Raw genomic sequence first — 218,617 nt, forward strand, 5'->3', positions numbered from 1 at the left:
TATTGTTTTATGTAGTATTATTCAGTAAACGTTAATGTGGTTTTTTATCGACATCATCGTTCATATATACATTTTTTCATGTTTTTTATGATAACTTTCACGATTTTATAATGTTCAATAATGAAACTCCGGGTTTAGATGTCTAGATATGTGTTGAATTCACCAACATAACAAATTTGATCAAGGAACCGCAGTTCTTCGTTTTCAAAGCTAAGTACTCTTTCAATATGTTTGTTTTTATGTATCGAATAGCATTTGTTGTTATTATTATATTGTTGTTTTTATTTTTATTTTTGTTATTATAATTGTTACTATTTTATTGTTATTATCATTATTCTTATTTTTATCATCATCATTTTTATAATTATTATCATTGTTTTTCAGCAAAGTAAACTCAACAAACACAGATGCACACACTTTAACACACTCACTCACTCACTCACTCAGTCACTAACTCACTCATTCATTCACCCACTCACTGACTAACTCACTCACTCACTCACTCACTCACTCACTCACACTTTCACTCACTCACTCGCACTTTCACACTCACTCACTGTGATTTCGGTCTCTCTTGTCCTCATTAAAAAACCGAAAAACGAAAAGACTGTGCGACCTCTCGCCGCTTTTTCGTCAAGAGAATTCTTTGTTCTCTCTGGTACTTGTATAGCAAGAGTGCCATTACATTTTTTTTCAATGATTTTCATTGTTGCCCGAGTTGAACACCAAATATGTTGACTAACGACGATAGTTTTTTTTTACATTGCACCTAATGTCGCAAGCAGTGCTGTGTATAGTTCGTCTTATGCATTGCTCGCAATGTTAGGTATAATAAACGGTACGAGAAAAAAAATTAGTGTCGTTAGTCGAAAAATTCGGTTTCCTAATCCAACGAAAATACAAATACAAAATATTTAAGTAATTCAACAAACTGGTTGAAATGGTTTCTACAGTCGCGGGGTGTATGATCCAAGAAAATTTGTTAAGTAATGTTTGAATGGTTGAGAGATTTTTGGTTTAATTTTCTCTATCCATGTTGATTGTGAATTGTTACTGAATTTCCGCTTGAAAAATCTCTCGAATGCGGTCTTGTCTTAACTTGATTTTGATTGATTCATGATCATCTTCTGATCGCGCATGGCCCTACGTTGTGTTTATTATTCGCTCTTGGCATCACGATGGGCCAATTAAGGCCCAGGGAGAAGTTTTCTTTCCTACGACGAAAGCAACACACATGTTCACCACATACTTAGACATACGTAACACTGGCGATTTTTTTGGTACTCTTTGCCCCCATCACCCGGTTTGAACTGCTCGACGAAAATGAACGGAATGAATTTTCTTCATAGCGGATCTACTCGAGCCCTCAACAAAATCCCTTACGAAACTGTCAAAAAGTTATTTACAAAATCAATGCTGCATTTTTCGAATGGGAACAAGACAAATGCAGGGCTGCGCAGGTACACAACCTCCATAAACTACTCAAACAGAGGTTTTTTTTACAGAGGTTGGTACTTTCGAGTAGTTCATTTTTCACCAACTTTTTTGGAAGATTTCTTCCTGAGTGTTACGTATGTCTTATGTATGTGTATTCACTATACTGTACAATTTATTCTGTACCGTACAATATTTACAACGGGGCAGCGTGACGGCGCTGCCACCGTACGATTATCGACTAACCACAATGAACATTAATGCCTAACACTGGCGGTGCTGTGTAGAGCGCTTTTATAGGCTGCCTCTTGGACGGCAGCATTGTCGAGCCAGAACAAAGCTTATAATAATCGCGCGCAAACCAGCGTCGCTTGGGCCTCAGCTGGTCACTCACGGATGACAGTAATGCCCAGCTGAAGCGGGAGTTTTGGCGCGAACACCTTCTTATCTGGTCTGGTCTTATCTGGTTCTTATTGTAGTCCCCGTGGCTCTGTGGTTAGCGATGTCGGTCGGCTAGCTCTCCCACACGGTTGTGATATCGGGAAGGAAGTTTTCTCGACTCAGCACTGGGGCACGGTGTATCGTTGTACTTATCCTGCAAAATGTGCCAAAAAAAACAATATCGATAACGAATTCTCTCAACTAATCTAGTTGATCGAGACCGCTATTAGCCCCCAGGCTAAGCGTGCGATATTGTTTTCTTATCTGGTCATGGAAGCAAAAAAGAATAGATTTTTGTTGAATGTTCAAAACTATTGGAGTGAACATTTCGAAAAAAAAAACTTTAAAATCAATGTAGGAGAGAACGATTGCGAAAGCGTGGGCTAGGATTTGCAACAGAGTTTTGTTCGAAGTTGCATATCTGTTCTGTGCCGAGAGGTATGTTGTTCTATTTTTCCCTTCATTCCCAACATTTGTGTTGCCAATTTTTCAGAAATCGCAAATCTGACGTAAGCAGAGAGGTTCGCATATTACGAACACGCATTATAGCGACAGCCATTATGGTGCGTAAAAAGCTGGATAAGGAAGCGTGCACATTCATTATCAAAAACAGAAACCACCAGTAATGCCGCTTGTATTGACTAAAGCAAGCGTGCATACCCATTAGCAAAGACAAAAACCGTTTTACGAAACTTAGCTAGTAGGCAAAAAGCTTACATGGTGGCGCGTGAGTGGAACCAAAGATAACTAGAACAAGATACCTAACTTCCATATTTTTCATACATTTCGAATACGACCGATTTCCGACGGTTAGTGCTGCCATCTGATGACTTAAATTCTCATAAAATTGTCACTATGAGCAAAACCGATTCACCGTGCATAGTCCGTTATCGATCGCTGAGCTGTTCAAGATTGTATATGAAAAAGGTGTAGCAGTTTGGTCAGCTCGACGCTTAAGATAACATGCAGATTAATGATATTGTCATTTTTTGCACTTAATGCTATTGCCATATTTTTTGCTCTTCAAAGTACGAAAGAAAAGTGTAAATTTGACTGTCAGAGTGGGAGTTTATATTGAGAGGTTATATTTATTTTCAGGTCCCATTCTACCAACACTTAAAGTTTGATATGTCGCAAGCCAGGTTTCAGCACCATTGTGCTATGGTCAGGTTCACCGGGGCACCCGATTTTTGCTTTATTAACCTCGGCAAGAGTGGTAAACTTGGCTGTAGAGCGTGCTCATAGCGGTTATCAGGAATTGCTGATGGTACGCTCAATTTTAAATGATGCACCGATTATTCTTGATTCTTCCGAAAAGTTATATGTTTGAGAACTAAACATTCGTACACTTTATTAACATTTTTTGGATGACGTCCACATGGATACTGAAAAAAATGTTTCACCTTTCAGCAGTCATGTTTTGGCCTTGTCATCAGTTGATTTTGACGTTAAGTATACATCATATTAACAGTGTTCGACTTTAGAACATTAGTTCGACTTTTGCTCACGCACAGCGACAATCATGTCCGATGAATTCTGCAAGACTCAGGTATCTTGTTCTAGTCATCTTTGATGTAACGTTTTGAATATGGACGAAGATTTTTCAGGTTTTTTGTTCGAAGAGGCACGTCTGTTTGTTTGTGCTTAAATCGTCGCATCTCGTTCTTGTTACTTTTTACCACATTTTGTCATTTTTGACTGATTACAGTCATTACAGTCATTACAGTCATTCTCTCGATTCTTAGTTGAGAATATCAAGTATATTGAAAACGAATTAAAAACATTCAATGGGTGTTTAACTGAATAATTGTCTAGCTGCTTAAATCGCTTAAAACGTAGTTTTGCAATAAAACATCGATTTGTTTTTGTTTTCCTCAAAGCTTGGCATATTTGCGCGTCAACAGGTCTGTTTTTGTTTTTGTAAATATGAACGAATGAGATGCATTTCTTTTCGTTTTTTTCTCAGTTTTTTTTTCTCCTTGTTTATAGCTAAGACCTGTCGGCTCATAAAGCTTAGTTTTTATTTATAACATTTTTTACGTAAGAGATTAATGCTCTTTTCGCTGTTGTCAGTTGTCAGTGTCAAAATTGGAAGAATTGTCATTGTGTTTGCGTCGAAGTATGACATACCGATGCAAATTGCATTCAGCACAAAATGCTCACTCTCTCTCTCTCGTTCGCCTCTTTCAAAGGTATGTACTCTCCGCAAATACTTTAACAGTGTTTTTATTTGTACAACGGGCTGCTGAGCGTTTTTTTCAGTCCGCTCTCAGTCATTCGTCAGTCAGGTTGCAAAAATAGCTTTGCGGATCGGTTTCGCGCACGGTCGAATACCAATTAAAGAAGAGTAGTGAAGAAATCCATATCCAATTTTAGTAAAGTTAGCTGCAAAAATTGCTTCTTTGTGGGGTGAATTCAAGCGAACAGTGGCCACTAGAAGTGATCTTGCCGGTTGATGTTGGTTTGGATAAAAGAAAAGCTGGATTTTCAACTGTGAAGTGCTCCAAAAATTTACAGCCGTGGTGGAGAAAAAGTCGTAAGACGCTGGCGGAAGTGCGTAGTAGTAGGAAGTAGAGGCTGAGAAGAAGCGAGTGGCAATCAAAATAGTGGATGTTTTTCACTGTGACCTCGGTCTGTGTTGTCGGAAGTGGTAACAAGTTTTTGATTTTCTGCTGTGCGAGTGTTCATATTTTTTCCAATAAAGGAAGTAGACGAAGATTTCTGGAAGCAACAGTAGTAGAAGCAGCAATTAGAATAAGCCAACTCGATCATCAGCAAGTAGTCAAGTGTAAGTGTTGAGCGCTTTGAGCTAGCCGAAAAAAGTCATAAATAATGTCTAAATATACGGTCCTCTGGGATGTTTTCTTTTTGGCATGGCTGAACGAAAACAGACGTAAAAAGTCACAAAATGACGCCGATACACAAAAAAAGCACAAAAAGATGGACTGTTGCTGTGGGTTTTGTTTATCGTGGTATGTGGGAGAGAGTTCCCCCTCAAACATGCGGAAAAAGTAGTACCTACATGCTGAGCTCTTAATGCTGGTGATTTTACACTGCCATGATTGCCATGAGATGCACTACTAATGCGCCTAGCAGTCGGTGCGTTTTATTTTTTCAAGGTTAATCGCTGGTGCAGCGCGACAGAACAGCGCGCTAAAAGCTTCGCCGAAGGTGACGGCGGTGTGCCTATTCGGCATACACCTGTGATCCAGTGATGCTTCCGATCAATAATAAACAGTGTGTGTGGCAGACAGCAAATTGGATAGATTGTATAATACTTTCAACAGTCGTGTCTTCTGCTGTAGTGTCAGCATTTAGTAAAAATGATAGAATGACAAAATTTAGGGATTGATTACTGTAATGTAATTATAACAAAGAACTTTGAGTATTTTTTCAATTTTTCACTTTACCATGCACTATTGTTAATACTGCAAATGTCGTTGCTGAAAATCATAGTCTTATTCATAGTCCTCGTGATACAAAAAATGTATGGGTTTATCATAAAGCATAAGACAAATCGGTTCCTAATGATTTTTCAAAAATGGAAAAATGATTAAATTTAAATTTTTTTTACTACGGGGCTATGTCAGAGTTTAAAAAAAGGTAGATAGGGAGATTAGAAATTTATTCTCATGAAAAATAAGATATCAGGTTGTTGAACGAGTTTTTATCGAAAAAAATGTTCTACCTATGTATGTCTAATGGAAAAAAAGTTGCGAACATCTAAAATTTATGTATCAAGATAATCTCAAACATATCTTTCGCAGAAGATAGTGAGGTTACAGCTGTTTCACCTTTTGATTTATAATTGTTTTTGTGTTAATCTAAATTTTTATTGAGATATGTTGCGAGAATGTGCAGGTGTTTGTAGTTAATCTTAGCGACTGCCGGTAGTATTTCATTATCTTCAGTGCCTCGGTGAAACACTGTGAATCATCTAAAAAAGTACTAATGCAATTCACAACACAAGATTACTCGTAGTTCGTAGTTCATGAGAATACAGCAGAAAGCGCTCTGATAATACCCTAAGTTGATATTTACAAAGAGGAGTCCAACCCTTTTTCGTGTTAAAAATATCTGTTTCAAGCAAATCCAACTGTAACTGAGTGATGGGCTAAATTATTGGAACTATCGACTTCGGTTACATCATCTAGATTTGGAAACAATATGGAGTTGTTCAGAAAAGATTGTCCAAAAACTGCTTTCATGTTGGGACGCATAGTATTGGGCTTTGGACATTTTTTTCCAAAAACCGGAAGGATTTCACATTAAATCACACTCACACAAATGTTTCTGTCTGAGCTCAAGCTTTAGGGAGTATTGAAGTAACCAGTTGCCTGCACGACAGGTCCTTATGTCTATCGAGTGTAAACTTTATTCATGTCTACAGAGCCGACTGATACATGGATAATCGGGTATCGATTGGTACCACCAGTGTTTCAGTTCAATTCGACTTTTTGATATTTCGTGACTCGCCATGAGCGACCTCAAAATAATCTTTCATCTATCTTTCTGTTCTGTATTCCTCGTTTGTTTATGAATGTTGAGAAACATCATTTTGCAGCCGACGCTGATTGCTGAGAAGATCTTTCCTGTAGGCTCTACCTTGTATACATCATCACCCTTACCTACCGCACTCTGACGAATGTCGTCATCTTCTCCATTTGTTACATATCCACGATAAAAAAATACTAAACCGAGCATTTTCATAGGAAAACAAATATGTCAGGGACATGTATCTAATAATAAAGAGAGACCCGCTCGACCTTCCGCTCACTGCACTTGTCTATACTGGCACGGACTGCTATTTGGCGTCCTTCCTGTTTCTGTCCCATTACCAGCAGGCGAAGGTTACGCTATTGCTAGTCCTGCATTACGTGCACAGTCAGATTACGTGCATTACATAAACGGCAAAACAAAACAAAAAACAAAATGCTTTATTGCAATATTTGCGTTCTATTGATTACTCTTGCATTTTTGCACCATAAAAAACGACTGCACTGTCTCACCGTTATTCGTCATGATTTCGGTGCATATTGCACTATTTCGCCTTTATCGTCCACTGGGTTGGCCGCCTTGATGGTAATTCATTATTTTTCCGAACTTTAAATTATGCCTTATCCCTGTTAAATTTATGACCTTTCGCGTACCTGCTATCTGATGTGGCTGATTGGATTTTGAAATTTTCATATTTGAATTCTCGGTAATTGCACCGAGTGCCGCCCGCCCATTTGCACTGCCGCTTCTACGGCAGCAGAACGCAATATCAGAAGCTATAAAAATTCTTCCGTGTGTGTGTTCAGCGCTTGCTCGCCGTGGACGTCATCATCGTCATGGACCGGCGGCTGTCTGGTTACTGTTTGCCGAAGTTGAACCTCCGGATCTGCTTGCTGCTGTTTGTGAGTAGTAAATCAAGCGGCTATAAAACGTCTATCTCAAATGGCAAGTGGGTAAAAAATGGACATATGAAATGTGGATTCAAATACCGAATCACGGTAGCAATGGAACATCCGCCCGCTCATTCCACTTAACCTATAAATAGTTAGAGTATGTAAGTTCCGAATCTTTGTTGGTAGTTTTGCACAGATTGCGAACCAAAACATGTATTGTATTTAATGCTTTTTGTAACGCTCAGGAGCTTGTGTATAAATATGAAATTTTGAAATTGATTTTTATCAAAATTATGGCCAAATATTTCTGAATGATTGTTTTGCAGCAATACAATAAAGGTATAGATTTTGACTGACATACGTCAAGGTTTGAGTCAGCATTTAACGCCTACTTGATAATCATCTTCAAGGTTTTTGATGAAAAAGAGGTAAAAGGCACAGATACAGACATGAGCAAGACATTTGATCTGTTTTTAATGCTATAATTTCAATAATGGCATACTGTTGACACCCTTTCGTTCTTGTTTCAACTGTGAATGTTGTTCCGATTTTGATTCATGTTTAAGCATTTTTCACGTTCGACCCTACCATACCCTCCATGATCAAAACAAATTTTTTGTTTTATTTTTCTTCGCGTTATTACTCTCATTTCAAGTATCACCCTTGAATTAAAATTTGGAGCGCGTTGCATGGTACTTTCCCACTATGCCAAATGAAACAAACATTGCTTATCTGCATTTTTTTTTGCAATCATAACTTATATAGATTTGAAGTAGGGTAACAAGAACATTCAATCATTTTCAATCAACTCCGCTTCATTCACATCTCTCTCACATAAACGCACTCGTATTCGATACAACTTACTAAAAGGGGGTTACCTAAATAGCATACCAAACACCCATCGACAGAAGACCGACTGACTGATATGCGGGGAATCGTTTGGCCTTTCACGAGTCACGAATGAGTGCCCCTGGAGCGTTTGAACTTGACCGTGCGCCGTAATTGTACAGGTGCGCTTCGCAAAGCCATCTTCAAGTCTTATCTGATGATACTGTAGTGCTGGGTGATTCGTTCTTTGCTCGACTCTGCGTTTAATGACACGCCAGGGTCACTTTTGGGTGGACCTACACCTGGCGGACGGACGCATGATGGTACGGTCGTCAGAGGCGGGGAGAGGTTTGTCTGTTTTTTTTTTATCTTCTGCGTACTGAATTCCACGCTGAATATAACCGCGAAAACAGATCACTGTCAGCTGATGCCTTTGAGGGTGCTGTAGACCGAAGCACATACATCAACATGACGACCATGACGATGATGGAACACCTCCGGCAGTAGCGGTGTGTGTTCAGCAGTATTCCGGTTGATCGGTTCTGGTTATTTTTTTTTTGTGCGGTGCTGCGTTTTTTTGTAAATTTGAGCGGAATTCGCATCAGTCGTTGTCGTCGAGTAATTCGGATACTATGATTGCAGTCGCAAAATTCAAATCTGCCTACATCATTTGAATTATATCAAACAAAAGAATTGTTCTACAATTCTCTTGTGCTGAAAATATATTCTTCTCATAATTGTTCAAGCGATGACTGTTGAGCTATTTTTATATTTTAAATTTGCGTGATATTGCGCTTACGTGTTCTGTAGTTACCTAATATGGCATCTCGTGGGTACTGTGTAGGGTACCATATCCCAAGTATAATCGAATGCGGTCGGAACTCCAATCGGTGCGCAGCAGAGAACGTGGTTGATCAATTTCCTTTCCGGTGCGGTATGAGAGATGCCGCCAGTAAACGCTAAGCTCGGTAGTTTCGAGCAACGAATTAATCATCGTCGTCAACGAAGCGCATATGGATTATTTACGACTGAACTTCGCAACATCAACAGCAACACAGTTGCACGGGACGCGGTATTTGTTCGGTTATATTTTGAAACGAATACAATCTCAATACTTTTTTACGATTTGCATCAGTTCAGAGCGTTACCTGCTGGTTGAATATAGGTGATGATAATTCGCAGAATTAAACGGCATGTACGTGTTGCTCTGCTTTGAAGAATTTTGTAAATATTATGATATTCGAAACAGTGTCGTATACTTGAACTGATTTCCATTATCAGTTTATAAATAATTAATTTTTGTTCGATTCATAATGAAAATCAACTTTTAATTTAATTTGAAAGAACCCGTTCTGAGGTACCAGCAGATTATCATTATGTTTTACGATGAGATAGATTTTGTATTTTTGCACCGACCTCTCTTTTGTACAAAGGAATGCCTTTACTTTTGAAACGACCTGCTGAAGAACACATTCCCCTCCACAAATTGGGTTTACTAGTGTGAATCTCAGTTGGAAACGTACAACGTAAATGGTATTATTCGTAGTCGCTATCCGTGTCTACATTTTATGGCTAACATCGATGTCAGAGACTACTTCGAAAAACACCATGAAGCCGTTAAGAGTAATATGAAGCTTAATCAGTTTTATTGAAAACCCTTGTTAAATTATAATTTGCCGCAAGTCGTTCTCATCAACAGAATCGTGCGCTACCTCGAAGTTTACAAACAGATGTTGAGTCTTCAAGCCGACCTACAGATTTGTCGACAACCCGTTTTAGATGATTGCTATTCATCAAAATCGCTCACCAATCAAGACCTCTTACAACGACTTGAGTCTTTAGAACAAAATTAGGGAGAAATATTTTCGCATTCTAAATTCCGGAGCGTTATGCTTTATCCGATGGTCACTACAGACGAATCGAAGTTCCGTGTTCTGATTTGTACTGGATTTTTCAAATCTTCAGACACTTTCTTGATTTTTTTACGCTCTGTATAATATTTTCATTCTTGAGTTTGGCTATTAAACTTTAAATTGTGGGATTCGTGCTAACGTAAGAACTAAACGACGCTGAACGAGACGCGACGCTTTACAAGATACAACACTCAGGTTCAACACCGCCTTCACTTTTGTGTACTACCTTCAAGAAGTGACGTTTAAGGGTGGATTTAATTGGATTTGTTTTTTTTTTCCTCGGAGCCTATGACCACTGCTACCATTAGTTAGATATATTGTGGTAGGGGAAGGGGTGATAAAATGGACACCCTAAGCCATTTCCCAATTTCCTCCACAGTTTTACACTACAACTATGAGTCGATAGCGCACATTAACTGAGCCACTAATGATTAATATAAAAAATAAGAAGAAGTACTCAAACATAGTATTTTCCGTAGTTTTCACGAGCATTTTTGAAAGCAGTTTTTTAGGGGTAAAATGGACACGTGTGGATAAAATGACCCCGTGGTCCCCGTGGTTCTGTGGTTAGCGATGTCGGTCGGCTAGCTCTCCCACACGGTTGTGACATCGGGTTCGATTCCCGATCAGGTCGAGGATCTTTTCGAGCTGGAAATTTTCTCGACTCAGCACTGGGGCACGGTGTATCGTTGCAGTTATCCTACACATGCAAAATGTGCCAAAAAACAATATCGATAACGAATTCTCTCAACTAATCTAGTTGATCGAGACCGCATAAGCCCCCCAGGCTTGCGTGCGATATTGTGTTGTTTGGATAAAATCCCTTTACAGATAGTAAAATGTTGTTTCATAGCACGTGACACACTTACGCATTAACCAACAGTTCAATTTTCACCGTTTGTCGTAGAATTAATAACAATATATGACCTTATCCGCAAGAAACTGGGAAATGGCGGAAGCTTTTTTTACGGACATTCCGAATTCAACGGTACGTTTAGCCGCGGTCATCTGTTCATCGGTCCGAGTTTACCTTTGCGTTTTTCTGATATAAACACGAAGCATCTAGATTTTTCAATGGAAACTAACACAATTTTTTCACCATCACCATGGGCTGTCCATTTTACCCGCACATACATATTATTGAAAATACCTAAATATATCGAGGAAATCATTTAAACAATTACTAACCTTTGATGATTTCTGCTGGTTAGTAGTCTGAGTACAGATATTTGCAGAAAAATCGTTATAAAATACTGTTTTACACTAGAAAAAACCTTATTTTTTGTAAGCCAAAAATAACATCACCACCACCACGAATCTACACGTGTTTTTTGTTTTTGTTTATTATTTTGACTGTTTGACTGTATCATGTCGCATACTTTGTCTCAAATAGTGCCTCTAAGATAAGGTGCCGAATAAGTTTGTACTATTTTTCAACTTAATAGTCGAGATTTAAACGGGTGTCCATTTTACCACCCCTGTTCATTTTATCCACAGTTCCCCTATACTTCGCGTTACTTGATATGCAGTGTCAGTTCGTTCCATCACTATGCGTTTCAGTAATAGTCGCCCCCAGACTTTGCATTCCACCCCAAGAAGGTATGACTTCTTTGATGAAGTTTCTTACCTTCAATAGTTCAGCAGACCATATCTTGTTAGGCGTGAGAATACGCAGTCTTCGCTGAATCAATGCGCTGCATTGACACAGTAAGTGTTCCGAGGTTTCTACTTCAGAATTACAGAAACGTCATATACCATTTGTCAGTTCACCTATTTTTTAAGATGATACCTAATCGGACAGTGTCCAGTCAGTAAGCCAGCATGAATAGTTTAGATTGTCTTGCTTTGGAGGAAGCCCTCCAGTTGGCATCAATCATCATTGATTCCCAGCCTCTGAGCTCAGATTTTGAACAGGATGAGGATACCTCGCAGAATGGCTTCGGCCCGTTGAATGCAGTTGAAAAACCAATTCTGCTGAGAGAGTGGCTTTTTCATTTCCTTCTATACCACAGTGACCAGGCAACCAGTATAGATTAACATTTAACAGATAGGATTTGTTTGTTACTTTCGGGTAAAACGGCAAACTAATTCGTATTATTTTTTGTTCTATTGGTTGCAGTGTAGTGATGTTTTGTTGATGCCGATTTCGTTCATTTCTTTTGAATATTTTGTCGGAAAGTTTATTCCGTTTATTTCAGCCTCTTCATAGAGACGATTTCTTTCTTCGTTGAACTCGTTTTTCTCCATGGGAATGTTGTAGAGACGGTGTGCCATGGAGTGGAAGGTAGCTTGTTTTTGAGCGTTGAAGTGGTTTGGGTCCAATGTAACATAGCTGTCCGCGGTTTCCGGTAAATGCCGAATTTCAGTGTACCGTCTTTTTTTCTAGTTGACAACAGATCTAAAGACGGTAGTTTTTCATCCACCTGATCCACGTGCTGAGGGTGGCGATTCTTCACCGGTGCGAGAACGTTATCGACACCTCCACACATGAGGGAAAAGCTTGAAGTTTTTCATATTTGCTCATAAGGAGATTCGCCAGGAGATGCGAGAGCTTACCTCCCATGCTCAATTCGACAATTTGCCTATACAACTTGTTCTTGAATGCAAAAACAATCTGCTCTATACATACCTCAGCCACCAACATAAACGCATGAACGTGATTAGGCAGTGCTCGACATCGTTCAAATGTCGGCGAAAAGCTTCATCGGCAGGCACGCTCGGGAACAGTGTCGCGACTTTGAAGGATACTATCTCAGCTCGTCTCAGTTCGATTCCTTCTAGTTGCTCTACAAAATCTACCGAATTTTGCACACTTTTTTCATGAATAACAGGGTATTTCTGCATTTCTCAGTGGGGGTACTTGCCTTACCAATCAGCTTCAGGTCGAAGTGTCCCTTGCTGTTCGAAATAGTCGTCTTCATTCAATGCGGTCCATGGCTACAGTTCGCCAGTCATGTTGTCTAAGGAGGCCCTGCAGGTCGTTTCACTTGTTCGCTGCGTGCCTCGTTCCAGTCGTCGTTTTCGAGAACCATTTCTTCGGGCAGTCGTCCGACACCCTTACAACATGCCCAGCCCACCGTAGTCTCCCGATTTTCGCCGTTTGAACGATGAGTGGTTCTCCCAGTAGCGGATGCAACTTGTGGTTAATCCGCCTCCGCCATGATCCATCTTGAATCTGCTCTTCACCATAGATGCTACGCGACACCTTGCGTTCGAAAACCCCGAGGGCGCGTTGGTCCGCCACAAGCATGGTCCAGGTTTCGTGGCCGTAGAGGACTACCGGCCTGATCAGTGTTTTGTAGATGATCAACTTCTCCGTGGGTAAAAATTGATAAAAAGCTTGGTGTAACTAATGTGAAGTGTATTATTTACATGTGCGAAATTTCATAACAACCAGTTCAGTAGTTATTAGGATGTCATCAAAACAAGAAGAAAATTGCCAGAGAATGTTGTACGCCGTCATGAAAAATCAGACGCGACCGTGAGATTGATCAGAAGACAACTGGGAATCACCCATACAACTGTGTCTCGGGTGGTAAGATCGGCAAGGAGCCCCTGACGGGCGGCGGGCTGGTAACGGAAGAAAATCGAAAACAGCTGACTCTGTGAAGACCCGGAAGGTGTTGGATTAATTCAAACCTAATTCGAACTTTTCGACTCGCGACGTGGGTTTCGTGTAATCAAGGTCCGAAAGCAGCGAACCGGCATGATCAACAAAACACGGCGGTCAAATCCCGCGCAAGGAAGCTGTATCGAGAGTGGTTAACAAAACCGCTGTGTGTGATTATGGATGACGAACTCTACATCAAGGCAGACGCAAAACAGTTACCAGGGCTGGAGTTCTACGTTGCCGAATCCCGGTTTGAAGAAAAAAATGGACTAATTCGCCAAAAAATACTGGCTCTGGAATATCGGGTACCATCAACTGCGAAAGTGCCTTCAGAAGCGTCTGTTGCCCTTCCTGTGGACCCACGGAGGTGAGACATTATTTTGGCAGGAGATTATTTTGGCCATCATGCTATTAAGCGCGATCGATGTTGAATTCGTACAGAGGCAGTAACGTTGTTTTTGTACCAAAAGCCGCCGGATCTTTAGACTTCCGATTCGTAAAATTTACATTTTTCATACTGACAGGCGTTAATCATATTACGGACACGAGAGTCATAAACTTCTTGGTCCATTATAATAAGGATTAGAATCTTGTTACAATCATCCTAGAAACACAATCAATCTTGAAAATAATTTTTAAGACATTTCTCAGTATTTTAACAAGAAATAACAGAATAACCTTAAAAAAAAACTTGAAATTCAATTTTAGAAACGATGATAATATTGAATCGATTGAATAAGTTTGCTACTCATTAGTGTTTGATGATGAGATGTCCACGCAAATCTCATTGAATTTTTTATTTTTTCCTGAGTCATACATACTTCGGCAAAATCGCATCGGGTCAATGAGCTCTTGCTGAGTGCCCATCAGAAAGGCGAATAAAAAAATTAAAGGGTATGTGCTTGAGTGCACAAACGTAGGCTTGCCGTGGGACTATGGTGGGTGTAAAGATTTAATTCTGCCATAGCCATAGTATATAACACACACCAAACGTACAAATACCATACACAATAATCCATGAACATTTCACAAAAAACCACATGCACCTGTCATAAACCACAGCATACAAATACCAATACCCACTGCCCATAAATGCATAACAGTCCCATGTAATTTCTCATCACTTTATGCTTAAACCTCAAAAACTTATTCACATACCCGGTGCTCTCAAAAAATCAAAAGAAAAGGCTTTTTGTTGCTAAATTGATTAGAAAAATATGAATTTTGGTCAGTCCCATGTTACAAATTAGCGAAAAACAAGCTCAGTGCTGGAAATAACTAGCATAAAATTATGGTCACTATCATAGAAATACCAATTGAAGTACTAATAATAATTAACTTGTTGCCTATACAAGTATTCTGTCATAAATATATTTACCTCGGATAAATGCATTTTTGCACACACATGTTATACACATATACACGTAATACACACACACACGATATACACACACACACACTACTCACACACACACACACACACACTACTCATACACACACTACTCACCCACACATACACGCACACACACGCACGCACCCACACGCCCACATACACACAAACACACACACACAAACGCACAAATACACATACACACACGCACACATACACACACGCTCACATACACACACACGTCACTTACACATACACATACGCACGTTACTTACACATACACACACATACACGCACACACCACACACGCTATTCACACACCCACACTCTACTCAGACACACACGCTTGATATACGACACACTATACCTACACTATCGGCAGCACCCAAACGGCTTCCAAGTTTTCCAATGGTCCCCAGTGCCGTTCACGTCCAATTTCGGGCTGTATTACAACAACGATATCTGAATTAGATTACCACTGGTGGGGTCCAGCTCAGATCGAAGGGAAGCCGAACTGTTCGCCTTGACGGTCGAACAGGGAATGATCTTCTCTCAACACGGAATGTCCTTTTTAAGCTTCACTCAGTGTGGGGAACTTGAGTCACTGGGGAAAGAACCAATCACGTGGAAGCATCTCTGCTTTCATTCTTCGTCGCTTACGTTGGGTGATGAATGCGATGCCAATTGGCTGGCATTGCTAGCCAATGACTGAATGCGTGAAATCATTTCGTCTATGTTTTTGAAGTCTGCGTTAGGGAAATATACCAATCGTATGAAAAATGTATGTGGATATTCAACCTTCAAACTTTTCCGCAATTTCCACAGAGTAATAAGAAAACGGTAACTAAAATTATCATGTTATACCAATCTTGTGTATTTTAGCTTTCCAACGGTATATTAACTATCGAAATCAGAACAGTTGTTTGAGCGCTATTAGCATCTAAAATCTTCCATTCCGCCAACCAAAAACGTTACATGTTCAATCCAGTTTTCACAGAATGTAGCTTAGTATAGTGAAGAAAGACGTAGTCCCACGTCAAAATATTCCACGTTGCTTGGAGCCGCTTCTCCCAAAAAAGTGATAGCATTTAGCTTTCCTCTGTAAAATAGGTTGCTCACTTCCCTTTGTATCACTCTCGCATTTGTAGAACAAGTTATCAGTCAATTCGATCAGTTCTTGAGCGGTTTTGTATTCCATCTAGTGATGGGAAACTTATCGATACTTATCGATAATATCGATAAGTGCTTGACATCGATATTATCGTTTATTTATTGACGCTAACGATAATTATCGATATTATAAGGGTGAGCACAAGTCAGTGCGGCTGGTTACTGGAGGAGACCCAAAAGAAGGAGACCTCACCTACCCTTCCCCAGGAGTTGCTTTTGCCGCTGGGTATTTGTTGCTATTCGACAAGATTTAGCCTTGTTGGGGGTGGTGTAAAAGTTCGCCCCGGATGTCACTGAGTTTCTGAGAAATAATGGTAACTAAAAAGGTATTTATAGTTTTTAGTTTCCTATGAACAGATGAATTCGACAACTCAAAATTTCTACCGCAAACGTTAGCTGTCATATTATCGATACTTATCGATAATATCGATAAAACCCCCGGAATTATCGATTGTTATCGATGTACGTTTTGGGCGATATTTCCCATCACTAATTCCATCCGCATTCAAAATCTATCAATATTTTCGTAACACCGATGTGAATATTAATTTAGTTTAGTTGCAGCCCACTGCATTTACGTCATTATAAGTCTGCTCTTCAAGGTGTCCTGAAAAAAAAATTTATCACTCTTCCATTGTGTTATGCTGCTGAATAAAAATGAGTATCGTATTTGTTCTTTAAAAAAACACAGGGCTCAAATTAATTATAAGTTACCGGTTGGAATTTGGTTTTCCTGCAAAAAGCTTTTTTTTTTTTATCGAGATTTTCTGATTTTGTTCTGGAGAATCAATTTCTGGACACAGAGATTTGGAAAATACGTTTTTCGGTGATTTGAATGAGTAACTGACATTGCATCAACGTGATGCAATGACAACATAACAATGTACGATGGGTGGTTTTCTGTTCGTTTGAAACCACCGGGTTTATCAGTGTGAAACTCGATGAATGGAACATAGCTTTTGTTTGCTCTGGAGTCTGCAACAGTTTCGTAAGCAGTTGACCCGGTAGATCAGTGCAATCCGATCACGGTGGTTTTTGCGATAGTAGACTGTTCACAATGTCATTATACTGAGTGTATTTCTATAACCATGGGCATACGATACAACTTGAAAGTTTAGTTCATCTCATCATTTGTCGCTTGGGTGTACCTACGTAGTTTCAACAAAATAAAAGGATCTTTATTGAACAGTGATAATTTGATCATGTGATCATGAATGTGATTCTCTTAATCGTTTCGAAATATATTGATTATTTTTTAAATGAAATAAAAGACAAATCTAACTTTTGTATCAACAAAATTTAGCAAAAATAACCCATACAATAAACAACATTGAAAAGTTCTAAAAGCTTATAGTCAATGCAATTATTTATCGGTCGGCCATTACATCGATGGTATAATTTACGAGCCGATAGTCAAACACAACAACTACAGTTTGGTGACTCAATTAGCGCAGTTGTTCCACAAGCGCATCATTTGTTCGTAAATTAAAGGCTATGCACGGTTATGACTACCTAACCACTCGTACGCGTACCCAGTGGATATCTTATAACAACTTGAACACACGAACACCGATGTAATGTGGGTGGTTGGCTCGCTACGAAATTTGCGATAGCGACGTCAAGCGGCAGTTCCTACCTCAGAGTCACCTCGGACTAGAACGAACCAGACGGTATGGTTTCCCGATGGTAATGCCAAGACTAATCTAATCAAAATTTATTGGTTCATTGACTGCTGTGTAAGTGTGTACATTTCCAGCGAATCGTCCATCGCAAGAACAATGGTTTGTAGAATAACCCAATAACAGTCAGGCAGTGCGACGCGTGCAACGATTCACCCGCAGACGACCGTTGTATATCCTTTGGATTGCGACACACAATACATGCTTGAGTTCACAAAACGCTGTATTTGATTGGATTGGATTTAGATTGCTTACTATTAGAGATTCACGCTGTGAATAAATGGACGATGACACTAACCGGAAGCCACGAACGAACGCTGGTGACTATGTACAATTCTAGCAATATCCACCTAGCAGCGAAGTAGGTTTCATACATAAATTTCAATACGTGAATGGAACAAGAAACATTTTTCCTGTACATCAACAGTAAAAGTCACCCAGCGGACCCAATTATGGCAGCACAATACGTGATTATCAACTGCTGATTGGCTAGTGGAATCGAATTGTCGCGTGAATGTTTGTGTTACATTCATCACCGCAGTCAGAGCGACGACGATTAACTTGGTCTCGGCAATTGGACTACCATCTAGACTAGAGAAGCGTTCCGATCGAAATGTTCTCATCGTGCGGAAATGTGATCCCATTGAAAGTAACGATTTTCCACTAACAGTAGAGTAGCGCAGCGTCAGGATGCCGCCACGCGATGACTAATAGGCTTATCATGGAGAATGGCGTTCCATCGCACTTCACCGCTCAACAGACAGAATCGATTGTATTGTTTACTTTCCCATGGGTTGACTCACGGGTTAGGTGCTAACCAAGCCACGCATAGGACTGCACTTGGTCAAAGTGAGAGACTGAACGGAATCTGAGAATCAGTCAACAAGTTGACTATGCACTGCTCCGCTCGGCACTTAGCCAAAGCTGACCGTGCAAAAGTCACAAAAGTTTGATAAGTGTTGTAGAGCATGATTGATCAGCAATTGGCGACAGGGGGGCGCCCATCCTGTAAAGATTAGCACGGGGAACAATTTGCAGTACTGATTAAAAAATCGCGATATTAAAAAGGTCCACAGGGTTACTAAACATTGGCATATAAAGAATGCTAAATTACCTTTTTTTTAATTGGAAATTGGTTGGTCTGTTTCCATTAACAAGGCGTGCCGGTAGACTCGGTTAGGAAAAGGGTCGCTTTGTTGTTTTCACTTCTGACGTCTTATCGACTCCGTTGAAAAGAAAACGTATAATTAATTCTATTTTTTGTGTACCAGACCTTCATTTTCACACCATGAAAAAACGGTACCACTCTAATTTGACATTTTTTTAGATAGGGTGTCTGACGTTTTCGTCATGTCGCATGCAGTATCGACCGGGTTCAATTTCATTTGCTCTACTGTTTTTATCTGACTTGAAAACTCAAAATAATTTGCCTTACCTTAAACATTATGAAATACCGTCGTGCGGGTCTTTCAACACTTTTTCCCATTTCTTCTACTTTATGTTATTATTACCTTTATTATAATAAACGGAACTCAATTTTTTTTTTAAGGGGGGATTTGTTAGTAGCTTAAGTATTTATGATAAATATTAGTAAATAATGAGTATGTGTGTCCAATCACAAATGGTGACTTCTCAACACTGTTAGAAATTTGTAATTTTAATTGTTAGGATTTGTTTGCTTTCGCAATTAGGACTTATCATTCGTAGGGATTTAAACCTACTTGTCAGAAAAGGCGAAGTAAACTTACAACTAACTTAATTGCTAACTTATTGGCTATAAAGAGAGCTTATCGTAGCAATTGAGGATTGCAACGATTTTTGTCGAAAATTGTTAATAATTTTCTAATGGCTCAACACCAGTAAGTCTATGTAATTCGAGTGTACCAAACCAAGGAGGACGCTTCAAAATCATTTTCAGAATTTTATTCTGAACCCTTTGGAGCGTTTTCTTCCTTGTTGAACAGCAACTTGACCAGATCGGTACAGCATAAAGCATTGCTGGTCTAAAAATTTGTTTGTAAATCAAAAGTTTGTTCTTTAAACAAAGTTTAGAATTCCTGTTAATGAGAGGATATAAACATCTCGTATATTTGATGCACTTGGCTTGTATACTCTCAATGTGCTCTTTGAAAATAAGTTTTTTATCATAAATTAGTCCCAAGTACTTAACCTTGTCGGACCAACTTAAAATAACCCCATTCATCTTGACAACGTGATTATTGTTTGGCTTGAGGAAAGAAGCCCTAGGCTTATGCGGAAAAATTATCATTTGAGTTTTAGAAGCATTGGGAGAGATTTTCCACTTTTGCAAGTAGAAAGAAAAAATATCTAAACTTTTCTGCAATCGACTGCATATGACACGAAGACTTTTTCCTTTTACGGAAATGCTTGTGTAATCGCAGAACAATGACTTTGTGCATCCTGGAGGCAAATCAGGAAGATCTGAAGTGAATATGTTGTACAGGACTGGACCCAAGACTGAACCTTGAGGTACACCTGCTCTGACAGAAAATCTATCAGATTTTGAGATCTGATAGACAACCTGGAGAGTTCGATCAGTAAGATAATTTTTTAAAATTTTGATTAGGAAAATTGGAAAATTAAAAGTTTGCAATTTTGCAATCAAACCTTCATGCCAAACACTGTCGAATGCTTTTTCTATGTCTAAAAGAGCAGCTCCAGTGAAATAACCTTCAGATTTGTCAGCTCGTATCATATTAGTAACTCTGAGCAATTGATGAGTTGTGGAATGCCCATGGCGAAATCCAAACTGTTCATTTGCAAAAATTGAATTTTCGTTGATGTGTGACATCATTCTGTTAAGAATAATTCTCTCAAACAGTTTACTTATTGAAGAAAGCAAACTGATTGGTCGATAACTTGAAACTTCAGCTGGGTTCTTATCCGATTTTAAAATGGGAGTAATTTTTGCATTTTTCCATAATTTGGGAAAATATGCAATTTTGAAGCAGCAATTGAAAATTTTCACTAAAATTTCCATTGTGCTCTCAGGGAGATGTTTGATTAGTATATTAAAGATTCCATCGTCACCAGGTGCTTTCATATTTTTGAAATTTTTAATAATTGATTTAATCTCATTCAAGTTAGTTTCAATTATTTCTGCAGGTAAAAAATTCTGGGAAGAAATTAAATCAAATTGACGTGTGACTTCATTTTCAATTGGACTCACAAAATTCAAATTTGAGTTATGAACACTCTCAAACTGCTGAGCAAGTCTTTGAGCCTTTTGTTCATTGGATACAACGTTCACCATCTTTTAAAACTGGAATAGGCTTTGAAGGTTTCTTAAGAATCTTCGACAGCTTCCAAAATGGTTTTGAATATGGTTTCAATTTTTCAACTTTAGTCTCAAAATTTTGATTTCTCAGAAGAGTAAATCTATGTTTAATCTCTTTCTGTAAATCTTTATAAATAGTTTTAAAAACAGGGTCACGAGAACGTTGATATTGACGTCTGCGGACATTTTTCAAACGAATTAGAAGTTGAAGATTTTCGTCAATTATTGATGAATCAAATTTCACTTGAGCCTTTGGAACAGAATAATTCCTGGCATCAACAATTGCACATTTTAATGCTTCCAAAGCGGAATCAATTTTCACTTCGTTTTGCAAATCAAGCTCATTATTGAAATTTCTCTCAATATGAGTTGTGTATCTTTCCCAATTAGCCTTGTTATAATTAAAAACAGAGCTCATAGGGTTTAAAACTGATTCATGTGATAAAGAAAAAGTTATTGGAAGATGGTCAGAATCAAAGTCAGCATGTGTGATCAAATCACTACATACATGACTTTGATCTGTTAGCACCAAATCAATTGTTGAAGGGTTTCTTACAGAAGAAAAGCATGTAGGACTATTCGGAGACAAAATAGAATAGTATCCTGAAGAACAATCATTGAATAAAATTTTGCCATTGAAACGGAACTCAATGATATTCACTTATATTTAACGGGGATATGAATGCAACAGCCAATAATTATTTTAGTTGAATTCGTTGAGAAATAAAGAACGTTCATATTAAAAAGTAGTTTGTTGGTTCCGACTGGGGGCTACTTTGGACAGTTTACGAAATCAATAGGTTTCAATTCAAAAATATTTTTTCAAACTAAATTATATTTCTTTTCAAAAGTTATAATATAGGAACCTATTTTAGACCGTTCTTTGGGCGAATCGGCGAGCTTGTTGTAGATAGTCTGTCGGTCGACTACATTCTGTGAAGCGACCCCAGTGTATTTGTTTGGCCAAGGATAGATTCAGTATTGTCTTAATCTTTAATCAAGCAACACGTGAAAAAGGACTAAGGTGCCACATGTAAACAAATAGTAATCGATTTCGACTCAAGATAATTCAAGAAGTGTTTTTGTTTTATAAATTATTCCATTATTTCTGATAACTACCAACACCTGTTCATGTTGGGTGGTAAACAACTATTTCTATCATTATAAAATAAACTTGAGAAGGCCCAGTAATAAAAATGTTGGGGCCTAAATTTCAGAATAAGCTAAATCAATAGTATCCGTAAGAGTCATTTAGTTTAATTTAAATGAGGTAACCGGAAATCGCCATCTTGCATTTGGCGTCTAGAATCGATATCCGACCTCTGGGTATCATTTTGGTTTAAAAAACAACCAATAAATGGCACCCAAGTATCCGGTCATTTTCGAAAATCGAATATCGCCATTTTGGATTTGAAAAAAAAGCGCCTGGATTTGATTTCCGATCTCTGGGTATTATAGCGATTTCCGGATCATGTTTGGCTGTTTCCAGCAATTACTCAACGTTGCAAGTCATGATTTTAAGTTGTCACTTCTGATTGAAAATTGTCGTCAGGGATCGATTTCTGGCATATATGCATCATTCCGATTAGGCGTCGTCACAAATTATGCAACGCTAAAAATCTAGATTTCAGACCCCCTCCCCCCTATGTAACGATAAGTAACGTTCGATATGACTCCCCCGTAACGTAACGCTGAACAGCCTGACCCCCCTCCGAAATTTTCAATTTCAAGCAAACATCACAGTTACGTAACTGTCTCTACTACCCCCCTCCCCCCTACGTAACGATAAGTATCGCATACTAAACCCCCCTCCCCCTCTTCATGCGTTACGTAATTTGTGTACGACGCCTTACGGAAGAACCCATTTTTGGTGGATTTCTGGAAACCTGCAATCAACATCTAAGGTTTCAAAAGAGCGTCTTTAGTTGATTTCTGTTCTCTTGGCATAATTTCGATTCCAGAAAAAAACCATATCAGATTGTTTTACTAAAACCGGAAGTGTTTATCCTGGATTTCAAAATGATCTGTGGATCGATGTTCGGCCTCTGGTTATTATTTTGATTCCAAAAATAGCCATACTGTGTAGTATTTGGTCATATCCAGTAACCGGAAGACGCCATGTTGTATCTCTAAATAATGTATGCACATAATTTCCGGTCTCTGGGCATCATCTCGGTTATGGATTCATTATTTTTAGCTGTTTTCCACCAACCGAAAGTTTGTATCTGGCTCAGTTGAACATATTATGTATAGTGCCGTGCATGCTTGTCTTTTCTCCTTAGAAAACCTCTAGAGTGCAGGAGAAAATCTTGCACTGCGAAAACAACTGCTCTCACACTAAAGAGCAAATTAACGCACATGCGAGAAGAGAGCGACAGACGATTTTAAGTTTTCTGAGGGCACCGCGGTGAAATCTGAAATCTCTCTCTTGCGAGACAATGAACTATGGTGTACTTTCTCACACGTATGGACATTACGCACAATAATTACACAGCAGAGGTATCTGCGGTGCGTTCCACAGTTTGTTTCTCAGTTTGCTCTGTAAGTTGGTTGAGACACTTTGGAGTGGAGGAAGAAGCAGTGTGGTGAAAGTATTTGCTACACACAGGCACATACTGAAAGGGAAGTGCGTGGTGAATTTTTTTCCGCTCTTTCCACATACTGAGGAGAATGATAAGCATGGTGCCGTGTCAAATATACTATTATTGATTAAAAATCAACCGGAAGTTGCCACTTCAACTTTAAAAATGGCGTCTGGGAGTTTCGATTACAGAAATGCCTATATTCGGTCATTTCCGGTAACCGGAAGTCGCCATCTTTTATTTTTAAATAGCGTCTGGATTTGACTTCCGGTCTCTACACATCATCTCGGTTATGGAATCAAAAATTGCAGCTGTTTTCCAGCAACCAGAAGATGCCTCCCCGAATTTCAAAATGGCGTCTGTGGACAATTTTTGGTCTATATTCATCATGTCGATTACAGAAATGCCTATTTGGGGTGATATTTGGCCATTTTCGGAAACCGGAAGTCGCCATCTTTGATTTCAAATAAAATCTAGAGTTGATTCCAGGTATCTGGGAATTACGCCCTGTTCTGGTTTAAGAAAATCCGTTGGAAACCAACATCATGAAAACATCCTTAAAATTTAAAACACCTTACAATTAAATTAAATGATGATAAAAAATAATGATTTCTACTTTGCAAACAGAAACAGAAACACGAAACGTGAAAACCCCTAAATACAAATTTTCAAGATGAACTATTAGACGATGCAAAAATAATTATGGTTGTTGTAATTTCCCCCTCTCTTTAACTACACCACTGGGATACAGAAAATTCAAAATCACGGGAACAAACCTCGTATTTGAGGTTTTAAAAAGTGTTAATGTTTGGCGAGTTTACAATGAACAAATTGATAGTTGCTACCCCTACTACTAAGTCTCAGATGGCGAAACCACTTCTCATATTCGAAACCACCTGTATATGTGGACTTCATAAAGTGCATTTTAATAATTTACATATAATGAATTTAATACACCCCCCCCCCCCCCCTTACTACGCCACTAGGATTCAGAAAAATCAATGTTATAGAAACATATCCATCTATCGAAATTGGTAGGTTTTCAAGAGTTTATAAATACACTAAGGTCGCTTTTTACGCGGTTTTTTTACTCGGGTTTCTTTTTAAGCGGCTTTTTTTACGCGGATTCCGGAATAGAGAAATATTTAACACTACACAGTAACGTCACAAAAATACATAATATTTTTTTGCTCTAAAAAATATGATTGAACTGAAGTGTAGCCCCGCACAACGGTACAAAAATACATTTTTACTAAATTACTAAACTAAATTGAATTTTTCTCCTAAAGACGGCGCTTAAACGTATGCCTGAAACTATAGTATATTTCCGGAAATTATTGGCCTTTCGGTAGGTTCGTACAAACACAAACATAACCTTGTAAAATGGCTGACAAAAAATAAGCCGCCTCCAGTATTTTTGCTTCACAATCTTCAACTCAAATCCAATCAAACTGATGGACAAATATGGAACATGTATTTTACGTTTGCGATGTCTGATCACCGTTTTTTATAAAAATATGCCATTGTTAGCCTTCAAACAGCTCTAATTTGCGTGAAAAAAAAATCTGTGATGGCAAACAAAGCAATTTTTCTTAATATTACATATGTTTTTCAATCTTGCTCCTAAAACATGACTGTAGTAATCAAACAACCCATAGTTTAATTTGAAACCTGAACTAGACTCTCACAAAACCTCTAATTGTAGAGCTTTGGAGCCGCAAGGTTACAGAGTCCGCTTTGATAAGCGAGTGTTGATCGGTTTGAATCTTAGTAGAACCAAGCCATTCGTTGGCAAAAGGACTTTAAGAATGAGTTTATTCTCAGGCTCTTCCAAAACTTTCCTCCAGACTCAATAACCGAATAGTATCATAGACTATAGCACGTTATACGCTGTTAGAGTGATAGCTATGGATATGATATGATAGGATCAATAGGGTTGATAAGGAATGCAGTATGTTACTAAGTCTAAAGGAGAAGACAAAAAGCACTGTAACTGTACAAGAAAAAACCTTTAATTCTCCTGGAAATCCCTGCTATCGTATCATAAAATGCATGGGTTAACTTGCCAATCCAATAGCACAATATTTAATAGGTCATTACAACAAGGCAAATTCCCAGCTCTCTGTAAAAACTCGCTTATTTCTCCGATACATAAAAAAGGAAATAGAACCACTAAGCGCCTACTCGACATTAATAGAAATAGTTATCATCTACTGTTTCGCACAAAAAGCGTATTCTCTACTGATCAACAAGGTTTTTATCCTAGTTGTTTTGTGACAACCAACTTACTTCGTTTCATTTCGGATTATATCGCTCATATTGAAAATTGACAGCAGGTTGATGTTACATACAAAGACTTGAAAGCTGCTTTTGAAAAAATTGACCATCGAATATTAGAATGGGTCTCTCCAAGGATGTGGTTGAATGATTACAATCGTACCTAAGTGATAGAAGCCTAAGTGTCAAACTTGAATCCCACACATCCCGACGATTTACAAACACTTCCGGTGTTCCACAACGAATTAAGTTTCTACCGCTTCTTTTCGTTTTGTTTATTAATGATGTCGCAGCCCGTGTTCAAAGAGGATGTAAGCTGTTCTATGCAGATGATCTGAAGATTTTTATGGTCGTTGACAAATTTTCTGATTGCCAAAAGCTGGTTATTTTTTAGGATTGGTGTCAAATTAAACCTATCAGACTGTCAGTGACCAGGTGCTGCTGAACTGGGATAGCACCACAATAGCTCGTCATGCAAAACGATACATCAAGTCCAACGCTTCGACCGCACAAAAATTGTTGAACCTTTCAAAGAAGGATCTTAGTACTTATACTAGACTGATCACTGGTCACTGTCCGAGTAAATATCATCTAAAGCTAATAGGAAGGCTTGAAAATGACAATTCGAATGACGCTTCTGTTGCACAGAGAGTGAAAGTGATTATCATTGGCTGTGTGAATGCCCAGCAATAATTACCAAACGGCGCAAATTTCTTGATTAGGTACTTCTAGAACCTTGGGAAACATGGGCTTGTTCTCCGAACAATGTTTTAAACTTTATTCGTTACATAATACCACATTGGGACAATGCCTTCAATCGTTAGTTAGTTGTCTATACAAGAAAAGGCTTAAAGCAAAAGGGGACACACCACAATAGATCTAAGTACTGGTCGCAGTGGTATAATGTCCCCAACAAAGTACAACATCAGTGACCAGAAATGTGCCTTAATTTCATTTCATCGATGAAATACCATAAAAGTTAATTTTATATAATCGGACGTACACTTCGTAATCTTGGGGTACTACTTGATCAAGCCAATATTATTGACCGCGCAAGTCGTCAGTTAGGATTTCTTATGAAGGTCTTTCTTTACTTCTTCAATCTTTATCTTTTTTCATATTCATCGTGGTGAATAAGAGTTGCAGTATCAGTGGAAGCACTTAAAAGTTGGTTTTGAAGGAAGTTGGAAATAAACCATATAAATGGGTGAATGGGTTCATGGGCTTACCCAATTTTTCTGATTCTGTGAAGAACCAAAAAATAGTATGTAAAACAAACTCGTTGAATCAAGAGCTATCTGAAGGAGGAATAAGCTCACAACACTGATAAGCGATGAATCACTTGTAGATACGCTCTTGATAACACGAAGTATAAGCTGAGAATATACCCGAAAAATATGAATCATATATTGCAATATCCATCAATACTAATTAATTCAGTTCTTTGAAGTCTACCTACTTCGTGAAAAAGACAAATCGTGTTGGTAAGAGGCAATAATTAACAGCTGGTCTGTCTTTCCAGTTAGAAACCTTATACTAAACGTTGAATGTTTTTGTTTGACAAACGTTCCGCAATGCAAACGTCTGTTGTTGGTGGTAGACCATGTCATGATTCAATAACGGACCGATGAGCAGGGCAAAGTACCAAACATGGCCACAATACGTTTATGTTTACGTATGCGCTTACATATGTGTTTGAGTATAAAAGTATTTAACCGGTACCATGGTCGGTTTGCCCTGCAGGATACCCAAGAAAAGACAACATGCTTCTGTACTACAGCCCCATCGACGACGGTTGAGGATATTCGCCTGAAACACCTCCTGAGCTGAGGGCTGTTGAGCTAAAAAACAAGCGATAGCAGGTATGAACCAAACCGGTGACACTTCCATCATTGATTCATTACACGCCATTTGTTTCCATCAAGGCTTCCAAAAAAAAGTTAGAATGCATGCGGATCCTGACGTTAGCATAACCAGCTACAGTGGGTAGAATTGAGCGGTGGTTGATAACATAATAATCAGTTATAGATATGAGTTGAAAGATTTGAGTAATTAAAAAAAACGGTACCTTGGGAATGTTTCAATAAAGAGTTAACCACTTTACCAGTAAATTGGTTTTTACCAGAAATTCAGCGCACTTATGCTCGATGTGATATTGCACTCGATGCACAGGTACCCATTTACCGGTCGAAATTGCATTTCACTCCTATCTGAGCTGGTCTCGGTCGGCAAGCGGAAACGGAACATGCCGGCAACGACCAGCCAACCCGTCGCCCTCCAGGGTGTGATAAATTCGTCGCTCCACTGTCGTGTAGAGAAGATTTAGAGAATCGAATAAAAAATTCAACCACACTGCGCCCAGTGTCCCCGGTGAGGGACAGCAAACAATTGCCATTGTGTTGTATATTAAAGTATAGAGCAATATAATAGGAGCTGCAACAATGCAGCTAGAGACTGTCCTAATCAGGACGTATATGGACGAAGGGACACAGATGTGGTTTGTTAGCACCTTGTCACCACCACTTGTCCAAGTAAAAGCCGACAGTGGAATGTTCTGTGTGGCCGACTAAAGGTGAACAGAGCGAGCAGCAGTGCATGCATTGCAGGTGCCAGACGATGCAGATGCAGCTATGAATACATTGTCCAATGCATACATAATGCACGTGTCCATAGGAAAGGTTGAGCGAAGTCAATATTGAACTATGATAAGATGCGCGAAAATATAATAGTTCGTTCTGGTCCTGTGGATAAGGTTTACGCTAATAATATGGTGTTATACAAAAGGGGGAATTTGTATGAATCAAGCCAGTTGTTCGCATTACATTGGGGTGTTACTTATCGCCTTTCTTACAGGTGACGACTAACCTGTAGTGGGAAGTTTTTCTTGGCAATTCACCGGTTATCGGCGTGAATCTCTTAATTGTATCTCGGAGCTATGTTTTGATAGTTTGTTCACACTACAATTTGTTAAAATTTTATTGATTTTTATTTATTAAAAAGTGTGCTTAAATAAGTGTGCATCATGCTTATCTTCGTTTCTTCAATGAATCATTTTTTGGACCTTATCTCGACTCTTCCATTCAATCCGATGTTTAGTACATGGTTTATTAGGTACATACTCGTATATTGCCAATACATCGCACGTCAAGGTACGGAAGCTGTTTGTTGTACGAAACGTTTTTAAACTGAAATATTTTCGAAATAGCCTAAGTATTGATCAACCATTATTTAAAACATAGTTCTATGTAGTTCTTAATTCTATGCTTTGATATTTTTTTTTTGGATTATCGTTTCCAATTTTAATTATGCTTTGCATAGATTCTATAATTTGATTAAATTATACATATTTAGAAGTCTACAGTAAAATTTTTGTTTAAATTTGTCACATCTCCCATGTACACGGTGACAAAAAGATCCGGTCACACTTTTTTGGGGTCGCCTGTACTGCCCATAAACGCATAAGAGTCCCACTGCCAAAAACGTACAACTGAGTAAAACGCAGTAGACGCAGGTAAACCATAGCATTTTTTCCTTCCTATGGATTCAATCAAAGAAACAAAAATTTAAAATAAGCATTCATCCGAGGTAAATATATTTGTGCAGAATACTTTTATATGCAATAAGGTTATTGTTGTTCCGATCAGTACACTTTATTTAGTCTTTTAATAAAAGTTACCATGATTTTCTGCTAATTGGTTTTAGCTCTGAGCCTGTTATGCGTTTATTCGTAACGTGGGACTGACCAAAATCAATATTTTTTTCATCATTTTAGCAACAAACCTAACTTTTGTTGTAAATTTTTGAGAGCACACGTAATGTAAAGCAGTTTCTAAGGTTAATCTCAGAAGTGATGAAAACTCACATGGGACTGTTATGCATTTATGGGCAGTGTAGCCTACACGTAGCATTTCTCTGGTGCCATCTATATGTCAAATGAAAGGGTTAACTTTGCTGCCCAAAGTGGCAGAGTTTCGTTTCTGTGCAGTTTGTTTACATTGAGTTGTGAGCCATGGCAGCGTTAAAAGCAGCTGTTATCGCTGAATATGTGAAAGGGTACAAACCCGGACACATATTCAAATACCTAAAACCGCTCGGAATGAACCGGAAATTCGTGTACCGGACCATAAATCGGTACCTAGAGACCGGAGGCACCGAGGACAAGGAACGATCTGGAAGACCAAGGTCTGTGAGAACTCCAAGGCTGAAAAAGATTATACGAGACCGGATTCGCCGGAATCCGCCCAATCTGCACGGAAGCTGGCCAGAAACCTTAAAATGAACCGAGAATCAATCCGTCTGCTTCTGCGCAAGGATTTAAAACCTACACCGTACAAAAAACAGGTGGTTCATGGGATACCAAAGCTACAAAGGACAAGAGGTACCAACGGTCGCGGGAGTTGCTCGGTTGGCGCGCAGATGACGAGATTATTTTCTCGGACTAGAAGCTGTTCGTTTTGGAGCGAACAGTCAATCGCCAAAATGATCGAGTTTGGAGTGTGAGCCTCCAGCAGGCTCCTGCGGACAAGCTGAACGTTTTCCGGTTCCAAAATAAGACGTCAGTGATGGTTCGGGGTGCCATTTGCAAGAGAGGTAAACTGCCTCTTATTTTTATCGATAAAGGGGTCAAAATCGACGCAGCGTACTACCTGGACACGGTTTTGAATAAAAATGTTCTGCCTCAAGCTGAACTGTTGTTTGAAGACGATTACTACTGCTTCCAGCAAGATGGCGCCCCATCCCACACCGCAAAGGTTGTTCAGGCGTGGTGTGAGGAAAACTTGACCGATGTCATTTCGAAGAATGAATGGCCTCCGTCGTCTTCGGATCTGAATCCACTGGATTATTTCGTGTGGGGATACATGATGTCGAGGCTGAACGACTATAAAATAACAAATTTGGAGCAATTCGAGCGAGTTATCACGAAAATAAGGGACGAGATGATGCCGATGGAGCACGTGCGCGCCGCTTGCGACGACTTTCCGAGACGTCTGAAGCTGGTTCGATCAGAGAAAGGTGGAGTAATTCCGAGATATCGTCTGTGAAGTATCTTTATGAGTTACTGAATAAAGCTATGAAAGCCAGATTCAGATTTTCTTCTTATTATTTGAAATATTGAGATTTTCCTGTGTGACCGGACCGGACACCCTGTAAAGTGAAAAACTTAATATAATTTTTCTGCCTGCGTTTTTCGTAAATGCATTTGTAAATTTGAAATATATTACATTTCAAAAACGGATTGATAAATTGTCATTTCATTTGACTATTTTCAAGCCTTTATAGGATTTTTTTTAAAACTTTCTTGAAACGTCTTCGCACCTATTAGATGAAGACTGTCAACTTCTTTTCAGCGTTATAATGGGTCCCAAATAAAGAAAAATTTAATAATATTTCCTGATTTAGATGTATACAAGTTAAATAGAGATTTTTTTCTGAAGTGTCACATTTGTTCATCTGTATTCTCAATTAAATTACTGTACGAAAGTTGCAGCAGTTGGAGATTAATTCGTGTAGAGATTAACTTTATTTTTTAGTAATATGAACAAGATCAGATAGTTTCCTCTATAGCTTTTCTCAGGCTAAAAATTCTAATATATCACAATAGTGTTCACTAAAATAACCAATAAGCCTTCCGCGGTCGTTTCTAGTCTTACTAATGTTAAATAATGTTTAAGCAAATAACTAAAAATAAATATTTTAGTCATCTTTCGGTATGGAGTATGTTCATACTCACATTAATACAACAACTGTCGAAGTTATTGGGATGTTTATTTCAGTGCATCTTAGTGCCATTAATCGCACAGTGCTCCTATTATTGATTATTACTAATACGTTACTGCTCACTCAAAGATCAACCGACCAGCGGAGAACATTTTCTGTATCTCTTCTTCTGCAATAATTTTCCATCTATTTTTATGGATCCAACAAAACCACTCTGCAATATCTGCTAGAGAGTGGATTTATAAATAACCGACATCAACCTCTGTTGTAGACAAGTAACAAACAACCAGGGTTGTGTGTACCTTCGAAAAATATAGTGCAGTGAGATCCAAGTGTAATGTTACATATTCAAAAAGCTTTGATTGATCTTTACTGTTTGATTAAAATTCAAATCAAGATGTAATTATTAACTTCTCCCCTCCCCGTATCTGTTGGTGACTACGTCCTTCGAAGGGCTATGCAACAGTGTTTCATCTTTCTCTCTGCACGATAGGCGATATGCGTGACTAAACCTTGGTGCAATGCTTGTTTTGCACTCTTATTCACCTCGATAACTGGTCAATCACTGCTGCACCAGTAAAGTGAAAGTGCAACCACTTCACGCGTCCCTTTATCTGTAATATAATTAACAAGAGTGGAGCCAGAGTGAACCGCTTAATTGACTCTGTCAATTTGCCGAACGAGAAAAAATGTTCTTTTATACATGCAATATACTATAAACAGACAAATAAACAGACAGGACCAACATGAAGACATGTTCGAAACGAACAGAAAATCTTATAATAATATAACGCAGCTATTTCTCTCCCGTTCTCTTCCTACATGCTACTATTTTGTGCACTTTCATCGCATGGGCCCTCTGGTGGTATGGAATATCATTGCAACGCTCGGTCGCCGTTGTGAAATCATCCTTTACACCACCATCATCAAAACATCATCAAACCGTCATCGGCATCGCTTTAACAAAACAAAACCGAACCGCTCACAAACCCCCACCTACACCGTGAATCGGAAAAATATACTCACGACTATTCTCGTACTAACAGGAAAATGGGTTGGTGGATTATTATTACAAAGTAAAAGTAGGATGATCCTGTGTGATAGAAATGTTTTTCTTGACTAAAGTTGAAAACAAAGACTGTCACTAATCAGCAACGCGTCGCGTCAAATCGTGGAAAATTCAGAGCGCCTCAAAAACGCGACGTCAGAGTAGGAGCAAAATAACCAGTTCTGAATGCAGTGCTAAAATCGCTACCGAACGCTGTTGTTCCGGTGCCGGTGGTTGTACCCGGTGTTGCTGCTGCTGTTGCTGCGGTGGATGTTGCGACGATTCGCGGAAGCAACGCCGCAAACAGCCAGTGGTCAGTGGTTCTGGCCACCGGAGGACGCACAGTGTCGGTGGTGGTAGTCTTACTATGGAAACGACGCACCTGGTGACGGAATTCATCACGCATACAGGTGCCAACGCACAGGACGCCGTCAGTTGTCTCAAGTCGTGGGAGTGGGATCTGAAGAAGGCACTCATCGATTACAATGGTAGGCAACTGGTTTTGCAGGCTAATAGATTCCGTTCGTTTAGTTTTTCATTATGATTGTATATCATTGTATTAAATACTGCCCGCAGTTTTGATTACATTTCCGTAGAAGCTTAATATGAAGTTGAAAAAAATTTAGGCATTTAGACAATTTGAACTATAACTTTCCTAGCTTAGATCAAGTTTTAAATAAGTAAAACGTTTAAATATCTTTCATATTTTACGGTGTTGGCTATTTTTCGTTCTACCTCTTTCAGGGGCTTACATCTTTTCGCTATATTTAACATAAACTTGAAATATCACTTATAGTTTTTCATTTTTGCACCTTTTGGCATCACTTCCCACAGACACATCAACGACCGAGTACTTTAACAGCAAGCAAAGCGACAATGAGATAGTAATGAAAGCACAAACCAGTACATCACCTGCACCACTCTCATCGCTGGTGACTACAGGCACCACGTCAGTCCTGCTGCAACAACACCAGCCACAGAAACAACAGCAGCAGCAGCAATCGGCATCCGCCAGTTGTTCGTCATATAGTAACCAACCTTCATTATTACCGCACGCCAATAACGGCTCTGTCGGTTTCCATCTGAACCATAAACACCAACCAGTAGGGCCCCGATCCAGCAACAATAGCAATACCAGCAGTAGTGGCGGCGGATACGATTACGGATCATCAGCTAGCCATCGCCATCTTCCGGTCGTAGTTGGCCACAATCGCAATGGAACAACCGGTCTGCTGAAACCAATGCTCACCAAAACAGACTCGATAGACGTTTTCGACTGTACGTGGAATTTTTTCTATTGGCTTGCATTTTTGTTTTGTGTGCTTACTGGGGTGGTTATTCTAAGTTTGTCTACAAAATTAGAGTTTCAAATTTTTTGTTGCTTATAAACAATATTTGTAAGCTTTATCTAATTAGGAACAATACTCAAGGGATTTAAAAAATAAGCTTGGAGCTTCGTTTCAAAGGGACACCCTAGAAATAATTTATGACTAGCTTTTTCTGTGATGCGCCATAATATTAGTTGAGTAGTTTTCATTTCGCCTAAAAGCATCTGCACGTTTCGCATAGGAAGAGCCTGTGTTTTGTCCCGTACATTTAATGTTCTTCACTAAGCGTATTTGCTTATCGGCGCTGTTCTTGGGGAACATAAATGATACCTAGTTGGCATGCAGTCAATTTCTACTAACTGTAACTCTTCTGTACTGATTATTGCTTTTTTGTCGAATGTTCCTTTTTTTTCATTACCGACTTGCGGTTGGAAATGACCTCCGGTGGAAAAGCGTTATTGATTTCCGGTTTCCGCTCATGTTCACAGGCAAAAAACTGGAACGAGGCATCTCGCGGGCGACAGAAAATGTAAACCTGGTGTCCCGAGCTCGGCAGGAGTTTGAGATGGACTTTCACACCCACTGCCACGAGCAGAATGAGAAGAATCTAAACTTTATCGATACTCCAGACTACACCTTCACGCTACCGGACCTGACAAAATACTCGGAGGAATTTCGGTAAGTGCGTTTTCAACTATGTGGTGCTCTGCGTTTCGTAAACTGATCTATCTTTTGCAGGAAATTTCTCGAAAAAGACCTTATCGAAAGTTCTACGCTTAACTCACTCGAAGCAACCAATCGGTTGAATTGGTGGTACGATTCAGGTGTTTGTCGGAAGTTGTGGCCGCTTGCTACCACCGGTTAGTATTCACTGTTTGAGAGGAAATTGGAATTTTTTTTCTATACACGAAAAAACCCTACTCGACAGCCCTTCAAAAGAATTCTTCTTCCCTTGCCAAATTTATTCTAAAAGATTCAATCGTCCTTCTCAGGTGATGGCAACTGCCTGCTGCACGCCGCATCACTTTCGATGTGGGGTTTCCACGACCGGCGGCTTACGTTGCGCCGTACTCTACACGACATTCTCTCGAAGGAGGAATTCCGGGACGCCCTGTACCGGCGATGGCGTTTCCAGCAGACCCGTCTCAACCGGCAGGCAGGGTTCGTGTTCTGCGAAACCGAGTGGGCCAAGGAGTGGGAGGAGATAGTAGCGATCGCTTCACCAGAACCGCGACGCAATTCGAAGGCAGCCTCTCGGCGGCGATCGTTGCTGATCGAGAAGATTCAGGATGTCGGCGGTGGCGCATCATCACTGGACGATGAAAGTGCTACATATGAGAGCTTAGAGGAGATACATGTGCTTGCCTTGGCACATATTTTACGCCGTACGATCATTGTGGTGTCGGATGTTTTCTTGCGGGACATGAACGGCGAAGCATTTTCGCCGATTCCTTTTGGTGGAGTCTACTTACCGTTCGAAGTTCCGTCAAACGAGTGCCATAGGGCGCCACTATTGTTGGCATACGATATGGCGCATTTCTCCGCTCTGGTCGCTATGGAAACAGCTGGAGACTATCCACCGGCATTGATACCACTGGTTGATGCTAGCAATCAGTTATTACCGATACAATTTTGTATCGATCCTGGACCGGATTTCGTTTGGCGGGAGTATGATGGAAGCGATGGTAATTGGGTGTTAACTGATAGAGAGCACGTCGCCCTACTGAAGGAGTATTTGGATATTGTGTATGCACCCGCGGCAGATAGCAGTCCTGACGATGATATATACGATGACTATTCCGATGAGGAGTACGAGAAAAAAATAGCTGATGGGGAGATTGTCTTCTCCGACGAGAATCACAACAGTGGGATGAACTCCACCAATCTAGCGGCGATGAGTGCATCAAATCAATCCCTGCCTCCGTTCCCGCCTGGTTCACAGAGTGGCAGCGGCAGCAGTTCCAGTGGGAAGAGCAAAGCAGCAAAGCAGCTTCAAAGTGTTGCCAAACAATTCGGAAGCATCGGAAAGAGTATGAGCAAAAAATTAAAGAAGAATATCGGATCGATAACAAGAATTGGTAGCAAAAGTGGGCAACATAAAAAATCCAGTCTTTCATCGGATAAGTCCTCGCGTGGAGAGTATACAAAATTCCGGATTCTCTGTGCTACGCTCAGGGCTCGCCGTCATGAATATCAAGAAGAAATGATCAAGAATTACTTAGAGTGTGCTCAAGAACGATTTTTAGAAATGGAACGAGTGAGGGAGCGTAAAGAGCTGGAAAAGTTGAGCAAATTTGTTGATCCTGGGCAGGATGTTTGTGACTACAGTGGAGCAGCGGACCACGGAACGGAGTTGGTTAATTGTATCAATGCGGGTTGTCTGAACTATGGCACTGTTGCTACCAGCTACATGTGTTTAGAATGTTATGAAACTCAGCGACAACGAGAATCTCAATCATGCAATGCCACTGACTACATGCCACGATACGGTACAGGAAAATCTAAGTTTTATACTCAAGCAGATATGGAAAGCCATGATCGGATTCAACGCTTACCATCTGTGCGACGTTTGAACGAACTGGATCAGACATTATACTTGTCCCGTTCCACGTTCTATAACGACAAACGAGCACAGCCAATTAGCACTTCCGCTGGGCAATCTTCTTCCAATTATCGGCATGGATTCAGTCCTACGGAACGAACTCCAGCACCGCTTGTCGCAAAAAGTAATCCTACTCCAGACTACTCCAACTGTGCCAAACAGGCCACGGCTACTTCGGGTGGAATAGTCGCTACGCTCTATTCACCGGGAAATACCGTCATGAATCGAGGGCCATCTAGTGGAATGTGCGTATCGCTTCCACCCGTTTCAGCGGTTAGTCCCGTGCTCCAACACCAACCGCAGCAACTTCCCAGTGCATCTTCCTCGTCCGGAATGTCATCGTCCTCATCTTCTGGATCAAACACTTCGGAAACAACGCTACAACAGCGACAGCAGCAGCCGCCGCCGCCAGCGTTAACCAGTAGCCACTATGGTAAGAATCAGATGTGCCGTACCGAAGGTTGCAAGTTCTACGGAAGCATCAATACGAATTTCTACTGCTCCAAATGCTGTCAGGAGTATAATATTTAGAGTCAATCGAGCTGTTATCATATTCACAAGTTTTGCATTCAACCAGGTAAATGAGAGTGGAAAGATAGAGAGATTGTAGTTACACACCGAACGCACGCGTACAAAATTGTACAAACTGTTTCTTATTTGCGTGCCGACGTACAATCAAATGATGTTTTTTTTTCCTGGAATTTGTTACTATTTCGTTAGAGTACTATGCGGATGTTGTTTTGTTGATATAACAGAACGGCGTTTGGAAACAGACCACAATACGACGGTGAAAAATATTCTCGTTACTTGATAGTGTTATGATGAGTAACGAATTGATAAAAAATTGTCTAAATCTTTTTATGGTGGAAAAAATTTAACACACCAGTTTAATCTAAACTTTGAATTAACCAATCTGGCTTGGGGTGAAAGTCAGAGCTCTTTGATAATAGATTACATGCTGAAAGAGATTTCTCTTTGAAGATTTTCCATAATAAACATTGTTGTTATCAAAAAAAAAAAGGTTCTACGTTGCTGCGATATTGAAAAGAGTAACAAAATTGTGCTGTCGTTGGTAAACCTTGCGAATCCATTATTTCCGAACGAATGGCCGCTGTTGGCTATGATTATAAGAATGATTTTCAATGCATCGTTCTAATTTGAATGATGTACTTTTGCTTGATGAATAATAGAGCCTTATACCTAAGCTCAGCCTCTGTTCTTAGTTCCGTTCAAGTTTAAACTGTTGATCGCGGCAAACCGTAACACGGATTAATCGTTTGTTAAAAAACGATGGTTTATGACTATTTCAATTCTGTCATCAAGCTTTCCGATCAAATGTGGATCAGAGCATTCGTTTCAGATCGTTTGTTATTGTTTGATACTGATGACAACTGATGACTATTGGTTCAATGCTAAGAGATAGATTATTGATGTACATGTAAATTGAAGTATCTATCTCATGCTGCATTATTACATATTATAGATTTTTGGTAATGCCATCTAACCAAAATTTGTGGGTCTGTTTTCTAATGCTCGTAACGGTTTCCATAGAACAAGGTTACATTCACCAACCCTAAAACGTTTACGCTATCCCTGTAATTTGTTAAACTATGCTTAATATAAAATGACATGATTTTACGCCGAGTCTCGATCGATAAATAAATTGAAGAACAGGAACTGGTTTCAGCTATACTTCATTTAATCATGGTCGTTGAATATCAGAGATCAAATAGACGTATTTCTATCCAGTGTTACAAACCTGTGTGTTATGCCTTGTACAGTTATTATACGACAGAAATCTGTTGAAACCAAAGCGCTGATATAAAACTACTATGCTTCCGGAAAAGCTTCTTCAAAGTCATAGTAACCAACGCCAGTCTAAACGATGTAAAACATATCTTGAACTGTGTTGAAAAAATCATCAAATAAAAATAAACGCTTCGATGCTTGAAAGGACAAAATTATACGTGAATATTTGTAAGCCAAAACCAAACTAAACACAGCAGATGATATAAACTCTACAAGAAAAAAGCCCAGATGTGTGTATGTGTGCGTACGTTGGGGATGCTCTCCACAATACAGAATGACAAAAATTGGTCCCAAGGAGTGTGAAACGACGGTTATGATTTTTAAGTGTGCCTTTTAGTTTCTAATTTGACGTGTTTACTAGCGTAGTAAGATGTAAGATAACAGAAGCGATTTAACCAAAACAGCCAAAAACGAAATCAATGTTCGAAGCGAAGGTGTCTTTTCGACTATATAGTAGGTGTTATCTATTTTGAGACCGGTTGCCCTTGAAAAGACCAACAAACAAACCAGTAAACGCTATTTTCATCAAAATCCAAACTAGTCGCCCAGATTCCGTTGTGCGAGCAATCCAACTAAGAGGTTAAGATTTCAGCTTTAAGTTTAAACTGATTCCTAACTAAAATCTGTTAATTTGCTGATGAACGAACGCTTGTTAAAAAAAACCGATTTCGTTAGCCATAGCAGCAGGAGAGATTACATCACAGAGCACGGCCCCAGATATGTAGAATCCCCTGTAACGATAAACGACTCAAACAGAAATAATATTTTCAGCTAGCGCGATGTGTTTTAAAATGCAATCTAACAATAACAGGAAACATAGAAAAGATCAGATGTAGCAAATGTAGAGGTAGAACGTGAGAAGAGAGAAAACTTCTGTATGATATATAGAATGATATAGAATAGAATCAGTAAGTGATACTAGGGAAAGCAGAGAAAAGCGTAAATTATACAAACATACTATATTTATTGTATTTCAGCGAAAAGAAATCAAAGATGACAAAAAATAGTGTATAAGAAAGAAGAGAAAACAAAATACAGGAGCGAATGAATCCCTTGTTGAGCTACCAAATACTAAAAAAAGAAGCCGATTGAGAGACGATGTGATATTGATTAAAAACATAACACAAGAGAATGGTGCGCGATATGATTAACATCCGAACGTACCTTCTTTCTGGGTATTTTGCAACTTCCAGATTTTTTTCGTGCTTTGTAGAAAACGTTAGTTGTCATTCGTTGAACAACAGGACATGGCTGGTGCAGACTCAGAACAACCGGTTCACAAAGTTTGAAGTAGATGGAATTTGTTGCTGAAACTGGCTGATCAAGAAATTAACAGGTGCTAGAGAAATGGTTTGCTATTTGCGAAGAACATTGAGCAATGGATGGAATTTTAATATTTTATTTTTTTGCCAAACGAAGTTACATCGAAATCTTGCGGATTTTTGTATCTCTCTAAGCACCAACCACTTCGGCAGCACCGGCATTACTCTCAACAGCTGCTCGATTGTTAGCTTCCTGTTCCAGGGCTAGAGCGGCTTGCTCAGTTCCCCGCTTCTGTAGAGCAACACATCTCCGATGTAAACCGGACATTGGACCAGCAGCGACAGGATAAGCATTGTCACATGCCTCGTTACCGGCTTCGAAAGCGGCCAACAGTTCGTTCAATCGCTGCTGCAGATCAGCAGGCAGAGTGGCTACCGCCAAACGCTCCAGGACGGTCGAGGGCTTGGCACGGAATACCGGACCAACTGCGGATCGAAGTGGGAAGTTAGGCTGGGAAGTGGCAAACGCCGGAAATCCAGGTTGTGCTCCAAATGTTGGCTGGTAGAATGCTGGCAGATTAGCTGTCGGTCCGTAAGCCGGGAAGTTGGCGAATCCTGGGCCACCTGGTCCGAATGGACCGAAAGGGCCAAACAGGGATCCTTGTGCTAGTCCAAGGACCGATAGGAGGATGGCGACCGCAGCGAATTTGCTAATTTTCGAAAAATCAACTGAATTATCTCTGCTACTGGATGAACAAAACTGTGTCACTTTGCGAAAGCGTCAACGTAATTTGATATCTTTCGGGTGTTCAGGCTAGTGTTTCATAGTATTTTGAACTGCGCTAGAGTGAGATTTCGCAATATAAACGGCACAGCATCCCTGATGTTATCTCTAAGTTTGTTCTTGGGATTAGGAAAAGACATGCCGTGCAAAACACCGCAACGGTGCGCACATTTATTCCAATGGGGGGTACGGCTGTTTATTTGATGACAATAGTTGGAGAAAACAAACCTAGGAGAGATAAGCATTAAACTACGAAAGGGCTCTAAGTAACTAAGTTATATTGACAATAGGCAGCCTGGTAAATTCGGATCGGAAACAAGTGTATTTGATTTGTGCTCCTGCGAGTGAAGAGCAACGTCATTCGGTAATGATAAGACCGGTGATGATGCTACTAGCTGTTTTTAATTTGTTTAGAAGATTTTTCTAGCTGCCAAAAATCACATAATATTTGGATTTATTCTAAATGAAATAAAATCTATGTTTTCTTTTAATCTCGACTAAATCAATCACTCATTTTTGGGTTTCTTATAATGAATAAGTGAAAATCTGTCATCGAACAAAATAAGGGTTTATCGATAACCAGTACTTCGATGAGCACTTGAACGACGTTTAAGCGAAAAGAAAGTACCAACCGCACTCAGAAATAAGAAGTGTACCAACCGCATTGAACTGCGACCGGACCGGATGTCAGCCTTAAACTTCAGGAAATACAATTGGAGTTATTATTTTCCTGGTGAAACTTGAGCGTCCTAGCTTATTAGCGTCTTCTACATGGAGTCCATGTCCATAGTAGGACGACTTCCAGCTACAATACGTCTGCAGATTTCTGTGCTGCAGTTGTTGTCGCACGTTACCAATGATTCGAGGTACACAAATTCGTCAACCACCTCGAACTCATCTCCGTCGATTACTACGCTACCGCTGTGCGAGTTCTATCGCGCTCGGTTCCCCCTGCTGGTAGATACTTGGACTTCGACGTATTCACCTTCAATCGAACCTTTTCAGCTTCACGATTCACCTTAGTATATTGTTCAGCAACTGCCTGGAACGACCCTCCGACAAGGTCCACGTCGTCAGCGAAGCAGATTAACTGGCTAGATTTATTGCGCACTCGAAATCTTCACACAGCACTGTACACAATCCATCGTGGCCTTAATCAATCTTGTTAGTTTTTCAGGGAAGCCATTTGCGTCCATAACTTTCCAAAACTCTACACAGCAGGCCCGTAGCTATCGGGGGGGCCTAACCCTCCCACACGTTTGTTTTGCCCCACCACGCAATTTTCTAATATATGTGATTGATACTGAAAAAATCCAAAAGAAAAATCTGAAATATTAGCAATAAGCATTATTGAATAGTCACCGGTTTTTTCAATGGTAATTATATCAGTCAATTTTTTGGTCGAGCTCATATGCCAAAAAGGACAAATTATTCAATCCTCTGATGAGCCAGCCTGATTCGCGCCAAAGTTGAAACTGACGATTCGCATACTTCCATTTCGGATGTCCGGTTCAGCGTCTGGGAGTAAAAATGACAGTTTTTTTTAGTGTCATTTTTAAGAAAGAACCAACCACAGTTTTATATGTTTGGTTACATCAGAACAATGCAAAACAAGTTTGACTGTAAAATTGGACCAGTTTTCCCAAAAGTATTTTTTCCACTTCTTGATTTCTTTGATTTTTTTTTTTTTTTGATTCAAACTTCAATCCATCGACGGATCGAAAGGCCCTGGACCCGATCAATTGCCACCATTCGTTGTCAAAAATTGTGCAAGTGCTCTAGCCTTGCCTGTAAGTATACTCTTCAACCGTTCTTTGAGTGAAAAATGCTTTCCCACCGTTTGGAAATCCGCTTCGATTATACCGATTCATAAATCAGGTTCGCTCAACGATGTAGAAAATTATCGCGGAATTTCTATATTAAGTTGTTTGCCGAAAGTTTTTGAAAGCATGGTACACGATGTGCTCTACCAATCTGTTAAACACGTTATCTCAGCTGATCAGCACGGATTTGTTCAGAGGCGATCTACTACGACAAATTTGATGAGTTATGTTTCGACCCTTGTACATCGGATGGAAAAACGGCAGCAAATTGACGCGATTTACATTGACTTTGCCAAAGCATTCGACAATGTGCCACATACTTTAGCTGTTAAAGGTTTAAGCGGATAGGACTTCCAGGGTGGCTGACACAATGGATTTCCTCGTACCTTACCGGGCGTAATTCTTCGGTGAAAGTAGGTGAAACGTATTCTACACCTTTTGAGATTCTTTCAGGAGTACCTCAAGGCAGTATTCTGGGCCCTCTGTTGTTCATACTGTTTATAAACGATCTCTGCACGAAGCTGAAATCTCCAAAATTATTGTACGCTGACGACCTCAAGTTTTACCGTGTAGTCACAACGGAGGCTGACTGTTGTGCGCTCCAAATGGATATCAACATGCTTCTGGAATGGTGTGGCTTGAACGGAATGGAAGCCAATGTGACCAAATGTTGCGTGATCTCATTCAGCCGCTTGCGTGCACCGATTGCCTTCGAGTACAAAATGGCGTCAACGAGCATGGCCCGCACGACCACAGTGAAAGATTTAGGAGTGCTTGTCGATAGCAAATTAAGGTTTACGGAGCACATTTCTGCAGTCACGGATAAAGCTTACTCCCTATTGGGTTTTTTTAAGCGAAATTCTAAATTCTTCGACAATATTTACACGCTAAAGATACTGTATTGCTCGTTCGTGCGCAGTGTCCTGGAATATGCGGTGCAAGTGTGGGCGCCGTATCATGCAATACACATCAACCGGTTAGAACAAGTTCAGAAACACTTTCTCCGATATGCTCTTCGATCTCTAAACTGGAGGGACGGAACTAACCTACCTTCGTATGAAAGCCGCTGTATGTTGATCGAGTTGCCCACATTGTCAAGTAGACGAGTTTTCCTCCAACGTATGCTAATATTTGATGTGCTAACAGATCGAATAGATTGCGCGGACATTCTTGGAAAATTGCGATTCAACACACCCCTTCGATTGCTACGTCAACCTGAGTTTTTCCGCCGACCAAATCACCGCACTCTCTATGGAATGAATAACCCATTGGATGTCTGTTGTAATTATTTTAATGATGTGATAAACATGTTTGATTTTGGTGTGTCGAAATATGTGTTTAGACTAAGAATTAGTACATAAGTTAAATTGTCTGTACGATGTTTTATGTCGAAGACGAAATATAAATATATAATATATTTCTTAGATTGAACAAATCTTAGAAAAAAAAATGACACACAAGACAAGTTTTTTTCAAATATTAATTGATTCTTGTGATTCATGTTCATTTTTTTTCATTAGTCAAAAAGTTGAAACATTGATCACTTTGAGGCACGTGTTCCCAAAGTCCGATTTAGCTGAAATTTAGCATGGGGACTTTTTTCGAGATAACCAAACTTTTAAACCCTACGGTTAAACAATATTCGAATGTCATTTTTTTTCAAAATCGTTAAAAATCTGTCTACGTGGTATGTGGATGGCCCCTTACACTATGTAAACCTGCTCATTTAAGTCAGTAAACTCATGAAAATTTGCAGATTTTTTTCCTTCAATAAGAAGGTTTTTAGCAACAAGCTGGCTCGCCACTGTAAGACACAAAATTCTAAAGTTTATATCCCTGCTTTCTTTCAACTATACGCACATTCCCAGTTTGTTTTTTTTTTTGGAATATGAACTCGGAAAACTGTTTTTTTTTTGGGGAAAAGAAAATTCTTCCGTGACACCATTAACCACTTCTTTGAATTGAAAATAAATGAGCTTCTGAATCTTTTGGTGCTAAAACTATCGAAATAGGAGGAAAACTGCAAAAGTTATAAGAATTTTAATTTGTGAGTACCCGGGTACTCCGTTCAACGTACTTTTTTTGTCGAGCACATAACGGTTTAAAACTGCTTACTCTACAAAAAATAACGTTTTCTTCAATGAAAATTCTCTGCCACGCCAAACGGAGTAGCTACGGCTCTGCTACACGGTCGAAAAATCAATGAAAATATGGGCCGTAGGGACTTGGTACCCGCGACACTTCTGGAGTATCTGCCGCTGCGTGAAGATTTGGTCCGTTGTCGATCACCCATCCACAAAACCGACTGGATAACTCCGCACAAGCCTCCGTGTTAGCATTTTGTAGGCTGCGTTGAAAATCATGATCGCTCGGTAGTTCTAACATTCCAACTCATTGCCCTTCTTGTGCATTGGGCATATTACTCATTCCTTCCTCTCCTCCGGCAGCTGTTCTGTATCCCAGTCCCAGATCCTGACTATCATCTGATGCAGACAGCAAGCCAACCTATCCGGGCCCAGCTTTATAAGCTCCGCTGCGATGCCATCCTTTCCAGCTGATTTCTTTTTCCTGGACTGCTTGATAACACTTCACCTATCGTGGGTCCGTTGTGCTGACGAAGTCGTTCCTCCTACCGTTTTGGTCCTCTGCCTTTACGCCATTCAGGTGTTCATTATAGAGCTACTTTTACCTGTCGATTAACTCACGTTCTTGATTCCTTCATCTTTATCCCGACACATTTCAGCTCGCGGCGCAAAACTTGCGCGGGATGCGTTTAGTTTCTTGTAGAATCTACGTGTTTCTTGAGAACGATACAGCTGTTCCAGGCGGCGCTTTTTGTCCCGGAGAAGATCCGTCTGCTGTCTTCGCTTCTCACGCTATGACGGGTTCATGGCTGCGGCATTAATGCCCGCGCTGTATTCTTATGGTCTAGAAACGTTTGACACTTCTCGTCGAACCAGCCGTTACGTCGATTCCTCCCGACGAATCCAACAGCACCTTCCGCTGCGTTGTTAATGGCTGCTTTCATAGTACTCTAGCAGTCCTCCAGAGTAGCTTCGATACGCTCTCCCTCATCCAGTAATGTGCCTTAAGACTTTGCGGGTACTCAGTAGCGACTTCGGGAACGGTAACGGATGTTGTTGACAACCGAAAGTCTTTGGCACATTTTGACCGTCAGTAGATAGTAGTCAAAATCGACGTTTGTGCCACGATAGGGACCGCTTCTTTCAAGTTGTTAACTCGCCTTTTAAATCCCACAATTGAGGTTAAAGAAGTTGAAGAAAAATAAAATTATCGACAGTGGTACACAGTCGTGCGAGTTCTAGAGAAACATTTCTAAAGGTCCTATCTGCTTTGATCGAGGTTGCATATTTAATTTTGGGGTGCTTTTTAGCCGCTTGCCGATAGCTCGTTCCACAAGTGTAGTTTTGAGAAACAATGTATGACAAAATTGTAGTCCCTAAGTAGTCTTACAGTTTTGTCGAATAGTGCAATGCTATACTGTCGTTCCAAGCATAATTGTCTCAGCGTGCATAAGGTTTCTGTAGAACATGGGACAACTATGCTTGGAACGGCAGTATAGCTCTTAAACCTGAAGTGTGAGAGCCCATATTCAGCGCAATATTCAGCCAATATTCGCGGTGAATATTATGATATTCACCACGAATATTGGCTCTCACTTTTTAGGCATAAGAGATAGAGCACTGCTTTCTTTGACAAACTTGTTGCATTACGTAAGTACAATTTCAAAATTGTACTTGTGGAGCGAATTTTCGGCACGCGACCAATTGAATGGAAATGACACCGCAAAATTGAATATGCAACCTTGATCGAGAAAGGACAACGATTATGGAAAACTCGGTACTTCGAATGTAAGGACTCTACTCAAACCGGCACGCACAGGTATCTTTGCTAGAGAGCTGCGAAAGGTGAATGTGGGGGTCACAGCTATCCTGGATGTGCGGTGGCCAAAACGGGAGGTCGTGAATTCCAGGCATTAAAGGGCAATAGGGACACTTCAGTTAAATAAAGAAAGCTTCAGCCAGAGGCATGGCTATCTGTAGCCTTTATATTACAGGTTGAAATATTCGTAAGCATTCGTTGGTCGGCACTTCTCAGACGTTGCAGTGGTAAGATAGTTTAGAGAACCAATTGTTGACTCGAATTACTATCTCGTTGTCCAACGTATTAAAATCGAGGACAACAAGGAGGATACAGTTGAACATCCAGCGGTTATCAACTGAAGGTGTGATTAAAGAGTGCTCACAGGAAGTTGATGAGCAAGTTGGAGGGGACCTAAACGAACAGCGGAGACTTATCCACAGTACGATCAGCACCACAGCGCGAGAAATGTTGGGTGCAACCACAACAACCACGTCCAATGAGTGGTTTAACGATGAATGCCCGCGCCAGAGGTCATATGTTTGCTACGGCTGTAAAACGTCAGAGCGGAGGAAGATATCAAGTAGCTAGAGCTGCTGAAAAGTGACTCCATCGCCGGGCACGATGCGAGAAGCTTCTACAAAAAGATTAACGGAATTAGAAACCAAAACGTGTCTGCCGCTGTCATAAACAACGACAGTAAAAGGAACCTGATTACCGCTAAATCAGAGTTGGACAGGCGTTGAAAACAACATTTTAGACTACGGACCAAATATTCACCTTGCAATCAACTCCATAGACTTCAGGACAGCGTACGACTTAGTTAAGAGCAATGAGTTAAGGCAGATAATCGAACATTGTTTTCCAATAAAACTAATTAGACTTATTCGTGCCACCCTTGGTAGTCGGTGAGATGGGTTGACATGCCGAAAAAATGCACCATCACAACGAAGTCTCCATGCTCCTAGTTTTTGCGGACGATGTCGACATCATTGGTACACATTGTGATTAACTGTAGAGCGGTGGAAAAAGCCTTTGAACCTCTCGAGAAGAAAGCTGCGAGAATTGGGCTGTCATAAACTCTGCCAATCGTCTTGGTGGTTGGTAGAGCGTGTAGCAGCCCGTCGGTTGAACCATGAGCCATGAAGTGTACCAGGCATACAAATATAGTCAAGGGGATGAAACACGACAGGCTGCAGTGTAGCTAGAATGCCGGAAGAACGATCAACGAAAACTATATTTAGCAGGAATCACCTGATGCCTGATGACACGGACCAAATCGTGAACCTGGAAAATTCGGACGCAGAAACCTTCTCACAACTGGTTGGGTTTGATTTGTTTTTATTGAATCTTGTGCTATATTGTTTTCAAATATTACTTTATTGATGACAAAGAGAAAACTTAACAAATGAGAATTATGCTAACAAAACTTGGAACGATTTAAGAAAAATGTTTTACAACAATTTGATATTTATGCAACGTTTGATAGGCAAATTGTTTCATTGTCTTCATGTCTTGCGAACTAACACATTTAGCGGTTTTTTTTTTCTTACATTACACGCGCACTCTAGCATTTGGCGCCTCTACTTCTTCAGTTTCTTCGGTTTCGCGTTGCTTGCAAACACACATTCCCGACTGAGAGATTGGATGCATGTCTGCGTGTTTCAGTTGATTTATGTTAGTGTGTATGTGTTTGTGGCGATGAGTGTATGTCTATGCTTCAGCAAGAATGCCGGGAACTATACTTTTTTTTTTGTTAAATAGAACTCATATTACGTCGGTACTGAAGTATATGAATAATAATCTTACACTACCTCCGTGAGGGATAAATCATCTATAAATATCGTTTTGTTTTGAACAGACCTACAGTACTGTTGCTTTTGCTTCATAATATAGCTGGGGAAGTCGCTATATGTATGAAAGTTGTTTTGGGATTTCGGTCAGTTGTGTTCTCCTCAATTTGTTCAACTAATGATGAAAAAAAAAACTTTTCTTTTATCTAAGATATGGACTGGGGCAGATTCTTTTCTCCTAATCTGCTGGTGATTTTGTGTGTGTTTATGTGTTTGTGATGGTGTTCTGGTGATGTGATCTGCTAGACTGGTCTGCCTCTGAACTATTAATTTACTCTGTACCTAGATAAATTTGGATTCGTAAGCTTAGGCGCTAACTGTACACTGCACTGTTTGTACATAGTCGCGGTTTTAGGCTTTCTTTGCACTGACTGCAGGACGTCGGTTCGGGGTGCGACGGTTTAGCTACTGATACTTTTTTAGTTGTTTGTTTTGAACTCTTGCTGTTGTTGCGGAAAGTAGTTGGGTCATTTCATTTCTCAAAAACTAAGGATGGTTAGCAGTCTAGAGATCGAAGATTGGTTCTGGGTGGTGTTTCTAGTAGTATTCTGGTTGTGTGCAAAATCTGCTCTAGTTAGAGATATTGGTTTTGTTGTGGACGAGCTGTGAGATTTGGTAGAGATAGGTCATGTGGCAGTGCGAAGGTTGTTCCTTGGAGCCACGAAGGATTTTCGTAAATATTTCTATTTTTAGATGTATGCTCAGGAAAGATGTTATTCAAGACAAGCATGAACCCAGAAAGCTTGGACTTGATGCTACGATCGGAAGACATAACTGCTATAGTCGTTTTGTACGTGATTCTGTAAACGTCAAGAGCGATGTTTTCAAAACAGTAGGGCGCAACTTTTTGCGATGTTTTCCTACATGATATTCGCTCTTGCCATGTTTACTATGATAAGACTGTTTACAGTAGCTATGGAAAATAGTTTGACACATTGTTTATCTTTACAGTGAAGTTTTACAGAATGTTGATTTTTCTGTGTGAAAAAGTGAAAAGTCGAAGAATATGGCTTTGGTGTGTTTAGTGGAATTGAAAAGTGTGATTTTTGGTATGTAAACGCATTGTTACTTAGTGATATTCACGGAGACATACGTGTCTTCGTTCTGAGTTATTTAGAAATCTTGTTTCCGAATTTAAGATTACAAGAACAAAACGTGGTCCCACCAGAGCTTTGTTTTCAATTTCAAAGTTTATTCGTGGAAACAGGAAAAAATATTGATTCGGGAGTATCAACGCGTGTTGTTTCTGTGATAAGCTGGTACCCTCAGAGGTGTCTTACTTGATTTGACTGATCAAGATCAAAAAGATTATTGGTTTTCAATGAAGGTTTCGGGTCCCTCAGAGTACTTCGTCGAAATGAAGTGTACGGTTCACATGCGAGTCCACTAGTCTGAGCGGAAACAATCAAAACTATCTGTATTATCTAAGAGGGTACAGATTAACAATCCAACTTGCTTAAACGGTTATTATACGAAATTCCATCGGATTGGGCCTTCGAGGACAACTCAACGCACCACCACCTGATAACCGCTAGGTTCGACTCACTTTTGAGTTTCCTATGCCAAGTTTGCTTTTTTCGCACTGATTATGTAGGGTAAACAGGTATAATACGCCCCCCCTAAGGAACATCGTCAATATTGTAGCTATGTTTATCACAAACAACAAATCTTTCCTGCAGTTGCATACACTATTTAGTTGGTAATCCACTGCTATCATTTTGTTTTGTAATTACTGTTAAACAAAAATGCCATAATTTTATTAAAAAATATGACAAAATTGCAAGCTCTCCAATCTACCGGGGCAAAACGCCCCAGATGCAGTATAATATGCCCCATGCAGTAGCTTCATATGGCAGCTCAGCACGCGAAGTGACACAGCGCTTGAAGTCTCAGAAGCAAACGCTAAAGCAATGAACAAATCAGCCGGGCTAGCGGTGGGGCATATCGCCCGGAGCTGTAATGTAGCAGAAAGCATTGAATACTTAGGCAAATTATCTAATTTTTATCGTTTCTTCACTAGATACAGCTTATTAGAGGTTCATTTGAGATATATAAGTGCAAATACCAGGTAATAAACTTTATACGCTAGTGAAAAAACGTTACGGAAACGCTGCAAGAAATTAGATCTGAAGCAGCTCAAATCAAAATTGATTTTTGTTTATTTTTTGCTGCTAGTGACAATTATCAAACTTGCACAGAAGGTTGGTCATATGACCCGCTACGGATTCCCAATAGTCTCATGTCTTATTTTTTGTGTGTTTCTGAATAAATGGACGGGGGCGTTACGCCCCGGGGGGGGGGGGGGGTTTATACATATTTACCCTATGTGTTTGAACCTCGCTTGAAGCCTGCTTTGGTTTAGTTTTTTTTTATCTTCATATGATACCAACATTCTTTATTCTTCTGTGCTGCCCTAAGCATATGTGTTCTAATTTTATTAACTTCTCTTAGCATCTCTTCTATATTCTGTTTGGCAGGAAGCAAACAACCAAGGACTCGCGAGAAATACTTCCGGTGATTTTTTTTTTTTTGTTTCTTGTACTCTACAAAGCTAAGCTAAAATCATACTACAAATGCAATATATGCTTTACTAATTACTCTTTCAAGAGCACCATTGCTTCCAAAGTAGTGAAGCTCTCTGGAAAGGAGTTATTTTCCTAATTTTATCATCGGACTTTATGTCGCAATTGACCTTGATGCTACGCAAACAATGAAATGTGAGCGATAAGCCAAGATCGACCCTCACGAAGCCTATTGCACTGTTGAAGTTCCTCTCTCCGTTTCGAACTGCTTTTGGCGCGTGTTTAGTTTCGTTTCCCGGTCTAGTATCTTGCTCTGGTTGCGTTTCTGCCTAAGTTTTGCATCTATTTGTACAATCGCAAATCAAATTTACTGCTTCCTATGGTTTTGCTTATTTTTTGTTAAACTGTTTCCGTTCATACACTCTTGAAAAAAGGCACTGAAATTGTTGTTTCTTTGTGGACATAGGGGATCGGCGCTCCCAACAATTTTAATTTTCTGTTCACTTTATAAGCATTTCATCATTAGTTATTTTAATATCTTTTAGTATAAATGTATATTTTAATTTTCTTTGCTTTTCTTAATGCATTTATATTCATATTTAACAAGCACATGCATATGTGTGAATACTGGCAATCGAGTGTATGTGTGAGCGTTTTTGTGTGTGTGTGTTTTTTTTTTTGCAAAATAGACGGATAAATGAGTGGCGTCCGTTGCGTGGCGGTTTGTAAAGACGTTACTGGTGGCGTGGCATATGGCGCGATTAGAAGTATGGGACGCGGTATGGCTTCAAGCGAGGTTCCTCTCTGTACTTTCGCTAGGTTCTCCTAATGCACATGAACGAGAAAACAAAAACTTTACTTCTCTGTTCCGCTAACTATTCCATGCTAGGGTGACTACGCTTATTAGTGGTCGTACACTGTCTACACTCCCATGTCGGTTGTATGGCAAGAAACAATTTCATATCGACGATGCATAAAAATGTGCTACTTTCAGCTCGCTCTCACTGATTCAACACATCACCTTCTCTATCTGGCTTTGTTGTTTTTTTTTTTGTTTGTTAATCTAACTAGTCGCTCTTTATAGTTAAATCTTTGGTTTGGTTTGTTTTTTTTTTGTGTTCTTTCTTGTTTTGTTTTATTTTTCGCATCGCGTGCTTTTTCTACCGTTCCTTGTTCCTTAAGCATTGTACAAGAATGAATTAAACTTACTCGTCTACAGTGTTCCTGATGGCCAAATAACCTAAAATGCGATTTGCTACTTTCATCTGAGATGTATTCACAAATGCTACTATCATTTTTTACGCTCTTCTCGTATTCTCGAGTAACTAAATGGTGCAAATAATTTACACTGCTTGCGTTTGCCTCTGAATGTCTTCCTCTTATAATCTTTTTTTTTTCAATTTGTTCTTTCTGCCCTTACTCTCTTGGCTTCTGTCACTAAATATGGTAGTTTAATAATCGATAAAAAATATACCAATTAAAAATAGTTTTTTTTTGTTGTTACACCTTTAACTCGGCTTCGTAGATAAACTTTTTTCATAAAAAAAATATTTTCATTACTGTTCCGTCCTCCCTTTCGTGCGTTTCTTTTTTGTTTGATCTCTCCAATGGCTCCTCTTTTCCTAGTTGTATGTTTGCAATTTATCGCTTGCTTACTTGCTTGTTCACTCTCTATTTTGCTTTTCTTTATTTTACAGGATGTATATAGCTAAAAATGTAAAAGTGTTTCTTTTTTGGTTGCTTTTTGTTTTCGCCTTTTTTTTGTCGTTATTTTCTCTTTACCTTTTCATCAAAGAAGCTTCTGGCTCTGTCTCACGCATAAAGCAGGAAGCAGAGTGACAGCCGAGCGCACGCACACATCTTGACAGATAGCGCAAATTGTCACCGTTCGGTTTGCTTTGCACATGGATGTGAGGATGTACACTGGGGTTTAATGTGTAATTATGATAGCGTGTGCGATGGAGGAGTGCGCGCTGATGGAACACTGAAGGCAATCAAAGCGGACAAGTGTTGAAAGTTACATTTACTCTTCGAACGGCAACCTTAGCAAGTTTAGGCTAATGAATGGTGGAAAAGTCGGGAAAAGAAATGGTTGACTCTTACTCCCTTTCCAGTGTTTTCTTCTTTTTCGTTTGCTCTTTGCATGCGCTCGTTTGGCTCTGCTCGAAACGCGCCCGAAAAACAGAAATGAACTTGGAAAATGTTCCGTTTATATTCGCTTATTCAATTTGAAGGAAAGACAAATAACAATATTAAAGAAGAATGGTTACCTTTCATTTCGTGTTTGTGTAAGTGAGAGAGTTTTGAAGTTAGCATCGCCTGTGATGAGGTTCGGTGTGACAATGTGTGTGTAGGAGGAAGTGTATTTGTTAAAAAAATAGATCGCGTTTGGTTTTTGCTATCTCTGGCCTTTATGCATGCTTTCTTCTTTTTTTTTTGATTTGCAGAACATCATTTCGTGGGTTAATGTTCAAAAAATTGTTTACTTAACATACTTACGAGTAGTTATTTTTTTTTAAATTCATTATATTATTCATTAATGATAATATTTGAAAAGCTTGACTAGTGTTGTTTATTGAATATAAAGGCTCGCCCCAACCCCTCGCGTTTGATTTACAAATTAGTATGTATTATATAATAATTACAGTACTGTCTTTTATTGCACGCAGAAACATATTAAAGATTTGTTTTCTTGTTTTAGCTGGTTGTTTTGTCGCTTTTTCTTGGTTTTATAAATCTTTTTGTTTATATTATTTTTTACAATAGTTGAACAAAACCTGTGCGATTTTTTGTTTTTTTTTCTTCTTATTAATAATATAAAAAGCCTTAACGTTATTGCAGCAATGCCGTTTTAAAGGTTTGATTTTTTTGTATTTTTACACTTTTGTTTGCTTTGTAGAAAAACAATAAATAAAAATGCATATGACTTACATGCTCTTGCTTTAGCCAATATAATATATTTACTTCTTTATTTAATCTCACTTCATTCACATGTGCTCGTGTCGTAGCTGACGCTGTTGATCTTGATGTCGAATACTCTCTGTTTGGTTTGCTGCTGACACTTTTCTTTTTCGCTGGTATTCGCTCATCTACTCAACCGCTCAATCCAATTTGTTTTTCTGTTGTTGGATTAACATAGATTTGATTGTTCTTACTTGTTTTCTTTGTTTCTTCTTTGATATTATGTTTTCTTTGTGTGTAGCTCTTGCATTTTGTAGTTGTTTTCGTCTTGCTTTTCTCGTTGGCCCTCATAGTTTCCCTCGTAGTGTGGATGCTCAATACTTAATACGTAATGAAATGACAAAACAAAGTACCGCGAGAAACTTCTAGGCAACTTGTATGGTCCGAAAAAATAATGGTGAAAAAGACGTAGATCTTTCGCTCATTGTTGAGTAGTCGGTTGTTGGGTGTTTTCATCAGTTGTGGTTGTAATTGTGATTGATCTTGTTCGCCAGATGTGTGCTGGAACTGAAATGGTTTCTCTTTGTTAACATTACAACCACACATAGCTCACTGTCATCTTGTTCGCCGTAGTCTGTTCGATTATTTTTTAGAAAAGTATATGGATATTGATTTGTTTGCATTCAATATGATTCACTATGTTACATATCACACTGGTTTATGTTCTCATTGTTTGGATTGATTTCTACAGTTTATTTTTACACAGATTCTGCTTTAAATTTCACTGTTTTTCACGTTATCCCACACTGCTTCTACTTCTGTTTATTGTTCGTTCACTTTCACTACCACTTATTTGTTTCGTTTTCGTTTGATATAGTCTTCAGCGCGTTTGTTGGCGGCGTGTTTGGTTTTTACCTTTGCTAGTAAGATCCCAAGCACCGTTGTCTGATATACGTGCTTGTCCTCTAGTGTGTAAGATCGGTATATTTGACCAGGAAAACAAAAGCATCTACAAGAAGACGGGTAACCTAAAGGCAAACGATTCCGGCAACTAAAAGGACTGTTAGATTGTGCTTTTCTCCTTCCGATTTTCGGTTATATTGTTTTTGTTTTTCTTCTCTTCTCTTCTATTCTGCTGGATTGGTTTTTGTAATCCCAGTTGAGCTTGTTCGCGTCGCTAGATACCGCAGTGATCACTTTGCTAACCTTCAGCCATTTGTTCGATTTCAGTTCCCATGAATTTGCAATGGTAGTCTTCTAATGCGCTTCAGGATTTGATCGCTTTACATGTGAGTCATTTCGTTCACTGTTTGTTTGTTCTTCTATGCGATTAAAGTTTTTTCTTTAAATAATTAAATTTATTATATGGCAGTCGGCTTTCCCTTTCTTTATTGAATATTCTTTTTTGTTGGTTTTGTTTTTTAGTACTCTAGTTCTCTTAAATATTATTTCTGTCGTGCTTCTGAATCTGAATCAGAGAGAGGGGGGCGAGGCCTGGCTCAGACATCCGCCAATCGTGAAGTTATACTTGGCGATCGTGAGTGTATCACGACTCGATGGCCGTTTTTAGTTACAAATCCATCACTTTCTACTAGGACGGCCGTTTGACGACCTTGAGGATCATTATTGCCATCGGGCGATTCTTTCGGTGATAGATTGTGCTCTACTATTCCTATGTTAGCCTGAGAACCACTACCGCCTCCACCGCTAGAGCCGGGCGTTGTTCCTCCACCACCGCCAGGACTGCTAACACCACCACCTATACTACCACTACCAAGTTTCCCGCTACCAATACCTCCGCCAACGCTACCTCCATCACCGCCACCACCGTCGCCTCCGTCATTATCACAAACGTCGGCATCGGTATCGTCCCCGGTGGCACCACCACTTTGGCGTTCCTTGTGCTTCCGCCATGCGTGTTGAATCACTCTGGCACAGTACTCCTCCCGCTGTCGCCAAAGTGTGGATGATACGGGTTCATAGCCCACTTCATCCGGACGCGTCTGTACTTCACCCAGTTCGGCCGTTTCCTCGATAGGGTTGCCTTTCCGGGCGAAGAAATCTTTTGTCAGTGCATCCAGAATGTCCACGCAGAACATCATATCGCCTCGACAAATCGGGATATCCATCGAGATGATCTTGTATCGGTTCGGTTTGTGAATCTGTAACGGTGGCTCGAGCACGTCCAGGAAATCCGACAATTGGTCATACCGCACGTACTGTGTACCGTCCGGATCGAACTGCTGCCAGATTTCGTAGTACATGTCGTAGTCGTCATCCGTCAATCCTTCTTGTACGTCCTCCGTAGCTTGCGAGTAATTTTCGAGAATGACAGCGATGTACATGTTGATGACGATCAAAAAACTAATAACGAGATACGCTAGCAGATACGTTATTCCGATCGTCGATGACCCGCAATTTCCCGGATAGCCCTTGTCGTTGTCCGGTGGTAAGCACTCATCTTCGTTAATGATTCCGTCCAACACACCATCCCATCCGGCCGATGTGGACATCTGCGTGCGGTGTAAGTCGGTATTAAATCCAATGATTCTGAGCAATTCAGTCTCAAGTACTCACCTGAAACAGAAGAATCATGCTCTGTCCGAACGTTTTAAAGTTGTACACATCATCCAAGCCGCTCTTGTCCTTAACGTGCATGAAAAACGACATCCCGAAGATGGCGAAGATGAACATCACCAAAAACAGCAGCAGACAGATGTTAAACAGCGCCGGCAGAGACATAGCCAGAGCGAACAGTAACGTTCGGATACCCTTGGCACCTTTGACGAGACGGAGCACCCGACCGACCTTGGCCACACGAACGACACGGAGCAACGTCGGTGACACGAAGTACTTCTCGATGAGATCGCTTAGCACGAGACCTTTCGGATGTGGAAATGAGATTTTTATCTTGTTAACCAACATTTTTCACTCAACTTACCTAAGATGGACAGGATGACGACGACGAAATCGAACAGGTTCCACGGTTCGATGAAGTAATGGTAGCGCAGGGCAAATATCTTCATCAGACACTCGCTGCTGAAGATGCAGATGAAGATCATGTTGAGGTAGTCCAGCACCGCGCTGAACGTATCCGTTTGCTTGTAATGATCGAGCGTCATCGTCAGCATGTTGAAGCCGATGAACAACATGATAATCATGTCGAACTTTTTGTTGGTAACTATCTCGAATACTATTGCTTGTGGTCTCCACTGCAAGAGAGTGTAATAAAGTTGAAAGTGTTTGATTTCGGAATTTCAATTCGACATACCCTAGGCCGTGGAATGGCTTTCAGTGGCTTCTTGGAACCCATTTTCTTCATCGCATTGTAGTACTTTTTCTGGTCCTCTGTCATGAACATCTCCAGGGAGCCACCAGCCTTCTTTTTCTGCTCGTTAAAGTTGTCAATGATGACACCGATGAACAGGTTGAGGGTGAAGAATGATCCGAAAATGATGAAGAACACGAAGTATAGGTACATGTAGATATTGGTCTCGCGAATTGGTTGCTTTCCGACCTAAAACGGAAAATGGAACCGTGTTTGTTTTATTGTTGACACACCAGTACTAGTAAAGTACTGACCTCCCGCGAGTCAATCGCATCGTTCATGATCTGAATCCAGCCCTTGAAAGTAGCCACCTGAAACAGACACAGATACGCCTTCCCCACGTGGTCGAAGTTCATCGGTGAATTCTCCCACGTGTAGTTTTCCGCTATGCAAGCGGGTTTATCCGGGATGATCTCGTGCGAAAGCGTTGTTTTGTTAGTGTCGACGCACTGATGGAGAGGTGGTTAGAATGTATGAAAGAATTTTGACACGCAGACAAGGACGACACACAAACTACCGCTCCCCATAACCCACAACCGGTTGGGCCCGGTTTGTAGGAGAGGGGAAGCGACTAGGAAAGGTCTGAGGGGTGACTAGTACTACGATGGATTGGTCCGTACGGATCTCCCCCGTACGTGCACCCGGCAATGGGAGGGGGAGGTCTAGACAGGAACCCTTACCTTATAGTACTTGCCAGCAAACAGCTGCACACCCATAATGGCGAAAATCAACCAGAATATCAAACAAACCAATAACACGTTGAAGATGGACGGTATAGCCTGTACCAATGCATTGACGACGACCTGGATGAGGTTGGATTATGACAGGAAATGAAGTTCACCGTTAGAATGTGAGAGCAAGGACGATGTACGCGAAATTTACACACTCGAAATTTTTTCTGACAAATGGTTCATATCTAAAACGTGATGCAACGACTACAACGACAAAGGCTGAATATGATGAGGTTGTGAGACAAAGTCGCTGATAGTAGACGAAATGAGATGCGTTTTTTTATGTTTCTACACGATGAGGAAGCATATGGGTATTGGGAAGAAGAAAACTAAGTGTGATGCGCTTAACACGGCTGAGGATTTCCGACAAAAAGCAAAAGCGTAATTATATAGTATGTACATGAAAGCGGTTAGAGTGTGATATTATCATCTGAAACTTGCCGTGAGGCGTTGCGGGTAACAAATTTGCTGGACTACACCGGTGAACAGCCACTTTGGTGCACAGTTCTTAGTAAAATTATGTGTGTATTTGACTCGCTGATTTCAGACATCATTTTAGTGTTTTCCTCCTAAGTCTAGTTTTTTAAGATATTGCGAAAGAGTAAGGTTTGTACTTTCTTGTATGTAATAAATAAACGATTAGTATTTCTATTAGGCGTAGACGATTGGTTAGTCTACCGAAAACAGCTTAAAGATTGTATTTTGCTCAATATACAGAAAACAAGTGCTAGCAACACTCATTGAAATTGAAGTTTTTGATTATTAAATTTTTGAGAAGGTGATGTCGGGCACAAAAATATTGATAAAAATTAAGCGAAGCGAATAATTACCGAGGGCGAATATATCAACCTAACTATTCCAACGTCCATTTTGAACATTTTTTCTTTCAATTTTTTTCGAGTTTGGAATATGGGTATTTATCCATGGACTTTACTATTGTTGTTCAAATTTTATGAAAATTATTCGCAAACAATTATTAGAAATGAATAAAGATCCCGTTCACCAATTAAAAATAAAAATTACAGTAATCACCCGATTATATTACGCCCCGATTTTATCACCTTTTTCACCCGATTTTATCATCCTACAACATTTGAATAAAAAAATGCAGGGTACACTGATTTGCGATTATAATATTTTAGTACTTTTGCTTAACTCTGTGGAGAATAACATTATTCTGGATATAGTTTTTTCTACCATTTTCGGGCGATCAAATAAATAGTGATTCAAATGTTAATGGGACACCTGAAAAAATGTCCAAAAACCAAAAATGGCGCTGTTCCAGTGGTAGTAAAATTGAAATTTCTACCAGTATTTTGTTCATTGGTCAGGAAAACAGCTGCGTTTTATACATCTTATTCTAACTTTCTGGTATTTACTTTCACTAAACGCAATCTATTTTTATTTAAAAAAAAACATGTTTTTCCTATATAACTCGTACAACCATTCCACAATGGTCCAGGTGAACTTTAAACAAAGAAGTTAGAGCGCAAAATGTGTTTTTTCAATATAAATCGGTTGTTTTCAAAGATAGAGAAAAAATTTGTTTTACTAACTTACTTAAAATTATTGGAGCTATAACATTGTAGAACAAGTTTTTCTTCTATCTGGAAAGATAATAAAGTCAGATACTTGATTGCATCGAAAATTTTGGTCACCCTAATTTTTGATAATTTTTCAATAAGCGCTTTTTCATATGTAACAACTTTGTAGAAGAAAGTTTTTCTCTAAATTTGGTTTCTGGCTAAGGGGCGACATCTGGCTTCTTACTCTTCTTCCTCATCCACCTCGATGATCCCTGTTGTATTTTTCGTGAGTGATGCCATTCACTCGGAAAATACTTGAATGTTTTTGATGCTTTTTATCACCATCATGTACAATTCCTCCTGCAGGCGACAGTTTTACCGTCTGAGGGTTACCGGAGAACCTGCATCTTTAATATACTAAAAATCGAAAGTGTCATCCATCAATGATTATGAATCATTCATTGACCCAACTGCATTGTACTCTCCGCACAAGCAATATGCTTCAACAGGTATATTTCAAACTTAATCCAGAACGGATTCAAAAGTAGAAATAAGCTCACACTACACGCGCACTTTTAAATCTTTTGGTAATCGATATAAGTGATGATCAAAGTCGGATCTCTTACTACACCGGTATTTGTACGCTCTGTACTTTATTTTGAATGTTCACTTGAAATTAGTTTAGAATATAACAGGTGACATCATAAAAAAATATAAATCGAAACAATAAAACATGTTGTTCAGCAACACTGCCAGCAAGCCTGATGATAAATTTTAACGCACTCTGGGTTTTTGATTTCAACCAATCAGTGAGTGGTTCCCAAAGTGGATGCAAATCTATACCCAGTTGTCTCCCCTTAGGTTTCTGGACCATTTTGCATTCGTCCATGAGCCCGTGATGTTGATTTTGACAACAGTTCAAAATTAGGGCGAGAGCCGTGTGGCGTCCAATACTCGTTCAGGTGAATCAAGGTTGCAAAAAGCAGATTTTCCCATACAAACATGAAATGCAATGCGTCAAGCGGTGTCATTAGAAATCGACTTCGATAAGTTAGGGGTTTTTGAGGCCTCAAGTGGAATCAATAAAACTTTATAGTCATAGCCAAGCAACGGCATCTAGCGCTGATGTGATTGGAGTTATCGATAGTTTCTAAAATTCTTCAATAGATGGCAATACACAAACAGTTGCGCTCACTGGTGTGAATTGTTAGCAGAAATTCGCGGCGGAGCCCACTATGACCATAACGTATATTCAGAGAAGTTTCAATCCACCTAAAAGTTAGATAGAAAATTTACTTTTCATCAGATTGGGATAGACACACAGTGTATTTAGCAAAGTTTTAAGTGATCTCGAAATAAGAATTTTTTGCCAAAGATATTATGTTCCTACCTCTTACGTATTACGAACCACATAAAGTTTCGTTTGAGATGGCACTAACATTCCAGTTTAAGTTCGTACTTTTTTCGCAGATTTTTTTCGAATTTTCAGCAATTTTTCGAGTTATTAGGCATTTTTGGCAGGTTATTTTTGATCTATCAATTTTAAAGTTATTTGACGTATTCCGATATTTTTGGGGGTATTTGCACTTTAACTATCTCCAAGAATCGCAATTCTTTATAAGTGGCAGTTCCATTGAAAACACAAACTTTGGCCAGTTAGAGTCTGTAAACAGCCTTTTCGATTAATTCATACTGCCGTGAAACGCATATCAGTCACACCTACGAAATCATCGAACGTAGAAAACAGCGATAGAAGAGCTAAAATGTTTAATTCAATAAAATACTTTACCGCTTGGAATGTTGATATGTTTTCTTCTCTGATGGATAAACTTTGATGTTTTGATACTTTTGTTTCAATTAATTGTCAATTCATAACAAATAATACATAACAGAATTGATTATAAGGGGGACTGACATGCGATTATTACGCATTACAGTGCGTAAAACAAATCGTACATAAGTGCCAGTCTTTATGATCACTGAGACTAAATAAGTTTGTTGTTGTTCACAGTTATCAAACTGGTTTATTTTACTGGAAGTTAATTTCAAACTCGTGAAAAAAGTTATCGTTAGATCTTATCTTGCCCTCTACGCATATGCCGAGCTCCGTTGATAATTATCTTGATCTGGCTATTTTTGATCTTTAACAAGAAGGAATTAAATGTTGCGGAAACAAGCATTCAAACTTTACATATATCCAAAGATTAACCTTGCGATTTGTTTATAGCCTGCTAATTCATGACGAGTCGGATATTGATTACGATCAAACTTAAAAGACAAATCGTTTGAAATTATTGGTTTCGGATCGGAATGAGAACATCCTCACTTTTTGGCTTCCGTACATCACCTAAGATCAGGAAATGGAATGGTTAACGGGTATTTTAGGCTGTTTTCCAGAACCTGTTTCGCTTGTCGTTATCTTGATTTTTAAAATGACGTATGGAGTCAATTTCTGACCTCGATCTGATTCCGGAAACACCCTCATTGAGTGGTATTCATAGGTGGTCATTTTAGTCTGTTTTCCAGAAACCGAAAGACGTCATTTTAGCATTCAAAATGGTGTCTAGGGTTGATTCTTGGCTTATCTGCCCCATACCGATTACGAAAATACCCATACTGGGCGGTATTCGACAATTTTCGGCTGTTTTGCAAGTCATCATTCTGAATGACGAAATAGTATGTGAAGTCAATTTCTGGCTTCTGTGCATCATTTCGGGCGGTTCTCCAGAAACCGGAAGGCGTCATCTTAGAATTCAAAGTAGTGTCTGAGGTCGATTTTTGGCTTCTGCGCATCATCACGATTACGCAAATACCCATACTGGGTGGTATTATGTCACTTTCGGTTGTTTTCCGGCAACCGGAAGTCGTCAAATTGGATTTCAAAATGGCAAATCGGTCATTTTGTGTTGTTTTTTATAAACAATGGCTTGGCTTTTGCGCATCACTGCGCTTCCAGAAATACCCATATTGGGTGAGCACTTTCGGTTGTTTTTCAGACCCGGAAATCGCCATCTTGGATTTTGAAATGTCATGTCGAGTCCATTTTTAGTAGCCGGGCATAATTCTGGTTTCAGGAATACCGATATTTGGTGGTATTCGGCCATTTTCGTCTGTTTTCAAAAAATAAAAGATTTCGGAAACATTGGGTGAAATGTCTATTTCATTTGCTTGGGAGCTCCCCCTACCCTTCCAAACTATTGAGGGGTGTCAAACCATCATAGAAACATTTTTTGCCCCCAAAAACTTTCACATGCCAAATTTGGTTCTATTCGTCTGATTGATTGTTCAGTTTTGAATAAATTTTTGTTTCATTTGAATAGGAACCCTTCCATCCAGAGAAGGGAGGAGTGTAGAGCATCCGTGAAAATATTTGTTGGCTCCTAAAATTTTCACATGCCAAATTTGGTGTTATTTGCTCCATTAGTTCTTGAGTTATGCAGGAATTTGCGTTTCATTTGCATGGGACCCCTCATTTTCCGAAGAAGGGAGGGGAGTCAAACTAAAACAAAAATATTTTTTGCTTCTTAATATATCCACATGCCAAATCTGGTTCCATTTGCTTGTTTAGTTCTCGAGTTATCCAGAAATTTGTGTTTCATTTATATAGGACCCCTGCCTTCCAGAGGAGGAGAGGTCTCATACTATCACAGGAATTTTTCCGGCCCCAAAAGCCCTTATATACAAATTTTCACGTCGATCGGTTTAGTAGCTTCCAAGTCTATATGGATCAGACAGACAGGCAGACATTTTTATATATTTAGAAGAAGACAGGCCCGGATTTGAGGGGGGCCAAAGAGATCAAATGTCTCGTGCAAACCGACTCGCGGGGCCTTCCTAGTCATGGGCCAGACGGAAAGACAGAGTGACGATCTTTTTTTTGCTCGTCACCTGCGGAGCGTTAAGTTCAATCCGAAATTTGAAGTTTTCTTACCTCTAAATGTTTTAAGGATTTTAGGAGAAAGGAGGCCCCACGAAAATATCTGCCCGGGCCCCCTACCACCTAAATCCGGCCCTAGAATAAGGAAAGGGACTTAGCGGTTAGCTTTTAGATAGGATAACCTGACCTGATATTTTTAAATTATATTATATTTCAAATTTAAATTTGAAAAAAATTAGAGGATTCCTTAGGTAATTTGTAGATGACGTCTGTGTCACTGCTTAAGAAACTATATTAGATTATTATTCTTTGGGTAAGTTTCATAAGAAAAATAGTTCGAAATCACTAAAAAGTTTTTTCAGTTTATTGCCAAATGTATGACAAATGTAAGTACAAAATATTAGCTTTATACAAACACTAGTACATAACCCACGAATTTGTGTTTTATCTCCCTTCCAGAGGAGGTAGAGAATCACCATTGAAATGTTTCTTCACATGCCAAATTTGGTTTTATTTGCTTGATTAGTTCTCTAGTTGTGCAGAAATTTGTTTCCATTTGTATGGGATCCCTTCATTTCAAAGGAGGGTGGGATATCGAAGCACCATAGAAGTATTTTTCTTGCTCCCAAAAACTTCCACATATCCAATTTGGTTCCAATTGCTTGATAAGTTATCGAGTTATGCAGAAGTTTGTGTTGTATTGGTGTTGGAGCTCTCCTTCCCAGAAATCACCCTAATCACCTTTCCCGGCCCCAAAAATCCCTACATACAAATTTTCGATCAGTTAATAGTTTCCACGTTGATAAGCATCAGAGAGACAGACAGAACTGCATTTTTATATATTTAGATTACTTGCACTTATTCAAATCACTAATTATACGTATTAAGTTATTGGTTTGACATCTTCCAAAACAAAATGGAAATGATAGAAAGTTTTCTGATTTTATCACCCTAAATAGCATCAGGGTAGTTATAGAATCGCGTGATCACTGTAATATATCATTATTGTTATTGTAGTGTTATCTATCGATGAATGAATTGATTATACGCTTGACAGAAGTTGCGTCATAGCTATGACACAATCGTTTTTCTGGTTTCACCATCCATCTTTTGCTTCTATAGAGTAAATATTCGAAAAGATTTTGGTAACGTTTTCATGATATTAATTTTCGTTGTTCATTATCTCAAAAAACTAGACTTGGGCATAGGAAACCAAGATTATTTTTAAAATCATTTGAAAGGAAACTAAAAAAATCCTACTGTTTGATCTACCTCATATCACGATATAATTGAATCAGATTGATCGATCAATTTCAAATTCTGATCGAAACTGTGTCAAACAAAAACGTGTGATCATTCCAAGGTCATAAGGTGCGCCTACTGTACAAGTTACGGGGGGTGCAGATAAAGGCTAACAAGAAGAGGCAGAGGTTGTCAGTGGTGGTGCTTCTGCCAATTTCGCATCGGTCCACTAGTCAGCGTCACGTTTAACGAGTCTACCCACTGGGGATCGGTTCGTTTGCGCCTAAAGCTTGGTATAGGAATTTAGAGTGTACAGGTGAGGCTTCGGTTGCATGCTGCTTGCTTTTACGCGTCTGTAAACTTTTTTTTCATCGCAAGCGGATCGCATCTAGTCTAAGTTGAACTGTTAAGTTAAGCTTTTATGAAAAAGGGTTATATAAAGTAAAATGGCTAATCTACTAAGAAGAAAAATAAGAAGAAGAAGAGAAGTTGTGGAGTTTTGAAAGAACTGGAATCGCATCGAGGTGGGATGACTAAATAAAGCCGGATTTAATCAATCAATGATAATGTTTGATTTTAGGGTTGCTTGTTGAAAATTTGGTTTTACTTGATGAGCGCTACTACATGGGTTTAGTGGGAAGTCGATCTCTACTAGTCGGTAACTACTGGCGAGAAAATGAATTTAGAAACAGAACGAGTTGAACTGAAGCTGGTTACGAATCGGTAAAAAATCGGATTGGATTGTGAAAAAGGCAAGTTGAAATAGGAATAAAAGACAGAGTTACGTACCCTCATTCCCTGCATTCGGGACATGGCACGTAGAGGTCTCAGTGCTCTGAGAGTTCGCATTGTCTTGAATGCTTGAATACCACCTGCTCCACAGAGTGAAGCAACGAAGTTGATTAAGGACACCTAGATTGTTAGCAATGGCGCAGAACAGAGAGTGAGAGATAGATGAGATGTAGAGAAAGGACGAAAGTACCTTGGTTTTTTTTCTGTTTTTGTTTATTTGCTAGGGTCGAGCATTGACGGTACGGAGTTTGATTGGATATGGGCATGAGAGATATGTCAGTTTGTATGTGTTGATTGTGTTCGGTTTTAATTCCGCTGAGGGCGCAGAATGAGTACAGGGTGTGGTCTGATTGGGGCGCTTGTCTGATTGGTGAATGAATAAATGAATTACCACCCCAAAAGGTTTTCATCGAGTTGTCTGATTGGTTCTCCTGAAAGTTTGTTACAATTTATAAACCTAACAGAAAACTCATTTACAACAGAAATCACGCAGGGTGAAATAAAGCACCCTGAAACAGTAGGCACTTTTGCTTTATTGTCGACTGGTGTTAAGTTATTTAAAACATTCAAAAGAACTAGAAAATATAACAGAAACTGAAACGTAAGTGTAGATTTGATTGGCGGCACATCATACTCTCAACTTATACAAACAAGAAAACCAGTAAATAGAAAGAGTTAAGATTTGGATCAAAGTCAAAAGGCAACTGATCGAACTGAATTTTGACAAAGCGCCATTTTAGTGTACTGCTTTTCATGAACATGTTTTGTGTTAGACAGGAACTGAAAAAGAAATGCGAATATGTGTGGGTTCTATAACATAGATCTACTACTCAGCGTATATTCTTAGTAGCAAAACTAATGGCGCTTTGTCAAACAGAAGTCTGATAGACAGAAACAGATTTGTTGGCATCACAATTGGTTACACAATGCAAAAATTTGTACAAAATAATATAACTCCGATATATTCACAACAATTTGAAATTATAAAATAAAAAATTGATCAGCAACAGGAGCAAATTGTATACAGTATTATGGTGGGCCACACACTTATAGTAGCGCTTGTACGCACACACACAAATAGAAACCGTAGTTTGTTTACCAGATATACATTAATGATAAAATCTCTCAAAGGTTAATTGATAGAATAGAACTCTATTGTCTAAGCTATATTCGATGATTCTACAAACAGTAGTTAGTATGTATATATACGTGTGTGTGTGTGGATACAAAAGTACGTTAACGTCGATAGGACTACAATATAGGCCACACAGCACGTCACGCGAGACGGAGACGATGAGGACGACGGCGATAGGACGGTTGGTCCCGTTCGGTTACTTACTCTCATACCCTCCCAGCGAGAAACGGCACGCAGTGGGCGTAGCGCTCGCAGAGTACGCATCGAGCGGAATGCCGGTATGTCAGCCGCACCGACCCAGATTGCGAATAGGTTTATTAGCGATAGCTAGAGACGAACGGTACGGGTTTGAATAACGAATGGTTTAATTGGAATGTGCCATTGTCAGGTTTCATTTCAACATAAATTGGAAGAAAAAAAAAACAAAAATTACGTACACAATAATGATAACGGAAATGTTGTTAAACCGTGAGATCACAAGGTTAGCAGCTAAAGATAGGTTAGAGAATTTGCAGTAGTTTCCTATGGTTGTTTTTTTGTTTTGATAACATTTGGTGTAATTTTTCTTCTCATGCTAATTTCCTAACGGGTGATAAGAAACATGCTCAGAGAGAAATGAGAGTATGTATATTTAAGCTCTCTTTCCCTTTTTTTATGCCAGTATTTGTTTGTTTTGTTTGGTCAGTTCTGTTCAAAATGACGTTGAAACAGAAGCATTGCGCAAGTGTAGTGTTCAGTTCTACGTGAACTGCGCAAAAATCTTGACAAAAAGTTTACGGTGAATTTTAAAAGCAAAAATTTCTACCTACCTTTTTTGGCAGCAGTAGAAAAAATATCAAATTTTTAGTTGTCACCCATTAATGCATCACATGGACATTTGTCATGTGCAGTTGCAAAGATAGACCATTTATCGTGAATAGTGAAACGCAGAAACAATATTGACATTATCTTAGTCTGAATTAGAATCTTATCTCCACTCTTAAGTGGTTCAGGAATGGTGTAATGGTAGTAAAATGCTTTTATTGTGTACCAGAACAGTTTGATCGTAATAAATGTTCTGTATTACGACCTTCTTTATATTGGGGAGTTTTGAAAACTGTTGGTTTGTTATTTTTACTATCATAATGAAGGAAAAATTTAAAAGTTAATGAATTATCACGAATTCGTCGATCATTTTATAACATTTTTTCTAGCCATTTTTTAACTTTTTAGCTGTAAACCTTGTAAACTCAACCTGTCTTTGGGCATGTTGCAAGAATACAACACTGAACCGAACCACACATAAATATAATAACAGATATCGATACCAATCAAGCGGACTGCGAATATTTCTATTGGGAAAACGTATTGTTTGATTATTTAGACATTTTTTAAATTTGTTAAAAATTCAATTAGAAGATTTTTTGGGGGGTAGTATAATGTTAACACAATGTGATTCTGACTTTGAAATGGACGATTAAATGAGCTGAAACAGGAATAGAGGATCTGTGTTCTTGAATTGTTTTTTTTTTCTGTACTGTGATACTGAACTGAACTGCATTCTGAAAGGAAATAATTTCCGAATGTTTTGTTGAACTTCGATAGATTGACATCGACGATGGATAAGTGTTAGAATGTGTTTGTTAGCTCGAGTAGCAATCAAAGTACAACCGTAATTGAATGTTACTTACCATGACAATAATAAAATCAAGCCAACACCAAGCGTTCGTAAAGTACACCCGAAAACCTAGGGCTAACCACTTGATTAACATCTCTAAAAAAAATATCACCGTAAATATCCTGTCCATATAGTACAGTACGTCTTGCAGGATCGGTCGTTGCGGCAGGTGCACATCCTCCAGGGCCTAGGAACGAAAACTCCTCTCGTTTTATACAATGTTTCTCAATTATTTGACACTAGAGCCACTTACCAGAGCCAAACTGCTGAGCAGAATCATCGTGATGACGGCCGTTTCAAAGTACTTGTTCTCGATGAGTTGAAACGTCTTGAGCCGCAGATTGCCCCAGCCCTGCCAGAACGGCGCATCGTCGTCGCCGGCCAGAGCGGGAAACTTTTTGTAGAAATTGTCCGGACAACAATCTGCCGGGGCGTCCTCGATCACCTCGTCCTCGTCGGCGTGGATGATCAGTTCACCGTCCAGAGGACCTTCCTCACCTTCACACTCGTCGTCTAGTTCTGTAAAGTTTGATTCAAAAATAGTTAGTGGTCGGGGTTACCTTTATAGTCGCTGTCAACGGACAACTGACCTTCGTCAATTCCTAGATCTTCCTTGCTGGCGTCACGTTTCTCTTCGCCCTCCATGGTTTCGGCGCTGCCTTTGTGGCTTTCGTCCTTGAAGGGGCGATTTTTGTGACTGCCATAGGACTTTATACTGGCAGTATCATCGTCCTGCAAGGACATGCCTCTATGATTCAGTTCGTGCTCTAATTTATTATCTTGATGATTACTAATAGAATTGCCTATCACCTAATTATCAAGATATAACGACAATAGACAAATTGTTCAAGAATTAAAACGCTTGTTTATATGTTTATATGTTTTTAGCAGAGTATCAATTAGTATGAGTGAGTGAGTGAGTGTTGAGGTATGTATAGTCGGATGCCATGATGGAAGGGGGTTTCCCTACGCGGTACGCAATTACCTTGGAATTGTTCATCAGCTGCTTGTTTTTCTTGCCCTTGTTTTTGAGGTCTCCGTGTATCGTAAACTCCATCCCGTCGCCGATGGCCACCTCCAGCTGATTGTGCTCCTTGATGCCTTTTTTCAGCAGCCCGTCGGCCAGTATGTCATCTGGAGTTAATTCCAGCTCATTTTCACCATGCTCTGCAGATATACATGGACATACCCCTTTGCCTATCGTGTTTTCCCGTGCGGTCCCCCGGATCACGGAACATTGTTTGATTTGGAATTTTGATTGCAAATTTTGATCCCAAGCGGGATGTGATTCCAATTGCGTCGTCGTGGTTAATATTTTGTGAGGGAGGACGTACGGTTGGAAGAAAAAGACGATAGCCAAAAAAGAACAGGGTAACGAATTCAGTATCAACTTGTTCGAATTGTGTATCACATCACTGGTAGCAAGGTACCAGTCTGGCGTGTAGTTGTGTGTTGTCTTACTAGTATTACTGTTACTTGGACGAAAACATCATTAGCACGAAAAACGACAACACATCGATCATTACGCAGGTTAGTTGCAGGTACGGAAGGTCGATAGATTTTTTGACAATTACATATATACACACACCGAAGCCAACCAATAATATAAACATCGATTCTTTTAAAAAAATATTACATGTTTTGGAGTTCCAAAACTTATCACATAATAAAAATACACACTTATGTTATACACAACTCTACAACGAAGGAGATATTGCTCTTTTGCCCGATAACGGAAATAGGGGGAGGTCCGGTATTCTATAGGAACAGTTTTGTAGAGCAGGATTTTTTTTTGGTTCATGTAAAATTGATTGATCGGTCGAACACATCACAGCGATTTCCTACGTCAGAATGTCACGGAAATATGTTCGATCCTTCATGACATAAAACAAAACTCTACGGTATGGTCATAAAAAATCCGTTTATGAGCTGGCTTTGTTTGACCTAGCTCGTTTAGTAAAAGTCATCACGGATGGTTTTACGTTTCAAAAGAGAAAAATAATTTTGACGAGAAGTAAGCAATTATTTTGAAACCAGTTTACAATCAAGTAGAACTAGCGGCTAAGACGCTTTGCATCGAGCTGGATTTTTTATAACGACTGAGAAGGTGGATACAGAATCTAAAAAAGTTTCGATATTAAATCCAGGTTTCGTTTTGCTCATCTTGATCTTATAGAGAAAACGATTTGCTCCCCTCTTAACAACTGTGAGCGTACATTCAATGTGCATCACACCATCGGCTGTAGAGAGAGCGTAGAATAATACTTTCTCTTGCGAAAAAACATTCTTAACAGACCAGCAGTCCAGTGAAACTCTTGTGTGCTCATCCGCACATGCAAGTTAAGTGAAATAAATTGCTCAGCTAACATCTGAGAATTGCATTACTGTTCTCATAGCTCTGGAGTGTGTCAAAAACAGTATAAAATTTAAAGTTCTTCAGAATACGCGCTCATGTTGAGCTTTGAATCTTCCTATAATATTAAATTCAAAATCCGATGAAATGGCTTCAATGTGAACCTACACGTTTTGTTCTTTGGCCAACTTCTCTTTTAGTAACTGATAAGTTAACGAAAACTGCTTTTTCTTAAACTGAGAATAAGAAAACAATTGTTTACTTTTAAATTAATTTTAAAGTTGTAGAATTAGTGTGTAATTTATCTGTTGAACTCAATATTTTAATTGATTCAGTTCAGAAGCTGAGCTTAGAAAATTCCAACGGGTTCAGGTGTGAAACTCAATATTTTTGCTAGTTTAGCGCAGTAAATGACCAGAAATTCTACACTGGAATTACTTCAATAGTTTAAATTGGTGTATTGAAACTAAATGTGTTCGACATCACAACATTTGAATCGTGAATATTTCTAATGTAAATTGTTGTCGATCGAAATTCAATCTTCTCATCAAAATTATTTTTCCTTCGATGTTATAATCAAATTTTTACGACTATCACTAGAAAATACGGAGGAAATTGGAAACGACAGGAAATTGAGTCAATAGCAGAATGAAAAACCAAAAAAAAAAAACTCAAAAATCATCAAAAACAAAACAAAACACAAACATTATCGAGCTGATAAGGGACTACTCTAGTATATAGGTACAGTGATTGGTGTAGTAAAGACTGCAGCCTAGATTACCCTTTTAGGAGTGAAAGCAACTAAAACTAACAAACAAACAAAAACAACACCAATTGGCACACGCACTACAGGGGGGGGAAAAGATAAAGTTTTGAGTGTGTGTCTGTGTACGTGTTTGGACTATTTTTCTCTACCATAATTTAGCGGGAAAGTTTTCAAGCGAGTGTTAATAGTGACAGGAAAAATAAAGGAGAAAAGAAATCAGAAAACGCAAAACAACACCGGAAAGAGTATAATCGAACTAAGGCTGAAGTTTATTTGAACTTGGTTGAAGGGTAGAATCCACGTGTTTTTTTTTTGCTTCATTTCTCTACTGTTGGTCTGTGTTTGCTTCCTCTGGGGATGTTTTTTTTTTTTTCATTTAATTCTTTCTAGAAACTTTACAACAGTTTTCTTTTCGAACGCGGCAGGAAAGTTGATATGAGGGTGATTCCACGGGATGATTACGATCCACATATTTGGGCTTTGGGCACTTTGAAAGAAGCATTTCGCAAAATAAAATTGTTGCTTTGATGACGGGGAATCGTTGGATGGTCTTGGGATTGGAAAACGATTTCGGAATGGAGTGGTTCGTACAAGTACTTGAATGCAAAATAAAAACGTTCGTTTTAGCTAACTAATTCAATAACAATCAACAAGTTTCGATTCGAGAGGGGGGTTTTATGGATTTAAGCTATTTTCTTATACATGATTGTTGGCACACAATGGAAACAAAAAGGTATAACTGTACAGCAAACCAAAGGTCAAACACTGACTGACAGGTAGCTACGAAGGGGCTCAACTAGTCACGTTATTTGAACGTTACTCATTGACGTAAAAGTAAAGTAAAAATAACGTTCAAACAATAAACTCCAATGATTGATCGACAATCAAATGAGTGTCATTCGAACAATGGGAAGCTCATTGTTAGTCTAACCCCGGGGGTGTCGATTTACTAGGATCCGATGACCACAAAGTACACAAAGTATATGTACACAAATGTTGTAGGGAACGTAGTGCGGAACGTTTGGGGGACGGGTTTTTAGGGGAGTACGAAACGGGAAGCACAATACGGTTTGGTTCGAGAGTATGGTAGTTATGATTAGAAAACACAAGTGGATAATAACCTTCGTTCCATATCCAACTGAGATGATTGTGCTGCTCACCTGCAGGCTGCACGGAAGCAATCTGGCTTGTTAACTTGTTTTTCACGAACTTAAGTGCGTTGGCGATGTTCAGCTTGATCCAGTTGGAGAACCGTGATATCCGGTTGAACGCCTCGGCGATCTTGTTCGTTTCGTTGTCGGCCGTTGGTGCCGACAGACTCGATGAACCGAAATTGGACAAAAGCAAGGCTAAGAAAAGATTGAGAACCTGCGGAAGGAGTCACGGGAGAGAGTGAGTTAGCATGAAAAGCTCGCACGTTTAATTGCATGCCAAGGACAGGGTACTTACTACTAGATTTCCTATCACTACGGTGGCCAAGAAGAACGGAATGCAGGACACATCGCCCACCAGCATGCAATCCCACATGGACTCGATCCACTCTCCGCACAGTACCCGAAAGACGATCATGAACGAATGCATGAAATCGGTGAAGTTCCACCGTGGCAGATCCTTGTCCGGAAAACGGTCCATATTGTCTGCGTTGATGTTGATAGGAAAATTCATTAGGATGATCTTGTAGGAAGTTAATGTGCAGTGTGTTTGGAAGTAGTTTGTCTTAAAACTAGGTGATTATGCTACTTTTATAGAAGCTTGGTGTTTATGTTACTAAGGTAAGCACGAGACTAGATAAATTCTTGGCTTTGGCTGGATGCAATATTTGTTTTGGGTTAGAAGCTTGCTTGTTTTTTGCTCTGCTTGCTGGAAAAACGTAGATTAAGCAGCTTTTTCGATGCATTTGGGCTCACTCACCATTTGGCAGGGTTTGGGCGTACATTTTTAAACTGTCGAAAGATCGTTGCTGAGAGAAGAATCTGGGATTTGGTGTTTGTTGGGTCTAACAGGATCTATTGATTTTCTTTCTAAGCGTTAAAATGATCCGCCAGCGATTTGGTTTCTATTTTGATTTGTTTGTCCTTAAATAAACAGTTTATGTAATTAATCTTTAAAATGGTATGTTATCCATTTTCGATTGAATATTCTACTGTCAATAATCATTTATATCTTTTATTGCTATTAATTATTTGCCAACTTGAAAAGAGTGATTTCTTTATTTTTTACTCTTCTAATTTACAGAAACGGATTAGGGTTATTAAGGTAATTTAGAAGGACAGTTATACATTAGACTGGGACACGGTTATATGGGAAAAAAGCGATGGTGTTATTTTTCCGCTCTTATGCACTTTTCGTGTACCTTATGGGTCCTATAACTCTTCAGATCGATCGGTGGAACTATATTTTTGCGCCCGATTTTTAAAGTTTCCATACGATTTTATATGGGAAAATACACTTTTTCAAAACTTATTCTCTAGAGATGTCCAGTTGGCTTCTAAAAATATATCGATACATGGTATTTGTAGGAAATTTTCCTGGGAAAAACTCTTTTTAAGACTGTAAGGCGCTACGATGCTTGTAGAAAAAGTTATTCATCCCAAACTGATTGAATATTTGACGAACGGCTAACCATTGAATTTTCTCAGCAACACTGCTACAGCATGCTGCTATTGCAAACTTGCTTAAGGATGAGAAATAATTTCGCATGGAAGTAAGCTTAAAAGTGTAATTTTTGCTCATAGTATCTCCGGAGAAGCCTCCAAGATAAATTTTACACGATATCATTTCTTATCACATGATTGAATTTGCAACAGTAGCATGCTGCAGCAGTATTGCTAGTAAAATTCAATGGTGAGCCTTTCGTCAAACAATCAATCAGTTTGAGATGAATAACAAGCGCCGTAGCGCCTTACCGTCTTCAGAAGAGTTTTTCGCAGGAAAATTTCCTACAAATATCATGTGTTGAAATATTTTAAGGAGCCAACTGGACATCTCTAAAGAATAAGTTTTTGAAAAGTGCATTTTCCCCTATAAAATCGTATGGAAACTTTAAAAATCGGGCGCAAAAATATAGTTCCACCGATCGATCTGAAAAGTTACACGGTTGTTATAGTACATGGGAGTTAGAATTTATTTTTTGTCCCACTCTATTATACATGCATCCGCGAACTATTGTACTATTGAAATTAAAATTACGTCCTCTGATTGACCGTTTGCCGGTTTCCTATACTATACGGTCCTATACTAACAGTAGCGTAGCGGGCTGTGACAATACCAGCAGCGAATAGCGGTAGTAGCAGCTGGCTTTCCGAATTTGCTTTCGGCCCAAACAAGTAACTTGCCGCTGGTCACATGTCTCTGCAGCAGCACGGTATTCTTCAATATGTGTCGGGGCAACACAAAGGTTGTGATTAGCATATTCGAGTTTGAACAGCAAACTGCCCTTCTCAGCGCAACTAAACTAGTAATTAAAGATTATTTTTTTTGGAAAGTTCAAGCGCAAGACTTTGGAATTAAATGCTTTTTAATTCTGTTCAATCAATGATATCGTATTTTTATGTGCGAATTGAAAGCCGAGCCCTCCAACAGCTGCTCGTTTAAACTTAAATTTGAAAATATTACACTTCATTCAAAATGTTAGAACGCCTCGACAAAGGCAGTTCATTCGACATTATAGCAATACTTTGACCTCGATTCAATAAAACCAGCAGAAAGGCCACCATCGGACTTTTTCCGCTGGTTACAAAAGTGAAGATAAGAGAATGTGAAACTTGACAAGTAGGCGGATCCTATCATGAAGCACTCTTCGAATATAAAAGAGTGCTTGTGGTCCAACTAGTTACATTCTTTTGACGGAAAGTGAGGTAGACGAACGGTCCTATCATAGCTGTAGCGTAGCGGATTGCGGCAGTCGCAGCAGGCCTTCCGAGATTGCTTTCGGCTTAAGTAAATCACTTGTCGATCAGTCACACTTCTCAGCTGCAGCGCAGTTGCTGCAAACGTTTCGGTTTGTCGGTTTGTCGGTTGATCGCTCCGGCATTCCTCTTCGCGGTGATGCTTTGCCATATTTTGACAACAACACAAGCAAGCATTCGGTGCTCGATCCTTGCAATCAAAATCTGCCCTGGCCCTCTAATTTATTAAGTGATAACAACTTTCACAGTGTTGGCAGAGTGCCTTATTCTCACACTGTCGGGGCAGCACAAAGGATGCGATCAGCATATCCGATTTTAAACTGTAAACTGCCCTTCTCAGGGCAACTAACAAGTAATTGAAAATTAATCATTTTTTCGTATGTATTTGTATTTTTTTAATGGAATAGTGGCAAAAACTAGCAGGAAACCAAAATAGGTAAGGTTTTCGATTAATCAATTTGATATTCATATTTTCGCATCATAATTCATTGCGTTTTAGTATCTACTTTACATAACCAATCTATCTTCACCCACATAAAGTTCATCAATACAATAGACCATTTTACGGGACGTTCCTGAACTCAATTCATGAATGAAATTTTGGCAGATAGCAACCGCTGACATAACGCAAGTAAAAGCAACATCAATGTCAGCAGGATCCGTGACACCTGCCAGTTCGTAAAATGGTCTATTTAACGCTAAGTCACAAAACATTGTTTGTGATCTAGTATGCACTGCCTCGATGAGTAGTGAAAGCTAGCCAACCAATGCACAAGGGATTTTTTTCTCTTATAATAATTAGGGAAAGTGACCAACAATCTAGAATGAAAAGAGTCCTTTAGAAATATTTCTAGATATTCAACAATTTTCATTTTCGAACGCATTTAGAATCCCCCCGCTAGGTCTGTCACTTCAATGTCAAATATGACTTTGACATCAGATTTGACGGATTGCGGTCCGATAACTGCAAAGTTGTTACAGATATCGGTCTTGCAGTTAAAAAGCGTTGCAGTTAAAACTCTGTAAAAGTTATCGAACGGCGACTGTATTTGTATGACTAACAGCCGATAGTTCATATACACAGTTAAAATTGACTGCTGAATCTCGGTAATCTATTGCCGAGAACGGTACCCTTGAGTGCTCGGTTTGAAAGAAAAAATACAGCTGTCATATTTTTTCATAAATCTCGGCTCAACCTTTCTGAAATTCCGGCACAAAATATTACCTAGACTTCGGATACTTTGTACCGAGATTTACGAAAAAAATATGACAGCTGTCATTTCTTTAATCGAGCACTCAGTGGTGCCGTTCTCGGCAATAAATTACCGAGACTCGAAAGAAAAATTTCAAGTGTGTCATCGTTTATTTAATGGAGAGTTTCTTGATTTAAGCAAGCATCATTAGATTTTGTGACTCATTAATTAAACACTCTCAACAAAACATTTGTTAATAGTGTGCGTATTTCTACGTTGGTTGTGCAATCATGTCTTGGATACAACCTCCTACTTTTTTCAGGTAAAACTGCTCCTGAACTTTTTTTACTTTTTGGGCCTTTGAATGATGCTTTTTACGCTTGTTTAGATATATTTGCCTAACTTATTTGCACTAAAAACTTAATGTTTTGGTGATTTCCAGTGACCACAGATTTAATTCAAAACATAGTTCTTCTATGTTTTTCCAAACTAGTGTTTGCACGCAAATGTTGAAGTTAGGACAGTTCTTATTAAAAAGAGACATCTCCAGATTTTTTTTTAAATCTTAAGTTGTCCTTCAATTTTGGTTCTTTTCAATTTGCAGTTTTGTACAGATTATTTTTTCGATCATTCAAGAACGATTGATAGATTGGCTTCTAGAAATGAAAAATAATCAAAACCAAATTCATACTAGAGTATTAAAAAATGATTGTAATAAAGTTACAGATTTGTGACTTTTATTATTTGGCCTTTTTATCGCAAATGTTCTTAAAATGATTGTTATAAAGTTACAGATTTTTCACTTTTATTATTTGGCCTTTTTATTGCAAATGTGCTTAAAGTTTTTTTTGGTTCTAATTATAGATTCGTAAAAATTACTAAACTTTTTGAATTTTAATCAAAATTATATGAGCTAATACTCATGTTTTGATGAATTGTCATCAGAAATAAGTGGTAGTAGGACAGCATCAAATAGACCATTCCCAGATTCCTCGCCTCGTGATGGATGCTTTAACTTGCAAGCAGGTTAGCAATATTTTAAGCAGCAGCAACAGTATCAGCTTCTTTGCGTAGCAAGTATTTACATACTCTACCTTCCGCCCTAATCGCTTGTGGTTTTTAGTAGGTCGAGAACAAAGCTGCCATTCACTTTTCGATTATTTTCCCACTGTAAGTGTAGTAAATTGTGCCTGCAAGCCATATTGTCCAACTATAGGACGAAACATCGATGAGGAGAGAGTCTAATCGAAGTTTCAATCTACATAACACTATCTCTCATTTCAAGGACTGTTTTTTTTCGATTTCGAACTGGGTGACATACAGTCACGTGGATAGTAAACTATAGTTTAGCATCATGACATCTACGTTTAAGCATCTACTGACTAGAGTTATATACATTAGGGATGAAAGATCTGTTCTGTAGTATCATTGTTCTGTATGGAAATGGGAGCTCTATCAATTCTGCTCTCTGCTGCATTCCCTTCGCGTAAACGTAGCTTCCTAACGTGAAATCTAACATTTTCGCTGTCTAGCTGTCAACTTCCTGTCCACGGGGTACTTACCGACATAGTTTTTGCCGAACAGCTGCATTCCCATCACGGCAAAGATGAAGATGATAATGCAGAGCACAAACGTCAGATTACCTAACGCACCCATCGTTCGACCCATGATGGAAATGAGTAAGTTCAACGTTGGCCACGATTTCGCTAGTTTGAACACTCGAAGCTGATCGGAGGGATCAGGTTGGAAAATTTGCAACGAATCGAGAGTGGTCGCGCATGTGTTTGGTGTATGTGATTTGGGTGTAATCGAGATGTAATGAGATAAATTTGGTTTTGGTATTCAGTGAGAGTGTACGGAAGAGAAAAAGAGAGAAGAAAAAAGAAGCATATCTGGTAAAATCTAATTCGTTCCAAGTGGATTACGCTACGAGAAAGAATCCGTGTTTGAATTTAGAAGATACATTTTTTTCTATACAGCATTTCAGTTTCGGCTAATGCTAGAGTTTATGCAAATTTTTCATCTACGCTCATAAGATGCATACACGCAGTCGTATTTATTATTTGAAATCTAGAATTCGAATGCGATTGATAATTGTGTCTCATATAGGGCTAGAAAGATATATCAGTGAGTTCGCTATCCATTCGCTTGCTGTTAAAATAACCATTAAAGTGAGTAAAGGCTTTAGCTAAAGATATATATTCGCAATGGTTTCGAAGGCGATGCAATATTATTGGAGAAGCTGTTTGTTAAATATGGAAAATTGTAAAGCTTTTGAGCAAGAATCGGAATAAAAGTAGGCTCCTAAAAAGAGGGCGGCGAGAATTTGCCTGCGCGGAAGGCGACGCTACCTGTGTAATTTTTGCCGAACAGTTGCATTCCCATCACGGCAAAGATGAAGATGATGATACACAGGACGAACGTCAGATTACCGAGTGCTCCGACTGTCCGGCCCATGATCGAGATCAGTAAGTTCAGCGTTGGCCACGATTTAGCCAACTTAAAAACTCTCAGCTGTGGAAATCGATGGCAGGGTATATGTTAGTATGAGGTCCACAATTTGCTCAAACTTCGAGTCGATTCTCGTTTGGACCAAAACATTCAGTTCTACTAGACTTTTTTGCCAGCAGATTGATTGATTTCTCCAACACTATAATTTACCACTGTTCAAAATTTATCGAAACCATCCTAAATTTCATTTTCATTGGCGAACTTTGTTATTCAATTGTCTCGTCGTGTCTCCGGCTTCGGTACTTACCAAACGAAATGAACGTAATACTGACAATCCCTGAACACCTTCCAGTCCCAGCTCGAGGAGGGAAAGCGCCACGATGATGAAATCGAAAATGTTCCAGCCTTCTTGAAAGTAGTACTTGGGACTCATCGCTATTAGCTTCATCGTCGCTTCGATCGCGAAAGTCGCCGTGAAAAACTACAATAAAAACGACTGGTTAAATTAACTCTTGACCCAGCACTGGCGGAATGGATCGGAGAAATACGCACATAATTACCACTCTTCAGTGAGGCTTCCATTTTCGGGTCCATGTCGTGGTGGTCGAGCGCCATGAACAACGTATTGACCACAATACAGAGCGTGATAAACAACTCGACGAACGGATCGAACACGATGAATGCCACGCCTTCCTGAAACTTTAGCCACACCCAGCAGCAGTCCCACACGCAGAAGATGTCGATCATCCTCATTGTGAACTCAAGTGCCTTCTCTTTGAACGTCGGACCGTCCTCGTCGTCGTCCTCTGTGGGGAAGTAGTAAACAGAGACTGAAATGGGAAGGGAACCAGTCCGGCCGCGGAGAAGAAGGGAAAAGAACCGGATAAGGCCCGGAATTAGTGCTGGCGGCTTTCGACTCAACTTCCTTTTGCTTCCGGAGCCATTCGCTGGCGTCTGGAGCCCTGCTGGCTGGCTGGTTGGCTCAGCGGCCGGCTCCGTCCATCCAACGGAGCAAGGTTGGCGGATTTAGGGCAAAGCGGTTTGTATTTTGGATCAATACAGGATAGGTTTGCGATTTTTAGTTAAAGTTGGTATCTGTTATATGCGAATTTTTTTTTCTCTTATAATTCATGTGAGTTTTGTATTGTGTTATATTCATTCGGCTATCTTTCTTCTGTCCTACAATTTGGATCTGATTTATCTAAGTCTTAGCAGCTAGAAATGAACAAATAATCACACTGAGCGGTGGCTTGTAAAACTATGAGGCAGCAAACAAAATTGGCAGCTATCGTGGGAGATTTTTCAGAGGTTTAATCGTGAATAAACAAAAACAAAATCGCGAATAAACAAAAACAGCACGACACAGTGACTGGTAGCAAAAATGTGAGCATTGATTCATTGTTGGTAATCTAAAATTCAGTTTGACGAAGATCACATTTCATTCTTTATGATCCAAATTAAACTAAGTTTAAATTGCACATTTGCTGAGTTTGACTTGCATATTTATACTGTTAAAAAACACTCAAAACTTGAAAATTCAGAAAAATCTTTCAGAACTCCTTACTTTTCATTCGAAAAAAAAATCTAATGGCCTCAAATCTATAGTAAATGCAGCATTCTCGAGGATAAAAAAAATTCTCTGTCCACCAAAGTTGCTCCTATCAATTACTGGATCGATACGAGTTCTCTCAATTTTATTTGAAAGATTTTGTACAGTAAATGATGATGGCTGGTTTGAGCTTCCTTATAATTTTGAAAGATTATCTTTACTACTTTTTTGATCTATAAATGAGTTCGAGTCATGTTTAAAAATGTCAAACATATTTGATATTTGATATTTTTCAGCTTTTTTGCATGAAGGTAAAAATAGCCTCAATAAACGTTAGTGTTTCTTTCTATCATCACACTTTCATGCAATATTCATTCTCTCTTCCTTTGTTTATTCAATATTCGTAAAATAAAGAAAGTAAAGTGATTCGTCAGTCGCAATGAAAACGTATTCGTTTGATTTTCACCGTTTCAAATTTTCTGAAAATGTATTACTTTGAGTTATATTATGCAAACAGTAATCTTGTTAACTTGGTTTGTGTACTGTACAGTGGCACTAATGATGGGCGGAGAAAATACTGCCCCGAAAGAAATCGGCTTCAGAAAATCCGCTCTAGGATCAATTTTGATGCTTCATTTTTATAGCGCTTGCTGTTTTATTTTTATTTTTCGTTTACCAAAGAAACGGTGAATATCATTTGGTCGAATTGCACGAAAGTTTTATTACGTAACCTTGTACGATGCGCGTGAAATATTTCATCGAAGTACGACGGCACGTTACAAGGTTGAAAATCTAGTGTATTGTTTTATTCCATATGAAATATATCTTCACACATAACTTTTTTACTTAGCTTCCAAACTGTTCAAAAATCATCTACTGGACACCTTCCATTTGCGACGCATTTCGATTCGATTCCACAGGAAAGCTGACGCGAAACTCTTCGCACTCCGTTTGACTCATTAATGATTTATCGTTTACAGCCGTATTTAGTTATAGTCATTAAATATTAATGATGCTCAGAATACGTTATTCTCGACTCACAGCTGAATAAGATGCTTAATTTAGAATCAAAGAGCTGGCTTGGTTTTTGAGCATTGCAAGAAAGATTTGGAATATAATCACAGAGAACAGATGTTAATCTTATTTTCAAAGGATGTCTAAAAACTTGCAATCGCCATTTAATCGTAAGTGGTAATGCTCCTGCTATGTGATGCTCGCGTTACTAACGATCCAAGCACTGATATCGATGAAATATCGATATGGCAACATTTCTGCAGTGCAGTGCAAGACAGATGTCGTTAGTGTTTGAACGTAGTCGAATTTTTGCACACGATTTAATTTTTTTTTTATATTGACATGAATGTCTGTTCTCTGTGATATGATCGCCTGATTTGGAAACTAAAAGCAAAGGTTTCTAGTATTCACTCGATGCTGAATCACCTCGGAAGATATTTTATCACAATATTTTATTGGACCAACAAAAAATCACCCACTCGGCTGCGCCACGCTGGAAAATATTCACGCTGCTGTTGTTTCTAGCAAACAACGTAGAATTTTCTTAGCACTATTAAGCAACTAGCTTTTGTTCGATAGTTAATCTTTCACTACACTCGCATTGTGTGAAGTATTGTTTGTCAAAGTGAGCCATGGGTTTGCCATTTTCTATTGTTTGTTTGAAGAGGTAGTGTTGCTGTAGCAGGGGTTATCTAGTAGGCGGTGTTGTGACTTAAAACTTGATTTGTTTGTGTGATCTTGTTAATGTTTCTGAGAGTTGAATGATTTCACTAGTTGTTGGAAGAAAAATATGACACGAAATGGGGAAAAACAATGTTATACATGTTACGATCATTCATTTTTTGTTCGTTTAGCCAATACAAGGTTGATAGTGGGTGTCAGGTCACAACATCAGTGCAAATGGGTTAAGGTTTGTCCATTAGCTTTCCATTCTTCGAGTAAGGATGAACAATGAAGAAATGTTTTGTTTCGGAAAATTCATTCCGTTACCTGGAAAGCCAGTGGGTGAGAACAATCGCGCGTGGGAAATGACAGTTGCGACATTTATTTTTTTTTTGACTAACTCAAAGCTATAAGAAACTAAATTAGAACGCATTGAAACCAATCGAATTTTGGTACTAATAAAAACAACGCAGTTTTATTGGCATCCGCTGCCAGTTTCTGTGCTCAACTTGAGAAGCCAACTATTCTAGATCTAATTGTGCATAACTACTGTGATTAATATAATCAATACTAATCGATTGTGCTGTTTGGAATGCAATTGTTGGGGTAAGCTGCATCTAGAGTAGTCATGCTCAATGTGCTATAATCGGTATGAAACTTTTCTATATGACTATTAGGCTATCCTAGGGAACACAGAAAAAAATCTACCTATTCTATGCCTGTTTTGAAGGACAGAATGTTCAATAGGCTAACAAATTTTGTTGTTTCGAACCATTTTGCTTTTCTGTTATTTTTTATTGGTGAAAAGCAGCTAGGTTTTTCCGTTGTTCAAGCTTCGAATGGATTGTTGGGGGGCAAACAAACCTTACTTCCTACCGAGGAAATATTAGAATTAAACACATAAAGAAGTGGAGTCAACTTTGTTTACGTAAAGACACGCTAGCACCAAATCACATCGTATACGGGGGTTTACACTGGAGCTGATTGAAAATATCCGGTTAGTTTCATGATAGAAATGATCTTAACAGCTAGTTTCTATTCTAGAACAAGAATCTATGGAAGAAATAGAGAACAATCAAGCAGCGGAAATTGATTGTGAATAAAAGTGTGGAGCGACGAAAAACAGACAGACAGAAAAAGAGCGAGAAGAGTTTTGATGCGAATGGCACTAAGAACGAGTTTCATTCTGTTGGACAAGGGGAAACAGTGAGCTTAGAAGGTAGTAACAAAATAAATGTGATGGAATAATAGTGTGAATAATGTGTGGCGTTGGGGTGTGTCAATATTCTAGACCAAATTTTGATTTTTTTTGCCGATTTTTTTTCAAATCTTATCTTAAGTGCCACATTGTTCACACTGCGTCAGAATAGTTTTGTTAATATACATGAGAGAGTTATATGAAGATTAAGCAATTTACATTTATAGGTAGGATTTCACAAATTACAAAAATCGTTTTTTTACAATCATGACACTGGGGACAGTTGTCTGTTAACCTTGAAAACTTGTGGCCAATCGGTAATCTTTTTGCAACGTTGCGCAAATTGAAATTTCAATAATTCTCCAACACTGTCACCTAGTGATGCACAACATTTATACTGTTTGTCTTCAACAGACGGAGATTAACGAGTTAGAATGCAAAGAAAAATACTAATCTATGACTTTACACCAACATATACTTTTGATAGCCTGAAAAGTTTCCAGTAGGTTTAGAAAAAACAGTAATCAAAAATCAAAAACAACACAAAACACTGGAAAGATCAGTTAAAAAAATCCATAAACAAAAACCTGTCGCAAGGAGACGTAAAAACCAAAATGAAGTTTAAAAAAAGAGTCGCAGGACACGGAAAATACAACGATCAGGATCACGTTGGTAGTATACAGACAACAGATGGGGAGAAAATGAACCTCGAATGGATATCGGCTGTCGCGTCTTGTGGTTTTGACGACGATCTCATGCCACGCGACAGGGTGAATGTATGTTAGAATGCAGTTACGGTTTGGTGTGTTTGATGGTGTCAAAGAGAGTATGTACGTGTGTGTGTGGTTGTGGGTCTATGTGTGGTGAATGTGCACGAAGCGCAGCGTGGTACTGAAATTACCTCCATGATCACTAGCTCTACTATGCCGACCAGCAGCTTGCTCGATGATATCATTCAACACCATTACGTCTAAAATGTGAGATAGAAAGGAATGCCAGATTAGTGGTTCAGATATTTGATAGCGGAGTTAGTTACCTTTCATATCTACTACGGTTTGTGTTTGAGAGGGCTCGATGAAAGGATTGTCGTTGTGTTTTATTTTGCCAGCCTCGTCTGTACAGTCTTGTGACATATCCTGAAAAGAAAAGTGATGGAAAGATAGTTTAACAATCTATCTGAATACGATGTTAACGAATATTTTTTAAATGTTTTTGAAGTTACTGAAATTAACTTAGATGCATCTATCAACAATTGAAATACTTGGCTCCTATTTGATTTGAAACTTGATAAAAACAATTGTTTTAAACTATGCAATTATCTATGCAAATAAGATCAGGAAATCTGGTTCAAACACTAATATACACTTTATATTTTTTTATTTTTCAGAGAAAAATAGCATAGGCATTTAATTTGATTCTGGAATTCTAATCATGAGCAGAATGAATGGAAATTTTTAGCTTCGATGCAAACATACAACATAAAACATCTTCAATTAAAAAGGTGAGTACTTTTTGAAAATCAAAATCAATCAATCAATCAAAACAATCAGAATATCAACTATCAACAATGTCAATTTTATTAGACATGTCCAGTGTTTCAATAATATCCTGCACAACAACAATTCAAATTTCATCAATGTCGACAGAGTTAGCAATGAACAATGTTTTATTCTGCTGATTTCGTACTCAAAATATAATTAATTATTTTGAAATGGACTAATAAATGATATAAAGATTTTATTTTTTCAGGACAGTTAGTCAAATTTTCTCGCAAAGTATTAGTTTATATGGTAAGCTCACTTAAATCAGAATTTTTCATTGAGCTTTTTTTCCGAGATTTTCTACATATTTTAGATTTTTGAACTTAGGATTACTCATTAGTTTGCAAAAAATCGCAGATGACCTGCTTCGACTCACAGAATATAAAATCATTTATTTACTAGAGTTTTTTCGATTGTCTGAATGAAGAAAGTCTTCTCGTTCTTTTTTATTTTCTGAGAACAGCGTAAACATCCGCCAAAAAAAATTGCATAATTTAGTACTTATTACGGGAGTCACTTCGTGGTGAAATAAATTTCACTTACGGTCACTCCACTTTTTTAAAACCTATTTCCGACTCCTCCTGAAGTGAACTGAAAAAATTAACTTCGTGAAGTGAGATCGACAGTGAAGTGAAAATGGGTCCCAGTCCCAGAAAGTCGATTGAGCTGAAATTTTGTATGAGGATATTTTTCGAGAAGACGAAACTTTTGAGCCCTACCGCTAAACGAAATTCGAAGGTCGATTTCTTCCCTTACGTACTATTTTGGCCGCAGCTCAAAAATTTTTAAGTCCCAGAGTCGTTTTTTTTTCAAAACAAAACCATCCACTTCTTTGTGAAATCATTTTACCGTTCAAACTGTTCGTGAAATAATTCCACGCGAAATGTCACTTCAGTGATACGACACTCATGATAATCCAGATTTTACGGCAAATGTCACTTTGCGAAGTTCCGTTATAGGTAAAAACTTATACTTCCGACTTGGAACGCAAATATTCACAGAAACGGTGGATGAGCTATAATCTTTCATTTTGACGTAGAACTACGTTTTACTTTACCATACCACACAGGGATGCAAACTGAAAAACTGGGACGAAATTTGTCCCTTTTCAAATGCTTATAGGTCGGTTGGTTTTCAACCGATTTTCTTCATTCTTGCAGCAATCGATTGGAAAATTATACACGCATCTGCTCAAATGCAGAAAAATGTTGTTTGAATTCAAGAACTATTGCACTATTGAAAATTGTCAAGCCTTGTTGAAATAAAAATAACGTCCTCTGATTGGTCGCTTGCTTGCTGTGTGTGTATGATACGGTATGATGTGTGTATGATATGGTGTGATGTGTGTATGATATGGTATGATGATATGGTATGATGTGTGTGTGTGTATGTGTGTGTGTGTGTATGATGTGATATAATGTGTGTGTGTCTGTATGATATGGTATGATGTGTATGTGTTTGTATGATATGGTATGATGTGTGTGTCTATGATATGGTATGATTTGTGTGTGTGTGTGCTGTGTATGGTTTTTAACTCGGCACGTTCTGCTAACTGCTGAATCCGGTTCACGAAATTCACAACCCATGATTAGTAGACATTATAACTCATTACCCAAGTAAAAATATTGGTTTTATCAAAGTTTTATGCCGCTCAATACAGCCGAAAAAGCACTATAAAACTTTGATAAAACCAGTTTTGTTACAAGGGTAATGAAACACTCAATGCATTTGTTAATAGTGTACGTAGTTCTAAGTCATTTATGCGGTCGTGTTTTGGATACAACTTCCTACTTTTTTCCTAGTTTGAGCTGCAAATCTGTGTTGAAAACTGGTTGACAAAAGCGGAAACAAATTCGCTCAAACAAAAAAATGAGCTTATATTTTTGCTAAAGATTGTAGAATGCTATCTTCACAAAGTTATTTAAAAAGGTTCATACAAAATAATTTTTTTCATCACAACACTCGAAAAAACTCTAGTGAATGATTTTACATTATTTTGAAACCAGAACAGATGTGCTTTCGGAATTTTAATTAGTAATCTCTGTTTTTGCAAATTAAAAGGTAATTTAAAGTTTAGTGAACCCTCGTGAGATCGGTATTGGTTAAAATACTTATTTATTTTGAAGGGGGTAAAAACTTCAGCAAAAATATGTATTCTTAGATGTCAGACAAGCATGAGGATATATGAATAATATTAAAAATGGGAGAAAAAAATATATTGAAAATTATGATTTGATTGGATTTTCCATATAAAACAATTTATTAGAGTGGGGCGTTTTTATTAACGTCGCAGCACTAAATCGAAATCGCGACTTTCGTGCGCGTGACTTTTCGCTGCGACTTTAACCGTTATGTACTCGGCAATTTTAACACACGTCACGGTGTCTCTGGTTGAAGAACTTATCAAAAAAAAATAGTATCGCTCTAATACTCGTCATTCGAAAGCTTGAGCTGTCCCCTTCAATATCCTACCAAAATTAAAATGTTCTATCGGGGGGTCTAGAACAATTTGTTTTAGAACATATATTTGTAATTGAAAAACGAAAAACGAAATGACCACGTGGTCTTGTTTTCCTGACTTATAATTTATTGTTGCCACCAAATCAAGAATGAAGCTTTTGCATTCTAGAAATATAGAATGTACTGAAATTTTAATAATGAAAATGTACAAAATTACATCGAATTTTTGGCACTTGCCAAATGAAAAGACCACGTGGGTAAAGTCGCAAGAGGGGGGGAGGGGTTGGTCAAAAGACCACGGAAGACCAGTGATCAAAATATGACCACGTGGTTTAGGAACGGCCCCTAACGGTTAAATATCCTTACGAGGGAAGTAGTGCGCTGTATAGCACATCAGAAGTGCTATACAGCACACTTTTTGCGACGTAAGGTATAATGTGCGACATGAGAGTAAAATCAATTGTCGCCAGTCGAATTTTAACTACAATTTTAATTAAATGGATAGCAAAGCCTTGGTGCTACATTCCGATTCGGAACTTGACCTTCTGTTTTTATTTATACACAGACTTCTCAGCCGCTAGCGCTACGATCCTACTGACACTAACAGTCTCTCCCGAGCCGAGACTCGACCCTACGATGACTGGCTTGTTAGGCCAGCATCGTACCTCGAGACCATCTGGGAGATAACAACTTAATGGATATTATATGGAAAAATGAAACTTGATAGCACAAAGCTGTGTTTTTCTATTTGGGGCCTCAAACAATCCTAAATAAATCGAAAGTCGATTGGTTTTGTCTCCGCTTAGCGCATTGCATTCTAAGTTTTTATTTGTATGAAAAAATCTACTTTTTCCGTTTTCTATTTTAGAGAGCTCAAAATGACTTAAACGCTTTTTACGACTTCGAAAGCTGGGATTTTCTATGTTTAACACTTGTATACCTGACCCTTCAGAGCCGGAAAAATGAAAATTCTTTTACCTGTCATTCCGCAACACCTAAACCGAATTCGACCGAACCTTTTCCAAAAGATACGAAATTTATCATAGTTTTTGGAACATTTCGAGATTTTCCGTTCCGGATTTATCGAAGGGAACCGTGGATAAGTACCCTTCCAGAGACACAGGTTAGATTAAAAACGGTAGCGAAACCTTGCTTGCGACTTATCAAACTTTACGTTTTTGCAAAACAACATTGTTGGCAATCGGTATTTGGCCCCTTGGACGTGTTTTGGCAACTACTAGATGATTTCTAGGAATCGGTTTCGGAATGGTTCCGAAACCTAGCTTTCGGCATATCAAAGAAGTCGCACAGGAACGGCCATTAATCGTCCAAGTGGCCAAATACCGATCGCCAATTGTGTTATTTTGCAAAAACCTAAAGTTTGATAAGTCGCAAGCAAGGTTTCGTTACCGTTTTTAATCTAGTCTGTATCTCTGGAATTTTGTCAAATCAACTATTTATCAAAACTTTACTACAGTGTATATTTTTAAAGGGTAAAATTACATTCTACAACTTTGTTGAAGACACAATACCAATCAAACAAACCTAAGCTAGGTGCAAAAAATGTTTTTTATCATTAATAGACACTCGGTGCAGGAAATACTCCCTAGCAGGCTTGAAAATGGTCAACACTTTTACTTAATTTCCTTTCGTTAGTGTGTGTCGCAGTAGACGTTCGCTCGTTAATGTAGAATGATCGTCGGCTCTCGTACAAAGAACAGACGATCAACTGACACCCGCGCATCGAAAAGATGTACACTGTCATTCGTTTGGCGATGTTATTTTGTTTTATTTCTGTCTACACAGTCCTATTCCTGTAGCGAAATCAGTTGGAGCTTTATTATTATTTCTAGAAAAAATGTCAAAATAGGGGAAAAACTGGTGACGAGTACTCGTTTGACATGTTTGTTCACGAATGAATTCAGATAGCGAGCCTCGCCACCTCCAGAAGCAAAAGAAGACGATTATCGCAGTGAAATGTTGTTGGCCGGGGAAGATTAGTATGGTGTCCCTCCATTCTCTCGAAGAGAGGGTTTTCATACAAATAAAACGCAAATTTCTGCATAACTCGAGAACTCATCGAGCAAATAGAGCCAAATTCGGCATGTGGAGGTTTTCGGAAGCAAGAAATATGTATATAGTGGTTCGACACACCTCCCTATTCCATACAATTGAAATAAAAAATTTCTGTATAGTTCGAGAACTTTTATTTTATTTTAAAACGAAATTCGTGTAAATTTTCGTGTTGTATGAATAAATCAGTAGGTTTATTAAGAATTACTACGAAGAAATAACCAGCTATCTAACGGATCATGCTTTGAAACCTGAACCAACAAAAAATATTTCAGTATTGAAACAAATTTTGACGTAAAGCATTCAAAACCCAATGTATTACAGGCAACGATTTGCTTTTTGAGTTTGAACATATCCAACATCCGATTCGTCATGTTTTCAAGGCCAATCCTTGGAAATATGTGAAATCAACTAAAAATTCCCATGCCTTCACTGCCGCGCATAGCAAGTCAGTCCCATTTGCATTTTCAGTAAAATTGAGTTGTTACGCGTAAATGGTAGCTAACAATGCATAGTTTCTTAACAATGGATGAGCTCAACAACTTTGTTCTGAAAAACTGCTGGAAAACATCCAAACATATTGTCCCATCTCGTAAAAAGCAATGTTATAAAATCATATAAAAATGCGTTTTTCTCGGCTTGCTGAAAATGCAGGTGGGACTGACATGCTATGCGCGGCAGTTCAGTACTCCAAATTAATTGAATGAAAAGAAAAAAAACGAGCGGGGCGAAATTTATTTAACAACTGATCCGTTATTGAGTTAGAGTTAGAGCACCACAAAGGGACCTAAAATCTGCTCAGTAGTCAGAAGTAAAACCTAAGCGGCACATTGTTAAATAAATTAAGATTCAAAATTATCAACATTTATTACACTGGTCAAGAGCTCAAATTGGAAAAAAAATGAAAGATTTCAGTTATTTAACCATTCAACAAAAGTTCTCACCCACTCCAACACGAACGTTAACCGTGCGCCTCCTTTAACTGTTGAATCGGTGGAGACGCAAAGTTTATTATTCGGCAGCCTTCTAAGGAACGATTTTAGGAGGAAATTTGGATTTAGAGCTCGACAGTAATATTCTAGAGAAAAACCTTTTTTTTACAAAGTTGTTACATATAATGAAGCGCACATTTTCCTGTAATCACATATTAGGGTAACCCCAACTTGCGATGAAATCCAGCTTCTAACATTCTTATCTATGCAGATAGAATTAAACGATGTTCTACAATGTTGTAGCCCCGTCAATTTTGCGTAATTTTGTAGAAGAAAGTTTTTTCTTATGTTTCAAAATAACCTATATAGAGCTATTTTACTAAATCACAACAATAAAACTACGGGTGAGGCCCTGAAGCTCAAACTGGAAAAAAAATGATAGGTTATAGCTATTGACCCATTCCTGTGAGTTTCGATTTCGCATTATCTGGAATATTCGTCATTTTGGTTTTCAAGGTAGAAGTATATTTCAAAAAATTAACTTTATCATTTCGATCGTTCTACAATAACGGAGTACTTAAAATTTCAATAAACTTTGACTAAGACCTTAATTTACCATGACTTCAATTTAAGGAGACATGAGGTGTTCTTTGACACCAGTACCTTAAAATTAGTTTGTGTACTATACTTTATCCACATTATATTACTAGGTTATGTTCAGCAACGTTTTAGAAAATAGTAAAATGAACAACTTGGCCATAGACTCTAAAGGGCGTACGATTCAGGCTCTTTTTCAAAATGTTATTACTAAGCAATCTGCGAACGTCTGCACATGCGACAGGTTTGATCTGGAAGCCCAAAGATTGTTCTTTAATCATTTTTGGAGGTTCTGAGTATCCGTTAGTAGCCTGAAATTTGGGGTGGTTTTTAGTATTTATAGACTGCTGATTCCTAAAATCAGTTTTTTTTTAAGCTAATCCATATTTTATCCACGTTATATGACTTGGGTTAGCCTCCCCAGCTGGTCTCGAGGTACGATGCTGGCCTAACAAGCCAGTCATCGTAGGTTCGAGTCTTGACTCGGGAGAGACTGTTAGTGTCAGTAGGATCGTAGCGCTAGCCCCGCAATTGTCCTGTACACTTAACGGTTGGTTGCGAAGTCTGTGTATAGTAAACAGAAGGTCAAGTTCCGAATCGGAATGTAGCACCAAGGCTTTGCTTTTTTTATGACTTGGGTATGTTTAGCAAAGTTGTAGATAACAGTGCACACTGGGCCAGGATTGGAATCAAGCAGAAGGAAATTATTAGTGAGCTCAGGGTTTGACCAATCGGTTATCGATCTTCTACAAAGTTTCTTGGTATAGTATGGGCTTCAATTTGGATGTTTGAATTAGTTCGGAATCCAGCCGCAAAAGTAGGTGTTGCGATACCAACTTCTTTCCCATACACGCTGTAGCTTTGTAGGTTTCGACAAAGTTGTAGATCTTGTACTTTTATGAAACTTTACAGAACATGTATATTTTCTTACTCTTCACGTTTCAGAGATCTACGAGTTTTCACAAAATTTGTATGAATTTCACGTTTTATTGTTATAATTTTATGAGTTCGCTCGAATTAATTTCTTACAAATTTTTTCTCGATAGAAATAGAATAATTACGCCATTTTCTTCCGAGTACAGAAGTTTTTAAGTACTTAAGAGAAAATTCGACGCAAAATTTAAAAAAAAAATACACAATTTTGTGCAGTAGATATCTCATCGGGTAGCAAGTATTAGCAAACCATGAAATTTTGTAAAATGTGTTTTTTTTGTGTTTGGTGATATTTCAATTTGAGTATAACCTCAGGTTTAATATAATTGCTATGTATTAATTGCATTCCGGGCAGGAGAGCATAAGAAAATAATAACTCATCAATAACATATTTAGCTATGAGGACTTATCGTGTTATTCGAAAGATATTCACGTTTCAAACATGCATATGAAAATATCATTAAACTTTGATATCATATCTTGCTATGCCTTCAATAAGATATTTGAGTTGATTTTAAAATATCTCATTAAAAGTAAGTTTTTAAGTGAAAATTGTTCGTTATTGATTATTTATAATATATATAGTTATGCATTTAGTGTTCAATAAGTTGAAAATATCTGAATCGGTCATTTTCCTGAATTTTAATGCAAATTATTGGTTTGTTATTGAAATATCAAGCTTTGTTATCCACATAGTCTTGGAGGAACAATATTTTGGTATTATTTTTTGTTATTTTACCAACTATGTAAACCATATTAAGATCAAAATGAGGTGTATATCCAATATCTGGATGTGATATTATAATGATATTTTTCCTGCTCGGGATGGAATACATAGTATAGTGCTCTGATACTCTATCTAATCGATTTGCAGTCTTCAGCAAAGTTTCTCGGTGTAATAAGAGCTTTAATTTGACACAATTTTGTGCTGAATCAGAAAATTGCGTATTTTATGTGAGTTTAATGTTTCGAATCACAAAGTTATTACAAAAAAACAGTAAGCGAATCACAAAATTATTACAAATTCTCCAAAAACTCGTATATTTTTAAAATTTGAAGAAAAAAAAAGTTTGTGTCTTCTACGAAGTAACATAAAATTTTATGGTCTTAAAATTTGTCGAAAACTGCAAAGCTCTAGCGTGTAAGAATAGAAAGTTGGTGTCGAAGCGTTATTTTTAAATTAAAAAAAAATCATGAATGCTAATACTTGCTATTTTTGTGTATTTTGAATAGAATACTTAGAATACTTCTCTCAGGAAGTTCGGCTACATAGGGATGTGAAATGGAAATCTAAAAGTGAAAAATATGTCCAATTTTAAATGCTAATAAATCGGTTAGTATTCGATGGATTTCCTTCGTTCTTGCAGCAATAGATTGGAAAACCTTCTAAGATTCTTCCCAAAATAAGATAATTGTAATTTTATTATTCACACTATTGTACTATTGAAAATAGTCAAGCCTTGTCAAAACGAAAAATTCGACCTCTGATTGGTCGTTATATGCTTGCTTCCCAAGCACGGTCGACAGGATCGTAAAACAACAATATCGCACGCTTAAGCCTTGGGGCTAATAGCGGTCTCGATCAACTAGATTAGTTGAGAGAATTCGTTATCGATATTGTTTTTTGGCACATTTTGCATGTGTAGGATAAGTACAACGATACACCGTGCCCCAGTGCTGAGTCGAGAAAATTTCCAGCTCGAAAAGATCCTCGACTCGATCGGGAATCGAACCCGATATCACAACCGTGTGGGAGAGCTAGCCGACCGACATCGCTAACCACAGAACCACGGGGACCACAGGACAGGATCATATACCTTGCAATTGAAAACATGCTATTTGGCCTATATAAGAGCCTGTTTCAGCCGGAGCCACTCATAATAGTGCTAGACAGCGACAACAGCAGTCGTCCTTCCTTAGCAGCAGCACTAGCCCTGTGGTTGGTCACCACGTCTCAGGAGCAGCGCGGTTTTTCTCCGCGTGTGTCGCCAGACAGCCATTATTCCCCCGTGTTGGGGCAGCATGAAGATTGCCATCAGGAAATCCAATTTCGGAAATCAAAATGCCTTTTTCAAGGCAAATAAACAAGTCATTGAAAGTTAATAATTTTTGTCAACGCAAGCAAGCATTCTGTGTTGCATCCTAGCAATTTAAATTTGTCGCACCCGTCTAATTACTGAATGTGAAATAGCTTCCACAGTGCATGTTGTCCGTGTATCTTATTTCCACCAATGTTAGGGCAGCTCAAAGGTTGTAATTAGCAACCGATTTTGAACCGCAACATGCTTTTTTCAAGGCAAATAAAAAATAATTGAAGGTTAATAATTTTCTGGCATCAACACAAGCAGACATTCTGTGCGGGATGCAATCAAATTCTGTTGTAGTTGTCTAATTTTCACTTTATTTAGTAAACCCCCCACTGTAGGGGCAGCGCAAAGGCTGCGATCAGCATAATCGACATTGAATAATAAACTGCCCTGTTAGAACGCATTCACAAAAGCAGTTAGTTCGACTATGCAGAGCTAATATGAAGTCGATTCAATCAATCAGCATAAACAGAATTTCGTCGTCTCCCAGCTGCCAAGTTGCAACATGATGCAACACGCAACAGCGAGCAAACGAAATCGCTTGATGTTACAAACCGCAATATGATACGGGTTAGAACCGTTGCGTGTGTGAGAGCACCATCGGTGTTTATTCGCTGGATACAAAAATCGAATGCGAATTGTGGAATAATTCGTCTAAAGAACATAAGGAAATGGTTAACCTGAACTGAAAGGCGTGGCCTATTACGTAGCACCCTTCGGCTATAAAAGAGTGTTTCTGGGAAAACTAGCTACATTCATTAGTCGGAAGGTGAACTGGATGGACCGTCTACAACGTTGACAGCAGTAACAGCAGATATCGGCACTCAGCAGTAACAGAGGATAGCAGCGGGTTGCGCCTGTGGCCTTCAAATTGAACAAATCATTTGTCCTGTGGTTGATCACCACGTCTCAGGCCTCTGCCAGGTTGAACGCCAACGCGAGCGATCGGGCGAGATTTTTGTCGTACATCAGCCGGCACTTCCTCTAATGGAAAAGTTGGATCATTTTGTTCAGAAGAATATTTCTGTCGGTAATATTACAGCGATGCGATTGCATTATATCCGATATGGAATTGAACAATTGTTCTTTTGAGGACAAATAAAACACTTAATTTGAAGATTTAATAGCTTTGGGTACCAGTAGCAGTATGGTAACAGCCTCAGCGGTAGGTGCAGCCGGAACTTCCCTGAGGCCGATGTTATAAGAAAGTAAATGGAAGCGGCACGGCAAAACAGTTCGAGTGTGCTAAGACACGCGTCATTTTTCATTGTTGATATTATTCCCCACATGAAACGACGAGCGGCGGTATTAGCGGTAGATGCATTTGCCAACACTTACTCCAGTTAAGCCGTGTCTAATTTTCAATGTGAAAACACCATTTTATTGTGTTGGCCGTGCGCATCAGGCCTCTGCCAGGCTAAACGCGAAAAGTGGCACGAACCGATTCGCCCGGCCATAGGTTAATGTACAGCCATAAGTAGAGCTGAGTAAAAGTATTCTACTTCAACCTTGCGGTCGTGGCTTTGCACACAACCCTCCTGTGATTTTTTTAAAAATTTTGCGTCGTATTTTTACTTAAGTACTTAAAAAACTTCTGTACTCGAAATAAAATGACGTAATTATTCTATTTCTATCGAGAAAAAACTTGTAAGAAGTTAATTCGAGCGAACTTATAAATTATCACAATAGAACGTGAAATTCATACGAATTTTGTGAAAACTCGTAGATCTCTGAAACGTGAAGAGTTAGAAACTTTGTATATTCTATAAAGTTTCATAAAATTACGAGATCTACAACTTTGTCGCAAATCCGCAAAGCTCTAGCGTGTAAGGGAAAGAATTTGGCATCGCAACGCCACCTTCGCGGCTAAATTCCGAACTAATTAAAACATCCAAATTGAAGCCCCAACTATACCAAGAAACTTTGTAGAAGATCGGAAACCGATTGGTTAAACCCTGAGAGCGCTAATAATTTCGTTCTGCTAGATTCCTTTCCTGGCCCAGTGTGCAGTGCTAAATGTACCAATAGGCATGGTGTAATCCAACTGGAGGTATTGAATTATCTCTGAACGATGTACTTGGCGTCTCATCGATTCAACAGTGAAGGACGCGCAAGATTAACGTTTGGTCATTCTTTTCCAGTTTGGAAATTGGAGTCGTGATTGGAAAAAATAACTTATAGCACAAAATAGCATCTTTTACCCTTTTACCCAACCCCCCACCCCAATCAAGAATATCAAAAAAAATTGTACTGTTAACACGTATATACTCCCGAAAACAATGAGATGCTCAATCTAAAATAGTTGAAGAGCGCGCATACTTACAAAGTCTCTCTGCCCCTTGTGGTTCGTATCCGCGTAGGACATGTTCGGTGCCATGTTGGGCGGCGGCACGATCGAGTGATTGGTGTTCCGGGCCGACCGGTTCCGCAGTCGGCTCTCCTTCGTCATACCCCCGAGCAGGTCGCCGTGCGATGTGTACGAGATGCGAGATTGATGCGATGTGTAGGATGAATGTCGCGAACCTGTTTGGTTTTATTTTGTTGTTGTTGTTGTTGTTGTTGTCGCATTTCCGTCAGTTTCGGTAAAACAGAAAATCGATTAGATTGTTCGACTGTGCGGCTGGAAGCTCCACGGAGCAAACACAAGCGGGTTTGTTTTCAAACAAACTTACAAGCAGTTCTAGTGTGCAGATTGGTAACGAAATAAAAGGTATTTTTTTTTCTTTTGATTTGATTTAGATGGAAAAGCAAGAAGTGGTAACGTAAACGAAGTAAACGATTTAGTAAAGGATATGTGAAAATTGTCAATGTGTACACAATTGGTGAAAGTAAGTTGTGATTAAAACAAAATAAATTCTAGTGAATGGCGAACAAACAATAGTACTTATGTGATGTGTAACGGTGTTGGTTTAAAGCGATCAAAACGTAGTATAAGTATGGACACTATAAAAATATAAAATGTATTTTCTGTATTTTTCGAGTATTTGTTAGAGCTATGATGTTAAATTAGAGAAAGGGAGAAAATTTTTAACGATGCTGTAGAAGGTTTCAGAAGGCAAAAGGGAAAGAACGGATAGTAGATTTAACAAGATTTGATAATGATTGGATGCTGGCTTTGTAATAGAAATATAGAGACATAGTGAAAAAGAGCGGAAAAACTCGTAGCAAAGAGTTGAAACGGGAAATTGAAAAGGGTTCTTGTGTTTTTTTGGAAAGAGCAATCGTATCTTTCTCTTTTGACGACTTTCAGAGTAAAAACGAATGTTGGAACAAGAGAGAACGAATTTGGAAAATCGGATTCGTTGTCGATTGGATTAGATTTTACTTTTTTATAGTGTACCTAAATTAGCATAGTATACTGGAACGATGATTGCACCATTTTCCTCCGACATCGGTGTAACCGCGTTCGAGTCATCGGCGTATGGCAAGTGTTCCTGTGCATCGAGATATGTTGAGAGTACCAGTGGTTTTCTATCGCTACCAGGTACGCCCACGAAACGTCCTCTACCGTTACGTATCGTAAACTGCAGGACATCGGCAACATCAATTCGTCATTCAGGCGGCGCACAGGAAAAAAGGAAAACACACGAGACAGAGAGTGAGAGATAGAGGAAAAAGAAGAAGAAAACGTATAAATCGTTTAGTGCAGATTCGTCTAAGTCTGTACCTGATGTGATCCTCTAGATCCTCTACGAAGATTAAATGGTGAACCAGGTAATGAAAGTGAAGCCTAGAAAGTAAGTATAGGTTTCATTTGGTTAGTGTGTTTTTTGCTGCGACTGTTGCTAACCGCGTATTCTCACGGAAGTATAGAATAATTATTTATATATTTATGTGAATTAATTACAATAGCAGCGGATGGGGTTAAACTATTTGTTGGTGGCTTTTTTCTATACCCTGGCACGCTTCTGGATGATTATCCGTGACTGTGTGTTACCGTGTTACGAAAGTGAGTTCGAGGGTGTTAGTAAACAAGTGTTCGTATGGTGTAAGTGATTTGGTTCAACTCTAAATGCTCATTTTGCTCTTGGTGATGAAATTGTGCTCTAAAATCTGACAAACTACGGCTCACACTATTCGCCATAATACAAACGTGGTATTGAATTAGTATTGCTTATTATTTTATGAAATCTAAAATGTTTGATTTACGCAGATTTCATGAATTCGATCTTTGTAGTCAATTATGTATAAAATACGAATCAAAAGTATTTTGTTTTCCTGTAATGTTGGGTACAGATTTTGTACCTCTGACCAAAAATCTGGAAAATACAGATAAATTTGTTTTATGTGAAATTCATGAATAGAGGATCTTCTTATCATAAAAAATGACACGACGGGTCCGAGAACTTTATATTCAAATATTTATTTTATTGAAGAAGAAAATATACTCTGGATAAACATTTCACTTTTTACAGTGAAGGTTCATTACAAAAAAAAAACGAAAAATCTATTTCTAGAAGGCAGTTTATTATCTAAAAAAATATAAACGTTTACTCTAGATGATTTCTGAAATATTGACTAATAAGATGAATTGCATTGCGAATGTCGTCTTATTGCTATAACAACCATTGAAGGGGAGATTCCCATACCCGCCGCGAATATCACAATAGATCAAATGTCTCTGGTCGCAGTGATAGCCAGAGGAACAAAGGAAAAAAACGCCTCTACGGAAAAAATAAGATTTACGGAACATAGCTCACCACCATCTTCGCAAATTTAATCAATGTTAACTTCTTCTTCTTTGGCAGTATAATATTTATTTTCATTTAGCGTTGATAAGCTGTGATACAATGGAATTACACTTCTAATAAATACGATTTCTTCACTAAAACTAGTGAGCTGAAATACACTGGGGTCTTTTTTTACGCGGGTTATTTTTATGCGTTTTATTAAACCAATTAGTATGAGTAGATCTTATCTAATCTTTTAAAAGCGGTTCAATCAACCGCGTAAAAAAAGATCCCAGTGTAAGTTTTTTCGGCATTACTTCTGCTTGAAATTTTTGCCATCAAACGACTATAGATTTATGAATATTTTTTTCTGATACTCTTCATGATTATTAATGATTTTTTTTGAGTTTTTTCTCTATTTTGAAAATTTGTGTGAGTTTTTTTTCCAGATTATATTTTTTCTAATTGCTGATACCATAATATTTCACAGCAAATGTATATGATAACCTCGATTCAGCGATGTACGGCTCATCACTGATTTATAATTTTGTGGTTTCCGAACCAATCGCTAAAGTTGTTGGGGAAAATTTTGCTAACCTAATTTTAATCCGAAAACCCACAAAACCTTTTGTCTAATAGCAAATAATAGAGTGTTCAGACTTTCAACCCCAAACCTGTATAATGATAATTTACAAATGATGCAGAAATTTTCAAGCAAATATCTGCAAAGATAAGTATATAATAAAAGTTGTAATAAAACCAAAATTTTGTGGATTTTTTCCACGTTCGTGTGATCGAACCGTTTAAAATCCACTAACGTCTCCTACTGTATAAAACAACTGCTGTTAACAAGTTTTGGTTATCTATAATGAAATACTTAGTGTATGTATACAAAATTGAACGATGTAAGTAGCAATGAGTTTTGTTTGTATGTTAGGGTTACCTACCTTCTGGAATGTCGCAGCCCCCTGGCGAGCGGTTGAATAGTGGCGGTATAGTTTGTGTATTTTTTTTATAGTTCAGAAACAAAGGCGTGTTTAATTTTAGTTATTGTTGATCGTGGAAATCATTCGATTATGAATCCATGACGATGATACGAGCAGGAAAAGTACGGGGATGATGATTTTTTTCAGATTGGTGTTTTTGCACGTGGAAATTTTTAATTTTTTGTTCAAATTTTGATTGATGTCGGTTTTTGGTGCCGCCAGATATGGTGTGTTTGCGTTGTCAGGATGAGTCGATAATTTCGTGTGGAAAAAACAGGAAGATAAAGAAAGAGAAAATAACTCGATGAATTTTGTATGCCAGTAAGAAGCGAATGAGGATGAATTATTCAGCTTTGTTTGGCAAAACGTTTTTGCCGATGCAAGCACATACACACCAACATACAGACAGACAGGTCAAGGCGGTGAACGAACGCGTTTCGCAAGCGGGAATTTCAGTTAGTAATTTCGCCTTAAACACAGTGCTTTAAGCGAGGTTTATACATTGAACTTGAGGGCGCACCTCTGTTTGAGAAAGTAAATTTAATTTGCAGGAGTTTATTGCAGTTACATTGGGTGAGATTTTATTGTGATTGTATTCGGGAAAAAACTATTTTCAGTTGGAATTAAACTCTCGTTCTGGATCGAAATGACTCAGAACGATTTGTTCAAACAGCATAGAAAATAGGTTAAAAAATAACATGATCTTCCGTTTTAAAATTAATTACATCCACAGCTGATAGCAAGAGCCAGTGCAACTGATAAATCGGGCAAACAATTGACCCAAGGCGGTGCAAAGTGTAGAAAGTGTTAAAAGTTATCGCCAATGTTATTCCCCTTAAAATCGATGTAATGACCAAATTAAGTGCTTTTATGACTTTAAAGCATCTTTCGGAATAACACCCATTTGTAATTTTTCTGAAAATAAATTACGATCGAAATTTAACAATATATCACCATCATCGTTGTTCAGCAACAGTCGATGCTGTACACTTTATCTGGACGCAACATAAATTACGACAATGTTTGCAAAGCATGATGAATAAGGTAACCTTTCACTTTGAGAGGCGTTCGTCTGAGTATGTTGACTTAACAAGCGAAATGTGCATGGAAGACTATATCATGAAATTAGATGACGATAAAAGATGGAAGCAAATCAGGAAAAGATAGAATCCATAGGACAAAATGATTTCTCGATCAAGTAGCTACGTATTGGAAGCAATTTTTTGATACTATCGAGTAATGTTATTCCAAAGAACAATGAAAATACGAAAACATTAAAAACTGACTGGAAAGCTGTCAAGCGAAAGCGGTACTTTGTACTGTCTAGCGGATCATCGTGTGTTTTCCAAGCAGTCGCACGGAATTAGAGGGACTCGGGAATCTCACTATTCTAAACCTAGGCCAGAGAACCGAATGCGGTGGCTGTACATGTCTGCTAGGTAGCATTGGTTCGTTCCGTCGAATTTCCGGTTTGGAAATTGAGTTTTGTAGAAATCATTTTGTTCGATCAGTGATGCGAGAGAGCGGTATTGCTTAGAAAAGTGTTGTAATTAGAGAAGGAAGGACGAACAGCTTTTCTGCGATTGAAGGTAAATGAAACGATTGAATGGATGTTCAGTGTACGTGTGTTTAGTATAAAGAATAATGAGTTTATAGAAATTGGAAAAGAAAATAAGGAAATTGATAACAGTTTAAATTGGAACATGACGGATCCTGGAATTCATTCATTCGTCATAGAATACATTATTGAAAAGTCGATAGTTAATAGCGCAAAAGCACATAAACTGAAAATAGAAAATGACAGGAAAAACATATAATGTGTAAAAACAGAAGATAAGGGAGTAGAACATTTGAATTTATCAAAATTTAGAAGAAAAAAAATTCAAATATTAAACAACATTATAAAATAGGCAAAATCCTTAAATCGAGAAAATAATAAAAAAATGAAGCAGTAAAAAAGTGAGACATACAATCAACCAACCGAAAAAATGTATCCGGAACGATGGTAAAATTTACAAAATACAAGAGACTTAACAGTAAATGAACAAGTTCAAAGAATGAATATTTTTTTATTCTCATTCCATGAGGTGTACATACCTCATGTCAACGGCCTTCTAAGATTTGGTTTAAAGTTTAGGGAAATGTTCGTATAAGGTACCGATCGGTCGACACTCCACTCCGAGGGACCCACCTTTTTTTAAAAAAGTGCCATTATCCGCCATAAAGCCTTGTTTTCTTTCAATTAGGGTTACAAAAACATGATTTTTAGAAATAAACTGATACATGGTTTTTGAAGAAAATTAGTTGAGGATTAAAAAAAAGTCTACTTTGAGCGGCAGTGTTGGCAGATAGATTGTTTTTGCATTTGAAAAAAAATGCATTTTTCGGCAAATGAGTATGCTCTGATTCCAAATTAAATATTTTTATCGCATTCCTGAGGAAACTTTACATGAAAAACACTCATCTCCCCGAGGTGTTATGAGCAAAACTCGAGTTACAGCATTTTTAGAAAATAATCCTCCTGGTTTCGACTCTGCATCTATAAAAACGGTTTCCTGTTCAACAGAGAAGTTCATCTACAAAACGCTATCGAAGCAGCGTGCACATATGCACATAAGAAAAAAATATATTGAAAAACCATCACGCGGGTCTAAAATTTATAAAATTCGAGTTTAAATTTAAAAGTTTCTTGGGAATGCTGTAACTCTAGTTTTTCCCATAGTACCTCCGTGTGTATCTCCCAGACGGTCCCGAGGTACGACGCTGGTCTAACAAGCCAGTCGTCGTGAGTTCGAGTCTCGGCTCGGGAAAGACTGTTAGTGTCAGTAGGTTCGTAGCGCTAACCTCGCAATTGCCCTTTACATTAAACAGGTGGCTGCGAAATCTGCGAAATCTGATGGCCAAAATTGTTTTTTTTTTTTGGATTCCTTAAATAGTTTTCTTCAAATTGCGTTATTTGGATTTGGCACAGAAAATATTGGTTTACAGTGTATACATTTTTTCTAGAACCGCAATTTTATTACCTACAACTGTGCTGAAGACAACATTTCAATTAAACAAGTCGTTTTTCTGATATAGATATTTTTATCTATCAGTAACCATTTTGAATAGGCCCTTTTAAAACAGCAGTCGCGAGACTACATGAAGAACTGATATCATAAAATGACTTCTTTATCGATGTGCGAAGTAGCATGGAATGACTCAATACAAGAGTGTAAGCGATACTCAAAGCTACAATAACAATTTGTCTTCAATTTTGCGGAGAGAATCAAAATACATCGAAAATCATACATAGAAGCCAAGGCAGATGAAAAAGTGAATTTTTGTTGCACTGTTTTGTGAGTCGATACTCGAAAAATGCAATTTAGTTTTTCAAAAACATAACATATATGGCAACACTGCCACTCAACTAGATATTTTTTGGAATCTTCAACTAATTTTCTTCAAATACCATGTATCAGTTTATTTCTGAAAGTCATGCTTTTGTAGTCATAATTGGAAGAAAACATTCCTTTTTGACGAATAATGTTAATTTTTTCAAAATACTACAAGGTATACAGCCCTAGGGTTGTATGAAATGGTGACGTGGGACTAAACACTGTAATTAGGGGTTTTTTGTTACAAAATATACAGAGTCTGCTGACAGAATCTATGTGTTTGCTCAGCGACTGTACGTATTTTTATTTTCAGTCTCCCCTGGAAAACAATTTTATAAAATACAGTAAGGTCGCTTTTACGCGGTTTTTTACGCGGGTTGCTTTCCTCCATTACTCAAAAATGGTACAAGATATCGAACTCATTTCAATAAAGTTTTCCGTTTTAGGCTACGAGTGATCATATATCAGTTTTCGAAAAATTTCACAATTTTTGGTGTAAATACTCAAAATTTAAAATATTGAATTTTGGTCTCTAGATTGGCCACTATCATATTCTAACGAGGTTTTATCGTTTTAGGACAGTTTTCTTTGTTATATTTGCAACTCAAAAAAGTCGTTTTTTACGCGGGCCCATACAAATTTGGAACGCACTCCCCGCGTAAAAAACGACCTTAGAGTATATTCAACAACACTCGAAAGAATATTGGCGATATTATGCCTGTAGTATTTTTCTGTGCAAACAACATGTAGGCTGACCAGACGTACCGTTTTGAACGAGACAGTACCGTTTTTTCGACTATTTTTAACCGTCCCGTATTTTTGTCATTTTGTACCGTTTGCGGATGCTCCTTGAAAAATCCTTAAATCGAGCTTTGCATCGAAATTTTCCTTAACAGAAAATAAGTTTCCAAGCAGTTAGGATTTTTTTAATATTACTGAGAACGTTTTGTGCCTTTCTGACAGTACCGGACATCCCCTATCGTGAACTGACGAAAAAGTCGCTATTGAAAGTTAAGACCATGATAATTGTTAGTCAAAATCTCGATCATCTATTTTACAAATTTCAGGAACTCATTGGAAAAAATCACACTCTTGTACGCTAAATTTCATCAAACGCTAAGTACCGTACAGAATCGGGTAGTTCGTCAGTCAAGGTAATGGATAATTGTTTGCATGCTTTGGTTGGTAAAAGTTTTCAAAAATCAGTTTTATCATGTGTCCCGTTTTCGAACCGATTTGTCCCGTTTTTATTCCACGAAAATCTGGTCAGCCTATGTATTTGACAAGGCACAAGCATATCGTGCTTGTTGAAAAATCATCAAGAATTTCTCGTAATCCGTCAAAGGCAGAATTAACTCTATACACTCAAAAACCAAATCCAAAAACACTTAGGTTATCATAATGAATGGTTTTGTCTTATTTAACTCTGGTTAAATCAAATCTTTAATATGGATCTTACGTTCAAAATAATATGGAAGCTTTTACAAAGGTTCATTAATTGGCAAACATAAGAAGATATGTTGAACAAATTTATTAAAAAGTTCCAGTAAAAAATCGTAGCAATCAACAATTCCATTTTTGTTTTTTGCTTGACAGTTTTTTTTTTCATTTGCCTACAACTATATTCGCTGTATTACGAAAACAGCTAATATACGTTTATTATGGTAAAGCTTAGAATAAAAATATATCATCTAACAATTTTGAAATGTAAAATGTAAACTTTCAATCACCATCAACAGCAGCATTGCAGTTTTTTCTCGATTGCACATGAAAATAAATGTACCAACAAAAGTGAACCACTGCAAGATGAATAGTACCGCTGCAGTACGAATAAAAGTGTACCGCTGAAATGTACGAATAGAAAAGTACCGCTGCAATCATAGACGACGACAGACCTGCGGTTTTTACTCCACTGGTACTGTTGCTTTTACCGGCATGTTTTCTTCCAAGACATCAGTTTTTATTAGGTTCTGAAAGCAGGTTTAGAAATTGTTCTAGGATGGGGATTGTTCCAAACTTTTCGGAAAACTTCTACCTTCGAGACATCATATTAGTCTAAGCTCATGAAAGCAAAAATAAATTGACCTATTGGGACGGGGAGACTCTGTCAATTTTTATTTCGATCTTGATACAGAGTATACCACAGGAAACGGATGGTGTCCATTCACGTCGTCTGTGTTAGGAATGCTTGCATATAATTGGTTCATTATTCGCGTAAATTTGTCATTGAAACTGTTTATCAATTTTACCGCTTAGTAATGAAATAAGCGTGATAACTAGCATATTACAAAATTGTTATACATTTTATCTATCCAACAACATATTGGTTATAGTTATCCATCATGTGGTTATGCTATTATTAACGTTTGAAATCTAACGCAATATTTGCCAGTTTCATTTCCCATTTTACAGAATGCATCCCAGTATAGTAAACAAAGACGTAGTCCCACGTCAAAAAGGAAAGACTCTCATGGGGTGTGGGGTAGACCGATCGGCACCAAAATTGGGATTTTTGCATAATGACTTTTTATAAACAATTCCCCAAACTTTGAGCCAAATCTGAGAAGGTCGTTGACACGTTTGTACTTTTTTGGAATGACCCATATTAGAAGTATGTAAAATCCAAAATATTAAACACCTGATTAATTGAATAAAAGCAAAAAGTGTTAATTTTTAAATTTTCATTTTCTTAGGCAACTGATATGAAAAATGATAGAGTGAAAATTGCAAATAATTAAAAAACAATATTTGATAAAAAAACTTAAAAAAACAATAAATGATATGAAAGAAAATTTTGATAAAAGTGAACATTAAATTAAGACATAAATCATTCAAGTAATCAGTGAGTACAAAAATAAGGAATAAAAAATTGATGTTTTAAAAACACTGGTTCACTAGCTCTACAGTAGGTGCTCGAACCGAAAAAAATGAAAGATTATAACTTTTTAAACATTATTGCGAATTTTGGTGCCCCTAGTGAAGGTAACTTTTTCAGAGTTTTTAATAAGTTTGCCTAAAAACCAACGTTGAAGCGACGCACCCGGCGAGCATTTATTCTGCCGTACTTTAACGCATTTCTGCATACTCTAGGGGCATTTCACAAGAATGGTTGAAGATATATAATCTTTTTAAGGCAACTTTAGGGCACTATTTTTTGTGTTGTCGACCAGTGTAATCAATCAGAAAAGTGTGAAGAGTCAGAACAGTTGAGAAGTGAAATAAATCGGATAAATCAAGTCTCTCGAAAGGCGAAAATGGAAGAATCCGCAATTTTTAAAAAAAATAAATGATATGAATAAAAATTAAATATGTTAAAAATATTAATTAAAATAATTCGAAATAGAACACATAATCCAACTAGGAGAAAGGCAAAAAGTATACATTCATGTCAAAAAAAAAAAAATAAGAAAGTGAAAATAATCACAGTTAACATAAGCAAAAAGTGTAGGGCTTTTGAAGTAAAAAAAGTTTACATTCATGTCAAAAAATAAGAAAAAACAGAGAAGTTGACATAATCACAGTTAACATAACGGAAATGTGTTAAACTTCGAAGTAAAATAGCGGTAAAATATAAAACACAGGTAAGACAATTTGTGATATAAGATTAATGAACTCAATAAATATAAAAACATATGAGATACAAAACACAGATTAAAGTGGTGCAAAATATTTTGAAAATATGAAAAAGTTATAAACATTAAAAAATTACACTGGTCAACACAGGTGTGGGTCTAAAGCTCAAACTGGAAGAAAACGAAAGATTATAACTTTTTAACCATTCAAGGATTACTTTTTCAGGAATTTAAATGATTTCAAGCGAGTTAAAGCGACGAACCCGGCAAACAATTACTATGCAACACTTTGACGTAAGTTGACGCATTTGGACAATGGCTAGCGGTACTGAATTTCACAGTAATAATTAAAAAGCTATAATCTTCCTAGGGCAACTATTTTTAGCTTTAGGGAAGCATTTTTTTGCTCTTGTCGACCAATGTTATCAAGGGTCACTCAAAAATTAAAAAATACGATATAAAAAATCAATTAGTGAAAACGACAAAATAGGATTAAAGTTAAGAAAAGGCAACAAAAGTGTAAAAAATCAAAAACGCCCAAATTCCAAAATGTTAATACAATATGCATAAATTTAAGTTAAAAAAATCAAGAAGTCAAATTTTGAAGATATTCTTTTTAATTTTTTCTACTGGTTTGTTTGAGCGAATATACAAACAGGTTGGTAACTTTCACAACTGTTTTCCATCGTAAAATTTTACGCTGCGCAGTACCTTTTTGGTGTGAAATAAAAGCGACACTATTTCGCGATTTACTGTAAATAATAGGTCTTGAAATTTCTGGGATTTTGGTTCTAAAATTAGCTTATTCTACAAAAACGGTGTATCAATAAAAAGTTAACTTTTTGCACGTTTCCAAAAAAAATTTAACGTGCAAATTCAAATAAAATAATTCGGTGATCGGGAATTATATATCAGCTGAATTCCCAAACATGTTTTTTTGATCAAATTTATTGAAATATTTTTTTTCGGACCGAAAAATAGAAAATCTCATCATCAAACGTCACTTTGTTCTTCCTAAAACTAAAGAATTTCAGCTTGTTGGTTTTGTTCGCAACATGATTAGGTGAAACCAACCTAATGCTAGTATTTTACGAATAAATTTGCTTCAAATTATCTCGTACCAATTGAGGAAGGTTATGAAACACTACGCAAATTTTTTAGACTAACTGTCTATTACTGTGTGAGCATTAGAGCACTTTTTTTGCTAGAGCGACAGAAATTATGTACGTGTTGCGCTTTTTTTACTGCTCGTTTGTTTGTTTGTTTGTTTCAAGAAAAATACTTATACTTGTCAAGTGGCCAATGTACGGTGTTCTATGTTGTACTGAACCATGAGAATGGGCGTGTGTCGTGTGACTGCATGACGACTGTATGACTGGGTGGAATCCTTCCGGTTGGAGGATTGGCTAGGTCAGTTTATCATTAATCCGTAGAGGATACTTGCTGGAGGATCATACTGTTTGTTTTCGGTCTTATCGCTTGAAGGAATTAACAACCAATTATTTTTTTCTAACATGGAAATTGAGAACAAGGAAGGATAGTACGAACAACAATCAATCAATCAATCTTGCTAGATTATCCAGTCAGCAGTAGGGAAACAGCTAGATATCTGTGTCAGTGGATGTTGCATGACTTTTTGTTTATTTTCTCCTCAGCCGGTCGATTTTCTCAACCTTCTAGGCATTATGAACAACGAAAGAATTTTCGTTCCATTGTCACTGTCATAATGATTTCTCAAAATTCAATATTATTATATTAATCAAAGGGAAATCACTAGATTAGTCGTGGCCTTTAGTTTTTTTTGTCTATGTTCAAACAAATTGTTTTCTCGATTGTGTTCTAAAGGTTACAACTTGTTACTGTTAAGAGGGAAGCACAACAAGGGTTTGGGAGCATACATCGAAAGAACAAGCGATGGAAAACTTTCGAATCACAACACTAGGGAGCAGGAGAACGCACTGATAGAGCAGGTAATTGCTTCAACCAGGGGAGTGAGGACAAAGAGGGTAGGAAGTGCAGAAAGCGGTCCACATACTTACCGCGCTCACTTTACGGGCTTTTGCAGTGCCAGCTGCAGTAGCTGTTGGTGCGGTTGTTCTTGTGATTTCGCTCACCGACTCCAATCCTTCGCTCCGGATCGACATCTTCTCCTTGTTGTTGTCGTCGTTGCTCTTCTCCTGGCCGACGAACAGCTCGTAGCTGTGGCAGGAAAAGTCAGACGGGCTCTTGGCAATCTCCGGGTTCGCCGCGGCCGCCGCCGCCGCTGCGTGGGCTTCGAGTTTGGCCGCTTTCGCTGCAGCCGCTTCCTCCGCTTCCTATTCGGGGTTCGCACGGCGTGGTTAGTAGGTATATATATTAAAAAGAATAAATTTTCGAAACGTATTAGTCCGGTGCAGGTTTGGCTCGTGAATCGATCCAACCAACGTTCAACAAACAGTAGAAAACAGAAAGCGACTTTTTACAACACGCGCCATTTATTTGGTAAACAGAAAGTCAAGGCTGCTGTATGTTTTATATTTGGATTGTTATCTAGACTGGGTTTGGGGTTTTCGTTTTCCATAAAGCCACCTTGATTACGATTATAGTCGCACAGCTGTTCATCGTAGCCACTTAGAAAGAATATATCCGTGCTAAGAATGACAGAATCAAACTTGCAGGAGGAATTCGAACTACGTGGCTTACACACATTGTTACACTTTGCGTACACATACCACATTACACATTATGACATTTAGAGCCATTTTATTACAGTTTGCACATTCATACTGTTGAAAATAAAATACTTTTCATGAAACAAAACGAAAACGAAACTTTGAATATAATGAATAAGAGTCATAAGTATGGCAATCAACATTTTTTTCCATTTTTTTTAGTTCAAATATACATCGATAAGCAATTTGGAAGGATTTTTATCAGTCAGCTTCGGAAATGAAAGCCGTAGGAAGTACCAAGTATCTCTATTTTTCACGCAAGTTACGTTATTTTTACAGCAATTAGAGCACCGTATTCAAAATACATAACATCGAACAAATATTCGTAGAAGGAAAATACAGTATGTTCAACCAGACATCGGCAATTTCACCTCAGCGAGCGTGTAAATACACGCTCCAGTTAGATTATCATACAAACATGCAACGAAAACTTTCACACAGTAGACAATTGATTGACCACACGTAGAATTATATATAAATAGGAAAACATGAGGCCATCATCGCTTCAGAGCGATCCTGGCTCGTCATTAAAAATGCATTCACTTTTATACACATCAATCAAATTCGGTCGGCTGTTCTGTCTGTTGGAGGCAGCCGTGAAACCTTGCTCTAGTTGTAACGTTACTTGTTGTCAGACTGACTGATAATGATCCTTGGATAGTTTGCGAATAACATTCGATTTAAAATAGCGTTTTAATTTAACAAAAAATAAAACAATGACACATGTTGTTAACGAGTAAACACATAAAATGGACGTGACAATGAACATTGATATTTCGTTTTGTCGAAAACAAAAGCAGACGTACAAATAGGACGATTGTGAGAGAAAATAAAAAAAAAACGATCAATGACAAATCACGATTAGAGTTGAATTGAAAGAAAGCATAAAAGTATAGTTTCGCTCACCCGAAGCGCTTCTTCCTCGGCGGCCTCTTCCTCTTCGGCCTTCTTCTGGAGTTCGTCGTACGACATGGCGACAATGGCCAAGATCAAATTTACAAGGTAGAACGAACCCAAGAAGATAATCACAATGAAGAAGAGCATGTGCCACGGTCCAGCTGATCGTAACACCTGTTTTGCACACCACGAAGAAATTAGGGATAAAATCAAGATGAGTTTTTTTCCGGCACTAAAAGGTATTTCATTTGGGGACGTTGGAATTTCACTAGATGATCGACTGTACAAAAATTGTGACGGTAGTTCAGGTTCAATTTTGTGTTTACATTAACAGAATCGAATTCAGTAACATTTCCGTAACAATTCCCGTATCGTTTAGATTGCGATCGGTTTAAAGGATGGAATCTATGAGCTTGGGAAGGGGAGTTTTTCTCGTATAAATATTCGCTCATTCACACTTCGAACAGTTGATACCAACCAGTTGATATAAATTCTCCCAATAGTCTTGGGTCATTAGACGAAAGGCAGATAAGAATGCCCATCCGAAAGTATCAAAACTTGTATACCCGTAATTTGGATTATCTCCAAAACCTTGTAAACATATATATCCGTCCTCACATTGCCTGCGGTAGGTGTGCGTGTAGGAGGAAGAAAATGATATTCGGCCCGAAGACCGACAAGTTGATTAGCCAAACCTTGCGAGCTTCTTCTATCTTTTCGGCATAAATTTTTGCGATACGACGAAGGATCCGATAAAGTTAAAAGACAAAATTTTCAACATCCTTACCCAGCACCTGACGAATTCCCACAAAGAGGCGTGTCGCCGGCGTCCGACCAGTACCAGTTGGCTATAAATAGAAGAAATGAACAGAGAAAAAAGCAAATCGTCAATATGACCTTCCCGGGGAAGGATTATCGGGGTGTGCATGTGTGTGTGCCATGAAAGGTGACAGCAATAATATGCCGCTTGACCGCGATGAGAGCAGAAAAACGTACACTCGTTCGAATTGTGCCGCTCCCAGTTCTCGTGGCTCAGGTTGCCCCACGAGCCGTCCATCGGAAACTCCTTGATGCACTTCTGCGTCAGTACGCCCATGTAGATCTGAAGTCCCATTAAAGCAAACACCGATAACGAAAACATTGTTAAAATTATCACATCTCTGAGATTCTTAACGGACTCTATGACAGCGCCGACGATGGTCTTGAGACCTGTGGTAGAAGAAAAAAAGAGAATAAGGGAAATCGAGTGATGAGTAAGTGATTGCAGGATTCAACGCAGTATCATAAGCAGTTATAAGCGATCTCATATTTTATATTAATATAGTATGATTATTATAGTTACAAAATCTATAAGTAGGTAGGGATTAGCAATTATTTCTGTACGACAAGTTATAAAAGATTTCCTGCTTCTAACGATTTTTTTTGCATCTTTTCTCAAAATGAAAAAGACATCCCTGCTTAAATAGTTTACCTGAAGAGTTTGGTCAGTCAAGTAACTTTGTATAGTTTTTGTGATGTAAAGAGGAATTCAACATTTTAGCTGTTGAACCTGTAACGTTGTCGAATGCTTTGAAGAACAAGTCCAGTGAAATAGTCTTCAGATTTATTAGTTCGAATCATATTAGTTACTCTAAGTAACTGCTGATCAGTCGAATACCCATGCCAAAAACCAAACTGCTCATTTGCGAAAATTGAATTCTCATTATTATGTATTGTCATTCTTTTAAGTTTAAAAAATTGGCTTAAAAATGAATGTAAACTAATTGGCCCATAACTTGGTGCTTCAGCTCTTAAAAGTGGAGTGACTTTGGCATGTTTTATTCTGTTGGGAAAGATGCTAACTCAAAGCATCTGTTAAAAATTCTCACAAAGAAATTTTAAAAGCTTTCAGGAAGTCCTTCGGTGAGGTTGTAGAAAATCCAATGATCTCCCTGCTTTCAAGTTTTCTGAAGTTATTGATAATAGATTGTATTTCGTTGGATTTTGTTACCAATACCTCTTCAGAGGAAAAGTCTTAAGTAATGATCTGATCATACTTTTGTGATAGGTACTTAATTTTCAATAGGAATCACTATACCTTCAAACTACTGAAATAATTTTTCGGCTTTTTGTTCATTCGTAAGAAAGAAGCGGTTACCATTTATGTAGAATTTGTTTTTGAAGCCTTTTCAAGAGCCCTTGAAAACTTCGAGAAGAGTTTTGAGTAAGGTTTTAGTGATTCAACTTCTCTATAAAACTTTATTTCGCAAGAGGGTGAATCTAAATATGTTTAATTTCCTTTTGTAAATCTTTTCAAATAATTTTCGATGCAGGATCATGTGGTCTTTGGTATTAACGTCTCTGTATTTTCTTCTAGCGTATAAGTCGAAGTTCATTGTCAATGATTATTGTGTTAAATTTTACGCGAGCCTTAAGAACTGACAGGCTCCGGGCCTTGAGAATTAAACTGCTCATCTTATGCAGCGGTTCTCAACCTTTTTTCATCCGCGTACCTCTTCGCGATATTTTCTTATTCAACTGGATCACTTATAATTATGACGCACATGATTTTTCATGTAGTGGTACAGAATAGCGATAGTTTATATTGTGGTTTGGGTTCGAGATTAAACTAAAATTAGGTAAAACATGTTTAGAGTGTGATGTGCAAAATTTCGTTACAATCTGTCAAGTGGTTATCAAGATGGCTCCCAAGCAAGAAGTGTTATTTGAAAAAAAAAAAAAAAATATCGGCGTGGTCGTAGAACGTCTAGGCCAGCTGGACCATTTTAACTATTTGACTATGCCCCGTGCGGTGAAATTATCTATGGAGATCCAGACAACCCAACGGTGAGCTGGCAGCGAAGACGACCGACCCCGTGAAGTCATAGAAAATGAGGGATTACTTCAAGCGCAACCTGAACCTTTTGATTCGAAACATGGCTAGTTCAATTCTTCAATTCTTCTATCTGTTTCGTCCAGCAGACAATGAAGCAGGCCGGACTTTGCGTCTTCAAGATAAGGAAGGCACCTGATCGAACCGTTAAACAGAATACAGTGACCGTTTCCCGCTCCAGGTAACTTGGAGTTTTTTGTCAGTACGATCCGCCTGGGTGTTCCGAAGAAGAAGATTTGATAAGAAGTTCATGGTGTGGCAAGTGCGGCAAACTCAGTAAGTCGTTCATAACGATCGGCACCCTCAACGGCTAAATACAGTCATGGAGAAAATAATAAATACACTTGCAGTGTTGGATAATTTTTCGTATTTGCGCACTGATTTTGATTGTTGTATGATGTTATGTTACGTCATTATAATCCACAGACAATCTTTTTAAAAGAGGCACGGAGAAATGGCTAGAGAAATTTCTTTGTCGGTGATTCCGAAATTTTTTTGCGTGAGTTAGTGTTTTTAAAGAGGCGACAAAAATAAATACATTACTGAAATATATATATATATATATATATATATATATATATATATATATATATATATATATATATATATATATATATATATATATATATATATATATATATATACAAAACGATCCAAATTAGCTTTATTTCTCTACATGTCGTTAGCAAAGTGACCTTTAACGTTACAAAACTCACTTTCAAAATTTTGTAGCTTGTCCTTTGCTTTGTAAAGCCATATTCAATCTTCCGGGTATGTTTACCACCAGACTTTCACGAGGAGAAGCTGAACTAGCATTTCACGCTGCCTGTCCGACGTTTCATAATTGTAAACACGAAGATGATTTTCAAACGAAAATATAAAATTATTAGTTTGACCAGCGCAGACTCCTAAATTGAATCCTTTAGAAAATCTATGATAGATTGGGAAAGTCTAGGTTGCAAAGTATCATCCAAAGAATAAAACAGACTTATGGAACGTCGGACAGGCAGCGTGAAATGCTAGTTCAGCTTCTACTCGTGAAAACCTGGTGGTAAACATTCCACGAAGATTGAATATGGCTTTACAAAACAAAAAACAAGCCACAAAATTTTGAAAGTGAGTTTTGTCACGTAAAAAATCACTTTGCTAACAAAATGTAGAGAAATAAAGCTAATTTAGATTGTTTTGTATATATATTTCAATAGTGTATTTATTTTTGTCGCCACTTTAAAAACACTAACTCACGCAAAAAATTTTCGGAATCACCGACAAAGAAATTTCTCCAGTTATTTCTCCGTTCTTCTTTCAAAAAGAGTGTCTGCAGATCTTAATGACGTAACATAACATCATACAACAATTAAAATCACTGCGAAAATACGAAAAATCATCTTACACTGCAAGTGTATTTATTATTTTCTCCATGTCTGTATAAATAGAAGAATGCCTCCAAAGGAACCTGCTGATCTTCCTTCGGTGCCACGAAGACACTCTGCCGAGAACAGCTTTTATAGTGATGGGAGAGATGCAGAAGCGGGTGATCGGGTGGTGGCCAATCAGCCCTAGAATGTGTAGGTTGAGGAACAAAGGCCGTTTCTTCAACATTAGTATTATCAACGTGCATGACCCACACCTCGGAAGTACCAATAACGACAAGGACGAATTCTACGCGCAGTTTGAGATTGAATATGACCGCTGCCCAAAACATGATGTCAAGATCATCATCGGGGATTACAACGCTCAGGTTGGCCAGGAGGAGGAGTAGAGACCGGTGATTGGACGATTCAGTGCACACCAGCTGACGAATGAAAATGGCCTCAGACTAATCGACTTTGCCACCTCCAAGAACATGGCCATACGTAGCACCTTCTTCCAGCATCACCTGGAAATCACCGAATAGAACAGAAACACTAATCGACCACGTTTTGATAGATGGTCAGCACTTCTCGGACATTATCGACGTCAGATCACATCGAGGCGCTAACATCGATTCGGATCACTACCTAGTGATGGTTAGGATACGCCAAAAACATAACATACGGTACTGTCGCCCGCCACGGTATAATCTCGCGTGACTGAAGCAACACGACGTCGCAACACAGTACGCGTCATCGCTCGAAGCTGCACTGCTAAAAGAGGAAGAGCTTAAAAAAGCCCCTCTGCTGCGGAGGAAGTCCTGGGACATGTGCAACCGAATCGACGTAACGAGTGGTTTGACGAAGAATGTCGGCAGATTTTGGACGAGAAGAACGCAGCGCGGGAAACAATGCTGCGTAGAGCCGCCCGTCAAAATGTGGAGCGATATAGACTGAAACAGAGGCAGCAAGTCCAACTCTTCAAGGGAAAAAAGCGTCGCCAGGAAGAGGAGGAATGTGAAGAACTCGAGCAGCTGCACCGCACACACGAAACACGAAAGTTCTACCAAAAACTCAACGGATCCCGCAGAGGCTTTGTCCCATGAGCCGAAATGTGTAGGGATAAGAATGGAGACATTTGACGGATGATCGTGAGGTGATCGAAAGGTGGAAGCAGCACTACGATGAACACCTGAATGGCGTGCAAGCAGGAGACCACAACAGGAGCGGAGAAGACGTGGTCGGTGCAACGAACGACGAAGATGTGCCACCCCCAACAATAAGCGAAGTTAAGGATGCGATCCGGCAGCTCAAGAACAACAAAGCGGCCGGGAAAGACGGCATCGGAGCTGAGCTTATTAAGATGGGCCCCGACAAACTGGCTAGCTCGCTGCATCGGCTGATCGTCGAGATCTGGGAAACAGAACAGCTACCGGAGGAGTGGAAAGAAGGGGTTATCTGCCCCATATACGAAAAGGGCGACAAACTAGACTGCGAGAACTATCGAGCGATCACAGTCCTGAATGCCGCCTACAAAGTGTTTTCCCAGGTCATCTTCCAACGCCTGTCACCATTAGCCAGCAGGTTTGTAGGAAGCTATCAGGCTGGCTTTATGGAAAGACGGTCTACTACTGACCAAATCTTAACACTGCGGCAGACCCTTCGAAAGTGTCGCGAGTTGAAGGGTCCCTACACACGATCTTTTCGTCGATTTTAAAGCCGCATACGATACAATAAACCGACAAGAGCTATGGGAAGTTCTCGACGAAAATGGCTTTCCGGGGAAGCTGATAAGACTGATTAAGGCTACGATGGAGGATGCGAAGTGTTGTGTGAGAATTTCGGTTGGAACGTCGGACCCATTCGAGTCTCACAGGGGGTCCGACAAGGTGATGGTCTCTCCTGCTTATTGTTTAACGTCGCGCTAGAGGGTGTTATGAGACGATCGGGGTTTGACATGCGGGGCACGATTTTCAACAGATCAGGTCAATTTATTTGTTTTGCGGATGACGTGGATATTGTCGGCAGAAAGTTTGAGACAGTGGCAGACCAGCATACCCGACTGAATCGTGAAGCAGATAGGATCGGACTGAAGATTAATACGTCTAAAACTATGTATATGCTTGCAGGTGGGTCCGAGCACGGTAGAGCACGCCTAGGCAATACGGTAACAATCGACGGGGATGAGGTCGAAGTGGACGATGAGTTTATGTACCTCGGCTCTCTGGTAACTCTGGTATTATCAGTGGAAGTTGTACCTACTAGAACAACGATCGCAGAATCTAAGTCTTCGCACCAAGTGTATCCTGTACAAAACGCTAGTAATACCGGTCGTTCTCTACGGGCATGAGACGTGGACAATGCTCGGGAAAGACTTGCGAGCACTCGGAGTGTTTGAACGTCGGGTGCTAAGAACCATCTTTGGCGGTGTGCAGGAGAACGGAGTGTGGAGTCGTATGATAAACCACGAGCTTGCGCGCCTCTACGGTGAACCCAGTACTCAGAAAGTGGCTAAAGCTGGAAGGATACGCTGGGCAGGGCATGTAGCTAGAATGCCGGATAGCTACCTGGCAAAATCAGTGTTCGCTTCAAATCCGGCGGGAACGAGAAGGCGAGGGGCGCAACGAGCGAGATGGGTGAACTAGATGGAGCACGATCTGCAGAGTACCGGGTGCCCGCGGAAGGCAGCCATGGACCGAGTAAATTGGCGGAGCCACGTTATGCAGGCCATGTCTTAGGACGTACGGCCATCTAAGTAGGTAAGTAAGAGAAGTTTCAAATTCTTGATCACCAACGGAAGAGAGAACATCATACCTATTACTGGAAATTTTTTTGACGATTTGAAGTGGTTGATGAATTCATTTATCTTGGTAGGCTTGTTACTTGTGTGCTCTGATCAATCCTTTTTTCTACCGAACACAAAAATATCAGTCATTCAATTTCATCTTATCCGTTTTGTGCGAGACTTCGTACACCGTTCGTCTCTCCGAGCTGTCGCGTTCAACTTCGTTTTCCGATTGCAAAATAAAACGAACGGGCATTACGATCATCTCTTTTCCTCTCTAGTGTAGAATCCTCGCAATCCTGTTCGCACTACTTTATGACGATTTTTTTCGCATTTTCCTTTTGTTCAATATCCATTGATTTTTAGTGGCAATGAACGACCGGAAAAAAAATCATTTGACCGGCAGTCGCTGTATGCTTCTGATGCGTATATTCTGTTACAGCGTTTTGGTGGCTGGAGGCGCTTGTTTTTGTTGTTGTTGTTGTTAATGTTTAGCGATTATGGAAAAGTAAGGTGTTGAAGCTGTTTGATTAATTCTTCATACATCTCTCAAAGCATTCATGGAAATCAAAGCATCGCGTTTGGACATGAGTAGTGTAGTTACATCTGCCAACGCGGCTAGCACTTTATGTTGCGCAGCTCGCGTCGCGGCGGTGCACAGTGGGCAGGCTCCATACAAATGCTGGCCAAGCGAAAAATTATCTTCAAATCATGGAAAATACATGGTTTTTATATAATTTTGGGACGCTGAGTACGAATTTGATATTATTTTTGCATGAAAATGCGTATTTTTGACGCCAGGGAAAATTTCATGTTTTTTATATATATTATATGAGGAAAATTTTACGTCGGCTTCAGTCTTTTGGAAAATAAAATGCATGATGCTTGAAAGACTTTCATATGCCATAAAAAACATTAAATATTAATCAGTTATCAAGAAAAAGAAAAAAAATTGAAAAATATGCTTCGTGTTGAAAATTACTTATGACTTGTTTTTTTTTTTTTTTTCAAAGTGACTTGATTCTTTTTATCGCATTCGCATTTTTTTCCATTTGCATTTTTTTTCATTCACTTTCACCTTCATCTTTATTTTTGTGTTCATTTTCAATACAGTTTTAATATCTTCAAGAAGGGTTTTCGAAATGCAGTTTCTAACGTCAAAATAACTATTCACTATTTGCTCTGTAGAAATTAGCAGGTGATGTATTATGTCATGGTTTATGTTTACACGATTGTTTTTACATGTGACTGGTATGATATAAACTTAAAACATGATTTTGGTAGTCAGTGCTGGTGATCCGAAACATAAACAATGACTAGTTTTTGATACTTCGTAAATTATCGAAATATAGATCAGTTAAACTTGTAAATATGCGAATAGTGTGATTAATTATACTGAAACTTGTTCGAAAACGTTGTTATTATCAGACTAATATGAGCCATTTGTTATTATGTAGACGGTTTGCAGTGTACAATTCAAATTTACATTTTTGAAATCCGACATGTGCCGAACACTCGTTGTTTCTCTTCGAAAGAAAGGTACTCTGCGCAACTCTGCGCAAGATCGGACTAGATGCATTTTAAGGCAGTTTTTCCAAGCTATCTTTTAAAACTATTGCCAATAGTGCCAAACCTTTACGTTTAAACTTTAAACGCTGTTTTATGCAAAAAAAACGTAATTTTTTGATTCCGTCAATTTATACATATATACATTATCCAATGATGAGGATTATACATTATCCAATGATTAGGATTTATTCTCCACTATTTTATAGACAACTTCTACTAAGACGTCATCAAGACTCAAGTTACTCTTGGGGCTCCAGCAAATTTCGCAACATTGCATTTTTTTTTTTCAAGAAAAGCGCTAAAAACGCTGACTCAGTACACTTTGAAAAATCATAGAAAATTCAAATTTTGTCGTAATGCTCTAAAGATTAGGATCCTGTCACTTCAATAGTATACAACTATAGGAAAAATATAATTGAAATGAAATTCACATTTTCAATTTTGGGTCGATGGCCAGCGATTCCCCACTGTGCGTGCGGTGGATTACTTTGTCCGAAGCTAATTTAGATTTTCGCATCGCTAAGTACAGGTCAGACTCGATTATATATAGTCTCTGATTTTTTTCCACTATATATAATCGAATTTTATATATAATCTAATCAGCGAAAAAATGTACTTTATTCATTTTACATGAATGTTTTATTATTTTCGAATAAATAGGAAGAATTGTATTTTTGACTTATCCCTAAAAGTCAGCAAACACAGTTCTTATGAAAATTATACATATATCTTGTAGTTATTCTTGTAGTTATTCCTGGTGTCAAATGGAAAGAAAAAGTTAGATCAGTATATATTGATTTGTTAACTCGTTTGTTTTTAATTTCTCAAATTTTTGAAAATTTTCAAATTATTCGTTTGTTTCTTAATTTTTTTTAATTTCTTTTTGAAATTTTTTTTTATTAAGGTAATTTTATTAAGGTATTTCAATTTCTTTTAATTTTTAAATTCTTTAAAAATAAACCAAAATTTTTCATTGTTTTTAATTATTTTTTATTTTTTTCCCTTTCTATCAAGCGTAATGTATTTTCTGGATGTTCTCTTACGAGATGTTCGCTCTAGTTCACGTTTGAAATTTAAAAAAGAATGTTTGCTACTATATATACTGCCGTTCTTATGCACGCTGGGACAACTATGCTTGGAACGGCAGTATAATCGAGTTTGAAATTATTTATAATAAAATCATATACATATAATCGAGTCAATATAAAATCGAGTCTCTATATAATCGAATCCGACCTTTATATCATCGGCCTAACAGATAGATACTTTTGAATTCGATAGTTATCAGGAGGCTAATTTTTCAAGTCAATTTGTATGCGGGAAATTCTTTTTCGTTATACATTAATAGTGTTCTCCATTCATTGTTGATGATCCTATTCATGCATCAAACATCAATTTTGAAGTCCGCCTGCTTCGCCTTCGCCTTAATCCGCTCCTGGGTACCAGAAACAACTAACAACTCACAACTAAAATTGAGCTAGTTTCAACAATTCAATTTAGGTGGCCTCTAATGTTTCTGCTGATTTGCAATCTACCTTTAATTTTTTGCATCTAAAAAAACACAGTTTGTGAGACGATTATCAACAAATACATCACAAAACTATCAACTCAATTGTAGAACGTGATTTGTCAGGGCATAAGGATTGTCATTTTCCACTATTTATGCATAACGAATCAGAAAAAAAATTGACTGAAAAATTAGCCTACTGATAACGATGGATATAAAAAGAATAGAGTATATATCGGCTTATCTGTTGGGCCAATGATATAAGCGAAGCAAGAATCTGAATAAGCTTCGGAAAAATATAAATTACAGCCGCGCGCAACGCAACATATGGTATAATGCTAGCCGCGTTGGCAGAAGTAAAAACACTACTTGTGCCTGTCGGCGCTTTGCGACGTATAACTACGACGGACTTCAGCATTTCGCATGAAGAAATATTCAAACTATATCTCCACCTCATTTGTCCTCGAGCAATAATCGCTAAACATCAACAACAACAACAACAAACTTCTCCACCAAAAAATAACGTGCATCTGTAAGCAGTGCCCCAATCCCATCCGATACAGCGAAAAAGCATTCATCGACCGTTTTTTGACCGTTCAGACAGCCAGTCAAGAACCAGTCGAGAACGAGAGAAACGAAAATAAAACACGCCACATGCTGTCAATCATACTCTAGTTTGCTCCGTTCAACATACATTGTAAATGATCGAGCGAGAGAGTTTTAAAATCGACTTCTCCGAAACTGCGGTCGCTATCGTTAGAAAAAAAATCGTCACACGAGAGAAAGAGAAAAACTTTTTTTCGTTCGCCCGATCGTTTCTGCCGTTCAATTCAAACGAAAAAAGCATGTGCATTCATCGCAGTCACAATCAAATTTCGATCCCTTCTCAAGCACTGCTTGTGACAACGATATGAGCCGTGAAGTGAAACGACGAGTTGCAGCTGCGAACAGGGCCTTCTACGGACTACGAAACCAGCTAAGGTCCTGTAGTTTGCAAACTCGCACAAAACTAGCACTGTATAGGTCGCTGATACTCCCGGTGGACCCTTATGAACATGAAGCATGGACGCTGAAGGAAGCTGATCAACGAGTGTTCGGAGTTTTTGAGCGTAAAGTTCTACGGTCGATATTTGACGGCAAATTGGAGATGGAGTGTGGCGCAGACGCATGAACAAACATGCTGATATAGTGAAGTATTAACAGTGGGACAGGCTTCAGTGGGCTGGACATGCAGCCAGAATGCCTGACGAGAGAGCCGCCAAAATTATCTTCAGTAGAGAACCAGGAAGTAGGTAGGCCTCGCACACGAATTCACTGCCCAAGACAAACGACGCTGGAAATCTCTATTTCGTTTACCCTAGACCGGTGAACGGTCCGTTAGCCAACAAAGTAAAAAGTAAAGTAAGTACTGGAAATTTCCAGGAAAACTTTACTTTTACTTCACTAATAATTTTACTCAAATTTTAGCAGGAATATGTCAAAATAAATGTACTGATGAAACACTCGAAGAACAATGGTTGTTATTATCCTGCTAATTTATTTTGTAAAAAAGCTAATACGTCAGTAGCATAGTTTGATACTAGTAGAAACTTTTTTCTATTATTTAAACACCGAAACAAATTGGAAGCCCAAAAGCCTTTCAGTAGTCTCGTTACTAACTAACACTTTCTGTTACATTTTGGCTTGGTCTATCTGTGCTCTTTTGATGAAAATTTTGGTGTTTCTGGGGCCCATGAAAAAGCTTTTTTAATAATGTGAAATATATCGTTGGAGGTGCAGAGATAAAAGTAATTAGCCTGTATATTGTACCAGGCTTAGCATAATTGAAAAGTATTTTCTCCTACGCTTTTGAAAAATATATCAAAGTGTACTTGATTTCTATTATATGAATTCACTCATTAATATTATGACAGCAGTAATACACCAATAAACTACCTAATCTAAAATAACTCACCTGGAACGATGGCCACTGTTTTGAGAGCTCGTAGTACCCTGAATGTTCTCAATGCCGCGAGATTACCCAAATCTATACCCATAGTTACATATCTGTTGTTGTTGGGTGGCAATGATTTCGGGGTGGTTTGCAGTGATGTCATCAAATCATTTCGTTTCGTTTCACGCGAAGAAAAACAGAGAGAAATTGATTTCATTAGCACGGGTAGTTTGATTAATGTTTTGTGTTTTTAATTAAAATTTGACTGTGTGTGAACACAGTTCCAGTAGCGGTAGTAGCGATGGTTGAATGAGTGAGTGGTGAGAGACGGGAAGGGAAATGGAAGTGGAAACCGTTGTGGGTGGTTAACTTAGTCGATTGACCGACCGCGATATGATGATGACTGTCTACGCCGTTTGTCACCGATAACAGTCGTGCGTATTTGCTGTGAGCGCGGTGGGAAAAGGAGCATTCAGATTAGACGGAGTGATTGCGGAAATATGGGTGGGGGCTTGGTTTAAGCATGTTTCCGCTATACGTCCGTTATTTGAATGTCAAACGACTGAACAGCTTTCGAAAGCAGGGGGGTGAAAACAGGGTTTGTACAGTTTTTCCACTGGATACCTCCTTCTATGTCCAGGACAATGATGGTGACAACGAGTGATTCTTATGTAGGCCATCATGAATGCTACTGTTCCAGGCTAATATTAGTATAGACACGGTTCCGGTCGTTGTTATCGCAATAGAGCGACGAAGAAGAAGTAAAAAAGTGCGCTTGTGTGTGCTCACAATTATTATTCATTCCACACATTTGTTACGGTCGGTTTATAAAAGTAAAATACTGCAAGGCATTTGGATAAGGGAAGAAAGACAGTCACTGCTTTCCTGTTGTTGACGTTGGATTGCATTGGTTGGGTCGTGTAGCACCATAGCGAGTGGAGCATCCAAACACCGGGAGACGCAGGGATTCTGCCCGCACTGTGTCACTTGTTTTGCCTGTGTTCACCCGACACGGTATATTTATAAAATACAAGTGAACATTCTAGCCATTGTGGCGTGGAAAATTTTTCCACCTTTCCACTCATCAACTCCCTCATTTAGTTTATGGCCAGTAATGCCATTGTTTGCTCATCTGATAGAAACCTCACAGGCACAGGTTAGGTTAACACTTTCAGCTTCAATTTTATAAATATTAAAAAGGCAACATAGTTTCCCACGGGAAGAACTTATCGCACAATCGTGTGTCTAAAAAAATGGTCTGTTGGGAAAGTGAAACTCATCATTGCGTGTCAACTGGTACCGAAATTGAGCATAATAATCAGTTTAACTTGTCATTGTCAGCGTTCAAATGGTCTCGGAAAAAAATGGGTTAGTCTGTTCCGCTTGAAAGCAGGTGCAGTCATACCTTGAGTCATATTTACGCCGTTGAAATTGGCCGAAATCGGGTTGCAGAACTGGAACCTGGCTTCGCGCCCAGGAGTGCAACCGTTTTCACCACGCCATATTGCATCGCGTGTTTGGGGGAAATAAGTTTATGCACCCGCTTCCGCCTCAACCCTGTGGGTTGGAATATTGTTGAACCGTTTTTTTGCTGACTCACGATGCCTGCAGCGCGGCGGACGGCCAGAGGAAATTGCGTTCGATAAAGTAACGGCGCAACTTTCGTGTTTGGAATTTTCGGGACAAAATTGTTCCCTTAGTTGTGGTACTCAACCGCGACATTTTTAGTTCCGTGGTTTATTACCGTCGATCTAACTGCAGCGTATGACATTCCGATGCACGTCGTACATTCCTATCTAATAAAAGGCTGTGCAATGTTTGGAGAATGTTTAGCTGTTCATCAATCGGCGGAGTTGCTAAGGAAACTATTTTCAAGCGCACCGTACCATTGAAAACATTACTCACTGCGTAGTAAATGGAAAATTGGGGTGAAATTTTTAAAATATTCAAACTATAGACCCTGGAACAGTAGCGTCAAACTATTTCAACACGAAACCTGTCCTACGAAGCATTCTGTAGGAAAATATGAAGTTCAAAGTGTCGGCAAGATGCAATGCGATTGACTGATTTGATAATCTGAAAGCAGTTCGACTAAGAAAAAAAACCTCCACAAAAAAACGACTGCTTTTTCGAAAAAATGTTTCTAATATGCAAACAAAGTAGGAATCTATTCAAACCGGTTAGACTAAACAACCATGATGGCTATTGTTCATACTTCCGAATTTCTCCACTGTTAATCTAAGCAACAACAGTCCGTACTAGGCTATCCCGAAAAAGACTTGCATCGAAAGCAGTGTGAAACCGACACGACAAATGATTTTCGTTGTTTCATTCGATCTCTCAGCTAGAACAACGGAAAATGTAAACCAGTCTATTTTCAATAAACCTAATTCTAAATTACCATACTAGAGGCTCTTGTTGTTGTTACGTACGAAGGAAAGGTGGGACAATTTAGTGAAAATACCACCCAAGGTGTGTAAAGGCATAGTTCAACCGCAGCACGTGGCAGTGGCAGTAATTGCATACTGTAACTGGACTTTTACACCTTTTACTAGGGTGGTTCAATTAGAAACAATTCACGCATCACATAGGAAAAAGTCTACGCGTTCCTGGAAGCCTGTGAAGCTTCATTGTTAACGTACTCAATCGAAATCATTTTCCGATACGCTCTTGTCATCTAACCGCTACACGGTACGACCAAGCAGCAATCTATTTTCAAAAACCATCTAATTTATCTGTGAATATGTGGATCAGCTTCGTGTGAATGTGTTTGACATGGTACCGACCGAAAGGGGATAATGGCTTTCTGGGGTCACTAGGAAAGGTACATGAATAATTGATGGATGTGATGAAAGTAGTTTAGTCACGATAGTGACACGCTGAAAATAGATAAACCAATACAGTTTGTGGAGCAGGAACCGGTCAGTCATTGGCCTGTACAAGCAAATCGGAGACCGATTGATTCCGACCCCACTGCAGGAAACTCTACGGAAAAAACAAATTCACTATTGTTTGACTAGCTAATAATAAAAGAACTAAAACTCTCGTTAAAAGATATAACAAACGACTATACAAACGAAAAACTAGAAGCTACCGAGAAAAGTCAGCTAGTGTGGTTATATGTTTGATTGGTCAAAAAAACTCACGCTAATGCTATTACTACGAAGTCCAACCAATTCCATGCATCTCTAAGATAAGTAAACGGTTGTAATATGAAACCTCGCGCCATCACTTTTACAGCTGATTCGAACGTGTAGATGCCGGTGAATATCACCCTGGGGTGGATTTTGGTTTCGGTTTGTTTAAAGAGAACAACGAATTTTTAAGATTGAGTTAAGTGATTCGCACAGATGGCTGTTATATAGGAGCTATTTTAATGGAATCGATAATGCTAAGCTGACTTGTGTGAGCGCTTTCGCTGGGAGATTTTTTTTTCATAGTGGTTGTTGCATTCTACACGAACACGCTGCTACGATGTTGTCCGGTAGTTTGCCTCGTTATTCTTCCTTTTCGGTGGGTACGCGGGGTACTTTGTGTACGAACACACATCTTCCTACATTAACGTGATTAGATCTACTCCCGCTGGAGCATCGACTGACACCTCCGAGTATAAAACTGCTATGGGCGTAAAACGGTTCGATCGTATTTTTCTCCCATCCTGATGGCTTTACCGAAAAGAACGATAAAAAATCACAGGAGGGTTGTGTGCAAAGCCACGACCGCAAGGATGAAGTAGAATACTTTTACAAGAAAGAAACCAGGCTGCTTGCGTGTCAGTCATTTTTTAATTTGTTGTTCAATTCAATATCGGATAAGATACCGATCACATCTTGGCGATATCACTGACAGTGCGATTAAAGTATTCCTTGTGATAAAATAAACAGTGAAAAGCTGATTCAAAACTCAAAACTAGACGGCTCATGTGTTGTCAAAATGAGTCAACTTTTATTGAATGCATTTACTAGTGCCCGCTATCGCACAGAGACTGCATTCCACTAAAGTGCTTCACTGCATCAGCTGCTTACGATGCTAAACCCGCTGCAACTGCTACGTTATTCGTAGCCATGCCAATGTTTTGGCCGCAACACGCTGGTATTGGTATCCGCTGTCCCTGCATCAACTGGCCCAGCTGCTATCGATGCTGAGATTCGCTGCAACTAGTGAACTATCCATTGCTATGCCACAGCTGTGGCCGCTACCCGCCTGGTATCCACTGCACTGCTACTGCTGCTGCTAAGGAAAGAATGCTGTTGTCGCTGTCTAGAACTATTATGAGCGGCTTCGTTGATGTTGATGTTGATTTCTTTTGAAGGGACTTTAACCCAAACGGTCATTCGTCCCTGATGAGCGGCTTCGACTGAAACAGGTTCTTATATAAGGATGAAAAACCTATCGATAGTAGTAGGCAATCATCGATAACTATCGATAGCCATTTCAGTCGATAATTCCCATCCTTACTCTTATACAGACAATTAGCAAATTTAAAATGCCAAGGTCTATGATTCTGTCGACCGTGCTTGGGAAGCAATCATATTAACGACTAATCAGATCAGTCAAATTTCGTGCTTCAACAGTTGCTTGTCATGATTTGGACTTGATAATTTTTGAATTTTAATTATGCGAAAAATTAATTTTTATGCTGATAATGAAAGCTTTTCGGATGTTGTGCTCATGACTGAAGGAAAAGATAATTCAGTACGTTCTGAGACACGGAGATGAAGTCAAATATATATATATACCTGTTTCAAATTTCTTGAAAGTGTAAATTGATTTAAGAGAAAATATTAACTCTTCAATTAGGTTTTTATTTCATCCTGAAAAGGACAATTGTTGTTCAATTCAATGTTTGATAAGATGCCGATCACATCTTTGCGTTATCACTGGCAGTGGAATAAAGTATTCCTTGGGGGAAAATGAATACTGAAAAGCTTTCCAGAACGTTCATTTCATTGGATGCATTTGCTAGTGTGCCTGCTATCGCTCAGAGACAGCATTTCACTAAAATGCCACACTGCATCAGCTGGCCCTGCTTATATTGATGCTGAGACCAACGTCAACCGCTGCCCTATCCCCGTTGCCACAGTAGTGGACGCTTCCGTTGCCATTGGTATCCGCTGTCCTGCATCACCTGGTCCTGCTATCGATGCTGAGACGCGCTCAGCAATCCGTTGCCATAACAGCTGTGGCCTATATCCGTTGCACTGCTACTGCTGCTGTATCCACTGCACTGCACTGCTACTGCTAAGGGAGGACTGCTGTTGTCGCAGTCTAGAATTATAACGAGCGGCTTCGGGTGAAACAGGCTTTTATATAGGCCAAATAGCACATTTCAAATGGCAAGGTCTATGATTCTGTCGGCCGTGCTTGGGAAGCAATCATATAACGACCAATCAGAGGTCGAAATTTTCGTTTTGACAAGGCTTGACTATTTTCACTTGTACAATAGTTTGAAAAATAAAATTACAATTATCTGCATTCGGGAAGAATCTTAGAAGATTTTCCAATCTATTGCTGAAAGAACGAAGGAAATCCATCGAAAACTAACCGATTTATTAGCATTTGAAATTGGACATATTTTTCACTTTTTTCGGTTTTAGATTTTCATTTTACATCCCTATGTAGCCCAACTTCCTGAGAGAAGTATTCTACTTCAAAAAAAACGGAAAGTGGCTCTCGTTTCGATGGTTTGCGATTGATTCCGCCTGTACGGATGCAGAAGTTTACCGAGGAGTTCAATTGTTAGTTGAATTTTGGGATTGATCTACTTTTCCTGTTTTTAAATCGAGTTCTACAACTTAAATTTGTTTTAGTTTATGTTTTAAATATTGTTGAAAAACTCTTGCTTCCGGGTAAGCGCCGCCACCGATGATGGCTGTTAAAATTTACGTTCCTCCTATTTTATCCCCTTCAGTACATTCGGACTAAAAGTGAAAGTACATTTTTTCAGTGTACACATACTTAAACGCGAAAAATAACGTAGATTTAGGCTTGTAAAAGACGTAAGCGTTATTCGCGCCATGTGGGACGTGGCAGCAAGGTTTCTCGCAGTTTTGGTGATAACCAGCCATAATTAGGGTGTTTCTTAGTTCACTGACGATGACAAAATTATCACTTACTGGTTGTTTATATTGTATATTGTTTTTTTTATTGTTTTTCATAGTTGACTAAATTTAGTTAGAATAATTACACTGATAAACACAGGTTTTACCCTAGAGCTCAAATTGAGAAAAAATGAAAGATCATAGCTTTTTGACCGTTTTTGTGAATTTTACTGCCTCTAGTAAGGATAACGTTTTCAGAGACTTATACAAGTTTTCCTACAAACCAACGTAGAAGCGACAAATCGGATAAACAATTTCCCTGCGGTTTTTGACGCACTTCTGCATTTACTAAGGGCATCAATCAAAGATTAAAAAGCTGTAACCCTTCATTGTTTGCAGTAATTTTAGGGCAACTTATTTTATTTTGTCGATCAGTATTATCTATCCATTTAATTTTATTTGATTCCTTAATGTAAGATATTTATAGTTTTCTTCCATAAGCATCATGAAATTGACCTAGTAACAGAACCAGGCTCAACATTTTTATTACTTAAAGCACACCCTCCATCTACTTCACAGTAATTGCACGTACCAGCAGTGCTACGTGAGACTCCGTTCTGCTACACCCGTGCGGACGCGCATTGCCAGAAAGATGACTTCCCACACGGATGATGCCACCACACATATGAGTTTGCTCGATTCGGAACACTCTACGGTTCGATGTTGAACAATATTTTTTGCCTTTTTGAACCTTTATTGTGTTGATGGCATTTGCAGAAAAAAGATATGTACTCACTTCAACGTTGAGTTATTGAAATTTCGAAATCGGTGGGCAAATTAAACATTTTATTTTAGTTTATGCTAAGCCAAGACTTATTAAGATTCAAATCAGACGCTTTGACCAAAGAGCGTTATCGAATTTATTTCCACCATGAAAGGAACCCTCTATTAAATAGTAATTATTCCGTTTTATTCCATGCAAGCGATCCAAACTATTGTTTTTTTTTTCTATTCCCAGGAATCACTGTCAATTAGAGCTAGTAGTTCAAAGTCTAGCCGGCCGCAGCTAATTCAGTTCGTTTATTGCAACAATTAGTAGAACTTCTCGGTAGTCGCCGTCGCTTTGTCGCGTCATCGTTGTGAGTCCTGACCGTTTTCTGCCTGTCGGTCGGTGCGAGTTGTAATTTGATGTTTCAAAACTGGCACGAAAACGATTCCGTCGGCAGTCACGCAACATGTGGTCGAATTTTCCCCACACCACGCACACACACACACGGAGTGCAATTAGACAATTCTAGTTCAATCCGATCCAAATAGATGAACCGGCTGGTACAACCGCAAACCAACGGATATCAGTCCGAGAAAAATTATTAATTCTTCCCGAACAAAACTGGTGGTATCCAGCGAGTTCAGAGACATGTATACTAATGGAATGACGCATGCAGCGGCGCTCAACGGCGCCAGTAGTTCTAGACGGAACATTGGGCATTATGGGAGTCGTTCACTTGAAAGTGGAGCACCATTTTTTGCCCCTCAAGTGGTACGTCATTTGCAATTCCAGTTCGGACTAGTTGCGTGGTGGTTCTGACAGGGGTTATTACTTGATAGTTTATTTTATCCAGATGTGATTTATTTCTTTCTGTTAGTTTGTTTTCCCATGGATAAAAAAAATACATTCATCGTTACTACGCAGAAGATGGTTGGAAACTGAAGTTGGAAAAGTTTCAAGCGATCAAGGGATATATTTTCTATAAAAACATCCCATACAATGCGAGTTTCGTAATAGTTCATGGAAAACTTCCTCGGATGGTTTTGGTGTAAATTTGTATTCCCCAAGCTACCGATTGTGTAAAAGCGGTTCCACTTCATTTCAGGACCGTGGCAAGTTTTTATACGCAACGATGCAGATCACATGCCATTCTGGCTCGAGTGGCTTGCCCTGCACAGGTCGGCCCATTATAAGCTATCGATTTTTCCGCTGTTCTGTCCTGATCGCCCCCTAACCAGTTATGGTCCCCATTCTAGGTCTCTAACACTAAGTTTCCCGAGCCGTACAAGCATATTTAGTCCGGTGAGTACGGTCCTAAACATGCGGCGATTGACGACACGAGATCTATTTAGGTTAGCAGCTGTTTTGTGGGGCTAGTTATTCTTTGTACTTCTAGTTCACTCGCTCTCGTTGCGCCCGCCTGTCGCTTTTCTACTGATACGATAAACCAACCTTTCGCTCACATGGAACCAGAACGGGGTTGACCTTTTTATGCTGTGCACCGTTGGGCAAGTCTGGGATGGGTACTGGGAAAACACAAGAAATGCGCAGTTTTCCTATTCTTTTACTCGTTCGGTTGTGTACCGAGAATTTTGTCTACTCGAGCTAACTCGCGATGGCTTTTATTGGTCTGTGCTTCGGCGAGCGGAGAGCGGTGACCGAAGGGTGGAGGCGGTTCATTGATTGCATCTCTTAAATTTTTAAGCATCAATAGCAATGATCCTTGACATACGAGGCTCAATGGCTTTGCCGCATCGATTTTTTGCAGGCACAGGCGTTGCTTGATTGGAAGCAAATATCCGCCCCCCCCCCCCCCCCCCACTTAGACGCGGTTAAATCTCGAGTAGCCTGAATGATTGTCTAATGAAAAGTTCTCTAACTAATCATATCGATACAGCACAGTTTGAATTGCAATAAACTTTTTCTGTTTTTGTGGTTGGTTCAATTTCCTAGTCAAGCGTATTTTCTTACAAATCCAATTTTAGACTTACCGAAAGGACAAGAATTGTAATTCTTTTTTTCACTTCGCATCCTTTACAGACATAAAAAAACGAAGCAGGATGCAGCTGAATTTTATGTCATAAAGGCTTTATATGATAAGTGGCGAAGAATCACTAGATTTTTATATGATCCTTCTCCAGTTTAGCTGAATATTCACTATTTATTCAGGGCCATCCACATTTCACGTGAACAGCTCTGGTCTGGGGTCCGTGTAATGTCCATGTCCCCTCATTTAAACACCGCAAAAGTCTACGCAAAAAAGATTTATCCGAAGTTATTTTTGCTCAGACCATGCTAAAAATCGTTATAGTTGGTCTTTTGTTTGGCCTTAGTTGGACACTTTCTCTCAAAAAGTTTTTAACTTTTGTGCTGTTTAACCGATTATTAAACTTTTAGCATTATATTGAAGTTGATTAATGGGCCTTTCAAGTAAAAATATCAAACTGCACTTCAAGTAACAATAACTATACGAAAAATATTATACAAACCGGTTTTTGTCGTTTCGGAGGGTTTGAGACTCAGAAGACCCTATCGTTTGACATTTTTATTGGATTCCTCAGAAAATTTTACATAAAATGTCAATTTTCACAGCGGTATATATTTTTATTTTGGAGAAAGATTTTTTTAATTTATAATATCCACTATAACCACCATGCGTCTCCATTGAAAAAAGAACTGTACTGTATTATAACACAAATCGTTCGCCATTTCGGAAGGTTCAAGATCCTGGAGACTCCTTCGTTTGATACTTTGGATAAAAACAGTTTGAATGAATAAAATTCAATTGTTGTTCTTCGACATATCTAAATATATAAGAACGCAGTCCTGTCTGTCTGTCTGATTCATATAGGCACGGAAACTACTGCACCGTGAAATTTTGTATACAGGGGTTTTAGCGGCCGAGAAAAGTTGCTAAGATAGTTCGAGATCCCACCCTATTCTGTAAGGGAGAGGTCCCATACAAATGAAACACAAATTTCGCACAGCTCGAAAACCAATCAAGCAAATACAACCAAATTTAATATGTGAATGTTTTCAGGGGTAACAAATATGCCCTAAGTGGTTCGACACCCCTCCCTATTCTGGAAGGGAAGGTTCCCATACAAATGAAACACAAATTTCTGCACATCTCGAGAACTAACCAAGGAAATTGAACCAAATTTAGCAGGTGAATGTTTTAGGGGTGACGAATATGCCAAATAATAGTTTGACACCCCTCACTTTTCTGGAAGGAAGGGGTTTTCACAAATGAATCACAATTTTTTGCACATCCCGAGAAATAATCAAGTAATTGGAACCAAATTTGAAAAATGAAAGTTTTTAAAGCCAAAAAATATTTCCATTGTGGTTCGACACCCCTCCCTCTTCTGGAAGGGAGGGTTCTCATATAAAGGAAACACAAATTTCTCACAACTCGAGAACCAGTCAAGTAAATTCAAGCAAATACGGCAGGTTTTTGGGAGCAAGAGAAATGTTCATGGTGGTTAGACACCCCTCCCTCTTCATAAAGGATCTCATAGAAATGAAACACAAATTTCTTCGCATATCGTGAATGGAAGCAAATTTGACACGTAAAAGTTTTAAAAGCCAAGAAATATTTCCATGGTGGTTCGAGATTCCTCCCTCTTCTGGAATGGAGAGGTCCTATACAAATGAAACACATGTTTTACACAACTCGAGAACCAATCAAGCAAATACAACCAAATTTGACATGTTATGGTTTCTGGTAGCAAGAAAAATGTTCATGGTGATTCGACATCCCTCTTTCTTCTGAAAGCGAGGGCTCCCATACAAATGAAAGACATTTTTCTTAACAACTCTAGAATTAATCAAGTAGGGTATTTGTTCCATTATTTATCTCATTATGCCGATATTCACGAAGAATGCACGGATTAAACACCAAAATTTCACTAAATCATTGAACAAATAAACAAAATACGCTTTAATGCTCTTATAAAATCGCCCAACATTAGAAATTAAGTAAAATTAGCTAGGTTTATCCTGAATTTTGTTAAACAAACCATTTTCCCAACGCTTCCATATTCATCTCAAAACTCAAATCACTGCTCAATTATTCATCTCACGACGCCCCCATATTCATCACACTGTTAATCATGGATGAATCATCGACGTCGAAATCATCGATCGAATCGACGTAGTAGGTTACCTAGGTATCCGCTGTAGTTTTTTATGTGCAAAATTGGTAATCTAGGTAACCACTGCAGTGCTGTCGATTTATGTCAATTATGTCGGAGAATGTTTCAACATTTTCATTATGATTTTTTCGTATTACCAGAAATTGATTTGGCAACTTTTGATTTTCTTCAACGCAGTGAAAACAGATGAAAATACATACAGTTAAAATTTAGGATTTACAAAAATTCATCTCATATATTTCTGCTTATTAAAGCTTGTTTTTGGAAATTTTAGGTGAACATTTTTTAGACTAAAGTATTCTTAGTGTAGTGAGTGATTTTATTTAGTGATCAAAATAATATTTCTATGGTGGTTCGACACCCCACTCTCTTCTTAAAGGAAGGGCTCTTATACAAATCGAACATCAATGTCTATGGTGGTTTGGCACTTTTCTGTACTCTGGAAGAGGGGAGGTCCCCCAGACAATTTAAACAGATATTTCAACCAGTTTTCCAGCCCAAAATGATCGGAATGATACACAGGAGCCAAAAATCGATTCCAGATGCCATTTTTAATATAAGATGGAAACTTCCGATTTCTGGAAAACAGCAGAACATGACCGAATACCATCCAATATAATGACGCCCAGAAGCCAGAAATTAATTTCACATGCCGTTTTGAAGTCCAAGATGACAACTCTGGGAAACAGTCTAAAGTGACCAAATAAACCCTATACGGATATTTCCGTAATCGTGATGATGTACAGAAGCCTGACTTTGATCGTATCCAATATTCGATTTGGCATGCATTTGCAGACTATAAACAAATCGCAAAGAATCAATCAATTTTATAAAAGCAAAAAAATGGGCGGGACGAAGGTTTTGGACTAGCAAATATATATATGAAGTTTGAAAACATACATACTATTTCTTAAAATAACACTAGTTCCTTTTATTGAGAAAATATTTGAATGGAAAAATGCTTTTGACGGTAAAGCCTATATTTAGGGGTTGGGTATCAAATTTTTTTTTGCTAACAGTACAGGAGCCAGATATACCAATTGTAGCAAAACTGAGACAAGCAAATAGAATAAAAATAAGAAGTTGTAAATTTGTAAAACAATCCCAAACAATTTTGACTTTGTCAATAACCCTAGCATTTAGTTTCGTAAAAATTTGATTCTGTCGTTTATTCGATCTATTTTGACGTTGGGTTTTGGAAGAAATATTTCTTTCAGAACGTAAAGAACTAGCACGTAGAGCCGAATGGCAGAAGAGCATCTCAACAAAACAGTGCTGTCTGTAGCATTAAAGACAGAACCCGACAAGTGAAATGCTCGTTTGACCCATCTAAAACGAAGAAGCCACTTTCCGTTTAAAACCTATCTACAGAATAAACATAGTATTTTTCAAGTATCTCTCTACTAAACGAAACGCATTCAATTTATCGACCTGTATCTTTTACCCTAGCTAAATAACAGCAATATTTTGGCCTAATAACGAATGCAAGACGTAATAAAGGTAAATATAAATGTTAGAGTGTATCAAGTAACTAAAACTGGTCTGCTTCTAAGTAAATCTCACAACACTAATAAGATAACATGTTTGAGTATATAGTTGTCAATGTTTCCGACAAGTATTTTTTGTTTTTTTTTTGTTAGATATACCTTTTTTCCTAGAGAAACTTGATTTACATACAAATAAGTTCTTAAGCTAAATAAAGTCTTGTTCTGCTTAAAGTTTTGCCTACGCACAAAACGGTTGTATTTAGAAAGTTTTAAATAGACGAAACAAACTGACATCGATTATATATATGTATATAGTATGTGCGTGTGTTTTGTGTAAACGGGATTGAGACTATGAAAACAGAGACCACTAAGTCGATTATATGGCAAGTAAATGAGGCTTTCCTATAAATGCGCTAAGGGATGTACTTTCAATTCGATTTTTCGACAGCTAGCAACTGCAGTAGGAAAGAGGATACTTACTCGGTAGATTCGACTGTTGGCGATGCAGGCATGATCATCAATATACAATTAACAAGGATGGTGGTTATTATAAAAAGTGAAAACAGTGGATGCACTAAAATATAAATAGCAACACGGCGTAAAGGATTGAACGGATCGAGTACATATAATGCATTGGTTGCGGAGAAACGATAAATGTCTTTTCCTTTGCTAACTACTACGAATGTCTGGAAAGAGAAAAAAAGAGTGAGAATTAAAAACAAAAATGTTAGCGAGAATTATTGCATTTGATTAACATCGATCGAGTTGAAGATTTTCAATCGAAGAATGAATTGTGGTCTCCCTATAACTCAACATAGAAGTCTACAAAAACGGTTAGTTAAAAAATCTGCCAAAAAGTCTAAACTCAGTACTCTAAACTCTAATGAATGTAAAACCGAATCTCTCTACACGACCATCTCATTCAGTAATGGATATCCGGAAAATTCAATGTAGCCAGCCTTTGCCGAGCACCGTTCAGAAAAACCGATGCGGTGGGGTAGGCGAAACCACCCAGAAAAAGCGCAAAACGCTGCAAAACAATCGATATTGTGGGGCACGGAGACACGGTCGACGTTCATGTCGTTGACGTTTATTGTGCTCGTTGTAAGTGCAGGCAGGCTTGCAGGGCTCATGCGGGTGCCATTTGGAAACGGTTTGTATAAAATGTTGGCTGTCAAACGGGTACCCTACCAGCAGAGCGTTTATCTCGAGCTCTAAACTAATCTTGTTGTCAAACATTTCAATTACTAATTCTGTGTCGATTGGAGATTTACTGAATGGATTTTTTACGTAACTTTTATGTAGTTAGTTTCGGTTAGTCAGAAAAGAAAATATATGAGTTATTTTAGACAGTCTAGTAAACAGTTTAGTTTTAAGTTTTTTTTACTTACCCTCTGGTTCGAGTAAAAGGTGTCAATATCCTCGAGAGGCGTGGAGGCCAATTCCGGAGGGAAGCCGCCCTGCAGTCGAACAGGAAGTGGCACTCCCTGCTCGAGTGTGGAATCCGGCTGGGGGCCTTCATCTTCGTCTTCGTCGTCGTAGCGTATCTGTGCGGCAGATCAGGGTTTGGTTGATAGTTGATATAATTTCGAGTGATTCATTAAATTGGTTCGTTCGTTCGTTTCATTTAGCGGAGATACATTTTCGGATGTGCGTGTGAGCAACGGGGAAAGTAACAGTCATTTTACGAAGAGTAGAAAGAAACAGGGACAAATAGTTGAAGAGATAGAAAGGGGGAGGAAACAGAAAAGAGTATTGTGTTAGTATACATCGGTAATTACATCTAGAAGGCTAGATGAGTGTGTGCTGGAAACGAAAAGAAATCTCCTACACATATGAAGAGACAGACAGTGACGGAGTAAACAGTAGCACAACATCGGACTTATGAATTGTGTAACGGTTGTGTCTGACTTCCAACAAATAAATCCGAAAATATCACCCAAAAACTAATGAAAACCATAGAAAGAAGCTTTAATAGTCTTAGGAAAACGTACAGAGCAGTTGTATCGAAAAAACATCACATATTATATTGTTAGAAAATATTACAAATATATTTATAGCTATGTACACAAAACGAGATATCATGTATAACCGAAAAGGGAAAATAAGCTGTGGAGCTTAGAATAAGATCCCAAACAAAAGAGAATAAGACGGTAAACAATGACAATGAGGCGTCCTCCACTCGATCACACGCAGGCATACGGTAGACGTAATTCAATGTGTAGGAAAAACTCTTCGGAATCATAACTAATAGAGTATATATAGTGTAAAAAAGAATGTAGGACATCTAGCAACAGATTGCGCAATACGTTTTAACACTCGAGAGTTGCTTTTGACTGCAACTTAGTGGATTTTTTGCTCGACTTTACAGTCGTTGAGCGATTAAAACGGGTTTTCAATAAATATTTTCACAGTTAGCGTAATATTTTCAGTTTGTGAACATGTCGATTGTTCACTCAAAAGCTGCAGATAATATTGGTCACCCAGGGCAAAGTTTTTTTTTCTTATGCTTAGCTGCTACATAGTGAGAACGTTTAAACCTGGAATACGGCATTTCAAGCGACAAAGAGGACGCATGGTTACTTTCTACTCCAATGTATCTAACGACGAAGGTGGAAAGAAGACGCATGGCTATTTTCAGATTTGGTAAAAAGGCAACCCATAAACTCGTATTATATTTGTAAGTTATCTTCTTTTTCTTCTTCTTATACAGAATTGAATCTTAGATTTCTCACGCTGTTCTGTTTATTCGACACAAAATTCGTTACCAACTATTAATGTTTAGGACATTTGCGGGGCTGTCACTTCCAGTCTCTCCCACAATAGATCACAATATATCTAATACCCAACATAAAAAAACAGCCTCTCACAACTTGCTTGTTAGATCAGCATCGTAACTCGAAAGCAACTTTGTTTTTGTTATAAAGGTCGGACTCGATTATATATAGTCTCCGATTTTTTTTCACTATATATAATCGAATTTTATATATAATCGAATCAGAGAAAAAAAATGGATTATATTTATTTTTCATAAATGATATGTTGTTTTCGAATAAATAAGAAGAATTTTATTTTTGATTCATCCCCCTAAAAGTCAGAAAACACATATCTCACAAAAAAAAATACATATCTTGTAGTTATCCCTGATGTAATTGCAGTTATTAAAAAAAATATAAAAGTATATTTAGATTTGTCAATATGTTTGTATTTAATTTCTTAAATTTTAAAAAAATATTTGTTTTTAATTTATTTTAATTTTTTTATTTTTGAATTTATTTTTATTCAGGTATTTCTAGTAAAGTATTTTTTTTCATTTCAAATTTTTTCAAACAATTTTCGAAATTTAATTTTTTTAGATTTTTTCCCTTTCTATCAAACGTTACGTGTTTTGTAGATATTCTCTTACGATATATTAGCTCTAGATAAGTCTTATTTTAAATTAGAATAATTTTTTTTTTGCTTCTATATATAATCGAGTCTAAAATTATATATAATCGAATCATATATAATCGAGTCAATATATAATGGAGTCTCTATATAATCGAGTCCGACCTGCATTAGTTTAATTCTCCAAGTACTGTAAATTTCAACACTCAAGCTATGATGCAACTTTTTGCTCTGAAAAATTAACGAAAAAAGAACTTTCACGTCGATCTTAAAGGTTCAAACCGTCTAAATACTGACTGTTCTTTCAATTTCTGCTATTAGGAAGTGTTCGTACAGTGAAGAGCTATACAACATGATAAGGAACGGAATGTTATTTAACAAACATACTTTTTATTACACTAGTTATAATAATTCGCCTTTTATCCTAAAATTTTCTAAGCAGACTAAAACTTTGAAACTTTTTCGAAGTTTGAATCAAAACCAAACCAAATTTTAAAATATAAATCGTAAGCAATTTCGGTTCCAAATAATTAGCAGGAACGTGCTCGTGATCTAAATTTTAAAAATTTATTTTATTCTAGAGTAATCACCTATATTCATCTTATTTCTCTCATTTGTCCAATTTACCGTCAAATTTCTACAAATTTTTGAAAGTAAATCTATTTGCTTCTCGATTTTCTCAAGTGTCTAAAAGTTTTACGTTGAAAATATGGTAAAATTTGACGATAAATTGACCAAAAAGGCTTGATGAGATGAATATAGGTACTGAGATGAATATGGGAGCGGTTCCCCTATTTGAGCTGCATTTCTCTCTATTGCGAGGTTTTGAGCAATTTCATTATTTATGTTCAGTTGTCATTTTTGATTGTTTGTCTTGTCTCTGTTTCATCTCTCTGGTCTGTCTTTGGTTTGTCTAAGTTTCGTCACTGTTTTTTCACTGTTTCGACACTGTTTTGTCTTTGTCATGTCTCTTTTTTGTCACTGTCTTGTTTCTGTCTTGTCTCTGTCTTGTTTTTGTCTTGTCTCTGTCTTGTCACTGTTTTGTCGCTATTTGTCTCTGTCTTGTTTCTGTCTTGTCTCTATCTTGTCTTTGTCTTGTCTCTGTTTTGTCTCTGTCTCTCTTGAATCTGTTTTGTCTCTGTCTTATTTCTGTTTTGTTTTTGTCTTGTCTCTGTCTTGTTTCTGTCTTGTATTTTGCTTGCAAATATCTTGTCATTGTTTTGTCACTTTTTCCCTATTTTGTCTCTGTCGTGTCTCTTTTTCTTGTCTTTGCCATGTGTCTGTGTTGTCTCTGTTTGGCTCTGTCTTGCCTCTGTCTTGTCACTATCTCGTCTCTGTCTTGTTTCACCCTTGTTTACGTCTTGTCCCTGTCTTGTCTTTGTCTAGTCAATATTTTGTCTCTGTTTTCTACCTATCTTGTTCCTGCCTTGTTTTGTCTTGTTTGTGTCTTGTATCTTTTATGTCTCTGTTTTGTCTATGTCTTGCCTCTGTCTTTTCTGTCTTGTCTTCGTCTTGTAACTGTCTCGTCTTTATCTCGTTTTTGTCTTGTCTGTGTCTTGTTTCTATCTTGTCTCTGTCTTGTCTCTGCCTTGTCCCTGCCTTATCTCTGTCTCGTCACTGTCTTGTGACTTTGCACAGATTAGGGTTTGCCGGGAATTTCCCGGAAAACGGGAACGTAAAAGCTCATTTTTTGGAAAATTCCGGGACCCGGGAATGAAAAAAAAGTTCTTAGCAAAATTGAGATTTGTAATAAAGTTTATTCATGAAGGGTAACAAAAAAAAAAAAACAATATCATTAAATTCGTTACCGATTCTCATGAGAAACGAATTGAAAAACAAAACATATTTAAGTTCACATCAGAACCTCACGATCGATTATTGTTGCAAATATTTGCAGAAAAGGGGATTTCAGGGTCTTCATGCCGTCAAACAATCGCTTCAGATCCAATGTCAATTTTCCGTTGAGCCCAAATAATGTAATTTCCTTCTGTAAAACTTTGCTTAAATCTGCTGCACAGTGGTCTAAAAAGGCAAAAAGCGGAACTTAATTTCATAGCGCCTTCCACCACCATCCTCGCTTAATATCGTCTTAGAAACAATTGTTTTTTTATGAACGACCAGCATAATCACAAATTATCAAAAGTAATAAAAAGTCTACTATGAAAACTAACTTTTTTGTATTAAGAGATAGGGGAATGACTTATTTGGCAAAGTTGTAGAAGGTTTGAAAATATGATACTTTCTTGAACAAACGAAATTTCTAGCTTTATTAGGTACAAAGTTATAAAATATATTCTGTGGAAGTTACTCGGAATTAAGCATTTCGTACTTATTTTTTGTTGGTTGCATTTGAAACGAGAACGTTGTTCGAGAAAGTTGGCACATAAAACATACATTTTTAAGTCATAAAGTAGGCAATTTAAGTGATTTTTTCGACGATGCGAATAATGAACAACAAAATAAGATTTTTTCGAAGATGCGAATATTATAGGACAAAAAAAATGTTATTAGTTCATGAAGCATACATTTTCCCCAAAGACCACATATTTCCAGGACTTTTCCTTACAAAGTTGTAGCCTATTTTTCCGATAACTTCAAAAACGTATAAAGTCCAAAGGGGCAAGTGGAATGATGATGTCAATACTTTTCCTTAAAGTTTAGCTCAAGTACTACAAACTGCTGTAGGTTTCATTTGTCCCAATCCACCTATATCAGAATATTAATGTGTATATACACAGTTTGAATGCTATAGTGTATTAGACAAAGTTTTTGTAGATCTCAAGGGGCAACTTTTGATGTACATAATTATTGATTAATTCCCCTAAAAGTGAGATAAAAACTTCATTTTTTCGGTTACTTGTCCAATCAAGCTGAAATCTTCAGCAAAGTTGTTGGCGATCTTATGTAAAAGAACTTTGCTAAAGATAAATATCTTATCTTATGTAAAATAACTTTGGTTCTATCTCTCGAAAATCAACCACATATAGGAAGTTTTATACACAGACATCATCAACATTTCTAATAATCAAAACACACCAAATAACTTTTTCTGATGTGATTTTAGTGGCTTCAAAATCAAGTCCAAAATTTGCCCGAGGTTTGTTCAGCAGAAATGTGACAAAATGTCTTGAACATAGTAGGCCTCTAAAATCGCATCAAAAAAAGTTATTGTTTTTTTTTTATTTTCAGTAATTTCATGACGTCTGTGTATAAAATTGCCTGTATGTGGTCGATTTTCAAGAGATAGAATCAAGATTGTCTACAACTTTGCTGAAGACTTCACTTTAGCTTGATCAGTAAAAAAAATGAAATTTTTATCTCACTTTTAAGAGAATTAATCAAAAATTCATGTACATCAAAAGTTACCCCTGGAAATCTAAAACAACTTTATCTAATACACTATAACATTTCAATTGTGTTTTTACACTCAAATTGCTGAGGATCACGTTTTTTACGTTTTAAACCACTGCTGTACACTGTGCGCTGGTGTTTGATTTCTAAAATACTTCCAAATCACCGATTCCAGCTCATGCTATATTCCTTTAGAAACGGGAGTGTCCAATCCTTGCAGTTCGCTGAAGAGAAAGCTGAGTGTTAGGCAGGCATTAGACGAGACAACTATTTGCTATATTTGGTATGGATATTTTACACGCAAAAGTTGAAGTCTTGTACAATCATTGTGTCTTCCCGATTCGCACAAATGTTGCACAGAAATCGCACAATAAATGTGTGAAACGCATAACGCAACAGTTGTATTGCGAATACATTGACATGGATTGAAATCAGAATATGTATCATATACCGACACTTTATTTCTCACATCGAGTGTATTAGTGACTGTTCTTTCTCTCTTGCTCGTAGATTTTCCATGTACGTGCGACGAGATTACGTCACATATAATTTGCAGGTTGCTCTTTCGCTTCTTTTTCGGTTCGGGTTGCGACGCGCAAGACGATGTCTCGTCGCTTTACGAAATGAGCGAGACACCCGTGCCTTACGTACTAGATGCCAGTGTTGTTAGTCTCACTCATACTGTCGATGCGTGCTTGCTGCTACTCAGGGGAAAGCGTGTGTGCAGAAGACTTGAGAAGCGTAGCGTACGTCTCGTTCTCAAGCAGAAAGGAGGAGAAAGGTTTTGATTCTCGCTCGCTTTGCAAAGCTGCTTGATACCAGCTGAAACTGTTTAGGTGTAGTAGTTTGGAGGTGACAAATACATTGAAAAAACGCTAGAGCATTAATTGCGTTATGCCCAACACGCAATCATTGTACTGGTTCCAAACCACATCAACAATTGCGATAAAAACGCACAATTTTGTACTAATTTCGCACCATCCAACTTTTGCGTGTAGGGTAAAATATTTCTTCGGGGTATTATATATGCTATGTTATTACACTAGAGCAAATATTTGCTTAAACTCTGTTTGCTTGAACGGTAGCAAAACCTCTTCGCTTACTCTGCTCAGTACTGAACTAACTAGCAAAAAACGACATTAGACAAAACAAATATTTGCCTAACTTTTCGTTTACTGAGTAAGACAGGAAATATTTCTGGCAAATAACTGATAGCTTAACCCTTTCCGACCGAGCCCACACAATTGTGTAGGTAAAAAATGACTGATAACAAAACCTAAATCGAAGCAAGTCCTATATAAAAACACTTGCTTGCTCCTTTTTTTATTTTCCGTAGCAGCTGCGATGTTGACACTAGCGGTGTGAAAAATAAAACAACGAATAGGACGTTCAAAAAGCGAGAGAGAAGGTTTTGTTTAAGTCACCTTCTACCTACGCAGTTATATAGGCCCGGTCGGAAAGAGTTAAAATTGTATGGCAAACAAACATTGACCGTCATTTCAAGCAAATATTTGCTTCACATAATGCCCACTTAGTGCTGCTCCACAATTTTATGACGTCAGTTTGCACTATTGTAAAGAAATATATAGTTGATCTTACAAAATTTTCCGCGGTACTTGAATGTGTAAATTTGATTTATATAAATATTTTTCCGGAAGGACAAAATTACTGTCTACATCTTTTCCGAAGTCATAATGCTACACAAACCGTTCTGGTTTTAATTTTTTTTTTTCAAATTTGACCTTTTTACTTTTTATTTTATCCCACTCTCCAACAAGCTCTTAAAGCAAGATGCCACTGCCTCGACTGTGTTGACCCTCCCAGCTGGTCTCGAGGTACGATGCTGGCCTAACAAGCCAGTCGTCGTAGGTTCGAGTCTCGACTCGGGAGAGACTGTTAGTGTCAGTAGGATCGTAGCGCCTGGCCCCGCAATTGTCCTGTACACTTGACAGTTGGCTGAGAAGTCTAAATAACTAGACAATGATGTTTTGTTATCCTTTTGCAAATAAAAAAGATTTAAAATAATTTACTTTTTGAAATAATTATTTGAACTTTTGTAAATAGGTACCATTTTTGTAAAAATTCTTTTCAAAAATTACTCATGATTGAAATAAAAGTTGAAGAGATTGTGTGTGAAACACGACCGGAGCGTTTACTTAGAATTACGGTAGCCTATCTTGTAAATGCATTTCTTGTAATAGGTTAGGAAATACAGTCGATTGGAGTAGTAAAATATTCATATAAGGTTGTGTTCGGACATTTTAGGCTTATTTCCAGGAACCGGAACATGAAAAACTTGAACTTTAAAATGGTGCTGCAGTTTACTTCTGGCCTTTGGGCGTTATTCCGGTTCCAAAAATATAATATTTTGCTTTATTTCCAGCACTGCGTTCTGAACAAAACTCTACATTCTCCAATAGTACAATAGCTAACATCATGAAATCACAATTTTCCTCATTTTGGTGGACGCTTTACTATTGCAAGAATTAAGTAAAGCCGTTGGAAACTGTTATAAGCAGTTGAAGTTGGACAATTTTCGTGACGCTCTCAATGTTTTCGATATTTCAATTCGCACATCTATCCCAGGATATTGCCGTAAGACGTAATTTACGCAAAAGAAAACAATTAGCACAAAATTATATCTTTAGCTTATAGTAACATATGTGTAAAATTTCAGCCAGTATATAAATGGTCGACTGAACTGCTTGTCCTATTTTTCCGGAAATTGCTCAATTAAATTAGTGTAACTGTACCTAAATCTGAGAATTGAGTATTAATCTTGTGCAATCTATAGCGTTAAGCTGACAAACGACTCACTCTTGCTTTAGGAACTTGTTGGCAATTTTATAGGCTTTAAAACTTTGTTGAACTAAGTAATTTGGTTTACTTTGCTTTTTAAAGCATTATCTCAGTAACCTTTGGAAAGAGATTGAGTTTGTTTCTTATAAAAAACACGACAAAGCAATCGTATCTACACAGTAAAAAAAAATTTACCTTTCTTTAAATGCACATAAATGGAGCATTGGAAACCATGTAATATTCCGTGTGGCATTATATTCAAATGCAATGTTAATGAATATATTGTAAATTTGCATGCATATTTATATTTAAAGCTTTAAGTTTATGTCACTTAACGTACAAATCTACATGGTCACTTAACGTACAAATCTACATGGTTTAAAACGAATCTCTATGGGGCATTATTAACGTATGAAATTATATATGTTTTTCACTCAATGTGCTAGAAACCGTTATGCGCTTTTATTTGTATTAGTTGTAAATTTCATTTTTTGGTACTGTGTAAAGCGACGACAATAAAAGTGCTGTCGAAGTTGTTATTTCCTTTATCAAAAAAAAAAAATTCAGTACTGCATCAAAGAAATAAAAATAGCATGATTTTACATTATTTCGTTTTATGCAGTACGCATTAAAAATTCTTAATACTACACGTCACGTAAAATATTATCTCATTTAATATTCAGTTGACTCAGACGTAAACCACGATTTTGTTTGGAAATTATGTGCAATGTGGAATATTATAAAATTTTCTATCATAAGCGATGGAGGCAATTCTTTACATGCGATTCGACATAACGTGTTTCTTACTGTGTAGGACTGAAGGATGATCCAACTTGCAGTCAAAAAACTAGCTTATTTAATTTTTTTTGCAATTCTTCTAGTAAAATTTAATAGCCAAGCTCCTTAAGTTAAGGACCAGCTGGGAAAAATTGGCAATATAAAACACACCAGCTATGAAATTATTCTATTTACCGTGAGGCGCCCTAACTCTGCGCGGCTCTTAATTCTGCACACTTCGTATCAAAATGTTGATGCCGTTTAGTAAAAAAGGAAACATAAGCAGAAAGTTAACTAATTATATATAAGAAATCACTTCCAAACATCATTTTTGAAAATCTGCTTTTAATTGATATTTTTTTAACATTTCAATAAGAACTGAGCATTAATAAGAGGCACGCAGAATAAGGGCGCCTTACGGTACATTCATCTCAAAAATTTCCACCAAATATCAAAGAAGATATGGCCAGTCATGTACCGAGATTTTCCGTTTCGTCAATAAACGTGCGATGAAATACCCTTTGTCGGCGTTTCCCATAGAAGGCACAGACTCTAGACGACTATGTAACTATCATTGCTCACACATTCAGCTACCAACACACATTCGTTTCACAATTTCCTTGCGTTCCCATTTGGTAGATTTCCTTTTGTGGCGCTCCAGTTGGCTGCAGCAACTTCAATGGTCCTCGTTTTCAGCGAGGAAATCATCGACACAGCAGAGGAAACGCCAAAGCCTTTGCCAACCGAGTGTCGGCGACGGTGACGACGTCCTTCACTGAGTGACGGCCGGTAGTGGCAGCGCGATGTGGTTCTAATTCGCACATCGGACGCCATGCATGACAGGAAATTAAAATCGACATATTTGTGTGCAATCGATGCGCGATGCATCCTTCTGTTTCGCGGCACCGACCTCCAATCAACCCAACCCGTCACCGTTTCGCGGAAGGGCGGTTTTCAGCGCTTTCGGTACCGAGAGGAAATATGATATTGCTGTTGGATGTTTGCTTCAAAGATAATTACTCTGCAAAAAATTGCCACTTGATAACAGGAAACGAGAAATTGTTTTTTTCTCTTGTTTATAAACCCGCTCAGCCAAGCTAAATTACATTACATAGAAAATTGAAACGATGCGTCACACATCCTGCGGTGTTCCTCGTATTCGTTCCAAAAATGATTAAAAAACAACTCAACTGATTGCAGAGCAAAAAAAAAATCCAGTTTCGGTGCCGCTTGGTAAACGGTCTAAACGCTTCGTGCGAGCGACCGCAGCGGTAAAATGCTTGTTTGGCAGGAGGTAAAAATATACTAATGACAGCACAAACACAGAACTGTTGTTCCGTATTCCAGCAAGGTGAACTGCTGCTCTACATACGGACCACGAGAGGAAGAGAAAAGAACGAAAATTAGGATGAATATGCAACGTACAATGGTATTTTTTCCCCATTAGTTTGTTGTTTTGTTTTGAGGTGAAGTACAGTGGAAATCAGTTCAAGCCCATCAACTGCACACACCCACACCCACGACGTGCAGCTGGGAATGCGATCCTGAACTTGTGGGCGGGTTTCGTACCCAGCAGTGACGGGAGATCGATTTTCGCTTGTATTCCGTGGGACGAGGTGTCTTTTCTAAGGAAGCGTGTATTGAAATTATGCAATAAAATTATTTCTGCCTGTTCGGATTCGCTGTTGAGTTATTTGATACTAACAAATGCAATTGAATGATAACGGTAAGATAATATTAAATCTTAGTGAATTTATCATGAAGTCGTGAAAATTTATCTGTAGTAAAGTGTGTTAGTTTTTCAGAAAATTTGTTCATACACTAACAGAATCTAGCGTGAGCAAATATAGAAATTATTTCACTGTATTTGCTGACTCGGGCTAGACAAAAACTTATCGCGATTTGATTGATATCACTTTCAGGATATTGACTAGCTCTAACAATTTATCTCTTCGGGAAAGAAATTGACCTCTTTTGAATATTTATCACATCGGAGTGGAAAAAGAATCCCCAATTGATTGTCAGCATCAGCATTTTATCGGAATCATTTTGATTGGGATGAACTTTTTCCCAATGAGCACACATTCACTGTTTCTTCTGCTTGAAAACACAGACACATACGTGCGCACACACATAATACCAGCTAGTAATCGGAAACCGGTTGCTCTGGGAATCCATTGCTGATTGAATGAATGTTTTCTCGATTTTCCCCGGCTGGATGATATTGGATAGTTTATCGATCAATGAGGGATGAAACCTTATCATAGTTTCGCATTTAATTGGGATTCTGGAAATTTCACAAATTGCATATGCTTTAACTTGCCACATTACCATTTTCGCCCTTTTCATGTATACCAATCGAGGCGTTTGTTATTCGAACAACAGCGTGAAAGCCTCTCATGATTAAAATTATCCTCTTATTTGAGATGGTCTTTAAATCTAAATAATTTAGGAGGTAATCTAAGATCATTATTGAGCCGGTGCCGCACTCACCTTAAAATTTTCATAAAATTAATCTAGCGTCTCGTACTGCTTAGTTATTTTACAATCTTTCAGCTTCTCACTATTTACTATACACATATTTTGCCTCAAATTATCTGGTTATTATTGTCAGTTTTTAGCTAGCGTTGAGGGTCATATACAAGTCAACACTACTCAAAAAGCTTCTGTTTTGTAAGGTTTTTCATTAAAATATTTAAAACAATTTTTACGCTTCGCTGGTCATCGTAATTCTAAAATGTACTACGCGCCTCCATGAGAACAAATGAAAAAAGAATGAAAGGAGTCGCATGGTCATTTTATAAATTATTTTGACATTTCCAAGTGTTGTGCTCTTAGATATAGAAAGCATAATTTTGGTGAAATAAAAAAAAAACAGATGTTAACGTTTTGGAAATTCATGTTTATAATCCTACAAATTTCACATTTTTCTGTGATTAAACATGGAAAAATGTTCAAACCGACACTTGAAAAAAATGTAAGAAACCATCCCACAATAATTGAACTGACAGTCACACATCCTTCTGTGGTTTGTTCGAATGGCAAAACAAAGAGTTTCAACAAATTGTCTAATCAAATCTAAGCCTTAACGGATGACTAAACAGAACTGCTTTCGTTTCAAATGAACTTTTGCGGTTACTTCCTACAGCATAAAAAAAAATCAAGCTAGTTTCATCCATCTAGATAGAACACAGAATAAAAAGAGAGATGTTCCGATGTCACCCTGTTAAGGGGTTGTCAGAAGTGAGCCCCCTTCAATGACGGTTTTCTGCATTGACGAGGACCACGTACCGTTTTGGTATTCTTTTTTGGTAAACATGTGTATGAGTGTTTACGGTTTTGTGGTTCCGTGAAGATGCAACTCGAAAAACGCTGATTTCGAACAAACTTGCTTGTGAGTACAATTATAAGGAAAGGCAAAAAATGACACGACCAAACAGAAAAATAAAACAGACAGAAAACAAAAATGCGACTGTTTGGAGGAAAGTTGTTGTTTGTAAAAAGAAAAACAATTGATTGATAAGTTGGATAGAAATCTTACTTCTTTTTTCTTTTTCTTCCGACCAAAACCATTCTGAAAATATGCATTTTGAAGTTAGTTCACTGTAGTTTGCGTTAGTGGATTATTGCGCATTAGGTTTGAATTGCTAATGATTAACTATAGCCTAAGTAGTAATGATTCAGCTAATTGAACTTTATATTCTGCGATTAACGGTTTGTGTTTGCACTGATTTTAGTTAGATGATATCTAGTCGAAACGCACAAACAGAAACAATAGTAAACGAAATTAAACAGTTCTAGTTAGCTGGCATTTGGTGGTTGTGGCTGTAGTGAACATATTCCTATTCTAAGAGTTTTGTTAGGTTTTCGAATATTTTGTTTGTTTGCAACTTTTTTTCCACTGTCAGTTTCCAATTCAGTTCAGCGCCAATAAGAGCTTCAATCAAATGCAGCTAAGAGATATGCGCATCTAATTTTTGTTTTGTTTGGCTTATGTTGCACGAGCATTGAACCGATCTTACTAAAATAAACAAAGTGGTGATGATTCACTAGGCGATTTAGCGTCTAATAAGTAACTATCGGTTGCAAATATTGCTTGGTTGATTTTAGTCTGAGAAAAGAAAAATAAATGTGACTAGACGGTGTCTGTGTAAAGAGAGATAGAGAGCACTAAAATGGCGCGCTTCGAGCGGTAGAGCTAAAGATATGTTGATTTTCATAGGTGTGTTGGTGTGGCAGAGCTGTGGAATAGCGAATCATAACTGGCCGAATGAATTGCTTTGTTAGAGTTAGCGGGAGGGGACGTTTTCCGTTGATCAAGTGTACGATCTGAATAGACAAAATGGACGAATGAGCACTTTGGTTTTGATGGGTTTTTTGTTGATCGATACTGTGGCGAACGAGTCGATCTTGAGAAACTAGAGCTAATCAAAAAAACGTAAATGGAGTAAACGAACAAAATTTGAAATATTCAGAAACAAAGAAAACATATTCTACCCTTTAACATAACCATAACTTCCAACCTCAGCAGGATAGAGTAAAAATAAAAACCGCAAACTTAAACATTGTACATCGTAATCAAATCAAAGTACTTTGCAACCACTTTCTCGAGAAATAGACCCATTTCACGCTTAAAATCAAAAACTAAACGGATAGCAGCTTTTTGCAAAATAATATCATACAATCAAACCAAAACCATTCCGAAATTAATATCAAATACCAATGTAGAATAGTATAGAAACTATTTGTACAATACAATTAGAACACTTCACAACGCCAATCAGAAGTAAAGAAGAAGAGAAACTAAATAACACTGGACAACAAAACATAACAAATATCGATCTTGGAGAAAGGAATTCATCTGTTTTTTAACATTTTTGATATTTATCAGAAACCTGTAGATTGTGCGGTTTTCAAAAAAAAAAAACAAATGTTCGAAAATTCGGTATTGTGAATTAAAACATAATGCGTCTTTTTTCTGGAATCTTTGAAGGTCCCTTGTTTTTCACGGTTAAACCATGACAAACAAGTCACATTAATTGAAATCGTTATTTTTCAAAGAAATAACACAATACTAGCAAATTCCAAATAAGTATCAAAAATGTTTCGAAAACTGTAACTCTCCATTGCTCCAAACTGCATGTTGACCAGTGTTATTCAAAGACATAAGAGAAACATTTGGAAAACAGGATCAAATTTGAAAGTAGGTTTTAAGTTAATTTACAACATCCGACAAAAAACAGCTTATTTATACAAAAACTGAATGTACATTCGTAGAGGTGAGACAAACATAAGTTCGAACGCAATATTTACAACAGAAAGCATGACGGACAGAATTCAATTTGTACAGGTCACAGGAGGAGATAGGAGCTTTACAACCAACTTAACACCGTTTACTGTTAGGTAAGAAAGGACCATTAATTAGAACTGAAAACTGAAGGTCACGGGGTAGTGTTCGACAACGGATGAAGACATCCCTGTCACTTGATAGCGTAACTAACAAATTAAGAAAGGGATGAGAAGTGTTTAACAGTGTCTCAACGAGCGGGTAAAATGAATCCGAATGAGAAGTTATGCTACGGTATGAGTGGGAAGGTAGAAACAAAATCAAACTATGTGAGTGTTTTTTTTAGATCTCGGCTAGAAATTGAAAAGGTCATATTCCCCAGCAACGCAACAGTGAGCAGCCGTTTTGGTACGTCCTTTTCAATTTCCTACCTTGGAGTACCTAATACCTACTCGTAACAAAATGAACACGACGACAGGTTTGAAAGAGATGAGACAGGGTAGAATTTTGATTTCGTTAATGGAGAGGTCTAAGAATGTTTTTTTAACTCTCCTCTATTTGCAAAGCTTGGTTGCGAAAGGACAGGAATAGAAAAAGCAGAGCGGAGGGCAATTTATGCAGCACAAGCGGAAGCAGTTGATAAGAGCTCGAGAGCAAGACAATTTTTCGGAAGATAGGTAGACTTAATAGCGGGAGAGAAAAGCAGCAAGCGGCAGAACGTTTTTTCCTCTATTCTTTAACGTCATACAGGCCTAGTCTATTGCATGAGTAAAGCACCAAGGCAGGTGGGAACAATCGTCGCTTACCTCCCCCTCGGCTCGCTTCTTTTCCAATTCGCGCTGTTTTGCTTCTTCATCTGCGATGCGTGCTTCAATGGCTTGTAATGATTCACGGGTGAAAGGACGGAACAAGCTACGTTCTTCCTCAGATATCGAATCGGAGTCTTCGGTCATTGTCTATTTGGCCAACAATGAGAGCCTCAGATTTCCAAGGCCTGCAAGGGAAATGAAAAATAAGGGGAAAGGTTAAATAGTCGTCTTAGCACAAAAGAATTATATTTAGTTGAGTAAATGGTGCTACGTTATTGTCATAGCATTATTATTACTGTAGTTGAAAAATGTAATTTAAATCTGTTAGGAAAATTTACATTCGATTGAAACTAAGATCGTTGGCGAGTGACATGTATGACATGCTCAAAAACATACACGTACGTACACGTACATATTCATACTCCCTTGCATCCATGTACGTACTTGAATAGTTTGAGGATTGCTTGAAACGGTTTTTGAGGTCATATTATTTTGCGATAAAAGTTGAAGTTGTAAAATCCATTTGCTGCACCTTGTGTTCACTGTTTCCTGGTTGTTGTTTTTTTTAATCATGTTGTACTTTCAACGTGTCTTTTATTTGAAGATAAAATTTTGAAAATTGAAAATAGAGTCGCGAAAAACTTTGCTTTCGTAACCTGATATACTCGGCTGGCTTTACAGCAAATTGTTGCTAAAATAGATATCATTATATTTAATATTTTGTTAGTTAAAAACATGTTTTTTAGTACTCAATCTAGTTTTCCATCGTTCTTTGTTTCAGTTTGTTATTTTCATTCTGATTGTCGGCCACTAAACTTTTGGGACATTTATTAAATTATTTAATTAGTATTTATTTATTAAATAAGAATAATAATTTTAATCTTGATTATAAAATGAATATTGAAAATATTCATAAATCAAACAGATTTGAGGAGTACAAGCTCAGTGTCATTCCATTATATTCGGTTAGGGCACGAAAATTTATTTTCTTTGAATAGTTGTACATTGTTAAATATGGGTATACAGTTGGGTGGGGCAAAGTTATCGTTTTCTCTAGTTTTTTGGTTCCATTCGGAGCCCCACACAATCCTAAGCTTACTAAACATTCCAGAAGTCAATTGGTTTTGTCTCCGCTTGGCGCATTGAATTTCAAATTTGTATGAAAATTTGTATGGGAAAACCTACTTTTTTGCATTTCCCTTCCTAGAGAGCTTAGTAATACTTGAATAATGCAATACATTGCGTTAAAGTATAGTAATTTAGATGCTTAACAACTTCGCCGAAGAAACTGAAAAGCTAGGATGTCCATAAAAAAAATTATGACTGTTCAAAGAAGAGTATATCGAATTAAATTCATTTTTTCTGCCAACACAACCCATCAGTAGGATTACCATCAGAAGTTTCATGTCGTATCGAGTCTGGACACTCAGTTGGACCCAGCAAACAAATGTAGGTCAATGTTCTAGGTGCAGATAGGATTTACACCATGTTGCAGAGGTTCTGATCAAAATCTGACTGAAACCGATACAAAAATATTTTCTGCATTCAATTCGACAAACTCAACTTTGAACAGTTATAACATTTTTAGGGACATCCTAACTCTTTGGTGTCCTCAGTAAAGTTGTTAGGCATAGAAAAACTACCTTTTAAAGTCATAAAACGTATGGTTTAAGCCATTCTCAGGTCTCTAAGAGGAAAATGCAAAAAAGTGGGTTTCCCCATACAAATTAGAAAGGCAATGCGCCAAGCGGTTGTCTCCGCTCGACTTTTAATGAATTTAAGATTGTTTGGAGACCCAATTAGAACAAAAAAAACTTGGTTCTGGATTTGTACCATCAAGTTTAATTTTTTCCATATAACAACGTGGGGTGTTGTTAGTATACAGGTTCTAGAGGGCTGACTTAATATCCTTCAAGGGGTGATAGAGAACCCTATTTGATGAAAAAAGAGTTATTAACTTTTCTCAGTTTCTGTTTTTTTTCACCTTTAACGAGGTCTATGAGTGAAATAACAGCTAAACTTAATGTTAAAGGTCAACTTGTGGAGCAGACTTTAATGTTTAATTTGGTTAACAACAAAATTTATGTTTATCATATGTACATAGCAGAGAGAATATTGCAGTATAGTTTTCAAAAAATAATTAATTTCACATTTGTTCCTTTCTAAATGCTTCTTATTCTCTCTAATTTTTAGTTTTTAGGACAATTTGAATTACAAAATTTTCTCAGCTTTTCAACGAAACCAGCAGGGTTGAGCTAGCTGTCATACTTCTTGTGCTAGATCACGTTAAAGATAAACATAACCGAAAACTGAAAAAAAAGTGAATAACTCTGCAGTAGTTAAATTTTGGCCATATGCGGAGGATTTTTTTTCATCCAATGGGATCTTTTATCACCCCTTAAAGAATTTTAGGTCAGCTCCCTAGAACCCCGTATATTGTACAAATCTCTGTATATTTTTATATTCTTTTCTTGTCCATTGTTCAGAGCTCTCTATCATTTTTTTCTATTTTCTTCTTGGTCGTTTTTGACATGGGACTTCGTCTTTGTTTTCTATGCTGTAATCAAACTTCAAACGATAATACAGCATGATGGATAACAATAATCAATATGTTGTTGGATAGATACAAAGTTGGACAATTTTGTAACACGCTAGCTTTCGTTATTATTTCATTGTTCAGCCCAGCGATAAAAAATTGATAAAAAAAATCAAGGACAAATTTACGCTAACAATGAACCAATCATATGCGAGCATGCCTATCACAGACGACATGAACAGAAACCAACCATTTACTGTGACATATTTTATATCAGTACAAAAAAAAAAGAATCTCTCCATCCCAATAGGCCAGCCTTGAATATTTTGATGCCTCGAAAGTAATGTTTTTTTTTTCATAAATTTAAAACAACCCTCTTTCTTGAAAAAAATGTTAACCTGCTGTTAGAACCCTATAAAAACTGATGTCTAGAAAGAAAACATACTAAAGAAGACAACAGTACCGTACAGTACAGGAGAAGCATAGCGCCGCTGGTCTATCATTGCAGCGGTACACGATTTCGATTCATTACAATCAAGGCAAAACTGCAATGGTACTGATGATGATGATTAACAGTTTATCTCATGATTATGGTTACCATAAAAATCATCATTTACCCAACAAGAATCGAACATTTTTGCAACGAATATGCTTGTGGAATTTTCAGTCAAAATCCCTCTAGTTACAGTATTTAGTCCCACGCTACCATTTCATACAGCCCCTAAGGCTGTATGCCTTGTAATACTTGTCATTTCCCGACTCCCGTCGTTTGTCGTTTGCTTTTGGTCATTCTCCCATTTTTCTTTTTTCTTTTATCCTTATTTTTGTCCTTTTTTTCTATTTTGTCCTCTAAGCATTCCTTATTCGTTTTTGTCGCTGTTCTTCGATTTCTCACTTTTTTTTTCTATGCTCTGTTATTCTTGTCTTTTGCTATTTTTGTTTATTTTTCGTTTTTCACTAATTTTCTTTGACATTTTATTTTGACTTTTTATGGTGTTTTTGACTCTCTTTTTGTACATTCTATATTTGCCTCATTTGTTCCTTACACATTTTATGTCTTTTCTCTAGTTTTCCCTATTGTTCTACTATTCGCAGTTCTCTAGCTATTTTCTCTTTATCACGCTCTCTTTGCTCTTTCACCCTTTTTATTTGTATTTTCTTCAGTTTCTATTCTTTTTTTCTCTTTTTATTAGTGAATTTGCTTTTTTCTTCTTTCGCTTTTCATTTGTTCTTTCAATCTGTATCTGTACTGTTTTTTATTTCATAATTATTTGTTTTCTGTTTTCTGATATCTGTTTTCTCTTCAGTTTCTGTTTTTTGTTTTGCTGCTCTTCTCTTTTTTTAACTGTATTATTTTTTTTTCTCTTTTCTTTCAATAATTTTATATCTTTCGTGGCACTTTTCTTTTTTTTTTTTTTTTTGCAGTGTCACTTATTGAGAAGTTACATGCTGTGTGTTATAGTATTTGTATTCACCCAGACTAATTATTTTATTATCCTCTCAAGCATTTTAATAGTAGCTTTTTTACCCTTGGGATACATACCTAAAAAACCACAGTAATTCGAAAAACCGCGAATCCGCGTAAAGTAAACCACCAAGAAAGCCTTCAGAAAACCCCAAGACGCTCTACGACCAGCATTTGAAATTGTCCTTTTTGACGATCATTCCGGATCTTCCGGAGGGTTTTTTTTTGACTAATTCTTTTACTCAATAAACACTTAGACATTTTTGATTCCCAACCCGAACTAATTCGAAATTTCGCGAAAAAAAATTTGAACTACCCGGATATCGCGTAGAAAACCGCGTTAATTCAAAAATGCGCGTAAAAACCGCGTAATACAAAAATTCGCGTAGAAAAACCTGACTGTATTCTATATTTCTTGTTCGTTTCTTCCATTTCTTGCGTCATTAATTTTTCTATTTTTTGCTTTTTCACTTCTCTTGTCTATTTTTCTATATTACTTTCCCTTTGCTCTTATACCTTTATTCTTTTTTTTTATTCTCTTATTTATATTTTGTTTTCTGTTATCTTTTCTCTCTTAGGTTACTATTCTTTTTCGCTTTTGCACCTTTTCTATTTTTATATGTGAATTTCTTTTTTTCTCCGTTCGCTTTTCCTCTACGTTTCTACCTTGTTTTTATTTTACTTACCTTTAATTGGCTTTTATTTGTTCTCTATTATCTTTTTATTTTTAGTTATTTCTTTCGTCCCTTTGCTCTTTTTATTTGTGCATTTTTTTTTTCTCCTTTCTCGTTCCCTTTGGTTTTTTACCATATATCTTTGTTTTTTTTTTCTTTCTCTCTCTCTCTCTCTCTCTTCGGTTTATGTCGTTTTTTCTGTTTTGCCCCTTTTCTCATTTTATTAGTTTTTTTTTCTTCACCTATCGTTTATTTGACACGTCACAAATACAATTTAATGTTTAACGGCGCCAATTATATCTGATGACTTAAAACCTTTAAGCAAATTTTTTATCCTCGCTGCAGACTACGAGCTGAAATTAAGTCTATCTTAAAACTAGCATATATTTTTCAATTAATGTTTTGTAGTTGAATGGTCGTCTGATGATCGTCGAATGGCCATGAATATGCAGCATGTATGGATTTGCTCTGCTAAGCCACGATGTTATGAGCTGGGACAGGGGCTTGTAATCCTCCGGTTATGGTTCGTTGTTGTTGTTCGCTGTTGTTCAAGCCAAGATATCACGAAAGGCCTCGGGTTCTCAGGTCCTGGCGGATTCGTGTGGGGTTCAGTTGATGATTCCAAAATCGAGGTCTATGACGTGTTCTTGCCGTTTTGTTGAACGTGGATGGAAAGGAATGGGACTAGACTGGGGCGTGGATGGATTTCAGGAAAATGTATATAAGGGACATGTAGGGTAGGTCACGACTCGCCAAGACATCACGAACAGGAACAGCTGGTCCTCTACCCTCGGCCCGGAGGGAAGTTATTAATTTAGACCTGGCGTCACGGTGTACAGGGCATGACCAAACGACGTGCTCTATGTCGTGATAACCTTCACCACAGGCACAGATACCACTTTCCCCGAGCCCAATACGACGGAGATGCGTATCAAATCTATAGTGATTGGACATAAGCTGCGACATCACGCAAATGAAATCTCGACCTACATCCAACCCCTTGAACCACGGGCTCGTCGATACCTTGGGGATAATGGAATGTAACCACCTTCCCAATTCCCCTCTGGTCCAAGCATTTTGCCAACTGATGATCGTATTCTGACGTACAAATGCGAAAAATTCATTAAAGGCAATTGGTCTTTCATAAATTACACCGTTTGTTGCGCCCACCTTCGCCAAAGAGTCCGCTTACTCATTGCCCGGTATCGAGCAGTGAGAAGGGACCCACGCTAAGGTAATCTGATACGATTTTTCGGATAAAGCACTCAGATGTTCCCGTATTTTCCCCAGGAAATACGGAGAGTGCTTAACATCTTTCATCGATCGGAGAGCCTCAATGGAACTGAGACTGTCCGTAAAGATGAAATAATGGTCCGTGGGCATTTTTTCGATAATCCCTAGGGTGTACTGAATTGCAGCTAATTCTGCGACGTAAACAGAAGCAGGATTATCGAGCTTATGTGAGACGGTTAAATTGTTATTGAAGATACCGAAGCCAGTGGACCCATCGAGAAGTGATCCGTCAGTGAAGAACATATTGTCGCAGTTGATATTTCGATATTTATTAGTAAAAATTTTGGGGATCTGCTGCACGCGTAAATGATCCGGGATTCCACGAGTTTCTTCTATCATGGATGTATCGAAAAACACAGTAGAATCAGAAGTATTTGATAAGTTGACACGATTTGGAATATTCGAAGAAGGGTTAATATTTTGGGACATGAGATTGAAATACAATGTCATAAAACGGGTTTGAGAATTAAGTTCGATTAACCTTTCAAAATTTTCAATCACGGGACGGTTCAAGACCTCACATTTGATAAGAATACGAGAAGACAGGCTCCAGAAGCGGTTTTTCAATGGAAGTACTCCAGCTAAGACCTCCAAACTCATCGTATGGGTCGATTGCATGCAATCCAAGGCGATACGCAAACAACGATATTGTATCCGCTCCAGTTTGATCAAATGTGTGTTTGCTGCGGAGCGGAAGCAGAAACACCCGTACTCAATTACAGACAATATCGTTGTTTGGTAAAGCCTTATGAGGTCTCCTGGATGGGCTTCCCACCACGATCCGGTTATTGTACGAAGAAAATTCACTCTTTGTTGGCATTTTTTCATCAGATACCTAATGTGACAACCCCAGGTGCCTTTAGAGTCGAACCAGACACCAAGATATTTGTGTACCAAAACCCGAGAAATCGTTTTACCCATTAATTGTGTTTGAAGCTGAGCAGGTTCATGCTTCCTAGAAAAAAACTACTATCTCAGTCTTCTCCGGAGAGAATTCGATACCTAGCTGTAAAGCCCAAGCAGACAAATTGTCCAAGGTATCTTGCAATGGTCCTTGCAAATCATCAGCTTTGGCTCCTGTAACAGAGAATACACTGTCGTCTGCAAGTTGTCTTATCGTGCATGAATTTGCCAGACATTCGTCGATGTCATTTACATAAAAATTGTAAAGAAGGGGGCTTGAACATGAGCCCTGGGGAAGACCCATGTAGCTAATTCGAAAAGTTGCCAAATCACCGTGCGTAAAATGCATGTGCCTTTCGGACAACAAATTGTGCAAAAAATTGTTCAAAATTGGAGAAAATCCTTGTCGGTGAAGTTTACCCGAAAGAATGTCAATAGAAACAGAATCAAAGGCCCCCTTAATGTCCAAGAACGCAGACGCCATTTGTTCTTTGCGAGCATACGCCAGCTGAATATCTGTTGAAAGCAACGCAAGACAATCATTCGTCCCTTTGGCACGGCGGAAGCCAAATTGAGTATCTGATAGTAGACCATTTGATTCGACCCAATGGTCTAAACGACGGAGTATCATTTTTTCCATCAATTTCCGGATACAGGATAGCATTGCAATCGGCCTATAAGAGTTGTGGTCAGAAGCTGGTTTTCCCGGTTTTTGGATGGCGATCACCTTCACCTGCCACCAATCCTGCGGTACAATGTTTTGCTCCAGGAACTTATTGAACAAGTTCAACAAGCGCCTCTTGGCATTGCCGGGTAGATTCTTCAACAAGTTGAATTTGATTCTATTTAACCCAGGCGCGTTATTGTTACAGGACAGGAGGGCAACCAAAAATTCTGCCATCGTAAAAGGTGATTCTATCGCGTCGTGGCCCGGAGACGCATCGCGAACAATGTTTTGCTCAGGGACAGAGTCCGGACATACTTTCCTGGCAAAATCAAATATCCACCGACTTGAAGACTCCTCGCTTTCGTTGACCGTTACGCGATTCCGCATTCTTCGGGCTGTGTTCCAAAGAGTGCTCATCGATGTCTCCCTCGACGTCTCGTTCACGAACCGACGCCAATATCCGCGTTTCTTTGCTTTAGCCAAGCTTTTAAGCTTGGTATCAAGCTCCGAATACCGTATATAGTCGCCAGGTATACCTCCCTTCTGGAAGGCCAAAAACGCGTCGGATCTTTGCGTGTAGACATCGGAGCACTCTTGGTCCCACCACGGAGTGGGAGGCCGTTCTTTGATCGTTACGCCGGGATATTTCTTCGTTTGGGCTTGCAACGCGGCGTCGAGAATCAAGCCCGCGAGGAGGTTGTATTCTTCAAGTGGTGGATGATGTTGAATCGACTCGACCGCTTTTGAAATCATTTCCTCGTATAACTTCCAATATGAGGTCATACGGATTGTCAATTGGTCGCATGCGAGTTGAACCGTTAGTAATTGAAATAAGAATAGGCAGATGGTCGCTACCGTGAGGATCGAGGATCCTTCCACGTGCAATCCAACCGTAGCGACGTTGAACATAATGATAGATCCAAAGCGCTTGAGCGCGCTGGAGGTTTCGGGATACGTGTCATTTCACCGTTGTTTAAAATAGTCATGTCGAAGTCATCGCAAAGGTTATAGATTAAAGAGGAGCGGTTATCATTGTAAGGGGAACCCCAAGCCACACCATGAGAGTTGAAGTCTCCCAAAATCAAACGTGGCGAGGGAAGAAGTTCTATTAAATCAAAGAGCAGCCGTTGCCCAACCTGTGCTCTGGGAGGAATATATATTGAGGCAATACAAAGCTCTTTACCTTGTATTGTCATTTGACATGCGACAACTTCGATGCCTGGAATCGAGGGGAGGTTAATACGATAGAAAGAATAGCACTTTTTAATCCCTAAAAGTATTAAAATCATGGAAGTTGAGATCAATATTTGAAGTAAGCCAAGTTTCACAAAGGGAAAATGCATCGCATTTGCTTTTATTTATCAAAACTTCAAACGAATCAATTTTTTGGTAAAATACTTCTACAATTCCACTGTAAGACAGAGATAGAATCCTTCATATACGCAGTTGAATTAGGCATCGAAGGATACAATCGCTGCAAGGAGGGGCCATTGGGCAGTCAACTGCTTCAAAAATGTTCTAACTGTTGGGAGAAATGCTGTGAGAAAAATTTTAATTGGATCGAGTATATTGAAAGTTTCAAAAATCCAGTCCACAATGTCAGAAAAATTGACCAGTCCAGCATTTGATTTATCAACTGGATGTGCAAAAAGAACAACTGGGGTTTTAGATGTTCCAGGAAGTGCTGGGAACTCCTTCTGAGACTTTAAATTTGCAAGCCCAGGAGGAGTTTGCTTCGGCTTTTCCGCAGCACTTTTAGATTTGTTCGTATCATTCATTCCATCTTGAGAAACCTTAGGGCCTTTCCTGGGAAGTTTAGGAGAGGAAATATTTTTTCTCTTTCTAGATTCTCCAGGATTGGCGTAGGACGTTTCTGCTGGTGGATCGTCAAAGTCCATTTCATCCGAAGACAGCAGATCAAAGGGGTTCGATGTTATGGTAGAAGTGGTCACGGTCTTCTTAAGAATTTCAGCGTAAGAACGCTTTGAGCGCTCCTTCAGAGACCGTTTAATTTTATCTCTGCGTTGTATGTACACCGGGCATGTGGAAAGCTCATGCAGATTTTCCCCGCAGCGAATACACTTTTCAGCGTTTACGCTGCAAGAATCTTCCGCATGAGTCTCCCCACACTTGCCACATCGTGCCTTATTGCAGCAGTAGGCAGCTGTATGACCTAACTGCTTGCAATTGGTGCAATTCATAACACGGGGTACATACAAACGCACAGGCAGACGAACCCGGTTAATCGGGACGTGGCTAGGGAGAGCAGATCCGTCAAACGTAACGCGAAACGAGTCTGACGGAGTGTATACTTTTTTACCGCTGACGAGCGACATAGACCGTAATTGCTTACAGTCCAATATCTTCGCCTCAGTATTGGAATTCTTGAAGCAACCGGTTGCACTCAGGATACACTCGACAGACAGACTCGAATCGGTTATCACACCGTCGATCTACACGTCTCGTGCGGGTACATACACGCGATACTCGCGTGTGAAGAGCTCGGAGCAAGCTATATCGTTGGCCTGATCCAGATCATTCACCACAACACGGAGCTTGTTTGGTCTGACTTTTGATATTTCAGTCACGGCCTTGTATCGTGACGTCAGATCCTTCGCGATTTGCAACGTGTTAAGCGATTTACCTCCTGGTTTGGGCCTCATGTAAAGGACCAGTGGACCCGTTGATCCGTCTGGGTAAAGCCTGGGACGAGGATTGATTAAAGCAGGGACAGACGGAGACTGAACAGGAAGGACAGGGTCGGGTGGGCTCGAAGACGGGGGATCGGGGGCTAAGGGATCCACATCCATTGCGCTCAAACTAGCGCAACAGTACAGTGTCAAAGAAACACGTACCTCTTCTTTTTTGTTGTCTTCAATAGAACAATCACCGAGTCTTTCGGTGCTGGAACGGGCAGCTGCGCAGCGACACCACTAAAGCACAATAGCAGGATGACCTTCACTGCGGATTATCAGATTATCTTCACACCGCACTTCGCACTCTTTGAAACGCGACCAGGTAAGCAATGCCTTTTTCGATTTTTTCTATAAAATATCGGTTTTATAGCGAGACAACCACTTAATGCGTCCGTTATTGCCGAGCGTTCGGGACGGAAGTATTTTATTAGTTTGTTTTCTTTTTTTCTCGTTGCTCTCATACTCACTTTTTAGTTCTTTTCTCCCTATTTTCATCTTTTTTCACCCCTCAGCCGTTTCTTTTTTGTTATTTATTTTAAATCTTTTCTCGTTTTTTTCTTGTTTTAGTGTTTACTCACAGACAAACAGACGTGCCACTCGATGACGATTTCATCGACTAGAAAAATAACGAATATTTTGAAATTTTGCTTAGTGGGCAATAAGCTCACATGGTGGCGCACGAGTGTAACATTTCGAATAAGGACGAAGATTTTTCAGGACTTTTCTTCGAAGAGGCACGTCTGTTTGTCTGTGGTTTACTTTTCTTATTTATTATTTCTTTAATTTTATCTTTTCGTTATTTTTGTGTCCTTTGCTTTTTATGCTCTTTTTTTCTTTGTTTGTCTTTTGCTCTTTGTACGTCTACTTACCCTTTTTCCTAGTTACTGGGGCATTATATAGGATGGTCGGTTTCTTATTGAGAGTATTTCAGGGGCAGATAGAGGGCCACATTTTAAGCCCGAATGTTGATCTACTCATAGTTCTTCAACTTGTAAGTTTCTTGGATACTCTTCAATGAAGTGGCTATAACTTCAAATGTATACCACTACGAGCGATTCTATCGGTTTAATTTAAAAGCTGAGAAAAGTTTCTACTAGATACAGCGTTTACATGTCTGAATAAATGTAAAAATTAACATTTTGGAAGCAAAAATGTTGAAGATTAGTACTGTTGTAAACTCACAAAAAAAACGTGATTAACATTATTATGTTTTCAGCTCAAACTGAACGTTTTCGATCGCTCTAGAGTTAGTTTTTTGACATAAACTCTCTACTTCCTTTAGTTTTCGAGAATTTTAAATTTTAATGCAGCGTGCAGCAGCAATTGTGACCTACCAGTAGAGTTTTTTGAATTTGTAGCTGAAAAGAGAACTACTTTTCCATCGAAATGTGTCACGCGAAGATTAGTTGGAAATCATATTCACTTTTCAACTACTTTCTATCGAATTACCAAGTTAGATTACCATGTCAACCTCATTATATCTTTTGTTTTACGCAGAAAGGTAAATCACGATTTATATTAAGTTGCCAGAAATTAAATAGCTACGATTAACTTTATGCTGAAGTTTTTATGAAAAGTTGAAAAACATACTGATGTTTCGAAAATTCTAAATTATTCAAACATATCATTAATTTTCAGGCCAGAATGAGACCTTCGATAAAATTAAGAATAGTGCGCAGAAGAGACTTGTCATGTACTTTTAATGTGTAAATTATTGGGAGTGTCTTCTTGATGTTGGGGTTCGTAATCTTAATTCATTCAAGTCACTGACAGCTCTAAGGAAAACATACTTATTCCCATTCAAATAATGTTGGCATAAAAAACAACGTTTAAACATTTGTACGAGTGATTCGTATGCTCTTAGCTGTGTAACACTTTATCGTTAACTACATCAACAAACTCTAAAGTTAAACATGCAACGTTTCTGTACAGATGTGTTCATTACCTGCTAACAATGACGCGTTAAGGGGGCACGATGCGGGCACGCACCTAGTGCGGCCAGATGTTTACTCGGGCCCCAGGAACTAGTTTGGACGGTGGGCCGTCCTGTTGAAACGAAAGAGCAAATAGTTTCCATCGGTTCGACAAATGCACTCATAGCGTAACTCAGGCATTACGTTCTCCCATTACCTGTGACACAAACAAAGTTCACAGACGCAGCGAATTCGGTCGCGGCGGCAACACTGTCGCAGCTGAAGCTCAACACAATCCGTTCTGATTGAAAATTTCTCATGACCGCCCGCGTTTTGTCCCGCTGACTCTAGCGCGAGCTACCGGACATCGAACGGATGCTGCTGGGATGCTTGTTGATTCTCGCGCTATCTCTCTATTTTACGTAAACCTAGACTTTTTATATTCACTACAGTTTTCAACTTTTTACTTCTCAACACAGTACACACAGATGTTGTCAGTTTATCGCCTCGTATAAGAGCATGCTGCCTTATTTTCCAAACAAATTAAAAAATCGATTCAAAATTCAAAAGAATGCGATGAAATCACAAGATTATGAGAAAACAAAGGAGAAAAAATACACTTTCAACGAGATTCGGCCCCCCGACGGCAGCCCCTCATCGTGTGGGCAACATCAACGATGGTCTGAAATTGAAACCAGAGAACAGAAAAAATGTACATAAATTGTTTGGCAGTTAAAGAAACGCGACACAGCTAGTATATGAATGCTCTAGTCACGCGGTCTGTTACCACGAAGATTAACGATAAATTCATTGACTCTTGTAACTAAATTGTTCAGATATAATTTATTAACACTAATTGGTCTGATATTTTCGAAAACATGCTCCAGCGTACTGACGAGCGTCGTTCGTTATACAATTGTCACTGCTTGGTATGATTGATAACAATACAAGTAAGCTGCTAATTGAACTGCATCTTTGGTTTCTGAGAAACCCAATCAATTTGCCCGCACAAGGATATAGCACTTAACCATCCAATCATCCTGATTATTCGTAACACTATGCACGAGTGAGCAGTAAACAGTAATTGCCAGAAACTTTGGCACTACATCCGCAAATACGGTATACTTACATGAGGCTCATGAATCTCGTTCCACAGATCACAGTAATATACAGGGCGCCATGTTGAAAATGACGCATCTATCTTTCCGCTGTGGGAAAATCTGCGAAAGAGAAAAAATAACAGCATCAGTATCTGCGTCCGGAATCAACATTTTAGAAATAAAATACAGTTGAAGCTAGAAACCGAAGAATGGTGCGTTCGAATGACGGATTCACGGAAATATTACTAACTACGTTTGTCACTCATCGGAAGCAACACATGAAACGGTAACAAACATAAAGACTAGCTTATCGATAGCGCACAAAATCACTCGCGGGACATTCGAATCGTTTGCAAAACAACGCTCCGGGCAATCTGTCGTATGTCTGTGCCATAGCAGCAGCCAATGACCAAATTAGGAGAAGTGGACTCTTACCAGCAACATTACTTCATGTTGTCGATTGCACGGGAAGGATCCGCACGGATCGTCAACACAGAACGCACGATTGTTCACGATTGTATGTGCGGTCGGCCAGTTGTTGTTTCCAGGACGACACATTCCGCAATATTTTCAACCCCTGTAGCATGACGTCAGTTTAAACATGCGCACTGTCATCGCACCGCAAAACAGGCACCGACAGCATCGTAGAAGAGTACCGAGAGGCACCGGTCGAGACGTCGTCGGTCGCGACAGAGCCAGTCACTGTGTCTGAGGTCGAAAGTTAGGAACAGCAAGAGCAAGCCGCAGCAGCAGCAACGGTGGGTCCAAAATGTAAGTGGAATACGCTGTAACCAGCTGCTGTATTGTGAAGCCATACACATACAAACACGCAGAGAACATTTGGCGTCATGCAGTTCTGCCTGACGCTCGTTCAGGGCACTTGTCCTCAGTTCTAGTGACGATGCAGCTAGGTGTCGTCATTAATCATAGCCTCGCTGTTGACTTCTGATATAGATACAATTGCAGTGAGGTTTATCAAGATTGATGCTAGGCAGCTTTGCGGTAATCGGTTACCATTCTTTTTTTATTACACTGGAATAGGTAATTTCTTTAAAATGGTTCTAGATAGGACTAGATCATTTGTTATTTTAAAATTTGTAATGTCTGGCAGTTTTGTTCATTTACAATGGAATTTAGTATACATGGGATTGTTGAATTACCGATTTATTGCCCATTGCGATTTTTGCGAACACCTATTTAGCTCATGTAGAATGTATCACAATTCCAAACCTCACGTGGTCAAATCTTTCATTACTCGCTAGCTGGCATACTGACCTTAAACATGCGTCAACATGGCACCGTTTTTCTAACCGTTTCCTAATCGGTGAAGTTTAAACTAATAACCTGTTGATAACGTCGCTCTATTTTCAGAAACTTCGTACAAGGTGTGTCAACACTGTCCTAGTTCACGTTTGATAACTTTCATCGAAGTTTCTATGTAGTTATGACTAATTGACTTACGTGGATTTGAGTCGGGGTAAAATGCCCCTTATACGATCAAAACTGAACACATAGCATCCTACCGAACTCTTTTAGGCGACATCCATAAATTACGTAACGCAACCCCCCCCCCTTCCCTTAAACAAAAAAAGACGCCATCACCTATCCCCCATAAAAATTACGTGACGCAGTAGAAAAATTTACCTAATAGATATGCTCGTTTTTGGAGTAAAATTTTTGCCTTCCCAGAGAGTATCTCCTCTCCCCTATGAGCGTTACGTAGAATATGGATGCCGCCTTAATAATTATTTGGATGCCGATGATTGAATCTAAACCAACTAAATAACTTTTTCAGAGACCTAAATGAGTTTTCCCGCAAGCCAACGTAGCAGCGACGAACCCGACGAGCACCTATTGTGCAACATTTTGACACATTCCTGCATACACTAGGGGTGCCGAAATTCGCAGAAATGGTTGAAAAGGTATGATCTGTTTGGGGCAACTTATTTGTGCATTAGGGCACCTTTTTTTGCTCTTGACATCCCATAAAGATTTTTTTAAAAAGAATTTCACTGAAAATCACCGGTCCATAGTGGAAATATGTTCTCATTCTAACGACTGATAGGTAGTAGTTATGCGGATGTTTTGCATTTCTGGGAAAGTTTTCATCACAGCCGAACCACAGCCAAACAGACGTGCCACTCGAAATGACTTTTTCAAGCTACAAAACCACTCTTCTGCACTTTTTTCAAATCTGTTCGATTCCTAAGTTTTTCCATATTTTCCATATTTCCAATTATTTGACTCACGGAGCCCATTGAACATTACAAAAAAGCAATTTTTTTCATAATTTTCAGATAAAACCGTTCAAAACACATATACAAATTTTTTTTGATCATGAATCTTTACTGCAAAGTGGGTTCAAGACGAAAATTTACATGAAAAAAGATCCTCGATATCTTATCGGGGGGCTGAGATATTAGCGTTTTTACATGTGATGGAAAACTTTGCCAAAAATGCCACTAAAGCTCAACATCTCTTTTTCAGTGTTTTATTTTGCCGTTGGTGCGTATAATTTCTTAAATAGTGATTCAAATGTTGATTATAGCCATAAGGTATGTTCGGAGAAGTTTCAGGATATTCAAAAATGCATCTTTTAATGTCGAAAGATGGGTGATCAATCCACCAATGAGTGAGATAAAAAATTTACTTTTCAATCAGAATAAGATAGACACAAAGTGTCTTCGACAAAGTTTTAGGTTATCTTAAAACAAGAAACTTAATCGAAGACATTATGTTTCTATCTCTTACATATTACGAGTAACATTGAGTTTTCTATTAGAAGGCACTAAAAATCACAATTTTCGTTCTAACTTTTTTCGCAGATTTTTTCGAATTTTTAAACCCTCAACTAAGTTATCAGCCTTTCAAAAATCGTTTGTTTTCTTAACATTGTTATATATTATCTCCCAAAATAAAATAGTTATTCAACATATTTTTTAAAATGCATAGTTTTCCATCACATAGAAAAATGCCAATATCTCAGCTCTCCGATAAAATATCAAGTATCTTTTTTCATGTAAACTTTTGTCGTAAATTCCGCTTTGCAAAAAAATTTCAGTTCTCGATCAAATTTTTTTTATTTATGTTTTGAAAGGTTTTATCTAAAACTTATTGGAAAAATTAATTTTTTTGTAATGTTTAATGGGCTCTGGGAGTCAAAAAACTGAATGTAATGCTGAACTGAACCATGCAAAATATTCAAAAACAACCCCACAAAAATAAAAAAATATAGAAAAATTTAGAAATCGAACAGAATTGAAAAAAGTGCAAAAGAATGGGTTTGTAGCTTAAAAAAGTCATTTTTTCATAAATCACGTTTGGGCAAACTGAAAACGTTTTCTTAGATAGTCAAAATGTTCTACAAAAATTCAATAAATAACATTATCTTTCAATTCAGGGCTGAGCACCTTGACTTTTTCAACATCGGTTTGTTTTGGGACACCCTAGTGCACACCCATTAGCAAAGACAAAAATCGTTTTACGAAAATAAGTTGGTAGGCAATAAGGTCATAAGGTGGCGCATAAGTGTAACGTTTCGAATAAGGACGAAAATTTTTGAGAATTTTTCTTTGAAGTGGCACGTCTGTCTGTTGCCGAACCATAAACCAGACTACAACACTACAAGACTTCCGACAGTTGGAAAACAACCGTTTAGACAAATACGACACAACTGAGTGAGTGACTAACAACCAATATCAATATAGTTTCTCTTGAAAATGGTCACCAAAACGGCCGAAACGTCGGGCAATTAACCTAGATTGTCTTGCACTTCATTTTAAAAAAAACTAAGAAAGCCAAAAATATGAAACATCCGCATTACCGGTCCAATTTGTTTGAACGTAATGATGTTTTAACTTGAAACACTTAGTCCCACTTCCACAGAGCTTCGTAGCCACAAGGTGATAGAGTCCGCTTTGACAAGCGGGTGGCGATAGGTTCGAATATTAGTAGAACGAAGCCTTCCTTGGTAAAGGGACTTTTAAGTATGGATTTATTCTCAGGATCTTCCACACAACACTTCCCTCCAGACTTAATAATCACTCGTCTTAAAACTCGATAATATCATAGACTCTAGCATGTTACCCGCTATTAGAGTTACAGCTTGCAAAAGGATATGAAAAGGCCGATAAGGAAGAAAGTAGGTTACTAAGTCTGAAGGAGAAAACAAAAGGACTAAAACATGGAGCAGGTTACTTTTCAATATGTGACACTGCAAAAAGGTAAAATCAAACAAAATGTACGATAGCATAAACAACGCCAGAAAAAATAAAAACAAAACTCCAGGTCATAGCGGGGTCCATGAAAAAAAATAGTCCCGCTTTATTCTCTTCTGCATAACCTACTTTCAAAAAAAAATTAAATCAACCATTCAAAATAGATACCAGGTGGACAAATTGAAAAGCACCGTTTTGTTTATAATTAAAGGGTTTATTGTGAATAAATAGAATAGCGAAAATTATGTCCACTTTGCCCCATTTTCCTAGCAGTATATGATTTCCGTATCGGAAAACTTCTCGTTTTTTACGCCATCTATGAATCCACCCAATTTTTTGTCTCTTCGAAAGAACGAAAGTGTTGGTCAGCCAGGCCATGCGTCATTCAGATAGAGGAAGGTTAGGATGCGTAATCGGATGGAGGAATGTCAGGAGAATACAGTGGATGAAGAAGGACGTCCTATAATAGGGCGTTTACAAATAAGTTTCGATAATGTTAGCAACATGTGGTCGAGCGTGATCATGCAGAAGAATCACTTTGTTGTGTCTATTCTTGTTGCATTGTGTCCATTTTTTCTTTAACACCTGTCTCTAACACATCATTTGTTATTGGTAGAGAGCTTCTGTGATGGTTTCACTTCCAATTCCACGATTTTTTCATAGCTTCTGGACGCTTTCCGTATCGAAATCGTCAGTTTTGTAATGTTGGAACTATTCGCAACTAATCCCGAACTCCGACGAGAAGTTGTTCAGTATGAATGCTGCGTCCGACAGCTGCAGAGACTGGTTCATTTTACCGAAGAAATGTGTGGATATTCCTGAGAAAGTGATATTTAAGTTCCAAATCAAACACCCGGCGTTTCACTTGGTGGTGTCCGTCGGTTCGAAAATGTCGCCTGTTTTCATTGATGCTGGTGTTAAAATGTAGTCGTTTTGATCCACCAAACTAACGAGGCGTAGGTTATTCTCGATCTGATTATCGTTATAAACATCCAACGGATTTCCTACTACAGACCCCATCTTAGACTAAGGCCAGATTTTCATCATTATAGCTATTTGACCATTCCTGTGAATTTTGGTGTCCCTAGCAAAGATAAATTTTTCAGAGACTTAAATGCGTTTTCCCATAAGCCAACGTAGAAGCCATGAACCCCGCGAGCAATTATTATGCGGCCTTTTGACGCACTTCTGCATACACTAGGAGCATCAAAACTCACAGGAATGGCTGAAAGGCTATGTAATTCTGCTGGTGTACTTCTCGATATTTTAAAAGCTGCTGACATTTTGCAATACATATGACTTTGCATAGCTTCAATAGTAAAAGAGAACAGTCGTTCGTATTTGATTAGTAGAAGGAAATCCTAGAGCATAAAAACATGTTTTCGGTTAATTGTTTCTAGTGTGATTAAACATGTTTCTGCAGCGAATACGAGGCTGTTAAAACAAATTTAGCCTAAAAACGTTACTGTTCATCTTATAGAGCTAATAGGTCATCAAACCCATACAATATCTGCTAGACCAATCGGAGCCCATCCGCTGCAGGTGAACGATAGTCGGAAAACAGAACCACTTCCTGCTTCATTTTTCGAACCACTTTCACAACCAGCTGTTACCGTTTGTTTCTCACATCAGACCACTTCAAAACCGAAACAAAGAAAACCCTTCGCTCTCGTTAGCACTTCGGGTAAGGTCACGCTCGCAACAATATTCGCCCCCAAGTCTGCCCACCGTAGTAGAATGGTGGTGAGCAACAGCAGTTTTTTTTCTATTTTTTCACCTTCGTGAATAACAGGCAGCCTCACCAACACCAGCATTTTATTGTTCTACGGCAAACATTTCTGCAGACCTAACCACCCTTTCCCAAATGACGGAAGCTTGAAGTATAAAAGTCCTCCATTAGGAAACAATTGCCGGTAGTAGAGAGCGTTGTTTCTGTGTTTCTCCGCGGTACTGTGACAAAAGTTACAATTCACACTCCAACTTGCATCCATTCCAGTTCGACAACGGGAAATTGCTGATTCCAAACACGGCTTGACAACCGGCAGGTTGATGACGATACTGCAGTGTGAAAACTCTACCTTACATGTGCAGGGTTTAAGAACCACCGTCAACTTTTCTGAGTCTTTGTTCTTGACTGACAAGTCTTATTCTCAGTTGTAAGCGAAGAAAAAATGAAAACAGTCACACAATTTCCTTTCAGGATTCTGCCTTTAACTGCACTGCTTTATGCTCTCCACCACTTTCGCATAATCAAAACCAACCTCGGTGCTGTGCCTTCAGCACTGTAAGCAGACCAATTGTCCACTTTTTCTTTGAGACAAACGTAGAGAGCTACCCTTTTCGTACTCTTCTCTGTAACGAGCACAGAGCGGGATGTCGTTTGAAGTGTTGCGAATCTTCAATCATTAGCATCAGCTTTCGACAACTTTGTGTTTCTATTTCAGCTTTTTCGACTATTAGGAGGATCGGACTATACTGTAAATAAGTGACTAATCATTTTCATAATCACCGGATGTACCACGATGACAAAATTCCTTCACACAGAAGCTCGTTTGAAGGTTCCAGCCAACACAACATCGTATAACAAAAGTCACGTCTTTGGCAATTCATAGGATCATCATCTCGCGAGCGAAATCAAGACTTACAAGAGAAAGTGAGAATAACGAGCCATGAGTTTCCTCTATGTGCTCCCTTGTTGCAAAAAAGCATGCGCCTTCTTCTGTCAAATGTCATAAACAGAGTGGAACTCACCTATACCAGCGAACTTACGGGTACACGAGTTCTCAGCACCAGACGTCACTTGTCAAAACCGAGCACGTGCACTCAACGCTAGGATGGATTTGAACAATGAATTCTCTTCTCTCCAACAAACCGGGGAGCTTTTTTCTCGTGCAATCGACCTGCCACCGGGTGGGAGCAGGTTAAACCAGGACGAAGGAGATGCGGTTCCTCATCTCAGCATGTAATCATTGCTCAAGTTGACTTTCTAACTTGTAGCCCTTCGGTACCACTGTGTACTACAATGACGTTTCGCAATACATCCATCAGGACATAGTAAGTGTGTGTGTGTGTGTGTGTGTGTGTGTGTGTGTGTTTGCTAACGGCATGAAAGGATACCACCGGATCGGTTTCTAATGTCGGTCGGGTTAGGATCGATTTTTGTTTTACCGTTTTCGTTTCACCTTTGCTTTTTGATCGTTGGTTATCAGTTTAAAATTGTTGTGCGAATTTTCTTCAATCGAATTTTTTCCATATCACGAGAAAGGCATTCGATAGAATGGAATGGATTGAGATACCGTGGAATAAAGTGAAATTATTCACTGAAAAGTTGATGTAAAAACGTACTGATCAGAAGATATTGTTTTAATTAACTAGATAATGTGTAAGTATCCTCAAATACAACTTTTTCTAGATTCACGTATTTGTCAAGGTTAACTCGTGGATCCCTGAAGCAATTATATATACTTTTTGACTATTTCTCTAACTTCAGCAGAACTCAGTATAGTTTGATTGGACAAGTTTCAAAATTCTTTCAAACTAAACTTAGGCTAAATTATATGTTGAACTTTTAAAACAGAGTAAAGTTCGATAAAAGCTAAAAAACAATAAAACTAATGATCAGAAAATTTTAATTCCAGAGCTTATTCATGACCTTTTGCAACAAACCGAATAGAAATTGGCCAAACGATGATCAAGTGAGATCAAAATAAATATATTTCATCAGGAATAGATTTTTACCCGGGATATTGTTGTTCTCGTTTTCAAAGTAGCGGCGCTTGATATTTTTATAAGTTTAGAAATCATCTATATTTCGTACTGTTATCGATATAAGTTTCAATCATAACCATTAATATTTTCATAGCCACATATGTGTATTTATTTTAAATATGTATTGTATCGGGAAAAACACCGTTAACTCGAAAATATTGTGAAAAGTGATCAGTTTCAGCTCAATCCAATGTACTTGAAAATAGTCGAAAATTCGACCGAGCATGTTCAACTGTTTAGAGGGACTCCTTTTTTATAATTCGTACAAAATCACACGAAAAACATTGTTTTGTTTCAAATAGTTTTCATAACTTTTGATTCATCATGAAGACCCACATCAATATAGCGGCTATTTGTTATTCTTAGTATGCTGATTAGCCCATAGTGGCTAGGCACTTTAAAAATGAATCTCGGACTATTAAACTGTTACTGTAAAGATGGGCAACGCTAGTTTTAAACTCAACTATTAACCTTAACTACAGTAAACATCCTCCTTTCAGTAGATCATTGAAAGTTTGAATTTATCGTTTGCTTGAAAACGAATTCATACCTTGCTTCTCATACGGAACTCGAACTGCACAGAACAATAATGTGTGTGTGTGTGATAATAGGTTCGACAGTTTCGATTCGTTTTTGTAATTTATCAGGAGTTCCTCAAGGTAGTAACTAAGGCCCGCTGCTCTTCTCCATTTTTATAAACGACGCTTCACTATTGCTACCACACAAATGTCGACTATTTTATGCGGATGATACAAAAATATTTAAAATTATAAATTGCCTGCGTAATTGTTTGGGGCTGCAGGAGCATCTGAATACATTTGTCAATTGGTGTGCTACAAACCTTTTAACGTTGAACGTGGAATAATAGAAAGCGTGTGCCTATTGAATTTGATTATCCAATATCATTACAGCACCTTCTCCGTGTGCAGTGTGTGAAGGATCTTGGAATACACTTGGATAGCGAGTTGACCTTCAAAAACCACTATGACAACATTACCGCCAAGATTGCCGATGAATTTCGTGACCCGTTATGTTTTAAAGTACTTTACTGTTCCTTAGTGCGATCAGCTGTTTGATTTCGATTTGCCAATCGATGTGTTTTGTCAATGATTCCTGGATGCTTTCCGCAGACTGTGACGGTTTAGTCTTAATTTTAATCTTAGTTCGTTGAGACTTATCTTTTTCAGATGAATGTAATTGTATAATAATAAAACTGTTTTCCCATTATTCAGGCTTGTCGTTTCTACTCAAAGAAATACTAGCGTGTAGGAGAATATCATTTAGTGCGAAAATAAATGCTCTCACACTGGGGGGCAAAGCGACGCACTTTCTTGAAGAGAGCAGCGAGTCGTATGTATCTGAGAAGCTCGCAATAAAAATACCGCTGTGGAATCTGAAATATTTCTTTAAAGAGATAATAATGCGAGCTTTCTCACACGAAAGGAAATTACGCACAATTACTATACAACAGAGTTCCCTGTTTCGCTTTTACTGTGTGTCTTTTCAGCATATATCAACTGAGGGGAGTGTCTAGGTTGGAACGCGGATTGCGTTGTTTGCTTTGCATCTCGAGATTGAAGAAAAGAACATTTGCTGCCCATCGCGCATGTCTTTGAATGTTATCGAATTTATCTCAGTAGTGCTCACCGCGGTGTACTATATTCTAACTAAAGTGATTTATCTCTCTTGTTTCGATCAGCTGTGGTGTAAGCTGCAAATACGTTAATTTTTCTGTGAGCGGCAGAAACATAACACAAGAAGAAGTAATAAGTGTGGTGCAAGAATTGTGCCGTGTCAAATAAATGTTGTTTGAACAAAAAAAAGTGTGGTGCGAACAATTGCTACACGTAGCGCTCTTGCTTGACAAGACATATTAAAGAGAATGACAAGCCTGAACTCATTCTCGAAAATTGTTTTCTATCAATTATGGATTATTAACTCCATAACTTAAATAAGAGTTCAATTTTTCAATTGTATGATGTTACATTCCAAGAAAAAAGTAACAACTTACAAAAATAGTTGCCTATGAGAAAATACCGAACTAATCAAGAAAACACTCACACGTGCAAAAATTTGTTTCCGCACTGTTTGATAGTCATAGCAAAGCCTAGAATAACTGGCATAAGTGTGTCAACAAAGGAATGCATTGATATAATTTACATTCTCACTCTGAATGTTGTAATTCACTTTGGCAGGTGGACCTGTTCACAATCAGTAAAAAAAAAATATCGTTTGGAAGGAAGGAAGGCAAAACTCCTCATCTCTTCACAACTCTCTTTGTCTTATTCTTCTTTTGAAACAAATCACCAACATCCTGAGGTCACTTTTCTCCGTCTTCAGCGTTGTAAAATAAAATTATATTTTTGGCGGTTTTTGTCGATGCAAATGGATCAGAACATTTAGCCTTGTGCGAATTATAACACGTTCGCCGAGAATAAATTAATACTCAGTCCACCAGACCGGACGAGTGGAGGTGTGTAGAGGATCAAACGCAAAGGTTACTTGTAGTCAGAACAGTAGTGTTTGTGTTGCTACACACACAAAAATTACAAACTCTACTGTACTTTAGGAATAACTTTCGTTTGTCGTGTGCGTGACCAATGACAGCTTACGAAACTATATATTTTCTTATATTGACAGTAAATTTCAACTTAAGATTAGTAATAATGCGAATTAAGATAACGCAATTAGAATGTTGAAAAAAATAAAAAAAGAAGGAATGTAAGAAGTAAAATGGGTAATAAGCAAAAGGGGAAAAGTAAAACATTAGGAAAATGTGAAATGAGAGCCGAATGACATTAAAAAAATGTTATTGTTATTTAAATTACAATGACGTATAGTACATAGCACTAAAAAAATTGCAGTATAAAAGGTTGAACTGAAAAAGTTGCAATATAAAAGGCTGAACTAAAAAAAAATGCAATATATAAGGCATGTAATAAAAACATTGGACAACAAAAACGAAAAAAAAGTTTCCTCAAAGCTCAAAAAAGTTGCTTTAAACAGAATATAGCTTTTTGGTAATTCCTATGAATTTGGGTGCCCCTAGTAAGTGCAGAAGAGGGCAACAGGCCGCAATGTAATTGCTTGTCAGGTTCGTCGCTTCTACGTTTTTGAAAAAGTTATCTATAGTATTTAATATCACAGGAACGGTTAAGAAGCCATAAATTTTCATTATTTCCAGTATAAGCTCTAGGGCAGGATAAGTGTTTAGCAGTGGAATAAACATGAAGGTAAAACATGCTGTTGGAAATAGTGTAAAAATATCCAATATTGAAGATACTAATTTTGAGATCTTGAACGACCGCACATTTCAGAGTTACTCCTCCGTGATGGATCGGAGCTAGTGATTTGCACAAAGAACCACCGTACAATATCTAATTTGGGATTAATTTACCATCTTCAACAATTTAGCAGCTTCCGCTTTGTATAGATCGTTAACGGCGCCGGCTGCTTTCTTATGGTCGGTTGTGGGAGGAAAGAAGGAAGTGTTACCATCTTTGTTTGCCAGAGACCGAGTTTACGGAACGTTACTTTCCGGTTTCTTATACTTTTACTCTTCCCTCTACAGAGTGAGGAATAATTATCCGTGTTTTTTGTTTCAGTGTATAGTTAAGATTCAACAGATATTGAAATGAGCTTCCCTATGTAATTTTTAACCTTGACTATGTGTAAACAAAACCACAAAATCTCCTTTGAAACAGTGTGCATTAAGTGTCAATATGAAGTCAAGTCCATTACGCAGTACGGTGATCGAGTTGTATACACAAGCGTCCAGTAAGTATCGCTTGTATGTTGAAAATGCCTATACAAACCAATAGAGACGCTATAAAACGATATAATGCGCTGGGAAATTTAGAGGACCGTTCAGAAAGAGGCAGAAAAAGAACCGATAGAACCCCTGGGAACCGGATAATTATTCGTCACTGGATTAACCGTGATTCTAGAAGGTCAATTCGAAAAATGGCAAAATCATTAAAATTTGACTCGAAATCTGTACGAACTATTCTATACAAGGACTTAGGATTACGTTGTTAAAAATTTTCAAAAAATCATTACCTAAATGACAGGATGAAAGAAAATCGGTACCGAAAATCGAAGATTCTGTTGAAAGAGTTTATCAATGGACGCCATCGTTAACCAAAATTTTCGTTGGACCAAAATCGTTAAAAATCTGACCACGTGGTATGTGGATGGCCCCTTGGGCACGTGTACATTTCGGTAAAACTAATGGACGTTACAACAACATTTGGCTCCATCGCATGGAGCGAAAAAAACACTGGAACTCTGTAACAGACTTTTTCCGAGATATTCAACTAAAGATGAATGGCCTTCAAACTCTCCCGATTCAAATCCAATGGACTATTCCGTTTGCTCTATTCTTCAATCCTGAGCCTGTACTAAACCACACAAATCATTGGATCATTTGAAAGCTAGTCTAACCGAAGCCTGGGGTGCCATATCTGTGGAAGAACTATCGTCCATCGTCGATATTTTCCCTAAACGATTGAAGGCGTGCGTTAAAGCCAAGGGTGGACATTTCGAGTCCGTGATGTAAATATTACAAACCATGCTAACTTTATTCGTCGCAACAATATAGGAAAAAAATCTAATAATATAAAACTTGTGCAAACAATCTCTGTTAAGGTGACTCAAAACCATGGCATGAAGTGCTCATGAATATGACATAAGCGCAAAAAATTTTGCATAATAAGAGTCTTTCATGCAATTAAAAAACGCAACTTAATCGTGTGCAAATTGTATATTTACAAAACCCTTCGTTGGTCATTCATATATTTTTCACCCGTTTAGTAATAAAACCATCCCAACTAGAGGCGAACATTTCATACCCGAGCAATAAAACTAATTGCGCAACTTCCCACCGTACCAAAAAAGTCTGACATCAGCGCACACTTTCGCCGTTTTCGCATCGTACACCTGACATCAGTTGGAGCCCCCACGGGATAACCCTCCGGCTGCACGCGATTCGAAGCAAAACACATTAAAACTGGAGTCTAATTGTCTGTTCTCATGGATTGTGCTCTCACATCTGCAGCGCAAAAACTCAAACGTGCTGGTTTCCCTCAACAAGCGGCATACGTACAGCTTTTCCTTGCCATTTTTATGGCCGCTCTCCGATGCCTGCGACCGGAAAACAGCCGAGCAGTAAGTAGACACTGTGCCACGAAAGGAAATCGCGTGCTGCCGCATGCTGGTTCTCCTTACGCCCCCTTGGGAGGGTGTGTAACTGGTCGCATTCGCTTCAAAGCCAGCGCCAGCCATCGGTTGACGGACGGACGAATGTGTTGATTCACTCCGCACATCGGGCTGGCTTCGTCATCGGTACGGTTAAGGGCCCTTGGGGGCCTAACAACGACACACGCACCTGCCACAGAACATCGTTGCTAAAACATTGCTGACCCAATCGATGACACGCTCTCTCTGACTTAATGAATAAAGTCAGGAAAAGAACTTGTCTATATGACATGACCTGTCAACCATCCAGCCTGAGCTAGTTCGGATCGGTTTGGTTGTTTTTCCTATACCGTGATATAAACAAGCTGTCTTTCCTCAGTTTCTGTAAAAAATCTCTTTTGTTTCGAATTAATTGGTTTCAGTTTTACTCTATGCAGTCGCACTCGAACGCGTACATACTTGTCACCGTTGCGTGCCTTAGGCATTGAGGGTACGTAACCATTACTTTCGCCCACAGTCCATGACCTAAATTGAAGTCACACAAAACAAGTGACAGTTTCTTGAGAAAATCTACAATTTTTAAATTCATTTTTAACCCCCGAGCAAACTTGTGCAATTCACTCAAAAACAACGTTTTCTGCATCGTTTTGGTCAAAGAATAAAATGTGGAGAGCTCTTCGAATGTTGTTTTTTCTTCAGTTTAAAAGATGCTAAGTTAAATAACTTACTGATGACACCAAATTTACATAGATTCAGTGAAACCTGAAATATGCTGGCATATTTATATGAAATGAATATGAACTCGTCTGCTTCAGTAGCAGGAAGTTTACCACTCGGAAAATTAATTTTCTGGAGAGGTTGCAGGTGATATCTGAAGTAATGAAACATAACGTCTTGTAGGTTGCTCGTACAACCAAAATATCGACAGTGGAAAAGGTCAACAACAACACTAGTGACTATATTTCTAAGCTATGGGCTGTGCGGTTTATCGCACTTTTTATTTTCGGCAATCAAGAATGTTCGTCCAACGTATTTATGTAGTCTCTAATTTTGATTTGATTTGATAACAACCGTTATAAAACCCAATTTATTCATTACATTCGACACTTGTTAACCTCACTGAACATCCGGGCAATCGGATTATTATGACAAAGGTTCATTCGGCTGCTTGACAGATACATCGAACAAGGATGCTTAGTCAACATCTGTCTTTGTCCTATGCCAGTCGTTCGTTCTTCCCACACAGCGGTGGTTTCGTTTGTCAGACACAACTTGCAATAGACTGTGACGGGAAACCTACTTCCGGTGACACAATCCATGTCATGTTGCACAATATTACAGCCTTAGGGCAGCTGTACTCGACAAAACGCTTCGCGTTTCAACATCACGTGCTTTCAAGTGCAGCACAAAAGTATATACAGTGCAAATTCCGCTGTCGAGTGTCATTTCACTGCTGTCGCATGGTTGAAAGGCGTGAAAAAATACTTATTTCATCTATTCTTTACATAAATGCACGATTCGGTACTTATGTAAGCTAGTGGACAAACGTACTGACACACTGCGAAACAAGACAAGGGAAGTGGGCGAACAAATCTCTTCCGTTGTGTTCCATCCAATTCCACTCGACAATTCACGTTCCCATGTAATCAGCATGTATGCGTTTTCCGCTTTGTTTTTGCAGGTGTGTTATTGAAAGTTGCGCTGTATTTGCTTTAATCGCCGCCCACTTCATCATTGCCATGCGTTTTTTCGCTTCCAGCCCACAGTACACTACTTGATATTCTAGCCACCCACTGGAAATCAAAGGCTTATTCATAGTTTTGGAGGTTCTATTCTGAATCACTTTAAGGAGCATAGCGGAATTTAAGGTTAAAAAGCTGAAGCATAATAAAGAATGTTTTGCAGAATTAATTTCCCTCTAAAGATCTTATTAGTTTGTATAGTGCTTTGTTGAAACCGTTACTGTTTATCAATGAACACTTTCGACACACTGACAGTAGTGGCACGAGAGCCTCGAGCTCTCATCGTGGTCATATCAAACGAAGAGACCTACATTCGAACCACCAGGCACCATCTGATTGGCCTGACACCCACACAGCATCCCGAACAGCAGAATTGGCATCCATTGTGTAACAGCCGCCCAAGTTGTACACTCTGATTTTGCCCATTGCACTGTACTTACTTGCTTCTTCTCTCTTGCGAGCCATCCGTTGCAGCGATAGCAAATATTTCAAAGCGCACAAAGTACAAAAAGCCCGTACCACGATGTCGGTCGGTCGTTAGCAATTGCAGCAATAGTAGCGGCAACGGACACGGACTTTCAAACATGCACCCCCGAGCCTAGCAGGCAACCAGAGCGGCCCGCTAAACCATCCTAAGTGTATTATCATTTGTGACGACATAAATACCCAACGCCCACACGGTGTACTTTAAGTGTGCGGTTTACCCAGTCCTGCTGCATGCATGTTTTGACTTGGGGAAATTCCGTTCCGTTTGTCCTGCCAGTCTGTCAACATTGCCATTGTCGTCATTGCGGCGATGCCAACCCTGTATGCAACGTCGAATCGAACAGAATGCTATTGCGTGGTATTGAACCTTGGAATGAAATATTTATGGATGGACGTCCACAGGCGGGTGATGGTTTTGTTTTTTTTTTTTGGGTTATTTACGGATTTTCTCATGTCTCCTGACGTGCCTTGACACTGCGAAGTAAGGTTTAATGTACTACTTCTCCTCTGACGCAGCGGCACACATGATTATGCAATCACCGGAATTGAATTACAGACATGCAAATATGAATTAACCGAAAGATGGATATTTTACTTTTTGTTTGAAAAGCTCCACGTATTTGCGTTCATGGAAATCATCTTCATATTTATTTGACTCTGCCGCTTATGAAGATGCAAGTGATTTTGAGATTCTACAATTTGTTTCAGGGTTTTCTATCATTTGAATAAATATTATAGCAGAGAGGTAAGTTTTTTTTATAATTTTATCAAGAATTAGTGTAAAAAAACCCCCCTAAATTGAATTACGGTAATTATCAACAATTCTGGAATTTTTTTTTCTGCATTTTACATTTTTATAGATAACACTGTGCTACAGCGATTTAGAACTTTAGTTTTGGAAATAAGATAAACAGAGCTCAAAACATCTACTAGTTTGTACTAATATCACTAAAACATGTTGAGTTATTCGAGTTTAAATATAATTTTTTAGTTTTTTTCACGCAATTTTTCAATTTAATTTGAAATTAGCCACCTGTTTTTGTGAGGAAGATACTACAATTACACTAAACTTCTGAAATTATATTCAATGACGAATCAAACAATAGTGGTTTTGTGAAAATCGGTGAATATTTGACTGAGTTATATATTTTTTAAGAAAACCAGAATTTTTGGCTTCTATCCCACAATTATTTCGCGGTGCTACAAATGGTGAAAAAACACAAGAACTTCTGAAGTGACCTACCGTAGATTGTAGGTCTTGTTGAGTGTAACATTCGCTCATACTAGAAATTTTCCAAACACCTCCAAAATCTGAAGTTATGGTCAATATACGGTTTTTTGGACCTCAGTGCATACAATTCTTTTTTTGACTCAGTCATTTTTCAACCGATTTTCAATATTGAGGCAGTTTTGAAAAGAAGATAAACAGAGCTTTTTTGTACTAATATCACTAAACCATGTTGAGTTATTTGAGTTTAAATATAATTTTTTAGACTTTTAGATGATATTTTTCAACATAACTTGAAATTTGTCACCTATTTTTGTGAGAAAGATACTACAAATACAATAAAATTTTGAAATAATATTTAATGACAAATCAAACAAAAGTGGTTTTGGGAAAATCGGTGAATATTTGGCTGAGTTATAGGTTTTTTTAAGAAAACCAGATTTTTTGGCATCTAATGCACAATTGTTTCACGGTGCTACAAATGGTAAAAAATGCAAGAGCTTTTGATGTGACCTAGTGTGGGTAATAGCTTTAGTCAAAAGTTAATAGCGCGCATACTTAAAGTTTCAAATACCCCTAAAATTTGAAGTTATGATCAAAACCCAGTTCTTAGACCTTACATTAAAAAATTGTGTGAAAAAATCTAAAAAAATATATTTAAACACAAATTACTCAACATGTTTCAGTGATATTAGTACAAACCAGTAGATTTTTTGAAAGCTCTGTTTATCTTCTTTCCAAAACTGCCTAAATATTGAAAATCGGTTGAGAGATGACTGAGTTAAAAAGAATGTATGCCCTGAGGTCCAAAAAACCGTATTTTGACCATAACTTCAGATTCTAAGGGTGTTTGGAATTTCTAGTATGAGCGAATGTTAAACTCAACAAGATCTACAACCTACACTAGGTCACTTCAGAAGTTCTTGTGTTTTTTCACCATCTAAGCACCGCGAAATAATTGTGGGATAGAAGCAAACAATTTTGGTTTTCTTAAAAAATATATAACTCAGCCAAATATTCACCGGTTTTCACAAAACCACTTTTGTTTGTTTCGTCATTGAATATAATTTCAAAAGTTTAGTGTATTTGTAGTATCTTTCTCACGAAAACAGGTGGCAAATTTCAAATTAAATTGAAAAATTGTGTGGAAAAATCAAAAAAATTATATTTAAACTCAAAAAACTCAACATGTTTTAGTGATATTAGTACAAACTAGTAAATCTTTTGAAAGCGCTATTCGTTTTCTTTCCAAGACTGCCTAAATATTGAAAATCGGTTGAGAAATGACTGAGTTAAAAAAAATTGTATGCACTGAGGTCCAAAAAACCGTATTTTGAGCATAACTTCAGATTTTGGGGGTGTTTGGAAAATTCCTAGTATGAGCGAATGTTACACTCAACAAGACCTACAACCTACTCTAGGTGACTTCAGAAGTTCTTGCATTTTTTTTTTCATTTGTTGCACAGTGTAATCAATTTTGAAATTCATTGATATTAATATAAAAAGTCACGAAAATTGATTTAAAAAAAGCATCGAACTTCCATGTGTCCTTCACAGCGATCGTATGATCAAAACTTCGCACGCGTTATATTTTTGTTTAACTGATACTTTATCTCATAACTTTAAGTATATTGTATTTCTTCCGAACATTTTCGCTTTTGATTATAAAAAAATACTAAAAGTGATCAAACGAACATAATCTTTCAAAATCGGCCGAAAAAATTTAACACATTTCTATTCATAAATCAAATTATCTTTTTTCAGTATAAAATGTTTAAAGTAAACATTAACTGTGCAATAAATTCTATCAAACACCAACAACCTCCCATCAATTCAACCCTCGCGTGACTAGCTAAATTGGAATGAATATGAAACTTTTTCCCGGCATCATATACCCGAATAATGTTTTGCACTGCCAAATTCAAGTCACCAGAATTTGTAGAAATGCAGGTATGTATGTCCAAAATGCAGAAATAAAATATGACTGAAATAGAAATCGGACATGCAATGAAGCGGTGTGGAAATACAAGATTTCAACATGCACTATTTTTTAAGTATTCTGAAACAAATTCAAACAACTGCACTATCTTCAAAACACTTTTGCAGGCAATTACAGGATGGTCATGCTTGATAAAAAGTTGAAGCACAACTTTTTTTAAGCGGCGGGTTTAATATATTTTTTAATGAATCCCAGCAACTGCTGGGAATTATTAAAAAGTATATTAAACTCGCCGCGATCTAAGAAAGGTGAACATTCTCACATTCATTTTAATGAAAATTGTTTGAAATCCAATTATTTTTGCTGTTTTCCAGAAACAGGAAATCACCATTCAAGAATTCAAAAGGATGTCTTAGATCGACTTTTGGCTTCTGTGAATCATTACGATTCTGGAAATACATATAATGAGTCGTATTTAGTTATTTTCGGTTGTTTTCCAGAATCCGGAAGTCGCCATCTTGAATACAAAAGAGGTATGTGGAGTCTGGCATCTGAGTGTCATTCTAGATGCGGAAATACCCATATTGGACAGTACTTGGTAATTTTCGTCTGTGCTCGAGGCACTGGAAGTCGCCATCTTAGCAGTCAAAATGGTGTCTCAGGTCGACTTTTGGCTTCTGTGAATATTGGGTGGTATTTGGTCACTTTTGGCTTCCTTCCAGAAACTGGAGGTCGCCATTTTAAAATTATAAATGCTGTGTGGAGTTGATTTCTGGTATCTGGTCATAAGTCTGGTTCCGTGAATACCGATATTAGGTGGAATTCGGCAATTTTCAATTGTTTTTCAGAAAACTAAAGCTTCCATCTTGAATTTAAAAATGGTGTCTGAAGTCAACTTTTGGCTGCTTTCCATCATTACGATCATTTTAGTTTGTTTTCCGGAACAACTGGTTGAAATATCTGTTTTATTTGTATGGGAATTTACTCACCCCCCCCCCCCCCCCCCTTCCAGATTATGAAAAATTCTCAAACCATCATAGATACATTTCTTTCCCCCAAAAACCTACACATACCAAATTTGGCTCCAAAAATGTTGTTTTAGTTGTGCAGAAACCCTCGCTTCGAAAGGACAGAGGGATATCGAACCACTATAGAAATATTTCTGGCTCCCAAAAATAAATCTTCACATGTCAAATAAGGTTCCCTTTGCTTGATTAGCGCTCGAGTTATGCAGAAATTTGTATGGACTCCTCCCCCCATCCCAAGCAGGGAGAGTCAAATCATTATAGAAACATTTTTTCCCGCAAATAACTCATCGTTCTTAATTTGGTTACATTTGCTTGATTGGTTTCTGAGTTAAGCAGAAATTTCTGTTTCATTTGTATAGGAGCCCTTCATTCTAAAGCAGGGAAGGATGTCGGTCTGCCATAAAAATATTTGTGGCTTTCTTTGGCCACCACAGGCCAAATTTGGATCTATGTGCTTGATCAGTTCTCTAGTTGAATAAATATTTGTGTTTTGTTTGCACGGGAGCCCTTCCTTCTAGAGCAGAGAAGGGTCTCGAACTACAATAGTAGTGTGACTTACTTTTAAAACATCCAATCATCAAATTTGGTTCCATTTGCTTGATTAGTTCTCGGGTTATGCAGAAATTTGTGTTTCATTTGTATGGTTGTATTTGGTATTTGTATTTGGTCTCAAACTATCATAGGAACCTTCCCTGACCTCTGGAACATCTACATACAAATTTTCTATGCCAATCGGTTCAGTCATTTTCGAGTCTATATGGATCATACAGACAGACAGAACTCCATTTCTATATGTATAGATATTAGGGTGGGGAATCGTTATATGGAAAAAACGAAACTTGATAGCAGAAAGCCAGAACCAAGTTTTTTTTGTTCTATTTGGAGCCCCAAATAATCCTAAATTTATCGGAAGTCGATTGGTTTTGTCTCCGCTTGGTGCATTGCATTTTAAATTTATATGGAAATTTGTATGGAAAAGCCAACGTTTTTGCATTTTCCATTCTAAAGAGCTCAAAGTGGCTCAAACCATAGGTTTCATGACTTCAAATGGTAGGTTTTTCGATGTCTAACAACTTGGCCGAAGACATCAAAGAGCTAAAGTGTCCCTAAAAAATGCTGGAGCTCTTCAAGGTTGAGTATGTCGAAATTTTTGTTGCAAATCATTTTTTCTGCCAACACTGCCAGTGTACCGGCGTTAGTCAGATTTCTATCAGAAGTAACCTCTGAAACACGTTGTAGATTTTATCTATGCCTAGAATATTGACCTGAATTTGTTTGTTTGTTCCAGCTGAGTGTATAAGCTCGTTACGACATGTTATTTCTGATGGGAATCCTACCTTCGCCGGTACATTGGTTATGTTGGCAGAAAACGAGATTTTCTGCATTTAAATCGACATACTCAACTTTGGACATCCTAGCTTTTTAGTGCCTTCTGCAAAGTTGTTAGGCATTTAAAATACTATACTTTAACATAATGTAGTGCATTATTAGATTATTATTGAGCTCTCTAGAAAGGTAAATGCAAAAAAATAGGTTTTTCCATATAAATTTTCATACAAATTTGAAATGCAATGCGCCAAGCGGAGACAAAACCAATCGACTTCAGGTATGTTTGGGGCCCCAAAAGGAATCGATCACTTTTCCCGACCCTAATAGATATCAACAAGAAACAAAACAGCAAAATTCTATTAAAATGAAATATTTGGACTAACTTTTTTGATTTACAATTTGAGATGAAAAACCCTATGAAAAACGAAAAAATACTAATGAATCTAATATTTATTGAACTAGAATTTAAATTTCAAGAATCCAAATTCAATCTCCGAGCATCTTGTTCTAATATAAGCATCGTAGATCGTAGTTACATTTCGATAGCAATTGGCATAGTGCATTAACTTCAATTCTTAGTAGGTGAAACTCCTTGAAACCATCGTATTCAGCATAATCATTGGCACAAATATTTTATATTTTAACAAATTATCCAATACAAACATGGAAGAGATGGATAAAAATGCGATACGAATATTTCAGTTGAGTAAAAACTGAATGTTTCAGAATTGATTAGAACAAAAAAACAAAAACCATGATTTCGCGATGCGCTGCACTTTTGGGGTAAATATTAGCCCGTTTCGACAGACTTTTCGGGGAAAATAGTCACAAATATGATGAATATTAGTTAAAAAAGAAAAGTATACACATCCAAAACGAAAGGAGAAGATTTTGTTGCTTCTGAGCTATTTATTATTACATTATCTGATATCTTCTGATCGCGTATTAGATAAAAAGCAACAAATAAATAAATACCAGCTACACGTTTGTATGTGTATCTGCAGATGGATATATAACCAAGCGCCGCAATGCACGTGTTAGTGAGACCTCACTCACTGCATTTGTATTAGTACTACGTTCAGGTTCATTTCAGTCCTTTTTATTCAAATATGCAGATTTAAGTAACAAATTTGTTACAAAAAGGAGAATTTTTCGTTATTGCTTTTAAAGCAACAACCCAAAATGTTGATCAAGATGTTATGTTATGTATTAGGAATTTGTAAAAAATATTCCAGTGGTCGCCTATGAAAACCTGTAGAAAAAACCTAGAGGAAAAAAATAGTGCAGTGTCACATAGCCTCCTGCGACCGGTGATGAAAAACAAACTACTGCAAATCGATTGCGGTGCTAGCTTGCGTTTGGAACAAATTCGCCGCTAGTCGATCTGCAAATGACCTTCAACTTGTTTCTCTATCTGATAATACTTCTGAAATTTTTTAAGAGCGGTCACACGTTCGTGGTGGGTCAGCATCAGTGGAAACAAATATGACAAAAACCTCTCCTATTGCTCATAGAGACTTTAACTTCCTTGTAAAACAGCTAAGAAGCGTACCTACCGAAGTATTCGATATGGTTGTTGACGCGGTCCTTTAAACGATATTCACCTTTCCTCAATATGTGTTGAACAATTGTTACCAAAGGCCTTACATGGATAAATGCGAAGAGTAGTGTTTTCTAAAGGTGAAGCATCCAGTATAGGGAATATTGACACCCCTAATGATAATGGCCCAAATATTTCTCTCTTCACCGTTAACAAAAAAAAAAGAAAAAAAAACTGGTGAAAGAAGCAATTGGTGGAAACTTTTCCTTGAAAAAAATATTATAGTATCAGCGATCGTAAAAAAAGCGCTACTGGAGGCAATTATTTCAGTTGTAAACGACGAGAAGAAATAGTTCTAGAATAATCTTCCAGCTGAGCATTGATTGGTCTTTATAGTTTTAACTCTTGAAATAATAATAAACAGGTATTACCAATCAACTGCCAAACAAAAAGGTTTTAATTTTTGTCCTATCCTCAGATACACGCACATGAGATTAGCTTTGTTTTTTTGTAATTTACTATTTAGTACAAAGTATTTGCGTCACAACTAGCGATTCCAAAAGTTTCTAGAAATTAATTTTCTTTTATAGGAAGGCATACTTTTTTCCGTTTTAAATGTTTAACTATACATTGCTTTTTCGATTTTATCACGGTCGAAAAAAAATTTGGCGAAACCGTGAATTTAGCGAAATGATAAAAAAATGGATTTTTTGTGTTGGATTCAATTGAAATTTGTGATAATTTGAGTAAAATGATGCACTTTCATAGTTCAATGGAATATGGAAATATGATACTGCATATTCTTTAGCATAGTCAGTAGAATATAATGCTTGTTTATGTGAAATTCTTGAACCGCTAGATTTAATAATTTTTATAATCACGTTCTATGAGAACCAAACTGTAGGGCTATATGAGATGTCAATAGATCTTTTTCTCCACTTTTCTAATAATACCTAATTTTTGTCCGAAGCCAATGAAATACATTTTTCACGGTTCATTTTTCACAAAATTATGACACAAATAAATTGTAACAGGCATGACACTTGGTAGAAAATTGATCAAATCAATTGAGTTCATAAAACTATACACATTCAAGGACACAAAGCACGAGTGAAAATGATGATCCAAATACACTTTCTCACGCAAAAGTTGGATGGTGCGAAACCAGTACAAAATTGTGCGTTTTTAGCGCAATTGTTGATGTAATTCGGAACCAGTACAATGATTGCGTGTTGGGCCTAACGCAATTAATGCTAGAGCATTAAAGTTTCTCCAATGTATTTGGCAGCTCCAATCTACTACACCTAAACGGTTTCAACTGGTATCAAGCAACATTGCAAAGCGAGCGAGAAGCAAAACCTTTCTCCTCCTCTCTGCTTGAGGACGAGACATATGCTACGCTTTTTAAGTCTTTTGCACACACGCTTTCGAGATACTTTTTCTTCTTCATGCATTCCTCTGAATAGCAGCAAGCACGCATCGACAGTATGAGTGAGACTAACAACACTGGCATCTACTATGCACAGCACGGGTGTCTCGCTCATTTCGTAAAGCGACGTCTTGCGCATCGCAACCCGAATCGAAAAAGAAGCGGAAGAGCAACCTGCAAATTATATGTGACGTATCTAGTCTCGTCGCACGTACATGGAAAATCTACGAGCAAGAGAGAAAGAGCAGTCACTAATACACTCGATGTGAGAAATAAAGTGTCGGTATATGATACATATTCTGATATCAATCTATTCGCAGTACAACTGTTGCGTTATGCGTTTCACACATTTATTGTGCGATTTCTGTGCAACATTTGTGCGAATCGGGAAGACACAATGATTGTACAAGACTTCAACTTTTGCGTGTACAATTGGAAGTACATTATTCTTGATTTAGATTTTTTGTTTTTTTGAAAAAGTGTGACAAAAACGAAAAAAAGCGTGAGAAAATCGAGCGTTAATTTAGCGAGTAGTGATAAAAACGATAAAAACGACCTACCAGCTGGTCTCGAGGTGTCAGTAGGATCGTAGCGCTAGCCCCGCAATTGTCTTGTACACCTAAAAGTTGGCTGCGGAGTCTGTGTATAATAAAACAGAAGGTCGAGTTCCGAATCGGAATGTAGCACCAAGGCTTTGCTTTGCTTTGATAAAAACGACTGTTGATAAAATCGAAAAAGCACTGTAGTAAAATTCAATCGAACAACCTATCAAATATCACTAGGTCAACTAATACATCGAATTCTAAACCTGAAGACTATAAACTATGGTAAATATCACATACTTATTATTGGCTGTGGGACTGACTTGCAATGATTTTTTTTTATTGGACCGACATGCAATCATTTTTGCTATGGGGCAAACTAACATGCTTTTTTTTGTTTCTCAGAACAAAGCATTCAAAATTATGTGTTTAATCGAAAGTGGATAAGGAAAGGTGATGATTCCATCAATAAAATCAAAATTGACAAAAATGCAAATGGGACGGACTTGCCATGAGTGGCAGTGCAGGTAAGTCGAATAATTTAAGATATTTCATGTTGCAATGCAGAAAACTTTCAATATGCATGACTAAGCCGTCGGTCCTCCCTCTGATGTTCTGGTAGTCTACCGATAGTTGAATATTCTAGCTTTAAAATTCCAACTGCCAGAAAAAGGCAAAAGCAACCGCTAAAACCACCGAATTAAAATTAAATGATAAAAAAATAAACTCTGGTTTAACATCGAGCATGGAGAATATGTGTCTAGGTTTTGGATAACAAATTCACAACCTTAACCAAGTTCATTTTTCTAACCTGGTTTGCATTCAACTCTCCACGTTGTTAGAGAAACAATTTTAGTTTAACATCAACATTGAAGTTGCCATTTACACTTGTCATAGTTACCGCACGTCTAATATCAAGCTGCAATTCAAACCTGTACTTAACTTTCAAACCAAATAGTGGAGAATCGTCTTATCACATAACACTTCATGTTGTAGTGCGGTTGGTTACCTTCCGTTCGCATGAGTGCACACTAGCAGTTCATCGCACCATTCAACAAGAAGTGTACTCGGAGCAAGCTATCATTGATAAATTTTCATTACGAAAGCGTTCATATTTAATGTAACCTTGATGCGAAGGTAGCTTCAAGCTGGCTGCGATCGAAACATTAGGTACATATCGGGAATTTTGGTCTCTTCTTTTCTGGCGAACTTCCATTACATTGAATTAGTTTATTCAATTTGCTGGCTTGAGTATCGGCAAGGTGACAGCTTTGGCACATCAATTCTAAATGCCCCCACGCGAAGCAATCCCCCTCCGTGCTTTGGAAGGTAGGGCAATATTGGAAAATGCTGTTAATTACTTTTGGTGTTGCTTTTCGTTGGTTGATAAAAAGTCTAGTTTTAGGCTTTATTTTGTTTCATTCAAAAGCACGCCACCGCACGGTGATGATAATTCTTCCGATCCAGTGGCCTCGCCACTGAAGTGCGGAAAACCACTAGCTGACATTAGAACGTTTCTCGTATTGATTTCTCTCTTCAAGTTTGTCTATATGCAGTCGCGAGTAGTGGCGACAGCCAAACAATCGCGAAAATCAAACCGCAAATAGTGCATAATGCGGTAAATTCATAATTTTTTGGCCCCGAATCTGGTGCTTTCCGAGAGCCAATCGCCAAGAATGATTGGTGTGAACATCGGAGGTCGATATCGATTTTTCTCGCCGTACGGCACGGGAAGGAAAAACAACGATTTTATTACCTCCGGAAAAGTAGAAACATTGTTCCCCACTTTTTCTCCGAGGTGCGGTACACGTGTTAACTGCAAGCTGCTAGGAAACGACTTGTTTCTAAGCATCGTTTCGAGTAATTAAGCACATGAAGTATTGCCGCTCCGTTATTCAGTGGAATTAGTTTTTACTTCGGTTGACCTTGTCGAAGGTAATTCGAAGCAAAGCCGCAAAAGGAAGTTGATGCCGGAAATTCATTTTTTTTGTTTTTGTTGTTCGTGTATATAAGTATATTAAAAGTTGAAAAGTTTGAAAAGATTAGAGACTCGTTTGTACGATGGAGACATATCCCACATATTTCAAAATATTGATACTATCATGAAGTAATAAATTATCTATTACATTTCGCATTCTAACTACGAAGCGAGCGTTTTTTGTCAACTGCTTTTGATCAAAAGTGTTGTACACCAGAAAGTAGTTAACCATGGGTTCCCATTGATATTGCATATTATATGGAGCCACCAGGTTATTTACTTTATTTCGTTGACTCGACATTTCTTGTTTCAAGGAGAAAAATTCAATATGTCAGTTTGTAATCAAAGAGCTGCGTAAGAATGAATTCAGATTTACTTAATATCTTCTAATTCTAAGAAGCGTTTGACAGTGTAGGCTTCCAATTTTAATAGAAAAGTGAAAAATAATGGTCCCGTCAGAAAGCTCATTATCAGAACACAATTATAGAAAAACAATGCGATGGAAAAATGATACTTTTAAGCTATTGATTTTACGTAGGTACTAAGTTATTTTTAAAACCATTCAAAGTAAGAAATATAAATACCCTAGATAAAAATAAAACTTTTTTATGCGAGGAATGTCGTGACAATCATCATTAAACTTGCTATTTAGATGTGTACACCGAAGTCCGACAGAGAATTGTCCCGAAGGCAACAAAAAAGAGGCGACGAGCGAGTTTACCACAAACGAAGTATGATTAATTCTTGTTCATGATATAACGAAACGAAAAAAAAATTTTTAGAAGCGTTTAGCTCGCCGCTTATCCAGATAATTGGTATTGGTAATCTATCTGAGACTATTACCAAATAATTGAATAAAACTGAATACAAACAGTATTCCAATTCCACCCGAAACTTTTCAATTTACTTTATAATAAATAAACCCGGAGATGATTCATCGGGGCCAGCAATCTCCAAGAAACACCCATCCATATTGCACCGACAGAAAGTGAAGGTTGTAACCTGTCCCTGTGTAGAGCTGACGCGTGTTGTGGAAGAAACCTCTACCACACGTCGCTGTGTGCCGCAGAGCGTCTGCAGAGAGCGAAAGATACGAGAGGCGGATGTCCTTCCTAGTATACTTGACTTACTGGCTGGGGTTGCGCTCGGCGGCGGGCGCCTGCAGCATCCAGCGCTCTTCCGGAGTGTATCGCAGTGCCGAAAGTTTCGAGAGAACGAAACCGGAGCGAACGGAGAGCAGTAAGCAGTGTACTCTGCGCCTATCTAGGGCGAAATAAGAACGGCTTGAATTTTAAATATTTCAATGACCCATTTTTCAGTTAAACATAAATTTTCCTCGGTCAACACTTGACACTGCGCCAGCCGGGCGTGTGTGTGTAAGTACATGTGCGGACAAACTGGTAGGATGCACTTTGTTGCCACTCGCTTGGTATGTTTAAAACTGACTGTCGAAGTGGATTGTAAATCGCTCGAATGAAATATTCAGCATGAAACGAACTTTCTCAATGCATTGGAGATGTTTCACAAGTCACAAAAAACAAGAAAAAGAATACTGTATTGATTTCTCAACAATACTCTATCATCGAGAGAGATAACTGATTATGGCAGAGCAGTTAAACATTTGTGTGAAAATTTGCTCTTACTAGCGTTCGCGTAAGCGCTCAAATTGGCCAACCAGCTATCGGAAAAATCGTTCATCGAAGTTTATAGGTTTCCATAGGTGTCATAAAACGGATCATATAATATTCAATTCTCCTTCACTCTGAATTTTATTTATTTTTACTTTATACATCTGTATTATCATGACCAAAAAGTGACGGTGATTTCATTTGCACGGAAATCATCATCAGATTATTTTTCTGTTAAAGAAGTCTGGACGGTTACTTTACGAACTAATTTCATTTTTGTCATATGACTTACATTTTAAGTTTAGTGAAGCGGGCAATGTATGCAGTTTGCGAGGATGCGAAAATGAACGGGAATAGAAGGTGTGACTTTTAGGCTTAGAAAAAATTTCCCTCGTCTAGACGTGGACGGTTACTGTTTTCAACAAAACGGTGCGCCATTCTACACAACAAATTGATCAGTTAAACTAAAATTTGGACGAGTGGTAACATTGAAGTCATTAATGTTCATTAACAAACCTCAGATAATTGACGAACTCAAAGCAAACAGCGCGTATCCTTATTTCGACCGCAATGCTAAAAAACAGTGAAGAAAAACGCAGTAAAAAAGGCCCGCAAACAAGTACTTAACCTTGTCAGCTCAACTCAAAATAATCCCATTCATCTTGAAAACGTAATTATTATTTGCTTTCAGTGAAGAAGCTCTAGGCTTATGAGGAAAAATTATCATTTGAATTGTTGAAGCATGGGAAGAAATTGTCCACTTTTGCGGTTAGGAAGAGAATATATCTAAGCCTTTCTGTAATCGAATTCATAGGACATGAGGACCTTTAATGAAAAATGAATGAAGTATGGTGTCTTTGACAAAGTTGTTTCTTATGAAATGTGCTACAACTTTGCCGAACACGATGAATTTTTATATGCAAAAATGAAAAAAATGTAATTCGCTTTTCATTGTCAAGTGGATTAATCACAAAACTGTAACTTCTATAACATGAAGAATAATTAATGGAACAACTTTACTGAAGGCACTGTGGCTCTAAAATCATATTTTTTGGTCAAAATAATTTCGATCCCGTTTTTGCAGCTTTGGAAACAGTGTGCGATGGCGCAGCGTATAATGCGGCACTCGAATAATCATATGGAATACACTAAGGTCGTTTTTTACGCGGGGAATACGTTCCAAATTTGTATGGGCCCGCGTAAAAAACGAATTTTTTGAGTTGCAAATATAACGAAGAAAACCGTCCTAAAACGTTTAAACCTCGTTTGAATATGATAGTGGCCAATCTGGAGACCAAAATGCAATATTTTATATTTTGAGTATTTACACCAAAAATTGTGATTTTCTTTGAAAACCGATATATGATCGTGGCCTAAAACGGAAAACGTGATTGAAATGAGGTCGATATCTTGTACCGTTTTTGAGTAATGGAGGAAAGCAACTCGCGTACAAAAAACGCATAAAAACGACCTTACTGTGCTGATATTTGCTACTATACGAAACAAGAAAAAGAAGAAGAAGACAATTCACACGGCAATTCGGTTGTGTTCCAGATCGCCAAACGACACCTACGCGGCAATGTAGTCTTCATTTAGCTTGGCTGCACACAAAAGAGTAACGAGTTCTTCTGCACTGATATACGACGAGTGACCAGCGCTCTATTCATACATTGCTCGGTGCAGTACATAGCATGTTTTCCTTTAAGACATCAGTTTTTATAACATTCTAGCAGCAGAACGTAAAACCATCTGATGGTGGAGGTGGGTACGAACTTTCCGAAAAAAGCTTCACCTTCAAGACATCAAAATGTTTTAGGCTCATAGAAACAAACATTAGTTTGACCTATTGGAACGGGGAGATTCTGTCAAACTTTTTTTGCCACTGCTATACTGAATATCACAACAGCAGGCAGTTGGCGTCTGCTCATGAAGTCTGTGCATGGCGTGCTCGCATGTGATTGCTACATTGTTCGTGAAAATTTGACCTTGAAACTTTTATTCAATTTTCACTGTTTAACAATGAAGTGATAATGATAACTGAAGAATCACAAAATTGTCCATCATTTTATCAATCCAACGACACATTGATTATTGTGATCCATCATGTGTTCACATCAGTATTACCGTTTGAAATCTTTCATTCCAACGTTACACCTTGGTTTTAGTTTCCACAGAATGTATCTTAATATAGTGCGGTTAGACGTAGTCCTACGGCAAAAAATCTATTTCGCAAACAAACCTTTACGCCTAACACTGTCGAAGGTTTTTTCTATATCTAGAAGAGCGGCTCTAGTAGAATAACTTTCTGATTTGTTAATTCGTACCATTCTCTTATCTTCAAAAACTTTTTTCAATGATTTCAAAGATTTGAAATGCGTCTTGAAATGACATCACGATCTGTAAACTGCGTTAGAGAAAAACAAAAACATTCGCTTTCTTGCAAGCTATCTAAAACACATACTCATTGGTTCATGGAAACTCATTTGCACCTGTTTGAAAATACAAAACTCGTACCCATCCAGAACAATATTCGCAACTTCGCCAACTCTGGTCAGACAGTATTACATATTTTTATTTCAAGTAAACACTGGGGGACGAAACGAAAGTGTTTCTAATTCGACATTTGAGGTTGACGGTTGAGATTCTGATTATATGTGGATGAAGGCGACAAAAATGAACCTAATCGTTGCATCAATACAAATGCAGCGAGTGAAGTCTTGCTAACACATGCATTGCGGTGCTTGGCTGTATGTTCTCCTGCAGAAACACATACAAGCGTGTGCCCGTCATAATTTTTGTTACTTTTCGGTTTTTACTTTTTGTGTATAATGCGCAGTCATAAGACACAAAAGGTAATAAAAAATTGCCCTAAAGTAATAAAATGTTCCCCGTTTGCGTTGGGTGTATTCTGCAATGGTTGTCGGTATTGTATGCTGATGTTTTTAGAGCCACCCAAATCTACTATTAGTTGTACAAAGGCTATATTTCTCGCATTTATTTTAGTTTAGAAGTGACAAAAAATTTGGAATTCTTTGAGGTTCTCGTACTCAACATCAACACGCTCAGACAAAAATAAAAGTATATATATATATATATATATATATATATATATATATATATATATATATATATATATATATATATATATATATATATATATATATATATATATATATATATATATATATATATATATATATATATATATATATATATATATGTGAGCTTTCTCTCCTCTTTTAGTTTAAATAGTTTATTTGACACGGCACTTTACTGAGCCAAAAACAATTCTTATTATGTCTAAGTTAACAGGAAAAAGAGGTAGGCACTTTTTTTATTTTCCGCTGCCGACTACGAGCTAATGGGGGATCTCTCCTCTCTATGCAAGTATTGTTTATTTTATTAATGCATGCTCAGTTCTGTTAATAATGGCGTCGAAACAAGAAGCATTGCGTAAGCGCATTATATAGTTCTATGATCTGCACAAAATTTTCGGTTCACGATAAAAGAAAAACCGACCAAAGTTAAGGTGAAAAAACTCCGTTCTTGTCTAAATCATGTGCCATGACCAGTAAATATTGCCCGGTATTTATGCCTAGAAGCAGCACAGGCATGCGACTCGCTTTCATTCCCAATCTGGCTTTTTAAACAAAAGCATCAGCAGCAGTTCCTAAACATCTTTCGAGGGATGCTGCATATGAAGCACATTTAACTGCACAACTTTTACAAGTTCCATCATTCTCGTTACTGCGTTTACGGAGCTGGTTGTTATTTTCTCTAAGGCAATAAAAACGAGCAGCTTTCGCTTCACTCTGCGAAGTCATTCGCGTCATTCTTCAGTCGGATGCGAAAAAAGCAAGCAAGTAAGCCCCATCACATACCCATCCTTCAAACTGAATTCTTCAGTACACCTGTTAACTCACCTCCCTATTATAGTCCCTATTATAGTTAAACTGCTCTGAGTAACGTTTGAAAGTTTTCTCCAGGAAATTGTAATTGGGCGATATTGTTAGGATAGACAGAAGGTCGGTATAGTAGAGCAGTAAGCTTGAAACGGAAAGGTAAAAATTACTCACAAGCACGGATATAAATTGATAAGCGTATCACTTACATCGTGATACCGCCAACAGTATGAAGTGCGGAGTACAGAAAACACTCGGGCAATATTACAATAGAGTCCACTTAGTCAAAAAAATATGGTGGTGATAGCTCGAGTATTGGCTCACTGTCTGTCCTTTATTCTACAGGTCCAATCTCAATTTATGGCATAACGAGACATGAACGATGCCAACATCTCCGTTCGTCATGAATGGGTAGGGACAAGTTTTGTGTTGAATATGTCATTACAACGAGACCAAATAAAATTAAAGCGGTATGAAATTGAAACCGATGATTTTGGCATGTAACAATTAAGGACGTTGTAGTTTTAGTTTTCTACCCTCTTGCTCACTGTGTTGAGTGTTAATGAGCTGCTCGTTTTTCTACGTCAATAATGCTGTTGTTGTGTGTTTATTTCAAAAAGGTACTTGTTTTTGCCCTAGAGTTGAAAAAATATGGAGAATCATAGCTTTTCAGCCTTTTTTGTGAAATTAGGTGCTTCCAGCGAGCTCAGAAGTACGTCAAAAGGCCTCAAAGTAATTGCTTGCTGGGTCTGTCTCTTCTTCGTTTTTTTTACGGGAAAACTTCTCTTGAGACTTTACGCACTGCCGAGCTAGCTAAGGGCGCTTAAATTTACAGGAACGCTTAAAAAGCTATAATTCTTATTTTGTTTTCAGTTTAAGCTCTAGATCAAACCGATAAAAGCGAAAAAAACCTTGATCTCAAACTGGAAGCACCCATTTCACCCGGCGAACAAAAGCTTGCCAGGGGTACCAAAATTCACAAAAATGGTAAAAAGCAGTAATCTTCTTTGAGCACAAAGACAAGATTTTTTTCGCTTTTGTTGACCAGTGTAATCCACAAAACAAAGAAAATCATGGATGTTGTTCGAAACAAAAGCAGAGAGTGGAACTATTATAGGTTATCGTACAGTTTTCTAAATTTTGTAAACTGGGAGTTATCAAACTAATTGCTCTTTTTACAACGACTTGTTACCCGTCAACATTTAAGTTCATTGAGGCTGACAGTTTATGTAGTTGGGGAAGTGGAAAACAAACGAACTGCAAAATCTCATACAGGCTTGGACAAATATACTGCATCAAGACGAGACTTGAGACCGCAAACTCCTTGGATTGCAGGTTCAAGCCCCGTTTGGATGCGGTATATTTTGCCAAGTCTGTATCGTATTTTTCACTTCCTTAATTACAAGACTGTCTGCCCTAATGCAGTGGAATTTTTGTCAATTTTTGACGTAGAACTACCCTTTACTTCAGCATATAGACCGTTCCGATAATTATAAATACACTTACGATCAACCGTAATTTCAAATAACGTGCAGTATTCAACCAAACGTTGGCTGCGTCCTGTTGTTTACATCCAAAAGAAACAGATGCTGTCATTTTCTTACATTTAGTGCGACATTTTGAAAATGCGTGGCCTTTCTCCCGAGCAAAGAAAGCGAATTGTGCACAAATGGGGCACCGTGAGTGGTCTTTCTATAAGAAAATTAGCCAGAGAAGAAGGTATAAGTGTAGGAGCAGTTCAAACCGCATTGCGGAAGTATTGTGAAGTGTGCACATTTACTGATGCCCCAAGACGTGGTAGAAAACCCGGGCCTGTTGATCCCACAATGGACAAAAAGGTCAAGGAATAGTACAAGCGGCATCCTTCAGTATTAGTACGAGATGTGGCGAGAAAGCTTGGAACCTCGGCGAGTAACGTTATGCGTGCCAAGGGAAGAATGGGTCTGCAGACCCGTTGGAAGCAGAAGCAGCCAAAACGAAATCCAAAACAAACTGAATCTGTGAAACCGAGAGCTCGGAAGCTTTATGACAAACTTCTGACCAAAAAAATGGGGTGTGTTATCATGGATGACGAAACCTACATAAAATTGGACTATAAGACTCTGCCAGGACCGCAATTTTATACATCACCGAAGGGAAAGGATGTCCCTGGACCAGTGAAAGCCATTTACACCGAAAAATTCGGCAAGAAGATAATGGTTTGGCAGGCCATTTGTGAATGTGGGAAAATATCTCGTCCATTCATTACGAATGACACAATGAATGGTAAAATTTACGTGAAAGAGTGTTTGCAGAAAAGGTTGTTACCCATGGTTAAGCAGCATAACAATCCTCCCATCTTTTGGCCCGATCTTGCTTCCTGCCATTACTCTAAGGATGCACTAGGGTGGTATAAATCAAATAATGTCACATGTGTCCCAAAGGAGATGAATCCTCCAAACTGCCCTGAAATTCGCCCTATTGAAACTTTTTGGGCTTTGACAAAGGCAAAGCTGAGAAAATATGTCAAACCAGCGGACAATGTTGAAAAATTTAAAAAAGATTGGCTTAAAGTGGTAAAAATGGTCGGAGAACACACTGTGCAAAAGCTTATGAGTAGTGTTAAGAGAAAAGTTAGAGAACTCGCGTATCCTACGAAAAATAATCCCAACTTGAATTGAAACTGGGAAGAAAACACTTATTATCTATATTTCAGAATAAAATAACCCGAAAAATCCTGAATTTTTTGTTTTATTCAAGAAAGAAGATGTATTTATAATTTTCGGAACAGTCTATACCACACAGGGATGCGAACTGAAATACTGGGACGAAATTTGTCCCTTTCCAAATGCTTATAGGTTGGTTGGTTTTCAACTGATCTTCATTCTTGCAGCAATCGATTGGAAAATTATACACGCATCTGCCCAAATGCAGAAAAATGTTGTTTGAATCTACGAACTATTGCACTATTGAAAATTGCCAAGCCTTGTGGAAATAAAAATAACGACCTCTGATTGGTCGCTTACTTGCTGTGAGTGTATGATATGGTATGATGTGTGTATGATATGGTATGATGTGTGTATGTGTGTATGATATGGTATGATGTGTGTATGTGTGTATGATATGGTATGATGTGTGTATGGTGTGATGATATGGTATGATGTGTGTGTGTATATGATATGATGTGTGTGTGTGTGTGTGTGTGTGTGTGTGTGTGTGTGTGTGATATGGTATGATGTGTACTGCCCTTCCAAGCATAGTTGTCCCAGCGTGCATAAGGTTATTATACTACTATGATTGGAACGGCAGTGTATGTGTCTGTATGATATGGTATGATGTGCGTGTGTCTATGATATGGTATGATTTGTGTGTGTGTGTGCTGTGTATGGTTTTTAACTCGGCACCTTCTGCTAACTGCTGAATCCGGTTGACGCAATTCACAACCCTTCATTAGTAGACATTATAACTCATTACCCAAGTAAAAAGGGTTTATCAAAGTTTTATAGCGCTCAATACAGCCAAAAAAGCGCTATAAAACTTTGATAAAACCAGTTGTGTTACTTGAAATTTGATCGATATTTCTATCGAAGGATCATCTTGATTCAATCAACATAGAGTCTAATGGCCTTGACACAACATGGCTTTTGATTCCTCGGCAACCGAAAACAGGGCAGTGCGCTTTCTACTTTACTGAATAAAAGAACAAACAAATCCTCTTCCTCTGATAAAAATAACTGAATCGAGGGTTAATAGACAAAGCGTGACTTCGCATTTCCCCGAACGTTAATTTACTTCAGCACCGAGGGAATTAAAACAAACGAGCAAAAATCAAGCAACATTATACAACAGAAGCCACACTAAGGACGTCTTGCTTTCCTCGAGAAATCCATCGGATTAGTAAAAGTAGGTATTAAAATCTCGCCCGACTTTAAACTCTAATGGAATCACCTTACAAGCAGCCGCATGCTTTAGGTGACTTCACGTGAAGAGATGACGAGTTTCATGTGAAGTGACCGTTGTCTTCAGGATGACAAAAGACGCCCTTCTCGGCAGACGCTTAGAGCTTCATAATGCGTTCGCCCCTGGTCACGGATTGCTGGGAATCTCGATCTAGCCTCAAAATCAAATAATTATTAAATGATGATTAACACGCGCTTTTGCATCGCGTTCACCTCTGCTTCATGTTTTTTTTTTTTTTTTTGGTAATCGCCCATCACGGCGCTGCGGTTTGTAAGTCAAATCCGTCCGAAAGCAAAGCCTTAGCCAATATTGGCGACCGACCGCACCAAAGTGTACAGAAATAACACCACAAATTCGCTCTTTGATCACACCACCCGCAAGCGAAAAGCAAATTTATTTACAATTATAATTATTATGATTGAGCATGGACTTGGATGATTTTCTATTCTGTGAGGAGTTGAACGTAGAAACGAATAATGAGCTTAATAGCAGCGCTCGCGTGGGTTGAACATAATGTGGCGATTGTTCGACAGCTGGAAGCGGTTGTTTGAGTGGAAATCATCATCATCAAATCGCCACGAGAAGCTTGATATACCCCTAGAAGCTAGTGCTAATAGCATAAGGAATTGGTTTCCAACCGAAACCATATAAATAAAAGGCACATCTACATACACGTGAAGCTGTGAGCGAATGAATAGCGATTATTTAAGATGAGGACCATGACCTACTTTTACGTTGGGTTGGCTCCGGTGCTGCTACTGTTGCCACCACTGCTGCTGCGGTTGATGCTCGACTGCAAATATTTATTCATTCGGTGCTGTATTTTTTGGCAAGGACTTTTCGGAAGCCAAAATTGCCCTATTGATCGAAGGCGCAAATAGAGACAGAGCAAGCAGAGCGGAAAAGTAAACTGCGATGAGAATTAATTTGCTGTGTTTTGGGATGGTTGACGGGAGTCTTAGGGGTCTCCGCCCAATGGGAGGCATCGGTTTTCAAGTGCAAAGCACACTCGGCTAACGCACAGCAGCGGAAAATAGAGATCAATCATCGACGTTTCTAGTAACGGTGCGACAGGTTGTGCCGGTTACTTGATAGGGCGATTAACGCGATTATTTGGCTGATCAACCACCAATTTTTATCGTGGTATAGGCGGTATCAAAACACTTAAGGAAAGCATGAAAATATGATGAATTGCAATAACAAAATTTAATATCTTCTAAATGAAGCGAAATTAATCGAGTTTGAGTTGTTTTTAAGCACATAGATCGCACATAACAAATGAATAACTACGCGTTTTATTGAAGACATTTTATCGTTAACGGTGCTCTTCTTTGCTCAAACTTAACACGCATTTGACAAAACAACTGGCGTTGGTATAGTTTGTTCTGCAGCCCTTTCATTAAATTTAGATTCAGATTTTGTTTTTATTCAAAACTAGCTGACCTGGCAAACTTCGTACCGCCGCCTTGAGTTTTTTTGACTATTGTATTGCAAAAACTGACATATCTAACTGCTGCTAAAAAACATACCTACGATATGTTTCGGCTCTGATTTGTTTTTTTTTTCAATCCTGCGCTCGTAAAATTTTACGTTTTTATTTCATTGAACATGATGAAGCACCTTTCAACCATAATCAAATCATTTTAATACATTTCTGAAAATGAACAGTCATTCTTTTAAATATTCTGAAGGAAATTATTACATTACTTTTTCAATTATTCGAAAGCTTGGCTTAATGCAAATATAGTGATACCCTTCTGCCTGGCCAATCTCACTGGAACAGATTTTTTTAAAAACTTCAGATTCTAAATAATTCAAGCTTAAAATTCGGAATATACGAAACATGTGAAAGTGGTCAAGGCGGTCCTAGCTACTAAATTCTATATATTCCACAATGTCGGGGTCCGAGTCACGTGAATATGCGACATAGAGCTGTCCATGTGAGAAGCATGAATACTCGGAGTTTATGCCACAAATTTTCAGTGACTGTCCTTGGGTTTTATCAATAGTCATCGCGAATGCGCGACGCACGGGAAATTGCAGACGTTTAAAATTTAACGGCAAATCGGTAGGAGTAATCGAGATACGCGGGATTATTACGACTTCTCCTTTGTAGTTTCCTGTCAGAATTGTCGCTTCAAGGACATTTGCCATCGGATAGTGGCAGCAGTGCATCTGTTCGGTGGTAAATTTGACCTTGAATCTATAAAGCAGTAGTATTTGAAAATATTTGATTAGCAATTTTCTCTCAATTGAGTGTTTAAGTTATTATACTTAATTTTTCTTTTGTTCAAGACTCGTTTAAAGACTATGGAAACTAAGTGAGTAACTGACGATTTTGAGATATATGGGGTGTCGGACGTCGTGCATTTCGAGCTCGTCTTGTTCTTAACCGATCAACTTCCCTTCGGGTCTCGTATATTTCCTAACTTTTTAATATTCTATCTTCAGTGTTGCGGAGCCTGATACTTTTATTGACCTGCTACTACTCGTGTCTTAACTCGCAAAACTGGAACAAAAACAACGAATTTAATTTTAATTCAACGGCATGTTGAGTATTTGAACATTCCACTTACAACAACCTCATATGAACAAAAAACACTTCGACCACAGCAGAAATTTGTCAAAGTCAACTGGAAGATATGCAAGAATTAGTTTGATCATGTAGAGTAGGGAACATTCCTTTCATAAAATACCCTTAGCGGCACCTTCGTTAGGAAGCATTCCCATTACATGTGGAAGAAAATTATTCGAAACCAACTGAAACCAGTATGAATACTCCTCAAAATTCTTGCAAAAACACATTATTATTTTTAATCTATTATGTTTATTACGTACCGACAGTGTCTTCTTCTTTCTTGAAAACCAGTCACAGCACAAATAAAAAAAACCGACGTTGAATTTAAGTGGGCTCAACAGAAACCAATACGAAAATCACATATAACTATTCCATAAAATATTTAAAAAAATGAAGGCTATCGTTTAAGTACGCCCCGGTAATGAAAACTTGTTTCGAATTTTTCCGATCAAAGGCAACAAAAAATCGTTACTCACTAAAACTCACAGAAAACCTCTCAGAATCTCAGAAGGGCGGGAAATATCAAGGGTTGGTTTTTAACGTTTTATAACTTTTCCAGTTGATTTTCGTTATTGCCATGGCATAGTGACAATATGGTTTTGTCCTGAACAAAAATTCTCGCAAAACCTAATTGCCAACCATTTTTCGGGTTTATTTTTTTTTTTTTTTTCAAACATACATGATACCAATTGTTTTTCACGTGACCATGTGACATAAAGCTGTTTATGCGAGAATATGCATGTTTTAGGTTTAATGCCACCAGTTATCAGGGCTTTGGGCATTATCGAATATCACCCAACTGCGGAGCGCGAAGGTACATACAGACGTTTGAAATTCAATGGTAAATTGGTAGGTAATATCTGGATACACGGAACTTCGAAATTTTCGCTTCAATGACATTAATATTTCATCTGCTTTTGAGGCAGATCTGCTGCCTAAGCACAGTGCAATTGACGCTCCGCAACATGATAGTTTTCAATTCAACATTCAACAATTAATTGTAAATCCAGAGATTTGTAGGAACACAATAGAGCCTATTTAACGAAACATGAACAGAGATCAATGTTTTTTGAGAAGCAAAAACTACACGTTCCTTTTACCAGCTAACAGAATCATTGTAGCATGAGCAAATGTCAAAAATCTAAGTCAGTGTGCACTTTAGAGAAAATTGAACAGATTGATTAGATCCGAGCAATGGTAAATTAAATCATCGCACATGTAGTGTTATTCTTGTTCTTTCTTTTCATTTATCAAATAAATAAAACGATTATATGCAACTTTGCTCAAATAAGCCAGAAATTTGATTTACATTATTAAGTATATGCCCTTGAATAAAATCAAAGCCATGTTGAGAGTTTTCACACGCATGTCGAGTTTGCTGCTACCACGCTATAGCGCTTTTGCATAGAAAAGGTGTAGTAGGCAACGAAAACGAATATCACCTGATACGTAAATCAATAACAGGTGCTTGTTTGCTCAACTACGACGCCTCAATAACGACGCTACAACAACTTGTCTACCGGTCATAGCCTACAATCATAGTAATCTAATGACGTTGTTCTTGGAGTAAAAGGCGGGAAAAACCGAAAATATATTTCAATTTTTTTCTAACTTTATCAGTTGATTACTGTTATTTTTATGGCCTATTAACTCGTCGAAGATGAAGACAAAACAAACACAAAAAGAATCATTCAAATCCGTTGATTCTACTTCGAGTGAAACGCCGTTATACAGACACCAACTTATTTTTATTTAATAGAAGAAGAAGATGGAGATTTAACATTTTGCGTAATTGCAGAAGAATGGCTGTTCCAAATTAAAATTTTCAACAATCAACTGTTCAATTAAAATCGACTAGGCCAATGAAAAGGCGCCATCTTTTCTACGACCCAAAATGTTAAACAACATTATGGGACCATGGTGGGTTGAGAAGGGAAACGGTGCTTTATCAATAATAAAAATAATGTTTGCTTCAGGTATCTTGAAAAATGTCTGTTGACATTCGTAATTACGACAATTTCTTTGAATAGCTGCCCCTTTATGGGTAATAAAACAAAGATATTGTTAAAGTATCCAATAAACTCCATTTAAACTCGTTCTAGAGTATATGTCTTAAAAAATATAACACCAGTCAACAAAGGCTTCGCCCCAGAGCTTAAATTGAAAATAAATAGAAGATAACAGCTTTTGAACCATTCATTCATGTGAATTTTGCTGCTTCTGGCCAGGTTGGAAGTAGTGCTGGGACTTTTAACCGGATATACTCGTGATCCGGTTATCCGAAGCTCAGATCACGGATGGGTAAACGAATACTATCCGGATACTCGGATATCCGGAAACGGACAATCGTATAGTCGGATATTCGGCTATATTTACTATCCGGATATCCGCGATTTCTTTTCTGTCTTCGAAGCCCGGCCAAACGAAACGTAACACGAAAAATGGCTTTTTTCACAATCCCCCACCACCTCGTAAGTAATTATTTACATAACTCTCTTCAAACTATCTACGGATACAAAATCCGGGTATCCGGATATTCGACTATCCGGAAATCCGGATAACCTGTCGGATAATATCCGGATATCCGGTTGATCCGGATTTTGGATATTTCTCGAATATTCGATGCCGGATATCTGGATAGTTTTCAAAAACTTATATGAAGTTTTCCCATAGTCAAACGTAGAAGCGACGAGCCCGGCAGCAATGGCTCTGCGGCCTTTCGAGGCACCTTCAAGCTTACCAGGGGCATAATAACGCACAGGAACGGTTTAAAAATATAATCTTTTTTTTTTTTGAGTTCGAGGTCTACGGCAACTTTTTCTTTGCTTTTATCGGCCAGATTATCATCTTTGGACCGCTCAGGCTTTGAAAAATTACCAATAGAAGCATTTTTTATTTGATTTCATTTTAGAAATCTGTCATAGTTTTATTGAAGTTTTTTTTTTTTGATCTAATCTAATTAAAAACGATCTGCAAAAAAACTCAACTGACTATTTTAATAGTAGCGTTTTAGCAGATGTTGAAAAATTGTGGCTAGGTGTGCTTCCTATGTATAAAATGAATGTATAAATTCATTTTATACATAGGAAGCACACCTAGAAACACCCCAATGCAGAGGCCTACTCCCAGAACGACCACATGCTGTTTGATGGCTGGCACTTTTCAAACGTCATCGATGTGCGGTCTTTTCGGGCGACAAACGTCGATTCAGATCATTGCCTCGTGGTAGGCAAGATTCGCGACCAGCTGGCCAACATATTTAAATCGAGATCGAAGAGAGGCCATCAGCAGAAGAAGTCCGAGTGAACTTGGAAAGTTGATGGACGGATTAATGAACCAGTTGAAATGGGCCTGAACGACCAGTGGAAGCATAGAGTGTCTAGAAGTGACGAAAGAAAAGAACCGAGCCTACACTAACACATTAGTAGTAGCAAATCGTGTGACGCATCAGATGCGGGAGAAATACCACTAAGCTACAACTGTCGGAAAGAGACTTCATTGCCGTAAAAACGAGTACGTATGGTAGCGGAGAATCGATTCAACAGTCACTATACAAGGAGCTTCCATAGAACGATTAATGAAATCAGGAACCGGATCGTGCTTGTTTCTGCGATGTATAACGACAGGAAAGAGAACCTGATTACTGACAAGTCGTAGGTGGCCAACCGTTGGAAACAACACCTCAAAGTGGTGTCGAGCGGCGAGGAAGGTAGGAAAGTCGTCGAGGAGAACAGGAGAGAAATTAGGGGGGGATAGACAACCTGTAGATCCGCTAACCTTAGACGAGGTTGAAAATGCTTGCACAGAGCTGAAGAACCACAAAGCCGCTGGAAAGGATGGCTTACCAACCGGACTTTTCAAAGTCGGGAGCGAGTGGCTGTATAGTATTCATAAGATAAGCTGGTCTGATGAGAAACTACCTACGAACTCATATGCCGTATCTATAGAACGAGACACAGATATAACAGATATGATAACCCTCCTCAACTCCGCATACAAAATTCTTTGCCGTATTCTGTTCCATAGACTGAGGCCAGGAAGCCTTTGCTGGTAAATACCAGTGCGGTTTTTGAGCTGGACATTCTACAAAAGATCAGATGTTCACCTCAAGACAGATCCTCGAAAAGTTTTAAAAACACAACTTCACAAATCATCTGTTTATAGACTTTACACCTGCGTACGATTCAGTGAAACGCAACGAGTGGTGGCATATTGCTTTCAGAAGTATGCGTGTTCAAAGAACGGTACTCCGCAACGTCGAAAACGGACATCGTGTAGCACTTTGTGAACGCCGGCTACGCCACAATCAGAGCATTGAATGAAAGCCCGCTTCCGGACATCCGACGACCCTGAGCGACAAGAAGCTCCAAAGAATGCTGCAGAGGAAGACCGAGTGAAAAGGGCCGGCGGGAGGTCGGTGCAACCGGCCAACAGTGAAAAAGTACCATAGACATACATAGTAGGAAGCGGCAGTTCCGTCCACTGGTCTCGGAGTTGGAGGCAATGACGCAGCGGCAGTGACTGAATGAGATGATTAAGACGATTTTCCCGGCGAACGGCAACGACTGGCAGGGCACTTCGTATTTTGCTTTCCCCACGAAAGAAATGCGCTCCGAGATGAAGTTCATTTCATACACCAAGTTCCCCAAGAAGGTGCTGCTGTGGCTAACAATCACCGAGAAAGGGAGTCAAAACCGCTTTTCATTCGCTCCGGACTGGCCGCGAACGAGGAAATTTATAGTACGAAGTGCCTGTCGCAAGTTGCATGGTCCTTCAAGAAATACCACAAGAGCGAAGACGCGGTGTTCTGGTCATTCTGGCGTCGGCCCACCACAACTCGAAACGATCGTTGAAGGAAATGAAGCGGCTGAATATCGATGTGGTACCCAAGTCGGCGAACCTGCTCAACGTCCCCCAGCTGCGCCCCATCGAGAATTTCTGGGCAAACCTGAACAACAACGCTCTACATGACGCCGATCCACCCGCTGGTGGTCTACGGACATGGATTGTGGACGTGGGCAAGCTTTTGTGGAGTACTATCATGCGATCAACACTCGGTGGCAAACTAGAAAATGGGTGTGGCACAAGCGCTTGAATCACGAGCTGTACGAAGTATACAAACACGCTGATATAATGTCAGGGTAATAAATCGCGGCAGGTTACAGCTTGCCACGTAGTACATATCATGGATGAGCGACTAGCGAAGATTAAACTCAGCAAAGACCCAGATAGAAGCCGACGACTTCAAAGCCTTGGGACGTGTTGGATGTGTGCTGTCGATGAGGATGTCCGAGCAGCGTGTGTAAGGGGCGACTGAAAGGAGCAGCCCAAGACTGAGGTTTATGAAGGCGTATTCTGGAATCGGCATCGGATCTCTATGATCTGTCGCCTTGAAAGTAAAGTAAGTAAGATTTCAATGCAATCAACCGTTTTAGTTGCGTAATAGGGTATCGGCTCTGTTATCGTCAGGTTTGTCCTATTATTGTCAGGGGGGTGAATGATATCGTAGATCGTCAATTTTTTTTCATGATGGTTCTTCATTTTTTTTCCTGTATGGACTTGTTCACTGCGACCAGAATTGTTGATCTATTTTGAGATATGCCCGGGTGTCTGCTGTATCAATACGGCTATTGAGAAGTGGCATGCTTATTATTATTTATTATCAGTGCTTGTGCGTAATGGTGTTACCCTTCCTCTTACACGCTTACGCTTCATATTGCATAGCAGGGATGTTATGGATGTAATGTTTTAGACATCTGCAGATGCGGATATGTAATTACGGATGCAGATTTAGATACGAATGTTAATTTTCATGTGGATGTTTCGCATTTGCGGATATCCGTAGCATCCCTTGTGTTTTCAGTCATTTGTCAGTAATTTTTTCTAGTTGTCAGTCATTTTTTCTAGTAAATAAACGTTGACTAATCAGTTCAATCGAATTTCGCGCTTCAACAAGGATTGACCATTTTCAATAATATAGTAAGTTGCTTGTCATGGTTCGTGCTTGACAATTTATAAATTTTGAGATGAAATTTTTTCGGATGTCGTGCTCATGACTAAAGGATATGATAAATCAGTACGTTCTGAGACACGGAAATAAAGTAAAATTTATAACTTTTTCAAATTTAAAAATGTAAATTAGCTCAAGAGAAAACATTAACGCTTTAATCATCAAGTTTTTATTTCATCCTGAAAAGGACAATTTGTTGTTCAATTTAGTATCGGATAAGATGCCGATTACATCTTTGCGTTATCACTGACAGTGCGAACAAAGTATTCGTTGTGATAAAGTGAACAGTGAAATGTTGATATAACACTCAAACCTAGACGGCTCACGTGTTGTCAAAATGAGTCAACTTTTCATTGAATCCATTTACTAGTGCACTGGTATCCACTGCACTGCTAATGCTGCTGCTGAGGGAGGACGACTGCTGTTGTCGCTGTCTAGAACTATTATGAGCGGCTTCGACTGAAACAGGCTCTTATATTGGGATGAAAAACTTATCGATAGTTATCGATAGGAGCAAGAAATCATCGATAACTATCGATAGCCTTATCGGTCGATATTTTCCAACCTTACCCTTATATGTACTGACAAAAAGCACATTTCAAATTGCAAGGTCTATGTTTCTGTCGACTGTGCTTGGGAAGCAATCATGTTAACGACCGATCGATCGATCGAATTTTGCGCTTCAACAAGGATTGACCATTTTCAATAATATAGTGAGTTGCTTGTCATGATTGGGGCTTGTTTTTAAATTTTGATTATGCGAAAAATTGATTTTTATGCAGATAATGAAAGTTTCGGCTGTCTTGTTCATGACTGAATGAAGAGATAATTTAGTACGTTCTGAGACACGGAGATGAAGTAAAATTTATAACTTTTGCAAATTTAAAAATGTGAATTAACTCATTAGAAAATATTAACTCTTCAATCAAGTTTTTATTTCATCCTGAAAAGGACAATTTGTTGTTCATTTTAGTATCGGATAAGATGCCGATCACATCTTTGCGTTATCACTGACAATGCGAATAAAGTATTCCTTGTGATAAAATAAACAGTGAAAAGCTGATTTAACACTCAAAACTAAAAGGCTCACGTGTGTCAAAATGAGTCAACTATTGCACAGAGACTGCATTTAACTAAAGTGCTTCAGTTCATCAGCCGCTATCGATGCTGAGATCCGCTGTAACTAGTGCGCTATCCATAGCCATGCCACAGTTGTGGCCGCTATACGCTGCCATTGGTATCCACTGTCCCTGCATCAGCTGGCCCAGCTGCTATCGTTGCTGGAATCCGCTGCAACTAGTGCGCTATCCATTGCTACGCCACATCTGTGGCCGCTTTCCGCCATCGCTTATATCCACTGCACTGCTAGTGCGGCTGCTGAGGGAGGACGACTGCTGTTGTCGCTGTCTAGAGCTATTATGAGCGGCTTCGGCTGAAACAGGCTCTTATATAGGCCAAATAGCATGTTTTCAATTGCAAGGTATATGATTCTGTCGACCGTGCTTGGGAAGCAATCATATAACGACCAATCAGAGATCGAATTTTTCGTTTTGACGAGACTTAACAATTTTCAATAGTACAATAGTGTGAATAATAAAATTACATTTATCTTCTTTTGGGTAGAATCTTAGAAGATTTTTCAATCTATTGCTGCAAGAACGAAGGAAATCGAATCGAATACTAACCGATTTATTGGCATTTGAAATTGGACATATTTTTCCCTTTTTTCGATTTTAGATTTTCATTTCACATCCCTATGTAGCCGAACTTCCTGAGAGAAGTATTCTACTTCAAAATTCTACAAAATTTTATGAAGCGATATTTTTTCTTAACATCCGCATGGTATGACGCGAATGCAAATGCGAATGTTTCGCATTCACGGATGCAGATGCGGATATCCGTAACATCCCCATTGCAGAGCATTACACAATATGATCAGTAGGGTGGGGCAAAGTGATCGATTTTCCAGAACCAAGTTTTTTTGGTTCCTTTTGGGACCCAAAGAACCCTAAACTTACCGGAAGTCGCTTGGTTTTGTCTCCGCTTGGTGCATTGCATTTCAAATTTGTATGAAAATTTATATGGGAAAACCTACTTTTTTGTATTTACCTTTCTAGAGAGCTCAATAATGATCTAATAATGCACTACATTATGTTAAAGTATAGTATTTTAGATGCCTAACAACTTTGCAGAAGACACTGAAGAACTAGGATGTTTCTAAGAAGAGCTACATAGTTGTTCAAAGTTGAATATGTCGATTTACATTTGCCAACATTACCAATGTACCGGCGCCAGTAGGATTCCCATCAGAAATAACCTGTCGTAGCGAGTTTATACACTCAGCTGGATCAAGCAAACAAATTTAGGTCAATATTCTAGACGTGGGTAGAATCTACAGCGTGTTTCAGAGGTTACTTCTAATGGAAATCTGACTAACGCCGGTACACTTGCAGTGTTGGCAGAAAAAATGATTTGCAGCATAAATTTCGACATAATTAACTTTAAACGGCTCTAGAATTTTTGGGGACACCCTAGCTCTTTAGTGTCTTCGGTCAACTTATTAGGCATCAAAAACTACCATTTAAAGTCATGAAACCCATGTTTTGATGCATTTTGAGCTCTTTAGAATGGAAAATACAAAAAAGTTGGTTTTTCATACAAATTTTCATATAAATTTTATATGCAATGCGCCAAGCGGAGATAAGACCAAGCGACTTCCGATAAATTCAGGATTGTTTGGGGCTCCAAATAGAACAAAAAACTTGGTTCTGGCTTTCTGCTATAAAGTTTCTTTTTTCCATATAACGATTCCTCACCCTAATGATCAGTATAGCATATAGCACTTGCAATCATTTCTTCAAAAAAAAAAATATTGCTTTGTGTCCGTTTTATTTTAATAATTCTTATTTTTTTCTTGTGTGTTTCACTGAAGTAATCATGGAGGCAAACAAGTGGAGAAACCTGAGAAATCAAGGAATATTAGAGAATTAACTTTTCGATCAGAAAATATCGTGTATAATGCAAAACAATCAGAGAAAATTTTTTACCGAATACGATACTTTTTTGAACGGATTTATTTCATATCTGATCGAATTCTTATCCACTGGGATTTAAGAGAAGCGGTCATCTAAGTTGCGCATTATACGTATTGAATGCTAAGAAATATCTGGGGAAATTAGTTCATATTTCAAGGAATGTCATAGAAAATCATGGAATTTATTTTTAAAACTTTTTCGCCACTTTACTAATTTAAAGCTTTTTTGGCCTCATACGAAATCAATTAGGTTGCAGTATACAGCAAGCCATGCAGATATTTTGTGCTATATGTGCTATAATACCGAAGAAGCATAAAATACCAGAGTCTGTTATAAAAATCTGAATCAGATATGTGTGTACTATGAAATAGCTTGATTATGAGACATAAAAAATAGCTAGAATAGTATTCTGTTCAAACTTTAACGAAATACAGACCATCATTTATGATACTCTTAACTATATACTCTAGAGGTTTTATTATGTGCTTGCGAAATCTACAATTGAACTTTTATAATATTAGACAAATTTTATTTCAATCAAAAACTCTATTGCTTTTCAATCTTTACTTAGCTTCTATTTTTCTATTTTTAACATAAGATACCATTTATGTGACTTCTGTATTACGTTCTCTAGTGACAAATTCTCGTTATATGAGTAACAAATTCTATTACAGTTTTGAAAATACGTTATAAAAACAACAACAAAAATTTACTGCTTTTTGTGCAACTTAAGCAACGATATTGTTACTTCGAGGTGCAATTTATACAAAACTTGTTTTCATAATGTTACCGAGAAACTCCTTCAATTGGTTTCTCCTAATTATGCGAAAAATTTATTTCCAGAGACCCGATATCGACCCTTACTAATAGTACTGACGTGCCGCCGCCAGCTCGCTGCCGTCCAGCTTGATGATGCGCGGACAAACGCACCTAATAATTAGCCGGCCACCGCGAGCGATTTCGCGAGAGCACTGCGGCGGAATCCAGCAAAGGCGGCCAGGCCAGCACAGACCAACACAGAGGACAAGAAAAACCACGAAGGAGCCGAGAAGGGAAGCTTAATGCAGAGATCAAATAGTGTCAGCATTCGGGGCGCCAAGGAAAATCGATATCCCTATGTGTCTGCCGTTTCCTCCTCGCGCGCGCACACACATACGCGGGTTCGGGTGCAGCTCCCTACCTTTGGGGCCATCACACACAGAAGAGCACAGCGATCATATTATAATCAGACCTTTCCGCTGCTGCAAGCTGTTGGTATTCGTACTATCTATCTGTGTGGAGTACTTCACAGAGATGAGAAACACAATCCGTCCTTAGGCGGATATTTGTTGATGTATATTTGCTGTATCTTCTTTATTCGCGAAACATAAGATTTTTGCTAGCGGCTTTAAGGTCACAATCATTCATCAAATTCCAGCAGAAGATGACAAAAGCCTATAGCAAGTTTTTCACCTTTACAGAGTGCAGAATGAAGTAACAGTAGGAAGAAAGCGAACGAGAGAACCGAGAATGATTTCAATGGAGAATGAGTGCCATTTGTAAGGACAAAAGCTTCAATTTAGCTCTTTCTCGCTCTTTTTCTCTCTATATCTCTTACGGGCGAGCAGAAATATTATACGCGCATGGAAAAATCGATAATTTTCGAGAACAAAAAAGGATGTCCATTTTAATGCTTTGCATAGAGAGAAGAAAAATTTTCATTTGTTGAGACCCGAATACCCTTGTGAGGGTCCTTTCGGTTCAGGGCAAATGAAAACTCGAGGAATGAGCTGCGACATAAGCTTTTCAAGCAATGGATTAAGGCTGCAAAAGTTTTAAGCAAAAAGCTCACAAGTTCGAGTTCGTCATTTCACCATTCACAAAGCTAAAAGTAGAGAGGCAGTAATAACTTAAAGGACATGTTACCGTCAAATTGGGCTCTGCTCTGTACTCCGATGATGATGGTAAGGAAAAACTGGACTCGAGGTCTAACGCTATTGATCGATGAAGGTTTTTAGGCGTGGGTCACAGTATCCACACACAAACAAAAAATCACTCTATCACTGGTTCGATTTCGAAAACTACGTAAAAACACACAGGACTTTTTTCACCTGCTATCTTTTCCGCATTTTGGCTTTACTATACCCGAAAGCAATACACTTTTTCTTGCGAACACTACCTAGTGTTCCCGAAATCGATTTTTCAACAAATTTTTGCTTTTTCTGCTCACTTCTCCTCTATTTTCTTTCTCAAATTTCTACGCACTTTACAAAATATCTACTGTGTCGATGAATCTTAGATAAGCATTAAATATCTACAACTGTAAAATTTTAATAGAAAAAAAAAACAAACTTTGCTTTAGATAAATTAAAACGAAAGAAGCAACAGCAAACTTCAAAATGATTCACTAGATTCTGCCTAAAACATTTCACAGTATTTTTCTTTTGGCAAAGCAGCTGAAACGAAAGCATTGTATCCGCAGGGTATCCAACTATGGCGCTCTTCCCCGCCTTGTCCTTCATCCCGTTCTCGTTCCGTAGTAAAATTACATAAAAGCAGCGGTCGTAGCGATTTTTCACAAAGCGGGCAACCAAGAAAAATTAACTCAAATAGGACTTCTGTGTACAGTATAAAAAGCAGCAACTTAGGCAATCCAAATTTTCTGCCTTTCTGGAACGGATTTTTTCCTTCGCGAAATTACGGAGTAGCAAAAAGAAGCAGCAGTAGCAGAAAGTATATCCATTGGCTGGGGCATTGGCAAGCTGACGCGAGGCACAAGAAAATTGCCACCCAAAAGTGAGTGGCTTTTTTGCTTAGAAATGCAGAAAAATTCGAAAGGCGATTTCTATTCTCGGGCTCACACGTACGCACGGCTAGAACACTGGGTTTTGAAAAGAAATTGCGAGTCAATTTTCTCGACAAATTTGTAAGTAGTTCTGTTCTTCTGTCACACGGTTTTCTCCTCGCGCACACACACACTTTTTCACTGCGGAAAACTCCAATTCAAGTTTTTGTATCTTCCCAAAAAACTGTTAGCTCTTCTTTTCCTACAGCCAAACGATTTGAAACAGTTTACTTGAAGGATTCTATCTGTTTCTATCCTTCTGTCTCTACTGCTTCTTGTTCACAAAAAAAGAACTTTTTTCTGTATGGCGTAAGAACGAAGTTTTGCCCGACCCGTTCTCGTTCGTGGCTCGTATGAACTGCAACCCGCAACGCGGCGACACCATTGCTCTTGCTGGAAAATTTGCCCTTTCTGTAGTGAGTACGAGTGGCCTCTCATCTGAGAGAGCTTTTTCGGTGGAGATGGAAATCCTTTTCAACACGCACAAGTGCTACCACGTGCGCCTACATATATACGTTACTCACTGTCGATACGATACCCTTCACAAGTCACCTCGTAGAGTTATTTCTCGTAGCAACTTGAACTTGCATTTCCCTATTAGTCTCTTTCTTCGTGATATATCCTTAATATTTTCAGTGGTTCAATAACTATCACTTCACTCTAAAACACGTTCTTATGACGTTCAATGGCAAGACAACCCGAATTCGAACTGACACTGCCGAATGAACATCGCCAACTGAACTCCAACCTGTCAGTTGAAACCCCGATAGCAGGGAAGGACAGAACTCAACGAGCGCTTAGAGCGCGAGTTCCATCAGTTTACAAAACTGTCAACACAAATGGCACACATATGAGAAAGAGAAAAGCTTTCTAGTTTCGCCTCCCCTCGGTTAACCGATCCGGATGTTAAACAGAGACCCTGTACGTAACAACAAAACGCTCGAAAGCTTTGACAGTATGAACAACGACCAGAGGAAAAAGCTTCAAAAAGGGTGAGTTACGCGCGAGTGTGTGTATGTGCGTGCGCTCTGCTCCCATCAATGACAGCCGGAAAATGAGTCATGGACACTCTGTCCGCCGGCGGCAAGCACAAGAAAATAAGAATAAACAGGCGGCCAGAGAAACTGCAATGGGTAGCGAGCAGCGGCGCTGCTTTAGAATAGTGCACCGTGCGTCTCCACTGTATGTGGCAAACGGAGCCTCGCGCTTTTTTGTCCCATATTCTATGTGGAATGTGAAGTTATTGTATTACCAAAAAGGGATTATCTGAACGATATGGATTCTTCGGCCAAGCTGTTCAGCTTCACGGCACGCATCTGAATAATGAAGAATAAAAATATCAAAAGGCGACAATCGTGAAATTCTAATTGCTTTGTACTTTAATCCTTCATCTCCAAAATTCGACAAATACTAACAAAAGCTGTTATCTTTGTTGTGTGAATGTAGAACGATGAGATCTGTCAGAATTATATATTTAATGTACAATTAGTCAACGATTTAAGATTGATTTAAGATCACCTTTTCATTTGGTCATTGAAGCAAAAAAATAGATTTTTGTTGTATGTTCAAACTGTTGAAGCAAACTGTTCGATGCACTGTAAAATCAATGTAGAATAGAACAGCGAAAAACGAATGCGAAAGGTTGAGTACCGATCTGCGGAAGCGTTTATTTTAAAGTTGCATATCTGTTCTGTGCGTTAGGGCATATGCGTAGAGGGGTTTTTACTTCATAAAATAGGACCCTCTATCATCCCCCGGAGTACTCCCAATCAATCACCCAGTATAATTATGAAGTTGGTTCTGGATAAATACCAGTAAGTCGTTTTGTTGTTGATCGTAATAACATTTTTAAACATAATTGTTGACCATGCGACGCTACTCTGCTCGCCCTGAAGTGAATATTGGATAAGTTCATTATTATTTATTAACAAAACTAAAATCCAATTGCAAAAAAGTCATACGTCAATTTGATTTAATTTCTTCACAGAATTTTTACCTGCAGAAATAATTGAAACTAACTTGAATGAGATTAAATCATTTATTAAAAATTTCAAAAATATGAAAGCACCTGGTGACGATGGAATCTATAACATATTAGTCAAACATCTCCCTGAGAGCACAATGGAATTTTTGGTAAAAATTTTCAATTGCTGTTTCAAAATTGCATATTTTCCCAAATTATGGAAAAATGCAAAAATTACTCCAATTTCAAAGCCAGAGAAGAATCCAGCTGAGGTTTCAAGTTATCGACTATTAAGTTTGCTTTCTTCAATAAGTAAACTGTTTGAGAGAATTATTTTTAACAGAATGATGTCGCACATCAACGAACATTCAATTTTTGCAGATGAAAAGTTTGGATTTCGCCATGGGCTTTCCACTACTCATCAATTACTCAGAGTTACTAATATGATACGAGCTAATAAATCAGAAGGTTACTCCACTGTAGCTGCTCTTTTAGACATAGAAAAAGCATTCGACAGTGTTTGGCATAAAGGTTTGATTGCGAAATTGCAAATTTTTAATTTTCCAATTTTCCTAATCAAAATTTTAAAAAATTATCTTACTGATCGCCCAAGCAACAATTGAAACATGATTAAATAATAAATTGTAATCATTTGTTGCACTAATGAAATTCTGAGGTTTCAAGGAACATTATTTGTTCCTACGATGAAATTGTAAAGATACAAGCAACAACTAAAGTTGCATCGCTGCTTCAAAAATCTTTACACCAACAACGTAATTCGCGATATTGGATTTGTTGTTGAAACGTGGAAACGGCATTTGAAAACCTAACTTTCACTGGATAGACCTAGTGGGCGGAGCATATAAGTTGCCAACGTGATGCTTGCGAGATACACAAAACAAACACACAACAATACTCCTAAAAGTTGCTGTCACGTTCTCAAGTCATGTAACAGCAACTTTTGGTCGTTCGTTCGCCTTATATTTGTTTCTGAGATGAAATTATGTAACTGCGTTGTAACTTTTTGCTGAGGTTCATAATGATGTCAATGTCTTCAAAGCAAGGCGAGCAGTTCACATACAGGAATGTTGCTGTTTATCATCACACCTAGGTTCTTTACAGCGCTTCTTGCAAATATTATTATCTTCACAACACACGAGAGGAGAACATTACACCTTTGTAATGTTTAAAATGTTAAATAAAGTAATAACATTGCTCAGGTGACTAACCAATGACCTTTTATATTATCGCGCCTCTGATACTTGGACTAGAAGTCATCCAACAACCATTTTTACAGTTTGGCAGAAAAATGTTGGTCTCTAAAACCAAATGAAATAAATTGATTTGAATTTCACTATCACGCTGAAGTGCTGATGTGTTAAAAAAGCAAAATAAAAAACTGAGAATAAGCATGAGCATGATTAGAGAAGCAAAATAAAGACTGAGCTATAAACTTGCAGAAGTTTCTACAGCAAACGACGTAAATAGTAGAAACGTTAAAATTGAATAGAAAAAAAATTGAATTGATAACTGGAGTTGAATCCCCATCAAATTTCTGGTAATAATCAAAGATCAATCGCTATACGGAAAATCTTTTGTTTACCACAACGACATGTAATCGCTATTTCGCTCAAGTTGCTGCTACGATGGTGTGGTCCCGTCCCCGTGGTTCTGTGGCTAGCGATGTCGGTCAGTTGTGATATCGGGTTCGATTCCCGATCAGGTCGAGGAACTTTTCGAGCTGGAAATTTTCTCGACTCAGCACTGGGGCACGGTGTATCGTTGTACTTATCCTACAACATGCAAAATGGGCCGAAAACAATATCGACAACGAATTCTCTCAACTAATCTAGTTGATCGAGACCGCATTAGCCCCCAGGCTAGCGTGCGATATTGTTGTTGCTGCTACGATACATCTTCGTTGCTAAAATTTGATCATGCAGCAGTTACCATGTTGTTATCAAATTCCACGCATGAGTTCATACACATTACTGTTTCATTCTTGTAACTTGTGTTGAAACAACGAAAATGTTGCGGTTGGCTCCGCCTCCTACGCTTTTTTTTGTCATTGTATAAGAAACTGAAATGTAGCTGCAACTTAGTTTCGCATAAGAATTCGTTGCTGTGATGCACTAAATTCATTATCGTAACAAATTTTGCTGCTTGGGCGAACTTTGCAGGTTGTCTATCAGAATTCAAAATCTGATAGATTTTTTGTCAGAGCAGGTGTGCCTCAAGGTTCAGTCTTGGGTGCAATCCTGTACAACATTTTTACTTCAGATCTTTCTGATTATTTGCCTTCAGGATGCACAAAGTGATTGTTCTGCGATGGAAAGTGGAAAATCTCTCCCAATGCTTCTAAAACTCAAATGATAATTTTTCCCGCATAAGCCTAGGGCTTCTTTCCTCAAGCCAAACAATAAT

General features: G+C 38.2%; 2 protein-coding genes across 54 annotated transcripts; one reads left to right on the forward strand and one right to left on the reverse strand.

The window, feature by feature from the left end:
* Positions 1-4,147: 4,147 nt before the first annotated feature.
* On the forward strand, positions 4,148-39,653 carry LOC129725360 (OTU domain-containing protein 7B-like). Of its 4 annotated transcripts, XM_055681117.1 has the most exons (6): positions 13,405-13,983; positions 32,777-33,266; positions 33,613-34,056; positions 34,595-34,784; positions 34,845-34,966; positions 35,099-39,653. In XM_055681117.1, the coding sequence occupies exons 2-6, from the start codon at positions 33,146-33,148 to the stop codon at positions 37,237-37,239; spliced, it is 3,018 nt and encodes a 1,005-aa protein (XP_055537092.1). In that variant the 5' UTR covers positions 13,405-13,983; positions 32,777-33,145; the 3' UTR covers positions 37,240-39,653. The 4 variants fall into 4 exon arrangements, with proteins under 4 accessions (XP_055537091.1, XP_055537093.1, XP_055537094.1 ...); XM_055681116.1 differs by lacking the exons at positions 13,405-13,983; positions 32,777-33,266 and adding an exon at positions 4,148-4,663; XM_055681119.1 differs by lacking the exon at positions 33,613-34,056 and having other exon boundaries at positions 13,404-13,983.
* A 7,939-nt stretch (positions 39,654-47,592) lies between these two features.
* On the reverse strand, positions 47,593-214,606 carry LOC129725357 (sodium channel protein para). 50 transcript variants are annotated; one of them, XM_055681079.1, is made up of 38 exons: positions 214,253-214,606; positions 213,312-213,705; positions 163,922-164,012; positions 163,010-163,474; positions 162,825-162,925; positions 150,643-150,830; positions 148,091-148,123; positions 135,627-135,782; positions 134,716-134,921; positions 124,928-125,056; positions 121,803-121,894; positions 110,760-110,972; positions 110,551-110,611; positions 110,242-110,386; positions 109,773-109,937; positions 108,195-108,470; positions 99,168-99,188; positions 97,218-97,280; positions 96,927-97,074; positions 95,874-96,073; positions 83,964-84,063; positions 83,829-83,897; positions 79,056-79,309; positions 78,811-78,984; positions 77,615-77,777; positions 72,401-72,588; positions 72,112-72,319; positions 68,818-69,029; positions 68,423-68,642; positions 68,086-68,351; positions 67,846-68,019; positions 65,038-65,160; positions 57,553-57,675; positions 57,127-57,321; positions 56,816-57,061; positions 56,486-56,756; positions 56,122-56,426; positions 47,593-56,057 (listed from the first exon to the last, which is right to left on the reverse strand). In XM_055681079.1, the coding sequence occupies exons 6-38, from the start codon at positions 150,787-150,789 to the stop codon at positions 55,044-55,046; spliced, it is 6,360 nt and encodes a 2,119-aa protein (XP_055537054.1). In that variant the 5' UTR covers positions 150,790-150,830; positions 162,825-162,925; positions 163,010-163,474; positions 163,922-164,012; positions 213,312-213,705; positions 214,253-214,606; the 3' UTR covers positions 47,593-55,043. The 50 variants fall into 50 exon arrangements, with proteins under 50 accessions (XP_055537054.1, XP_055537057.1, XP_055537071.1 ...); XM_055681082.1 differs by having other exon boundaries at positions 68,818-68,999; positions 79,056-79,333; XM_055681096.1 differs by having other exon boundaries at positions 68,423-68,564; positions 68,818-68,999; positions 96,891-97,074.
* Between the last annotated feature and the right edge of the window lie 4,011 nt (positions 214,607-218,617).

Source organism: Wyeomyia smithii, chromosome 2 (genome assembly GCF_029784165.1).
Source record: "Wyeomyia smithii strain HCP4-BCI-WySm-NY-G18 chromosome 2, ASM2978416v1, whole genome shotgun sequence".
NCBI classification, from domain to species: domain Eukaryota; kingdom Metazoa; phylum Arthropoda; class Insecta; order Diptera; family Culicidae; genus Wyeomyia; species Wyeomyia smithii.

Bases quoted from the DNA above. Each gene is read 5' to 3' on its own strand.
- LOC129725357 (XM_055681063.1), bottom strand. From the start codon at position 150,789: ATGACCGAAGACTCCGATTCGATATCTGAGGAAGAACGTAGCTTGTTC. The intron at 109,938-110,241 runs GTTGGTATCAAC...TGTGCAAAACAG, and splicing joins GGGAGAATTTATATCAACTG to GTGTTACGATCAGCTGGACC. The intron at 72,320-72,400 runs GTAAGTACCCTG...CTCCTTCCGCAG, and splicing joins TAGTGATAGGAAATCTAGTA to GTTCTCAATCTTTTCTTAGC.
- LOC129725360 (XM_055681116.1), top strand. From the start codon at position 4,486: ATGTTTTTCACTGTGACCTCGGTCTGTGTTGTCGGAAGTGGTAACAAG. The intron at 34,057-34,594 runs GTACGTGGAATT...TCATGTTCACAG, and splicing joins CTCGATAGACGTTTTCGACT to GCAAAAAACTGGAACGAGGC. The intron at 34,967-35,098 runs GTTAGTATTCAC...CGTCCTTCTCAG, and splicing joins GTGGCCGCTTGCTACCACCG to GTGATGGCAACTGCCTGCTG.